The following is a 288,358-nucleotide window of genomic DNA, read 5'->3' as shown; positions in this document are numbered from 1 at the left end:
CTCATCAGTGCACAGGAGATTTATGTCTGTAATTCCAGCCAAAGGATGGAGAAAAAATATTCATGAACAGAAAGTGGGATGTGGTATGGTATAATGGATAAACCTAATGCTAAAATCCAACAATTCCTGTTCTCATCCCACCATTGTAATGTTTTGAGACTTTTATTTTTCACTCCCGTACCTCAGTCTTCTCAGTTGTAAATCTTAACGCACTTCAATTCTTTCACAGTGAGGACTAATTAGATTTCAGTGTATAAAACGTGTTCAATTGGGAGATACAATTGTAGAGTAGTTTATTATTCTTATAATCTTGAGATTCAGATTGCCAAAGAAAGAATGTGGAATATATATGGAATGTGTTAAGTGCATATAGGCATTCTGATATACATCCATCAGATGTCAGATGCAAATAATAGCAAACAATTTGTCTAATTCCCATCTATGCAATAGTAACTTTGTATAAAATATGAGATTAGATCAGTTTATGTGGAAAACAGGGCTGAATCCATCTCCCTTTAGGGGGAGTTAAATTTAACCTAAGCACATTCTAACCCATAGGACTCTAAGGCTCCTTGCCTTTAAAAACTCTTCATTTTCTCATGGAATAAATCAGCTTCCACTGGGAGTTTTGCATTTGATTTCAGCAAGATCAGGACTTCATTCCAGTGCCTAAGTGCCTGCTGAAAACAAGACTTTGGATGAAAAGTCACCTATGTCCTTATAACATCTGCATGGGTAGCACTTAGTGAAAATTTCCCCAGCAACAAAATGAGACACAAGCTGAAACTTCTCTCTCTACAGAGTCATAGAATCATAGAATGGCTTGGGTTGGAAGGGACCCCAAGGATTTTCAAGTTCCAACCCCCTGCCACAGGCAGGGCCACCACCCTCCATATCTGGTAATAGACCAGACTGCCCAGGGACCCAGCCAATGTGGTCTTGAACACCTTCAGGGATGGAGGATCCACAGCCTCTCTGGGCAGCCTTTGCCAGAACCTCACTATTCTCTCTGTGAAGAACTTCCCCATGACATCCATCCTCTTAAATTTAAACTAAAGGGAAAACTAACATTTTATAATCATTTACATTTTAGAATATAAAAAACATGTCACAATATATGCCAGAACAATATACTTGATTTGGATATTTTGACAAGCAATTCCTCCCCAATATACATACACACACTCTTCGCTTCAGCTTCCCCCCACCTTCTCCTGCCACATTTTAGAATTTGAAATTAAAAACATAAATTATATGTTGTAGCTTGGAGCTAAAAAAATGATTCTGTCTCTGAATGTTCTTTTAGAACCACAGCCAGCCAAAACTAATTCAGCACAGCTTCACTGAAGTGCTTGGAGCAGTCTGTCTAAACAGCACAGGCCTTCTTAATTTACCAAACTCTCTCACAGCCTCCAATTAGGATGAAAGTGACTGTGCCATTGAAGAAAAAAGTAACTTGACTCTTTCAAGCAGCAGTTGAGATCGTCTGAAAACTTGTACATACCATGCTTTCAGACTCAGGTCGGCTTGATACCTCTGACCTTCTGGAAGGCCTAACAAAATGCCAGTGGAAACAACAGATCTTCCCTGTTGGTATAGCTGCTGGATATCATACGCTGCATCTGCCCTTGCAGATACCTACGTTTTATTACATATCAAAATCACGAGCCAGATCATTTCAGTGGACTGACTCCTGCAGTCCATTATGGGTCATTTCACTCAGCAAGCCAGAGCTCATCCAAACTGTCTCAAAAAAAAGTCACAAAGATTTCATCAAAAGGAGAAGGAAGTCTTCCTGTGTGCAGCCATGAAACCATAGTTAACAGTTAAGAGTTTTGTGCCTGAATCCTTTTCACACTTCCAGTGAAAACTTGTGGATGTGGAATTTCAATTTTAGATCAAGGGTGCTCAAACATGGTATTAATGCATAGGCAGGTGATACTGAAATGATGACTGCTTGTGCTTGTCAGTTACAGCTGCAGACAGTAGTGCATTGAATGAGTCAAGAAAGAAAAGGTATATAAATATAGAATTACAGCCTGTAGCATAAATTGACTGCACAAGGAGGGAAAATCAAGGCTGTGTTTTCCATCTTTTATGTACTTGACTTTGTAATTTTAATAATATTCTTTTAAATAGGTACATAGTTTGCCCTGAAAGTAATACATCCTATTTATTTCCATGGAGACTACAACAGTTACAAAAATCACAATAACACTATTTGATAGAGAATATTCTCAACTACAAAATACTATTTTTCAATATAGCCACCACTACTAGCTGTGTGAAAGAGTCTGCATGCCATGCTCATAAAAATCTGCATGGCAGTCCAGAACAAGAATTTTATCTTTCACATTGCTGTCACCACTGCAAAAATGCACCACCCACCACCTCTCTGTGCCATCATCCACTGTTCAGTCTCTGCTCAGGAAATACTGATGAGTGGCAGTGGGTGCTGTTATTCTGCATGGAGTAATTCAGTAATACACCTTTGATTCATACACACTTCCATGTCAGATGCCATTTTGTCAGGCTGCCCTTCTGCTGCCATATGTCACGCAGTATCAAGATGTAATGGAGGGAAACTGGAGGGAAGGTTCAGCCTCTACTGCCATGCCATCAACATCTGTCTCTAATGTCATAAGCCAATATAATAACATAGGAGGCATTAATTTTGAAGCAGTCCTCATATGTTTTGTCTATGTAGTTTGTGTATACAAAGATTATTCTTTTGTTTGGAGTAAAGAAAATAACTGTGGGATATTATTATATTACAACCTATGTAAACATATTTTTCACGAGCAACCACTTCATGTGTGTAATCCACCTGATTAATGGCTTCTTGTGTCACAGTATGTGAAAATCAAAGTAAAAATGTTCTGTTCTTAAATTATGTTTATTCAGAAGCAAGATAAAAAGATGATTTGATGTGGCCCACTTATTATTAAGTACATGGAATGAAGAAATGAAGAGCATTCAGGAAGCAGAAAAATGTTTGTTTGTTTTGTATCTTCAAAAGGATTTAGCTTAAATGTGAGATAAAAACTTAACTGATATTAATTTAATCTGAATCATCTTTCCTGCTACTAAACCTGATTTTTCATAATTAGAGAAGAGTAAGTAGATCTCAAAGATTTAAAAACTAAAATAATTCTAAAAGAACATGAAATATATAAGGGTAATCACGTTTCTTCTGAATTATATGGCTTTTAAGAATATTGGTTAGCTTAAAGATAACCAATAGGTTCCTTATCCTCTTCTTTTTACAGGCTTATTTTGTTATTCAACTTCCCCTTAAGATATCTAAACATTTGAAGCAAATTAGATCTAGTAGTTACAAAAATAGATATTCTATAGTGGAAATAATGCATAAAAATAATGATGGGTAATTATTTTGCATTTCACTCTTGTACTTACAAGGAATTCCATCAACAAATATCTCATCATCAAATGTGTCTATTTTCTCTCTCATATGTTCACGTAGAAGTATTAGCCTGAAATGAAAAATAGGGAAGGGAAAGGATGTAATTTAAATCTTCACAAGGGAGTCAATTTAAAATATGGAAAGTTCAAGAATCAATAGTATTAAAACAGTTATTGAATTTAAATATTAATAGGATGGGAGGAATTGATGGACTGGAACCAGAGCTACTTAAAGTGGAGCGCATTATATAGCTAAACCATTAGCTCAAGATAGGAAATCTAATCTTCTTACAACTAATATACCTACAAATTGGAAATATACCATTGCGACTGTGATCCATGAAAATGGAGACTAACCTCTCTCTTCCATTATGGTTAACTCAGTCAGTGCCACATACAATTCATCTCTGTTTTTTGACACTGTGGTAAACTTTCACATTTGGAGAACCTTTTCTGTCTATGAATTATATATCTTAAAGGCATACACAAAATTTAAAAGAGAACCTTGGTCCTATATTACCAAAATCAAGTTGGCTATTAGCTACACAGTAAAATTCCTGTGGATTCCTATCAGTCACATTGCTAACTATGTTACCATAACAGAAAACATTTTGACTTATTGTTTCAATATAATTGAAAGGGTTTCATGTCACTGTGCACAAAAGAACATTTTTTACTGAATTACAGTTTGTGTGGGCAGAACTTAAATTTTTACTGTGACTACCAATGAAACAGGTGAGGATAAAAGAAATTTCACAAAAATACCCTGAACACACACTGCAATTTATTTTCATTCCTCTGAATTTTTTCCATTTTCCCTAAATAACAAATTATAGGATACTGTATCACCTTCCTACAGGACCACATTGCTCACTGACAATTATTTTTCCGTATACAACTATAAAATATTCTTGCATAACATGAAACAGGCCTATACTTCTTAAAAGCTTATTTGAAAACAGACAAGAGTGCATCATGAGCATGTACCAGTATGTATTAAATAGCTCTCAAGAATATGTAAGTATTTGGGAAGTTTATTTGATTGTTAAAACATATTGTTGTACAGTGTACTTTTAACCTGGATTATGCAGTAATATTTTCACTAGGAGCTGTTCTACAGAATTTACTGTGCCTGATATTTCAGTAATTCTTTACATTTATGAGGATGCATGCAGCACCACTGTTATCAGTATTTGGATCACTTGCCTGAGAATGTTTATCATTCCTGAAGTATTTCACATTTTTAATTCACATCTGGATGATGAAAACTATCTTACATCAAGATGAGTCAGTCATCCACATACAGAATGTGATAAAGCAGTTTGTCTGCATTTTCTTTGTTGTGTTACTTTTTTCCCCATTATTGGCTTCATTAGTGTTGAAGGATTTAAAGGCCTTGAGCAACATAGTGCATTAAACACTACAGAGTACTGCTACCCTTCGCTTCTCGGGGATTTGAAAAACACTCTCCTTTCAGCATGTACACAAGACCACAATCTCACCTGCAGTTGAATTATATTTTCCCATAGAGATAGCTAGCACTGCCATCTATTAAGGCAGAGCTACATCTGTTCATGAGGGTTCAAATTATATATTTGCTTTGTTCAGTAATGGAAAATGTATTGCCACTGGCAGTGCTTAGCTTTGTAATTCTGTGATTCCTGAAGTCTGGTTAAAGGCTTTGGTGAAGTCCACACCAAAGATGGAGTCCCATCTGTAATGAAGTTCTGGACATATAATTCTATCTTTCACCCTTTTTTTTTTTTTTCTTTGTCAATGTTACTCATAGCTTCAATGTTTAGTAGAAATACGTACTTAGATACAGGGACAGTTGTGGTAATTAACACTCAATTGGCTGAGATGAACTTTTTTCTTCCTGTGTCCTTAACTCTCTGCAATCAGTTTCCATCAGGTCCTGTACAGCCCAGTTGTCATCTATTATCTGAAGACATAAAAGTCTTTGCTTAAATCTTTACTTTATTAAATCTGGTATTCTTTGAATTTTCAAAACTAGACAAATCTTCCACTCTTTTTTTTTCAATATTTCCATCATTTTCATATATTTGTTACCTTTTCTTCAGTTAGTTATCATGGGTATATGTTTGAATTTTAACATATGGTAGGACATAAATGTGTGACAATGTGTGAAGTAATGTAAACTTCTATCCAAAACAAAAAGTCAGAGTAAATATCACAGTCATTTGACTACCACTGACTTGCAGTCGATGACAAGATTAATATTAAATATTTTATATCTTGAATATCCTGTACACCTAAATATACCTCTTTGGAAAACAAAATTAATGAAATAAATTATACAGACTATGATGTTCATGCTCATCAGAAAACTGAAAGAGATAAAAATTTTGTAGAAGATAATAGCAGGAAAGCAAGTGCAGAAAAAATAAGCTGATGTAAAAGATTGGACAATAATCTAGAGTATGCATGAAACTGGGAAATGATTTAAAAAATCTCTACAGTTACAATTTTAAAAGTATTTATCACTTTTTGATTAAAGACTCTTTATGGTTCCTGCAAAGCTACCAGTCATTGTCAAAGAATTCATTGATAATGGCTGCCTGGAATCATAGAAAGGTAGAATGGCTTAGGTTGGAATAACCATAAAGATCATTGAGTTCCAAATCTCCCTGCAGTGGACAGGGTTATCAGTTGTGGTTCTTAACCTCAGATTCAATTAAGCAGGCCCCTGGGTGGAGCTGTAGCCATACTTCAGTCTTACAGAGTCCGTTTACACCACTGAGAATCTAGTTGTGCTCCATTGGAAATGAAATGTGTCATATACATAAAATTATTTATGAATGAATTTGCTTAACTTCGGATGATTATGTTCCTTCCAAGTGTTGTGAAATACTGATTTTTCTATCTTGTGGAGAACACTGAGTTGGAAGCCATGTAAGTTCAGGACATATGCTGTGGAAAACACAGCTTGTGTAAAAAGAAAGTTCAAGCCTTGGAATGAAAAGGAATCTCTTGTTGTTTAGCTATCCCAGACAAGAAAGTCTGTCTCTTATATAGTCTGGTTTTGTCTCAAATTAAGATTTTTTATTTTGTCTTTCTGCCACTTTTCACTTCTTAGGATATTGTACTATGGAAAAGAAAGTCTGAACATTTATAAGCGTGGTGATAATATACAACTTAAATATCAAAAGACAGATCAGTGAACCAAAAGTATAAGCAAATGAGCCCAGTCCAATCATGGTTGCCTGAGATGAACTGTATCATGACCATTCTGAGTAGACATGGAAGTATTCACCTCAAAAGAAAGCACACACACAAGCAGCAGCTGAGGTGCTGTTGTGGCTCATGGGGTTTGTGCTATACACATGCATGCAGACATACAGAAAGTGCCCCACCACAGCAGAAGACAGCTCTCTGCTCATCTAAACCTCTGAGTCCGGGTGTGACAAAATTGTTAATCTTATCAAGTGGGTGCAAATATTAATTGCATCTCTGATGTGTTTAACTCCATCCTTGGAAAAATGGCGGTGTAAACACTTATTTCATGTCTAGACCACAGATCTCAGAAGACAGCACAAGGTTCACTCAACTAAAACAACTACAGGATAAAACTCTATTTACTTGAGCTGTAGAATAACATATTTTCGATGTCTTGAGTTCTTAGTGCCACCCACATGACATCTCAGATGACAGTCATGCCATATGAGTCAGACAGACAAGATTACACTTCTGAAGCTGAATGATTTTAATTGCAATAAAGGATTTGTAATGAGCCCTGTTGATCTTCACTGCTTTGTCTGTAGCAAAGTGATTAGTGACACAGGTAGGGTCAGACTGTGCAGCCAAAAGTAATTAATTTTTTTTTTTTTTGCCAGATGTGGGGAATTTTAACCTTAACATCATAGAGAATGCCTGTGTCACTGCTGATGTATGTGATGGTAATGAAGGGTAATGGAAAGCTAGGAGGAGAGAAGGAATTAATGAGAAAATCAGTGTTACAGAAAACCATTGTAGATGGACTGTAAACATTTCAGTTCTCTTCAGCTTACTTCAGAGTATTGATTATTTGCAATCAGCAAGACAAAAACTGCTGAAGGTGAAAGACAGTTGAATAGGGAATAGGTTATTTATCATGTTAAAAAGAATTCTTCTATTTACCTTTTCAGCTTTCCATTATTATAGCAATTTCCTTCTTTTTATAAGATATCTGCACTGCAGCATAATTGGTTCTGGCTGCTGGCCACCTGACAAAGTTAATTATTGATTGTTTGTGCATCGGTCCTGTGAGAGAATCCTATGTCTATACAAATTATTTGGAGACCAGTCTCTTACCAATAGTCAGAATAAATTCTTTATACCTTCCTAAACAGAAATGTTATAGATTATTGGCTTTTTGAAGGAAAGGGCCAAGTATAGTACTACCTGCTACTCACAACTGCCAAGACTTCTTCACTGCTGAATGCAGTTCAAATTGAAGGATACATGCATTAAATGAATTTACATATGAGTCTGAAGAGTATCAATTATTTTTAAACTCACCCCACTTTAATAAATTGTTGGAGCTAAGTGTGTTACTTCACATTTGGAATTCCTGTTATTTCATTTCAGAACTTATTCCTCCCATTATATTTTCAAACATATTCAGACATTTCACTTTCTAAGGTTATGTTGGTGAAGCGTTTAAACAGTGAATGCCTATAGAAAATTTTGTAGAAGTAAATTAAAGCTTCAAAATAAACAAAGAAAAAAAAGTATATGAAGAAAATCAGCCAAGAAACACTCCTGTAAAAGCAGATTAAAATTTCCATAGGATAAACAGTATCATCTGTTCCAGATATTGTCACATTGGTGTACACAAGCAAGGACTTAAAGACTTGTTTTTGTTCATTTTTAATTAAAAAAATGCGAAATCACAAGACATAAATGAAGTAATAGAGACAAGCTCTGAGCCTGGTGGTGAAGCAAACTTCAAAGAGGTGGAGAAATCCCTGCTTAACAAGGCCTGTTGACACATCATTTTTCTCTGCCTGCTGATGTTTCTGTTCTCACTCCCTTGCCAGCTCTTCGCCACTATCCCGTTACGCTTAGGTTACCACCACTGGAAGTCAGCAACTCATCTGAACCTTCCCTGCTAAGATACAGTTCAAATGATACCGGGAAGTTTAAAGTGTTGGTCTTTTCTAGCCTATTTCTTTGGGATTGAAAGCAACTAGGGAGATTTCACAGAAGCAGCTCTGCTGGCAGCAAGGCAGTACAGGCAACTAGAGGCAGGCTGGAACAAAACAGTGTATTTTTGCCTGCTCAGCTGCAGTCAGAAGGGTATGTGTGAACAAGCCTTAGGCTCCACAGCTGCTTCCACAGTTACAGTGGTGTGGTCCTCTCCTGCTCATGCAGATAGATGCCATTGCACAAGAGAAGCAATGAGTGAGTAGACAATAATGTGTGTAGTAGGAGATCCTTTGATCCTCCCTCTCACTGGTTTCTCATGAAATCCTTAATTTCTCTCTGAGCAGGGACTTTTTATAAGTTCCACTATGTAGGGACAATCCAAGAATTCAGAAGCTGAGGCGAAGTTCATGAAATACCTACAAAAAAGTCTTAAGAAATTAATTTAATGTTAAACAAAATTGAGGCACATATCTCCATGGTTTCCTCACAGATACTTCAAAAATATTATTCATCAATTCTGTGGGTAAGAAATGAGTTTCACACTTACAGGTAGAATTTTGAAAACAACCCCAATCCTCTGAAATCAGAGGATTTTTCTTTATATATAAAGATGTTGGTATCTCACAGGATAGCAGCCAATAAGCCTTGGTTGATTTCAAATATATTGTGTTCAAATATTTACTTATGTTATTGACATGAAATTTTCTCTTACAACACTATTAGCCTTATTTTTCATCTTGTTTTTATTTGGTTCTCCACATCTCCATTTTGGCTACAACTTATGTTGGAGTATATGCTAAACAAAGCAAGCCATTTACTTCTTCAAAATATGTGAGTTATATATGTATGTAATGGAACTATTATTTTAACCTCTTCCCCTTGAGATTTTTCAGAAAGTTTCAGCTTGGAATGGTCTAGACCAAGACAATGTAAATAAAGCTAACAATAAATCAGCTGGCTTTTGTAGCTCAGTTATTAAGTTTAATCTTTTCCAAGCTCATTTGAAAAAGTTGTGGTATAAAGACAAATAATTTGCTCATGCAGTCAAGACTTCTTTGGTTGTCTGAGAGGAAGGCTAAGTCTTTTAGTTCCTTAAACAAGTCACAGTGAAATATCATCACTTCAGGTTGTGTCATGATCCTGAGAGGTAACTGCTAGATGTATTATTATATTAATGAACTTTCTACAGATAGTTTGCAGTTAGGTAAATCATGTGATATTACAATGTGCTTTTTACTGTGAGGTTCACAGGGGGTTTTCACTACCTCTCCCTTCCAATCCTTCCAATCCACTGCCGATTGTCCATATGAGCTTTGCAAAATAAGTTGTTGCTGTGAAGCCATTGCTGAACTAGCATCCATTTTAGGGAATCAGTGAGTAACTTTACCACCTTTGGAGGGGTAGAATACAGTGATTCTTCATCCTAATGAGCTGAGGCACTGTGTCAGATCATGCTGGCATTTTTAATTTGCTTGTTATTTATGCTGTTTGAGAATCAGACCTGTAACTTCTACAGAGCTATCATGAGGGTATTAGGTCTTGCAGGGTGAAAAAAAATACAGTTTAAGTTCTCTAAATCTAAGTCAGCCAAATGGAGGAAACTTATCACTGAAATATTCTGTCTTTGTAGCAACGACCCTAGTTCTAATTTTTCACATAGCTAATGTTGACTGCTGGATCAGACCCACAAGATCAAAGCATCCAGGAGGATGGTGATGTAGGAGTTGCAGACAGATGAATAAAAGCAGCCAACTTACTGCCTTTATGAGTTACCATTATCTAGCAGCTGAGCTCTGGTATGTCCGTATTCCTGTAACAACGTAGAAATAAATCTCAATAATGTAAACCACCATTATGGAATTAGAAAAAGGGAAAGACTTCTGAATAAAACTATGGTTTTGGTTAAGATGTATCTTTTTAATTTTAACTAATAATTTAAGAACATGGGATTGGATATACTTAATTTTCTGGTGAATTCTTGCTAACATGCACCGATAGAATATCAGTGACTTCTTCATTAAGCAGTTTAGTCATGCTTTGTTGTAAAATTCAAGCTAGATGCCTCCAACTGTCTTCAGTAGCACCCTTTATGAGCATGATCTAACAGTTTCACTTCCCATTTGGTATTTAAGGAAACTTATTAGCTTGCATAAATTCATAGAATTTTCATGGTTAGAAAAAATAGTTAAAGTAGCATTAGTACTATCAGCAAAACCATTTCTTAAGTCATCTTTCAGAGACTTCTGAGAACGGGCACATATAACTCGAGTGTTTTTTATTTTAAAGAATGAAATATGACCTCAACATAAATCATTTTACCTTTCCATTTTTTTTTAATTACACTTTCTTTTCCTGATCATATATTTATTTATATAAGGACTTTTTCTAATACTAGTATCCTTCACAGAGTGAAGAAGATTTTTTCCATATGTGATATGTTTTACACTGCCCTGGCTACAACACAATCTAGTATAAACTATATTCACTGTTGTTCACATAATTCCTAACTACTGTTAATTAATGCTAAATAGAGATTGAAAACAGCAAAAATTACTTTTCTAAATATTTAAGTGCTCTAAGAGTTTTAAAAACTGAGGTGTTATTATTACTTCCTTCAATGCTTTGTAAACTTTCCATGTATTTAGTGATTTTTTCAAGTGTATTTCAAACTCAAAGATCTATTCACAAGGCAAATGTAACATGGAAAAGTAAAATCAAATTAGGACATACAAAATTAGTACAACAAAGTAACGTACAAGAACTGACAGCTAGTATCACTGACCTCAAAACTGTACTCTTCCTTTTGAGATGATCTCTGTGTGAAGTTTCTGAATATTATTTTTTGGCTTAGGTGACATTTAAATGAGCTAGAGTTTTATGTGAGACTGTTAACAAATGCATGAGTACATAGGATTCAAGTAAATTGTAAATCTGAGAGATTAGTATGATGATAAATTAATTCTTCACAGATATTTGTTTTTGAATATCATTATTTTATTATAGGTAATAAAAGCCACAATAGCCACAGAAATGACACTACACAAATATTAAATTATAGAGAAATTATAATGAAAAATAGTAATTTAAAATTACTATTACTCTGACAAAAACTATCCAGAACACAGAATTATTTTGCTATGTCACCATGATTATTTCAACACTATTTGTATTTGCAAAAAAAAGTCAATATAAAGCAGTGCAATTCCAGTTAATGTGTGTGTCTATAAAATCCTTTTTATGATCTGAAATTTTCAAGAAGTGTACATGAATTATATTCTTTCATTCATTCAGTTTCAGTGGGAATTTAGCATCTAGCTTCCTTCAGCTTCTGTGGAAAGCTTACTTAATATGCTTTGCATGGTTGCTTCATATAGCTATGAATGTGTAATATACACTGTGTAAATGTCACTGGAAATATTACTGAATGAAAATGAAGAGCTTCTGGTACAATAAAACATGTACTTTCTACAAATAATATGCCTTATTCTCTCAGTTCTCTCAGTGTTATCAGTAGTACTGAAAGCTTGCTGTTGCATAACCTCTGTTAAGGATATATGTCATAGATGATGATGTCAAAAACTCATATTTTAATATAAGCCATTTGTCCTCAAACAGGAGTTTAAATGGTGGATGGCCTCTTTTGAGCACTTTACACAACTAGGAGAAATTACACAGTTCAGGAAAAAAGTATGATTTTTATTCACATATTGAAAAGAGGAAACTTGTTTTCACTGTCTGAAGAGAACTTTGAAGATCAGGTGGGTTGAGTTCATCATTCTTAGCCAACCAACCTCTTTTTGCTGCTATAGTCTGCAGAATAAGTTGAATTTTAAAGCATCCGCACCTGTGACATTTTGATTAGTTTTATTGTGTTCTATATTCTGATGTTTTTAAGTATATCAAGTGAAGTAATTCCAAGATGACTACCTGAAAATTGGCACCATTAGGCAAGGTCTTTTACAGTGCACTGGAATGTGTTATGTTTCTTGCTACAATTTACTGTAACAATAATTAATGATCTTCAAGCAATTTGATTGGTATTTTTATTCTTTGCGCTCTTAGGGTCTGTATTATTTTTCCCCTTTTGTCTATTACTAATATGTTAGTAAGTGCTCCAGACTTTGAGCAGTACCCTGGACAATAGAGATTTTTAGCCACTCCAAGTAGTGCAGTCTTTACAATTGTAGCTCAAATAAGATATTAAGAGATTCTGAGGAACTCTTTCAAGGCTCAGACCTAAGGAAAATAACAGGAGAAAGAAAGTAGCAAGAATTTTTTGCTTTGTTTTGTTTTCATTGAGAATCATAAAGTTTAGAAACAATGTTTTCAAGGTGCTGGTCAGTCTGGAGATAGAGCCATAGGATGGAAAGAAAGCTTAGAATTTCTTTGTACAAATAAATAAACAAATAAATGAAATAAAATCGCTTCTTCATAATTGCAAATCTAAGAATAATTAAATCAGTGATCAATGAGACAAACAGTTATATCAGTAAATGCCATCCATTAATCCCAGGTCCTTTCTAAGTCCAAGCAGCTCATGAGTCACAACATATTTGAGGCTGATACCAGTCTGTGTAGCTTGGATTGAGTGATATTAAAAGTCTGATTAATAGCATAGCATCTAAAACTAAAGAAGAAAATCTCAAGCCATGCCATTAAGTAAATGTAATCCATTACACTAACAGACATTCTAGTGCTTTGGAAAGATCTTTGTATTTTCATTTCTCACCATTTTGTCCTTTCAATTTGTGTCATGTTTCTCCAGTTTAAAACAGCATTGTTGTTTGTTGAAAACCTCATCCTCCCAGCTCCTATCTCTTGTTATATAAATTTCAGCTTAGCTACTTTTGAACTGGTCTATTGGTTGTAGTACATGATATAGCTTTAAGTGCTTACGAAAACAGAGCAGAACAGCAGCCATTGGAAAAAAAAAAAAAAAGAAAAAGAAAACAAATAAACAAAACCCACCCTTACTAGCAATTAGCAATTCAACAAGCAAAAATAATGAGATTGCCTACTATAATCCTACTGTCTGTATTGTTCCTGTAGGTACTAGTATTCTCTGAGCATTTCAGATTGTTTTCTGAGGACAATTTCTGAAGAAAAATTCTAGTGTTTATAGGCTCTTAACTAACCATGCTATAGGAAATTTTGCAGAACTGAAGGCATCATTAAAAAATCATACTAACTATAGATGTGGCTGTTATGCTCTGCTGTACTTGATAATATTTATTAACGTCCATTTTCAAATTTATTAAAAAGGCCACATAGGAAAGAATGAATAAAGAAAATGAATGCAGTGGTAGAGAAAAACAGCAACAGAAGAAAATAGATGCAAAAGAAACAAACAAAAAGAGTAATTATCAAGTTCGTAAAAGGACTCAGTAAAAGGGTAGAAACGTTTACATTTAAATAGGAGAAAAATCAGAGAAGCTGTGGATATCTCATCCATGGAAACAATGAAGGCCAGGTTGGATGGAGTCCTGAGCATCTTGTTCTATTGGTTGGAATACTGCTCATGTCAGGGAAGTTGGAAATAGATTGTCCTTAAGGTCCCTTCCTTATTTAGTTTAAATCATTCTGTAATTCTATAATTAATTCAGTAACTTCTTTGGAATACTGGAATACTTAATGGTGCATTTCTGTGAGAAGTTAGTTGTGGGATTCAGACAAAGGAGAAGTTCTCTCTACATAAACATTTGCCTATTTTTATTGTCATTGAATGATTGCTTATTAATTTTATAACATAATATTTAACAATGTATTTACATAAGTTATCCAGTTTAAATAAAATACATAAATTTCTTTGGCAGCATTATTCAATATTCTGTATCATATGACAACATTCACCTCTGTAAGATCTGATGGTATCTTCTTCAAGCTGCATATTCAGTAACATATATAGTTAAATTTCACTGTGTTCATTATCATTTTCTCACCAAGATTCAAATTATTACAATTTTAACATCCAGTCCTTTTTGGATATGGCAGAAAGACTTTGTTTCAGAATCTCTTACCTATAGCAGACCAACTGGTACCAATGCACAGGTCTATTCTGTGATTGTATCTACACAGATGCAGCCTGAAGAAAACAAGTGAAATGTATATGTAAATCAATCAAGATCTAGATTCAGATCACAGAAATCAGATAAATGGAAAAGGAGAAATGTATTTATCTTGCAAAGTCAAGCTTAATAACCTTTGAGATCTTGAATAAATATATTTTGTACAGGATCAGCTTACCATGTTGAGATTCAGTCAAGAAGCAGGTCTCTGAAGGAATTTTAAGTGAATTTACAAGGGAGCTGAATACTGAAGACCAAGCCCTGCTTTCCTTAAAATCAGTGAAAGTTTTGTTTGCAGCCTCTCTGGAAATCGAATTAGACCATGATAATTATTTGTATATTTTCTGTTTTAGGTTTCCAGTAAGCCTGTTTCCATTTCTGTATGTGAGTATAGGAGTTCCAATGTGTAGTTGCAATTACCTGTGAGGAATAGTCTGGAAGTTAGATCTCCTTTGCGATCTTTATGAGAAAATTTTAAAAGTCCCACAGAGAGGAGCAATATGAACTCAGTAGATATACAAATAACTCATTTTCAACCTGTTTTGTAACAGATACTTTCCATAGAAAAACAAGTTAATCCTTTTCTTTCTCTCCTTAAATAAGCAAGTGTGGCAATCATGATATTTATAAAATATATGTATTTCTTTTATGCCAAACACTATAGATTTTTATTTTCATAAAACTGCTTGATTGATCTATTCTTAACCTTGGCAAGATTTAAAGTACTTTTTGCTACATATTCTCCTCATTTGAATTGTTTTTCAAAGGCATCTAATTTGCTGAGAATCCTGAGTCTCCTCTTGGCTGCTGTGATAGTAAATCTGGAAAGTGTACTATGAAGTGACTGACATATAAACATAACTGAAAAGAATAAAAGAAATGCTAGCTTTAAAGTAAGGTAAAGCAATTATATTTTGCTGCATGTATACACACAAATCTACTCACAGCTATCATGCATATGGCTTAATTACTGTATCATTTTAATAATCACTGGTACTAAATCTGGTCTAGGGGGGGGATTGGACTGGGGGATCTCTAGAGGATCCTTCCAGTCCCTACAATTCTGTGATTCTGTCATCTGTGACAAATATTCTACTCTCAAAGTAATATTCAATCACAGTACTGATACTCCAAACAGAGTACGATTCGTACAACACAATATACATTTTGCATTCACTGAAAGCTATTGATTTTTAAAGCAGTTTGTACATTTTCCTAATATTCATTACAATAACCACTTCAATAATTTCTCTAAAATACAGAATCTTTAACATACTGACTTGTAAGACTTTAGATGAGCCTGGCTACTTTCACTTCTGATAGGGATGTGGGAATTCTTACAGATCTGGTAGAAATTGAAGTGTGGTGATTTTAGAGAAGGAAGTAGATACTGAATCTTAAACTCTGGGTTACAATAAGAGAAGACAACATCCTCTGGCTGTGGATTTCTCTCCAATCTGTTAAACAGTATAGATAAAAGTATAAAAATGCATGCTAAATTTTGTTTTGTTAGCTCTTCCTGTAGTCATTTTCTTCTATATTGTTTTTTTACAATGCATAATTGTAAACTGTAGATCTCTTCAGCATTTCCTTTGATCTTCTGTATTGTTACTGTCACAGTAATGTCAGATACTTATGAAATCTACTTTCATTAACTGTAGAAATCTATCTTCTACCTTTCTATCCCAAAGATTCTAATGATATGCTTTTTTAGCAATATGTTAAAAGTATTATATGGGAAAACCTACAGAAAATATTGCTCACTTTACTTGATTAGCAAGATCATTGAAAAGTACAGCATTCTCAGAATAGATATTGAAACAAAATACTGGATGCACTTATATCTCAATAAAGTTCTTAATTTGACTTAATTTCAAAGGAAAATGACGTGTGATCAAAAGTTATCAACATTACCAAATGAGTAAAGAAATTTACAATTAAAAAATGTACAAGTCTAATATTAGCAGTACCACAGGCTGAAATCTGGCCAGTTTAATAGTTTAATGGATCTTTCTTTCCTCCGGTAGGTCAGGACTTATTAAATATTCTGCTGTTCATAGCTCATGCCTTTTAAACTTTTTCCCTTTCTGTGTCTCTTTCTGTCAGAAAAGGAAGAAATGTGACAGAAGAGTTAATCTGTCCATGAGTCATGTGTGACAGATAAGAATTAAAGCTAAGAATAAATTATAATAATTATATAAACTCTGCATCCTTAAAAGCCAAGACAATTAGCATGCAAAACGTGGTAACCTCCTGCCAAGACAATTAACATGCAAAATCATGGTCATTAAGGCCAGAACCAAGGGCAGATGGTATTGAAAAGAGGGATTCTTGCCTGCAGTGTTAAATTATGAAGGTGAAACAAGAAAATGGAATTAAACTGTTTTAGGAAAGGGGAAAAGAAGGGGAAGGAAGTAACTATGAGGCTAATAATAAACAACTAGGGAGGCTTAATATTCACTGGGTAATACTTTGCCTTGTTTGAACAGGATAAGTTCTTAGCGTTTAAAAATGAGCTTCTTAACCCTGAGGTTATACAAGATTTGATAAAGAAAATGAAAATAATTTGCTATGAAAGCAAGAAAAAATATTTCTTTTACTAACTGGCTAGACAAAAGGGTCAAAAATATGAAAAGGAGTTCAAAATCACATGATGATTATAGTGTGTCTGTTTTATTCTGGCTTAAATTTTTCTAAGTATTATGTATGCTATATTATGCAAATTATCTCATATTTGAAGTTGATTAAATCTATTAATAAATGCTGCTTCTAATTAGATCACTTGAATCATTGGATTTCTCAGGAAATATGGCACAGATTGTTCCAAAGAGTTTAAATAATGATTAATGTTTAGGAATTTGTTGTGAAGGGAACACATCCATAACTATGTGCTATTCTCACCTGAAGGGACTTGGTAATTTTATCCTGAAAGGCAAGAAGATTTGGGCAAAATTCAAATCCCAGAGGCAAGACTTTCTAAATTTATCAAGTTAAAAGAACAAATCATTGTGAGTCACAAATCTGGTTTGTTTGTTTGTTTTTTCCCTTGCCTTATCTTCGATAAGTATGGGAGAAAGTTGATTAATGAACAAATACATACACATGCAAAGATTAAAACTAAAGTAGTAGACTGAGGAAAGAGAGGATAGATGGTAAAAATAAATAATGAAGAAAAAGGAAAGTGGATGGAAGGACAAGAAGTAAAGCTGAAGATGGGATAATCAAAACTATGTTGAACTTGATTATTAAATCCATAATTTTGCTGAATTGAGTCTTCCTGCTTGCTTTACTGCAAAACCATCAGGAGCAAAACTTCTCATATTCAGGAAACAGAATGTTCTGGATTCTGAAGAAATTGATTCCAGAGTGTAGTCAACCCAAGATCCCTGACTTCTCCAGCAAACATCAGCTCTGCGTTGGTTTGAAACGGGGTTCTTTCCTTTGATTGTCTGTTTTAGCACTTCGTATGTACATCATAGGGCATTCAAGCATAGGCCATTCTATGATTCTATGATAATGTACAGCTCCCAGTAGAAATAGTCCACTTATGACAGAATAGTACATTTTTCATTCATGCTAAGGTCAAAAAGTACAAATATTCAATCTCATGGGAAAATATTTTGCTAAATTTCAGAAGATGGAACTAAGCTCAGTTTCCCAATCCCTCCACAAGTGATTTTTAGACAGTTTTTGGTAGTATTTGCTGTTTTACATTTCTTCACGATCTAACTTCCATGATCATCCCAGCTATTCCACATTGCCTGCTTCAGAAATAGATTTCATTGTTTTCTGGCTATATTTCTGTTTCCTTTCTCTGTCCTTACTGTACTTCAAACTCTCCTCCAGAATCTGAATATCATCAACATGCTGATTATTCCCTTTTTCAAGATCATTAACAAGGATAGTAAACAAGATTTAATCTAGAATGAGGCATCCTATCTTACTACTTTCCACTTTATCAGTGCCCTTTGTTCATGATCTTCTACACTGTTTTCGGTCAAAATAACAGTTTCCACATCTAAAAAGTGATTTGAATTACTTTTCCAGGTTAGATTTCATTATTCATTTAATCAAGTTCTTCACCAAACTATTTCATAAGTAATGCTTTATATCATCTAGTGATTTTCTAATTCTAGTTTAAAAAGCAATAAAATTTGTCATCAAGATTTGTCTTTTAGAAGCACAATATTATCTACTTCCTTGATAGCTGTAAAGTTATTTTTAGCATAGCAAAATCTTCCTGCATGGAAAGGCCAATTGTGTTCACCTTCTATAGGTTGTGAAGGCTTATTGACAGAAGAAAAAAAAAAAAGGAGAAAGAAAAAGGAAACCCAAAAAAGAGATGTGAAAAAGATATTCAACAAAGTGAATAAGAAGCATTTTGAGCTAGGAAAATGGAATACTGGGACATTATTGAGGTGGAGGAAATAATTCAATCATATTTGCCAAGAATATCTCCTTTCTCCTACCTTCTCCTTTTCTGGCTTCATGCTTCAAGTAATATGTAGTTCCATGAGTTTCCATATCTGAGACGGACAGAAAAATTTAACAAACTTCTTAAGAATTAAATTTCACATAAAATGATTTAGTATAGTGCAATTACCACTACTAGATATTCCTTGTAACAATGTTTCTTCCAGAAATCAATCACTTCATTTATTTTTTCTTTTATGTTGTGAAAAGACATGGACAGACTTACCCTGCTCATTTTCTCCATTGTAACCCATGTATCTTATCCACTCTCAGACAATGTTCTTCTAGAGCCACAAGTTTTTAATCTCTCCTTGTAATGAATATTCCACATGGCTGATCAGCTCATCTCATCCATTTCTTCTTTGGATGAAATTAATGCAGCTACACATAGAATTCAAGGCACAAGAGCATTGTGGGTTTATATAGTCCTATAGAGACATTTCCTATTTTATTCTCTGTTATTCTCTGTGTGCTTTCTAAATCCTAACATCCACTTTACCTCTTTTATGACTCTGAGCATTCAGCTTATGTTTTTACAGTCTGTGAAGTAATGAATGTAACCACACAAAAAGAAGAAAAAATCCAAGATATCTTAAAATATATTTTGAATGATAGTTAGTTCATTTGAAAGCCAACATTTTGTCAGTGTAAGGGATTATTTTTCTACTTGTGAATCATTTACCTTTGTAGACAGCAAAATATTTTCATTTTGTTTTAAGACTGATCTCTTACTTTCTCTGCTATAAAACAGGGACAGTCCCTCAGCTCCTCTACAGTGATTACTAGTTCAAAGGATTCATTTAACTTTTCTTCTTTGACATTAATTTCTTCAGTGAGTGTGGGAGATAAGGGGTGGAAGTAAATGAACAGAATAGAAAGAAAACATACAAAGGGGAAACAGCAAGGAAAGAGAGACAAAAAGATAAAACAAACAAACAAATAAATAGTCCTAAAACAAGAAATGAATTTAAAAAAAAAAAAGAGAAGTCACAAAATCTGAAATTGTCTGGACTACTTGAATCAAATATAATTTTTTTCTATATCAGTATATTATTCTGATATTATACTTTGTCTTAGACATCTGAACTGGAATTCTTTTCAGCTTACTTGGATTAGTGGTTCTGGAACAGCACTAGTGGATCATCAGCTGCAAATATTCTTTTGTCCACTACTTGTGTTTTATAACATCCTGAAAATGAGAGCATTGTTTCTTTCTGCATAAAATACCTACATTCTGAGGGAGATGTGAAATTTCTTTTCCTGTTTGTATGGCAAGGGAATGCCTGGAGATGGAGAGTTTCTTATGCAAATGGTACTGACAGTGCTGAGTCACTCACTTGATGTGATAGAAGTTCTACAAAAGGTTTTAGAACACTTTAGTGTCTCTTCTGTATATCAGTACAAAATTAAAATCTCTCTCCATATTATTAAACTGCTTCTGATGTCATTTATAAATTTGAAAAAATTTTTTTTAGTGAGTTGAATTTATTCAGTTTAAAATGCATGGAATTAGCTATGGTGCTAGGCCTCTTTTTTTCTTGTTTCATTAATGGCTAAACTGCTTATATAAAGTTCAGTCTAAATATAACACAATTTTGTTCTGAATATGCCTTTTTAGAATGTTTACTTGGCATTTGCTAGATGAGGCCTCTAAATAATCTAATTCTAGGCAACGCTTCATCAAAAGGTCATTTTCTAATGCTGAAAAAGTCATCGTGATTTTCTTCTGAAATAATCTCCTTTTTCTTTCTCAGAGCGTTGACATAATATCCCAGATCTGCTTCGTACCTCTTAGGTCCTCTTCTGTTAGGGGCATTTGAATGCTAGAAATAATATTTATCATCAAACACAATTAGAAATAGCAGCAAAGACGTGTCTTGTGACAACCAGATTGAACTGGCTGGGATGATTCCCGTGTAAGACCAGCTCCTGAGATTTCACTGATGCACAGTGTTGCTGCAAGGAACAGTCACTGACCCACATCCATTCAATGGTTTCCTTCCTGGACAACTCTGACTTCTCCAATTTGATTCCTTGTACAACACTTCTGAGTTACTACAGCAGTATTCCTTCTCTTTTCCTACGCCTGTCTTTTTAGCGTTTCTTCTGCATTCTTTTCTTGACACACTTCATGCCAGTCCTATTTACAGAGCTAATATTTTATAAGTAAACACTATCACAGAACTTTTACTTCCACTCAGCTGTCAAGTATATCCCTCTTTATTTCCACCAGTTTCCTTATTCCTCTGTTCTCCCTTGCTGTAAGTATGTGTTTTCTCAATTAATGTTACTTAAACATAAATGGATGATTCAGTGGAATCTCTATCTTCTTAAGTGATGCTAGGGCCAATCTAAAATGGCAAGAAATGTTAGATAGATGCTAGATGTAGCTGGTTGCTGAATTATTTATATTTTTCTTAGAAATATACATGTTTTACAGAAATCTACTAAATTATAAAAAATAAGGGCCCTTAAATCTCCAGGAAGCATTTAGAAACAATACCCTCTAACTTAGAAATTAATACCAGTTTTATATACAAAGTCATTTTAATTTCTTCTTTATCCGTCCAGTACACAGATATTGTGTTCCTCTGATGTTTGTCAGAACACATCCTCTTCTTATAAGAATGTGTAATCTGTTTTACTTGGATCTTTATTCTGAAATGAAAAGATCTAGCATGGCATATTCTCAGTTGAACTGACAGAAGAACACAAAGCTTTATAGTTTTCCATGTGGCTACAAATAACTACAATAGCACCAACCTCAATTTGAAAATCTTAACTTTCTTCTTGCTAAGATTACAATAATTCACATAGTAGAAGAATTTGGAATGAGATAAGGTGAAATGACATATCATCACCACTGTGGATGTGAAACATCTACAAAAAATAGCTCACTTGGACAGACACCACCAAAATTAATGTATGAAAATTAACATCCTGTATACTATCTCTCAATTTGGCCTGCCTTAATGTAAATAGATTACATTAGTCCGAAATTCTTAATTTGTTACAGGCCACTAAATTTTTGTATATCTACATTTTGCCAATTTACTAAGGGGAAAGTTTAGCGTTTTCAAAAAAATAAACAAATAAATAAATAAATAAATACCCTAGGACAAGGCGGATATGTTTGAATTAATTCCATTTTCAGGGGAAACTAATTCCATTTGCTCTACTTGAGATAGAAGTAAAAGTTCAATAGGTCATATAGTAAGTTAAAAAAAAATAAAAAGAATAAGGAAAAAGAAACCATTTGAAACACTATTGCTGCTTTTGTCTTGATGAACTGTTTCCATCATGGATGGGTATTTTGTTAACATCTTGTCCTCAGGACAAAATTTAAGGATGACCAGATTAACAAGCTGCCCACAAGTGTTCAAGCAATCAAACAATATGGATTTGTCAACAAAAAAATTGTTTCAAACCAATTAAATATCCTTCTCTGACAATTATGGACATCATAATATAAGAAGTTGTAGATGCCTAACATCTTGATTTAAGGAAAGCTTCAGATATGATATTCAGAAATGAAATAAACACAGTATTTAATTACTATAGCTGTCTGGAAAGCCATTCTCAAGGTAGGTAGTAATGGTTTACTAATAGAAGAATATATTGACTGGAACTCTGTGTGGATCTAGCCAAAATCTTGTGTTCTTGAAGATTTTCATTAGTAATGTCCTTGATAGAATATAGCATATTCTTATTGCATTTGCAGATGATGGAAAGAACTACAGGTATATTAGAGGGTAGGAATGAATTCAAAATAATCTTGGTGAGTAGAAGTATCATATGGAGGAAAGGTAACAGCGCTTAGGCAGAAATTATCAAGAACATAGGAATAAATAAAGAACAACAGGTGATCACAGTCTGACTTCAAAGTGAAAAATGCATGTACAATAAAATACATAGCAGTATGTTAGATATATTATGTGACCCTGGGGCACATAAAGAGGAAAAGTTCATGCTACCAAACACATGAAGCAATACATTTCTCACTGTTCAATATTTTTAAGTCTCAGATTGACTTATGCAGTTTGGGGCTAAGCACGACCTATATCATTCTGAGAGCAGTGAAAATTTTCAAGGTCTAGAAAACATGAGGAATACTTTTCAAAAAGTATAAATGTTTAGCATAGAGAAACACTATGGGAGTCTGATTTATGTTATCAAGGATGCAAAAATGCTACTGTAAAGAAAATGAAATCTATAATCTGTGTCCATATTACATGATAAGGGATTGCAGTGAGGGGATATCTATATCAAAAAAAAGATTCAGTTTATACACTGGAAAAAGGTTTACAGCAGGTGTGGTGAAGCACTGGAAGAGGCTGCTTCCCCTAAGCATAAATACTGTAATTAAGATCAGGCTAGACAAACAATTTATTGTTAATAGGATATGGGGTAGTACTGAAGTACTCTGGACTTTTTCCTTCCTTGTTCTGATAATTGTAGCTGGCCTGATAAGGACAGCCACTATATTGGTATGAGGATTCTACATCTTGCTGTTATGTTGGCAGAAAGAAAATAAATCTCGTATTACTATGATGAAGTTACAAAGATGCCATCCCCAACCATTCAAATCAAGTTTTACTGATTATTGAAAATATGTATTCTCTCTTTGAGTATTTTCCCAAAGAGAAATTTATTTCATTGTTCCATGGGAAATGATTTTTGTCTTAAGTTGTGAGTCCTAAAAGCCTAGCTCTGATGCTAAAAAAGTCTTGCTTCTTACAACCAGAATGCTGATGGATCCTTCAGAGCAATACCAGCCAACAGAAGCTAATAAATCAAATAAAATGAGTGTCCAAAAACTGAAGTCCTTACTCTAATGCTGAAGGCAAGATGGCTAGGGACCATATACTGCTGAGATGATCAGAAAAGGGAAAAATTGAGATGTCTCATGACATGCAAACAGTTTGATCTTCTCAGAATGGAAAATGGAAACAGAACAGTGAACAATCCTCTGGGATATGTAGTTGTTCTCTTCTGAGACAGGTATACCCAGAACTACTGATGGAACTGGAGCATTAACTCTTTAACTCCCAGTGCACTACATAATGTTATGATTTGGAATATTGATAACAAAAAATCATAAATCCATGACAAATGTTGATTGTACTGGGGAGAAAATAACTAAAAGGAAAACTTCTTAATCTTATCTAAAATGCCGTTCATATGATACCATGAACCAGTGCTCAAATCCTTTAAATCCTAATCATTCCAACAGCTAAAAGTTCACGTGATTTAAAATATGAGCAGAAATTGATTTTAGTTGCCTTCTTTTTCAGTAAGTAAACCACACATATTCAGAATGAGTAAACTAAGATTCTTATTTCATTTCAGGAACTGAAACTTTAAAACTGCAAAATATATAGAGATCTATTGTAGCATGGAAATTTACTAATCAAGCATGGAACTGTTGTATTTGCTCTCAAACACAATGAGTAATTTAAAATATGCACAGGAAGTTTTAACTCATCAGCTATCTATAGAAATTTCATGTTTCTTTTTATTCGCTAGTAATTTTCTTTGTAATAAGCCATTTGTTAATTTTGAAATTCAATAGGACAGTTTAATATATGCTATCTGAAACTTTTTGGAATAAAACAAAGCTTTTGTTTGCTCTAGTTAATTCAATATCAGTCTAAAGAAGATTCAAATCAAATCCAACATAGTCAACTTAAAGATCCTGAGTAAAGCTGAACTCCTGCTTATAGTACCTGAAGACTGCAGAAGATATCTATAAATATCTAAGGAGTGGGAGGCCAAGGGACGAGGCCAGACTCTTCTCAGCAGTGTGTGGTGATAGAATGAGGGGAAATGGCCACAAACTGAAGCATAGGAAGTTCTGCACAAATGTGTGTGGGAACTTCTTCCCAGGGCAGTGACGGAGCAGTGGCACAGCTGCACAGAGAGGTGGTGGAGTCTCCTTCTCTGGAGACGTTCCAGACCCGCCTGGACGCCTACCTGTGCAACCTGGGCTAGGGAGCTGCTTTGGCAGGGGGTTGGACTCCATGATCTCTGGAGGTCCCTTCCAGCCCCTAAAATTCTGTGATTCATAATTTTGTTAAGAGAAATAACACAAAAGCCAGTGGTGGTGTATTTTCAAAGTACTTGTTAGAGTAATCGTTATTAGCTTTCTCACTGAAGTGCCATTACTGTACTCAAAAGTTTTAACTGAATTTATCTGGAATAGCTTTTCAAGTCCAAATTTGCCAGTGTCCATATAGACATACTGTTGGCCCACAGGAGACTTGGTGTAATGGTCTGAAGTCACAGTTCATCACAGGAACATACCGCACTGATGTCATCTGCTCAGCAGCAGGAGCCTATCCCAGCACTGGGACTTCCTCAGGACCAGGACAGAAGCCAACTACAACACTTAAACTGGCAGCAATCCAAGCATTATTTTACTCTTCCATCTGTTTCACTTTCTAGTCTATTATTTCAGTTCCACATAGAAAGAAGTCTTCTTCCATTCTCATACATTCAGTTCTTAAGTCTGCTTAGAGAGGCTATCAAAATGCCACTCTTCTCCTTCCTTCAGTAACTTGCTATTTAAAAATATGAAGAGGAGATGCTAGATAGAAAGAAAGCAGGGGCTTTTCATTTCTAGGCTTTGGATTAGACAGAGAAATACAATCTTTTTATAAAATACAGAAGATCCTATCCTGTCTCATATAAAATAAACATCTACAAATAACAGAGCCAAAAAACAAACAAACAAAAATACCTAGAAACACAGTAAAAACAAAACAACAACAAAAAAACCTTTCAATCTGCAACCGGATTTTTTTTCCTCAAATTCCTGTGAGAGGAAGAAATCAGAATATTAACTCTCATTTTTTCTTGGCTTACATTTCTTCAGCTCACTGAACCCTTAGGTCAAATCTGTGGCAAACAACTCTCATCAAATTTGCATGACATATTTCTGAGAATAAATCATATTCTTTTCAGTACCATAGTGCAATATCCATGCCATATTTCTGTGCCATGTTTCTATAAAATTCAAAAAAAGGCATTCACTTTGTTGACGTAGAATCAAGCCTTGACTGGTCCATCTGTAAGCATACTGCAATAGTGCTATTACTAGTAGCACTTTATTGCTTCAAACAGCCTTTTAAATATTATAGGTATGGTGGGTTATCCTTGGCCAACAGCCTGGCACCCACCCTGCTGCTCATTCATGTGCCCTCCTTAACAGAGCAATTAGAGAACAAAGGATAGAAAAGCTCTTGGACTGAGATATAAAGAGAACACTCACCAGTTACCATCTTGAGAAAAACAGACTTACTTGACTTGGGAAAATTAATTTAACTTATTGCTATTTAAGATAGATCCAGGTGGTGAAAAACAAAGACAAATGTTAAAACACCACTTCTCCACAACCCTACAATCACTGATCAACTTCAGTCCTTCCTTTCTTACTCCTTAATCTGCCTCCAAACCTCAAAGTGCAGGGTGACTGTTGTCAGTTCAGAACAGCTCCTCTGCTATTCCTTCCTCTCCATGTTTTCCCTTGCTTCAGTGAGGGTTCCCCTGCGTGGACTGCAGTCAGGAAATATGCATCTACTTCCTCATAGTCCTCTCCAGAGAACTGGCTGGAGACCTACCCTCATTCTTCTTTCACCTTGGTGTTTGAAGGGCTGTTTCTTGCACATTTTTTTCTTACTGAATATGCATTGTTTTCTGCACTTTCTTATAAACACATTTTGCCATAGGCCACCTTGACTGCCAGGCTCAGCTGTGCCCTTTTATAGAGCTGTTAGAGATGACTGGAAAGGGCTGGAAGTCGTGGAGCTCCACTTCTGTGGTCCTTAATTACAACTCTCAAACCGGTGACAACATAGCTTTTCCATTGTTCCTTTATAACACAGAAGCTACTGCTAGGGATGATATATTATGGGATGGGGTAAAGAGTTAAGTCTTAAGTTTGGCTAAATTATTCAGCCAGCCCTGATAGATCTTATTATGTTTTGTAAAACCTGTATAAATTAGGTCTCTCCTCCTCTGCAGGCACTCACTCATTTTCAGTAGTGTGTCAGTTATCTCCACAGCAGCTGTTGGGCTAACCGACTGTTCTCACAAATATGAGCTTGCATACTATTAACTTTATTGACATCGTCCAGATTATTGGAAACCTGCAGTATCTTCTGGGTTTCTGACTTATTTCAGGGTCATTCTTAGCACAACATCTGAAGCTCCTTGGGGAAACACCAAAACTCAAAGCTCAGCTGTGTAGTAATGCTGCTTCTTTTATCTCTTTTGGCAGTGCTGGTACTTCGTTATCACCAGTCCCCTTTCTCTCTTGCTTTTGCCAGCCTACCATGTGTTAGAGATGGAGATGGGACTTCTTACTGGATTTGGGATTTTTTTTCTTCATCATAGGCACTCAGCTATTTTTTTTCCTATCTTACTCTGTGCTTCCAGAAGACTTGTTTCCCTCTTATACTTTCTGCACTCTTTCCAAGAGATCTGTTTCAGTAAATGGGATCAAATGATGAGATGTGTTCCTTATAGATTTAACTCTATATGTCTAGTTAAAACTATCTATGAACTAGTAATAACAGCTTGTTTCAACTATATATTCAGGTACTTAGGAGGATAATTTATCTTAATTTTATTTAGTTCAATCTGCTTTCCTATATCGTCACATAAAATGACCTATAGAATCATTACTGGTGGTTCCCTGTGCATGTTTTGATTGTATTGCCTCTCTGATATGTATTCATAATGGTCCAGTAATACTGCTTGTTCAGTACACTTCCTGTGTTTCATAGAATCACAGACTCACAGAATCATAGTATCATAGAATGGCTTAGGTTGGAAGGGACCTTAATGATGATCTAGTTCCAACACCCCCGCCATGGCCAAAGTTACCACCTGCCAGCTCAGGCTTCCTAGAGCCCCATCCAATTTGGTCTTGAGCACCTCCAGGGATGGGGCATCTACAGCTTCACTGAGCAGCCTGTGCCAGTGCCTCATCACCCTCTGAGTAAAAATTTCCTCCTAATATCTAATCTAAATTTCCCCTCTTTATTTGAAAAATGCTTCCTCTTGGCCTATCACTATCTGCCTGTGTAAAAAGTCAGTCTACCTTCTGATTATAAGCTCTCTTTAAGTACTGGAAGGCTGCAATGGGGTCTTCTGAAATCCTTCTCTTCTTTAGGCTGAACAAGCCCAGCTCTTTTATCCGTTCTTCATGGACAAGGGAGGTGCTCCAACTCTCTGAGCATCTCTGTGGCCCTCCTCTGGACCTGCTAAAATAGCCCTACATCTTTCTTGTGCTGGGGACCCAGATCTGTACAATGTGGCTTTACTTTATTACCAATAACAATGTGTTAGAACTCTGTAACAGGAGGTTAACCAGAAAGTTATACAGCACAGCTAAGATATCACTACCTGATATTATAATCAGCTGAAGAAATTCTCTAGCTCCTCTCCTGTGATAAACTGCAGTCTTATTTTGATTTGAACTGGGAGTAATACAGGTGAAAATAGTTATAAATGAGAAAAAAATCAGACAGAAATATTTTTATTATTGCTTCCATATAACTTATTGGAGAAAAAAATAAAATAAAAAGGAAGAAGAAAGGGACTGTTTTTGGCCCTAGATGTCTATTAAATAATACACTTTAGTGAAGTGTAGGTAATGTAGCAATGAAAGATCTCGTGTCTAAATTCATGAACAAAGAACCAGAAACTCATCCTCTATATTCCTCCCAATGGAGACTTAATGACCTGCTTCTGCAAGAACATTATACAAAAGAAACTACTCAAATATATTTGGAAGCAAACACAATGGAGGAAATGTCTCTCTCATTGTTGTGAGAAACTATGAAAATTATACTGAAAAGCTGTATAATATAGTATTCAAATCACAGGAGGAAAGAAAATGTCAAAACAAAGTAAATTATAAAAGCAACAAAACCCAGGAACCCAGAGATACTTTACAGACTCTTCCAACAAAGTGGCCAGAAAATGCTCTACTCCACAATTACTGTTCAGCAAACACCAAAAAAAGACCTTAAGTTTTACATCTAAAACAAAATACTGTTTTTAAACCAGTGGTGAAAAATAAGCTTGGAGAAATGCTTGACTCATCAGACATATTAAGCCTGGTTGTTGTTGTATGCTTTAAAATACCAGCAGTGAAACCATAATCACTAAATTTCGGGAACTGATGAAAGAATGCTGCAATTTCTGAGGGAAACCTGATGCAACTGAACACATTATGGTGAAGTTCATTACGTCTGGGGCTCATATTTAAAGCTGTTGATCCTTTCAAAATCTGAGTTGTTTAAAATTCCACTACGACCAGAGGAGTTTGAGACAGCAATTAAAAACATCAAATGCTGAACACCTTGGGATCTGAGTGAATTTAAATATACATAAAGCTTCATTTAATCCTTCCTTATGAGAAAATTTAGAGGTGACTTTTTAGATAAGTTATGAATTTCCATCTGTTATGTTTTCCATGCCACAAGAGCAAGACTTGTTTTTTTTTTCCTCCTTACAAGTTTTATTTTAAGTGAAGGAAATCTACAAGGAGCAAATAAAAAATTTCTGTTTGATAGGAAGTTGAAAAAGAAAGAGTGGAAAAGCACTAAAGCACTAGCACTCTAATTGCTTTCTTTAAAGGATTCTCAAACTGCTCTCACAACAAAAAGTAGTGAGAGTACATTTCTCCATGTTTAAAGTACCATCTATTTATCTCCAGCAAAGGGACAAGGGGAGGGTATAGAATGATCCAAAAACAACAGATGGTAGATGTACTAAATTGCCCATTTCCTGAGCTATTTCTTATCCACCCATAAATGATCAAGTACCTTTTATATCTTATCACACCATCCTAACAGTCCTTTCCCAGCACAGCTTGCAGACCTCTGCCTGCTGTTCTTTACCACTTACTGAGTGACCCTAGACCTCCCTAGCTTCATACTGCTTTACTCTACAACAGTGTCACCTAAGGACTTTTAGTATGGGATTTTTTCTTCCCTGCATTTAGGCATCACTTCCTTCTCCTTTCAGTGGTTAAGACATTTCACCTCTTACCTGACAAATTTTCTTCAGAAATTCTTAATGATACTGCTGAATAAAGTATTGAGGACACTATTAGCACTGTAAGGAAGCTACATCCATTTTGACAAATACTTGTAGCAGTACTAACTAGCTACTTCTGTCTTCATCCTACTAATTTGTCTTGCTTTGGTCACTAAATAACTTCTACTGTATAACTTCTACAGTTGTATTACATTATGATTGTAGCTCTGTCATCCTAGTATTCTTTGTGGATAATATAACTTATAGCAAAAGAATTCTATTTCTAGCTGTTGACAGTGTTGTAGTAGGATGTGTTATAATGCTTGTATTACTGCCTTCAGGTGTGCTTTCAGTTTGGAGGTAAAAATAAATGGTGCAAAAGCTGATAGATACACTAACCAGTTGTTATTTACATTGAATGGAAAAAGCTGTCTTATGAGATGACTGAAGATATGGTGGAGAAGCAGCTGTGGGAGACACTAAGGGGTTTGTCCAGTAGCAGTATAAACTGTTCCCCCTTCCGCCTGCCACGGTCTTCCCCTCCTCCTTCTATCAGCCTTCCTTTGACTGGCTACAGCTCAGTTAAAGCAGAATGCTGAATCAGTAGAAAATGCCTACCTTTATTGTAGAGTTTGTTTTGTGCTAACTGCACTGAGTACAGGGCCCAGCAGGCACTGTAGCCAGTACAAGAGGCTGGAGTATAGCCAAGGATGGCATGGTGAAGAGGCACTGTATCAATCAGTAATTATATTAGCTTGAAAGCCATTTGTATTACAGCTTATACCATGTCTAAAGACAATCCACAATTAAACGATAGGTCCTGCGTACCCAGTATATTGCTGCACTGGTACCAAGGTGTGAATGTGTTGGAAACAAAACACTGACTTGGAGCAACAAAAAAAAAAAAAAAAAAGTATAAGATAAGAAAGATGGGAAAGTGACTGTATCTGAAATTAAGTTATTTGAAAAACTGGTATGATTTTATAGGCATATAAAAATATTTTGAGTGAAGATAATACCTGGCATTGTCCTCTTTATCATATTCAATAAAACAGAACTGTTTTGAAAACTGGGAATATGGGAAATATCAGCTATAGGACCAGGTTAAAGACAGAAACTCATAATACCAATAATTGACAACAGTATTGATCAATTTATCTACTTTCTGTGGAAATTTAACTGTATTTCCATTGAATTTAGTCTTCTATGGCACTTAGAATATGGAATGATGGAAGGACCCATGAAGATCATTGAGTTCAACTGCTGGCTCCACACAGGACCACTCAAAATCAAACACTGTGTCCAACTGCATTGTCCCTGAACTCCAGCAGCCTGGGCAGCCTGTTCTATGCCCACTTCCCTGTGATGCTGAACCCGTCCCTAACCCCTTCCCACTCCTCCTCTGTTGCAGTTCCATGCTGTTCCCCTGGGCCATGTTGCTGTCACAGAGAGCAGAGTTCAGTGCTGCCCTGTGAGGACCTGCAGCCACCATCAGGCCTCCTCCTCAGCTCCTTTGCTCTGGGCTGAGCATGACAATTGACAACAGCCACTATTCATACATCTTTCCCTCCAGACCCTTCACCATTTTTGTAGCCCACCTTTAGATACTCTTCAATGTATTTCTCATATGGTGGCAGCTAGAACTGAGCACAGTGCTTGAGACAAGGCTGCCCAACATAGATCAAGACAATACCTGTCCGTACATGCTGGCAGTGCTGTGCATGAGGACCCCAGAGTACAGTGGACCCTTATGACTGCCAGGACACACTGCTGACTCATGTTCAACTTGCCATCATTAACCAGAATCCCTAGATCCCTTTCCATAGGACTTATCTCCAGCCTCTCGTTCCCCCCATCATATCCAGGGTTGCCTCATCCAAAGTCCAGAATTCAGAACTTGCTCTCATTAAAATTCATGCAATTGATGATTACCTTGCCATCCTTGTGCATAGCAACTTTACTATACATACCTAAGGTTGGATGGGAGCAGTCTTTCCATTTTTACCCACTGAAGTAAGCCTGTCCTTTGCTTCTCACCTCTGATTTCATGAACTTGAATGACCAAGCTCACACAGTTCCTACAACTCCTGCAGTGACAGTGCTATGCTGGAATACTCCACTTTCATATTACATAAATGCAGCTGATGTATATTCTCTTCTGATTGCTCGTGAATTGCTGGCTATAATAAGACTTACTTAAACCATCATCCCCTGGTGGCATAGACACAAAACATTCTCCCTTGAGAAAAGGGTTGTCTGACTCACAGTGGCAGATCAGCATCTTAGTGTCAGGATGACTTCTCTATAAGGACACCCAGAGATAAAAATATATTTACAAGTTAATAGATACGGATTAACTCTCACCATCTTACATATTACTACCCTATAACTACGGGATAAGACATTTCTGTTTAGTAAACTTGCATGAACTTGAACAGGGCTAGTGATGCATTCTTTTTGAGACTAAAATGCAAGATAATTTTTGTAAGGTGGAAAAAACCTAACAAATGAACCCCTATCAGCAAAAAATAATAACAAAAGAAACTTAAAAACTGGGAAGCCAAATGGGGCTTTAAATCCTCTAATTATCAAACATTGTCTACCTCATCAGAGAAACTGATACACTTCAAATAAATATCAGAACTTTTATTATCAATTTTTCAAAGTAAAATGCTGTACAATTAACTGAAAAAGTCAAATGAAATATAAACATCAGAACAAAAAAAGTCATTTTCTTTACATGGGATAAAAAGTAAAACCTTTTCTAAATGTGCTTCATGTAATGTGCTTTGCAGAGTCAGTCTTGCCCTTTCAGACTTGATCATTAAATATTCAAAAAGACAGTAAAGAAAGCTCAATATTTTAGTCAATATGACAACTTTTTAGCTATGCAAAACCCAGAAAAAAGGTTTGGTTGCTGTTCCTTGTACAAGCAGTACTAGTCAAGTTGCCAGAATTCATTTCCAGACCCAAACAGCATTTAGCAGAAGCTCAATATCTGATAAAATAGTTAGGCAGAACAGGTAAAATTTTCCACATAAATTTGTCAATCTCTTCTTTCTACACAACTGTCAGGCAGCCTTACTCTTTCTGAGTTGTAGCTATTTCTTGTAAAAAATACTTCTACTCATACTGTTTAGACAAACTGTCTCTAGTAGCCCAGTTTGCATACTAATCTGGATGCATCTCTTAATACTGAATTTTCCATGTCAAAGGTAGGCATCTCTCAAGTCTCCCTATAAAGGGAGCTGTTGAGTGCATGGGGATGAGGGAGAATCAGTGTCACATTTCAGAAAGGCAGAGAACAGATCTGGAACAGGAAAATACTGTGCAAGAGAGCCTCACAGCTTTATCATAGAATCACAGATGGTTGAAAAGGACCTCAAAGATCATCCAGTTTGAACCTCCCTACCATGGACAGGGTCACCAACCACTAGATCAGGCTGCCCAGAGTATACCCCAGTCCAGCCTTGCCTTGAATGCCTCCTGGGATGGGGCATCCACAACCTCTCTGGGCAATCTGTTCCAGTGTATCACCACCCTGTGAGTGTAAAACTTCCTCTTAGCATCTAACCTGATCTCTCCTGTCTCAGTTTAAAACCATTTCCCCTTGTCCTATCACTATCAACCAGTCATTTCCCCTCCTCTTTATATGCTCCCTTCAAGTACTGGAAGGCCACAATGAAAGCTCCCCAGAGTCTTCTCTTCTCCAAGCTTAACAAGCCCAGTTCCCTCAACCTTTCTTCATAGAAGAGGAGCTCCAGCCCTCTGACCATTTTAGTGGCTCTCCCTGGGACCCATTCCAAGAGCTCTGCATATTTTTATGCTGGGGGCCCCAGACCTGGACACCATACTCCAGATGGGGTCTCACAAGAGCTAAGTAAAGGGAATAATCACCTCCTTCTCCCTGCTGGCCACCCCTTTTTTAACACAGCCCAGGATATAGTTGGCCTTTCAAGCTGTAAATGCACACTGCTGCCTCCTGTTCAGCTTCTCATCCCCCAGCACCCCCAAAACCCTCTCTGCAGGATTACTCTCCAGGAGTTCCTGCCCCAGTCTACATAAATACCTGGGATTTCCTTGGCCCATGTGCAACACCTCATTAGGCTAACATGGCTGCACCTCTCCAGCCTGTACAGGTCTCTCTGGATAGCTTCCCTTCCCTCCAATGCATCAACTGCACTGTTCAACTTGGTGTCATCTGCAAACTGGCTGAGGGTGCACTCAATTCCATCGTATATGTCATCGTCCATTTAGCCACATGCATGTCATATGAGAGAATATAAACTGCCACGACTGAATGTTTTTTGTCTGGAATTCACATGATCTAAAAAGCTGTTCTTCATTTTACAGGATTGCCTAATTTCATTCATGATTACTAATTTTGCTAGTTACTACTAGCTTGATTACACAAGTTTGCTCATTTTAATTGTTTTCTTTTTCTTTTCTTTTTTTTTTTTCTGTTTTACAACACTAATTCACTCAAATGTTAAAATATGATGAATTGAAGGAGTAGTTAACAGTTCTTATCTTTTTAAACAATCACTTGTGCAAAAATACAGACCAACATACATTAAACTAGTCTGCAGTTCGTAAGTGCAGAAGTTTACATAGTTGAAAAACATAATCCATATTTTCAGCAATAAAAACCACATTAGAAACTCTATAAGAACATAAACTCTTGTAGTTATGACTGAATCTATCTTCTTTAGTCATTACTATGCAATGGCTTCTTCTTATATCATCATACAAAGCAACAAGGATATTCTCATCACTTGATGGCAATTATGCAGCAATAAAATTCAGCTAAGTAGCTGTTTTCATAATAGTGTCTAAAAGGTTTGTTTTTATTATTAATTTCTCTCCATCTTATTGCCTTACAAACAGTCTGAGAGAAAATAATTTCTGAATTTCTCCTTAAAAAATATCTCAAAAGAAAGTAACTACAGAAATTCTTCTGCAATATGAACAATTGTGTCTAGCATGCACACCAAGTGACCAGGGAATTGCAAAATCATATGAATTTCAGACAAGAGGGATTCATTTTGATTTTGATTTGTGCCCATTGAATTCTTACTTCAGTGTTTTACATCAGCAGGCAAACATAATTTGGTGTTGCTATTTATTAATAAAAGTACACCACGTTTTAATGAACTAGTTCTTCAGAAGGAAAGCACATTATTAAGTGAAATGCTCTTTGCCAACTGAGGTTAATAGAAACTCTCAGAACCAAGTGGGATGACTTTTACCATGGTAACAACAGCTTGGAATTATCAAGTACATCAAAACTCATATTTGATAAAATGAATTGTCACCAACTCAGTTTTCCTGGAATAAAACAGGAGTAGGAATAAGATGTGAAAGGAGGACAGTTAGACTAGTGTAACCCTACAAGTTTTTGTTTCTTAGAAATGCTGTATATTATGTGATTTTTGCAGCAACTGTGTCTATAAAATCTCAGTATCCAGAACACAGTCCTGCTAAAGGTGCCATGTAAATATAAGTATCTGCTGACAACTGATTGGAAACACTGAGAAATATTTCTGTGCCAGGGATGTACTTAATAAATTCTCCTATTTTATCAGTAGAAGAAGAATAGCACTTAAAGCAAATCAACTACAAAATATCACTGAGTCAATATTTCTAGCTATTTTGTATGTAATATCTACAGATTTTAAGAAATGTATGCCATTGCTTTGTTTTATAAGTCACAACTTCTTAATTCTTGGACCTGACATTTTCCTTTTCCCTCGCTAGATATAAATAGCTTGGAATGTTGCACTTTGTTGCCCCAAAACCATACTTTTCATTGGAGATGAAGTAACTTTTGTTGATTTCAGTGGAGTGAAGGTTTAATTTTCATTCTTGGAAACCCTCTTTTGACACTGCACACATTAAGAAATGCTATAATACAGCTCTCATGAAAAGATGAAGGTGGGGATAAAGAGGAAATGTGAAAAAGATACAGCTAAATATGTTAAGGTATCTCAACACTGATTAAGTATTGCAGGTAGAAGTTAAATATGAGTGTCTGGTTCATCACCAAGCAGTTGAAAGGGAGATTAAAGAAGATAAACTAAAGAGAAACAAAATGAATTCTTTGTATCATCCTTTACTGTTAAGGATAAGAAAATGACTGTTATTTGCAAGTTATTTTTCATGGGTAATCAAGGTGAAGTACTAACAAATATAGAAGTATATATTTAAGAGTTCTTATCTGACCACATGAAGCATAATAGCAGTAAATAACTAGAGACCAATAGTATTCACACAGTTAGAGCACTAAAGAAATTAAAAAAGCAAGGTACATAAATAGTAAAATAAAATAAAGCACTATTCATTGAGAGTTGGAAAGTGTCCATGCTTTTGTACATATATGCAAATATGTACAAATATGAACATTTATACATACATACATACTTTTTTTTTTTTTTAAGAAATAAGTTAGATGTGATTAGGGAATTTTAAGAAAATGTTGGTTAGTTTTGAAGTAATAACACTGATTGTAGAATAAAACCAAGGAAAGTATCCTACATCTTGCCGTGGCCAATGCACATTGCAGAAGATACATACTGATACACTTGAATTAAAAAATCATATGCCTGCAAAACCATCACAAGCCCTGTGAGGCACTTACAGCTTGAGATCAGCTTTCTGATACCATCTCCAAGCCTTCTGCAGACAATCTGGGCTCAGTTATGTCACTGAGGATGGGAATCCTGAAGTGAGAGGATACAGTTGATCATATTTTGAAAAAAAGACCAATTAAAGGGTCATCCATGGGCAGGTAGGGCCAATAAAAGGGACTGAGACTCTTAGGTGTCCCAGAGCTGCTGTCTTACCACAACAGAAATACATGAATCAGTCCTAGTTCTAAGATTTAACGCAGAACTGGATGCAACTCATTTCCTTATCAAATAAAACTTGATTGAAAAAGATACCTCTAGATTTTAAGATGAGAGGAACAATATCTGTTTGTTGCCAAGTGAATTAAATAAAACTTTTTAAATAGGAATTATCAGGATTATGAAATAATGATAATAGGAATGATAAAAAATGCAGAACAGATAGAGATCAGACCAACTTATAGAATGCCAAAACAGAGTAGATCAAGTCTTTGCTTTTTGTTACTGTTTCACCCTTCTACCTATGCCTCTAATCCCAAGCAAACTTTCACTGAAATCAGTGGCAGTATAACTCTATTTATCTTAAACCAGCAGGACTATGAGATTTGGTTTCCACTTTTCATTCTTTATTAACACATGTATTTTTAAGCAAAATCTGGCTAAATCACATGGAAAACATTAATTTTCAAACTGAAATTGGATCATTTGTTCTTAAACTGCATCTTACCCTGGGTCCATCAGTACAAAAACATCTTGATGCTTTTTTCATAATTGCTTCCTTTTTTTTTCTTCAGTCTTTCTATGACATTCGCTTGATGTGCGTATTTTTGCTACTTATTTAGTCCCTTAGGTGTTTCTGGGACTACCATCCCAGTGGTCTTAACTCTACTAGTTTAGATCCAAATTTTGTTTCAGAAAATATGTATGGCAAAATATCGATAGAAGAGGATCAGACACTATGAGTGTTCTCTTTTCAGTATGAAAAACTGTATACTGTCAGAGAAAGGACTTAATAATCTTCCTTAAATATAACAATAGTATTTGTGACAAAGGGAAAACAATATTGTCTGTCTCCACTTTCATTGGAAATCAAGTTGTAGAGACAGATACTCTTTCCTGACTTTTTTTCATACAGGTGTGTTTCATCCCTGTATTTTTCCTTTTGCAGTCTCCATTTATTCTCTGTTCACTTTAACCATATAAAGTCTATAGTCTAGGTCTACCATAGGCAGATGAAAAAGCCTGCGCTACGTGGACTCTCAGGGGATGTGAGTTTACTTTGCCTAGGCTCTGAAATGGTAAGAACTCATTCTCTGTCCATATCTTGAGTCAAAGCTAGAGGCTGACACAGAGCTAATAAGCCCCAGTGAAAGTCTATGTGATACCTACTGACTGTAGTTAGATTTTTTTTTTAGTGATTTGGAGATCTGGAGAGATATAATTTACTGTACAGCATTTTTGCTGTAGAATCAAGAGCAGCTCCTAATTTTGAGATCCACAGCTTGAGGCTTGGTATCCAAGTGCACATCTTTCTGCACTTACACCTTAAATATATCTTTACATCACATTGCAAGACAGGTCTGAATCACATTCAGAATGTTGGGTGACCTAAACCCTTCAGGATTCTATTTAGCTATTCTTTGTGATTTGATATTCTGCAATAGGTGTTTATAAATGATACATGTATCTTCCTTGGCATCATCTCCTATGGCATTTTTATTCCTGAGGGAATAGAAAAAAGATTAAATGTTTCCTCAAAAGAAATGCTATCAAAGTTTTTTCTTTTGCACTAGTGGTTAAGACTGAAATATCTATATCATTTGAACTTTAAAAACTACGTATTTCACACGTGGAAATAAAATATAATGCAATGATTTAACTCTGTGAATTAGTCTGAAACCAATATCACACTTGCCATCTTCCACAAAGATATTTTCATTTTATTTTTATATGTGAAAATGCATAAATATGTCTGGGAAATTTTTCAGTGGGCCCTTGTCTGCCATTGCCTTGCTAGATAGAAAAGCCTGTATTCATATTACATATTGCAGATAGAAAAAAAAATGGTTAAAGAATGTCATCAACTCTTACTGTGTGAAAAGCTGTAAACACTACTATAAATGGTTAAAGCTAAAATGTCAGAATAACAAACCTCTTTTCTTCTGCCTTTGAAGTTGGCAGTTTTCAGCAGTCCTCAGATAGTCTTTCCCACTCCAGCTGGAGTGGGAAAAGAGTCATATTTATGCTCCACTTATCTATGGGTTCATCTGGGATGTAAGAAGTACAGACGAAGTAATAAATAGAAAAGAAGAAGAAAGTATCAGACAGAAAACTAAAGAAAAGAACAGGAAAGGAAATTGATCTATCAAAGAGGTCTGCCTGACTAGAAGATAGAATAAGGCAAACAAAAAAATCTGTTGTCAAATGGATTAAACGATGATTAAAGCAATTAAACCAAGAAGACCTGAAAGTGACAACAGGCTTTGAAAAAACAAGCACAAAACAAGAGGAAGCAAATTCTGCAGCTGTCTGCAAGAACTAGCAGTGCTGAAACTGATGATGGCAGGATGTAATAGCCAGTGTAGCATGTCTGTGGCTTGTGGGAGCATAACCTTATATGCTTTAAAGAGTTCAATCTGTTAAATTGCTTGGGTTATCTGACTGCAACAGCTACTTCCTACTGGCCAAGGGAGAATGTCCTCTAACTCAAAGAGCCGTAGTAGGATTCAAGCCTGCACTCTCCTTTCACTACTGAGATGCATTTGATGTTTGGCTTTGTGGAATTCAGAACAGATTCCATAAGCATCTACTGAAGTTTCACTCAGAAAATTCCCTTATTGGCAAAGATGTAAAATCTTAGTAGTTTCTTGTTGGTAACCAGATTTATTGGTTCATAGCAATATTATTCTTAAGGAGAATTGACTCAAATCCTGACTAGTCTTTACATGTAAAAAGTTTCCACAAGACACCTGTCGTTTGTTACTATAACATCTTCTGTCAAAAGTTAAACATTTATTTTTTCCTCTTCCATCTCAATACAGTTAGTGATAGAATGAGAATCAGTGCACATACCTGCCTTCAGTTTTCTCAAAGTGATTAGTCTGAACATTATATCTCACATCATTAAATGCAGGTGTGAATCCACTTTCAATCCCAAATATAGGCTGTTCTCTCAAACTGTCAGTGCAGGGCAGGATGGCAGCTAAGCTGAAAAATGCTTTGTTGTAAATCCAGACTTTTATGGTCTGCAGGCTGTAGCCAAGGCTGAGTCTGTACCACCTCTCTTTAACAGAAGATATCCTCCTTTGACTAAAAAAAATGAGAAAATATCACCAAGTTGTAGATAAAAGTAGATGGAATATATGTATGTATAGATTCAGGCATATTTTAGTTCATTCTCTCAAGCATATTACTTATGGCTTGTATTCTTATTACTGGCTACACCAATCAGTTAAAAAAACAACAACAAACAGTACAGGCTACAGGATCAGACATTTCCATGCAACTTTTAAATTGTTAGTGTGGTTCATGGCATAGTTTTGATTCGAGTCAATGAGTACTTTCATAAGCAGTACCCAAGTACAGTTTGAACGTTAGTATGGCCAGAAACCACTCCCAGTGGACAGCTTGAATGAAGCCTTTCTGCTTTGAGCAGTAGGAAAGTTCAACTGTGGGAACATGAGCTGTGCTGAGCCAGAGATGAGTCGCTGCCTTGTATTATTTACTGTTCCACAGAGGTAACCATAGCACTCAGAGCGGTTACAGGGTTATGCAAACTTCTCATATTAAAGAAGGCTCTAGCTGAAATGCTTTATTTTTGACTAGATAATCTATTTACAATTATTCATCAGTGGAAATACTCCTGTAAAGCAGCATTTATTTTTTCAGCTAAACCTAGGCTGAATACAAAATCATGTAAAATAAAGCGGAAAAACTTTCCTTTTAGCTGCCATAAAAAATCTGGAAGACCCAGCCCTGCTTTTTTCACTGTGCTGCGAATGTTCTGTCCAAGGACTTTTGAGTCCGAACAAGACATTTAAGGTCATATATCCTAGTTCTGTTTACTATGGCAGCTTTTCTTTCTCTGGTTGCTGCAAATGACTGCTTCTGCAAAAATATAATCCCCTTTCCACTGACAGTCATACTGCAGAGAATCTTTTAAGTGGTAAGAAGCAAATCACAAAAGTGAGTCAGCCAATCAGTCAATCAAGAAAAGAGTGAAGATTGGCCATATAGCAATCTCATACATATATATTCCCCGTTGCGTCAGTGTCAAATTCAAAATGCAGGTGCATAAATGCTCTTTGATGGCTGCACAGACAGTCCTCATTACATACTTCAACCAGTTGATAGGTATGCTCAATAGTGTGAGTCACTATTCAAATTTCCTTCTCACCAGGGGAAGTGTTTTTGTTTTCAGACTCATTTTTTACCTTTAAGACCAATGTTTTTGTATGAAAATAAGAAAGATGGATGAACAGCATGGGGATTCTAACCTATTGGAATAAGAAATCAGTATAAATAGCCTCTCATTTTCTCTATCCTTTTAGCTGTCTTTTCTCTGTCATTCATGTCTTCTTCATGGACAGGGGCTTTAAGAATAAGCCACTTTTAGTCATTGACTATTGATACTCAGTGTGATCATGCAAATGCTCACAGTCTCCATTTCTAAGTACCCAATCTAGTTGTTTGCATTGGGATTCTTGATTTTCTAGGCTTTAGGTAGAGGTTTTTTTGTGGTTTTGTTTTTGTTTTTGCTTTCCCCAAAAGACAAATAGGACTTACATATCTGGTTCTTTTTCTGATTGATTTGGGGAAAGTCTGTTTTTCTGGGTTGTTTATGAAGAGACTAATCCTATGTAGCTATTTAAATTAGGTATATCAGAATAAATACGCAGTGCACCTTTTTAGTGTTCTGAAACTATTAAAGCCAATCCAGATTAATGTTAATACACCAACTTGCCCAGTGAAACGGTCACTTTTACTCTCTTTCCTGGTATTCCCTGACACTGGAGCATAGTTGTAACTGGCCAAAAATTTCAGAACACCAGCATCATGTAAAATTACCCTTGTGAAAAATGACCTGTTTTTTAGCTCCCATGACTCTCAATTCAGCTGTGGAGTAGTAGTCAGGTCAGAGAAAAAGAATGAAGAGAATGGAAAAGAATGTAGGACTCCAGCCCAAATCGGCAGTGATTTAGATTGCTGCATATTGTTTTGAAACAGCATCAAGCAGTTGAAATCCAGAAAAAAAATCACATAATGAAGCTCAAAGATGCAACATAAATCTGTAATATGCCTAATTTCCAGAACTGATTGACAATAACGACTCAGGCAGATATGTCTGGCTAAAGATGCGAGTCTTTTCCATAAAAGGTAGCAATTGGGCCACACCAGGAAATGGGTGAACTGAGTGAGTTCCAGGTCTTTCACAGATGCAGGGATATTGCAGCATAACATGTCCCCTGGTACATCATACTCTCCATTCCATCTTGTGGAAATTGACCATTTTTTGTCCTGCAGCAGAAAAATATTGGGACCAGACAGAATGAAAAGGTAGAATAAGGAGCTGTGTTCCTGAACATATCCCCTTGTCTGCAAGGAAACATGGTCATGTTCCTCCATGTTAGCTCTGAGGTTAGCTACATGAAGCTTTTCTGATCCATGAACCACATAGATTTGTTGTAGCACTCTGCTTGACCTGGTAAGACTCTGGCATATTAGCGTTGGCACAGTACCAGCCTAATATGGCTGAGTTGCTTATAGTTACAACCAGCTCAGAGTTTAACCAGAACAAGAGTAGTTTTGTCTGCATGCATCTGCATACATTACATGTTACAGCATTTGATTAAGTGGTGAAAGTCCTCCAGTGCTGTTCCTTAGACTGTATTTAAGTAGGAACATCAGTTACATACATTTACAGGGAACTGGGACCACAATCCAGAGACTCCTTTTTCTATTTGAAAACTTGATTTTCTTTTCTACTTCTCCTCAAGCATCTTAGTTTCTAGGTAGCCTCAGTTAGAAATTAAGTGAAAGAAGGGAATGGCAAAATGCTTCAGAATTGTAAAAGAAACTACTAAATATCAGGAACACAAGAGCTACGGAGATTGAAGATCAACAAAGGAAATTTGAGTGAATAAAGTGTGAAAGACAAGTAAATGGCTCTATTTCTTTCTATTTCTCATTTGCTTCCTCTCTTTCTGTTCCTATGAGATACTCAATTTCCCATCTGAACAGAGAATCAGCTTAATCATCCAGGAAGAATGTATATTCTCCTGGGCCACAGAATGTATAAACTGAAATCTGCAGCAGCTAAGGCATAAGGCACCAAACACACAGGTCTTCCACATAACAACCACAATTGTGGAGACTGCTCTTACATCAATATTTTCCCTTTCAGATTAACAGTGGACTTCAGTAAGTATAAACTATTGTTTATACTTAGTGAAGTCTTTAGGATTTGGATGGCTATTAGACTAAATGTGGAGTGCAGAAGTACTGTAAATGGAGATCAGTACCTATTTCTCCAGAAAAGTAATATTCTGAATCTATTACATATGTAAGCTCTTTCAGGTTAAGTACTAAGATGTTGAATATAGACACCTGAACACTTAGACAAAGTTGGAAATCTGGTCAAGTGGTATTTGGGATTTAAAGGGCTTTCAGGCACTTACATATCAAAGGAAGACAAATCAAACTTTAGCTTAATCGTTGACTAAGGAAAGATATTTCCTTCACTATGTTCTGCTCATGCACTTTGCATCCTAAGGGATGCAGAGGTCTTTCTTTTTTCAGAAGTTGGGATGGGTGACTTGTCTTTCAGCATTTAGAAAAGCTCTCAACCTGATACTTACAAGTAATCTTGAATTCTTCTTGAATATTAAATTTCAGATAATTTTCTTCTGACTTAATGATGGAGAGTAGTATTCCAGTACCTAGGTGGGTTGCATGGACCTTATACTTGGAACTGGCACTGCCATTTTCATTTGAGTCTTGCAAGAATGTGTAGTAGAGGCAAAGAACTGCCAAGTTTCTGTATGAAAGGAAACCACAGATGAAGACAGAGGTGATATGCCAACATAATTGCAACACTCTTGATTATGTATATGAGTACAATTGTAGACCTTTGGAGGAGTTTCTGCCAGGAAACAACTGCAAACTAGGGCTTTTAAGGGTTAGATGTGAGGTGATGGAGTTTCTGGATTGCTGTGCTGGTCTGAGGTTTTTAAATTCAACTGAAGGTGTTTATGAAGTATTTTCATACTCACCTATACACCTTCTGAAAAATTAACTTTAACATCCTGTTTCTTTGCTGAAAGTGAAAATGACTTTTTAGTAACCTTGGCATACCTCAGTGTTTTGCTTTTCCATGTAATGCATAATCTGTGGTGAAAATGCATTGGCTCATTTTTTTTATTTTGTCTCCCAAAATGCCATCATTAAATATATTGTCCTTATTTTAGAAATTACAGAAATGTAATCTTGCCAATTACATGTTGTTTCCATTTAAACCTCTCCAGGTTAGATCATTTTATTCCTCTCTACTTTCTGGTCAAAATTGTTCTGGAGGCATGGAAATGAAAGTCATAGTAGTTTTATCTTCTTCTAAATCATTTAGCACACTGAATGTCTCAGACTGAATTATCTAATTCTTGTTAATATATTCTAAGGTCAATTCTGTTCAACACTTCTTTTCAGTAATTTGGATGCAGATCTCAGTAACTCCGGAGTGTATCCTCAGTAAATTTGCTGTTTTCATTAAATTCTTGACTCTATGATGAAATGAGAGGTCTTACAGAGGGTTCTAGATAAATTGGAGCTCTAGGCCATCAGTAACAACATGGAGTTCAGTGACAAAATGTGTGGTAATGGCACAAAGCTGCAACAGAGAAGGCTCATACTGAGCATTAGTAAACATTTTATGTGACTGTGGTCAAACACTGAAGCAGGCTTCCAAGTAAGGTGATTGATTACTCATGGCTCAGAGTTCGAGAGACATTTGTTTCTATTCTATTCTATTCTATTCTATTCTATTCTATTCTATTCTATTCTATTCTATTCTATTCTATTCTATTCTATTCTATTCTATTCTATTCTATTCTATTCTACACTATTCTATTCTATTCTACGCTATTCTACACTATGCTATGCTATTCTGTTCTGATCCACTCCACTCCACTCCACTCCACTCCACTCCACTCCACTCCACTCCACTCCACTCCACTCCACTCCACTCCACTCCACTCCACTCCACTCCACTCCACTCCACTCCTACTCTACTCTACTCTACTCTTACTCTACTCTTCTGTCCCATTCTATCCTGTCCCATCATAGGTTCATAGGTTCATTAGGTTGGAAAGGACCTACAAGATCATCTAGTCCAACCATCCTCTCATCACCATCCCTACCCACTGAACTACTAAATCAAATCCCTTAGCACGTCATCTAAACGCTTCTTGAACAGCGCTAGGGATGGTGCCTCAACCACCTCCCTAGGCAGGCCATTCCAGTGCCTGACCACTCTTTCAGAGAAAAAATGTTTCCTCAGGTCTAATCTAAATCTTCCCTGGCACAACTTGTGCCCATTCCCTCTCGTCCTGTCATTATTTATCAGGGAGAAGAGGCCCACCCCCTCCTCACCACAACCCCCCTTCAGGAAGTGGTAGAGTGCAATAAGGTCTCCTCTGAGCCTCCTTTTCTCCAGACTGAACAATCCCAGCTCCCTCAGCCGCTCCTCATAAGACTTGTGCTCCAGACCCCTCACCAGTTTTGTTGCCCTTCTCTGAACACGCTCCAGAGAAGGGAGCTATCCTATTATAGTCAACCATGGTAAAACACTTTTTAAAGGATGTATTTAACCTTGCCACCATATTCTGGCTGACTCTATAGCTGTCTTACTATCATCATAGTCTATATTTCAGCTTCCCCTCCTAAATTTTAGTTAATACTGTTTTAACAACAATGTTCATTCTATTAATTATTATATTAGACTATAACTGTTCCTAGGTATTTGAAGGGATTATTTTTTTTTCTCCTACTTTAATCAATCAGTCCCTCAACTGGAGGAAACAATTGTTTCATAGAATGCTGGATATAGATCTTTGCTTACAGGTTATGCAAGTTACACGATATCGAACTTGGGAAAAAAAAAAAAAAAAAAAAAAAAAACAAAGCTGCCATTACCTCAATAAAAATCGAACATGGACATGGAAGATTTGTATATTTAAGTTTACTTTGATGTATCTAGACTTTGGAGGGATTTACTGTGGAACTTTAGATTATCCATTATCAGTTTCAACCAAGAAAGAAGCCACCATCAAGAAGGCCTGATTTGATGGAAAGAGTGAGAAGGATTTTTCAGTTATGCATTTACTTTGCCAAGCTCTTTGTACTCCTTTGTTTTCTGAAATAAATAAATAAATAAATAGCTACAACCAAACAAACCTCTTTTAAATATATTTATCAGTTGAAAGATTTTCCATTTCCTGGACAGAAACAAAATAAGTGTTTACTGAAATTGTAGGCAGAGATACATTAACCAAATACTTCCCTTGAAATGAGCAATTGATATGAATACCAACTTGGAGTTACATACTACTAAATATTATGGCCTCTGGCTCTGTTCCAGCACAGAAGCTTCATTACCTCCCAGCCCTAGTCTTTAGATATTCCCATTAAAGTCAAGCCGTGTTCAAAATGAATAAAAATATCATAAACAGTTTCTTTCCAATTTCTTATAAACCACAGTATTTAATTAAAGGAAATTCTATTCCTCTTTCATCCAAAACTATTATAAATGTTGTAGAGTACAGCTAATCAGAACACTGTTGCAAAACATAATTATTATTGAACTTTTCAATGAAAGAGATTGCATGCAGGGATAAGTTAAATGTTGCCCAGCAACATCATTTCTCTAGTATCAGAACTTTTAAAGGAAATAAATGAAATAGGTGGCCTTAAAAGGAAAAAAATATTTTTTTCATTTGCTCTAGGATTTGATGTTATTTATTTTAAAGAGCTAGAAAAGATAAAACTCTCGGAGTGGAAATGTTCTTTATTTCAGTTACTCTGAAGCTACTTAGGCACTTTTTCATGTTTGAAAAACCATGAAATGAAATAAAGATATTAGAAAGATCAATGGAATGAGTGGCTGAAAGATAAATTTTAACCATAGCCTCTAAGCCTCTAACAAATTCTGGTTAATACTTTTTAATTCAGATCTATACTGACGAATTAATATTTTATAAAAATAATGTTCTCATAAAATCTAAGTCTAAATCTAAGAGTCCAAACATCATGATCTATGTGATCTTACAACCTGAAGCAATAAAGCCTGCTTGACTGTTTCTACATAATTTTAGGAGGAAGGAGAGGAAAGTTAATGTATACACATGTCCATATACAATGACATAAAAACATAAAACAAAAAATATTCCCTCAAGCAGACAAAGGCACAGAGCCCCACAAACAAAATTAAAGTAAATAAAATTCTTACAGGACAAACAGAAATTCTAAATAAACTACCTACTTTCCTCTCCAAGCAACCTTTAAATTTATTTTATTAGAGCTGCTTTATAATTTAAGAAATAGGAGAGGCAATCATTTTTGACTTGGTTTGTGGACTTTGAGTTATTTCATAGATTCATGTGGTTAAAAAAAGTTACTACTTATTCCAGGTTCTTAAGTTGATACTTCGAAAACAATCACTTTTTAAGAAACCATTAGGAAGAACAGTGATAAAATTGTCAGGAAGTCTTTCCTATAAGGGGCAGGAATGCATTTGTTGAGAAGACTGTGAGTCTTTTTTTTTTTTTTCTTTAAGTTTGAAATAGCTTACCGAAGAGCTTCTATAAATCAAATTTATGTAGCATATCTTTATGCACACCAAGGGCCCTGAGCCTACTGAAGCTGAAATCCTTCATGAGTTTTCTGGAACTTGCTATTTCAGTCGGACAGTAAATGTTGTTTTGCTTGGTGCTTAATCTAGTTAAATAATGAGGGATTTCACAAACTTAGCTCCCACATCCAAAAACAACTTTCTCATACAGTTGGAACACAAACACTGGCTTTCTTAGCTGACCTGAACTTGGTATGTGTTATATGGAATGCAATCACACTTTGTCTGTGAGGGTTGGCTTGAGAAATTTATCTTTCCCATGTTAATCTTGCCAGTGATCAGATTATATCGTATATCAGGATATTAAACTGAAAGACAGACCTTACCGCAAACCCTACATTTTAACTGCTTAGAGAAGAATTAACATATATTTTTTCTCTGGTAAGTTCTGTTATGAACACCTGCTGTATTTATTAAAAAAAAAATTAAAATAGTAGTAGTACTAAAGTACTTGTAATAGCATATTGTTACAGCTCTGATTGACTGCTCAAAAAACGTTCTGCAGATGGCAATAACATGAAATCGGTCATTATCAATCTCCTAAATCAAGCATGTATTTTATATTTTTATTTATATTTATATATAAATATATTACATATATATATATATATATATTTACACTGAAAATTTTAGGAATAATATGATGAAGATTGGACAAAATAAACAATTACAAAATCTAAACCATCTTAAACAAATTTCAGTGGAAAGTTATTGAATAACAAGATTCTGAGTAAACTCTCAACTCTTTGGGCCTTGCATCTTGGTTAATTTTAGTGTACCTCATGTTTTCGAACTATATCTGCTGGAAAACAGTATATCTATGAATAAAAGTCACTTCTATTGTCATGTATGACAAAATCCATATTCTGTCCCTTCCAGAAGACGCACTCAACATGTAGAGAAAACAGAGAAAGGAGGATAGAAAAGAGTTTTAACTTGGAAACCACTTTTTCTACTATCCGAAAAACAAAGCAGCCAGATTAAAAATGGTTTTCTGATTTCCACCAAACATCTCTGTCTACCTAGTCATTTTTGAAAATCTCAGCTGTGATGCATTTCACTAAACAGATATTATACCATTTTCTACATGCAAACTTTGACAGTATTTTAAACCTCTTGTAAAAAGACTACCTGTGAGTAAATGTACCACCGAGTCCCTTTGGCTGTTCACTTATTCTTTGCCTTTTAGATTCAAGGCTTGCCATTAAGTGTTTTAGAAATTGTTATTAGATATTAATAGAATATCTTAAACACATTAATTACTCTCCCAAACACAATCTCCACTCCATTGAGGAAAATGTGGAAGCTGCAGAATTCTATATTATGTACTGTAATACATAATAAATTAAATAAATACACAATCGAATGACTAAAATTCTAACATTACTTAAGAAAGTTTCAATTTTGCAGTTAGCATGTCTTTAGAAGGTGATGACTAAAAATAAATTTCTTTTCATTTTCATCCTGGGCCATCATGAAGAATGAATTTAAGAGAATATCTAAAATAAAAATGCTTCTTTTGACTTTTTGAGCTTCTTTTCACTCTATCTACATTCTGACGAGGAGATTGTTACATGCTGAGATATGGACTGCATTTTATACCTTTGAAAAGATTTAAACCAGTTGAAGAAAAGGTAAATGAGCAATCCACACTACAGTATTCACCACTCTACTAGTTTCAAACAAGAATTTAGGTTCGCGTAACTGACATTTGCTCTAAGTTAAATTAATTTAAATCAGGAGTGGACATTTTCTGAAGTCTTACTGATTGCATGCTGTCTGGGGAGTTGAAACCTAAGCACACACACACACACAAAAAGTTCAACTGGATGGAATGCTATTGTTTTGAATAGAAAGGACTTAAATAATTGAAGGTCAAATAAATGTATCTGATAGTAAAAATAGGAGATTCCAAATTTATCTTCCTCATTTGACATCTTTCATTAGAAATAAAATTTCTGATAAGACAGATTGGAATTCACGAAGTGAGGAAAATGAGGACTATCTAGGTGCTATATCATGAGTAATTAGAATGATAAGTACATATCACCTGAAACAGTCATGGCCATGTGATCATAGATTTCTTCGTAGCTATTTTGTTTCTGTAATCTACCTTGTTTCTATATGATAGGATTACTCTCAGAGCTAGAAAAATAACTTACTGTTTTCATTGCTTTTCAGTTTTTTACAAGTCAACATGAAATTAATTCCTTTTTGATGGTGAAATTTGAGCAAGGTTATAACATACATACAGAATGAAAAGCTGGGATTGTAACCCACAATATACAAGTAAAAGATTGAAGATAAACAAATATAGACAGAGGGAAGCTGAAAAAAAATCTCATCAGTGATTTTCCTAACATTGTCCCTAAGGCCAGAATTATTTGTGTTACTCTCTAATAAACCAAAAACTTAACCAGTGTGTTAATATGACTGCAGACTTGCTTGCATTATCTGCCTGCAAGTGACAGATTTTGTAGATACAGAAGAGATTTCCAGCATGGGATTTCTGCAAGTTGTGTTCCACACTGCAAGAGTGAGAATGAGGAAAAATGAGCCTGAGGGTGAGCCAGCAGTGTGATGAATGTGTATCTTGCACTCTCTCAAGCCAGATGTTAAATAAAGAATGATAATAAAAAATATTTTAAGAATTTGTCAACTACACTTCAGTCATTCATTAGTATTAATTTTTATTATAGAAACATAGAATCTCTGACAAATATTAGTCTTCTATTGTATTCATTGTGAGGTACAATGTCAGGCCTACATATTTTTTTTTCCTTTAAAAACACAAAGTGAAGTGAAACAGAGGTAATTTGACTTATCTGCAATTAAGTGAGTACTAAAGAGGGCAGACCTTGAATTTAAGACAATAGCCTGTGGAATATGTTTCATCTTGTGCTGTTTGGAAAGTATAAACCTTCTTTAATCTCTATTCCGTATCTCTATAAAGTGATGTGTATTTTTTTCATGAGAATGAGACATGATAATGTTCTAGTCTAGTTCTGTGGACTAGGAATGAACCTGTCTTTTAGGGATGCCAAATCAATTGTTGTCAGCACACTTCGGGAAATACAAATTCCACGTTTTTGTCAAAATGGACTCTGAACTAAGAAAATAAAAAAATAATCTTACAATTCCTTCTGAAAAATCTGTAGCTCCAGAGCTGAGTCAGCTTGTGTTAAACAGTCTCATCTGTTAGGGACTGAATGAATACCTTTCTTCCACACCTACTGATTCTGCATGAGATGTGTGGTCCTGCAGTCTCATAACAGATATAAAGAAGTTTCAGTGTGCAAGTGGAAGGCTATTCTCCTTAATCCTAGCCTATGCAGTATGAAAGTATATGATTTATAATCACCCAAAAGCCTGACTGGAGATCCAGGACATATTAAGTACTTTATACATTTTTTTCTGGAGCAAAATTACAGAGAAAAAGCAAGCACCATCTTAACAGTCACTTCAAAATAACTGTGGTTCTATACAGGTAGGAGAGGGTGAATGGGAGGAAATTTATTTTGGTAAGCAAATTAGCCCAGAATAATAAAAAAAAATGTTGAAGCAAAAGTTCATGTTATTTAAATCATGGTTATTTGGAAAAGACTTGTGGTCTGAACTATGTTATACTTCAGAATGAATAAAAGCAAGATTTAATGTATAAGGATATAATTATCAACCTTAACAATGTAATTGTTCTTCAATCTAATGAACAAAAAGACTAATTGTAACACAGGTACTGTACTGATACCAGTGCACTCTTCAGATTCTATGTCTAAAAGAGCCTTTTCTCAATATGATAGCTAGGATTCTTCAGAAGCTCCTTAAAGTTTTCTCTTTCTCTTATTTATTTATTTTAATCTTCTCACAAAACCTGGAGGATATCCAGACAAAATGAAGTAGACAGTTCTTTATATACAGTTCCCGTAGCAGCTGTTCTCCAAAAGATCTTTTGTTCCAAAGACTCTAACTCTGCTGTAAACTAATACGTTATGTCAGTATTTCAATATATTCCATGTTTGGATTGAAGTATAATCTTATTGCTATTTAAGCTCTGATTTCTACCTCATTCATTTAAGATTAGAGTGTTTTTTGATATATTAACCACTGTGTCTTAAGAACATCTTTAATATTTTGGTTCACTTAACAGATTCTCCACTCCATGAGAAGCAGGAACTGGAAGTAACTGAATTATCAGGACTAAAACCATTCATACCTGAAAATCACCAGAAATTAATTTTTAACATTGTAGTAGACCTGACATATTTAGCCGTTCACTAAAAAGTTACAAATTGTTTTGGGTCTGCACCTTCTACAGATGAAGTAAAGCAAATATCTAAATCTGGAATTAGTCTAAACGACTGTGATTAAAAGGCATCTCTTAAATCCTTTTTAATTTTCCCTCAGAAAAGTACACAGTGCATGTTCCCACATAGGTCAGACAGATAAATAAGCTTTCAAAGAAGGAACCTTAAACAACAGTCTCTAAAAGGACTGTATAGTGAATTGTGGGACAGGATTTACTTTGGTTAATTTGTTGAAGTTCTTGTTTTTATTTTTTGTTCCTGTTGGCTTTATCTCCTGTAGTTTCTAGCTCCTATGTTTCTCAGACCTGTTGTGTAATCATTTGCTAGTTACACAGACTATTATTTAAATAATGTATGTCTAGTTCAAGATAAATAGCACAGTTATGATGCTCACATTGGAAATCTTTGTTAGAAAATTACTTGAAGCTGAAGGTGTATATTGCTGCCAAAGGAATAAAGATGTTTGTTAAGTGATCAGAATACTTACTGTTCTAAAAATGCCAAAATGTCAGATACAGTAAAATCTTCAAAAGAACTTTTAAAGGACATTGATTTAAAAACTTTATTCTTCCAAACACTTCATTTGTTCAGTACTTCTTGTACTTTTACAGATTCTCTGTTCATGGAGTTTCTATATCTGTGCCTATTTTTCAAATTCAGTGTTTCAATCATTGTGGGAAATTTTATGGAGAAACAGACACCTATTGGATTATGCAGACTGCTGAAATGGATAGTTTATTTTAAAAATGTTGTGTAAATCTTACCTTGTGAACCTAAGTCCTTCTGCAGGTATGCCTCAGATCACATAATAAACTGACGAAACAGCAAAGAACTGAAAACAGCACACTATTATCATAATCTCTAGACTGTTTCCTTACTCCTGAAAATCTTGGTTCTGACAGCTTCAATGGCAGCCAGCAAAATAAGAGACATCAGAAGAGTTTTGGTTGTGTGCGGAGTTCAGCCTCTTATCATCAAACAGCAATTGAAAATGCTTATAAAATATTTAAACTGCAAATCTAGACATTTGGGGGAGAGAAAGGGAAAAAGCATTAAAAATGAAAGATTTAGTGAAATCTAGAACAAATTGGGAAGCTTAAAGGAAATATAATCCAATCATTTCATGAAGAGACAGAACAAGATTACATAGTCAAATAAGTTCCTGCATTTCATTTACATAAAATAACAAAAGATTGAATTTTATGAACTGCAGATCATAAAACTGTATTTAAGAAGTTTAAACTGCTCTTCCTTTGCAGAATAAACAATAGTCCTGCCCTTTGCTCTATGTCTTTCTTCAATTTTTGTATCAAAATATAGGAGATTTTGGTTTTTTCCTATTATATAATTTGTACTGTTTGGGGAATGTGTTATTTTGCCAACAAGAAAAGAATGGGGAAAGGGCATCCAGAATTTTAGAGCAGGAGACGGGAGATGCTATAATGAGCCCCCTTAGTTTTTCATGAACAAAGCCAAGAATATGAAGAAGTTAGTGGATTGCTAATGAACACAAGTGTCAAAGGTTCCCTTCCTAAAATGATTACTGCATAGAAAAGCACCATAAATGTGGTAGAATGTGAGCAGCAGAAGCAACCAAGCTGCTTCCTTCTGATTTATATATTGAGTGAGATCCTCAGTGGGATTCTATCTATGAAATATAATTGTTTCACAATATAATCTTTCCCTAACACAATTTATCTGCTTTAACAAGAATTTGCTTTCATGTTTCATAGAAAAAAAAAAGGTCTTCTTCTAGTCCATTTAACATTTTTAAGATTGGACAGAGGCTCTAAAAACTAATAAGGGGTTTCACATAAACACACATGAACATAAAATATTAAATAAGACTCATTTCCTTAGGAAACTAAAAAAAAAAAAAAAAGATTTTTAATAATTTTTTGTGCCTTAAATGAAAATAAATCTCTCAAAAATCTTCCACTTATCCCCACTGTATTCATAGATTAATAAAAGGAAAACTTAAAAGGATTTTTACCAATAATTGTCTTAAATGTTATCCTTTTAGATGAGCCTGCTAAGGAAGAGATTGACTGTGGACTGCTGGGTTGATGGCAGTGATGGGGGATGGAATTTAAGACTCCAGTCCCAGTTCCAGCATTCCATGATTTCGAGACTAACTCTCAGTTTTTACTCAAAGAACTGGTCTTTCTTCATCCAGAACAAGTAAGGAGGCTGAAATCCATCTTATATTATAGATAAATTTCTGAATTTCATTTCAGAAGAGAAGGAAAATACTTACCTCTGACACATAATTAATATGTATTTTGTCCTTGCTTGATAGCCAAAACCAACATATGTGCATTAACATTTCAGTTACATCACAACTGATGAACATAAAAATCTGATCTCACATAACATACTACAATCTCAGCAAACGTTTTAAACTGTCATGGGTGAATAATGTCAGAAAATAATATGGTTCAGAGGTGACAGGAGTGCAAATGCTGTTAGATGAAAATCATGAATCAAAAAACGTATGTACATTTAGAAGTGCATTGTGATCGTTTTTAAATTGTGAAGCTGAAAAGAAAAGAATACTTAGTAGAAAAAAAAAAAGTTTTTGAAGTGTAATAGATGTAACTTGCCAAACAGGGAATTTTTCATTCATAAGAGCAAAAATATACATGATGTAAAAACAATATAAAATTTCCATGGGTAGTTGCAGACCTCCAATTATGCCTTCCTAAGAAACAGCAGAAAATCAGTTATACAACTTGCTGTTCAGACCTTTAGAGCTGTGGGTGATTACTCATTTCTCCCCTGAATTTATGTTATTACAGAATTTTTGCTATTATTACAGCTATTTTTGCTCTTCACAGTAGGACCTTTCCAGTTTAATTCATTCCTCAATAATATTGACCATAGAAAGACAGTCTAACAAAATTGCTGTGAACTACTGTTTAGCTGTAACAGTAGCTTTAGTCTTGCAGGACCCACTGGGAAAGATTTTTGTCTTCAAAAACATTTTGTGCACTGCTTTTTCAAGAAGTCAGCCCTGTGAGAGACAACATGATCAGCGTAGAAAGCAGACTAGGATCTGTCACTTCTGAGATGGAGTTGTAAAACTAAGAGGAAATCCCCTTCTCTTTCCTCTTTTGCTTTCTCAGATTGTGTTCTTTCCATTTGTTGTAACTTCTTCAGTGGATCCTGGCTCTTCTGTTGCAATTTATGTGTACCTGGTTGTGATCCTGTGATCAATGATGGTTCTGGATGCCGGTGTTAAAGAAGGAATGGAGGTGCTACAGAAGTGCAAAATATATTATATGAATTGTGTTTAAAAGTATTAATACTAATGGAGCATTCTCATAGCCAAACCAGTTTTCCAAAGAGCTGGAATCCGCTTGGCTCAAATGAAATTGGCCTGACAAAAAGCATAGTAAGGACCATGAACTTCAAGAGAACACAATTTCAACTATTTAAGGAGGTTTTTTTTCATTTATTGAATGAAGTTCAATAGGAAGCTGTCTTTAGAGATACAGGGGTAGAGTACAGCAAGCAGCACTTTTAGGATGCTGCTCTGCAACCCTCAGCATAAGAAATCAAACAGAGGAGGCAGGAAACCAGCAGAGCTTTCTAGTCAAACTGAGGGAAAAGAAGGGAATGTACAGACAGTGAAGTCAGGGACGTATGGCCTGGGAAGAATACAAAATTGCTGTAAAAACATGCAGAGATGGGATTGGGGAACCCAAAGGATAGATGGAACTGCACTTTGAAAAGGATCTGAAAAATAGCAAGAAATTCTGTAAACACATTATTTAGAAGAGAAAGGCCAAACAGAATGTTTCTCCTCTGATAAATGAGGTGGGAAATCTGGCTACAACAGACATGCAGAAAGTAATCAGTAAGTTCTTTGCCTCAGTCTTCACTGCCAGTTGGGCTTCCCATGTCTATCATGTCCCTGAACCCTTGGACAGGAGTTGGAGGAGAGAAATCTGTCCCTCTCTAAGAGCAGAGCAAGTCCAATGCAACATCATGAGATTGGATGTGTAAAAGTCTGTGGACCTGGATAACATTCATGCCAGGGTCCTGAAGGAACTAGTTTATGCGATTGCCAAGCCACTCTCAACTATATTTGAAAAGTCCTGGCTATCAGGTGAAGACTCTGATGACTGAAGAAAGGAAATATCATTTTATAATACTTTAGTTTAAACTTTTTATCCTTTCAGTTAGTCTTTATTCTAGCACAAGATCCATGTCACAACCTCTACTAAAGATGTAATGGATGTTGCTAATCTGAAAATAATGTTTTAACAGTACAGAAGAATGACAATACAGAATATTTACAATTTTAATTGTAATTTTACAATTACAGAAACGTCACGATACAGAAGAAATTTTAAGAAAGGGAGAAAAAAGGATCCAGGAAACTATAAGATGACAGCATCGGTGAATAAAAGGCAACTAAAATCTTCTACTTGAACTTCTGCAAGGCTTTTTACATGGTCCCTCACCACATCTTTGTCTCTGAATTGGAGAAATATGAGTTCAAAGGGTGAGCTATTCAATGGATAAAGAATTTGTTGGATGGCCAGAGGATTGTTATCAATGACTGTTGGTCCAGGTAGAGGCCAATGAATGATGAGTGGTGTCCCCCATGTGTCTATCTTGGACAGGTGCTATTTAGCATCTTTATTGATGACAGACAGTTGAATTGAGTGCACTCTGACCATGCTTGCTAATGTCAACAATCTCAGGGGAAGAAGGACATACCATACAAAGAGACCTGGACAGGCTTGAAACATGAAACTAAAAGTGCACAAAAAAGCTGGGCATAAACTAGCAGTGTGCTCTTGTAGCCCAGAATGCCAACAGTATCCTGAGCTCATCAAAAGAGGGGTGGCCAGCAGGGCAACCCTCTACTCTGTCCTTGTGAGACCCTATCGAGAATATCACATCCAAGTGCGGGGCCCCAAGCGCAAGAAAAATACAGAGCTGTTGGAGTGGGTCCAGAGGAGGGCCACAAAGATGATCAGAGGGTTGATGCATCTCTTTATGAAGAAAGACGGAGAGAATTTTACTTGCTTATCTTGGAGAAGACAAGGCTCAGGGGAGATCCCATTGCAGTCTTCCAGTACTTAAGAGGACCTTGTAATCAGGAGGGAGACTGACTTTTTACACAGTTAGATAGTGACAGTACAATGCAGAAAAGTTTTCAGCTAATAGAGATGAAATTTATATAAGATCCTAGGAGGAAATTTTTCACTCAGAGGGTAGAGAGGCACTGGTATAGATTCCCAAAGAAGTTATGGATGCCCCACGCCTGGAGGTGTTCAAGGACAGATTGGATGGGGCCATGGGCAGCCCAATGTAGTGCCTGATTTAGTAATTGGCAACACTGATCATGGAAAGGGGTTGGAACTAGATGATCTTTAAGCTCCCTTCCAAACAATGCCATTCTTATGATTCTATGATACTATGAAAGTCTTACATCACTTTTGGATCTCTTTCTCTATGTTTCTATTAAATTATTGTAGAGGAAAATACATCAATCTCCAAATTAAGCAGTCTGTATTATATGGACTTGAAAGGGGCATAATTTTCTCTAATTTCATGTATTCTATTACAAATGAGAAAACCAGCTTAATTATATTTCCATATGCTTTAAAATTAAAAATGACAGACCTTTGCAGAACATGGAGACTTTTTCCAGGTGAGTTATTAACACTACCAAGCACACTGTTTAATTTTTTCTGGCAGCCATCCTTTTAGTCTTTAACTACATGTGATGTTAATTTAATAACAGTATAAAATTCAGTTCTGCAAAAGCCTTCCTGTCCCATCAGGGCTTATGTGCATTTCTGGACCTGCTCATTCCTCTATCTTAAAACTCAGAAATCCCTTTGGTTATAAAAATAAATGATTTACGGATCCTTTAAGAGTGGAACACAGGGATTAACCTCTTGAATTATTTGTATTTTGAGGTGTTATAATTGGCATTCAGCAATATCTGAGAGCACTCTCTTCTGTAGGGTAACTTGTTACAAGTTTATGGGTTTCTGACCTTATTTATTTATTTGTTGGTTTGTTTATTCAAAAAATCTGAGCATAGTTTTTTCCAATTTTCTGCTACTTTCTTAATAATTTAGACAACTATATCTTATTTTCTACAAAATGAAGAGCAGTAAATAAGTAAAACCTTCAACCCAAACTTTGTTTATTTATTTAACTCTTCAAATTGCTTTCTTTTCCCAGTTAATATTGTGTTAACATCTTGTTTTAGCATCAAATGCCTGGAATGAACTTAAATAAAGAACTGCATTTATTTCAGATCTAAACCTTTCCTCCAGTGAGGAGCAAAGTAATTTTATCCCATAGTCTGTCTCTCAGTATCATGAGAGAAAATCAGATTTGGTATTCCTAGTACTTATTTTTAAAACTGTGTATCTGAATATACTTCTGCTTTTACAACCATCTCTGTATAAGGAGAGAAAAAAATATCAGAAATCATCTGTTTTGTAGATACAGATAACCAAAAACATTTCTAAAGTTATAGCAGTTCAGAAAATATGAATTCTCCATCAGCTAAACCCATTTAATTTCTCCTGGATTCTCACTGGAACTCAGTGTGGGTCCATGGGTCCCCCCACCCCGTTACTCATGGAACCGAACAGAACCAGCTCATAAACCATTGATAATTATGTAAAAGATTTGTATTGCAGTATGAATTAAAAAGAAAATCCAGATAACCAAAAAATTTGAAACCCTTTAGAGAAAGTTTGGGAAACTGATTTGTAAGCTGACACAGAATAGGCAAAATTCAGATGTTAGGATATATGCTCGGACTTTTTAGATTACTTTGAGACAAAGCCTGACTCATAGGATGAAAAGCCTATGCTATATGAAGAATGGATTTCATCTTTTCTTGAAAATTAACCTCTCCTCTCAAGCTATTTTGATGATACCTCTCTCTCCCATCAGACCTCACTCCACCTATTTCCCTTTCTGTTAACCTTTATGAAAAAAAGAACTAAAAGGATTTTAAAACAAGTACAATTTTTTTTTTTTGCACTTCTTTAGCTGTTACTTGTTCCCTGGAATATAAGAATTTGTGGCAAAGAGTATTTTGAAAGTAGATCTTTTCAATACTAAATTCAAAATCAAATTATAAAATACATCAAAGGAAGTATAGTAGTGTCTTCCTAATGACACTAAAATACTGTTTACATGTCTGAGAGGTAGAATGCAAGGCTACAGAAAGCGCAGAGTGGAATGATAAGTGCAAAATAATTTGAGAAAGTCTTTTGTATAAAGCACAACAGATGATAGAGACAATTGTTAGAAATGGATTGGGTACACTTATTCTGCTTTGTAGGAGTGATTGACAGACAGTGACACTGCAATTTCTGTAAGAACACACAGCTGTACTTACAGGCTAAGCCAGTTGAGTCAAACTTTGTGTCCTGAAAGATCTGTTTCCAGAAGATTTTGTGAAAGACAAAACTTTTTCCTCCATGCTTCTTTGTTCATACAAGCCAGAGGTTTCTTAATGCTAAGAAGTAGCTTGGAATACTTTAAATCATCAGATGTTAGGAGACAGTGAAAACACATCAGGAAAACCCCACTACAGAAGCATTCAGTAGCTTATTTTAGCAAATCCTGTCCATTCCTGTCAAAATAGTTTACCTGCAAGATTTCTTATTTCAGGTTTGTCTTTTTCCCCTAGGAAATAAGGGATATTAGTTTTATATCAATATACAAATTACAGGATGATGGTCACCTTTTGTGACCAGATTTCTAAGTCTCTAGTTAAAAATTTAAAAGACAAACCTTTCAGAAGTCAGTTCACTCGCAATTTCATAAATGACTTGTTTATGCAAATTTCTCTCATTTTAGTGGGTAAGTTTGTATGTGTTGTAGTACAGTCACCTCTGGTTCGTCTAAGAGATTTCAACACTTAAATCTTGTTAAAAAATCAACTCAAATATGTTACCTTGTGCTAGACTTTAGAAGTTCTTGTTTTCCTGTCTGTAGGCTTTTTCTTATTGTTTCCTGTTGGATGTTAAGCTGCTCCATGAAGTGCTTAGGGTTTTATTGATTGTTTACTTGAATTTACAGTACAAAATAAATGACCATAATGCTAGATGGTCTTCTGGAAATTGAAATAAAAGCGAGGTAAATATTCACATTCTGAAAAAAAATTGAAGTGGAAGGTCTAGAATATTTAAGTTACCAATATAATTCAATTTATATGAATTTAGGACTGAAAAGCTGATCAAGATCTGAAGACACAGCTGAGTATGTGCCAGCTACATTGGTATATGTACATATACATATTACATGCTAATACATTCAGGCCACAATGATTATATGATCTATGACCATATATATAGGATCTTCAGTAAGGTCAGGGGAACTATATCTTCACTGGTAGAAGTGCTATTCTGCCAGTAAATAAGTATTACATAAAGGAATTTACCTGTTAGGAGAGGAAGTGTTTTAGAGGGAAGCTGGAGTTTACATGCCCAGGAGTTAAGCCACTTAACTGCACAAGAAGTAGTGAAGTTCAGTCAATTTAAGATACATGCAGCTGTGTCCAGTATAGTTTGAAGCGCATTAAGCATATCACAAGCCTGCAAGCAAAGGAGATGCAATAGAGCTTGCCTCAGCTAAATCACCTTGCTTCAGGTGGAGGAAGAGGAGAATGCATTTCCTCAGGGGATTCACACTGTGCCATAAGCTTTGGAACACATTGCTGGATTAGGGCCTGTACATAGCTTGGTTCTCATTCAGCTCATGTGCAGTTCAAGACCGTTTTGACAAACACAATTGTTGCTGTGCTATTCTGCAAAGCAAATCAAAGGAGAAAGAATTTAGCTCTTCTTTCAGCTACTGTCAGTCACTGGCAGCTATTTTATCGAAAGCAGATTATTATCTATGTTCATACACATCACAGAAACAGTGGAGAAAAAAAATGGTATTAAGACTTTATTGTGAACATTGGAAGTATCCATACATAGATACTGAAATATTGTTGAAACTCTTGGAGAAAATCAGCGTAGCACACTGACATTTACCAGCTCTTTTACCAATTCATGTACAGAGCAAGAGTCAAGCACATGTAGGCTGGAGAATATACATGATGGCAGCAGGACTATGTAGATGTAGCTGAAAGGAAATTCAACCTGCAGAATTTGTATGAGAAAGACCAAAATAAAGAGAGAATGTGGCATGACTTCAGACATGATCATGAGTTTGCCTTGTGGGTAGTTAGGAAATAATGTGGAACTCATTATTACAGATATTATGTTTAAAACTCAGCAAATCTGCAGTAGAAGTTAGTAGAGAAAATTAGTATTCATTATGCCCTAACTAGTCAGCTTTCAGCATGGTTCTCACTTAAATTTTCTGATGTACTCTAATAGATCTGTCTTTTATGATCCAACCATTGTTTAGCAAAAAAAGCCTCCAAATCAATTGGCTTTAATTTAATATACCCCGCCTTATTTGACTGAAAGAAGATTCAGTGTAAATTCTCTTCTGAAATTTCAGTGGGACTTCCTGAAAAAAATTTCAGTTATCTTGCTGATGAATGCACATATTGAAAAGGACAGTATATACAGATGAGCAGTCTGAGGTTGCCTGTCAGTATTTCCATCTCCAGAACTGAGAGACTTGCCAATGCATAGATGAGTGCTTTGTAGCATCTTAAAACACTGCTGACTTTTTGAGTAAAGGAAGAATTATTTAGGGTTACTATCTTCATTAAAAAAATACCAATAATATTAAGAAAAATTCATAGATTCGCAGTTCAGGCTGCAATAGATGTATGCAGCTTCAGAAGCAAGAGGTAGATGAACTGGCAGTGGGGACAAGTAGCAGTGGGTTGGCTGCAGGGATGCCCACCATGGGGCCTACAGAAACTTTGATGAAGTTTGGGAGGGAGCAGAGCAGGGAGCAATGGCTGCAGTGCCCTCTGGGCTTCAGGGATCAGGAACAGGGAGGGAAGGAGAGCTGTCCTCAGCTGATGCTACAGCCATGCTTTACAGGAGACACTGTGTTTACACGAAACACATCCCCTTGAAATGAAACACTTGTAAGCAGAAATGTGCCTGGAAGCCAAGGAGCACCTGGGGACAACATTACAAGAGCTTCACTCCATTCACTGCCACTGTGACAGAGTTCTCTTTTATTCCTAAGAACTGAAGGTCAGAGTAAACCTGGACTGTCTTTCCTAGAAATCCTTTCTCTGAGTGTTACTTTTGGAAATGGCTAGCATCCTCTGCAGATGTTTTCTGTGTCAACAGGGTCAGTAGCAAAATATTTATTCTTCCTCCACAGACCTTGGAATACAGTTTAGAACTCTTTTAAATGGTTTATTTCAAACTCTGCTATGTGATACAGTACCAAGATTTAACTGGACATAGACAAAAAAATTAGACAGAGGAGTCTACGTGTTCCTTCTACCAAACCTCATGCTAAATGATACAGGCATCTCTCTGGGCACAGTTTTCAATCTTCATCTGTGCTAATCTCAAAATCTTCTGACAAATAACGGATTTTGCTATCTATGTATATGTAATATTTCCATTCTTATTAGAAAAATAAGAGGCATTAATCAGGGCCAGCAATCACTTGCCAAGATGAAAATGCAAGCTGCAGCTTTCTTCAGCACTATTTGCATTTGGCACATTTAAAATCTCTTTGTTGAAAGAAAACGTTCTTCACACATTTGATAACTTATGAATTTAAATTCATGTTTTTGTATTATGGCAACCTTGCCAATTTACTTACAGTTCTTTTGTTGCTGTTTTGTTCAGACTCTTGGAAATAATGAAATACTTGCTGGTAGTAAAAATGGATTTTCCAACATTGTTTAATTTGAAATTCTATGGTATTTTTACACAACTCTGCTCATAGCCAGTAATAAGTAGTAATTTTCCATCTGGGTAGTGTGACATGTCATGCAGATGGTACTGGTGTTTACTCTAAGGCTTTCTAAACATCTGTCTTGCAGAAAAATTAAAGTATTCTTTCTGCTCTGAACAGAAATTACTTCTGATTCTTCTGTACTGTAAAAACATTATTTTCAGATTAGCAACATCCATTACATCTTTAGTAGAGGTTGTGACATGGATCTTGTGGGAGAATAAAGACTAATTGAAAGGATAAAAAGCTTAAACTATAAGCTTGTCTTTGTTGGATTGGTCTGCAAAGAGATAAATGCACAAAAAATTTTGGTTGAGTTAATGTGTTTGTGTAATTCCTACTAAACCGCAGACAAATTTCTAATTTTCTAGTGGCCCATTTTTGGTTCCCAACTCCTGGCACAAACAAGGTGTTGTGCCCTGGAGGTGAGCAGAGCCTGGAGCAATGGCAAGGGCCACTCCCCCTCTTTAGAAAATGAGTCAACATTGGCTTTGTGTTCGTCTCAACTGTGCTCCAGACTTGACCTCTCTTCAGTAGCTGTTGGCTCCTGACCAGCACTGAAAATGAGGTTTACTGGCTGTGTTGGAGGTCAAGTTTCATCATTGTGATGAGCCAAAATAGAGTCCAGAAAGAGCTGGCTTCTACAGCAGAAGCAATGATGAGCACAAGCTTAGTTTTAGATTCAGAACAAAGAAGCTTGTGCTCAAAAAAGCTTACATTTCACTGTATGTAAATAAGTGGAAAGGAGGAAAAGCAGAATTCGTTCTCACTGTGAAAAGGACTTAGGTGCCACAAAGAAAAGTACTATTTTCATATTAAAATATGTTGTCATGAAAGCCTATGACAACACAAAACTGGCTCTCAGTTTGCTCTAGTTTGCTTTTCACTCGTGAAACAGTTTGTAATGAGCACGTTCATGGTCCAGTACTGTCTGCATCCTGCTTCATGCCTGGATGGTTCCATTCTTAGAGTGTTTTACTCTTTGTATAGAAATAGTGCAGGCTATGTATAGGAGTGTTAAAGGATTTTTGACAGATACAAACAGGATGATCTCAACACACTGTAAAAATAAACTGTTTCTAAAAGAATGCTCGCTTTGCCCATCAGATCCGAAACGGTACAATTAATAGAAATTGGAGAAACTGGAGAAACTGCTAAATTCAGAAGCATTGAATGGGGCTCTGGATTTCACTGCTTTCTCAGTTACTCCTATGCTGCGCAACCCTGGTGCTGGTGTTTACTCCCCTTAATTTTTCCACTGTGAACACTTAAAGTACCACCTCCACCTGGGTGTTTGTGTACTATCTAGTGTAATAGAACATACAAGGCAAAACCATAATACAGTTAATAATACATCTAGTCTTACTCTGCTGTAATAGGTCTGTTTGGTAAGCAGTATCTTCTAGGGTTTGTGTAATTCTCCTATCATTATTTGGCCAAGCTATATAATTCTAAGTTCATTATTTTTCTCTAATAAATCAGTCTCTCTGTATTCTTCAGCCATGTTATTGCATTTCACTGAAGGAAAAAGTTAGAGAGGCACTACTATTAAAGCAACCCTACACTTTCCACATTCCTAGCAACAATAAAACAGATTTCTGCTGTACAACATCAGTGCATTAAGAAAATCCCCCCAAAATAAACTAAATTACTCAAATTGTTTTTCTAGGATTATTTCTATCTGTGTCTAAGTTTTTATCATACCTCACTTGTGCACACTGTTGCTAGTTTTCAAGATATGTAATAAAACTTACAGTCATAGCTGATTTTTTTCAAATACCTCACCAGGCCCTCCACTATTGTGCAAACTTCAGCCAACCTTGCCTTTGGATTCACTGAGCCTTGAATGCATAATTTACAGATCTGAATTCTGGAATGCAAATAAACTGACATAAATAAATATTACATGGACCCCATGCTCATATAAACACATATAAATTCCTTGGGGATGGTTGCCAGCACTTAGGACAGTTTAAAGAAGACTGCTTTAAACTCTAAAATCTGGTGATTTTAAATGAAGAAAGGTAGAGCTTGTTAAAAACATATGCATACCATACTCTGAGGACAAAATAGGAATAAAAAATTATATTCCTTTAAGAAAGAATGAAAGAATCCTATACAGTTTTATAAAAAATTTTAAAAGATTAATTAATTTGGAACTTAACATGTTTCAAGGTCATTCATATCACATAGTACTATCTTTTAGGTGGTAAGATTTATTCAAACTTCAGAAGATAGTAGAGAAATGAGATGAAATGCAGAAGCTTGTACAGCAACCAAAGCTATGTTTACATATGCTTAATCATACATATCTTTTTGCACAGAACCTGCTACAGTACTAGTCTCTTGGGATCAAAGAATCTCAGGATAGCTGAGGTTGGAAAGGACCTCTGGAGGCATCTAGTCAAGCAGGGATACCAGAAACAGGGTGCCCAGACACGTGTCCTGACATCTTTTGGAGATCTTCAAGGAAGAGACTCCACAACCTCTCTGGGAAGCCTGTGCCAGTCCTCAGTCATCCGCAAAGCACAGAAGTTTTTCCTGGTGTTCAGAGGAAACCTTGTATTCCAGTTTGCACCCATTGTGTCTCATCCTGGCACAACTGTGAGGAGCCCATCTCTGTCCATTTTGCACCCTCCCTTCATGTATTTATTGATTCTGATGAAATCCACCCAAACCTCCTCTTCATGTTGTGAACTATTCCAGCTGTCTCAGCCTCTCCTCATAAGAGAGGTACTCTTGGCCCCCAAGAAGAAAAATACTGTTAACCTTAGCAGCAAGAACATATTGCTGGTTCTTGTTCAACTTAGTGTCCACCAAAACCCAAAGGTCCTTTTCTGCTTTCCAGCTGATTGTTACTGTCTGCACATTCAGCACATACATCTGTGGGTATCTTATGGATGACTGTCAAAGGCCTTACTGAAGTCTTCATCAGAAAAACTCACTGTTTTTCATACTTATCAGAATAGACAAACATGACTTCCTCCTGTTGAAAACAGTTGATTTTCTTGCCTTTTATGTGCCTGGAAGTGGTTTCCAGGATTATTTGTTCATCACCTTCTCTAGGATCAAGGGGTGGCTGACAGGCCTGTAGTTCCTCCTTCTTGTCATTCTTAAAGTTGAGTGACATTTACTTTCCAACAGTCTTAAAGCACCTTTCCCATTCACCATATTCAATCAAGGATTAATGAATGTGGTTTCACCATGACACTAGGTCTCTTAACAGCCACAGGGGCATCCTATTAAGACCCAAGTTTGAACATTATGAATGTCCAACAATTCAAGTCTAGTGAATATAATTCAGCTAATTTTTATGTAGAACCAAAGAATTGCACTAGTTGCAAGGGATTCTGAGGATCATCAAGTCCAATTCCCTTGATAAAGCAGGTTCCCTAGAATATGTTGTGCAGGAAAGCATCCAGGTGGGTTTTGAGTATCTCCAGAGGAGGAGACTCTACTATCACTCTGGGCAGTCTGTTCATTTTGTCCTCTTTTTATTTCTTTTGTTTTTTTTTACAGTAGACATATTCTGATATGTTTTTTTGTTTGTTTTATTTATTTTTTATCAGTGCTAACAGTTGTAATGCTTTAGCTACAGTCAGATTTTGGAGAAAATATTCAAGTCCTTGCACTGATATTTAGCTCCTCACATGAATAACCACTGGAGATGGGGTTCCTATTTAAGTTAATGTCTGCCAAAGGAAAGCTCTCTAAACAATCTGTGAAGAGCAAAATAAATCAGTTGCAAGTTAACTATAGGAAAGAAGAAAAAGAAATGATTTTGTTTAGAAGAGGATCATGCTAAAGCTGTCAAAGATGCAGACAGATTGTTATTGCATAATATATACTAAGCATAAGCAAAGATACTCAGATCACTGAGCAGCACAGAACAGATAGAAGTACTCCAAACACTTGATGTTAAACATTAATTGCCGGAGTCTGTCGGAGACCATAGGAGTACATGTATTTGCTGCATGACCTGCTTCTTATGTAAAGTAATTAAGGACAAGTTTAGGCCAAACTCTTAAATGTATATACCATAGATCCTGAGGACATTTGTATAAATGCTTAATCTTTCTGATTTGTTTTTATCATTTGATAGATCAGGCTTAAAAGCCATGGATATAGTCATCAAGGTCTTGGTTTTTATATAAGTAAAATAATATTTAGGTACATAACATAATGTTTCATTCTCAATATGGGTTGTTTGGCTTAAACTCATCTTCAGCATTGATAATGTTCCTGTATATTTTAATCTCACAAAATTCTTAGTGTTGTAACACCAACCTGACACTTAAAGATTTCTGTATATGTCTTTAAGTATATTTGAGACATCCCTTTGATTTGAGTGAGATGTCTCATGCGTGTAAGTGCTCTACAGAATCAGAGCCAAAGGATTTAGTATATTCCAGAACACAACCCCCATAAAATAGAAATAGCATTTGTTATGAAATAGGTAGATGACTTTCAGATGCAGACTTAATGCCTTCTCCACAAATCTATAAATATAAAAGAGGAAAATAAATAATTTTGCAAAAGCAACGTGGTCAGTCAAAATGTAATAAGAATCTTTTTCATGATTTCCTTGAACACAGTGTCTCCACACAGTATGAATTATTGAGCTCTTAACAAAATCACTGTAAAAGACTCTTAAGATAAGAATCAATAGATGAACTTTTCGGTAGTGTAACAAACATGCAGAAATAGCACCTTTGAAATGGGATACGGAATTGAAGTGTCAGGTATAATCTTCCTTATGTAATCACTAAGCAGGATCATCATGAAATATTAATACATCAGTCAATAAAATAAGACTAGATAAGGTCAAACACCCTAGGTGTCACCTCTTCAGCTATAATTGCTATTACAACATGAGCTTATGATCAGCATGAAACATCCTGAATTTTAGCAGAGAAAACACTGGCACATAACAGGCTGTTTCACAATAGTAAAATAAAGCAAAAACGATAAGCAGAATCTAATTCTGGCATAAGCTTATAGGGCTTCTTGTAGAAATACAGAGCCTCTTCCTGGAGCTGATCCTCCCACTTTGCTCTTCTTATACATGTTAAATGTTGTAGAGACTAGAAACACTTCACTTCGGTATGGTTTAGGATCCTTCATCCTCTATGGGCATTTCAATTGTCACTATACTAATTTAGGGAGATTGTGACTGAGTAATGTAATTCAAGAGGAAAACCTGGCTAGGTCACCACAGCTGGCATCATGGCCTTGTTCTGCTGTTATTTCTCACAACTGTCCAGAAGGTAACAACATGTCAAGTAGTTTCTTTCTATTTTGGTTAGCATAACCTAGGCCATTTCCCAGCCATTTCCCTGCATATCTTAACACAATCTACGTTACTCTTAATTGCACTGTGAGTGCAAATGAAAACACATCACTACTTGCAACTCTCTAGCAGTCAGTTGCAAGTTCTACAGATGCCAGCTGCACAAAAAGGAGTCGTTATGAAATACATGCCATTAATTAAACTATCATCAAATGCTGATAAATGCTAGTACACAATAAACACATTTAGTCTAACATTAAAATGTTTATTTTTTTTCTAATATTGAAGAGGTTTAGATTTTTTAAATCAGGATACATTTAAGGAAAATGAGAAACAGAATATAGATTAGGTCAGTGAAAAATGAGGGTCTCAGAATCAAAATGTTTGACACGGTTTTCCACTTGTTGGCATATCTTAACAAAACTAGAATATTCCAAAAACTTTCAGATGATTCCTCATTCTTGTATCAATTTAAATGTATTATGATTTTGATAAAATGCAACAGCAAGACACTGAAAGGCAACTTTTTCATGCAAGATGATTTGCAACTGTATATTCATAGAAATACACAATATTATGTATGAATTGTTTAGGGGAATTCACCTCTGAAAATCCATATATTGATTTTCAGCTTCATTGACTTCAAGAATAGGAATGATAAAGGCTTGATCGTACAAGGAGCTGTATTGGGATGCAACCAAGCACTGCAGTCTTTAAGCAGAATTCACTGAACTGCATACGAAACTGGATGTAGGATTGTCTGTCTTTTCTGTTTATATATCATCTACTAGATTTTGAATTTGTCATTATCAGTTGTGGTTGTTCTGGCAACATGGAATATAACAAATTAGTCTTTTTACCTGGCAATTAGGAAAAAACAGCTTTATAGCATGGAAAACTTACTGAAACTCCATTGCGATTATTTCCTTTGTAAGATGTAATTTCATAGCATGTTGCAGTCTAAAGTTTTTAATCTATATGACGTAACTGGTTGGGAAGTTTCCATTAAGCTTCAAGAGCTTGAATGCCTCATCATCCATTTCTGAACATATGTCCAGATTGCTTTGTGCTTCCTAAATATGGCATTAATGCTGAGATGAAACCATTTTTGTTCAACAGAAATCAGGGCCTAAAATGTCTTCTACATGAGAAGCACAAATGGAGAGGAATTACTAACCTAACTAGTGAAGATGTTTATAGTAGTTTATGATCTTCTTAAGACAAGAGAAAAAGATTCAGTCTGAATAATAAGGATGAGTCTTCCTCCTGTACCACTAGTCACAAGAGTTCTCTGACATTCCTGAAGATCCTGACAAAAATAGATACAACCATATTAGAATGGCTGAACAATTTTCTCCTTTGTCATTCTATGGATCTTAATGTGCAATTATATTTTCCTTAAGGCTCATCTCTTCAGTATGCATAAATGACAGCTTTGCTGTCCTTATTAGGACAGCTGAAATAAATTTTCTAATGTAATTGAAGTCTTTCACTCCAAAATTACAAGATTTTTACAAATAGTAGTTGATATATTAAAAAGATGATTAAATTCTAGTCTAACAGCACCTATCAGAATGTAAAGTGCCTGCAGAAACACAGAGGATTCACCTTTCATAGTTAATTAGGTATTTCCAGTGAAGATTTCAGGGTGTTGAAGCTTTACCAGCTGTTAAACTGTTTTCATATCTTATAAACTACCAGCATGGTTCTTAGCATAAATTTGGCTTGATCCAAGACACTGTCAGATTTTCATAGGCTACAATCCATTCATAATAGGCAATTTTATACATCTTGTTTTTAAATGGTAGTAGTGTTTAATGCTATGTAATAATAGACTGTGGACTGCATTTTGCCAGTTGAATTCAGTGCCAGAGATCAGTCACAGTTTCATTTCTAATCTTGTTCCAATACAGATCTGATTTGATTCTTGATCACTTCCACTTCTGTGTATCTTTTTTTCCAAGTTTGCATCAGTGAGACATTTTTTTGGAAATTCCATGGAAGTCTTAGAACAAAGAAGAATATAAACAGAAAACAAAAATAAACGAAAACAAAAATTAACAAAAACAAAGAAAAAGGATTACCACTAAACCCACAAATACATGACCTTGGCTCAGGAATGCTCTAAGCTTCTGATTGCTCAGTTTTTGGAGGATTCACTACAGAAATATTGTTATATGATTACCTCTTTGTTCTTTTTCTGAATCCTTTGCAATGGCTTGAGGGAGTGCTCTGTATCAGTACAGCTGTTCTTTTGTTCTTTTAAGAATAACCAGAAAAATGCCCAAGGGAGAGAGGTTATTGTTCTTTTTCATAGAGTAGCCTAGGAATTTTGGATTGTATACTAGCATCATGAAGAATAGTAAATTTTGTAGTCTTGTGTTTAAAGATCTATCTTGCTAATTAACATAATTATCATGTGTTGCTTTCTTTGTTTCTTCAATTTTTTTTTCCTGCAGTAATTATCTGTCATTAGTGAGGTAGGAAAGCAGGAAATGTTCATATCCTGTTCTAGAATAGACTAATTTACAAAATCTTTTAAGAAGGAGTTACAGTAATATATCACTATCAAATATGATGAGACTAAATATTGATGTTTTCCTTTTGACAGTTGGTTTCTAGAGAACACAAGACCTATCAGTGAACACACACACACATATTAAATTATACATTTAATGCCCAATTCTTAAAATGTAATAACAGCACTGCTAATTATAATTTTACTAGTGTTGCATATATTTACCAGAAAAAATATTAAAAGGTAAAGTAGTAAAACTATATATATTGTATTAGTATTTATATATTATTTTATATATACTATTAGTATTTATATATTATTCATATATATATAGTAAAACTATATATATAGGTTATGCATATTTTTTTAATATATGTAAGAAATAGAAATGTCTTTGAGCTAGCTAAGATTGTAGTAATTTCTATCTTGAAAAGCTAACAAAATACATGCCTTTCTTTCCAAAGTAGGTATATTATTCTTGACTAAAAAACACAAGAAGCTAGAGCAGAATAGACACATGAATTACCACCAAAGAAGTCCAGTTGTGCCATTTGTAGAAATCAAATGTTGTCAATATTTAGTTCCAACCTGGATTTAGCAAAAAAGCTTTTCCTGTTTACTCACTACAGTTTTCAATGTCTTTCTTATTGCAGATCCCTTGCTTCTTGCCGTAGACACACATTTCAATTCACAAGGGAATTTTTCCAGGAAATGGAGTGCACTGAATTAGCATTTCTCATCCTGTAGACCAATTTCTCGATTTTACTGGCTTTCTCTGCTCTTTAGAGAGAACTAAAGAAATCTTCCAGAAGAGAAAATATATTTGAACTTTATATTAACCTTAGCCCGGAAATATATATTACTGCCTTAGTTTTGTATCCTGGTAAGAACACCTCAGAGGAACAGTCCAAAGTTGGATACACACTCTCAGGAGGTGCATAAGACAACCCACTGCTTTGTGGAAATAAAATATGTTTTGCCATGGACATCTATGCAGATCTTCTGTTTGTGTAGCCACCCTATTTTTTTCTCCTTTCTTCTCATTTTGCTCCTCATGACTGTTTCTGCACTCATTCATTTATTTTACTCCCTTTTAATTCCTCTTGTCCTATTTATTCCCATGTGCTTCAGACTCTCACACTTCCACACACGTGTCATGTGACAACTTAATGACAGAACAATTTTAATTTACCCTGGTTAATTAATTATACACTGTTGACATAGGCAGGAACAAGTGTAAACAAGAGGGGGAGAAAATACTAAGTGAAACTTTCCTATTATTCTAACCAACATGTTCTCTCGTTTGCAGTCACTCACCTTGTCAGATGTCTGTTTAGAGAACAAAATCCTTAAGGCAGAAACTATTTTTCACTTTCCTTGAAATTGATTTATCTTTTCTATCACACTATATAAATATTGGTCTGCATTTTAAAACAGTCATACTGTATGTCACAGTGATCATCTGTCCAGATAAGAGCCCATAAAGGATTATTAACTTTATATGATGGGTACTACTTTAGGGAACCTGCTTTAGCAGTGGGATTGGACTAGACGGTCTCTAGAAGTCCCTTCCAAGCTATACGAATCTGTAATCCTGTGATTCTATATTCTACTCCTTGTAAGAAATTGAGTTTTTTAGGATGCCATACATTCAATAACTAAGGTAAATACCCACGTTAGAAAATTTGAGCTAATACTTATATTAATTATGCATTTTGCACAGGGTAATCTTGCTGGTATCACTACCAGAAAGTGAAGGAGAAAAGCAAGAGAAAAGGATGCATTCTTTGTAAGAGATGTTGAATCCAGCATCCTGGTGGGAGTGAGGTGGCTGCAGTTCCATGTCCACAGGTTCAGCTAGTGACAAGGCAGAGCATGTCATCACCATAGGCACACAGACACATATAAAATATGCATATCCATATGGCCAGACACAAACACACTCTGTACGCACCCATTAACTGACATGCAACCAATCCAGTAACATGCTTTGAGATCATCTCATCTCCAGTTCTGATACATACATATGGATGGGTCCCACAGCCAAATTGAAGGCCCCATGGCCAATCTGGTAGACGTCTTGGATGCCTTGTAACCAACCAGCACACACAGTGGTCTCTCCAGTGTCCAGCCCAGACTTGTGGCCACTTCCACACCTGTCTCTAGGCCATCTAACAACTGACTGCTAGCCCAGTTGGATACTAGTGATTGCACATGGATGTACATATCTACATGCTGTGCATATGGCCCAGTATCTCCGAATGGAAATACGTGAAGAACTTGAAGGCACAAACATCAAATAGAAGTATGGTTTTAAGCGTCATATGCTGATTTTACCCAAAATAAAAGCCCATTGGAGCCCCAGCATTTTCATTTGTAACTACTCAGGACAGCCAGTGTGGCAGAGGAAGGGCATTAAGCAAAGTCGTGTGTGACTTGGATGTAGGACTAGAATGGGTTTTGAGCAAATTTATTGGTGATATTAAATTGGGAGGAGATGCTGATTCTATGGAGGATGGAGAGACTGCAGAGAGATCTAGATAAATCAGAGAGCTGGGCAAACACCAGCCACAAGAACTTTAACAAGTGCCAAATTCTGCACTTGGGATGGGAGAAACCTGTCTATACACACAGAATGGGGAATAAAATGCTGGTGAAGAGCCCCACTGAAAGGCATTTGTAGGTCTTCATTGTAAGCAAGGTGAACATGAGTCAGCAGTGTGCTCAGGCAGTCAGGAAGGCAACTGCATCATTGGGTACCTCAAGGACAGCATTGCTAGCTGATCAAGGGAAGTGTTTGTCCCTACGCTGCACTGATGTGTGACTTGTGGGTAGTTTTGGGCATCACCGTACAAAAAGGACTATTAGAAAGTATCCAAAGGAGTCCACAAAGATGGTAAATGTTCCAGAGGGCAAAGTGTATGAAGAGCAGCTGAAGTTCCTTGTTTTTTTCAGCCCAGAGCAGAGAAAACTGAGGAGAAGCCTCATGGCAGCTGAAGCTCCTCACAGGGAATGGAGGAACAGCACTGAGCACTGGTGACAGCAACAGGATCTGAGGAAACAGCATGGAGCTGTGTCAGGGGTGGGGGAAACTCAGGTGAAGGTTAGGAACAGATTCTTCATGAGAGATTGGTTGCACACTGTAACAGACTCCCCAGGGCAGTAGTCACAGCCCCAAGCTGTCAGAGTACAAGAAATGTCTGGAAAATTCTCTCAGACACATGGCCAGATACTGAGATGGTTCTGTGTGCATCCATGAGTTGAACTCAATGATCCATATGAATCCCTTCCAACTTGGGATGTTCTGTGATTCTGTGAAGTCTCAAATTCTCACTACTCATACAGATGCAGAATAATGAAAAGGCTGACAGATCCCAAGGATGCAAAAAGAATATCCAAAACTAGCACAAGTCAACTCCAGTAAATGTGAGAGTACAGTACCCTTCTCCCTCTATTTCATGGCAAGAAATTAGAACATCTGAGTGCAAATGTCTTGGACTCATGGACACACAGGGGCACTACATGGACACTGATGTTTTGGTGGTTTGGGGTATGTGGGTAAACAATGAGTAAGAATGAATTACGTAGGTTTTGCTTAAAAATAAAACCACCTTTTCCTGTATACCTCACCTTGTGTTCTGCTACACTTTTGTTACAGCTCTGCAACATTATTTCTTACAGTAGAGACATCAGCTTGCTCAGTGTATTGGCTGCTGTGAATCTTCTTTATTAGGCATACTAGAAATTAGCTTAAGAACTTACATGATTAGCTTCAGTTAATGCATTTCAGTAGGTACTTGGCATATAAATGCCTTGTGTAACAACAAGTCATGCTATCACACCTAATCCTGCTTCTGGATCTGTGTTTCAGTCACCATTCATTCAGTTTTTATCTGTGCTGAAAAACTAGCCTGATGTTGAAAATAGAATTTGTTGATACTTTTAATAGGCAATCATCACCACTATATTTGACTGCTAAAGAGCTTACAGAACTCCTAAACAATCTCACAACAAATTATAAACATATGCAGTCATATTTACACTACAAGCATTGAAAATTCCCTATCCAGCAACAGTCTTTTTCTGTATTTGCAGGAATTGTGTTATTACCCATCTCACTACCCCATGATCAATAAACAAGCACATATTCTCATGATCCTAGAAAAACTTAATTATTATCAAATAAAGAGGAGTTGGGTTTGAAGAACACCAGGATTTAGTAAGCAGTTTAAGCTGAATTTAATGAAATACAATTACTTACTGAGCAACCAGAGCATGTGGGTGAAGTGCAACTGTGAGGGGGAAGGTTTGAGTATGTGTACATATTGCTGTTTGTAACCAGCCTTTGCACACCAAGTGGTAACTGCCTCCCTAACAACAACAACAAAATAACATTTCCCTCTACTACAAATAAGTGCAGTTTTCCTTTTCTCATTTATTTAAATATGTGGGGTTGCATATAATGTACAACTGCAATAACAACGCTAAAAATATTGTAAGGAAGTAGACAAAGGCTGCAATATACAAGCAACTGCTAAACTTATAGGGATGGTGCACTGAAAGGGCATAAGGCTGTTTCTACTTTAATGCTACACATGCACTGAGATACGGATGATAGACCAAATAAAGTTGGCAATTTAAATTCACAAAATGCCTTGCAAGGCAATGCAAAAGTTTTTATATACTTCTCCCTCATCTTTAGTTATGTTTTCCTCACCATTATCTTAATACTTTACTTTTTGGATATCGTCTCTTGTACCCTGAGTGACTTAAGACAATGGTGTACTTTCTAAAGAGAGTATGTAAAATGTGTAGTATTTTAGGGTGCCTGTCTTGGAAGTGGAAAGCCTGGACTGAACATAACCATGCTAATAAAAACTTGAGTCCTAGGTCAGCTGCTATTACATCTGCTGCCTGGCACTTGAAAAGATGAGTTTTCAGTGCAGTGACCAAGTCCGTAAGGACATTTTAGTCTTATATAGATATTCAGGTATGGGGAAGGTGTGAGAGAGAACTACAGCTCTTTTTATCATATTTCCTATGGTATTAAATTGTCTTCTCCCTACTCAACGTACTTGGTGCTGCAAATGCCTCTGCATACAGTGTCTCCAGCTATGGAAATGCAATTTGCCCTGATCTTTGCCAAAATAAGCTTACCTCTCCCTCATTCTGAAAAATACTCATTCTCTCAAGCCTTACTTCCAAGACGACAACTTCTTGTGGGAGAAGTAGGCAGTTAATTCCTACCTGCATGTTTTCACATGTATGGTTCCAGTAGCTGAGCCAGTTCCTCCTATAGACACAGATTTAGTTCATCAGCATTCACAAAGATCACATTTTTCCCATGTTTGCATTTTAGAAGACTTTAAGAAATGTGTATGTACACCTGCTACCTTTAAGCCAAAGCCAAATACAACCTATATTTCCAGCTGTGGGACACAGAAGTTCTCTTCAGTTTCAGGTTAATTGATTATACTGCATATTTTATTTTACCTCAGAGGTCTTTTTTTTTTTTTTTTATTAACATCACATTCTGTACTAACTTCACAAATTATACTCCTTCTTTTATGATATAGCTTGCAAGTTCTTACTCTACTCAACCCAGTGATAGGAGTCTACTGAGTTTGAACTCACGAATTCATCCACAGATACAGAAAATATAGCTCTTCCAGCAGTTCTGGAAGAGGAACAACCCTTTTTAGCAACAAACGTGGCTAAAATACTGTAATTTATTTGTGAGACAGAATTAAAGACATCTTTGTCATCTGGAGAAAACACTCTGATACCATGGGTTTGTTTTGAAAATTCAAAAGGTGGCATCCTGGATGTGTAAGCAGAGCAAGATTTGTTTTTCAGACACAATGACCTTGAGTATTTGATGAAGCCAAATGTAACAAGATGTTCTATTTACTGCTTAAATGTCTTGGTAGGTAGGTTTATATACCAAAGTTGAGTCTAATCCAGGTTTCCTTTTTCAAAGCCCTCATTTACTAATTACAAAACTGCTGAAGGAGGGATATGGTCCTCTACTGTTTTGAATCTTTTTCTCTGACGCTCTCCTTAATTACAGTTCTCTTTTCCAAAATGTACCAGCTGCTGCTCTAACAGAAGATAAACAAATCAACTTGAGAAGATATCCAGGAAGATGGAACCAGAAAACATGCATGGGATATGGATAAAGGAAATCTGACTGTCAGGAAATAATGAAAGTGTGTTTCAGAAAGTAGTTACAGCAGGTCAATCTTTCCTATTTATCACAGCTGTCCTACAACTATTACAATAAAATCAACAAAGCCTTACTACAGAAACTCTCATACAGCTGACTCCCCACTATAATTTCTCTCAGGCTCACTCTGTCCTGGGTTTCATCTTGAAAGCTCATCCTGCATTCTTTCCTCACAGATGTATGACCTTATGCTTTGTCAGACAGAAGCATATATATGGATTGTGCCCAATTTACAAGATGATCCAGCTTTCTACATTACCAACCTGCATTCTTCATTATGTACTGTTCCCTCAATCTTTGTCAACAGAAAACTGTATCAGTAATGATTTTATGTCTTCCATGTCTCTGGCAAATATTAAGTATTGTTCAATCAAGAACAGATCCCTGTGGCATTCCAGTAAAATCATACAGCTAGGTAGTTCTCTGTTCAGAATAGTATTCTGAGAGACACAGCTTAAAATCCATTTTAAATTTACCTTGTTGGTTTAAGATCATACTATTTTCTGATTTAAAATGACAAAAAAAAAGTGCTTTCACCTTTATAATTTTTTTTCTTTTATTATATTAATTTGATGAAATATTTAATCATAAGCATCAGCTGATAGCATCATTTAAATGACCCTCCAGTAATAGCAGTACCTTAATGACTAGTTGGTACATGATGAGAACTTGATTAACTAGGAGATAAGTGCCAGTCATTAAGGCTTCCTGTTCAGCTCTCTGTAGGAATTTAGATGTCTTATTTCAGCATTTGAATTGAATATATTTATTAATTTGCACATGTACTGCAAAGTGTTATTACTTACAAATTACAAAGAACTAACTACTCACAAGGGCCTAAATAACTAGATACCACCTCAGATAATTGCATGCAAAATACAGACTCCCTAAAAACACTGCTCTGGAGGCACCTAAATTCCTGATGTGCATAATTTTTTACTGGTAATGACATTCTGGGTACTGAACATGTACTACTGACCCCATGCGAAGCCATGAAGGATATAATAGAAATCAAATGCTCTTTGCTTATGACAGAGATAGTCACAAATTATATGTTTTCATATTTAGGTTATCTCTCATGCTTACTTTAGCATTTCTACAACTTGTGTTCTGACATTAGACATTTGCAACTCAATGCTTAGAACAACAAGATTCATTAACTCACATTACAGAGTGAGTCTGAAACTCACATTCACAGACCTTTCTCTTTTCAGTCCTCACAGTCCCAAATAAATCATTACATCTGTCCCACAGCTAGATCCAAGGCTCCAGGAGATGTCTCTAAGGATCTCAGAGACTTAAACAGACTTATTCTGTAGATAGATCCATAAGTTCTTGCTTTCCAAAAAGAGCACAATTGATTTATTTTCTGAAATGTGTGTAATTGTAGATGTCTTGGACCTTCGTTTCTGTTCTTTTCTCCTACCTCTTACAAGGAGAGCTGCTACTGAGTTGAATGTGTAGCTATGTTTTACTTAACCAATCATTAAATGTTCAAGTTTTCATTTTCATAACTATAGAAGTAGAATACTGGTATAAAATGAATTTGAAAAACTGTCCTATTTAAAATTAAAAAAAAATCATATGTAAGTTATACCCTTCCACTTAAAAAATTCTATTCATAACAGATTTTGACACATTCTGTCATGGTGTTATGATTTTAGTTTTTGGTGTTCCATATCATAACATCATGAAGTGTACTTGGAGTCATTTGGACATTAAAGAGTTAATGTTCCAGTTCCATGGATCGTCAATAATTCCGGGTATACCTGTCTCAGGAGAGAAGAACTACATATCCCAGGGATGTTCACTCTTCTGTTTTCATTTTCCTTTCAGAAGGAATTATGAATCTGTTTGCAGGCCATGAGATCTTTTTGCTTTCAGCTTATCTTAGCAGCGTGTGTGCTCCCTAAGCCATCTCACCTTCAGCATTAGAGTAAGGCCTTTGGTTTTTTGGACACTCTCTCTCATTTTATTTATTATCTTCAATTACAATTATATTGTATTATATTGTGTTATTTTGCATTCCAGTATCTTAATTAGCAAATTAGCTTTCCTCTTCGGATCATTGCCACTGTTTAGTTTTTAAGCCCATCTCCCTACCCTTTCCCGTTTACTCCTTGCTCCTTTCAAAGGATGTGGGTCCATAGGTCCCCCCGCCCCATTAGTCACAGAACCTGGATAAACTAGCCTATAAACTGTTGAAACATTTTTGGGACTGAAGCATCCCTCACTTTAATGTGCTCAGGCAGCTTTGAGGTATGAAAGAACACCAGCTCTGTTTTAGAAGGAGTCTAATCAGCTTATAAATGAGACAGCTTTGATGAGGCAAGGATAAACAGCTTCCTCAACAATCCATAACATCACCAAGTTCTAGAGTCAACTTGAAGCTTTTAGGTTATTTTGTTGTACAAATTGATGCCAGCTTTCCCTCTTAGATATACGATCTGGTAAAGATTTTTTTTCATCTTTTTAAAATGGGAAATGTATATATTCATATGATTATAGTGTAGGTGTTTGAATTTAGCTGACATTTCATGGCTTTGGCCCTGCCATGATTTTCTTTCCTTCCTGTAACCTTCTGTACCTGTTTAACTGCCAGAGGAATGCAGCTGACATCTAAGTAGTTTCCTTGACGTATCATTAATGTTCTGATTTAGCTTACTGTTTTATTCTTACTTATTTAGCACTTACTGCTTTACCTGTTGAGGTCAATCCACCTTTTCCACTTGCACAGTGTAACACTTCTCTCAATTAGCCCCTCCCCACTAGAAGCTAAACTGTGCCAGCTACAAGGCAGGGGCTTGTTGATTGCTCCTCTTAGGTAATGCACAGCTGCAGTACATTTGAACTACTTTCTTTTCCATCTGTCTTTCTGATCACTAGATTAGTTTTATGATTTAAAAATAAAACTGTTGTTACAAGAAGGAAGTGGTGTATTCTATTTCTCTTTGGCATTCTGATTCTTTTGATTGAATTGGATCTTGGCTTAGATTAATTTGAAAGATAAGGTTATATAGTATGAATTTGTCATTTAAACTACATTAGGCATTAATCTGTCAATTCAATCTATCCCATAGTGCTCTGCACTTATTACATTACAGAGGAGAGGACTGCACCTGAAAAGGAAAATAATAATAATAATAATCAAGCCAAAATAATGTTTTATATATATTAAGTATCTGGAAAAAAAAATCATTTAAAGTTGTTTCTGGGCACCAAAATATTTCTAGGTGTCTACAACTACAGAATGTTGGAAATTTTCTTCACTTATCATGAATGGGTGGCAGTTCCCTTAGTCTTAAAGGGAGTCATCATCAACAATCACACGTGCAATCACTCAGATGCTTCGGACAATGGACAGAAGACTGATGAAAATGGTTTTGCTTAATCTTAAATTCAACATTAGAAAATTATCTGGCATAAATTGTTCCTCTCTTCCAAGAGTATCTAGTTTTTAGTTAACTATGAGCACAAACAAAAGCATGGGAGATTATTGCATTTCTTTGCATTGGAATAAAGGGGAAAAAGTAAATTATTTTCAAGTCACAGGTATTCTGTAATTTGGTTGAGAACTTCAAGTACAACACTGTGTGTACATTTTCCATCTTCTATTTTTCAAAATGGAATATAGGTTTAATATCATGTTAACTAACAGGGAGTCTATCAAACTTTCAGTATTTGTACAGTGTTCATATATCTTTTCTATCTCCCTCTAAATTAAATCTTTAAAAGTTGCCAGTCCTTTAACTATGCTTACTAATGTATTCATTCTCAGGAGAGATTTTGCCACGAGTTCAAATACTGATAAAAGATAACTTTAGAAAAGTGACTAAACCAGCAGGAAGTGAGTGATTTTTCAGAAATAAAAAATAAGCAGAAGCTGAGCAGGTGTCCCAGATGCATCACCTGTAATTATGGTAAATCAGCCTTTTTGTGGTGCGTAGGAGTCTGGTGCTGCCCACCACAGTGATTCACCTCTCCTTATATTACATTCTGTTTGGTTTGCCTGGCCTTCTCTGGTGAGAAGAAAGCAAACACCACTGATATGTGTTGCATATCCAGTCTCTCCAGAATCAGAGGAGTTTAACAGGCAGCTAAAAACTATTAAAATGAGTTGTCCTTTTCTTCTCACACTCAAAGCAAACTGAATTGTCTGCTGGATTTCCTTAAGTTTGTTTAATAAACAAACCACAGAAAAATAATCTGCAGGAACATTACAGCAAGCAGTTTAAAGCTGAGGGAAGATGTTTTTAGACACCAGAAACAGAAAAAAAAAAAAAGTTTAACCTAAGAGGGAAAAAAAATATATGACACTGTTACAACAGCTCAAAGTAAAACCAAACAAAACAACAAAACAAAACAAAAAAAAAAACAACACATGATGGTTAAAATGTTATTCTATACCTCTCTAAATAGAGTTGTAAAACAAGAATTGGTTGTGAACTGATCGTGATTGATAGTGGACTATATATGGCATGAGTTTCCAAACTGAGGAGTCTAATTTAGCCAAGGTTTCCCAAACAACTATGATGAAGGCAGATTAATAGGGTGGCATTTGCATTTTAGAATGGTACAGCAATATCTAACGTTACCAATAGCTAAACTGGGTTATTTTTTTCACGTGTTATTATGTTAGGTTTGCTTAAGAAACCAAGAAATGCACCAGCAATTAGTGTTAATGTATTGTTTTTGATTATCTAAAATCCCTAGGAAATACTGTTGTTTATTTAGAATCAGTATTGTGTACACTAAGTATGGATTTCTTCCAGATATTCTAGTTGCCATCTCTCTTCTCAAGGCTGTTCATTCTGCAGAAGAAATTTAAAGACTAAGTTACTAGGAAAGACAAAAAAATAGGAGAAAAATGATTCATGAATGATTTTAGACCAAATTGCTAATGATCTGTATCCCTTAGACCTCGGGCCTTATTTTGTCACAGCACAACACAAATCACTAGCATTTAAATCAATTAAACTTTGAAAATAGAAAATAGAGCCTGATCAGATGCAACATTCAATGCAATATCAACATCTTAAGTATTTTTACTTAATTGTTGTACAACTGTGAAAACAATCCATAGTTTTAGAGTTCTCTTTCAGTGTCATTTATCATTGCATCTAAACTGAAACAATTATCACTGACAGGCTTTTACAGAGATATTTAGTTTTTGAGTACAAGGCACTTAAAATAAATGTTTTTATTTCAGTGACTTATCAGTTGGCAGTAGCTGAAGTATTGCCTCTTTACTATCATCTCTCTCCAGAACCTTTACTGCCTTGTTTTTTCTTCACTAAGTAGAGTTCAGCTGGATGACTTTTTTCTAAACTAAAAATATCAGCAACCTGGCTATAGTACTTTTAATGTCTATTTGTTCAATTAAATCTTCCAGTACTCGTTTTAGATAGTGAAAAAAATATCAGATTTTACATACTATGACTATTTTAAAATAATTTATTCTCTCAGAAGCAAAATAACGAAGACTATGGAAGATCTACATTCAAAAACCTAATCAAATGACTCTTAGAGCATTATTTTAATACCTCTCAAAACTGATTGCAGAGTGCCTACTTTTCTATGAAACACCACAACTTATTTAGAACTATCTGAACTGCACAAATGCAGTTTATAATAACTTGTATAATCTTGAGCTATTTTGTCCTTCTAAACTATGTTGTCCTTCTAGAACTGAAGAATCCAGAGAATAGGAGAAGAAGGTCAAAGTGGCATCAGGATGTGCAAAAGGTTCATTGTGCAATCATTTTGGTGGGAATTGGACTCCACATTTGTCTCACAGAATTTTTTCTGTATATGCTTTCCTTAAAATGTGGAGTCCTCAGTACAGGGAAGACACAGTCCATTTTGAGTATATCAAAAGAAGGACCAGAAAAAATGATCCATGGAGTGGAACATCTCTCCAAAGAGGACAGGCTGAGAGAGCTGGGGCTCTTCAGCCTGGGGAAAAGAAGGTTGTGAGCTGATCTGTTAGCAGCCTTTCAGTATCTAAAGGGGAGCTACAAGAAAGAAGGGGACAGACTCTTTGACAGGCTCTGTGGTGATAGAACACAGGGAAATGGTTTCAAGTGCGAAGAGGGGTAGATTTAGGTTAGATAGAAGGAAAAAATCTTTTACAGTGGGGGTAGTGAGGTGCTGGAACAGGTTGCCCAGAGAGGTGGTATATGCCCCATCTCTGGAGACTTTCAAGGCAAGGCAGAATAAGGCCCTGGGCAACCTGATCTAGCAATAGTGTCCCTGTTCATTGCAGAGGAGTTGAACTAGATGGCCTTCAGAGGTTCCTTCCAGCTCTAAGGATTCTATGATTCTATGATTCTGTGAAAATTAAAAATGACATAAAAATCTAGTTGTAATATTAACTTTCATTCTCTTACAGAAGAGTTGGTTTGTAAATGAGGCTCTGAAATACAGACTGAGAAACTTCATTTTTAGACAAAATTATGCTTTTCAGCACAAGAACAGTAGTGTATTCACATGCACAACTGACATTTCATGTAATGATCCACAATCTGAAACAACAAAAAAAAGAAAATAAAGAGAATGTTCACTGATAATGGATCTGTTAGGATCTCTATCCTACTGCCAACAGGCACAGGAAACAATTCTCTGCCTACTTGTGTTGGCTACCGTTAATGTTGATGGAAGAACTGAAACGTCTTTCAATAGCATCCTAGTGAAAGGAGATCTTTGTCCTGTGTTCTAGGACTGAAAACGTTCATTTTGAAACTCAAAGGTGTATACTCTAGGAATACTTAGATGTTTGTTAACTGAGGAGGCTCCAAGAGGGGAAGTTAGACTAAATGTGTCACTGTTAAATTTATGATGAGTTTCAGAGGCCCAGACATATTCAGCTTCCAGGAAATTTCAAAGCAATGCAGAATAAGAAGGAAAGGTTTTTTTTTTTTTGCATATTCTTCACAAAAGCAGATTCACCGGCTGCCTAATTATATTTGAATAAAATGTTTAAATTTGAAGTTTAAACTTTACTTTACAGGAACACAAAAAATTTCCTTGGTATAACTAGCAATAGATCAGAAATATATGTATATGGAAAGTTTGCAGTTAACCTATAAGTCTAATTCAAGTGTTTAACTTGCACATTATTATTCTATAATTAATATTTACAAAGCTTTCTCTTGACTTTCTTTGTTGTTCTATGTTTAATTTTAAAAATCTTAACAGTGGGAACAGGAGAAAAAAAAAAAGTGGTTTTTAATTTGTTTTCACATGAGCTGTAGGATATTTCAGTTCTTGGGGTGCTCATACTGATGTGCACATTGGCTAAAATGGGCAAGCAACAAGACAGAAATGTGAGTATAACTGTGTGTGCCTGAGAGTGTTTCACCCCAGACTGATCATGGTAAAAAGGATGATGACAAGCACCCAGGTTAAACAGTAACCAGGGAATTATATTTTGAAGCATAAAATGAGTCATCTCAAAAAGAATCATGAAACAAACATGAACATTTTATGATGAGAAGAGACTCTGGAGAGAAAAGAAACCTATGAACCTATGAACCTATAAGAAGGACTAAATTCTGTTCAACAGAGACATTAAGCTTATATGCTTGTGTATGTATAGATTCATAGGTTCATAGGTTCATTAGGTTGGAAAGGACCTACAAGATCATCTAGTCCAACCAACCTCTCGTCACCATCCCTACCCACTGAATCCCTTAGCACCTCATCTAAACGCTTCTTGAACAGCGCTAGGGATGGTGCCTCAACCACCTCCCTAGGCAGGCCATTCCAGTGCCTGACCACTCTTTCTGAGAAAAAATGTTTCCTCAGGTCTAATCTAAGTCTTCCCTGGCGCAACTTGTGGCCATTCCCTCTCGCCCTGTCATTATTTATCAGGGAGAAGAGGCCCACCCCCTCCTCACCACAACTCCCTTTCAGGAAGTGGTAGAGTGCAATAAGGTCTCCTCTGAGCCTCCTCTTCTCTAGACTAAACAATCCCAGCTCCCTCAGCCGCTCCTCATAAGACTGTGCTCCAGACCCCTCACCAGTTTTGTTGCCCTTCTCTGAATCCAGGGCTTCAATGTCCTTCTTGTAGTGAGGGGCCCAAAACTGAACACAGTACTCGAGGTGCAACCGCACCAGAGCTGAGTACAGGGGGATGATCACCTCTTCTGTTTACATGCCTCATATATTTGGAGCTAAAAGAGATTAGTGTAAGTATACATGTTAGAAATGTATTTCCCTTCATAAGCACAGATGTACAGGTCTAATTATTCACTGAAAATCAGCTGCTATTCCTTGCATAGTTATTAAAGTACACTGAATCATAAGCATCTTCAATTTAATGATATTTTAACTGATTATGACATTTGTAACATTTAGATGTAATCAGTGTTCTTGGAATCTTTTCTAGTACTTGTGTTCAGCAGAGTTGGAAAGGAAGAAGTTTAGCAATGGTGGTTTTTGATACAATTTCTGTGCTAAATTCTCCTGAAGATGTATAAACTTAATTAATATCCTCTAATTAAACTGAACAAAAAAATAAATCAAATATGCATAGATGTTATGACATATATGGAATGTAAGGTTTTGTGAGGATATCTCAACAAAAGAGACTAGGTAAAGGAGAAGAAATAAATTAAATGCTCAGAAGCACATGCCTTAATGAGCCACAGATGATAGGAGCAGAATCAAAGACCAGAGCTCTGGGTGCATGATTAACAAACCTCTCAAGGCTTGGAAGAAGTTCGTCCAGACATCCAGACATTTTATAACTGATAAGAAGAGGGAAATAGGATTATCTCGTATCTCATGAGAAAGATCAAGCTTATTATGGAACACAAGAAGGGACTTGTGAGATTGTGAAGTTTATTATGAGATATTTAGGGGAAGAGTCAAAGAAAATAGCTTGCAAACAAGTTGCTGGTCTGGCCCCTGAATTAATCCTCCCAAAGTGGCCTTAGTTCTGGGACCTTACACTGTGGAGACTGGGGGAATCTGTTGGGCAACTGTTGGAAGGATTCTGGTTCAGGGCCAGCCACCAGAAAATCTTATTTGTGTGCATATGACAGTGGCTCATTTAGCAACCTTTGAACCCAATTAACCTTCAAGGGAGAACAGAATCAGGACATTGATAGGATCCTCACTTCTGGGAATGCTGTCTGTGTGCACTGCTCTCCTGTCTATCTATTGCTGGTTGATTGTGTTCACGCTTATATGCATGAGCACGAATGAGTGTGTCTATATGCATCAGAGGTTCTTGATCAGCCTCTATACTGCTCAAACTACAGGGTCAGGAACCTCAGCAGCCTGACTCTTGGAGACTGGACTTCTCTGAGTCTTCAGTTGCAATAGGCCAGGAACGATGCTTGGTCCTGAAGTTCACCAAATTTGACATCCTTTGAGCTTTCAGTATTGGAAGGCCCACCTGAATCACACCTGACCATTCACAGCATGTAGAAGGAAGGAGCACTACTGAAGTTACCAGGTTTCAGAAGCAGCCTTACTCTGATGTCTTCCTCCCAGACGCTTCCAGGATCATGAATCCAAACCCAAAACTTGTCTGTAAAACAACAAAAAAAAAAAGGATAGGCACCAGAATCAAGGTGTCAGCATCTCATTCTTACACTAATGGGATGATGCCCAGGTGAAAACTCTTCCAAAAGAGTCTAGAATAATATCATGTGCTACAGATAAAAAAAAAAAAATGCTACTATTCAGTTGCTGTGAATTTAATCTGTAAACAGTTGCACATTTTTCTTAATGTCCAGTTTGAGAGCTGAACTGATCTGGAGCAACTGCTAAAGACACATTGAATAGAAAATGAACAGACTCACCTGCATTACTAAAAGCACAAACAAATCTTTTCCCATGTCCTGTACCGAACCTGCACATTTTTTGAATCTCTAGAAGAGGTGAAATGTAATTCATATATACAACTGTCCAAGTACAAAGGGAAAAAATCTTTCACGTCCCTGAAAGCACCCAGAGGAAATTCTAAGTATGGAATCAATATAGTACTGGGGAAATAGTGCAATATGTTATGTATCAAAAATTCATGGCCAAGTGTTATCAATAAAGAATCTATTTCTTTCTACCTTCCAGAGTACTGAAATGGAAGAAAAGGAGGTAGAAGGGAGACAATATTAGTGCTATTTCTCTTGTCAGCTATTTTTTCTCATTTTTTGTTTTATTTTTATTTTATTGTTCTTTTATTTTGTACCTGTGGAACTAATATGTAGTCTGCGCACAAAATTTCTTTTCCTGTCCTCATTCAAAACACGAGGAAATATATGAAACATCAGAATAAACTCTTTAATTTTCATGAAAGATTTTGTATTCGATTGACAAAATTAATTTCTTAGGAATTAAAAATGGCCTTTACATCCAAAAATCTATCTAGACACTTCCTTGTCTACTTTTTTATGAAAAATTGTGAAAAAAATGAACATCTGTTTACTATAGAAAGCAAGTGCTGGAGAAACACTTTTGACAAAATTATGAGGCAGGATTTGCCTATATAACTGTTATGGTTTTATGATTTTTGTTGTATTTTAACTCCCAACACACCACATGATGTTTTGATGTGGAATGTTTGCTCTTAAATTACTCTTTCAGAGTAGGTGATTGGCTGAGTACATAGAATTATTCTGATTAATTTATGGTGCTACGGATTTGCAAGATATGTGAAAACTATTCCAAGTATTAATATTTCTTCTTTTAAATACAAAAACATCATTTGGCTTCCTTGTGCCAAGTCAGATTTTTCACGAGTCACACTGAATAATAAGATACACAAGGCATATCCAATAGAAATTCTGATTACGTAAAGATCTGTGTCATGGAGACTGTCATAATACGATAAGCAAGAATCCTTGTCTCAGATTAGGCTCTCATTTACATAAAGATTCAGTTTCTGATTGTGAGAATGACTGTTACAGTGTCCTCAAATATATATTTTCAGAATCATTGTCCCCAAAATTTGCCATCCCCAAGCTGATTATCATTGACTCTAATTTCAATTAAGAGAAAGAGAGGAACTGTGTTCATTTATAGCATTTAAATACTGCTAAAATATGGATTGATATGAAATAAAAGGTTCAGTAGATTTACATCTGTCTCATCTACCTAAAGCAGTGGGAAGCTTGACAGCTTACTCCTCACTAAGTCAATTCTAGCAATTGCTACTTGTTTACCAACTCAATATATAAACACTTAAATGACGGTATGGGATCTAGTCCAGTATCTTGAATTGCTTCCCCAGAGGTACAACCACATCATAGTATGAAAAATCCTGTCCTGAGGTCTCCCTGTGTCAGTGGTGGTGGCTTTCACTGAACATTCCTGAAGAGATTATACTTCTTTATCAATCTGCCTATTTGAATGATTCAGAACTGAAGTACATTTTATTAGCAAATTTCAGCATCTATGATAATTTGTAATAAGTAGTTTAGCATCTTCCTTCAGTGTTTTGTATAGTGTCTACTTTTGCTTTTTTTAAGTTTTCACTTATTTCAGTGGATTCTCTTAAGGGAGAAAGTGAAAAATATCTTCCCATACACTTATTCATATAACTCAAGTTTTCATATCTTTGTTTTGCTTCCATTCAGTTATCTCTTCTGAGTCCTCCTATATGTAGTTACTCCTTAGAAAATAAAAACATTGTTTATAACTTTGATCATCCCTGCAGCCTTCATTCAAACATGACTACTCTATACATCACTACTTTGCTGCTGTATACGTTTTTAAAGTGCAAGGAGAGAAAAGGAGGCAGATTTTCAAAAAGTATTCCTGATGCAGGTATCTAGTGGATTTATACAGAAACATAGTTATTTTATTATTATTATGGTTTGCTCTCTATATTATTCCTAGCAACTAACTTGTCTTTTTTCACTGCTACACTGCATTGTTCTGACTCTCTCACAGTCCCAAGAGCTTCACTCAGAGTAATACTAGCACTTTATTTTGCAAAAAGCAGTATTATATATATGAAATTTATTTTTTTCGTATGTTTCATTTGTACTTCATTTCATTTATAAAATATATCATTTCCTAGTTCCTTAGTATTGTGCAGTTCCTTTTTACAATTATTAACATTCATTCCTTGTCTTCATTACTGTTACCATCATTTGCAAACTTTGCTCTGTAACTCTTTCTAGATCATTTATGAATATAGTGAATTACAGTATCTCTAACAGAAACTATGGATTTTTGATTCTGATGCAACTTCACTGCAAAAATCATGTACTAATGCTGTCCTCTGTTTCCTGATCAATGCCTCATTCCTTTGGAGGGAGAATCTGATAAATATCTTTTGGAAATCCAGAAAGTCATAGTAACTTGATTAGCATTATTTACATGTTTTAAGAACTTAGATAGGTGATTATCTTACTAAGGCTATTCTGATTCCTTTCCTATATATCACATTTTTCCGTATGTTTACTAATCTCTTTCCTGAGGTCAGTTTGCTCACTAGATATCATAGCTGACTTGGCTTAAGTTTTCAGATTTCACATAAATATCTTCAAAAAAAGCATCAGCATAAGCAACTTTCAACCATGAGGCTATTTTGGGAAGACATGATTCAGCACAATTCATGTCAGCAACTTCTCTTTTTAATTCCTTCATATCTCTTATTCCAGTGGATATTTGATACGTGTAATCCTATCAACTATTCTTGAATATTAAACACTACAAAATAAAAGAATGGCTGGGGTCAGCAAGGGGTCTCCTGAGCTATCTAGAACCAACCATTTTCAAGCATGTCCAGGCAGCTTTTGCATCTCCGAGGAGATCTTACCTAAGCATTTCAGTTTGAGGTGATGCTCTGATAATTCTACCTGGGAGGATAATCCCACCTTCCCATGTTCCCATCATAGCACAGATTCAGAATTTCGAATATCTGCAGATATTTGTGCCAGGAAAGCAGGGTCAGGAATATAATCAAATAAAGTAAAACAAACTTTGGGAAGAATGTATCCAGACTCAAACACAATTGCTCTCTCATTTTCTCCTCAACAGGACAAGAGCAGGAAATAGGATGGAGAAACTTCTACGTAAAGACCAAGAAACAAAGACAACTCTCCAGTCTCTGTGATTGGCAAAACAGACTCAGCTTAACAGAAAATATCATTGTTTAATGGCTGTCAAATAGGTTTGGATAACGAGAAGCAAATTCAAATTAAAACACCTTCCACTCATTTCCATGCTCAGTTTCACTCCCCTATTCCTGACTCCTCAACTTCCCCCACTCCACCAAGCAGTGCAGGAAGAGGAGAACGGGTGTTGTGATCCGTTTCCACATTGCCTCTTTGCTGCTCTTTCCTACTCTGCTTTTCCCTGGTCCAGCGCAACTCCCCTCCACAGCATACAGTCCTTCATGAACAGCTCCAGTGCAGAGTCTTCCATAGCTGCAGCATAGATACCCACCCCAACACCTGGAGCACTTCTTCCCCACATTTTTCTCTCTTCACATAGTTGTTTTGTGGGTTTTTTTCCTCAGACCTTGACCCACGTGGCATTTTGATCCTTTCTTAAACATGTTTTCCCAGTCACCGCCACCCTGGCTGTTGAGCTCAGCTGCAGTGGAGAAATTGGAGCCAGCTGGAACTCATTGGAACAGGCTGTGAATGTCATGGAGCAGCCCCTGCCACTCATCACAGAGGTGCCCTGCAGCCTCCAGTGCCAACACTTGGTACTAACACCATTGCCTACACAAAACACAATGAGCAACCACCGGTCTGTAAACCAGCAGTGGGTCCTTGGGAAGGAGATCAGCTAACTTGTTCTGACAAATCAAACCTTAACATCCTCAAGGAATTTACCAGAGTGACCTGCCCAAAGATTCAGAGACCCACTGTAAAGAATCTTTGCTCATATATATCCCAGCTAGTGCTTAAGTGCTTTTTGCAATCACTGGAGAGGCACTTCAGAATCAGATTCATAGCAGTTCCCATAATATTTCCTAAATTAATGCTGAGGCAAATATAATCCTGAGAAATACTGAGGAAACAAAGTATTTTAAATTGTTCTTCTGTCTTGGGGTTAAGTATGTGAATGACAAATGCACTCTGGAGATTAAATACCTAAATTGTTCCTTTGTAGACACAGAGAATAGAAGGTTAAAATGAATGAAAGCCATTTAATTCCTGAGAGGGGCCAAATCTCCCTGAGCCAAACAGACTTCTGTGTTGAGAATTCTCCACAGAGACAATGCTCAAATGAGTCACTCATCTCCAAATGTGCAATTTACCCATTTTAGGAAAGGAAATATTTAGCCCCAGAGTGCTAGATGTACCTAGCTCTGGAATAGTGGATAAGGCATGGCTGCTTGAAGCTGAGGAAGTGTGGAACAGATGAGTGGAGGGTGAGGTGGGTTGAGATATGGCTGACTGGCTGAACGCAGAGGGTTGTGATCAGCAGCACAGAGTCCAGTTGGAGGCCTGTATCAGTGGTGTTTCTCTGGGGTCAGTGCTGAATCCAGTCTTGTTGAACATGTTTGTCAATGACCTTGATAAGGGGATAGTGTCCACCCTCAGCAAGTTTGCTTATGATACAAAGCTAGGAGGAATGGCTGACATGCCAGAAGGCTGTGCTGCCATTCAGCAAGACCTAAACAGGCCGGAGAGTTGGGCAGAGAGGGACCAGATGAGGTTTAACAAGAGCAAGTGTAGAGTCTTGCACCTAGGGAGGAATAATCGCATGCACTGGTACAGGCTGGGGGATGATATTTTCCTGCTGGAAAAGAGCTCTTAGGGGTCCTGGTGGATGACAAATTGGCCATGAGCCAGCAGTGTGCCCTGGTGGCCAAGAAGGCCAGTGGCGTCCTGAGTTGTATTAAAAAGATCATGGCCAGCAGGTCAAGGGAAGTGATCCCACCTTCTACTCTGCCCTGGTGAGGCCTCACCTGGAGTATTGTGTCCAATTCTGGGCTCACTGGTACAAAAAAGACAGGGATCTCCTTGATCCAGTCCAGTGGAGAGCCACAAAGATGATAAAGGGCGTGGAACACCTCCCTTATGTGCCAAGAGACCTGGATCTGTTCAGCCTTGAAAAAAGAAGACTCAGAGGGGATCTGATCCATGTCTATAAATATCTAAAGAGTGAGAGAAAAAGGGATGAGGCTGAACTATTCTCTGCAGTGTGTGGCAATAGGACAAGGGGAAATGGCCACAAACTGAAGCACAGGAAGTTCTGCACAAATGTGTGTGGGAACTTCTTCCCAGTGCAGTGACGGAGCAGCAGCACAGGCTGCACAGAGAGGTGGTGGAGTCTCCTTCTCTGGAGATGTTCCAGACCCACCTGGACTCCTACCTGTGCAACCTGGGCTAGGGAGCTACTTTGGCAGGGGGGCTGGACTAGATGATCTCTAGAGGTCCTTTCCAGCCCCGACAATTTTGTGATTCTGTGATTCTCCTTGCAGCCTAAATGTTACCTGCTCAACGGCTTGACAGCTATGAATTGTATTTGTAGTGCTCAGGGTATGGACATAGAACTGAGTTGGCAGTTGTACTCATTTTAATACATAGTATTTCAGCAGCAAGCCAGTGGTGATTGTGTGATTTACCAAGACTCAAAGACTCTGGCTATACTGGGAAGTTAAATCCTATTTCAGTAGGGGTAATATTGCTATCACCAAAGTTTCTGTCTTGCTCCAGCCACAGAACTACAAAACCAGATCCAAAAATACATTATGGGCCATGTAGAATCAGCCTTAGAGGGGGGTGGACTGTAGACTGGGATTTACTGCTCTAATAATCCACAAAGAGTATGAAAAGAAGTAGACATGGGGGAATAAGATTACCAATTCTAAAATAATTACTTTTATGTATAAAGAAGGACTGCAAAGCTTCTGAGATAAACAGGCATGTCTGATTATGTCAGTGTAATTTAGACAAAGGTGGGAGAAGTAAGAATAGAGATTTTGTCCCTCAAGGAACTGTTCCAGCAGCCCATATCAACAGAGGTTTATGTGCTGTGCAACCCCATGCAGTTTGGTCCATCAAAGGAATAATTTAATCTTCAGAACTTTCAATTTCTCATCTCTCTGTACCACTTAAGTTCAATTCTTATAATTAACATTTAAATTAGATTACTATTCCCTGTTTGCATTTTCAAAGGTCATTAGGACATTATGGCATTAGGAAATGTTCCTTTCATAGCAAAGGATTTCAGAAATCATCTCACATTTAGACATCTTGTACTTTTCAAGTACAGTTTATTTGGATTTACTTTACTGCTTTCACTTTACCTACTTATTGTATCAGAATTCAATAAGTAACCAGGAAAATATACACAGTCCAGATTTCCCCAAAAGGTAAATATAAATTTTACTGTCTAATCTAATTTCCATATCTTATAAAGCAAAACTCAAAACTGTCTTTTCTAAACAATCTTTTCTTTACTGCTATTCTCATTTCTCACAGAATCTTTGTCTTTCCTCCATTTCTATTGTTGTATAACATTGGTAATATGCTCAGTATCCTCACTTTTCAGTTCCCTCTTTCTCTTAGAGACCTGAGTGCACACAGTACAGTAAAATAAGTATCTAAAGGTATTATATATATATGTTATATTATACATATATCAAAATGTATTTATAAATATCTAAAGGGAGGTGGGAGGCAAATGAATGAGTCCAGGCTCTTCTCGGTGTGTCGGGATAGATCAAGTAGCAGTGGCCTAAAACTTAAACATAGGATGTTCCATAAAACAATGAAGAACTTCTATGTAGTAAGGGTGAGAGAGCACTGGAACAGGCTGCCCAGAGAGATTATGAAGTCTCCTTCTATGGAGATATTCAAGACCCATCTAGATGCCTCCTTGTGCAACCTATTGTAAGATGCATGTTTTAGCACAGGGGTTGGGCTGGGTGGTCTTTTGAGGTCCCAACCCCTGTGATTCTGTGTGATTCTGTAATATTTCTTAGCAAGGTAATGTTTGTGCTGTATGATATGATCCAGCATATACTTGCAGTTTGTCATAGCTTTGTAACTGGCATTCACCATCTGCTTCCCTCTCAAATCTCACCTTGCCATTTTAGCAGAACAGTATTTTCAGCATATTGTTCTTCAGGGAAACATCATCAAAACCCAGGCTTACCACTGTGGTATTCTCTCACCATATAATTTGAAGAGTTTTGATATGTATACGGAGCAGACTCCGTATAAATATATACACACACAGGATTTCATCTTTCCAGGATCTTGATGGATATTGTTCAATTTATGTCAAAAGTTGTCAAGTTAAAGTAGTTGTTGGAGAAAGAGAACATTTCTCTTACTGTCCTGCTACATGAAATTCCCTATTTAAAATTTAATTGTCTGTAGAGTAGGCTTATAGTGCAAATAAATCTGTTAACTTATCCACTACTCTCCATTATAAAGACTTGGAAAGATAAAAGTTTATTAACCCTTACAAAAATCTTGCTCAGAAACTCCTCTTTTTGAAAGATATTTATGTATGATCCTTTTGCTCAGAGCTAAAGCCCATCTTGAATTCACAGGGAAATGTAGCATGAATAATTGGCAAATTCTAACTATATTTCATTTTCAAGCATTTAAGCATCCTCTCACTTCTTTTTGTCTCCTATAATCAAAAGGGATGCTCCCTGCACTGCAAAATGCAATGTTTATGCTAAGATGATGTAATTATAATTATTTCATGAAAGAAAAATAGTGACATGAATAAATACAGAAGTGTATTGTATGCTTCACTAAGAAAATCAGCACGTTAGAAGAATAAAATATTGTATTACCTCATTAGCCATCATCCTGTGAGTGTTTTCATGAGTGGGAATCCAAATGGGTGAAAACTGTCTTGGATCACTTGTTTGGAAAAAGCCTTGCAAGAAAAACTGATTAGTGCTCATTTCAGATAAGTTTCCTGGTAGTTGAAGCAGGTAGAAATGTGTTAAAGAAAAAATAATGCATGACTTCAAGAAAAGGGATTCTTTCTGCTTTACTGTCAAAATGAAGAAAAGAATTTATGCATAAATACATACCATTTGGGGGGCTTTATCTTATATTTCAGGTATGCAGACAAGTATGTCCTGAAAATGTGTTCTCTGATGTCAGAAATGCTAGTAATGCTTGATTGCAACAAATAGGGATTAACATGTAAAATGGCCTTTATTTTAGAGTCATAGAATCATAGCCTAGTTTGGGTTGGAAGGGACCTTTAAGATCTTTCAGTTCCAACCACCCTGCTATAGGCAGGGACACCTCCCACTAGATCAAGTTTCTCAAAGCCACATCCAGCCTGACTTTGAATTCTTCTAGGAAGGGGACATCTACAGCCTCACTGGACAACCTGTTCCAGCGTCTCACCACCCTCACAGCAAATAATTTCTTCCTGATATCTAATGTAAATCTACCTTATTCCAGTTTAAAGCCTTTTTCCCTCATTCTTTTGCTACATGTCCTTATAAAAAGTTTCTCCCCAGCTTTTCTGTAGGCTCCCTTTAGATACTGGAAGGCCTCATAGCCTTCTCTTCTCCAGGCTTGAAAGCCACAGCTCTCTAAGTCTGACCTCGAAGGGGAGGTGTTCCAGCCCTCTGAGTACCTTTGCGGCCTTACTCTGGGGCACCTGCTCCAACATCTCCATGTTCTTCTTGTCCTGGGAGCCCCAGAACTGAATGCAGTACTTGAGGTGAGGTCTCAGCACAGTAGAGGGGCACAATCACCTCCCTCAACTTGCTAGTCACACTTCTTTTGATGCAACCCAGGATATAGTTGGCCTTCTGGGCTGCAAGCATATACTGCTGGCTCATGTTAAATCTTTCATCAATCGACACTCCCAAATCCTTCTCCTCAGAGCTGCTCTCAAGCCATTCTCCTCCCAACCTGTATCTCTGCTTCAGATTGCCCTGACCCAGAAGCAGGATCTTGCACTTGGCCTTGTTGAACTTCATAAGGTTGTCGTGGCTCCACCTTTCAAGTCTGTCCCAATCCCTCTGGGTAGTATCCCATTCCTCGGTCAATTGTACCACTCAGCTTGGTGCCATCTGCAAACTTGCTGAGGATGCACTTGATTCCACTGTCCACATTGCCTATAAAATACTTAAATACTACTAAAATACTAAAATACTACTTAAGTAATACCAGTCCCAACACCTATCCTTGAGGAATGTCACTCATCACTGGTCTCCACTTGGACATTGAGCCATTGACTGCAACACTCTGAGTGCAACCATCCAGCCAATTCCTTCTCCAGTGAGTGGTCCGTTGTGAAAGACAAAAACTGTTTCTCTTTGTCTCAAAGTTTGTTTTGTGAGGCCTTTCTGATTATAAGACTCTATCTGACAACTGCAAATTATCTAGGTGGGTGTTACATAACCAAAACCCTTTGTGTGTTTACATTAGAAAGCACTTCTTTGGAAGTGTTTTGCTCAGGAGTATTTACTGGTGGAAGATCTGGCCTGTGACCAGATAACTGTTACAGGAGATTGGGGAATTATACCATTGTACCATGTGAAGGCAAGATACAATTTGACATTTCCCTGCCCCCCCCCCCCCCCCTCCCCTTATCAGCTGGCAAAGCCCGGAATATGAGAACAAAGGAGTTCCTGTGGAGATCCAAAAGCCAGGAGCTGCCTCTCCAAAAAGGGCTGACTTGACAACCTTGGATTTAAAAATAGCTTATACCTTCATTAAGAATTTAGAGAGAGAAAAGAGAGAGAAAAAAAGTGAAGGAAAAAAGAAGTCATCATAATTAACCAAACAACAGAATCTCCATCAACCCATCGCTACTGGAGATCAGTGCCTGAACTACGAACTTTGCTGGACCCACGGTGGTGACTATATCTCTCTTGCTTTCTACCAAGACTCCTTGCTTTTTATCTCTTTTCTATTGCCCATCTTCCCTTCCCCACCTCCCTAAGCAACTATGATTTGTAATGAACTGGTTGAGCTAAAATTTAACCTGTTGTGTCTTAATCTTGCCATCGGGTATACATAGATTAAAAAGAGCCTCTTCTCCCTCCTATAAATCGGAGTGAGACATCCACCTATCAAATTCATTTTTTCTTTAATTTTGTGACCAGGATAGAATGTCACTGGGACAGTGTCAAACTGCACAAGTCCAGATAGATGACATCAGTTGATCCACATTTATCTTCTGATGCTGTAACTCCATCATAAAAGCACACCAAGTTTGTCAGGCATGACATGTCCTTGGTGAAGCCATGTTGCCGACCACCAAACACCTTGTCTTCCTTTTCCATGTGCCTTCAGGAATATCTGCTTCCTGATCTTGCCAGGGACAGAGGTGGTACTGACTGGCCTGTAGTTCCCTGAATCTTTTTTTTCCTTTCTTGATAATAGGGAAACACAACCCATTTTCAAGAAAGGAAAAAAAGAAGATCCAGGGAATTACTGCTACTATTTTCTATCATTTAAAAGAATGCATTTTTTAGCATTCTTTTTATGCCAACATACTTTTTTACTGTAAGAAAGTTAACAGTTTACTGTAAAACAAGCTTCTGATACTACTAATCTCATGAGATGTTTACTGTAGAATTCAGTGAAAAAAAACCTACACATAATTTTTTTCAAAAATTTGACATACACAAGAAATGTTTACAAATTCAAATGAAATTAAATGAACTTCTGAAGGCCACCATGTAGGGCACAAATCCATTATAATCAGCTAATGCCCCAGTGTACTTAATTTAGGCACAGGTTAAGGGCAGTTTTGTCTTACTATAGACTCGTGAGGGACGTTTAGGTATGTTAAACTGATATTCTGGCCTTGGTGAAAATCTAAATTTTCTTTTTCTCTCAGTTTGCTATGGTTCTAAGTTTAAACAGTGCATGACTGGATGTCAGTTGTATCCAAAAAAGGTTTACAAACTCATTATTTTTGTAAATAAACTGAACACAGAGTGGAGTGATTCTGTTTCTTTTCTAATTTAGATATTTTTGGAAGGTACATTATTCCACAAAGAGCTATATTTTCTGAGGTCATATAGAAGGAATGATGATGTCCTGTTGATTAGGCCAGAGTGGATCCTGGAATAACTGTCTCCAAAAGAATACAAGTTTTTTGTTTGTTTGTTTCTTAAAGATCTAATTGGTGCAATTCAAAAGAGAAACTACAGTGCACACACGTAGTTAACAGTCAAGAAAACAAAACTGGAAGACATTAGGGAACTAAACTATTTGACACTGTAACAGTATTCAGATATCCTATATAATCTTTCACAACAATAAGCAAACAAACAAACAAATAAATAATAATAATTAAAAAAAACAACCACAAATCGAAACACTCCTTAGTATTTGCAAGCTGAATGTATTACTTTAATGGAAATATTAGCAGAGATATGCAGGCCAGTGGTACAAGGTAACAAGTTCTCAGTGTAGAAACCAGGGAACTACAGCCATATGTCACGGTGAGATTGTCAGATGATGGAAAAGCAGAAAAAAGAAAGGCCTATGAACCGTAAAACAAAAGCACTGCACAATAAATCTTTCATCTAGCAGTTAGACAGCAAGCAAGCAAGTCATGGAAAACAGGGATGCCTTTGCATGTCACTTCAGGGGAATATTTAAACATAGAAGAATCCTGGAAAACAGAAGAGAATCAATACAGTGATTAATGACAGTAATTTCACAGAAACATCTGGGCAATTAAGCATGCACTTTAGGAGTTGTTTCTTGAAGTGACTTGTGAAAGAATAAATGAGTTGCAAACCAAACTTCACATCAATATAATGAATGTTGCTAGTGTGGTAGAAATACCTATGTCAGCTTGTGAGCTTTCCAGAAATTCAATATTAATACAAAAACATTTATGAAAAAAATTGGTTACTTTCTGTTATTCTTATTTTCCTGGATGCTGCCTCAGTTTTGCAGCTTATTCATTCTGGTTTTCCTGAGTTATAACTTGAAAATTTCAGATCAGGAGAAAAAAAACATAAAATATGAAAGAGGCGCTTAAGTGAAAATTCCTAAATCATAGAATCACAGAATCATGGAAAAAATGAGTAGTTGAGATTGAAAGGGACCTGTGGAGGCCATGTGGTCTAAACCTTTCTCAAGCTCAGGGACATACGGAATTTGTCTACAACCATGTTGAGATAGATTTTGAGTATCTCCAAGAAGTGAGAATCCACAAACTATCTGTGGAACATGTAACAGTGCTCAGTCATCTACACAGTAATGCCTTCGCGTTCCAGTTTGTGCCCATTGCCTCTTCTCCTGGCATGAGGCACCAGCCTCAGGCAGGGCTGCCAGCCACTAGATCAAGTACTAGATCAATTGCCCAAAGCCCCATCCAATCTGGCCTTAAAAAACTCCAGGGATGGGGCATCCACAGCCTCTCTAGACAATCTGTTCCAGCACATCAACATTCTCTTGCTTAAGAACTTCCCCCAGCCATCTGACCTAAAACTCCATTCCTTTAGTTTAAAACCATTCCCCCTTGTCCTATCACTACCCATGTAAAAAGTTGATTTCCCTCATCTTCATAAACTCCTTTTAAGTAGTGGAAGGCTGCAATGAGGTCTCTCTGCAGCTTTCTCTTTTCCAGGCTGAACAAGCCTAATTCCTTCAGCCTTTCTTCTTAGCAGAGGTGCTCTAAGCCTTGGATCATCCTCTTGGCCTTTCTCTGGACCCTCTCAAAAAGCTCCACATCTTTCCTGCATTGGGGGCCCCAGTTTTGGATGCAGTACACAAGCTGGGACCTCACAAGGGCAGAATAAAGGGGGACAATCATCTCCTTCACCCTGCTGGCCACCTCTCTTCTGATGGAATCCAGAATATGAGTGCTCACTGCTGGCTCATTTTTCATCTATCAGGACTGCTAAGTCCTTCTCAGCAGGGCTACTCTAACGGATTACTTTTCACAGCTTGAATTATACATATTTTTGATTACTTCAGGTGCAAAAACCCCACCCTTTGCTTTGTATTAGGTTCACAATGGCCCACTTTATGACTTTATCAAGCTCCCTCTGGATGGCATCTTTTCCTTCTTTATCAGCCGCACCAATCAACTTCGTGTCTTTAGCAAATTTGCTGAGGGGGCACTCAATCCTATCATTTATATAATTGATAAAGATATTAAAGAGTATCGGACCCAAGTCAGATCTTGGGGGGATACCTCTCGTTATGGGCCTCCACCTGGAAATAGACCACAACCCTGCAGCTGTGACACTCCAACAAATTCCTTATCCACTGAATAGTCCATCCCTCAAATATATATCACTCAAATTTAGATAAAAGAGTATAATGGGGAACTGTGTCAAATCCCTTGCAGAGGTCCAGGTAGGTGATATAACTTGTCTTCCCTTTGTCCACTGATACCATCACTCTGTCATAAAAGGCCACCAGATTGATCAGGCATGACCTTCCCTTGCTAAAGCCATTGTTTGATCATCTTTATGGCCCCTTGTTAGGGTGTTTCCAGAATGCTTTGGTCTCTCTTGTACCGAGGACCCAAGAAATGAATCCAGCACTCCAACTGTGGCCTCACTAATATTGAGTGGAAGCATCATTTACCTTGAACTGGTGGAGATACTTCTCCTAATGAAGCCAGGAATATTGTTAGACATCTTAATGACACATTGCTGACTCAAGTACAACTTGCTTTTCAGCAGGACCTCCAGGTCTTTTTCTGTATAACTGTTTTGCAGAGCTGCTTTTACCCCTGGCACCTGGGGTTGTTCCTTTCCAGGACTTCAGAATTCATGAGGTACCTGTTGGTCCTTCTGTCCAACAGGTTCAGGTCCCTCTGGCACGTCAGCCACTCCTCTCAGTTTTGTGTCATCTGCAAACTTGTGGGTCCAGATCATTAAGGAAATTGTTGAACAGGACAGGAACCCATATTAATTCCTGGGATACTCTGCTCATTACTGGCCTCCAATAGATTTTGTACTATTGACAACTACTATCTAACCCTGACCATTCAGCCAGTTTGTGATCCTCCTCACTGACTGTCTATTCAGTTCATACATCAATGTGTATCTTATAGAAAATGTCAAAGGCCTTACTGGTGACCATGTCAGCAGAACCTACTATTCTCCCCATGACTACCTAGCTAGTCAATTCACCATAGCAGGTTATCAGACTGGTCAAACATGACTTTCCTTTGGTAATCCATACTGACTATGTCATGTCCTTCATGTGCCTGAAATGATTTCCAGGATTAGTCATTCCACTTTCTTTCCCAGCAACTGAGGTGAAGCTGATTGGCCTTTAGTTTCCTAGGTCATCCTTGACTTACTTGAAATAAGCAAGTATGTTTGTATTTGCACTCTGAATTTTTGTACAGAAAACACAGTTGAGTTGAAAGTTATATAGGTGGACATTGGTTTGTACTGATAAGGGTGTAGTTTTCTGATTTACTGAAGCACTGCTCAGTTAACCAATGCAGCAGTGCATTGTCAGTACACATGCATAAAAAAAGCATTTTGACTTAAATATATTGTGAATTTTAGAGCTCAGTAATGTTCATTACAGTTCAGTCTTCAAGACTGGTAAGCTTTGCCATTTGGCTTAATAGGTGATCTGTAAAATAATAATTTCCTTTATCCTCAGTTTGAGTGGGAAACAAGATATAGATTTCAGATAACACACATCCTTGAACTTATCTTTACATTCAGAACTGGTGTTTTGTGTCAATCACCTGCAGACAAAGATAAATGGGGACTATTTTCTAGCCTGAATCAGTAAACTCATGTTTTATTTACACTATACATTTCATGGTTTTCTTTGTACATAAGAAGGGAAGAAATACAGACACCTGTTCATTATTTGTTTGTAGTGATTGTGATGGTAAACCCTAACGAGTGGCCTTCAGACATTACAGAAGTAGATCCACTACTATTCTACCTCTTTTTCATACAAATTAGTTCTCTCTAATCTATTTTTATTTTAAAAATTAACTAGTGCTTATATCACCTTGCTAGTACCCAGATAGCAGTATCTCTCTATATTGTTAGCATCTGCTATGAATTCCTTCTCTGAAGCTAAGGTTGTCTTGGAGATAAGGTTGTAATGTTCCACTGTATCTAGAGCAGCAGTTATAATTCTTACATTAATTTATACCAAGTAAACCACAATGCCTTTATGAAACTTTTTTTTCTGTTCTCTTATTTATTGACAGATTTTTTTTTTAATTACAACACAATGAAACCATGGTAAGTACATAAGATGCAATAGTATAAAAAAGCCATTTTAACCCTTCCCTTGGTTAAGACACTTACAGCAGACAAGAACTGCCCCACCCCAATTCCCCCCTTCTCAAATGAAAACAAAATAAATATAAATTAATAAATATAAAACAAATCACTGCACAGCCCTTAACTCTTTGATTGCCATGGCAAGAACCATAATGATGATTCTAGCATGTGACTTTCTGTGGTTAAAGGTTGCCGCAGCAGTCAAAGGGTTATAGCATTGTAAACATAAGTACTTTGTTGAAAATGTTCAGTCTTGTTAATGGTCTACAGCAATGAGATTATTATCATGACCCCTTGACCTTTAATGACACAACATTATAAGGAGTTAAAGAGATAATAGCTTGGTGAGCTGTTACATAGATTAATTAACCCATTTTGTTTAACAATGCAATATGAGGTCTTGATTTACTAATAAAAGACAACTTGTGTATAATAAAACACTGTTCAATGCATTGATCAATAAAATCAATGAAAAAAAATCAGTCTAAGCACCACAAAATTTTGCCTGATAATATCTGACAGTCATAATACACTTTAGCACCATTTAGTCAGCCTTGCATTTGCACACAAACAAGCTTTGTGTTTGTCAGTAGAAGCTACCTGAAGGAATAACATATGTCAGTTATAAAAAGGTTACTGTATAGAATGCTGTGTGAGCCAATAAAATAAAATAAAATAATAATAACATGAAATGTTGTTGCAGAAAAAATAAATGCTCCAGTTATTTTGTTAATAACATACATTCTAACGAGCCAACATGGACATGAAATGCATGGGGCTACACAGAGAAAAGGAACACAGACAAGAAATTTACATCACACAGAGAAATTGCGTGCCTTATTTGTCAGGCTTTTTAAATTAAGTGAGCAATTGTTGGGTTGTTCATGAAATAGAGCCTAATAAGAGTTATTGTTTTTCACTGTGTGGGTTTTACAGTCGTGTTATGAATAAAACTACTATCAGATATCCTAGCAACCATACCTTGTCTTTACATGAAAAGTTTGCTGCTTCTTTCTCAGAGGTGGAGGATAAACAAGCATATCATGGTGTGAGGAGTGAGAAGAGACTCATAAGTGTATGAAGTTCTAGATAACATACAGGAACCAGAACAGTTACCTCTGGAATTGTAGGGAATTAGGCGGAGGCATCTAAATGGAAAATTGAATCAGCTGCTAAAATCACAAATAATACCCAACAGACAGAAAGAAAAAAATCATGTTCTGGTAGATATAAAATTATAGCACATGGATAGAAAGTAAAGGGCATCTTTGGAAAGTAATGGAAACAAGGATGTGCATGTAGTATGCAAAAAATGTACCCTTTTGTATATAACCCTATCAAACTCTGAGTACAGCCAGACAAAAGCCACCATACATGTTAGCCAGCTGCTAACAGTGCTAGCCACTGGACTAGCAGGGAGCAGAACTCACCTCCTTCAAACATCTTCTGAGCATATAGGAACACTTATCTACTGCAGTAAACTTAGAAAAGGCAAACACTTGTACTTTTTTAGGGAGACTGCTTTAAGAGGGAGGTTGGACTAGATGATCTCCAGAGGTCCCTTCCAACCCCTACAATTCTGTGATTCTCTGCAAGCCATGACTGAACTGTGTAATGAATCTAGCTCCCAGCCAACAGTATCAGATGAAAGAGAGAATTCTTCATAAATATGTCATTTGTAATGCCTAAAATTTAGGATGCTAATGCAAGTAGGAAAGCTTTCTGCCATGCAAAAGTCTGTTATGCAACAGCAATAATTTAATGACAGTCAGTGTTTGTGTATGCATTGAACTGTGGTAGAGAAAGGAGTCCAGCCCTACAGTTATTGTTGGAATATCCCCACATAGATCATAGGCTGTGGAATGCCAAGAAAAAAGAGAAAAAAATTTAAAGATAAGAATTTGAACCACTGCAAATAATATCAAAACATTAAAAAAATGCAGATTTCTAGACTGCTCATCTTGCACAGAAAATGTGAATGTAAATTTTATGCAAAGGCTGTCATGAAAAATGGTAAATCTCTGTTGTTATATTATTGTACAAATTACTAGTGGAACAGCCATGAGATGCAAATATGGAGCCTATGATGATCAATGCTGGCTGTGTCATGTCATTTTAAAAGAGTTAAAGGATGGCTGTGTCAGTGAATGTCAGAGAAATTAGAAATCTGAAGTGAATAACTTGGAGTTCAGCTATCAAAGTAGTGGATAATGAACAAGATTTAATGAAAGATGTATACCAAGTTCCTCAAATGTGAAAATGATGTTTTTGAGAAGGTGCTATCATTTCACAATAGACGAAAAAACTGCATTTCCTAATAATAAACAGTAAAAATTTACATGATTAATGAGAGGTACAGCTTTTTTTTTTCTTTTGTCTACAGAGTAAATAGACAATTTCTCACCTATCTACCAAGATCAGATTACATTAAAAATTGGATCAATCACCCAGGAAACATATCAAGGCACAGCTAAAAAAAAAAAAAAAAAAAAAAGGAAGAAAAAAACAGAGGGAGGTATCAGAAGTTTTAAGTTATTTATCAATTTAAATAAAGAAATAATATATGAATTGTCCAGAGGGCATAGATTTGTTTCTATTACATAAAATGGACTGAGATATTATGGAGATAAATGACTGAATTTGGACTAATGTAAGGAAAGGCTTCTATCTCCTTATGTTTCATCCAGCAGGGTTCTTCAAATGACAGTTAACTAGTTGGTTCTAATTTTTGAAAACAAAGCTAAGAATATTTCATTGTGACAACTTTTTAACATCGATTCAGGATGCTGCTGCTTTGAATAATCCTTTCTCAAATTATTTACAATTTCAGCAGATACATAGAGTGCTATATCTCTGTATTTGCAGTGAGATTTATAGAAACTGTACTGAGGAGCCCTTTTGGTTGATTGCTGTGTAGTGGGCAATGACATCAAATTCAGAATTCAGTGGACTTTCTGAGGTCTAACAAGTATTATTTTGGGGTATCAATAACACTTTTAAAGCTATCATCAAATTTCTGATCATATCTCTTCTGTACTAATTTCAGTAACCGAGGTAGCGGGTGCATGCAATTTTCCATGGTGTCTGTCATCTTTGGTCCATTCTGTACCTGTCAATAAATGCTCAGACAATGTTTTTTCTGTGTCTGTCTGTTGCCTGTAATCAAAAGACCTAGTTGATTCTCCTGTGGATTTTAAAATTTGTGGTAAGACAGTTCTTGACTAATTTAAGTTTCATTTGAGAAAGATTTCAATGATGTAGCCCTAAAATCTGCATTTGTCATCACTGTAAGCCAAGGTCAACCCTCATCAAAGCAAGTCATATCGATAGGAAATGACTGCCTGTGAAACTTGTATGATAAGAAGGGAGATTCATAGTCCTTGATCTATCCTATAAAATGGTTTTCATTAATACTCAGAAAGACAGTAATAGTGAATGACACTGTAAGTACAAACTTATAAGCACAAATTGACAAGAGATGTCAATCTGTTTCAGAAAACACACAAAGAAGGATGTTAGACATATACTTAATTGACAATATTTCACCAAATGCATTATACGGTGCAAGAACTGAGAATAGATTATTCACATAATCACACATTCCTTTAATACTGGATTCCTAGTCAAGATTAAATTGTATTGGGTAGAGGAATCTCAGTTGTTTTTGCGAGTTGAATGAGAATTAATGTCCTGATGCTTTATTTTTAGTTTTCATCTATCTAATTTTTTATGGCCTGAGTTCATAGCACGTCCCTATATGAGGTAAAATGTAACTATGCAAATGCAAGCCAAAGCTATGCCTTGCAGGTGTGAACTGTACCTTGTAATGATCATATAAAACAGTACTGTAGGTTGCTGATGATGCCTAAATACACTTAATTACATGTACCACTTCCTAATGTACAAAGCTCTGTTTTTATTCAAGCAAACTACTCACAGCTTACTTCAACATAGTGATCCCATAAAATATGAAGATTATCAGTATGTGTGCACTGTCAATACTGTGGCAATAGCCAGGCAATGCATATATAACATATGCATCTCTGTTTAGATTCATTGTATGCTTAAACAAATACGGGGCTGTGCACTTCCACTCAAATATGTCAGCTGTACAATACAGCTGTTTTTGGGTATATGTAATATCAAGTAATTGCTAATACTAACAAATAAAGAGTATTTTAAACCACCATTTTACCCAACTGACCAACCTCCTCTTTTTTCCTCTTTAAGGCTGTGTAACTATAGTAAGGGAACCAAAGATTTTTCACACCTTATACATGAGTTAGTACTGACTGTATGCTGAACCTAAGCACTGTCAGCTTCCAGAAGACTTACAATTTTATTTACAGCCATGTAAGTCATAAAAACATATGTAGACTGAGTTTAAAACTATCCCAGCATGTGAGAATGAAAATATGGTTTAGAAACATCATTTTCTGATTTAACACACTACTCTCTGCAAGTGGTGAACCTGTCTCAACATGCACCGACTGGCACAGTTACAGTGTGCTATTACCAGTGCATGAGTAATATAATACTTCCCTAAAAACTCTTCAAATTCTGCTGTCATATTGTTAAAGTCTGAGCAGTTACTGCAGGAAGCTATTTTAGACCAGCCTTCTGTTGTTAATCCCACTTCCCTGAAACCCAGTTCCCAGAATGATGGATGGGTAAATGGATGATCCAGAACATGTGCATGGCACAAAGTAAAAGTGATTGTTTAATGTGTCAGTACCAGATGGCAAAATGAAGAGAATGCTCAGTATAGATTTTACTGCAAAAGCAAAATTTTTTATATTTTTTTCTGCCAGGGTATGGAAGGCTATGAATTAAGATATGCTGAGAGCTGGCCAGGATTAAGTGTGTAGTTGTAAAAAGGATGTGATGCAATTTCATGGGGTAGAGATGGCCATTAGCTAAATGGAAAAATTTGCTTTATGTAGTGGCTATTATAACTATCAGCTGTGGACAATGTGATTTTACAGAAGCAAAGGAAACCATGCTGTGTGACTGCAAAGCCTTGTGCCATAATGAACGGCTGCATATGTAGTGGTTAGCATTTATGTAGTTTTATGTAACAGCAAGCAGCACCATACTGCATGCACATCCAAGTGCAGAAAATCCTCTTTAGCATGTGAGTTTAAATCAACATTTCTTCATTTATATCTTATCTGTCTTTAAAATTTATTTCAGCTACCATGAGCAGAGCAGAGTAATACTTAAGGCTCTATCCACAGAGCTGCCATAATCTCACATCCTCCAGAATGTCATATCTCAACAACATAACAGGCAGCTGCAACTACAAACTGAATGTAATTTGTAGATAATATGCTAAAGCTTATGAATACTGAGAAACAAAACCTGTTTATGATGTATATGTTCAGTGCCATGTACTTTGTAATTTTGAGAACAAATGTTTGCTGTGGTCACATACTGATGATCCTTCCAAAAATGAACTCATGATTGTCATTGTGCTTTCCAATTTATATACATATATCAAATATCTTATCAAACAGAATCTATGCTGTCTAACACTAGAGTCTACTTTAGATCAACTGTCAGATGGAGCCAGACCACATCAAGTAATGGTATCCTTTTGGTGTTTATCACACACTTTCAACATTCACAGCACTGATGATAGTATCATTCTCTACCAGTTTATAACATCTCTGATGACAAGTCACAAGAGTGGATTAGATAGACTGGACTCACACATTAATTTTTTCATGAGGTTACTGGCAGACAATTCAATGATTTACATGTATAAACCAGAAACATTAATTTTATGATTATATGTTATATGGTTCATTTACAGCTGGTTGAGTAACTGACATATGTTTCAACACTCTTATCCTATTTGAACCATTCTATCTGCAGTCTGTGCACAGTGAGCTAAGGAAGTATGCTTAATGTTATAGTGTCGGTTTATCTGTTCTATAGCATTGTATTCAACAACAGGTTATCTGTTCCTTGACTCACATACAATATTATTTGATTTACAGCATAGCTGAACGCTGAACTGGCCAGTGACTTTTGTTTCTTCTACTGATAATAATGATTTTTCTTGCGGCTCATAAGGTTTCAGTCATTTCTTTACACTTCTGGAAATACAGTTTTCCAAAGCAAGTCCTGACAGCAACAAGTGGTGACAAGGAGCAATTGTTCTGTAATGGCTGCATGAAATCTCCTACTGCTATAGCACATGGCTTCCTCCACCTCTGCAATTGGTAATAAAACCCTGGCCTCATTCTGAGAAGATATGTGAGCCAGGACAGAGCAGAACCCTGAAACCATATCGTTATTCCTCAACTTGTGCTACCTCCAGTTTAGGCTGCTAATGGTGTGATAGCTTGCATTTCTACTTTCTTGAAAATGAAGTGACTGGAATATTCACCATTCAGTTTGCGCTGTGTCTTTTCTAAGCATTGCACTAGCAATGGTTCCAATGTGAAATAAACAAGCAAACAAAAAAACTATATTAGGAAATCTAGTGCTACCACTGTTATGTACCCTACACGCTTCTTTCTGACCAATGGAGTAGAATTCAATTCTATATAATTTGGTAACAAAAACTCCATTTAACTGACATTAGGATTGTGAAATAAAGCAGAAAAAAGATGAAAATTAAAAATTAAGTCTGACACCATTTTTAATCCACAGTGCTTTGAGCAAAGGAGTCTTGAGAGGTGGAGTACACTGCCAAGGGAAAGCACAGGTCTACCCCTTATGTTTGAGTATATTAGTTTCTGTTGCTTCCATTCATAAAATTAGCCTTTATCTATTTTTTAGATTGTTCCCTCGCTCTGTCCCAATTTGAACACAGAAAAAGAATGAAACTTCATATGAAGATTTAAAATTTGTTATTACATTTATTCAGGAGACTTGAAACAGCTCCTTTGGAGCCATTTGAGTCTCTCTCCATCTCAGTCTATCCAGTAAATAGACACTCAGTTTTTAAAATGTTTTTTTTTGTTAAGAATTAATTTGTGTGTACAGTCAATAACCTTTTCATAGTTTTATACATTAAAAGGCCAGAGGAAATACTGCTATCATCTGCTCCGGCCTCCTTCATCACACAGACCACAGTACTCTGAAGATACACAAACCTCTATAGCCAGCTCAATAGACTGTAATAGATTAACACAATGCATATTCAGTTTTGAATTGTTCCACAGTACAGACTGTTACAGTAGTAATATGGAAAATTTTATTAAAAACTTTATGAAAAAGGTAATGGCACATGAGCAGGAACCCAGATTGCAGAACTCAATGTATTTTCACTTTGTTAGTGCACATAATTATAGGCCCTGGTAGAAAAATGACTGTTTAAAAAATAACATTTTCTTAGAACTTTTACTTGTTGGAGTGCAAAACTAAATCAGGCAACATCACTAATTTACTCTGAAGTTCTATAATATAAAGTCAGCCAGTAAGTATTTCAGAAATTACACTGAGCATAATTGCTCCTACATGTTTTACTTACAGCAAACCTTTATGACTAAAAATAGGAGTATACGAGAGAATTGCTGACACAGTCTTGCTCTGTATGACATAAACATACCAATATAATATTACTTTTCCCTTTCTCTTTATATTATATTTATGCACTTTAGAGTTAGACAAACCAATCAACTTATATAATCATGTATCTATGATGTACCATATACCAAGCACTAGATTTATCACACTTACCTTCCTGCATAATTAAAATTAAGTTCTCCAAATGCAAACATTTTTGGTTACCTTATCAAAAAACAACAGTTAACATGCTCAGCACTTCATTACTCTCAGGGAAATAATTGCACAGAAAAAAGTTTCCATGAACGATATTTCAAAGGTTAAGGGAAAGTTTCAAGTTAATAAAATAACCAGGTGAGATGTTGTTCTACTTAAAGATAATATAAAATCAGTTCCCCTGTTGTAGAGGAAAACCAAATGAAGTGAAAGTACTAGTGTTGGTATTTTTCCACCAACTATCCAAGGGATGAAATTGGAACAGGTAAGGAATCATTTTGTTCTGTCTGTGACAGAAAATAAGTATAGTAGTTTGCTGACAGTAGAAAATGGATTAAAATACGCATGTATGTGTGTGTATGCATGCATTTATAAATACACAAATGCATGCACACATACACATTCATATATGAGAAACAGTCATAGAATTCCAAATTGACGAAATGAGCTGATGTGCAGTAAATATCCTATGTTATTTAACTGTAAATTAATATATATTTTCACCAACAACTGAATTGGATTTACTAAATAATGCTATGGGTTGATACTGGTGCAATTCTAACCTACAGTATGCAGTTCCTCTACAAAACATCTCCAAAATGCCATCTGCATTACATATTTGCTGTAAAACTATATCTTTTCTAATCATCATTTTTGTTAGCCATTACATATGTATATCTGTTTATACTCTAAGAAATAACAATTTGCAATGCTTCATAGCATGCCACATGTTCATAAAATAAGTTCTCAAATCAATATAAAATCATGTAATTGAACAAAAAGGCATACTATTTTTCATGCTATGCTCAATATAAATATAAATTCAAGGCAGTCAAGCTATCCATTACCAAAATAATAATAACCATAATATATATGTATATATACCTACACTCTCTAAAAAATGATCCAGTTATGAGAATTAAGAAACCAGTAAGAAATTGGCTGAATGTAGTACAAAAGTCATTTTATGTAAAAGCCAATACTGGCCATTTCAAGTATTTTAATACTTTCCTATAACCTTTTTGTTAATAACTAGCTATCTGTAGAAATGATAATTTTATATGGAAAATTGTATTCAAGTTAAATAAAAAAAATCACTTATACTGTATTTCATTTTTAGAGTGTGCATGTATACATAGCAAAATACCCTTCTACAGATCTATTATAAATATTTTAGTTTCTGTCTTTTCTTTCCTAAGAAAACATTTCAACATTTCTTCTCTAATTTTGGATAACGTACATCAAGCCTTGTAAGAAATTAAACCCATCTTAGTTCATTAACAACATCAGATTCCGTTCCATTTGTGCCAGTTTGCAAGTTAAAGGTCAAAGAGCAAAGACATAGGACAGTACACTTTAAGGAATTTCAGACAGTGAAGCTGTTCACAGAAGACAATGTTGAAATTGGTAATGACAGTCAACAGGTCAATAATCAAGTTCAAGGCAAGCTGTTCATTGTTGCAAAAGCTACTCCCCTCAAATCCTGGCTTTCATAAAAAACCAGGTGTCTGACTTTTAGGGTGCATCATTCTGACCATCTTTAATAAGTTCACAGCCCAGTGACTGTAAAGCCTATTACTGCAAGAAGCAGCTCCTAAAAATCAATAAAGAGGTCTGTCAGTTGCTGACTTTTCTCTAGGAAAAAAATATTGACACAAACCTGCTCTGCAGGTCACATGAAAATGACAATACTGCTGTTAGCACAAATTACACAAAATGACTAAATGCTTTGGTGGTCCCTTGGCTCTGTCAGTGACATCATGTTTGGCTTTAGGCCAGAGATTTGACTAACCCTTTGAGAACTATAGTGAACGTGCAGGAGAATGCCTGACGGTACACATGCAATATCAGAGTCATCCTTTTAATTTTCCTTTGAAACTGTAACTCTACCTCTGCAGAGGTAAACAGAATTATCATGCAACATAGTTTAAAAGAGAATTTCAAGATGCTTATGATAAAAGGCTATGCTATAAAACTGTAGCCAGTTCAGAAAAATCCTTGGTAAGTGGTAGAAGATATTAAAATAGGTTTGATTCCTTTAACCAGAAAGCAGCTGGTAAATATAACTTGCTTTCTCTTTATGTTATAAATGCTTTTCTATCAATCTGCAAGTAATGAAAAATACTCACTTGCAGTCACAAGAAATCTGTTTAAAAAAAACCTGTTTTTCTTTTAAAACCTCAATTTCCCAAACACAATCCTGTAATTTAATGGCAATCAAGATTAACATCCAACAGACTCTGAAAAATGATGCAATAGTTCTCAAAGGGTTACACCAAAGTAATACCAGTGTCAAGATTTTCTATAGCATCCATTGTTACATTAGTTCATTGAAATCCACTTCAGAGATGCACTGCTTTTTTACCATGGTTGGAATGAGTACTCCTGACAGACCTGTGAAAGGCCTGGGGCAGTTGGCTTGGTACAGCTTGGGAAAGATTATGCAGGAAAACCAACCCAAAAAATCACACAAACCAATAAAAAGATTCCACTTGAATATAGTGATGAATATAAATGAGTTTAAAACATCGAGGACATAGCCCAGAGCAGCTGTATAAAACACAAAATGAATGTATTATTAAGGCTGTTACTATATTGCAGATATTTTGGCCCCTTGTTTGTTGGAAAATGGCTGTCCGAACAGTCTGAAGTCCTGCATGCTATCCGGGTCTCCCACCTGACAAAACTGGAAGTAGGAGTATAGGACTTTATCCATTGCAGACAGAAAGCAATCCTCTTTGGAGACAAAGCTGTTTTGGGTCTTCTCACTTTCCTGAAAGTTCCACTGTGAGTTGTTGTGTTTTTCTAAAAAAACTGACTTTCAGCAGAAAATCTTTTCAAAGGGGAGCAGGCCTTAAGGGAAAAATGTAGAAATATTGGAGATCTTGTTTTTTCCTCTTCCTTGCTTAATCCTGATAGTATATTGGGCATTTAAGTGTGCAGAGGAAAGGCCTAAATTGAATGACAAAGAAAGACAAAGGACTGAAGAAACAGCAGATACTGTGTATCATGGAAGTTTCCCAGCTGAGGGAATCACCACTCATGCGCCGGGACAGGCAACCTCCTGGGTTTTAAGGATCAGCTTTGTTTCAGACTGACAGATGCCCGCTCCTAGCTAAGAAACTGCAGAACAGCTCTTGTGTTGAATCTCAAGTTACCACAAACTCCTGTGAGGGAAAGAAAAAAAAAACAAAACAAAACCCTACATCACACCCACTCTTGCATAGAGCGTTTGCAGTACAGTATGTGACGGGGTGTTCCTTTCCTTTTGAACTGGAACACAGTGTAAACCAAGACAAGGAGGCACAAGGCCAGGATGCAGGGAATGACAATAGCTATGGCTTTCACAGTGCTGGCTGTGTTGTCCAGTTTGATAACAATGTCAACATCATCTTGAGGGCTGTGTCGGTCTTTGTCTCGATCTGTTGGTCCATCACAACCCATAAAATCCTTGAGGATGGATCTGGGATAGCCAGGTTCCACTCTAAGCATCTGATTATTGAATTTCCAGTACTCTTTTCCTTTGTAGAAATATGTGAAGCCTGAGGAAGAAATTTGAAGTTATTCACGGTCAAAGCATGTAATCTACACTCAATGACTGAAACTACTATTATCAAATTATTTTATTACTAAAAAGATAAAATACATGAAGAACATATCTAATTCACAGGCCTTTCAAATCTTTCAAAGTTTCATTTCTTTACTATTCTAGAAAATTTGTCATCCTACATCTTTTTATTGAATAAATGGGGATTTTTTCCCCCATTTCCACAAACAATAAAAGAATTCCAGAGAATGTGATCTTTGACAGACTAGGGTCCAAATGGTTTGTTTATTCATTGAAAACCCAGCTGGATCTGAAATGACCTTTGAATTATCCCAAGAACTTCTGGATGAGAAATAAGACTGAAAAAGTTTCTAGCCAGAAACAAGAACAGCCTCAATTCCACTTAGCTTACAGCTGTACTTCAGAAGAAGGAAAGAGGAAAAGCAGCTTTGCTGAGTGAAAATAGTGCATGCAGATTTAAAATTTTTGCACGGAGCTGATATTTGATCATTCAGGTGTAAACCAATGTTATTACCAAACATGCCTAAGTGAAAAAAAAAAAAAAAAAGAAAAAAAAGGTCTCTCTGCCAAAAATCTGTATTGCTTTATTTTTTTGCATAGGTCTGTCAAGAAAGAGACCTTCAGGAATCATGAATTTTCTCCTACTGTTTATAAATGAAATGCAAACAGCTGGATTAGTTATATCTAGACAAATTTGAGAGCTGAGCAATCACCAACAACATGAAGTTTAAAAGAGTGAATGCCAGATTCTGCACTTGGAATCCTGGCATATGGACTGGGTGCGAGATGCTGGAGATTTGGGGGTCTTGGTTGACAGAAAGTTGAACATGAGTCAGCAGTATGCCCAGGCAGCCAGGACAGCAAACCATATCCTGGGTTGCAGTTTTGAGCACCGTAGTACAAAAAACAAAACTATTAGAGAATGTTCAAAGAAGGGCTATAAGGATGGCGAATAGTTAAGAGGGGAAGAAGGTGTTTGAGGAGCAGCTGAAGTCTCTTGGTTTGTTCAGCCCAGAGAAGAGGAGGCTGAGGGGAGATCTCATCATGTCTTGCAGCTTCCTCATGATGGGGAGTGGAGGGGAAGGCACTGGTCTCTTTCTGGTGACCACGGATATAACCTGATGAAATAGCATGGATCTGCAACAGGGGAGGTTTGGGCTGGATTTCAGGAAAAGGTTCTTCACAGAAAAAGTGGTCAGGCACTAGAACAGCCTCCCCAGGGTGGAGGTCATGGTACCAAGCTTCCTGGAGTTGAATCAATATCTGAACACTGCTCTCAGACATGGTCTGATTTGCTGCCTGCCCTGTGTGCAGTCAGGAGTCGAACTCAATAGTCATAATGGGTCTCTTCCTACTCAGGATATTCTATGATTCTATGATTCCATAATTTTCATTCACAAAGTGAAACACATACTTGAGCTCAATACAGAAACCTTATTATGTAGAATCTAATCAAAATGAGAAAAAAAAATATATAAATACATATATGCATACATACAATTACATAATTTCCTTTTGAACATAGATCTTTAGAAATATGCTTAAAAAGTAATTGAGAGAAGAGAGCAGAGGTTATATCCATTATGTTTTGTGTGTATACATATTTGTGCTCATTTCCAAATATACATATATACATTTACAAGCATTTAGTTATGGAGTGTAATATATGCAGAATATTATCAAGGCTGACCTACTTTCCAACAAAATTAGAATAAGACAAATGAAACCAACACATAAGAAACTGTAGTCTAGCCAAAATACTGGAATCCAGAAATGATTCAGGATAAAACAAGGACAAAATAAGGAAGCAATTAGACATACTTCTGGAAAAAAAAAAATCCATAGCACAGTATCCAATCAAGTTAGAGATTAAAATAGTAGAGTGAAGAGGTCCATACAATTAAATATTTTTATCCACTTATTAAAATGAAATTAAAATAATATGACAATACATATGTGTGCTGTCTGCACGAGTTAACCAGAAGAAACTCAAAACTTACTAATAAATCATAAATGGCATGCAACTTTTCCCAACAGTGATAAGTAATGACAAAAGCTTATTTTTATTCCTGAAAAAGAGATCTATATTCTATACTACTCAGGGCTATCTCAGCACCCTGCCATCACACTCTGGGTAGCACTGAATTCTCATAAGATGGAAAAAATTCTGTTCATTTGGAAGAATGGACAACTGAGATTCTAGATTCCTGTATGTGATGATCCATTTTGATCTAGGAAATAATATTCCATACTAACATCCTAATGATTTGCATTTCTGTATTGTGAGTTTAAAACATCTTTTATTTAAATAAATTTGTAAGGGTATTTCTGTTCAGATAAAGATCTTTCTTCCCTGTTCTAGTTGTTTAGAACGAGGGTAGTAGCTTCTAACCTACTACAGCCAACACCTTGTCAATGAAAAGAGGGATATTCTGTGGTTAGAAAACTCATTCTAAGAGATCATTTAATTCCACAGAGAACAAATAATTAAGTGAATTAGGACAGACAAAAGCAAACAAATAAGAATGGAAATTAATGTCTACTACACTAAATAGGAAAGATTTTTCCCCTTTACTGTGTTAAAAGGTACATGCAAACATAGCTTTTTTCACAAGAGCAAGTTCTACAGCAGGATGTATTTCTTCTATTCATAATTCAAAAATACCTCCACTGCTTAACATAAATAATCAATCACTCCTTCACTACAGTATCTTACATAAAAGTTGTTAGCAAATTATTAAAACAAAAATGTGTTTGCATACCGTTTTCTTTGTGGACAAAGGCTCCCTGAGGAGATTCTGGGATACCTTTCCAAATTGTGATTGGTTTGGGATAACCAGGGTCCATGGATCTCATTTCTTCGCTGTACCTCCAATACCTGTTTTATTTTTTTTTAACAGAACAAGAAAAAAAAGGGAATTTATAACATAGCAGATAAGTAACATAGTTTACTCAGTGCATATTTTTTTACTTCTAACACACACTGTATTCAGTAGCCACAAATGGGAACATTTATTTCTTTTCTTTGAAGATGCTACCAAATAACAGAGAAAGTTATTTTTTGCCAACTTTGCCAAGATAACTGTTAGCTGAAGTTCATGTTATGCTGAAGAAAAAGATTTTTGTGCTTTGACATCTACATTAATGTGAGTTGCATTTAATAGTCACAGCAATTCTGATACCTAGGATTCTGCAAAGTGAAACAGAGTGGTGCAACACATATTAAAAAAGCCCAGTATATTTGAAATAACATTTTAATCACAAAACTGCCAGCATGCTAAACTTTACACCCTATGAATATGCATTCATATTTTATTATCATATTATCATTAAATAGATATGATTAAAAATAAAAGAGTTTTTTTGAATCTTTGTCTGCCAGATTTTCTCCAGTTTAAAAAGCCTCAGAATGCAAATTCTAGGTATTCTAAACTTGGGAGAAGTATTTACAATTGTTATTTTGCTTGCAGATAATGTTGATACTTTCTTTATCCTTAAGCAGCTGTCTGAATTGCTGCTTGGTTATAAAAAATATCACACTGCTTCTCAAGCATCTCTGTGTATTTTGATATATTTTGTTTGAATTCACTAACTTAGAGCACCCTAAATTTTACTGGAGATTTATATTTCTACATTCATCTTTACTCATGTGAAAAATCATCTATAAAGGCAGCTACACTTCATTTCAGGTCATCCAAAAACCAAAAAGTTTAACTCCAGCATTGACAATTTGCTCACTGTTAAATCTTTAGCCTTTTCCTAATTTGAATCATTTCACTTTCGTTTTTAGAAATAGTTGTTATGATATTTCCTGATATATTCAAGAGTTCTTAAATGGATGATATTTTATCCTTGTGAAAGTACTTCATTCATCTCTTGATCTGCTTTTGGAAAAACACAATGGACTGAACTCTCTGTCTCTACCTGTAGGGCATTTCTCCAGCTTTAAAATTCCAATTAAATTAAAGTCTGGCAGGTCTGGTAGGTTATACAAAGAACTATTGGTACTTAATTCTTACCTTCTACTGCATACATTATTTTATAGCCTGATCTCTTAATATAGTTGCATGTGCACCAATAACATTTAGAAAATATTTGCTAAAATGTGTTTTTTTCCTGTATTTACTTTTCTCTGTTTACTTAACAATACTCTGAACTGCAAGATGAGTAAGCTTTATGAATGAACAAATATTCAGTTAAAAGTGCAAAAAGTAGACAGGTATAAACAAAGCCATGTGTCAAGAAGTGCAGCAAGGCTGTTATCATCTTGTTCTGCATTACTCACTCTAAAGGCAGGAATAAGAGGGTAAAATGTTATTCAGTATTTTTTTGTCCTCCCGTTTGCTTTCACAAAATTATTTGGAAGAATTCTCTAAAGTGTTTTAATGGATCATTTCAAATCATAACAATGATCAACGTGTGAGTTAGTTTAGTCTTACAAGCATAATCATAGCATTTACTATTTGAACTTCTGTATCTTCTTTGTTTTTCCATTTAACAGTTAATATTTGATGTTTGATATTCTATTGGTCTGTTTCTTTCTCTAATCTTTGTCTATCTTCTTCTCTGAAGCTCTTTTAGAAAAGATTACTATCAAAACAAGTATACATGTTCCTGAGTTATATAAGAAACATCCTTATTTTGATTATGGCATAATGTTTTGGTTCCCTTCAGTTCCTACCTCCTGCCACTACTCAGTTACATTTATGCTGTACATTTTTCAGGATCAGACCATCCCTATTGTAGATGTATACTACTAAAACCAACAGAATTACATTCCTATTATAAAAAAAAAAATGCAATCTAAACTATACACATTGAGAAGCTCACTGGAACATGGGTTTATTCTCACAATATCACAATCAATATCTTGTAACAGATCAATTATCTTTTCAAATTTCATGTTCTTCAATCTTCTTACATATATAAAGCATTTTTATCCTGCCAAGTTTTACTGTGCTTGTTAGCTCTCAGTAGAAATCTTCTTTGTCGACAGATGCTTTTTTTTTCTAAAAGTTAATTTAGTCTTCTGTTATTACCAGCAGTATTTTAAGAAAGTGTTTGTGTATGAGAACACAAAAGGATGCTGATGAGTGAAGTACAGGTCATGTAAGATTCCTACTGCACATTACCTACCAGAAGCATGGAGGTGGAAAACTTATCTGAAAATGAACTTGTGTTAAAAATATTACAAATCTTCTCAACAAGAGGAAGAACATTATACAGATGTCTTTATTCACCTTGAAAAGAGCTGTTTCAAACAATACCTATTTTTCAAACATCACACATTTTTATTTTGTTGTCTACCTTCTTTACCATGAGTGTTGGAGAACTTTTTTGTTTTCTTAAATAGCTTCAACAATACAGTTGGTTGTGGCACTCTGTATTGCAGTATTACAGTACTGGTAAAAGATGATTGAGTGTAATGTGCAAAACATATCCTATATGTATGTTAAATTAATTAATTGAGAGATACAATAATACTGTTAATGTCTCAGAATTTTAAGCACTATGCAACAATAACAGAAGCAATAGCACTTTAAAAAATAATACTACAAACATGAAATTAATTAATAAAGTTATTATATGTTATTTTTGAGTATTCTGAATACATTAATTAACAAATATTGTAGCACATTAACTATGGGTAAAATCCATCATTCAAATGGCATTTAGGCCTCCAAAAACTATTAAGTTCTCTTGATGTTTCTATAAAGCAGAAAAATATTCTTTCCCTTATTTTTAAAGATAGGGAAATGAAGACATATAAGTCACTATTGAAAGTTACTGTTTCAGGACTCCGATTTTGCCATGATTTACCAATTATCTTGCACTCTAAGTGTAAGACAGTTTCATTACCTGGAGTATTTAAGTTTGAATTTGCCACAATTCTGATTTGCCTGTTGACTTCTAAATCATAATTTTCTATTAGAAAGAGACACCTCATTCCAACATGCTAACATTAATATAGGATATAAGAAATGTGAAAATAGTATAGTCCTCAATGCAAGAGGGATTAACTCCATCCACAGAAAACACTGAGCTGTTCAAATGGCTTGACATTTTTTGAGAAATAGTGTAAAAGATTGTTGCTTTGTTGATATCCACCAAACTGCTTCCTTGAAAAATTCCTATACCAACCTATCTCCTTTGAAGAAGTAGGTTTTTCCAACGTCTTCCCACCAAATTGCAGAATCAATACCATGGGAAGGAATTCCGCTTCCAAGAGTTATCAAGTCATGAGGATACCCTGGCTGGAGAGTAGTGTCCTTGAAAACCCAGAACTTGTTACCTGTACAAAAGCATATACATACACATACATATATAGATGTTAGTCCTCAGAACTCACGGTATTGAATTGTATACATTCTGAAGAAAGACTCCCATATGGCTATGGAGATTCTGCTAACCACACTGAAATGAAAAATGCTAGATCACTGCAGGTAATACAAAATAAAATGCATCGTACAGAGACTTTGTATTTACAGAACATCTTTTATTCAAGTGGACCAAATAGTATTTTAATACCATCTATATATGAATCAAACTCAGACTGCTCTGTGAAGAGTGACATAGTATATTTACAGTAATACTATGTGATAGATTTGTTTCATGAGGTAAGTATTTAAGACAAAACGAGAGAAGAAAGCAAACAAATAGAAATTCTTATTCTTATATAGACCATATTCTATTGAGTAATAATTACTTATGCATAATGTACAGGCTATTTCTGAAATAACTGAAGATGTAACAGTTTTTTTTCATGTCATATATTCACATTAATAACCTTAGTATGGCCTAAAGACTGCAGGCTGAGGTTCCCAGAGGTGACAATACATGCTTCTGAAATGAACAAAGGGTTGCCTTTAGTACAGCAGTGCTCAGCTGTTGAATTCCTACTGTTGCAGTTACTAGTTTGATATGTTGTTTATATATGGGCATGCACTTCTATAAAAGCAGAATTTGCAACAGTATTTTTTAGAAGTGGATCCAATGTACCTGTTTTTGGAGAGTATACTTCCTGTCCTTTCTTCTGACTGGACAGCTTGACTCACCAGCCCACAATTCCAGTTTGTTCTAGCTTCCTAGCCAAGTTCATCTTTCTCACTGTACATTTCCATGACTCATACCACTCACTTCATGGTTTCATATTGTAAGCCTTTAACCAAACATTATCTCTAATAACTCTGCTGTCTTCCAGATTCTTTCCTAGGTCTTTTCAACATGCTGTACCTCATGATCTATTTCCGCAACCATCTTTTCACTTTTACATTTTTGCTTCCTTCTAATTATTTTTCAAAATCTACTTTCACCCGTGTCTTTTAGTAAAGACTTTTCTTTCAAACATAGATATTTTGGGTTGAAAAAAGGCAATAAAGAACCTCACATCCAGGCTGGATGGGGCTTTGAGCAATAGGATCAGTGGTATTAAATATGAGTTTAAGGGGATTTTTTTTAATCTCCCTGTTTGTACTGTAGTGATTTAAAGCACGCTTTCATTTTATCACAGTTTTAATTAGGAGAGGAGATATAGTTTCAGGCCCTTACATGCTGGGTTTCCAGAGTCAATTTTTTATCAGCTTGTTTACAGCTCCTTTTCACCCACTTCCAAGCACAGACACTACAGTTTGCTCAACAGATTCATTTTCTCTCCCAGATTCAAAGAAGCCATTTGAAGTACTGAAAATAAGAGACACAGAGATCTAAGAACAGACATGGAAAGCTAAGATCCATGTTGACCTGGAATTAAAGCCTGTGCTAATGTGACATTTATCTTAATTGAGATTCCCTTAAAAATTCACTTAAAGGTGATGATGATGATGGCAATCTTCAGGCTTCCACTGTTCCTAAACTCATGTGGTTTATCATTCTCCTAGTTCAGATAACTGGACACAGAAGTCTTCAGATGCTAATGGCAGTTGCAAACACTACAATAAGAGAAGTCATATGTTTTGGATCTTACTAGTTGGTACTTACAGAGTGAACAACAGATGGCATCCAGTGAATGATACTGAGCCAGCTCATTTCTGCTTCAGAAGATCATTCAAAATGACAGCTGTTGCACAGCATTGGGAGGCATATGCTGTGATGTATGTAATGCCATTACCTTTCCCCGTGTTTCACAAGTAAAGCCAATTGTTAGGAACTGATCATTATCAGCCATATCCAACAAGTCAAACTCAGCTGTTAACAAGATCATATCATAGCAAAACAAACATCGGTTGAATACACACCATTATAAGTGACAGCACTACTGAGTGAGGTATCTATTACATATTAAGATATACTGGAGTAGGATAAGGCCAAAAAAAAAGCAGGTATAGATTTGAGAACACAAGACTTAAGTGAGAAATTAAATCCTTCACTTAATGTCTTATATGGAAGTAAATTCTTTTTGGATAAATAGAAAAAATATAAATCTAGCCATACAAAATACCACATAAAAATGGAGACAGTAGGGCATTGAGAGCTTTAACATTAGTGGGCAAGGCTTCTATTGATTCTATCTATAGGAAATTGTATTTAACATTTACATAGGAGTATATGTTTAGTCTGCTACAACTGCGTTGATTGTTAAAGGGAAGGTCTGTGTATAAGAAATCCAAATGGTCCATCTAGCTGCTAGCTTTTACTTTTTTTTTTTCTTGTGTGGAGGTTTTTTTGTTGTTGTTGTTTGTTTTTCTTTTTTCTCTTTTTAGCTTCCGTCCCTCTGCTGGTGGAAAATGAGTGGCTGCTGATCAGATAAAACTTTCAAAGTCTCTGTGAGAATGAGAGGGATTCAAACTCTGAACCAGATATTAGAATGAGCTGAAATTAACTGCAAAAAAGATGCTTGACTATAATGAAAATTAGCTCCTTTTATTTCTAAATTATATTTTTGTATTTTAAAATGTACTATAAATAAATGTTTAAATTAGTATGCTTTCATTTAGCTCACATGGCACTTCCACAAGTGAATAGTCAATGCATTTCATTAATTGTGATTATAATGGAAATAAAGAAGATATGATGAAAATAAAGTAATCATAGTTTCATCCATAAAAAAAGCAAATGCCTGGTTAGAGTCTTACACTACATCCTAAGCAGAAATTAACACTGTATTTATTCAACAAACTTTTATTTTATTTTATTTTTTTAAGGTCTGGTTGGTAGGTTTGTTATTCTCACAGACCTTAATAAAGCACCACATGTTTCATGAATTCTTGCCAACCTTTAGAATGTTTCATCTTTCTGTACTTATTCCTTAATGTAAGATGGAATTTAACAACAAGCAGAATGGTAAGGTCACAAGCTGAGAATGAAGAAAGGGATAAAATAGTCAAAATGTCTTACTTTTTTCAATAATGCTTTGTTAGGTATCATAACTGTAGGGAAACAACTGAGAAAAATGAACTGTGACTGCAGTTATTTGAAGTTTCTCAGCATCTATCTTTGACATTCTGAAAGAAATACTAGAAATAAGGGCTATCTGCATTGCAATGTATCTCTTAAAATATCAAATATTTAACTCCAGGCAGTCTCCAGACTGTATAACTATCTACTGACAACTACAAATAATTGTGCAGATTTTAGAAACTATATTAATTCATTTTTAAAATCCCAATGCTAAATGGTTGTGCTCCAAGGTTATCAGCATCAAGACTCTTGTTCTTGGTATATGAGATTATGATATATTCATAGTGCAAGACTTGTGTGGGATACAGTTCGTAACCTCAGCAGATGCTATGAGTCAAATTCCCAAAGCTTTTATGGCTTCTGTTTGTCTGAAACCAGGTAGAATTTAAACATCTGATTCTGGAAAGCTTTTCTCCAGTCACCCTTGCTTTTAACTTTGGTCTCGCAAACCAGGATCAAGCATCGTCTTATTAATATCCTCCAACTATGACTCTTGATTCCCTTTTTCTTATACTCTTTTTCCAAATTCTTCTCTGTTACCACTCTGCTCTGTGATCTGACAATATAGTAAGTCTATCTTTCGACATAAAATTGACAAGTAGTGAGATAAGTGCAGTTGAAAGTTATGATGGTGGCATTGGTACAATGAGTTTTACAGCAGCATTTCTATTGCTCCATTTGGTTTACCATAACATTCAACAGTGCAGATGGCTTGACAATTTCATTTTAAGCACCATATAAATTCCCACAGGTACACAAAATAGATTTTACTATTCATATTTCCTCTATTAAAAAGAAAAAAAGAGTATCATTCTGGTGCCATTTTCTTATTAGCATTCAGCATGGACACTAGTAGTGAATAGTAACAAGAATGTAAACAGCTGCTTTTTATAAGCAGCCATCCACCAGATTGCTCTGTACTTTATGAGCATTATGAGTCATAAGGAGGCAGGCCAAGTATCATAAGCCACCCAAATTGAGCAAGTATCACTTTATAGCTTTGCACTACAAGCATCCTACTGAAATTTTATGATCTTTTCCCTTGTATAAACAAATATTAATTAAAAAAAAAAGAATATGGAATTAGTTGAAATGGTAATGTGCAAAAAAATATTTTAAACCAGGACAATTTCAAAGCCAAATAAGACATTTGATCCAATAGCCTTCAACTTGATTCAGCTATATGTTCTGTAGACATCTGACACATTATGTGTGATCTAAGAGGCTCCTCAAATATTCTCAGAAGAGTAATGCTAAGCACATTTAAACATACTGATAGATTTTTATTAGGACAAGTATGGAAGAACTACATTTCTCATAGCAAAAAATATAAACTACAAAGTTGCTTCAAAGAATCATAAATAAATATTCCATCTTAAGCTGTCATCCAAGATTACTGGCATATGGCTCATATTTTACAACATAGTTCCCATTGTAAAAAGTTATCCCAAATATTTTTATATCTGCATTGTATTGTATTTCTAGTAGTATAAAAAAGTAATGAAGATTTAAACCTGTTTTATCATTTAAATCAACTATTTCACTGGAAAAAAAAAGGAAGGGACTCCAAACAAAAGCAAGCTGAGAAATCCAGGTATATGATATCATTGCACAAAATCAGCTGCTCTGAACACAAAGAACATAATCTGAGGATAAGCAAGGGAGAAAAGAACATAATTTTGTGACTTATACAAACATAATACTGTTGTTTCTGCTTGCTTTAATTAATCTTGATTACTTGATCTCCCAGGTTAAAAAAAAAATTCCTCTTAGCCTCTCCTGTAGTCTTGTAAACTTATGATATTACATATAATAGATTCAATCAATTCCTCTAAGGCCTAACATGAGTCAGCCAGCATTGGGTGAAGATTTAAATAATGACAGAACAAATTTTGATGTCTGGAAAGGAAATGAAAGGAAAGCAGGTCTAACACTGTGCTTGATAATTTCTGTCTGAAGTTCAGGCAGTGGATCCCACAATTATTGAAGAAGAGTTCTGGCATGCACAGGATGGTTCCTTTGTTCTGCATTAAAATGATAAGCCAAAGTATATACAGAATGATCCCTCCATCCTTTCATGACCCACTGTTGCAAATAATTGAGCAGCAGGAATGCAATTTTGAGGTACCTTCGTAATGATTCCTGAGCTTTTTAACTTCCCAGAATGTATGACATGAAATCTATTTTATGGTAACAGAAGTAAAAGTTTATATTGTTTTGATGTAATGTAGATAGAAATATCCTATGTGGAATGCAATTTATCTTACAGTTCATACAAAAAGCCTACAACTTCATAGAATCATAGAACAGTATGAGTTGAAAGGGACCTCAAGGATCATCAAGTTCAAACCCCCTGTGGCAGGTAGGGTTGCAACTGCTAGATCAAGTACAAGATCAGATTGCCCAGGGCCCATCCAACCTGGCCTTGAACACTTCCATTTTCCTATTAACAGAACATAAGATTAATTTTCACTGTACTGCTTTATGCTACTTTTGCATATTATTAAGTATTTTCCATTTAGTATTCCAAAGGTGATAACCTTTCCATACTGAATGAAATATTACTTCTATCTTCCTGTTCAAGATTCTGCTTGAAAAATTGATTCATTTCCAACATTACAATTTAGAAACAAATATGCTTCTATCTTTCTCTAGTGGGTTAAGTGAATCACTCACAACCCAAATAAATGGATTGAAGTTTCTCATTTCTTCTTTTAAAGCATTACCTTATGAAACATATTTTATATGGGTTTTCACACTTCTATTGCTAACATATAGGATGATTTCTCAGGAAATCTGAATTAGAATATTTTAATGATCCATTGATGCTTGGATTGAAACTTTTATGAAAATACTAATGATACGTCTATGAAAAAAATAATTTTTAATCAATTCATTTCCCACCTGAAAATCTTAGCATCATAGTTCTCATATTAATAAATACAATGTACTATACAGTAAGATATATATAAATCAGATAATATTTAAAAATACAAATATCATTTGTTATAAGAAAGAGTAGAAAAGAGAATTACATGAGAATACGTAGCACTGTGTTCATTCTTGATTCTGATCCACATTTTCCCCAAAAAAAGATTGCATAGGATACAAATTCATATGATTCATAGGATCCAAAGTAGTCCAAAAAAGGATCACTGCATTGTGATGTGATGCATTTATACTTTCAAATTTCTAGAGCATATATCAGAGTAAAAACATCTGATACTTTGAAGGGTAACCATAAATTAAAGCTGAGTTGACGGAATGGAAAAACATAACTCATCTATTTGTCAGTTAGCTACGAATTTACAACATAACTTACAAACCATTAGTAAAAATAAGTAACTATATTCCAAAAATCAGCTCTGCTAGTATTATACAAATTCTGACTTTTCTTACCTTTAAAGAAGACAAAATTCCCCTCACTGTTTTCATAAACTGCATCAATGCTGGGAGGCAGCCCTCTCCAGAAGTAGGTAATCTGCATGGGATATCCATCCATCACCCTGTTGTTTCTGACTCGCCAAAACCATTGATCCTGGAAAACAAACACTTATCACTTATTATGATTTGAGGCACAGATGCATATGCTGACGTCCTTGAAATAAGGAACAGTCTATCTTAGCATTTTTAGTGCAGGATCTTCTGGTGTTCACCTAACTTTATTTGTCTTTGCATCCATGCCTCCTCTCACTCTAAATGTGCCAACACTACTTTTTCCCTGAGGTTAGAATAAGCTGCCCACTTGAACTGTGTGTGTGGAGCAGATAACCTTTAGCAGAATGCACAGTGTACTGTGCAAGATGATTTAATCTTCTAATCATCATTCCAGTAAGAGGCCCAACTTAACATTTGAAGACTGACTACAAGTGCTTTTGAACTGAGCTGTATGTATGTGTGTGATAAATTAACTCTGCAAGCCATTTCAAGTGGTTGCTAACACTGCAATGTCCATAAATATACCTATAACGTTAGTATGAGATCCCCATAAGAGCTAAACTTTGATGGCAGTTTTACTGTAGTGAAGATTTGCAGTCTTTACATGCAAAAAGTTTAATATTATAGCCAACGATAGGTGTTAAATCCAGCATCCAAGCAAATCACAGAATCATAGAATGGTTTGGGTTAGAAGAGACCTTTAAGATCATCTGGTTTTAACTCCCCTGATACAGACAGAGACATCTCTCTCTAAACCAGGTTGCTCAAAACCCCATCTTTTTTATGTTGTTGACACTTGAAATGGTTTCTCCCTGTGGGATAGGTATGCTATTGCATTAGGTGAGAATCATATGGAAGGTGCCTTTTTAACTAATAAAATGTTCAGTTGTGAAATTAATATGTAATGCATTAGGTGGGCATTGATAAAGACATCACTGCTTTAAGAGCTGAAGTGGTACAACAAAAAGTTCCTGTTGACAACAGATGGTCTAGTCAAATATTTAACTTTTTACATAAATTTTCACATTTTTACAGTATTATCATTATATAAAAATGAATAAAGCCCCTTACATGATAAAATGATATCCTGAAAGATATCTGTCACCAGTGTTTTACACCTTCTGTATGGATCAACTTGATAAACAAAAGAGATCTGTGCACTTGTGGGAACTGGCACAGGTTAGAGCAGGCACATCCAACCTATAACCCATGGACCACACGCTGCCCTGGACATCAAGCAACAGGACCTCAAAAGATTGTAAACTTCTTAGATTACTATGTGATTTTGGGGATATTTTTCTTGATTTGACTGTGTGTAGCAACAGCAAGGACAGTGTAGGACATAACAGAACGCTGTGGAGAAGACAGTGCAGTGCAGAGGCTCTGCCTCCTGCATCCACCACTTACAATCAGTTGCACCACATGGGGGCAATCTAAAATTTGCTAACCCAATCATGCAAAAAGGAGTTTTACAGATTAGTCACATTACACCTACATTTATTCACTTTTCTCTGAATTTGTAAATTTGATGAGTTATGTATCGGTAACTATTTTTTTTTTCATATGAAAGTAACATAGTAAGTTAAACATTTTACAATAAAATCTAAAGCATGGATAAAAGTAAAGAACAAGCTAAAAAGGTATATATTAAAATATAAATAAAAATATCCCTCCATTCACAAACACATCTTTATATCATTGCTTTCCAGCAGTATGTTTGTTTGTGAACAATTATTTTCAAGGAGGAAGCACAGAAGAGTAAAACTAGATCAAAAATCTCTGAGGAGCAACTGAAGAAGTCACTAAGAATTGCAACCACTTAAATCAAACCAAACACTGATGTACTAGTTTCACAAAAAGAAGGTCAAATTCAATTGGTTTTATGTTTCTGTTGCCCTCTTTTTTATGCTTTCATTTAAAATATATATTAAAAGTAACATTTGTTATACATTAACTGTATTATATACTTTATATCTGGCTCGACAAATTCTCTTCATTCAGCAAGGCCCAGGCAAGTCAAAAAGTTTGGACAACAATGGCTTAGAAAGAATATTAATATTTTACAGGAGCAGGCTTATGAAGAACTAAATTCATCACCTTTCCTAAGCTGAGTTCAAAACCCTCTTTAATAGTTCATCAGGAAGGCCTCATTGAAATGTTTTCTGAATGCTAGAAGAGCTGAGAACTTCTGTTATTTTGTATTCAAGTATGGAAATAAGAGAAGAAGGCTTTGGAAAATTAAAATTGGGAAATATTCTCAAAACAGATAATTTAGAAGTACATTCTTACTGAAACAGTGATAAATGCTTGAAATGGATTTTTAGGTCAGATTTTTGAGGCACCATCAATCCAGTCACGACTTGGAAAGAAATGACAGAACAGCAAGTCTTAATAGGCCAAACAGTTCTTTGTCCTCTCCAAATTTCTATAAACATCTGACTCAGATTCTCTACAACCAGTTGTTAAATTAAAAAAAAAAATAACAGACAAACAAGTACCAAGCTGCAGTGAGTCCAAAATCCATTCTTTCTGGTATCAGTTACTATCATGGTTCACTAGGCCTGCATCTTCTGTCCTGAGTCATCATCAAATTGACAGACAAGAAAACAAAAGCAGAAAACATGCAATGACACCTCTCTGATACATTCACCCAGTCACCCATCACTTGTGGTTCAGAAGAACCCTAAACCAAAGGTGTTAATTTAGGAATTAATAGTAATTTACTTTTATGGAGTCATTTCTAAACAAATGCAGACTTAGAGCATATGCAAGTATCTGAAGAACTGTTTATAACAGCCGACAGTGAGAAGAGATACAAGCAATTAGCAGAAGTCACAGCCACTCATCGGTGTTCAGCCTTGATTTACCTTCTTTCATTTTCTGTTATCACCAACAATAGCAGCCCTTTGTAAGATCTAATTCAGGATATTTGTCCTTCTATTTGCTTTCAGGAAACTTTTCTACAATTTGTTACATCTAGCAAATATTAAGCAGAAATATTCTATGGCTTGAAATAAGATCCTTGTATGCTACTACTTTCAATGTCTAAATGCTCCGTTCTGAAACATAATTTGAAAATAACATCCCAAGCCCTCCCTTCTGATGTGCATTAGTATAAATTTCTTGACTTCAGGAAATTCAATGGAGTAGTACCAGCATTACCAAAGAATCTGTGCCACTGACCTTCCTGAATTCCTATAGTATATTTCCCTTGTCCTTAAATTGTACTAACCCAGCTTTACAGTCTTCCAAGAAATGAACAATGAAAGATTTTCACAGAAATAGAATTTTGGAAGGGTATAATTTTAGTATTTTTATATTCTTACATAAATAGGCAGAAGCAATTACATTATTTGCCAATAAATGTATTTTCAGAGATAGGCAGACTGAGAAGATAGAACAAGTATCTGGAAATGTCTGAAAACAAGGACTGGAAGTTTGGATTACTTAAAAGAATGGGCAAGGTAGGTGCTGGTGAACAATGACAGAATAATTTGTTTATGTAAATTGAATTTTCCTGGATGAATTTTATATGAACTTAACAGACCTAACAATTTTAGACTGCCAGAGTTCAAATTCTGGAACTCAATTTGAGGAATTCTGTGGCAGTAAAACATGCCAAGGATCTTTCTGAGGTATCAAATAGGAAGGCTCTGTTTATAGAAAGAATGAAAAATTTCAGCACATATGACAAAATTTACTTAATTTCTCCTTGACAAACTTATATTTGCTAGCAATTTTATCATCTGCATTCTCATAGACAGATACAAGCACTGGAAAATGTATTTACAATGAAATTTGGCTATTAACTGAAATTGGAAAGAGGCATAGTCATAAAGAAAGCTTATTCACTCCAAGAATTCACTCATTCACACTCAAAGTAAATAGTCTGAAACTATTTCCCTGACAAAACACATATCAGCATATTTGCTTATATTGAATAAACACAGTTTTGTCTCTTTTGAAAAATACTGTGCATTGAAAAACTGTTTCTTTCCACTATATTGGTTTAATGTACTTCTAATCACTCTATTTCCTCAAAACACATTCACTCCTGCAGACAGCTTGAACTTATGATTTGTCACATGCACTACAATTCCAAGCCTAGAAATCACATAGATTGAGTGTATAACTTTTAGTGTCATTTCTTGCTGGCTAGCAAATGCTTTTTTTTGTAAGCATCTGTAGCTAACCAATAGCTCCAAATACCTGAATCATCCCTGGCAGCTGGGATATTGAGTAATAATAAATCATTACATGTTATAACCATAGGCATACTAAGTCAATTAAACTAAATATAAGATTATTCCCAGTTCAAAAAGCATGAACTGTAACAAACAAACAAAAAAAAAAATCAAAATTGAGTTGAAAAGAGCAACATACCTAAGAATGAAAAAACGGGTATTGAGTAAGGACAGCCTGCGAGCTACTTCAGAAATACTACTATGTACAAAGAGTAATAGCTGAATGAAAAAGCAGGAACAGTCACTCAGACTGACTGTGACAAAATCTTTTAGAGGAAACAAACTGAACAGAGGTTGTATATAAATCACTCTGAGATATGAGTAAAAAAAATCTACATTATTTTTCTGATACAGATTTAGCTTAGTCATTAGATGAAGGGATTAAATCTAGTAGCTTGTGTGTGGTAACATCAAAAATCTTAAAAGCATTTCCTTGTGGAAAATCTTGAATGGAAGACTGTATTATAGCCAAAAAAATCTGGCTCATAAGACTACATAACACAATAAACAAACATGCTTTTCAGTTATGATCACTGAGCTCTTCATATTTGATTCTATGAACTCTTTTAGAAAGTTTTCTAAATCAAAGAATTTGATGTAGCTTTTATTTTATTTCCTTTTCACTATTAAACTTTGCTGCCATTTCATTTTTTTTAAATGCACTTTTAAATCTGTATTCCTGTCATAATAGTTTCCATACCATTCTCTGGTATTTATTCTCATTATTCTCACGTAAACATTTTCATGTTTCTCAAGGGATGAAAATGATGGTAAGAGAATTAAAAACCATCTCCAGACATCACAATTAATCTATAAACAATCAAACTAGTAGAGTTTTTAGGACAGAATTAATGGATATATTTTTTTTCTCTCAGCATGCCGTTTTCTCTTTCACCTCTGGACCAATAACTATCACCAAAAGTAAAACATTAATGTGCTGCAAAATCTCTAGAGCTCTGCTCTTTACTTTACACTTAATGAACTCCACCTACAATTTTGCAATGACATGCAACACCTCAATCCTGACTCCAAGGCTTAACAACCCTCACTAAAATATAGAACTGCTCAATGTGATGCACATTCTAAAAATTTTGGAGTTAGAAAATGAAGAAAAATTGGAAACCTTTTTTGTGATAACTTTCATAACTACTTGGAAATGAAAATTATGTTGCCTTTAAGAAGGAATTAGGTCTTGTGCTGGTTTTAAAGAGAATATGAAAACTTGTTGTAGGTATACAAGGAAAGAAAAGATGTGATGTTATATATATAATTCTGTTAAGGGTATTCCACTGTCAAAAGATGTAATGAGAAGCAAAAGTGAAAAATGGAGTATCTACAACCACTAGAGAAAGAAGTTGTTTTCCTATGGCTACGTTGCTCAGGGATCATTGCTAGGCCAATTTAATTTTCTGCAGAAAGGCAAATAGATGTAATACTTCTGCCCTAAATCAATGTTAATTAAATGCTGAATTCCAATTAATTCTGTAGGTTAATACTATTGACAAAATACATGAAGGTTTCAGCCTGGGTCATGCCTTTTCCCATAAGCCACCTCTCATCATATGCAAATGCAAGCCTTTGTCAATAGAAGATCAAAAATTCCCAGAAGCTATGCAAAGCTGGAGAGGCAAACTGAAAAAATCAGACAAATGTGCCTCGTAAGTTTTTCCCATCTGAGCACTGCAAAAACAGCACATGGTAAATAATGAACTATGATCTTTAGTGATTTTAAATTATTCTCTGACAGAGAAAGAATGTCATATACAAAGAAACACAGAGAATAAAGCCTTCAAAGACTATATTCCAAACAAGTGTGATATAGGGGAGAATGAAGGTCCACTACTACACACGTACATGAGAGTATTTCAAAATTTCATGAATTTTGTTGATTGTTTTTATTTATTATATCAAAGTAATTATAAATTAGAAATATCCTTTTGAAAATATTGATCTAATTTCAAAAGCCACTTTTTCACATCTACTTCGTCAGTTCATCTGAATTTTACCAGGAGATTCCAATGATGGGGCAGATAACAGAGTTTGCTACCTGGCCCGCAACACTGGATTTAAAGGCTTTGTTCCTATTTATTTGGGGGATTTTCACTATTTCTTTCATAGTATCCATTTTCAACATTCCAAGTTTGAAATTTATAGCATTTAACTTAAAAAAACAAATGCACATAATATGAAAAAAATAAGAAAATGCTTTGAGTATTTTTCTTCAAAAATATATTAATGGAGCAGAAGAGTTACAGTATAAGGAATTTAAAAACTATATATATATATATATATTAGCTTTAAGAATAAGTATAGACATTATTATTATTATTACTATTTTAATCCCTACAGAATTTGCAAAGAAATGTACAGATTAGCCCTACTTCAGTTCCTACTTAATTACACAGAAGAAAACAATTGGTTCTAGTGACACTGGAATCAGACATTAAATGGATGTGACCAATTTAGCCCATCTTAGGAAACAATTAACTAAATGGGTTATTTTATACACAGACTGAATACTTCAGCTCATCTTCTTAAGCTGATTCACTTTAAGAACAAACAAGGCTCCTTTAAAACTACTGTTATCTGCCATAAATATTGTTATGGACTGTTATCCAGACTCTAACAGATGAATACATAATGAGTTGAATATTTGAACTAGTAAAACCAATTCATCTCTCCTAATGAGTATGTGACAACAGCATGAGTACATAATGGGGTGAAAATGTACTCTAAGAAACCACTGTGAGAATTCAGAAACGTGTTAGCTTTGCTCAGAAAGATCTCAGCCTTTCCTATGATGAGATCCTGCACTTTATAGTGGACATGAGACCAACTCAAGAGTTGCAAAATCAGTATCAGATACATTTCTCATTCTGATGCTTCACTACATTTGCAAGTAAGGAATATAATTCCTTGATACAACTTGTTAACTACTGCTAACTCCCATCACTAATTAGCTAATGAGACACTGAAGCACTCCCCTGCTCAATTTACAGCCATTGTTTGTAATGAACAACCCCCTTTTCTTAACAGTATGTCTATCTAACCAACATCAGGATGAAAAGAACTGCCTATGACTCAGAGTGGAAGGTACTGGTACACTCATGAATTTGTTGTTTGCAGGAAGTGCTACATGTCACCTCACTTGAAGTGTTTGATTTCAAGTAAACCACTGACATGAAATCTTCACTGGTGTAAATACATTTTCAAGCATAAAATGTATGGAATGATTTTAGCTAGGAAATCTTTTCTAAGAAGTAGCAAATACATTTTTCTAGTATCTCTTATGTGTTTTTGTATGTAAATGACAATGTAAGGTAACGACAAATATTTATTCCGAGTGTCTTAGTTTCATCTGGGAAGAAATTTTTTCTTAACAGTGTCTGGTATGATTCCAAGCTTTTTGTTCTTTGAGAAAAACAATGTTGATAACAGACCAGTGTTCATAGTTGCTTATAAGTAGTGTTCTACAGAGCCAAGGCCATTCTCAGAGAAAGGCCCAAGGAGTTGGGAGGGAATAGAATGAGGACAGCTTACTTAGATTGGCCAAAGGGATATTCCATGACAATTGAAATCAAGCGGAAGGAGTTTTAAGTAGGGTAGGAGTTCATCTCACTCTCTTCTGCTGCTTGAGGCCTACCTAGGCATCAGTTAGAGGGTGGTGAGCAATCACTTGTGCGTCCTTTGTTATACACACACACACACATACATACATTTATCATAACTATTTTCTTTTTCTCTTAGTAAATAGTTTAATCTCAACTCACACGTTATTTTTTATTTATTTATTCCTGATTCTCTCCCTTGTCCAATTGAAAAGGGCAGGATGAGTGAATGACTTTGTGGTGCTCAGTCACCTGCCAGATTAAACCACAACGCCGGGTCAAAAATGCGCTCTGTTTATGTCGAAATCTGCTTTCGTGGCTTCATCTTCCGAGGAACCTTCAGATTGAATACTCTCTTTCACTCATTTGAGTTATATTCAAAACCATTTCTCAGCCATTCTCATGCTGAAATCTCTTGGTATACTTTTTTAAAAAAGAGGTCCAATGGCTAGAGTTCAAGGATTAGAGACTAAAATATGCTAATTCACATTCTGAATGAGTTAAAAGACAGCAGCACTCTGTATATACTTTGGAAAACTGTTAGTCAAAAAAAAGAAAGCTTTTTTTCCCCCTTACTTTTTAGTATGCAGGATAAATCTCCTTCATGGACGCTAAATAAAATTGCAATCTGCACTCCTGTTCATCCAACGTCTGCTACTGGTTTATGCACCAGAAAGATTGGATATAATAAAAGTAGCTACAACTGAAGCTGAAGCAAAAATATAATTAAATTTTAAAGTAAGGTCGATTTAGCCAAAACATTGGTAAAACCTCTGAAACCTCTCCTGATTTTATGCAGTAAGTTCAATAAAATACCAACAGCAGCATCTCAGTTTTCCCATTTCTAGTGCTGAACAATGCTATATCCAAGACACGTACTTTCTCCTCTATTTTATAATTTATGTTGAATTTCTCATTTTATCTAAAGGCTTCCTCTTTCAGTTTCTCTAATGAATATTCTGGCTGTTTGCACTGGGTGTCAGTGCCAGGTGCTGGCAGCAGGGGCTGCAGGGATACTCCATGAAGAGAGACCAGGGCTACACCATGTCGTTCACAGCCCATTCCAGCCAATTTCAGTCAGCTCCAATGGTCTCAGTGTGGGGCACAGCTAAGCCTGACAGTCAAGTTGATGGCATCTGGGAAAACATGTTTAAGAAAGGGTAAAAACTCTACATCGGCAAAACTAGGGAACTAACACAGAACTAGGGAAAAAACACATAACAGTCTTGTGAATACGTAGGAGTTTAAAGCAAACCAAGCCAGATCAGACCAGAGCAAGCCAAATCAAACCAAACCAAACCAAAACCACAAAATAAACCTAAAGAAAAACTTCCTGTGCAACGGTCAAAAGTGAAAACTGATGAAACTGACATTTGGCTGTGACTATTTAAGTGTATAAAAAAGTCAAAGATACATCTGTTGTGCAGCCAAGTCTCCCTGTGATATATCTAGCCAGTTTTACCCATGCTATGTACTTAAAGATGTTCTCTAATCAACTTTTTATTTTTTTTCCTTAGAATAACAAGAAATAGTTATTTCTACATGTAGGCATCTCTATTAAATTCTCCGAAAGACCAGGTGGAAGATTAGGTAGAAGAATCATTTGTTCATCTCCTGTTCACATCCTTCACTTGTAACTACATTGCGTGGCATATACATTTCTTTAATTCTAATAGTGGTAGGACAAGAAGTTCATTTGTTTTAGAGCAAATTGTACAAAACTGAAGTATTCTTTAAGGTAGCCCTCTACATTAGAAAAGGTGTAATTCTTCTATTTTCTACATTATGGTAACTCTGAAATGGTCAATATGAATCCAGATACATTGTGTATTTCCCTCAATATTCCCATGTACACATACATATATATATAAGAAAATAAACTCTTTAATGTAGATCTTGTGATTTAAAAGTGCCCAAAGAGGCCATTAAAGTACTTGTTTGTATGTTTGACTGTTAACAAAACAGCCTTGGCATTGCTCACACAGAAATTATGGAAAAACAACTTTTTTAAACGAATATAGTGAACATAGATTATTTTCAGAGACATCCATAACCATGATTATAGGTTACTTTTGAAAGAGATATCTTCACATGAACTTTGACTCTTCCCTGTCTGTACGCAGGTGAGTATATTAACTAACTGCAGTAATAACTAAAATAATTTCTAAGTTTATTTCTCAAACTTAACGACTTCTGTTGCCCCTGTCATTGCAGATGAATGCAGCTTTATTATTATCATTATTATAATATCTTCTTTACATTCAGTTTTGGGCCCCTCACTACAAGGACATTGAGGCCCTGGAGCGTGTTCAGAGAAGGGCAACAAAACTGGTGAGGGGTCTGGAGCACAAGTCTTATGAGGAGCGGCTGAGGGAGCTGGGATTGTTCAGTCTGGAGAAGAGGAGGCTCAGAGGAGACCTTATTGCACTCTACCACTTCCTGAAGGGGGGTTGTGGTGAGGAGGGGGTGGGCCTCTTCTCCCTGATAAATAATGACAGGACGAGAGGGAATGGCCACAAGTTGCACCGGGGAAGATTTAGATTAGACCTGAGGAAGCATTTTTTCTCAGAAAGAGTGGTCAGGCACTGGAATGGCCTGCCTAGGGAGGTGGTTGAGGCACCATCCCTAGCGCTGTTCAAGAAGCGTTTAGATGAGGTGCTAAGGGATTTGATTTAGTAGTTGGGTAGGGATAGGAGGATGGTTGGACTAGATGATCTTGTAGGTCCTTTCCAACCTAATGAACCTATGAACCTATGAACCTATGAACCAAACTAACAAATTTACACTACTCCGTATCAACAATTTCATTCTAAATGTGGCATCTCTTAATACTGCTACTAGTATTTGCTATTCACTTAAGAACACTTTGGTACATATTCACAGAACCACAGAATCATAGGAGTTGGAAAAGACCTCTGGAGATTGTGTCCAATTTCCCTGCTAGAATAGGTTGCCTACAGTAGGTTGCACAGGAAAGTGTCCAGCCAGGTTTTTGAATATCTTCAGAGAAAATGACTATACAATCTCTCTGGACAGCTTGTGCCAGTGCTCTGTCACCGTCACAATAAAGAATTTCTTTCTCATGTTCAAATGGAACATTGCTTCTTGTTCTGTCACTAGGCCCCACTGAAAAAAGCCTCACCCTGGCCCCTTGACATGCACCCTTTAGATATTTTAAGCATTGAGAAGATCACTTCTATGTCTTCTGCAGGATGACCTGTCTCAGGGCTCAGTCATTCCTCATAAAGGAGATGCTCCAAGCTCCTAAGCATCTCTTGTCCTGATTTCAGCTGGGACAGGGTTGATCTTCATGTCTGGTATGCTGCTATGTTTTGGCTTTGGAAGAAAAACCCCAGCCTTCTGCTGGACTCCCTCAAGCAGTTCCCTGACTTTATTGAACTGAAGAGCCCAGAACTGGACCCAGTACTCCAGAGGTGACCTTACCAGGGGAGGGTAGATGAGAAAGGTAACTTCTCTTGACCTGTTGGCCATGCTCCTCTAAATATATACCATTGGTCTTAGCCACAAGTGCACACTATTGGGCTCATAGTCGCTGCTAGCTCAAATATTTGGTTAATATTTTATTTTGAAATGTGTCCTCATTTTGTTTCTGATCTATTCTCATAAGTAAATGGTGATTTAAATATATGATTTTTTTAATTCTTTCCATCTTATTCAAATATCTATTTTATATCTTCATTATTATTTTTTCAGCATTTTATAAAACGTTTTGATGCATATCCATCTGTTCTATTTTTCCTATGTAGATAGTAGCAATGACATTTATGCATTTCTTTGTATACATTAACCTTTCCAGATACCTTGAAACAATCAAAATCTATAAGTATACACAATACTTTCAGTTCAAGGAAAAGCTACTACGTAAAATACTTTTAAATTATGCCACTGAGCCTTTGATTACCATCAGCAGATGGATGATGCTAGTATGACAATAAAAACAAAATTCAGCATTCTCAGAGACATATAACAACACAATGGGTTGATTTGTACCTTTTGTGAGAGATTACCAAATACAATGTCATTATCATATACTCAAAGAGCACTTAACTTTTCCTGGAAACTCATCTACACCAGAACTTTTCCATTTAACCTATTTCAACTACAAGCCTAACAGTGCCAGACCTTCCAGTATAGTGCAACTGGAGATTATAGGCCCCAGTTTAATGGCTTTTCTGATGTGTTCCAAAGCATATGAATGGCCACAAATCAAGTACGAGTCATATCACTAATTCTGTATTACTGCCAACGAGATTACTCAGTTAAAGGGAAAAACAAAAAATAAAAAACAAAAACAGCCTTTTGATTTCTCTGTTCTGAACTGGATTCAGCATTTCAGTTCATTTTGATTTCATCCAAACTAAAAAAGACTTTGACTCCATAAAATGTTCCCAATGCCATATGATGATGATTCAATATGAACAAACAAACAGCCAGTCATAAAAGAAACATAATAAAAACCTCTGAAGACATTAAATCTAGGCTTGCAGCCAGGAATCCCTGGAATGCTCCCATTCTCTCTAATGCCCTACAAGTTACAGCACATGTACATGAAGTTCTGTACAAAACTTTTAATCCAATGAACATCAAGCCTTAAAAGAGCTGCTGTCTATTCCCCCAGTAGTTATTGCACTTGGAGTCTACAAAACACTCTGTAATCATCTTGCACCCAATTCTTTTGCTTGTACCCCTGGGGGGTTTGCATATAAGTCAAGGAGTTTCACGACTTCATGGATTATTATATATCATAGTAAAACAAGAAACTGGGCATTTTTAAGCAATAAAAATAATAATAAAATTGCCATCAAAAATGAAAAAATATCCCCGTCTTGAGGAAAAAATGTGTCCTGATAAAGTATATGTTATATTTAAACTAGAAATATTCTTACAGTTGTTTCTCAAATGACAAAGAAGTATCACATTTGCATTAAAACACATGCCTCTATATAATGTTAATCAAAAAAGGGATTACTGATAGCTCCATCTTTCAAACCATGTAGGCATATAGTAGAGGATAAAGAATGAAAAGGTTTAATTTCTTGTATAACAGCATGAGGGGAAGATGTCTGCTTTGCAGTAGCTGTTCTTGTCCTTACAAATCATAGCATACAACTGAGTTGGACTAGAGCTTGTGTTTCTGTGAGGCTTGCATTTATATAGGCTGTGTCAACACATTACCATGTTTCTTGGAAATACTATAGAATATATGCTGAATATGTTTAAATGAGTCTCAGATTTTCTAGTTAAAAACACATACTTTTTGGTACTTCTCTTACACTACATTCTCCTTACAGTGCTATGGGAAACTAAATAACCAGCACTCTTAATGACAGTTTGCTAGCTTTAATCTGGCAAATATTTGAGCCTCTCTTCTACTTTAGAACTTATGAACTTATGAACTTAAATCTCATTGATAGTAATTTTGCAACTTTCTTCATCACTGAAGTCATCACTGGTATTGCATGCCATACTCTCCACTTTGAATTTATTCAAACTATCAAACTTCGCCATTTCATCTCATTAAGAAAAAGAGGGTCAGTAATCTTGGACTATCTTTTCCCTTTAAATCAAGTTGTAATCAGGATTTGAAAACCTACCAATAGATAGGATATTGGCATTAAAGTATTCTCAGGATTCTGTTCCCATCTGCACAATATTCATAGTATTGCTATACTGTCTTAACAACAACAGCATAGATCTTACAAAGCAAATATCTTCCAGATAAGACCAAGCATACTGCCTGTATGCTCCTGTAGAAAATTTAAGGTTATTTCTCCACATTTCTTTCAATTTGTTTTTGCTGTTTATCATGGACTATGAGAAGAAAATAAGAAATATTTGTTTTTTCTGTGCTTCTATTTTTCAATGTAACTTTTATTTCTTCATGATTTCAGAATCAAATTTTATCTATTTCTTATCAGTATGAAATTGTTAGCTCCACATTTGTAAGGAATAGCATAAAAGTAATATAAAATGGCCCAGGACAGACTTAGCCTTGCCTGGTCAGAAGAGATCAACCATTCTAATGAAATCAGTATAACTGGATTTTCTCTACCTGTCTGTCCTTATCACTTTACCACATGTAATATCACCGACTGCCTGAAGATTGAGCAGATTACACATTTTTCTGAGTCACTGGTCTTTTCTCAAATACCAAAAATGCCATGAAGAACAAGTCTTTATTTTTTCCCTCCATGTACAGGGATTGATTCAGTATGGAACGTAGGCTATGGGCCAAAATAACCAAAAATTCACTAAGAATGCAAGAGATAGTATGACTTGATTTGTCAAAGTTTCTAGATGCTCACACAGAAAACACTGAAGTGAAACAGAGAAATGATGACCAAACCATAGCCATAAATTACTCACTCCTATTTTCTTTAACTCAGCAAGCTATCACTGCCAAATCAAGGAGACTGGAAAAGTCCAAACAGAACATAAAAGGATTCACTCAGTAAAAAATAATTTTCACCCACACGAGTAAAACTTTTACACCATTACATGTCTGGGAGATCATTTATCAGGATTTCCAGAAACATTAAGATACTAGGTCTCTTCTATAATATGCTTTTATTGTTGCAAAAAAAAAAAAAAAAAATCCCAACCTCAAAGACTAGTTATTGTAATTAAACAGTTGAGGAGACAAGGACTCTGAGACAGATTGAAACAAACTAGCTAAATAAATATTTGGACTGAAATAACAAGGAGTTTTTTTAAATCGTGAAATGGCTTTCACAAGAAAGAAGCAGCATCAAAAGTAACCACAGGACAAGGAATATGATTCTTCTCCTATGTTCTCCTTTCACGAGACCCCATTTGAAGTATTGCATTCAGCTCCAGGGCTCTTAGCATAAGAAGGACGTGGACCTGTGAATGCAGAGGAGAGCCACAAAGATGATGAGTAGGCTGGAACATCTCTCCTATGAAGAAAGGATGGAGGAGTTATGTTCAGTCTGCAGAAGGCTTTGGGGAGACCTTGTACTAACCCTCCACTGCTTAAAGGAGCCTGCAGGAAAGATCAGGAGGAACTTTTTATAAGTGTAATTACAGTATAAGGGGTACTGGCTTTAATATAAAAGAGGGCAAATTAGATACTAAGAAGGAAGTATTCAGTGTGAGGGTGACAAGGCAATGGAACAGGCTGCCCAGAGGAGTTGTAGATACCGCATCCATGGTCATGGTCAGTTGGACAGGGCTTTGGGCAACCATTGTAAAACTGAGCAATCTATGTAAAGATTTCCCTGCCCATTAGCAGGGAAGTTGGAACCAGGTGATCTCTGAAGGTCTATTCCAACCCAACCATTCTATGATGCTATGATTCTATGAACTGAGATAGAGAGGTCCACACAAATCACTGGAAAAGAGCAAGGTGTATGGAACAGGGTAAAACCAAACTCAGCTTTTAAAATTATACATGGATTTAATACAGTCTTCTTATAAGTCATTCTTTCATGTTGCTTAGGAAGTGAATGAACCAGTAAGCTCTTATAAGCTGATAACTTATGAAAATAGGGAAGATATGATGTGAGGAACTGTTTAGAGGAGTTTTATTTTGGATTCAAGCCACTGAACAGCTATGATACTAATATATGCTGTTTGATCTCAGTTTAATGCTTGTGATCTGTGAAACTGTGCTGACAAGAAGAACAAAAAATATATCTGGGTACCAGATCTGGCTTTGACTGCCATGCTGCATTGCTAAGCAAATCTTGCCCACAGAAGTGGCAGAATTAGAAAAAGACTGCAGAGGATTCCACTGTAGTCTGTGAGTGAACAGGCTATTCTTGAAGTGATCCAGCATTGATATTGACAGAAATGACCAAAGGGGAAAACAGACCATGGAGAGTCTCACATCCAGCAAAGATCAGCCAACAACAACCACTGAGACAAAAAATACATAAAAATGATTGATATTTGATTGTCTTCGCGTGATAGTGGAATTAGATCATAAAAGAATTGAAGGACTTTCTAACAGTGAATATGTGATAACATAAATATGATTACAGATCATCTAGGAGTTTACAGCTTAGAGCACTAAATGTCTGCAAAGGCTCTATCATGGTAAGACTGAGAAAAAACACTGCTAGGGAGATGGGAAAGCACTGAACTCTTTTGTCAAGTACACTGTTTGATCTAATAATACAGTCTGTTTTCCTTGGTGAAGATAATCTTATTGGAGAAATGTGTTTTAAATCATTACTTTAAACTGTTCCTGCTCTATTTCAATTTATAGACTGGGACAAGCAGTATGATCAAGTTTGATATTATATAGCAAAGCAGTTTTTGATTACATATGCTTAATATGACAAGATAATGTGCTGTTTACTGTGATATTTTTCCTAACCCCTGCTGATGATCTCCCTGTTCTGTCAAAGGTATTTAAGTGGTGAAATCTTAATTCTATAATGATCAATAGAATTTTTTCCCATTACTTTTAACTGGGACAAGAATTCATTCCATGGGCAAAGAAGACCACACTTCAAAATTATTAATTGATGATTTAAAGAAAGGAAGAAAATACATAATTTTATCTGCTATAATTTTCTTTTATTTCAGTAGATTTTCAAATTTTGAGTAATGCTTCATGGATTTGCTAAAAAAACAAGTACATGGATATCACTCAATTATTTAAGACTTCAGCTGCTTAGTATTGCAGGACTTTGCACAAGAAACAACTAATGTAGGGGAACAAATTAGATTATATTTTTTAATCTGTACTAAACTTCTGTGTTGTTGATCCTTAACCTCTTGAATAGGCAATAAATAAAAAAAGTAAATGAATAATTAAAACACAAATACTTCTTGAATATAAAGCCTTAGCTGTAAATCTAAATTAAGGAAATATTTCCAAGACTGGTCAATATCACTGATTGGAAAAGCTTACATTGCAAGTCATTACAACAGTTTCCCAGAATCTTTACCTAAATTAGTTGAAAGATCACAATTTTGTCTACCAAGAAATTGTAATTAATCTTTGTGCTTGAAGTGTTTCTGCAGTTATTCTCTTTGGTTTCATTATGATGTAGCCCCAATTAAAAAGTATTGGTAGTACTACAAGATAACACTTGCTGGTGGTACAGAATTGAAGATATACCTCCTTGTAATTTTAGATTACTCATTGCTGTGAGATTTTGCAATTATTTTTCTGTCAATAATGCTTTTTTTTTGTGATCCTTATGCCAGTGAAATTTTTTTCATCAGTTCAGTCAAACACTGAATACCTGAAAATAGGCAAGGGAGAGTTTGTTTAGTGCAAGATGGTGTAGGCAATTACACGTTAACAACATGCTAACATCACTTGCATTGAATTAAAGCACTGAGTGGTACACCATCAAGGGGCCTGCAGTCAAAGACACCATGTCTAAGGGACAACTGCCCTTCAGAAAAATCTGAACTACATTTCTAATGGAACTGTTTGGCCTCAGAGGACAGACTGTATCTAATTAAAAGCAAAGCACATATGACAGACATGAGAGGAGCTCAGTACCATCTGGTTTGATGCTGATCAAATCCTTTTACACCACATCGTTTGCCAATGAAAACAAAGCCTTCTTTGAAAAAATATTACTCGTCCGTCTGACAAATCTAAAGCCCTGTTGAAGATACTGAGTCATGCACTCTTCTAAGGTTACATTTTGCAATAGGCCAGTACATGAATAATATGAGAATTATTAGCCAGATAGTACAGATTGTTACTGTAACTGATTATTAATCAGTTCAAGTTGTTTATGAGTTTCAATAACATAGAAATACATTACACTTGCAATCTTGTAAATAAATCTGTAATAATATATGTAATTCTTTATACCTTTCTATAGTATATATATATATGAATGTAGGTTACTAAGTTCTGGATAATAAGTGCCGCTATGACTGGCTTCCCATTTTTTAGAGGAACCGTGATCAAGACAATTATATTCAAAGATGAGAGGGAGGGGTGGGGTTTAATGGTACTATTACAACTTAATTGCTTTGCTTTTGTATTTACCAGTAATGATACATGAAAAACAATTTCTATTTATTTCATTTCTCCAAAACCACAAAGATTTTATCATGTTGCTAGAATTACCACTTTATCAAAGCGATGGCAAAACAAACAAACAAACAAATAAATAAAAGAAGGACACCTGTAAATTCATTTTCCCTTTAAGTTTACTGTTATTCAGTATTGCTCTGCTTATATCTATCTGAGAATATCAGATACTCTTAAACCCACAAAATTCATCAATTTTACTGAGTACAGAAATTGTCTCTAATATTTCAATACACTTAAGTATACCTAACAGTTCAACTGTCAAAAAAAGCAGTCTTCTAGAAATTAAGATTATTTGTCATCTACTACAGTGCTTCTCTGTTATCTTCTTGGGCTTCAGTTTTAGGTTTAAAGTAGAATTTATTCAGAGGGCTTGCATTCTTCAACTCTATGTTCCCAAGCAGTTTCAAGGCTATTTAAACAAATTGTATATCTGATCTTGAGACTGTCCCATGAGATAAAAATATTCAGTATTTTCCTGTTGAAATTTGTACAGAACACACATACCATTCAGAAGGCAGTAAGATTTGCAACTACACTGACATTACAAACCTGTGTATAAAAAGGGAGAAAGCAAAGGATATGACTAGCCTCCAACTTTATAAATTTTAATTAATCTGGGAACTATCCTGAAATAATTCTTCCACTGGAGGTCATAACTCTTCTTTAATTGTTTCCACCTGGTACAGTACTACCATCAATCCCCACTTTTTCTCGACCTCTCTGTACCTGGCTCTCAGCCCATCTCTCCTGTCTTCCCAGACTTTATACTAGCATTAAGGGGCAAGACTAAGGAGGTTGATCTTTTCTGTTGTGTTGGAGCACAGAACTCACTGCTTCTCTTTCTCCATTGCTGTATGCTTTCCCTGAATTCATTCCTTATTTCAGTTTACACATTTTTTGAAAATGAATTCCTGTCCTTCTGATACATCTTGATGTGCTGAGCTTTCACTTATAACCTGCTCTCCCTCTCCCTGAAGTCTGAAAAGTAGAAAAATATGAACAATCTCTGACTTTTCCAATTTCCTCTTTTTCATGCTCCCTCCATGATCTTTCCCATGCAAAAAACAACCAAACCAAACCAAACCAAACCAAACCAAACCACCCACCAGATAAATCAAAACACCAGAACACAAAAAAAAGAACCAAAAATACATCCACAAAGGTAACTGCTTTAGTAGGCCAAAGTCTTCCATAGGAAATTTTTTTTTAACTGGAAGGTTAGAACCTACCAATGCAAGCATTCAAAGACACTCAGACTGCAAAGTCAGGATTTTTATACTTAACTAAATCCTATTGCTTAGCATGCTACCCCAAGTTGTGCCTTGTCATGCTACCAGATACTCTGATTTTTTTAAATGTACTGTAGGACCCTTAAAAAAATGTATCTGGATAAATTTAATCTTTTTCTTCCCTTCCCAACACCTTACTTTTAAGAAAGCCACAACCTTATTTTGGATCTAAACATAAAACTTGTACACACTCTGACACTGGTTGTTTCTGTCTAATAATATTTGTCATTTTTTTCCTTATTTTGGTGTGGATCTTGGAGTTTTATACAGAACATAAAGGCAGTTTGCACACTAGTAAGCACATAAGTGATACAGTAAACATAAAATGTTAGGCCAATAAGCAGATAACACTTTTTGAAGAAAATACAGTATTTTCACTCAGGATCGCACAAAGAGTGGTCAGTAATGATGGCCAGTATATTTTTCCAGGAATACAGACTTGGCTACACAGGAAATTTTGTGTTTGTGGCATAAAATTTCACTATTTATTGATTTATGTCTAACATAAATGACAGTATTTTCTGTTGCTCTTGAGGTGGATGATATGATAGTAGGTAGTTTAATATCCTGTTTAATATCAAGTTAGAAAATTAGATTCTTTCTTAACCTGTGAGTTTCAGTCATAAAAAGACTGACAGTTCAGGACTATCTTGAGTTTGAAGATATAACATCTATCCAAATAAAATCCCAGGGATGGAAAGATCCTTAGATCTTCATGGGAAAAACAAACAAACAGACAAAAAAAAAAAAAACCAAAAAAAAAACCCCAGAACATTCATGCCCATTGAGTTGTGAAGTTAGTTCAATAAATTTGAATGAATTTGTGCAAGGCTATCAATAAATATGTTTTTGAGGCATGCTAAAGACAGTAAAAGCCCAGGTAGTACTGCTATAGAGGTTTATATGGAGCAATAATGTATATAAAAAGAAAATATATTAAGGGGGAAATGGATCCCAGAAAGATCAATGAAAACCATTGGACTTAAAGCTTCCTGTTTTAGGACAAATTAGTATGTGCTTCTACTATTGTAGAGGAAAAAACTGCAATCCATTTATATTGAATCATGTCACAGATTTACAAAATAAAAGGTTCTACACTTCCTACTGCTTAAGCATGTTTGCCACACAAATAGTTCAAAGTAATAGATTATACTGTTGCACGTTCTCAGAACATTTGCACAGCAATACCTGTCAGCAAATTAAGGCAGTGAATAATAAGGACTCCATAATTATTTTTCAACATCAATTGTTTTCTGGAAACTATATTGCAGATCATTCTCCTAAAATAGCTTTGATGTTCATGAGCCTTAGCAAAGACCTATCAAAAGACTACTTTTCAGTTCAGTTTGTTTAGTTCAGTTTGTTGGATATACTATATTTATCAGTTTAGAGTAGAATACAAATGGAAATATACAGTGATACAACTGCAGTAAAATTTTTGTACTGTTGTGACAAAGATATTGCTTAGGTTCTTCCTTAGTCCTTTTTAAATGACTGACCTCATTGTAAAATTAAATTTTTATCTCCAGGCAAAACAAGAACAAAATAAAAGTAAAGACATACAATATCTACTGTATGTCTGGACATGGCTGTTTTCCCAACAGAGTCATTCTTACCACCTCCTACTTATGAGCTGAGTTATGCTTTTTTAATCTCTTCATAACATGCAGCATTTATTTACCTTTACATTTTGAGGCATTACAGTTTCTGCTGACATGGGTATTTTCCCAATTTAGAATATTACAGCAGCTGTCTGCTAGACGTTTAAGCCATGTGTATATTTACTTTTTAATTTCTTTCTCAAACTTTCTAACTGTGAGAGGGCTGGGAAAGTGGAGTCATGGTGAATGAGAGTTTGCTTAAAAAAAAAAAAAAAAGAATTGTAGACACTTGATGTAACACAGAAAAATTCACAGCCTCCTACCTTGAAAACAAACATTTCCCGACGAAGAATAGCCAAAGTGTTGAAGTTCCCATCACAGATGTTAGGCTTGGCCCCAGGATAGGAAGGTTTGTCACCAGTGGGTGGCCGGGGAGGCTTAGGTTGTCTGTCATTTTTCCGTGGATCTGCTGGAGGGATTGAACGATGTGGTGGCACTGTTGGCAAAGGTCTTGTTGGTGGTGGGATCCTGTCAGGTGGACCTTAAGAAACGGCAGCAAGATGTAATTTATATGCCTATCAGTGACATTCCAAGAAGAAATTATAAATGAATAAATAAAATTAAAAAAGATATGTAGTAAAAAACCTCCAGAGGAGTGGAAGGGAAATGAAAAAAGTGACCCAGCTCTCTCATGCTGTTATAATGAAGGTGTGCTTTAGAAAAAAAAAAAAAAAAAGCATTAATGATGAAGAAAATAATTATTTTTCACTATTCAGTTTCATCCTTCCAAAAATCTGTGAAGGATGCACTTCTCACCATCATTTCAGATAAGAAGTAATTCATTACACGTTCCAACTGAATAAGAATTTTTGAGACTGAATTGTCTATTTCATGAATTATTTCTAAATTTCTATTTCTAAAATGAAAACATAACTGTCTAGTATTTTAAAAATATTTTAATTCTTGCAAATACAGGGATTGATGGCAGATAAAATAACTATCCCACTCAGTTTCTCTATTCCAAAATCAAATGGCCTTCCTAAGCAGGTGCTTTTTATAATCCTAATAACATACTGCTTTACTTTCATTTCAATATGTCCTTCACTTTCTACATTGATTGCTACTTTTACTCATGTTTTCTATGTAAAAAGAGAAAGTTTCCATTAGATCAGTGATATTTCTGGAAACAAGATGAACATGCTAATTTGGCTTATTCTATTTATCTCTGTATTTATCTTCATTTAAAAACAACATCAATTCTTATTTTAAAATATAAACATAAACCAGGTTCAGAAAGGCAATTGAACAGTAAGAGAACCCTAAAACTGAATAAATGTCCTTTGAATTTATGATATTTATTCACAATAAGCATATTTTTTAGAGAACAATATTGACTATGTAAGGAAATTGTAAACTCCCCAAATGGTTGTCATCCCATTTATTAAGACATTTATTTCATTCACAGTTTTGAAGTTTGTGGCATTTATAATTCACAGTTAATAATGGTGTTTTGAGGAAGATTGCAGATCATTGTAATTATTTTAATAGGTGTGACATTTTTGTTGTGGCATATGATTCCCATTCTTCTTTTGATTTAAAGAGAGCAAAGGAATCAGTGTGCAGTAGCACGCTGAAAAGACTGTAACCCCAAATCAAAGTTTTAATATGCTATTTGCTAGTGATGTCAGATGTTATTTCCCAGGGGTAACACACTTCTACTAATGTATAGCCCACAGCTGTTAGAGCTTAGTGGTTAGTTTTTGGCAAAGTATTGTTGTCTAGCCTTTAAGTCTAGACTATCATCTTATGAGGTCATGAGAAACAACCTTCCTTTTATCTAATCACAGAAAAAAAACAACAAAAAAACTTGGTAAGCCAATTGTTTTGAAATTACTATTTAAGCTTTATGAAAACATGTATCAGTGCTTACTAATGTGATATTTTAAAAGCTTGTTAATGTAAAACAGTGGCAGGAAGGTTCTAATAAGCAGTACAGTTATTCTCCACCAACATAGGTGTCATCCAAAGCAGTAAAGAGAAGCAAGGAATGACCCTAGTAATATTCACTTCAGCTTTTAAATTGAAAATAACTGTGAGCACAAAATTAAATCTCATAATGGGGGAATATTAAACAAGGTAGGTCCAAATTATACATATTAAATGTATCGCAAAAATAGACTATACAGATATCTCAATATAGACAGAGACAGTTTTGTTTTTTTTCACTGTAGGAAAGAGAAAATATATATTAAAACAAACAAATCAAACAACAACAATAAAAAACCCTGTATAGAGACAAATGTCTACAGAATCAGAGTCTTTAAATCAGGAACACAGTTATGGCTTTGGAAATGTAAGAAGAAATAATGCATGAATTCATTTTAGATTCAGCCTATAGGTGGAATAAAGTTATTGTCTTTGTTTGGTTTACAATTTTCAGTTACTTTGCCTTCTCAAGTTCTTTCAGAATTTATTTCTATACTTACTACAAGGAAGGGTTTTCTGGACCTCAGAATTGATCTATTCAGGGAACTATTTAATATTATTATCAGTAATTTGATAACTAAGAAGTAGTCATTTCGTACTATGGAAATAAGCTCCCAATGGTTAAAGCTTGCATGTTTTAATATTTTAAAAGACATCAGGATCCTTTTGCAGATATTTTCTTTATGGTCTTTTAAAATGCTTAAGATTACCATTCCAACTGAGTGCAAATTTGAATGCAAATTGTGAATAGTGAGAAATCGAAAGAGCTTCACCATAATCTTTGTCCTTTACAGCAAGAAGGCTTTTGGGATAGCAAGTCAGCCCCAGAGATTTTTTTTTTTAAGAGATGGTATGAAAAGGAGGTTCTCAAAAACATTCTTAAGTGAAAATGTTAAGTTTTGTAATTAAATATGATATACCGTATATCTTCTGAATGCCCTGTAAATCATCATTAGGTAGTTTGAAGTTGTCAGTTTCCATATACTGATAAAATGGAGCCATAATTGCTGTGGGATCATTAGAGTGCTCCAAGCCCAGAGCATGCCCCAGTTCGTGCACAGCAACTAGAAACAGATCATTTCCTATGGAGAGAAGAAAGAGAAACAGTCTTTGAAACTGTAAGCATAATAAAAGACATAACACAAGTAGAGGACTCTTCACTTTAAAGACATTTACACTGAATTTGAATTTTACTCATTGATACTTAACAGTGAATCATGAAGGCAAAGTGGCAGCAAAGGTAACATTTTTTTTTTTATTGTTAATTCTTCTTGTTGTAACATATTACCTACGATGCTCCTATGGATAGCACAAGTGTGTTCATTTATTTAACTGATGCATATAGTTAGGACAGCATTCAAGTGCCATAGCTGGCATAGAGTCTTGTGTACAACTTTAGACACAGGTTTACGGTGTAATTAGCCTAAGTGAAAATGCCTGCATCAAGACATAGCTCCAAAAAGTAAATATACCTGCTGTGCATAGTTAACTTTGTAAACAGAGGGCTACCTATGTGGGACAAACCCTACAGGGAACTTAGTCATTCAAATGCTTGCAGGCAGGCCCCTGCTGATTATTTGTATGTCGTCCACTTCTGAATCACTATAACTGAAATCTCAATGAGGAAAATGTGGATGTCTTGCTATCCTTCTCTAAGTAGAATGCCCATACTTGTTTTATTGTGTAATCACCTTGTATTTTTAAATCCTTAAATATTAGAACTTTTTGATTTATACAGACCTAAACATTAAATTATCATACTAATGTTACCGACTCATTGCACACTTTTGTTTTTCCCTTCCTAAAATCCACATTTAATTTTTATTACAAGCTATTGAAAAATTAAAATAAATAAATAAATTAAATTAAATTAAAAAGTGTCACAAGATTTACCATAGAGTAAACTCTGTGTCAGTGCAACTATTTCTATAAAAGTTTCAGAGTTAGACCTCTACGGTATTCATTTTGGCTACTTTTATTCTATCATATCATTCTATGAGTCTTTTGTACAGAATCTGTCTGCAGTCAACCTGTAATATAATGAGACTTTGGAAAATATAAAAACAACTGTTTTACATCAGAAGAAAGATTCTAGTGACTCGGAGATTGTTCACATCCAGGGTATTGCTCATTTTCATTACCTAGGGACAGTTGGAATCATTCAGAAGTGAGTTCCTTCCTGACTGACATAAGAGTTTTTTTAGATGACCATCTTATGCTGGACTTTTAGAAGGCTGGACTGTTGTAGTAGGCGTGGCTGGGACACTGGGATGTTACGTGACAGGAACTCCCCAGCTCTGAGATTGATTAATGACTCATGCTTTGGGGCGTAGACGATGATAGATATATGTATATAAGGAGCTGCCATGCCTTATAAAGGCCATTTTCTACTTCTCCATATTGGTGTCTATGTGGAAGTGACCCTAGCATGAAAAGATCGTTAGCCCTCAGCGGTCCAATCTTCAGGAACGGAGACAACACTGGACATAAGTGAAAGGAGTCCTACCCTTAGTAGGTAGTTTCATGTTGAAATGCTTTTATAGGTGGTGAAAAAGTTATAGTGAAGTAGCCCACTTTGTGGACTAGTAGAGAGCTGTATACTAGGATGAAAAAATATTCAACGTTTACTCTTATTCTATGTTTTGTACATTCTCTGGAGGTAGATAGTTATTCCACTGCTAGCACTGGAATTCTAAGTATTACTACAATATAATAATAATAATGATAAACCTTGGATTTTGGAAATATGCATATGTATTAATTTGTAGAACTTTGAATACACAGTTGACAACATCTCAATTTTTCAAGTATTTTCTCTTGCTGACACAAAGAAATAAACGTTCTCCCAGGTATGTATGAAAAGAGAAACACTTGACAGTAGATGTCTTCATGATATACGGAGCCATGCTGATGTTAGTAAAATAAACGTCTGATTGAAAACATGGAAACAGTCACAGCTAAAACTCTGTTCTTAGTTAACAGTCTTTTAATGTCTTTCTGATTCTTAATCCAGAAATATGACATCTAAATGCTTATGCTCTTTTATCAGAATAACTGTGCAGAAAAAAAAAAATCATATCTTTCAAAAATTAATATGACATAATATGCATTCAGAAATGAGAAGAGTTTATCCTATCATTCATAATTATGTGGTTTTCAGATTAAAGACTTTCTCAACTGTCCATATATATTGGATGCAGTTCTTTATATAGCAAAGAAGATTTTCAGTGCACTGCTGTAATAGTTTTGAGGAGCTTGACTGTCCCTGACAGGAATATTTTTGATACCTGAATTTGCCCTTCTACATCCAGCCAAAACTGATCTTGACATTATCTCATATGAATAATGCACAGCTTCTGTAGTTAACCTCAGCATTATAAGTGATACAGGAGCAACTCTGTAAAGGTTTTCATTCACTTATAATGGAACAATTAAAATCCCTTAATAATGATAACTTAAGATGAAAAGACAAGGGGGAAGAAGATGTTACTGTGCTATAACCATTATAATATGATAAGGCTCACAATTCTTTTGATGAAAGTGTTTCAACACAAGTTTATTAGAATGAATTAGATCCTTTTGTGGCACTAAATCGTATATGTAAGACTGAACTTCTTTTTGCTCCTCACATGTGGTGAAAAGCTAATTTCCTCTGTGACCTTGGTTTCTATCTCCATAATTAAGAATATTAACAAGTCTAAGTCTTTGTATTAAGAAGTAAACTAACAAGTTGCACACAGTATTTAATGAACCACTTTCATATGGCTTGAAATTGATAATATTTGATTCTACCACAAGGTTAGGCTGGTCAATATAAATAAATTAAAGAGCGTTTTACACGTGATATTCAACTCTGCTGTTGAACGTGAGGGACTGGGAGGTGAACTTACAACAATTTCTGAAATTTCACAAAACCATTCTTAATAAAACAGCCTTGGAAGAGTCTACTTCATCTCTCTGATTGTACTAGTTATGTAATGCACGAATGATCGATACATTCTTTGGTTCTTTGTCACCACCGTGTCCTTATATAGATCTCCAGGAATTCCTATAACTTTTTCCATGCTGACCTTGAAGATCCTTGAATTACATAGTGAAAGGTAAATAAATAAAACACACTGTAATCTACCAGCATATGTTCTTTCCAGGATTATATGTAATGTTTGTATGGCAAAGAACCTCCAGATTAAAAGCAGATTCTAAGCAATAATGGGACTACATAAGAGAACAGGTGTTACACAAGTGGTGGCCATTTATCTTTCTTCCTATGTCTTTTTGGTGGAGTGATTATGAAAGAATAAAATAATAAATATTCAGCATCTGCTTGCCACTACCCTCCTCTTCCCCCCAAACCCCCCAACTTAGTTAAAACCTAAACCCAAAATAGCAAAAGTGATAATTTCCATCTTCTGCAATGCAACTTGTAGACATCAGGGGAGCTATAAAATGAGGTAAACCAGAGACAGAGCAGCCCTTGGAGGAAGCACATAAGGAGGAAAGGAAGAAGGTCACAGGAAAATGCTGTGAGAATAATATTCTTGCCTGCGGTGACAGAGTAATTTAACAGGGAACATATTTTCTACTTATAGTCAAATAGACCCATTATTCATAATAATTTCCATCAAGAGTCCTGATTGTCTCCAGGGCATCCTGACTTAAAACTGGCCCAAATAACTCAGTGCAGTTGAAACTGAGATTTAAACCAGTTCAAGATGTGTTGCATGAGACCACTGTAGGTTAAGACTCACTTCTGGCTTAGTTTCTATCCCTTGTCTCTTTCATATAATCCAGTTTCTACACTTCAGCAATAATTACTCAGACCCTCTTTGATTTTGAGAGCAGACTTGCCTTGAGCACAACAGTGTTACTACTACCACTGAGAGTGCTCCTTCTTTCTCTCCATACTGCAAAGTAGATAACAGATACAGTTCCTTGGTCAGTGTTCAGAGAAAGATGAAGTGTACAGACAAGTGGATATCCATACCAGCTCTGACTAACTTTGTTACTGTATTGGTATTGGGTATTGTTTTTAAACATTTTCAGTCCCTGCCACTGAAAGAGAGTCACAAATGATTCTGTATATCTATATATATTATCCAAGTAAAAACATATATTTCAGTCTACTTGTTAAAATGAAGCACCATCTCAAAAACTTTAAAAAGTCATGAGTAACAGTTAAACTACATACAGCTATGATGGCTTTTAAACTAAAAGTTGCTACTTCAGGATATACAGTGGTGAATATTCATTCTGATAGTCTCAGTTACATCTTGTTATATTTATCCACAGGGTAGTAGAGAAATATTTCAAAATATATTTCATAAGTATTAAATATCTGCATCTCTGTTATTATGTTATTAGTATAGGGATTTAGAATAGACAGGGTATAGGCTCAAACAGATTGTGATTGTTTTTCTTATTTTATCTCAGGTTTGATTTCACAAGGAAAAAAAAATACTGCGTGTAAGGAACTAAGGCAGAATGATTATTTTTATACTGGCACTTTTCTCTGAGGCTATAAACTATTTTAGGCACTAAATCTGCCTGACTTTACAATCACTGCCCAAACTCGAGAATATAAATATGTATTAATATATCAAATATTCAACAGCCAACACTGGAACATGGTGTATGGAGAAACCTTTTTCTGTAGCTAATATATACACTATTTTTCATGACTACAGAGAAAAAAAAAAAAGCTAATGTGTTTGTCCACAGCAAGCTATTATTAAATACGAGTTATGGATATATTATTTCTTGTTTTAATTGGTATATGAGTTTAATTTAGAAAATTAATGCCCTAATGACTTAGCAACCCTTAGATTAATCTCTTGAACATCTTTTTGATGTAGCACTAAGTGACACCCAAGGGTTTGTCACTTGGTTCTTCTTGGCATGAGACAGTAACTGCTACAATACACTGTGAGCTCAAGTGTTCTCAGTGGTTTAAATGCCATGTAACCTAAATTTTGAAGACTTCCACATTCAGAGAAATACAGAAAGAATCTGGAAGCTGAAATTAATAAGAACAAATTGGAAAACTATCAAAGTATTTCATACAAGGACAAACACTGTTTTGCCCATTTTTGCAAAGATTATCCTACTTAATTTTTCACATGATGCAGATAGAAGATTTCAGATTAAATCCATATGAATCTGAAATGTTCATCTGTACTTCTGTTACAAATCTGTTATGAACAAGCCAGTACCCCAAAATCAACTTTGCAGCTTATCAGAAAATATTACATGAACTTGTCTGAAGAATGTACACTCTGCATTTCCATTACTCTCTTCACTCATTCCAATGACTTGCTAAACAAAAGCTGCTAATCCAAACTTGCTGAAAAGCTGCAAAATTTTGAATAAAATTCTTATGGTGCATAGCATACAGAAAAGTTGTATGTCTTTGTTATTATTTCCAGACAGTACAGAATTTTGAATGTGATATTTCAGCAGTCAGTGTTAAGATTCTTTCTGCGACCTTATTGCAATACAGTATATACATTATGTATGCATTTACATGAACACAGTATATGCATGCTACACAGAGAGCGTACATGATCCTAAATATAAACCAAGGGCATACTCTTACCCAAATGAAAATGCTGTTTCCCAGCCTAAAAAATCATCTCCCATTGCTCAATGCTATCTTAAACTTTTATCAGACATTGCAAACATGTTGTTTTATGGTTATATGAGAAAAAAAATGTGAAAAGCAAGAGCTGAGATGATGTAGTATCTTTGAGAAAAGAGTGAAATTTTTGTTTGTTTTTCAAATACATATTATACAGTGTATTCAATTTCTATATAAATTTAATGCACTTATTTAATGCACACAGTGTATTTTCAACAACTATTTTTCAGTATCTACACAGTTAGCCATTTTTCCACTGTCATAAAAGTGATAAACAAATGTGTTACTTTCACTTTGTTATTATAAATATTAATACATACACCAAATTATTTGCAAATTGTTTCACTGATCTAAGTCATTTAGACAAGCAATAAACAAGCAGTTTATTATACACAAAGCATGTGCTAATATACTCTGGGTGTAATTTTGTATACCTGTACTGACATGCGTATTTCTTTTAAAAATATTCTATTTTAAATAGACCAAGAGATTAGTGTGAAATTTAAACATGCTAGTTTGTTATTTGGCAAGGGAATATTCCTATAGGCAGGACTGTCTTAGTGACTCAGTCAGTGAACAGTGCTGAGGTTTGTTAAGGACATGTGAGTTATGTATGCCCCCTCAGGCAGTATTGTACCAGTTCTGCAAATTTTGGGCATAATATAGTGAGTAACTTCTTTGAATGGAGTCCACATTCTTTTATCATACAGATCAGCTTCTGCTTTAGAAGGCAAGACATGCAGAAGATAAGAATTTCTGGTTTATTACCTATAGTCTAGGTAGATTGCTCTGAAAGTAATGCCCTCTATTTATTTCCATGGAAACTCTGACTGATACAGAAAGAAAAATGCATTATTTCATAGAGTAAATTGACTGCTACAAAACAGTTTTTTTCAACATTCATCACCACTAGCTATGCATTTTCACCAGCTATGACCAAGAGCCTGCATGCTGCACTCATGAAAATCTGTACCAGAACAGGTGACCCACTGTTGTCGCCACTGCTGAAATGCAGCACCCACTGCCTCACTGTTAACAGCCACTGTTTGATTTTCATCAGTCTTCAGAAAGCATTGATTAAAATCAATCGGTGCCACTTTTTCAGTGACACATCTTAGCTTCATCTGCACTTCCATGTCAGACTGCCTCTTTGCTGCCATCTTGTATATAGTAAAAACACATCATGGAGTATCGGTAGGAAGGTCCAAGCTCTGCTGCCATGCTACCAACATCCACCTCTGACATCATGGGCCAACATAAAATAGGAGGCTAAGTTGCTAAATACTCTATTTTCCCAATGATCTCAATGCTGCTCATACTGTTGCAATCTAATCTATTAATAATCTTTACTGTCCTCACTTTTTTTTTTTTAGTTGTTTCTGTAAGGACAGTAAGCTAACTCTTTTCTGAGGCCGTGAGAATGTATACTGGGACCAAAGGTCTGGATACAAGCAAGATATTAAATAAGAGTGTGTATCACACGTTTTTCAGCTTCTTCCAATTTCATGTCCTTGAGGGTCATTCATGTGAAGGAAATGGACAAATTCCTACCACTGGTTGGTAAAGGACAAAATCCACCCACTGGGTTAGTGCAGATAAAAATAAAAGGGCTTTAATTGTGATCGAGTCCCTGTTAAAATCAAATTCTTGCCTCTGACAACAAATGTAGAATTTGACTTTAAGCCTCTCAGCTGAAATGATGGCGTGTTAACACTGTGACTGCTTTTGTATTGCAGAGATACTCTTTTTTTCTCCATTTCCCCTAATGTCCTTTGCATCCTACTATAAAGAAAAATATGTGTAATTACTAGGAGGAAGGTCAAAGTCATGCTGTCAATACTCACAATAATGTAACTTGCCACGGGGCAGAGATCTGCAAGGGTCCTACAGATCACTGAAACAGCCAGAATAGGAAGATGTAGAATTTAATTTATATATAAGGGTTGTGTTGGCTCTCCACAGAGATAATTTTGTACCCAGTTTCAGTTAAACCACTAAAAGCAATTATATTATCCTCTAATTTCATTCACACTAAAGGAATCAAAACCAGGTTATTATTCCTATCTGCTTAACTCATCTATACAACATTTAGATTTTTTTAAAGATGAAGTGACATAGCATTGCATATTTATTTGGGAATTTTATATGAACAGTTCATTGTCATTTTAGTAGCTTCTGCATATGCATTAAAAAAATACGATATAATTTTCTATATTTTTTTTTCTTGGTTAGATGGTAACAGAACTGGGATTTTAGAATCTTAATTGGCAAAATGATTAGTAAAAGGAAAAAAGTCATTAAAAATTCTCTGATCTGAGAAGCAAATATGTTTTCTGAGAAGCCTGTAGACTTCAAAGGGAAACTTGATCCAAGCATATATCATATTTTAAATTGAGGCAATGTTAAGCTGGAGATCATAAAAATGGGAAAAGTGACAGAAAGACAAATCTACTTTGTTAATATTTGCTCATATGAAATGTTATAACCTAATAGATACATCTGTTATTATCCATATCTATATACACATTTAGTTTACTTCAGATAGAGGAACAAGTGGAGGCACATGGAGAATGATGTCACTTTGGCAGCAGTGAGTCTTGCCATCAGCATAGAGATACCTCAGAACCTGCTGTGCAGGGCAGTCTCCAGGATTAAAGCTCACAGAGGTGCTGGAGAGGCTTGAATGCAGGGATGACAGATGGACCAGAGCCTGACTGTGTGCCATCTGTCCCAGCACACCTTCTCTTCTGCTTGTAAGGAGGTCAGCTAGACTTAAGACAATGGTCCCACAGCTGATCTACCACATCCTACACTCAAGTCTGGAACCATTACCTTCCCCCTGTTTAGCCACCATGGCCAGCCAGCCCTGTTAGTAACACAAGTGGTCATTAAGAATACAAACCAGCTAAGAACTGTCTCCTGGTATACACAGCAGCCATTAGATCTTTATGAAGCTTAGGCTGTAACATTTTTACAGTTTCTTCTAATACTGCTAGATGGAATAAAACTAGTAACATTAATCCTATGCAATATTACTTCCATAGCTTCAGTTTTCTGAGTACACAGTGATGATTGTCTTAATTCCTCCTACTTTGCATCAGTTCACAAACTGCATCAGTAGAAAGGAGCTATGTATTATTCTTATAGCAAATGAAAGTAAATACATGTTTACATATTACAATATTACCAGCAATGCATTCAAAATGTAAGCAGGGCAATTCTTTCACATGTTAACAAATTTAGACTATTAGAAGAGTGTTTGCTGTCCCACCATAGGAGAAGGTGCACTGGTAATCACTTTTTCTAAGTGTAATACTGAACCATTCCCAAATCAGACATCTGTGCTGAGTAGAGAGATTTATTTGTACCCCAAATGGTGCTATTATTTGAAATTAGTTATCACTTCAGTTCTTCTCATCTGAAATTGCATGGCTTCAACACTGCAGGCAATATATCTCTCCTTTCACTACAAAGGGACTCCATGAGATTAATTCAGACATAAATATCAACTTTGGGTCAGATTGATTCCCCTCTGCTGAAGTCTGCTGGCTTCTGACTTTAGTTTTTTCTTACATTTAAGCCCATGGCAAAACATTAATTATAAAAATACAAGTTACAGATTTAATTATTCTGTGAACAAAATCAGGAAACATTCATCATTTATTTGTGCTATGCTCAAACTTGTCTGCTACAACAAAACATTTTGCACAAATCAATCTTTTTCTTTTAATTTAACTCATTCTTTTTGATCTTTCTGTTTCATCTTTTTCCCAACCAGATATCTCAGCTGTAGATGTTGCCAGGTACCAGTGTTAGCTGCTCAGCATTTTTTGAAACCCAAGCCTCTTATGAAGTCTAAATATAGATTAAAAAAAAAAAAAACAGACCACAGGAACATATGATTTGAGCATTTTTAAGCAAAAAATTGTCAAGGTAAAGCACGAATTAGTCTCTGGATTGGAGAACACAGACATGTGGAAGTCTTTCATTAGAAAATCACACAATACTTTTTGTAAATTTATATATAATATTTCTTTATGTTTTAGGATTAGCTTACACTGTACTTTTGCAACAGCAATCTGTTAATATTTTGCCTAACAGATAAAGAAGTATATGTTTATTATAAATTTCTTGTCTCATTCTCTCAGGAAAATATTACATTTTCCATGGTAATTGGGAATGTGATTTTTCAAATTCCATTTAACCCTGAAAATGTAGGGAAGAGAAGTCAGCACAGTAATGATATCCTATAGAAGATCTGTGGGGAAAAATTCAAGTTTCCAAAAGCTGCTGTCTTGCAGAAAAGGTGTCTGTGGATCACGTGAGAATTGGGGTGCCAAGACCAATGCCTATTTCAAATAACAGAACTTTCTGTTTGTCAGACAATTTGAGGGTCACAGATAGTTCTCTTTCCTAAAATTATTTCTACTACTGCCTTAGACTGATATAAATATATTTTCTAGCTTTTTTTTTTACTATTATTTTCTATGTGTGGCAATTTATTTGCAAACATAAAGGTGACCTAGCATGTTTAAGAGTACAAATTTTTACAAGCTTTACTTGGCAGGTAATCTTAGCAGTTCCCACTCATAAACTATGTGCAAGGTGTTATGTGGTTATGAAAACAATCACGAAGAGGCTAACACACATTTTCTATATGCACTCATTCAAAATACATTCATCTGCCTGAAAAAAATAAAATCCTTGACAGTGACCTTTTGAAGCAAACTGAAGGAAAAACTAATAATAATAATCATGGAAATATCAGAAGCTTTAACATATTTTTAATTTCTATGCATTTTTTCAACTAAATTTCCCCATAATGGGTCATAATTCTTAACATAATAATACAGATGCCTAGTCCAATGAATCCAGCTTGGGAAGACATTAATAATGTCTAATCTTCATTATTATGTAGTTATATAATAGAGACAAAGATCTCTTTGGAAAAAAAAAAGGAAAAAAATAACAAAAAACAACTCATAATAATAATGACATGCTCAATCACTTTTCTTTGAACGTAGCTGCAGTAGTTACAGAATTGTCTGCTAGACTTCGTTCTTCCTGTCAGCTAAACGTTTCCTTGGCAATAGTGTTGGCATAACAGACGATGTGAATTTCATCATTTATTTCTATGCAAAGTCTGCCAGATTAATTTTAACACTTTTCATTAGTGGTTTCAGGCTGGCTGATAGCAAACAGAGACAGATGACAAATCCAAGCAGTTTGTTCTACTGGCCCTGGTACTTGGAAAACATCCTTCAGTTGAAATTTAGATGGATAACTGAGTTTGCAGCTTCCCTGCCTAGTCCACATAGGCTTGCAGTGGTTTCTCTTTGCCTACACCATGATGGGAACAGTATGCAACTTAGTGGATTTTGTTACACTGTCTTTTCATCTGTCCATTAAGCCACAGTGTAAAGACCACTTTGCATCTGTTGATAATCAAAGCATAGTGTAAGATGTGTTTGTCTACATTTCCATGGCTTTAATTAAGAATATTACAAAGATCACCTCCTTTACATGCTCCTCAGCCTCTCTTTTCTTTTGCATAATGACGCACTTGGCAGTTTTAGGCCAAGAAGGAAGATGAGAACATAACATTATACTCTGATAGTCCCTGGACTGTATTAAAAGCAGCTAACAAAGCACACCCAGAATACTGGGCTGGATTTGTACACAAGATGCCCTTAACTCACCGAATTTCCCTTTTATTGATGTTTAAACGAAAGTGCTTTTCTCAAATATGGATATTCGATGAAAGTAAAAAGAAACAAAAAAAAACACCAATAACAATAACTAAGTAGTAAATTAATAACAAGAATAAAAAATGAGCTCATTACCTTTCCTGTGATTAGTATTTTCCAACATCTGACTTCCAGCAAGTATAGGTGGTCTATCAGCTTAACTTGTCTGTACAGACCGATATCCAATGACTGAGACCTCACTGAGGCCTACACATGGCCACTTACAGTTATTTAAAAAAGCATTTTCCACCTTGTCAAGAACAGAAGGGGTCTTTCTGTACCTGAGTGCAGCTCTACATTCATAGCTCTACATACCACAGTGATACACTTTTAAGTTCACAGAGAATGCTTCAAAGATACCATTTCATGTAAGATCTTCAGATGACTGGACAAGGAACAAAATATGAGTGCATCCACTCATCAGCAGCTTGCTTTTAAACTTTCTTTTAAATAGTCTCTTGGCACTTATAAATGTAATAGCTGCTTTTTTGCCAACTAATTTATAATACTGCTAATTCTCTTATTTTGCCCTCAAATAGATTCAGTTTAAAGCAGAACTGGGCTTCTTTAACCTTACAAAAACATATAAGCAAATAAAGCGAGTTCTCTTTATTTTGACAGCAGGATATGATAGGGATCCAAAAAATATTAACAGCATAGATATAATGATTAGGAAACTACTTCTTCACAAGATAAGTATCACTGTACCTAAAGCATAGTTGTTAATGGTAGGTTCAAAATTCAGGAAGAGAGTTTTTCATATCTGCTTAAGCTAGAGAACACATTGCCAGAGGATGTTGTGGATACTAAATGCTTACACAGGTTCAAAAACAGATTACACCAGTTCATGAAAGGAAATCCCTCAAAGGCTATTAAATACAAAAATACGGCCTCTGGCTCAGAAATTTGATGAGACACAGATCACTGGAAGCTAGGAGTGAGTATGCTAGTGTTTTGTTGCCATATGCTTGCTCTGCTCTTATCCACTTCCCTAGGTATCAGCTAATAGTCACATTAACAAGTAGAATATTTTCTGGGAATTTGTGTTGTCAGTTCTGAGTTTAAAAATACATACACAAGTACGAGAAACAAAAAACAACAACAAAGAAGACAATCAGATTTACATATTTATCCCAGAAGATAAATGAAGAATAAGCATGTAATGACTGCTGGGTCATATGGCCTGACTGCAGATCAAATCCAATATCAATAAAGGCTTATGAAAACATATATAATCAATGAAACAAGAGAGCTACAAAAACAGTGCTAAGATTTTAATCGAGTTTCCTTTAATCAGAAATGCTCATCTTGCTTCCTATCTAACCATCTCATATAACATGCATTGTTTGAGACACGGAGATCCCTTAGGAGATGTAGTTTTCACAACTCCGCTGGTTCATATTTCCAGCAGCATATATCTGCTACACTGTGACAACCACACTGGCAGCCAAAAGAAATTTACTACAAGTTGATCTATGCAGTTCAGAGATCAGGATTTTCATAACTTTTTCTTGGCTGCCAACACAAAGCTCACAGAAGAACACAGCAGAATCTACACACTAACTAGAGTCCAAGTATCTTACACTAGATAGAGTATCTGCATGACATCCAAAAAACATTTTCCTGGCAAATTGAAAGAACTATCAATTGATATAAAATGATACTGCATGGTACAAAGGGGCCGGCTTTTTGTTTGTTTGTTTTCAAGGCTGAAAAACTTGCTAAATTTGGAACTACGGAGTTAGCAAAAATGACAAAATCCTTGAAAAGAGTTTTACATTTACTTTTCCTAATCTAGATGAACATATAAAAAGTTCCAAGTATATTACATGAGTGTTATCACTCAGCAAACACATTCTCCTCAAAATTTAAAAGTAAATGCACACCAATATAATCTGTTACTTCTGTAAAAGTATTTGACTTGCTGTAATGAAACTTTGTCTATTGTTTGTTTGTTACTGTTTTCTTGTTTTCCTTTGTTTTCTTTTGTTTTGTTAGATGACTGGTTTGTTCAGAAGTGCAATATTGTGTAGCAGCTGCCATAGTACCATATTTTATGCAGACATAAAAAAGCATGCATGTAATCTTCATTTCTATTTCTCTTGCAGTTATAGAATCATCGAATCATAGAAATCTCAGAGTTGAAAAGGACCTTTAAAGGTCATTTAGTCCAACTTCCCTGCAATAAGCAGGGACAGGTGCAACTAGATCAGGTTGCCCAGGGCCTTATCCAGCATCACCTTGAAAGCCTCCAGGGATGAGGCACCCACCACGTCTCTGGGCAACCTGTTCCAGTATCTCACCAGCCTCACTGTAAAAGAGTTTTCCTTATATTCAGCCTAAATCTACCCTCTTTAAGCTTTAAACCCTTCCCATTACTTTGTTACCACCGTCCCTGCTGAAGATTCTTTCCCCTTCTTTCCTGCAGCTCCCCTTAAGATCTTGAATGGCTGCTCTCAGGTCGCCTCAGAGCATTCTCTTCTCCAGGCTGAACAGCCCAAGCTCTCTCAGCCCGTCCTCATAGGAGAGATGTTCCATCTCTTGGATCACATTTGTGGCCCTCCTCTGGATGCATTCCAACAGATCCACATCTCTCCTGTTCTGAGGACTCCACATCTGGATGCAGTACTCCAGGTGAGGTCTCACTAGTGCTGAGTAGAGGAGCAGGATTACCTCCTTCAACCAGCTGGTCATGCTTCTTTTGATGCAGTGCAGGATACAGTTGGCTTTCTGGGCTGCAAGCTCACATTGCTGGCTCATGTCCACCTTCCCATCCACCAGTACCCCCATATCATTTTCAGCAGGGAAATATCCTCATTAATACGAGGATAAGAATATCAAACTAACTCTACTGATATTCAGAGAGCCTATACATAGATTTTGCCAAGTATTTTTTGCCACACTTCTACTGTCAGATTTTAGTCAGCAAATGGTACATTAAGCATCATGTCTAATCTGCTTGAAGCTTAAGCTCTCAAGACATCCTTGTTTTCCTCAAGAAATCTTGCTCAGTTTTAAAAAGCTGCACGTGTAAGTAGGTCAATCTTAAATTAATCTAGTTAGAAGTACTGTGTTCTCCATTCAAACTGGTTTAACACTCCCTTAAATAGGTTTAGAATCATTCAGTACTTCCCAGAAAAAATAACTGCTTTAAAAAAGAGCTTAAGTGCATTTAGCCAGACAAATCTAAAATCAATTTTCATACACCAATGCAATTTTTGAAGTAGAAGCAGGAGTGTGTGCCATAAGTTAGAGCCTTTTACCTTCTGACAGAAAGCAAAAGTGTTTTCAAACACTCTCAAGCAAAGAAAGGATATTTCCTGCCACTGCCTGCCAAATGAGAATTCTGAGCACAGTTTTTAATTAGAAACCTCACTTTGATGCGTTGGGGTTGCCATGGATTATGAGGAACTCTGAGATCAGATGTTGACTCATCTCTTTCCCAACAGTTTTATCATGGGATTGTAAGTAACCTTCACTCATTGCAATGAGGCAATCCGATCAAATCTAGTAAGTGCAATAAAAATCATATATCTGTTTTCTTTTTAATTTTCGTTTTTGAAATAAACATAGGAAAACTTGCCCACTAATTTTTTTATTCTACTACTACATATTACCAACAAGGCAGAGCTGCAAGATAAGTCCCATTCATAATTGTGTTGGTGTTGACATACATCATCTATTTTTTCCCAGTAGCAAATGGCTAAGCTCATCCAACACTTAAAATTTCCACAGATTTATAAAGAATGCTGCTCAAAATAAAGAAAAATATGGAGAGTATAAGTAGAATAAGACAATTACTTTTCTTAGGACAGAGGAAAGCATCTTATTTATAAGACCTCGAAAATGCATCATGCTACAGTAACTTGGTGAATAGGAGAAGATGTTACTGTCTCTGAGGCTTAACAACTATACGATGAAGCAGATTGTCCAGAAATCTAGCATACTTCTTATTCTACTGGAATCCAACACTTCAACTTTAATAATACTGCAGTGAATAAAAAAATTACATTCTCCATATATAACAATGTCAAGATGAAGATAACTTGTTGGACAGTCCAGTTAAAACCAACAGAAACACTACCATCAGCTTCAGGAAAACAATGCACAGTAGAGGAACTTTTCACTAGCAGTAGAGGCAGTCCCCTCCTCCTCCTCCTATCTCTGTGACTTTCAGTTTACATTCAGTTATTTGAAACCTTTGCAATTAAAAACGTACTTAGAAAAAGACTGCTGTTGAGGATTTTGAATATACCTTATCTCCAATATTGCAGCAAGAGGTCATCGTCATTTTCTACATTTAAATACATCATTTATTGTCAATCATTTTTTTTGTTTCAAAAATAAGATGATGTATGTATAGCACCTAAATGAATTAGAGTAATGAGGGCAATGCAGTATCTCTCATCTCTAAATTAATATATCAAGATGTCTTCTGTTTCCTTTTCTTTTTCCCTTCATTTTTCTGTCTAGTGCTTATATTGAAAAGATAGTTTAATTTTTCCCTTAATTTTTTTTTTCAATTTAGCTACTAATATCAGTTGACATTGTCAATTTTCATCTATTTATTCTTTTCTTGTATCTATAATTCTACATATTGTATTACATTTATTTCCTCATTTTTTTATGTTTGTCCTGTTATTAATCTAAACTGTGATCCCTATGAAATATTTTCCTGTGATCCTCCCATCCTTTCTGATTTGCTATACCATATCAGTGTTTCACTTCCAATGTTTTTTTCCTCAATTCTTTTCTTCTACTGAAGTTGCAAAGTGTTACCAAATAACTGGCATTTTGACAGACTATCTTAGAAATAAACTCTACAGCATGCATAAAGAAACCACATTGACCAAATAATTTACAGTTCTAACGTTCTCTCTCATCTCACACCGGGTAGGCAGGCCATAAAGGAAACAGGGTCTAGTATAAGTAAAAAGGCTATTTCCAATATAATATCTTGAATATTGGATGTACTAAAATACGAAATGACACAGAAAAGGGAAGTGGAGGAAGGTTAAATCCCAATATACATAAGCATTTTTATCAAAAATATTGAGGTTATCATTTCCCCAACTTGTAGAAATAAACAAAAATAAAAATAAAATAAAATAAAAAAATAAAAACCACAGAGAAACAAAAATAAACCAATTAACAAATTCAAACATGAAAAATTGATTTATCTTCTAGAATATCACTTCTTCCCTATCAAAAGAGATCTAACTGGTATGTCTGCTATCATCAGAAGTGCTATGGAAGGAAGTTCAGGGAAGGGGTACTGCAGCTCAGGTGGAATTAAGGTAACAGCTGCATTCAGCTTATCCTGAAAGCATTAATTTCTCTAATAGGACTGCTTTTTCTGACCAGTAGGACTATTAGACTACTCCTACAAGTCATAATCACTGCTCAGAATGAGGGAGGAATAAAAATACAGACTCATTTCCCACTTCCTTAGAAGTGATTAGAAATCTGAAAAGAAAAAAGAAAAACGTCCCCAAAGTGACAAAAAAAAGTAGCACCGAGCTGCAGAGATGAAGTGTAGAGGTTGAAAATGATCTCTGAGTTTGAAATGGTATTTAAGCCAAGTGAAAAACAATAAAATCAAGAAAGCACGACGAGAAAAAAAAACAACCAATAACAATAATAACAAAAACAACAACAAAATACCTACAGTGTGATGACACTGTGATTAACTAGTCAGTAAAGTAACATAGGAATATTTTTACTCAGAATACTGAATTTGCATATCATTCCTTATTTTCTTCTTGGTTTAGTGCTCATTCAATAGAAAAAAAATTCTATGAAAACTTTTATAAAATTAAAAACAGTTTATGAAAGTTTTTAAAGGAGTTGGCTCTCTTCTGAAGAAGACAATCTGCATTTTCATTTTCAGAACAGTAAAAGGTGAAAAATCAGGACTTTTCAATAGGATCTATGATTCACATTTTGCTTCTAAATATCTGGTCTGATTTGAGTTTTCAAATCACTTCAGTTTAACTATTATAGAAATTAAATAGACAATCTAATTAAATAGAAACCTGAGAAAATCATTTCTTTCGGGTGATATTTAATTTAAAAAAATATAAATGAAAATTTATTGCTCCAACTTTCTACTCTTCTGTTCGATATTTAACGATACCACACGAAGATGACTATTGGTGGACTACTGCAGCAAGGAAGCTTAAAAGAAAGACACTCACCTGGGAAAAATGACTCATGGCTAAGATCAGAAATAGATTTTTCAACCTTCTGCTTTTCAGTGTTCTGAGACTGAGCTCAAGATTGTAGAGAGCCTAAGAGAGCTGTAAGTCTTTTCTTCCTGTCAGTCCCCAATGGAATGCTTGTCTTCTTTTTCCACTTGGAAATTGTTTCCAGTCACCAAAAAAAATAAAAAAAGTGGACATTCCTTCAGGATTCCTAGACCTAAGCTAATGCAGTAAGATTGTCATTGGCCTACCTGATAACTGGAAGTTATAGAGAAATAGGAACTCTGACCATACAGATCAACTACACATACGTTGCTATTCCTAGAGTGTCAATCACACAGTGCTTTTGTTTTTACAATAGCTGCGAGCAAAGATATATGAGATATCAACAGTGAAACTAAGGTTTGCCAGTACTCTTTGGAAAACTTGCAGTGGTAAGATCTTTATTTTAATTTTCATTTATTTTGCAAAAATTCTGTAGTCATAAACTATCCTGCATTCCCTTTCTTGACTACTGGATTCTGATAGGAATATCTCTTCCTCGTAGTAGCACATATGAGCATATCAATGTGGAAGTTATTAAAACTGAAAAATAATAACCTCTTGTGACATAGATAACAAAGCTTTTTTCTTATAGCTGGCCAATGTTTTAAGATATCTAAAAACACATTTTTATTAATAGCAACATTTTGCTGTCACTTAAATTTTTCGTTCTAGATATCTTAAATTTAATGAATTCAAGAAATAGTTTTTGACAGCTGCTCTGCAAAACACAATCACAAAAAGATATTTTAAAAATGTGTGTCATTTTGCACTCTGAAGATCATTTAAGAAACAGAAGAAGATCGCCTTGTCACACATTTTAATACACTCTGAAAGGATTCAAAAGTATAATCACATTTTACATTGACACGTTTTCTTCTAAATACAAATGCCTGTAGATTTTCCTGAGTGCTTTAACAAATAGTTCAAGAAACATGGAACGTTATCTGCAGTGTTTGTTTCCCACTAAGCCTATAAAAACACCTTGATTTAACCTCACCACACAGAGACTGATGATGTAACTGAACTGCACAAACAGAAGACTCTCACTGCTGTTTCTCTGAGCTTGTGGAGGGCAAATATAAGCAGTGCACTACATTTTGCTCCAGAGTAATCTAGGGTTCCATCCACAGGAGATAAGCGTCTTGAACTCATTCTACTACTAAAGACCTTCACATTGCAGTAACCTGCTCTTGCTTCACTGTCCCTCGTGCATTAGAAGTGCTGCACCATCAGAACAGTCAAAATATCCCTGAAATATTCATTTAAAGCTTTGCTGCAAACACAAGGCTACAAATGCTGGTACACAAAAAACTCTGAATTTGACTTGGAAGATTTTAGCTGAGAAACTTTCATTTGGATGACGTCTCTAATCATTCAAGGATAGGCTTAACATTTAGATACAACAGTTTCATGCTTCACTGTCACCTTTTTAATCTTCTGTGCATCAGTAACATCCTCTCTGTGTACCAGTGCACCCTCTTCGTACGCCACTGTTTGCTGTAAAGTCTCTCTCTCAAACTAGGTAACTGAGATGGAGAGATCTACTAGTACATCTGAAGCCAAAGCAATGAAAACAGAATGAACACAGAAATACTTCCTTGATACTCTTTTGCAGATATGTGAAAGTCTGCTTTAAATTAGGCTTCTTAGAAGTAATTTAGTCACATGAACTTGTAGCTCAGCAAAAGCCAAATTAGTCTTCTGCAAAGAATATCTTTGAAGAGCATCTTTAGTCTTCATCTGGTAAACTGTAGGTTTTTCAACTGTATTGCGTGGTCACTTATATAACTATAGGGAATGTATAATTTAAATAAATAATCACAAGTTACAAAAAAGATTCAACATTGGGAAACATTAGTTCTGTTCTTGGAATAGCCCTCTGAAGACTAAACTTAAAATGCTGCATTTTCAACACCATTAGGAAAAACAGATTAGTTTTTTACACATAGGCATTCACTGTACTGGTGAGTAGTCTCAGTTGTTTTTAACCACTCTTATATTACTTATAGTGAACATTCAATTTTCCCTAAACCTAAATAAAACACATATGGGAAACAAGTTAGAAATGAAAGGAGCTTATGTAAACATTCAACAGTACAATGGTTGAATGAACATAAATGTTCCTAATGAGAGCTTAATGTGTTTCAAGAGAAACACTTTTTCACACTCTAAGTTACATTCAGGCAGAAACTTTTTGTTGAAGATTCCTAACAGACCAATTAGCTGAAGAGATTACTAAAGCAATGTGAACTTAGGAAACTAAGTGACTTTAAGAATAGAGAAGCATGGAAATAGCTGAAAATTCAAGACAAATCTAATTAATTTTATTTATTTTTTAAAAACTGAAATCTTCTCTTACCATCATGATTAGGATTTCCCAATGTCCATGGCTCATCTGAGTCAAAATGTGTGTCTCCCCCAATTCCTGGCCCAGGGAAATATGCGTGAGCCAAAAATCCTCCCTCCCCATCAAAGGGAGAACTGTCTCCATGAAAACCTGATGCAAAAATGATCGTAATATCCACGTCTCTCTTGCCATTTTCTAATTCAGTATAAGGAACTTCTTCAAATGTTAGAGGAGTTACATTCTGCCACACATCAAAGGCACGGCGAATGGCTTTACGAGTTTCAGCATCACCTACTTTTGGAGTGACGTTCTTAATGCTGAAAGAAACAGAGAAAGATTGAACAGATTAAATTTGCTTACATCCATTTTCCTTAATTATGAAAAAAAGTGCTTTTACTAAAACAGGCTAGTGTGGCATTATTTCCATTAAGGAAATCATTTTTAATCAAGCAGGTAAGAAACTGCACTGATCTGTGTAGTCATTTATGCTAAAACTTATTACATGTTAGCTGGGTTATTCTCAGCAGTACAAAAATCTTATTTTTAGAGCATGAAAAATATGTTTTAAATGAACAAATTCCTAGCAGTGGAGTAATCAGATTAATCTACCACTGACTGCTTACCTCCTGGATCACAATTCAAATACATCACATCTAAAGAAAGGCATGTCAATTCTGATCAGAAACTTAAAATGTTTCCAGTTAAATGAAATTTTTAACTTCTTAGTGAGTCTGTTAACAATTGCAGAACTCCATACTGTGACCACCAACCAATATTCACAAAGCCTTGAAAATGGTGCTTGATGCATTTCCAACTGGATAGATAATTCCTTATTACCAATAAGGAGCTTCATGTTAATATGCCTTTTATAATCTGATTCCTTTTATTAATCATGCATAACAGAGTAGAGTTCATCAGAAAAAATCATTTCGTAAGACATAACGCTATGTCAATTCTGAAAAAAATATTGCCAAGTAAAACTTACAGTCTCTACTACTTCTTCAATTACACACAAGTGAAAGGCAAAGAAAATAATGTCATTACAATTGAGTTCAAAGTGGAACTAAAATAATGTACAGTGGAATTACCTTTAAAAAAAATCCTTATTTGCTTTTATTTCAGAATTCAAGAAAAGAATGCCAATAAGCAGTTTCAGACTTATGCATCTGTACTGAAACTACAAGTATATAATATACCTCATTCATTTGACTAAATGGACACAAGTTTCAGAAGTAGCATTCTAGAATGTATGTAATTTTCTATACATCTTCATGGGAAAATATGTTAACGGAGAACAAAAAGAATGTCATGAATCAACCTCAGAAGAGACTATTTTTCAACAAAGTAACCACCATTAGCTCTGCATTTTTGTCGTCCATGAACAAAAGCCTGGGGACTGCACTTGTAAAAACCTACAACAGTGAAGGTGACCCAATGTTGAAACACATCACCCACTGTCTCAGTGCTCACATCCAATGTTTGGTTCCCATAAACATTCAGCAAGCATCAATGGATGTCAGCAGGTGCCATTTTTTCCCCATTTAATGGGGAAATTTAATGACAAATCTTTGTTTCATAAGCACTTCCACATCAGACTCCATTTGTTCAGACTGTCCCTCTTCTACTATCTGTTACACAGAAAAATTGTATGTAATGGAATGTTAGTAGGAAAATTCAACCTCTACTGTCATACCACCAACACTCCCCTGCAATGCTGTGGGCCAGCAGAATAAAATGGGAGTTATTACATTCAAAGAAACCTCACACATAATATACATTCTGCAACTATCTAGTAAATAGCTTGAAATGGGCAATTAAGTATTTCAGATATTTCTAACTTTCTTTCTAAAGTAGTCTGGTCTAATGGATCATTCCTCTGTTTCTTACAACCTCAATTACAAGTGGCAAAAAATGTCACAAATTATTCTAACTCATGAATTAATGCCAACTTATCTAAAAATGGAAAAATCAAGCACTGGGAATTATCCTAGAGGAAGTAAGGAAAGGACATGTACTCCTGATAAGGGTGTAATATATTTGTGGTTGTTGTTTTTTGTTGCTGCTGTTGGGTTTTTTTTCTGCAAACAGAAAGTTTATGGCTTTGTTTTTGCTTGCATGTGTAGCTTTTCCTTACCTTTAGGTGTAAGAGGAATTGATTCACACTGTAATCCTTATCACTTTATACTTTCTTGCCTTTTCAGTGCACAGAATTAAGTTTTAATCATTGATTACAGAAGAAAAATTGACCCATTGTTCTAGTTCCACATGCAACAACTATGGGTGATTACCTACAGCAGGGGACCCATTCCAGGGGCTTCAACTATTGAATTATTTTTGAAATGGCATTCTACATCTCAAGATTCATTGTCAAGAAAAAGGATTTTTCAAAGCATGCATTCTGTATTAGCACAAGACAGATTTCTGGCTTCCCAAATGGCCTTCTGAAAAGTGTAAGATTATAATGAAAAATATGGTTTCTGAAAGAAATGAAATAAATCAGTAGTTATTCCAATTTCCAGAAGATGATTGTCCTTTCAATGGGTTTAGTACAAGTTATGTTCAATCCTAAAATGTCAAATTCTAATGCTTCTTTGAACAACAGCATTGAAGTTGTCTAGCTGGAAATATTGCTTAGAATGTTTCACCAGTATAGACATACAAATTCCAAACAATTTTACATTCATTGTGGTCTCAGTCTCCAAAGTGCGGTAACAAAAACATATTACTGCAGTAGCAGGTAAAGTTTTAAATGATCCCTTCTCCTATTACATGCATCTCTACGTCTTAAAAATAGCAGTGACTTAAAACAGTGGTAACAGTCACTTGTAACATAGAAAGAGGAGCTAGGTATCTTACACTCAACATGTTCAGATAATGTGCCTTAAATAAAATTAAGTAAGGAACATGCTGACTCAAAATCATTCATGTTGCATAGTGGCATCACAGCAAGACAAAGGCCATCGTAATAAGGTGATATTTCCTGAGTGTTGTTTCCATAATGTCCCTGTCTAGTGATCATTTCAGACGAAAGAAAGCCAATAGAGAGAAATCTTCAGTGCTGACATTGAGCAGACCTGCAATAGAAGCTTACAGAAGCTAAAGACTGTACTTGCAGTTTCTTTCTAAGTTTTTTTAGTAAACAAAATGTGAAGATGAAATATTTACTAACATTCTATTTCTGTTTTTAAAGAAACAAGTACACTGACGTTTCTTACAGATTTTGAAAGCTATTACTCATAGACAATCATAGACATGTAGCTATCAAATACAGTATTTTATGGTTATTATTGCTGTTTGATGCAAACATGGTTTTCAGCTTAGCAGTTGGTTTAGGCATTACAGTTTTAAGTGCATCTCTTGTAGGAGAATGAAAAAGAAACTTTTTGCACTGAAGTACTATTTCTACAGATGCTTGAAGAGTCTTGTTTTGGAGACTATTTTTCTGAAATTCTACATCATGTTCGTTTTAAAAACAGCTATGGGTTTTCCTTCTCTTCCTCCCCCACTTCCTCCAAAACAGCCTCCAAAAAATTCTTCATCTTTCAGTGACACATTTTTGGTTACAACAGCTTCAGAAGCTTTGTAAGGCTGTCAGGATATACCTCACTTTGCCCCGTAGAATCAATCCTCCAAGAGTTAAATAGGGAATCACACATTGACATTGAATTTCATTATTTCCTATTTTTATCTTCCTATCAGTAAAACATCTATCTATCTATCTATCTATCTATCTATCTATCTGTCTGTCTGTCTGTCTGTCTGTCTGTCTATCTATCTCTATTTATTAAATTGGTTTATATCCTATAAATAAAATTAACATTACTGACCCAAAATACAACCATACAAGATTCAGGAAATGTTAGATAAAGCTCAGAATACTTTTGTATAAAGCTTATCATTACTGCTTATCTAGCAGCAATAGTCTTCACAAGAGTTGTAATAACTCAGTAACAGAATCCTTCGTACGCTGTAGAATTTGATACCTCTTCAGTGCATACAATAAATACTGTTTTAAATTGCCTTTGCCAATTTATCCAGAATACAGAATTACTACCCTGTTATAATGATTACAGTGGATATTAACAGGTGCTTTTAGAAGTATTAAGTAACTATAATGATGCAATTTTTCTATAACAAGAATATATCAATTAAGTATAAATTTGGAGAATAGTTCAATTTCTTTCAAAAATCCCAAGGTTTTCTTAAATTAAAATCGCAAATGGGAAATCCTTATCTCAAGTAAGGAGGGACACAGAAGAACAGGAAATCCAACCAAATAGGTTAAATGATGATGCCAATAATCTTTATGAAATAATCAACAAATTCTAGATCTTTATTTGATATGAAACAGTTGAAATATAGCTTAAATTTAAATAACTGGTTGAAACATCGCTGTTGTTATCAATCAAAACTAAACTGAATCTAAGCTTTTCTTTTCCATTTTCTATGATCCCAATCTTACTTTTGTTGAAATTATTAGATTACCTCTGGTCAAATACACTTTTTATTTTATTTCATAATTTCTCTAGAGACACTTTCCATCAAGTTACTTCATTAATCTCTCACTTCTTTCTTCTCACTTTGCTCATCTTTCTAACATAAAAACCTTTCTCATGTAAAATGCAATCATGATTCACATAGCTCCTTCTTCAGCTGATTAAACTCAAGTCAGAGATATTCCTTTTGATTTTCTTGTTCTGTAGTCACATTAAGAATCAACTTACTGTTGCCACAGTCGACAGAATCTATAGCTCTCCTAACTCTTTTGTTTCATGGTCAGTACTAACCCTGTAACTTGTTAAAAGGAGCTGAAAAGTGACAAGACTAAGGTTCCCAAGGTTCAAAATGAATGTTAGTAAATACTTCACTTTTACGGGAATGTGACCCTGTGTTGTAATTTACTATTAATTAATTTGAATAGAATGCAAGACAAACATACTGACGTTTAAGTATTTTATTATTTCAGAATTACTGAAGTAGGCAATTATGAGAGAACTAAGAATTTACATCCTGCTAGAGAGATAAATCTTATTTGAAGAAGGCTGATTTTAAAAGTTCATATAATGAAGAATATTTGTACTTAGTTACACTGCAGAAAAACATAGCTAATCAACTTAATTGGCTCTTAAGCAGGAATCCTCTCTCACAAGTACAGATATGGGGATTGTTTTTTATTGTACAAATAATTTTAGAATCTGCATAGTGTATTTTAAAAACTTTTTATTAAGTGTGTTTAACATTTCCTTCCCCTTCAGTTCAGAGGTTAGAAAGGCTGAGGTATAGAACCACATTAACACTCTTATTTAAGAAAAGAACAAGCCTTCGTGGAAATTTTGAGATAGCACCAAGGTTTGGGGGGACGGGGGTGTAATACATGCTTAGATCAGCATGTAGGAGTGGAAGTTCTGAATTTTATTCACATTCATAAACTTTGCCTGTAATGGTTCTAGCTGAACTAAGGTAGATACCAGAAACTTTCCCATACATCATAAAGCTGACAAAGCTGATTAGAAGCGAAACTTTTATAGGATTTTTGCCTGAAATCTTGCAGGAGATACAAGTATAATGGCCTAAGAATATTTGATATTTCAACATTTAGAGATCTAATTCTGCATCCATCAATACTATAGAAAGCTAACACACTGTCAGGAATTTTAGCATTCTTATCTCAGGGATTGAGCTGTATCATAAACAAAGTGTTTACACGAATAACACTGTGGAGAACAACCAGTCTTCTTAGTATAAATCATTGTTTTTCTAAGCACAAGTGGTAAGAACTCAGAGGTGGGCAATTTTAAACACATCTGTTTTCAAAGAACCCTAAGGTCTTCTTCATCTTGTCACTCAGTATGCTTTCTATATCTGCAAGTATCACCTCTGCGTAGAAATCTGCACTTATTTTTCTGCGCTACTGTGACTTCTGTGATGCAGAGGAGCCACAAACTTCATAAATGGTTAGTGACTTGAAGGTTCAAGAGCCCATCGTCAGGGATTTCCACTGAGTTAGTCATGTAAACCTCACATGTTCGTAGGGAAAAAGTTATAGTGAGGTATAGCCCTATAAATTCTTCTAACATTTCAAAATACACTACTACCAGACACTACTATCATATGCTCACAAATTAAATAAAGTTAGAACTTTCTCCACATTTCTGAAAAAAAATAAATAAAAAATAAAATCAGATAATGTTTGTTTCCCCTTATTTCTGATTTTTACTTGTAATGGAAGGAGAACTTGCTAGCGTCTTGACATTAAAATACTGAAGGATGTGGCATTTGTCATTAATGAGCAAACTGAAATCGAGGAAATTCGGCATACACTGATTTAGTGATAAGTCAATGTATTGGAAATAAATATTAGGAAATGTTTATTTAATATTCCTCAGTGGCAGTGCTTTTAAAATATTATGTTATCATCCTACTTGTTGCTACTTTGAATCAACAATATCTTCTAAATTTTCTTAAAACAGCTTTTTTTTCATTTTCTATGTGACTTTTCAGAAAAATTCTTTCTCCACATTCCAATGTGGATTACTCAGACTGTAGACACAACACAGCATATCACTAACAAGATAGACAAGACTTTTCCTTGCATATTGAAGGTTCCAACTAGCATCAGTTCATTTAAATGGACAGCAGAAGGATAGCCATGTTCACATCTTCCATCTTTTGTTGCTTTTCAGAAAGATGAAGTCAAGAATAAATCCAGCTTGTAGGAAAGTAAGAAGTCATTAATTTAGGCTTTGATCCAAGACCCACTAAAGACAAAAGAAAGTTTAAATTATTCTAGTTGATCTGTGATGAAGCCACTGACCATCTACAAATAAGACAATTAAAGTAATGCTACCTATTGCTGAACGACCAGATTTTATTTTTCTCTTCATCAAGAGGGCTGAATAAAGTTGCAGAATGGCTTTCACCATACTTATTTAATTTTCTTGTAAAATGTTGAGTTATAAATGATGGTTATAACTCAAGGCAAAGCTTAGATTTCTGGATAGCATTATTTAATTGTATTTGAAAAATGTTCTGCAGAATGAATCATCTGAACAACTGACCAGTTACTGTTTCTCGTAGAGCTAGAGTTAAAATTATAAATCATATGCCAAGTCATCTGGTGAGGAATAATTTATATGAAATAATTCTCTGTCTAATTATATGTCTACGGAAGATATATAAACATTCATGCCCTATTTCATGAAGCTGATTTCTTTCCTGGTTCCCAATCTTGCCCCTTCTTTAAAGTATTGGATGATTTACTACCCTTTAAAAAGAGCAGGTGATTGCTTTTGAAAGCGATTTGTGTCTTGGTAAACTTCATCGTAAAAAAAAATACATTAAAACATCCCTTAATAGGTTTCATAGATTTCTACTCTGAATCTATATTATGTTCAGTCAGAGACTGTTTTGTAACTTGATACAGTGTAAAACACTAAGGAAGAGTCAAGACTGTATCATTAATTTTTTTCTGAATTGTTCTGTAACTGAGCTACAGTTTTCAGCACTCATATACAGAGGCTGGTAAAAAAGTTCAAATAACCATTTTTTAAAAAAACTTTGGTAAAAATAATATTAAATACAACATAAGTGTAAATAATACATAAGTACAAATAACATTTATAAGGTATACAAGCATGAATTGTATCAACCATAAGAAATACAGGAAGTAATATTGCTTTGTAGGTCCATTATAAACAGAAATTCTGACAAGCCATTCACCAGTTCAAGTAAATGGAAAGCTGCATTCCCTGAGGGAGATAAATTGTAACTAATGCAGCATAATTCAAATTCTAGGTTATTATTTGAAATAACAGAATTCTGCATAGTGACACTGCAGACATATGTTTTTTTAAGACTAAGGATGTGGCCAAAAAGTTCCACCATGAAATTTTGAGGAACTGCTCAGTCTGAAAAATTAGAAATTGAAAACATGGAAATGTAGAAAAAAACATGATAAAATTTGAATAAGTGTCTGTTTTGATCCTCCTACTTATGACTACAGAGAATGGAGAAGCACTCTGATGGAGAATGGAGAAAACTCTAATGGAGAAAACACTCTTAACAACAATAGTTTTTTAAAATTTAACAGGAGCCAGCAACAATTCTTGGGTTAAAAATAATAAGGCAGAAAATGACAAACTAAAAATCCAAGTAGCCGCAGATTAAAATGCATATATATGATCTCAATTCTATTTTTACCATTAACAATGTTTTGATATTTTTCTAAAGTGATGATTATATATATATATATAGCATCTGAGGATATATGGCATCTAAGATATATTCCTGCCAGACAGACTGGAAGTGGTGAGTTTGTAACTGTCAAACACTTTCAAAGGGCTTTACTAAGCACTATATTTGTGCCTCTGAGTGACAGAACAGACAAGAGCTCCACATCTATGAATTTCACAGAGTTCAACAAGGTTTTATACATTTACACTTTAATATTAAATATTTTATTGAAATAAGTAACTAACAATTGAAAAGTGATTTGTGGTATTCTAAAGACAAACAAACAACAACAACAAAAAAAAGCCACCACCAAATATTATAAGAAAACCTGCTATGAACTGCTGCTAAGGCTCGTTGTTTTTGACCTTTAAAGATCAGGTCATCTTTTATTGCCTTTTTTTATATATATATAATGTAAATGCCTAGAAAATAATGTTTTCCTTGCAATTTCTTTTCTTGTTTAGAAAACTAGGTGAATGCAGGTCTATGACAAGACAACCTTCTAATTGAGTATTCTGTGTTTCTATTCTGTTCTTTTCAGAGAAGTTTAAGTTTATTTAAGAGATAAATTTTGCCTCCCCTGGAAGCTTTACTAAGTCTACTTAGCAGACAGAGATCAGACTACAAGGTTTGACTAGACAGGAAGTCAGAATGCAGCTGGAAACCTGCAGGTTACAAAGAGACTGAGAAGTGGCACAGGGCAGGCACAAAGCTAGAGATATGATCAAAAGTTCAGGAACAAAGCAACTTAAAACGCCAGTCAGTTAGCTGGAATTAAGTCTGTAAGCATGAAGCCACAGGGAAGGAGAAGGGAAGAATTATTTCTCTGTTTTTTTAATTGCTGGTAGTTGCTTTCAATTTTCTAAATTGAGAAAGATTAATATTGTATTATTAATTCTACTTTTTAACACTAAGCTTTATTTGCAGCTTTTCTTGTTTAAATGTATTTTGCTCTGTAATTCAGCAAGAATTACTATAGGCTGTAAAGAAATCTGTAATGAAATAGAAAATCAGACTGTGTACAAAGGAGAAAGAAAAACACATTTTCAGCTGATAACATGTATGCATGCACACTGTTTAAATTTTAAAACTAAGAGAAAAGTGCTTTCTTATTCTGATCAGCTATGTATTTCATCTACGTTTAAGCATCAACCAGTGCAACATGCTAATCACAAGGTAGACAGTTCTCTATCTCTTGAAGTTATATCAGTGTTTAATGTCTTAAAATAAAATTCTCCAATTAAAACATAAGCCATAGCATTGATATAGAATTACTGATAAAACTGTCTTCGCTGTGGTATGAAGAATAGTCAATATGACCATTAGAGCTTGCAAACTTAAAATTTAATATTTACATGGGGTGATGAATAATGACAGCAGTCAATGAATTTAAAAAGAACTCTGTCCCCTTGAACTTACTCTTGTTAGAACAGAAATCTCAGTAAGACTGCGCAAATTTTAAATTAGGCCTCGCTGGATTCAATGGCCTGTTGAATCACAGAATCACACAGAATCACAGAACTGTAGGGGCTGGAAGGGACCTCCAGAGATCATGGAGTCCAACCCCCTGCCAAAGCAGCTCCCTAGCCCAGGTTGCACAGGTAGGCGTCCAGGCGGGTCTGGAACGTCTCCAGAGAAGGAGACTCCACCACCTCTCTGTGCAGCTGTGCCACTGCTCCGTCACTGCACTGGGAAGAAGTTCCCACACACATTTGTGCAGAACTTCCCATGCTTCTGTTTGTGTCCGTTTCCCCTCATCCTATCTGCTGAGAAGAGTACAGCCTCATCTGTTTGCCACTGAGAAGCTATGTATCCTATGTTTCATACCTGATATCTACGTTGGCCAATAGAGCTCTAGCAAGTACACAGTTTACACCTAACTTATCGTGGAAAAATCAGCTTTGACAGAATAGGCAACATACTGTGTAACCTACGTTCCAGACTCTGAACTTACACAGATGTATATCCCCACATCCCAGTGCTCACTACCATGTAAGATGGAATAAGTTATAGCTCAGTGACTCACAAAAATGGAATCAAATTCATGGTTACTTCAGAACAGACCTGTAGGCACCAGCATTTTACTGAGACTGACTTTCTTCAGTAACATATTTAACATTTAGAGATTTCAGTTTCATTAGAGCACTCCCGCTTTCAGAGAAATGTTCCCAGAGAAGCTGTTAAGAGGGCTGTGAGGCAGATTTAAGGACATATTGGGTGTTAATTTGATGCTGAAAGCTTTAGAGAATTTCTTGCTTACTAAATACACTGATTTTGATGAATTTTGATCCAAGAAAATCACTTGATTCTTGTCTAGCACATGCACACATACTAATCCAAGAAGTATTAAAATCAGCATTTTTATAACATTTATTATCAATAAGCTTCTTCTTGAAATATTGAAATATAGTTCACAAACTTATATTTACTTTTAAAATTCATGTGACTAGTGACATTTATAAGTCTACATTAATATTTTTGGTACCTGTAAGTGATATGTTTGTGTTGCCACTTCTGTCCCGTTAACGCATATCGTTTCCGACGGATGTTAAATTTAGAGCTGCCTCTTGTTTGGTCAGGCACACCACATCGAGGCTTCTTCATCCAGCTGCAAAGAATAGCACATAGTTGAAGCAACGTGGTAGGAAAATCATAACCACTACACTCAGCAAATAACATTTAAGTTTTTTTGAAGTTGTAGTATTATAAATTTTATGTCTGCATGAAACAATGGGTTAAAAAAAGGACACTATCTTGGTACCAGATACATATTTTCTGGGGATTCATTGCCTCTTATGACCTTCAGAAACAAATTTATTTGCTGCTGATTTTTCTAGTTTTCTTCTGCTATAACGACTGAAAAAAGGCTTCACAACTAGACATGCCGTGCCTAATTAGTAATTTCCTCTTATTCATTCAAGGTAATTATGATCTGTATTACTGGCTTGCTTTCTGGAGGTGATGTTAAGTAAATACACACAGGTTTACTCAAATCACAAGTTACAAGATTAATTTTTTGTTCTACGATCCTTCTATTTTGCCTTATTGACATTTGATTTAAAAAAGAGCTCTGAGCAAAGGGCCCAGACAACTGTCAGAACACTGAAATCTCTAAAATCATAATACTTTTTAGATCTTGATAAGGTGTTCTTACTATCCCAGTGTCTCTCTACACAATAAAGAGAATCAGCTCTAATCACAACTAGTGGAAATAACTAACTTAAGGTTTCTGCCTAGGAAAATTTAATGTGCATAGGATGAATCTGAAAATGTCTAATTCACAAACAACAAACAAGCATTGTGGCAGCACCAGACTTCCAACGGAATTGCTTAGTTTTTGAAGTAGTCTTAATAATTCAAAGTATTCCAGTATTTCAAACACCTCCAGTTTTTTAGCATTCCAAATTACCAAGTTAAGATGAAGCATGATTTCGGCAGCAGTATCACTGACAGAATTGTTTCTGACTTGTAGTACAAGTGCTTATTTAGGTTGATTTAAAGTAACAAAGCTCAGCTAAAGTGCTGCTCCTATATGAACTGAATAGCTGCAGTGCAATTTTCCATCAAGATGATAGTAAGATTTCAGACATTACTTTATGTGCACAATCAACTCTGTTACTTTTCCAGGTCACTGAATTTATTTCTGTAATATCAAATAATTACTGATGTAAAAAATGTAATTCTCCTATGGTACTTAAAATTCTATATTCAGGCTTGCATGAATGATTTTCTGACCATTCAACTGGCATTTAAGCAATGCTTCATAAATACATATACACAATAGCTTTAAGAATGGAAGACAGAGAATTCACTTGAAATGTCATCTAATTTGAATGTAGACTCCTTGTAAAAATATGCACAAATTATGAAATCTAAAAATAAAAATAAAAGCCAGCCAGCCAGCCAGCCAGCCAGGTTATTTCATCTTTTCATGTACATATTATGAGTTGAATATAGGCATAATGAAAAATAATGTTTTATTTTGTCCAAAAGAAAAAATGGAATATTTGTGACACAAAGGACTCTTTTTCTATACATATGTAGAAATCATAGCACCATACATATACATTACTCAATGCAATGAAATCTTTGATTTTTCCATTCTGTACTCAAGAAATCAAATGTACATTGTATGTTTTATAACTGTAACTAATACAGGATAAGTTATATTGCATATTGAATGAATTTTTGGAGACAGACTAATGGAATATGGACTTCCAGTCAAATCAGCCATGCTAATTTTTATGTGGATAGAAAAGTACTGTTTAAATGTCTAAACAAAATCAGCCTGTAGAAAAATATAAATTTTTGTGACTGTATGAAGATGACAACCCCACTTGCATAGACTAACACACCAGTACAATATCAGTGGCTATGAAAACTTTGATGGGTGATGCCTCCATAAAGTACTGCAATAGAGGAAACCAACATTTGTACATAGCAACCAACAGTTACCTAAAATTTTGGTCTATTTTCAAATATTAAATGCAATTATTTGCTTTAATTTCTTGTCAGAATAATTACAGAGTACATCTGGCACATAAAACTATAGACTGTATGATATATGTTTGCAAGGAATGTACTGTTCTTACTCCAGTGTGTGCAAAGACAACAGTGCAAAGTATATAAAATTAATCCCACCAATATTGGCTGAAATAGCCCGCAACTTTACTTCAGGTTCTTCACATTTTTTATAGAAAGTGTCATTTCAGACAAGAAGATAAGAGGAATATCTGGGATGCATTATTTAGGTTTGCTCAAATAATAAAAGAAAATTATAGAGGCATATCTTTACTACAAACCAAAGCTGGTTCTATTTTTTGTGAAATATAATACTTTATCAAATGAAATATTAATACTTTATCAAATGAGATTAAAAGTTGGCTCAGGCATCACAAAGTTTTTAGATCATAGAATCATAGAATCACCAGTGTTGGAAAAGACCTACAAGATCATCGAGTCCATCGAGTCACTAAACCACATGTTCCTCAACACAATTTCTAAATGTTCCTTGAACACCTCCAGGGTCAGTGACTCCACCAGCTCTCTGGGCAGCACATTCCAGCGCCTGATCACTGTTTCAGAGAAGAAGTATTTCCTAACATCCAGTCCAAATCTCCCCTGGTGCAACTTGAAGCCATTCGATCTCATCCTATCACTAGTTACAAGAGAGAAGAGGCCAACTCCCAGCTCACTACAACATCCCTTCAGGTAGTTATAGAGAGCAATAAGGCTCCAGACTGAACAATCCCAGCACCCTCAGCCATTCTTCATAAGGCCTGTGTTGCAGACCCCTCAACAGCTTCACTGCCCTTCTCTGGACATGTTAGTAGTACGTTTTCTCACTGAATCATGCATGGTAGATCATCATAAAGCTAGCAAGGGTTTTTAAGGCATTTATGTTTTTGAAACTGGACGCTCAAGCTGCAGAAAAAGGCACAACAAAAAGCAAGTTGTGTGACCATAACATAATAGCACAACATCAAAACAAAGTAGTAAGTAATGAAGAAAAAAAAAAACAAAACCCACAAAATAAAAAAAAATAATAATTAAAAAACAAAAAAGCAAAAAACTACTGTACTTTGACAGAAACAGTTCCAAAAACATCAGGGTTTTGTATATAATATAATATATATAATATATCACAGTTTTATTGTTTCATGGACAATAACTTCAAATCAACTGAATTAGTTCTTCCTCTCCTGCTCCTCCCCCTCAAAAAGTTTAACTTAATCAGCTTAATAATGGAGCCTCAAATAATTCGTTAGAAATTTAAGCAGTCACAATTTGTTCTTCCACTGACTTTGAAGAGCCATGTACCTATCAAGAGTATTATGCTTGCATCCTTGCTGGTTGGAATGGGCTGTCTATCTCACTTGCATCCTCATGGTTACAAGAGAACTGGAACTGTGGTTCATGCACAGCATAAACTGCAACGTAAATCAAGTGATTCACTAGCTTTCAGCAACTCATCTTCAAGTAACACTCTAGAAAAGATGAAATTTTCTCCGTTTAATGCAGCGGAAGAGTTGGACTGTCAACTGGTCTATCACCCAAATCCTAATTGAGCTAAATTTGGCAATTGTAGTTTATAACAAATTATTAGTATCACAGTCAAGACCAGAAATGAAGGAAAATGTTAACAATTTCCGGAAGATAATTTACATTTTCATATTTTTACGGTTAAATATAGTTTTTTGTACACTGGCAGGCCTCACTCTGACTAGCAGGAAGGCTTCTGTTGTCAATCATTAACGCTCATGACATTTGTTGATATTTATTGTGTAAAGTGCTCTTCCATTTGGGGGGTAATTGGCATAGAAAACATTCTTTTTTATTTTCATCACAATACAGCTGCTTACAGCATAATATGATCAAGGTCTTCCTTGTTCTTGAGTGCTTAGGCTTTAATTACTTTTTTTAAATCATTTTTTTCAATTTTTTTTTTCTTTCTTTAAGATTCTATGCTGGTAATGGCTGCCTCTCTTTCATCTGTGTTTCTGAACCTGTGGAAATATGTTATGCAGCAGCCCTTTGATATTAATATTTTATCAGTACTCAATAAAGAGGCTTAATTGTGACTAATGTACTCTGTCTGTAGACTATATCACATCAAATTCTTCTTAGGTCCATTAGTTGAAGGCTTGAAGAGCAATTTATGTCAGGAGAATTAAAACAGTTTAGACTCATAGTAAAGCTGAAAAGATTAAAATAAAAATATGCAGCAAAATTATAATGTTTCTCCAGTTGGGAAAAAAAATTCTGAAACTAAACTTCCTATAACTCAGCCCAGTTGCCTAACCATATTTTGTTCTTTGGGAGTAAAGGAAGAATATTTTTTTTCCTCCTCATCTCAAACCTTCAGAATAAATTGTAAAATACTTAAAATATTTTTCCTGTTTATCTATAATCAAAATTGTACAATATTTATTAAAAATAAATAAAAAGTTATTCAGATGGAGATTTACAGACTAGTTGGAAGGAGTGTCTTAAGGAGAAACAAACTAAATACAACAGAAGGTAAATAACAAAGAGAATGTAAAAAATTTGGTGTGACTTTATGGCTGGAAAAATTGTAGACTTTTATTTCAGTACAGTTTACCACTGAATTGCCCTGGATCTTCCTGTGAGGAGAGACATGTTTTCTAAATGTCTTTACTCTTTCCTATTGCATTCTTAGTGCTATTACAGGACCTTACTGGCACTCCTCTATGTAATAGAACGCAGTCCAAGAGTGATGTATGATACTTTCAACCCTGTTACTGTGAATGTTGTTTCTGAGAGGCTTCTCACTGAATGTTTGCAGAGGGAACAAGACTTTACGTATACCTTTTGCACAAACCCCAACATTTACCAACAGGATAGACTGCTGAAATTATTTCTGCAGCTCAAAGTTTACCACTGTTTCTTATTTTGGGACTGGTAATCAATGTAGACACAGCAGAGATCATGCAGAAATACAATTATATTTTAATTATCGTGTATGAATTAAACTTGATTAGAAGTTCTTCAGAGCAATAAAGTGAACACATCTGCCATTTATTTATAAAGGATGACAGTAAAATAAAATCAGTCAGTTATTAATACCAAATAGATTTGTTCTGTATCCTATACAATACCATTCTATCTGTATACAAAGAAGTTTATAATATACCCCATAAAAATGCAAAACAAATTTTGGAAATAAAAATGTATACCAGTTTTATGAGAAGACAGCAACTAACTATCCTTTCTCTACTTAGTAGCTTTTTTCTAGGGATGTGAAAAACCAGGAAGCCAACTGTGGGTCCATTTCTGGAAGTTTTTTATGAAGTCATTGACTAGGTTTGTCAATACATAAATGAATCACATACAATAGTGTTGCACTCCATGCAAATGTGAGACAACATTTTCAATGGATTTGGCACTGTACTTTTACTTCTATTCAAAATATCCCCCATTTTTTACACTATTATGATGAGATCAATTTCTACCACTCATTATTCCTCATCCCCAGCAATAAGCATGTATCAGGTGTTTCAAGCCACCTGGGAAAAAAAGATTAAAAAACATAACAAAATTAAGTGAATGATGAGAAGAGAAGATGAATACCATTTATATTTATGCATGTCAAAATAGTCCATGAGGGATTAACTGTTTCTCAGAACAAGCTTCCTCCAGGAGACATTTGATAATGACGCTGCAGGACATTATTTCCCTGTTAATATTCTCAAACTTGATACCTATCAAGTTATTTCAACAACCTCTTTTAATTGTTCATTCTTCTGCAGACTAAGAGGTACATTGTAATCACTTCTCAAGACATGCTGGAGAAGCACGAATGCACAAGATGAGAACATGTTTCTTTGAGATTCCTGCTGCAGTCTTTATTTAGTAATCCCAGTATTTTTTGTGATTATAACATTAATCACAAAGAAACAAATGTTTAATTGTCACATATCTCTGGCCAAAAGACAGCATGTATTCTCTCTACATAGACAAAATGGAAAATGACTGCAAGTATTTACAAATCACTTCCATAAATGTACAGTTAAAAATATATATCCTTTGTTATATATCCGCTTCATGTAAGAATATTGAGTGCTGTTAAGTGATGGTAACTTGAGGCCACACTTGAGTTCAATGGTCTATTTTTTCTAAATGCAAATGTGACAAGTCTTTAAGAGTCAGTTCTGTTCCCAGCTTGACTGAAGTTAATACAACTCCAAATGTGAACATATAACTCATTTGGCATGAATTATACATACCTAAGAATTGCAACGTGCTAGTCTATCATATATGTAGAAGAAACCCATGTGATTGGAAAACTCAGTTTTCATTAGCTTGTAAAATGAATGCTTTGGACTGCTGAGTGGTTGTATTCTTCTGTTTCTGACATAACCAAAGAAATGAGAACAATCTTGCAAACATGAAGTACTTTCTTTCGCAATTAAAGTTTTCTTTACTTGTTCTAGCTTTTGTTTTGTTTCTAACTTGCTGACTGATGCCTTAAAGCAAGACATTGTCTCTGCTTTAATTTTCTTTTCCTGCTCTCTTGTCTCTGTACTGCTACCTGTGAACAGATTATTTTCCTTTTACTGAAATACACTGCCTCTTAAAAAAACAGCCACCAATGTGTCCTTATAAAGATACAAACAGTGGGTATAGTAGCACCCTCCCCTCAAGCATCAATCAGTGAAGCTGTATAAAGAGCCCAGTCTTTCCACCCTGCAGGCTGGATCATAAACATACCTCGGAGCACAGCTCCCTCACAAGGCATTTCCTGAGCCCATTGCTATTGCAGTGCCTTTTCTAAGGTCCTCTAAATGCTGAAACTGAGGGATGTCTGATCGACTCACCTCCCCTTAGGGCAGCCCTAAAATCTGCTTTGCTTTATTGCTTTTCAATGCAATGCAATGCATGTGCCAGTGGAATAAAATGATTTTTCCAATTCTGCCAGCATTTTAGGTAGTCTCATCCCTAAACCTGATTGGGGTAAATGATTAAAAAATCATTCACGTCAGCTACTTTACCAGAAAAGAATGACAAAAAAATAACACAACAGATAGGGGCTGGTAAGGAGGAATTCCACCCCCCCCCCGCCCCCCCCCCCCGAAAAACACTTAAGAAAAATAGGAGGAACAAATTTCAGTAAGGTAAATGTTGGATTTATTGTTATTGTTTGTTTTTTTTTCAAGCAAAGTAACTTCTAAAATCACAGATAATCGTTACTGCATTTTAACTGGACACTTCTACTCTCAGGGTCTTAGTTTTTATCAATACTATTTCTGGCAAATTTCTAAAATGTGTATAGAGTTGTTTGGAAGAAAATTTTAATCTCTCTATTTCACACAGTTTGTCTGTGTTTGCACAAAATCAGATGCTGCCTGCCTTGCATGATTTCATAATTGCAAATGGCATGCAAAATTAATCTGATTTTACTGCATGAGAAAATGACCACACTTGTTCTTTTGTTACTGGAAACCATGAGATGAATGGGCTATTGGAGTGTGCTAACTTTTTTGTTTTGCAATGAGAATAAGGGAGTTTGGAGTAAAGATTTTCCACTGTGAAATATTTTGTGAATTCTTGCCAGTTTGGATTAGGCTTCTCCAGTTTCACATTGATAGACTTTTGGCCTTTAGTTAACCCTGAAACATTTTCTTTAGAACCATGTGCCCAGATGACAGCAGTTGGCAGCTGACTACCTGCTATCATAAAATACAGCAGAACAAGATGAAAATAAAAATTCAAGGAAAAGCAGAAAGAATTTTTGCTCATCATCTGAAGATGGAATGCTGTTTGGGTATTCTGGTCACCCTACTTTGCGTGTCATAAAGTTTTTCCATTTCTACTTTACTCTTCCTGTAACAGAAAAGTCAAGAGCAGTTCAGTACCAGTTACTTACTCAATCGTGTTCCTGTCCACTTTTCCTGTCATATTAATGCCATAGAACTGCTGCATGGCAGCTATAGCTGATTGCATGGTTTCTGCAGAGCGCAACACCGACATTCTGGGGTCAGTTGGTGGAAGGTAGCCATACTTTTGTAACCATACCTGCAATGACAAGTGCAGTGGCTATTAAATAGAAATTAGAGATAAGTAAAATGCTCCCCAGTACTTAGTTTTGTATGCTATACAATGAAATTTCTAATTCATCAAGCATAAAACCTGTTAGTTTGTTGGAGGTATTTTTGCAGAGAATAAATTCTTCGTAGCTTTTAGTTCTTCTCCCTTAATAAAGATTCTGTTCTTTCAAGACTTACAGTGTTTTGTACCCAGGAGTCAGCTCTCTTTATTATCTGAAACTACCTGTTTCAAATATTTTTAATGTATTTATTTACTTATTTATTTACTTGAAGTTACAGTTTGAGAACCTATCCTGGGCTGTACACACTTCAAAGAATGTTAAAGTAGGGTAAATATAAAACGTACAATATATGTCACATAGGGCACATAATAATATTCACCAACTATAATAAATCCACAATAGCTCTCACACACTTACACTTCATTGTTATCTTCTCTCAAAGAACACACACACAAAAAAAAAAAAGAGGGTGAGGAGAGATTCAGTTTTCCAGGAATGTAAAACTTGCATAGTCATAAGCAAAGCACGTGTATGGGAGACAGGGAAGCAGCAGAGCCTGTGCATGCTTACAGGAATCTCCCTGGTAATAGGATCCTCCTTTTCAGATCAAGATGGAACTAGTGCCAACTGGTTATGCTCTTAATTGTGTAGAAGTGAGAGGAAGAGGACACGGTCCAAATAACTGAAAGCATTATGGATTAAAGCCAGTATCTTAAGTATACCTGGAAAACTCTCAGAAACATGCTGTCCTCTTGAGGCAATGTTTCACAAATAAGTAGCTGCAGTTGTCCTAATGTTTCTAAGTATTCTAAAAATCTAGTCTATACAAAACACAGTGCAAGGCTTCTGAGCTGATGAGAGTACTGACATATCTTTGAAAATGTCTTAGCTTCCAGTCTGAAGATTGGAACATCTCACTACAGTGAAAGGTGCACATATTGACACTATACAAGTTATAGTTAGATTGTACTCCTTTCATTTCCCTCCCCATAGCAACAATTCATCTGCAATCCCATAAAGCTGATTTTCCATTCTTAAAAAAATAACAAGTAGAAAGAAAATCATATTCAGTTACCTCTTTCAAGTATGTCACATCCCAGTTCACAGATTCAGAATCATTAACAAATTGCATCTACCTCCTCTCACCTTACAGTGAACTGTATGTTCCATGTGTCTCATGCACACAGCTGACACACAGTTTGACACCAAACAATGCATTGTACAGTTTTCAACCCTAAGGTTAGCTGGAAGAATCCAGTCCATATAGTCGCATTTGTTTGGCACTCCCATTTTACACAGTTACAAAGAATAAGCTTAGAATTTCCTCAAGTAGATCAAGTGGATCAATTTATTGTTATGGTTAACTTTATTGCACAGTGTAAACATACAATTGGTGAACACAGTGAAGCATCAAACTAGCACTAGATATAGGGAAAATCTTCAGGTTATGAGCTCAGATATTTATAATTTAAAAAGGTTTACATACCCAGCACACAGTACATACACAATCTCAGAATTTTCATGAGCTTCAGACAACAAAAGAATAAAATACAGATAAGATTAAGATTTAGTCTAACCACTCTCACCTCCACATTATCTCTATATACAAGAGCCGATCAGAAATGCGAACAAAAGTACATTTAATGGATAGGATGGTGTTCTTATTTCCAATTAAACTGAATTGCTACAGTCTGTACCTACATTCAACTTTGCATACCCTTGACTTGTGCTTTTCCGCTTTGAGGATGAACTTGTGAACTTTAAGTTTGTATTATTTTGTGTCATCTCACAGATCATTTGGCTTATGTCTCATTTCCTGTAGGAAGTCTGTTTTTCCTTCTATTACTGGAGGGTGTCTCTGAAAGGACAGTTAGAGGTGGAACACTGGCAAGAGCAATTTGATATGTAGAAATGAGTCAATGGAAGTAACAGATCAGTTTGCCTTAGCGTTGATTTCAGGGCAACATGTAGAGTTTCTTTGAATTAATATTTACAAAGAGTACATTTAAGACTGGAGTTATCTTGAGACTCATCAAGTCAGTGCAGAAAAGTCAAGGGGAAGAATGTCAGTATGATATTAAAACACATGATGAGTTGGGGAAGAAAAGTAATTCTGGGCAGCATGTCACTGCTGCCTAAAACAGTGCCACCTTCTTAGCATGAATTTGGTATACAGACACTCAGGCTATCCATGACGTTCTATTTGAGTGGTAAGGGCACAGAAAATTGCTTGGTAGGCTTGAAAGGCCTCTCACCACTCAAAAATATCCTCACTGCAGCAAAGCTGAAGGAGACAGGGATATGGGCTTATAACTTAGCAAATTTACCAGTAGCTAAAGCTTCGGATATCTAAATTAGAAAAGTCGTAAGGAGAGAGATGAAAGAACTTGGGGGAGTATTGCTCATGGCAGAAAGGGAAAAGACTGGACAAAGTGGAATTAAGCACAGTGCTGCTGCAGACACAGTAAAATGAAGAGAAGTGGCCCAGAAACAGCAAGAAAGGACAGTATAGCCTATTCCCTTCTTATAATACAAGACGCCTGATAATCACTCCCTAATACTGTTTTATAACTAGTATGTGCTTGAAAGCAACTTCTGACACTATTAAAAACTATTAGTGCTTTGTATTATCATGCATCATGAAATGAGACAAGAGAGAACAAATCTAGTTCCTGCATTATTCCTCAGATTCATCAGTCTTCTGCTACCAGATTTTGAAGGATCTTGGCTCTGTCTGCCAGATAACTGAAATATAGTTTTACGAGTTGTGCACAGTACAAATGGTAGAATCTATGAACAAGAAACTTAAGTCCAAAATATAGAGGTAGAGAAAATAGCAAAGAAGAAAAGAATGAGGCAGCCACAATAGGAGAACAAGTTAAAACGATTTTCTCACAGCCTTATAATTTTGAGGCAACCTATTTAAGAAATTATGACCACAAGAATTTCCCACTCCCTAACTAATGCAATTAAATCTGTCTCTGCATTAACACACCTCAGTAATGATAGCACAGTGCCAGCTATTCATCTGTCACTCTGAGAAAGTAATTGTCTTGGTAAAAGGAAGCAGTGAAGATGTTAGAAGGGAATTCTTAACACAAAGGATGTTGAGGCACTGGAAAAGGTTGCCCAGAGAAGCTATGAATAACCTATCAAGGCCAGGTTGGATGTTGGCCTGGACAACCTGAGCTAGTGGATGGCAACACTGCCCATGTCAGGGAGTTGAAACTAGATGATCTATAAGTTCCCTTCCAACCCAAACCATTCTACAATTCTGTTAACCTAAAATCCAGGATGCCAACAGAGACACTTCACACAGACTCCAAAATCAGTGTTAACTCTCATTACTTTATACAGTACAGAAAGATTAAATACTGCTATTCCAAATAGAGCTTTTGGGACAGACTTTTCTGCCCTGCAGCAATCTGATGGCCAAGTAACTTCCCTCTTATAGTAAGCATAGAAAAACATAGCTGCAAGACAACAGGCTCTATCACTTCCCTCTCTATTATAGTGCTTTCCCATCCTACTGCTGCAAGCTTTGCCTCAGAGTTGAATCTCCATTGTTGTAGTTTAAGCCTGTAGCTTCTCATTTTACCTGCTACGGGTGAAGGGAACTGATTATTCTTTTCCCCTCTGCAGCAGCCTTTTATGTATTTGAACTTTCTTTTGTGAGTCACTCCAATCGTTTTAAAGTAAAGATAACCCATTTGTTTAATCTCAGAGACTTCACTGTTCACACTAACCTGCAGGAAATCAAAAGCTAAAATCTCTCTTTACTAAAAATCTGCTTGTCCTACATTTGTATGTTAGTTACCATGGTTGGACTATTAACAAACATAGGAATTTAGATGAACAGTGTTAGGTTCAGAAAGACCTGAATGCTCCAACATTTTGTCTTCGACAAAATAAAATTAGCTTCAAACTACATATTTCAGCTTCTTATTTCAGAATTGGACAGAAAAAAAAAAAGAAAAAAAAAGAAAAACTCCTAGGTGAGGAAACCTAGAGAGATGCTAGGAGTTTGTAGATCTGCACACACTACAAAATCCACAAGTATTCAGCACGTGTTGTATCACCTTCCATATTTTTGGATGTCATTGACAATATGCTTAGGCTACTTTGTTTGTTGGCATGGGTGTTTCCTGCCATGACAGAAATATCTTTTAATATTCATTTGAATCTGATATGAATGCTGGGCTTGTATCCTCTAAAGAATAAAGTATGGGTTAATTTAAAGTGTAGAAAATGCACCAATGAATGTCAGCCTTTCAGTTCTTTGCTAGTTTGGGGGAAAAAAGAGTGTTCTTTAAAACAGTATGTTGACACTAAAGTGTTGCTGAGAACAGTAAGCAAAGAACAATATATAAGCAAAACTATTATGATGGTATTCAGAGTATCTGAGAACTCAGTTATTTCTAAAATAGAATAGAATTTATCAATGAACCATTACTGTTACTGAATGACAGTGCATTGTGTAAACTACAGTACCTTTACGTTCTGTAAACCCAAAAGCTTAGTAAATCAAACAAGCTAAGAAAGCATGAATCAAAACAATTTCATAAACATCTTTAGGAGTGTAGTTGCATATCGTTATTATTCATTTCTCCCTGTTCCTTTCTCAGATTGTATTATAAAAAGCAAATTACTACAGGTATCGAGTAAAACTGTAATATTTTATAGTTTCAAAATATTTTGACTTCTGTTTTTTAAGGTGTTTCGAACAAAGATGCCATAAGTGAAATTAGTTGAAGTGCCTGTGTAATTCAGGATGTTTGTTTCAAAAAATACACACTTAGGAATCTAACTTTTACTGCACACCATGGGATTTAACAGTTTAAGTGCTGATGTCACTTTTAAAAGAGCTTGAAGGTTGCAATATAGGTAAATAAGCTAACTTTAGAATTAGTCTTTGTATAGTCAAATTAGTTCTCCCCATGATCCAATTAATTATATAGTCTGCTTATCTGCAATTTTGAAAGTTAATATCTACATCATATTTTGCATCTCATCTTGTTACTGCTACAGTGATAACACTTGAAACTGCTCTACTCCATTATGATATTCACAAACTACTTCTGAAACAGATGCAATGCATTAGAACCTGAAGAACTGATATAGTATTGCTTCTACTGATATAGTATTGCTGCAAGTTTTTAATGACTAATGGTATATCTTAATTACAGGCATAAGTTCTGCAGCTAATACTGACTTTTCAGTGTCAACTTGATAGGTAAAGAGCGAAATACAGCCAGATGCACATAAGCACTTTCAGAGAAGAGCATAGGGAATTTTCTGCTGCTTTTTTCTACCTCTTAATTCTGCATCCACCAGTTCTTTATTAATGATGTTTCCTCTTTTTAACAGAAGACATCAGTAAGAATTTACAAGATACAGAAAAATGTGTACACAGGGTATGTTGTATATGATACCTATCTGGGTAAGAAAAATCTCTACCTATATATTTCCCCCTTAAAGCAAAAAGAATATACAGACCAGCAGAATCTAATTAGTGTACAGGTAGACTGACAAGACATTGAACAGAATCGTAGAATCATTAGTGCTGGAAAAGACCTCTAAGATCATCTAGTCCAACCATCAACTCAGCACCGTGTCCTCTAACTCAGTGCCACATCTACACATCTTTTGAACGTCTTCAGGGACAGTGGCTCCACCACACTCCTGGGCAGAATATGCCAATGCACTACCACTCTTCTGGAGAAGATATTTTTCTTAATATCCATCCCGGTATAACTTGAGGTCATTCTCTCTCATCCTATCACTGTCACCTAGGAGAAGAGGCCAACAACAACCTCGCCACAGTCTCCTTTCAGGCAGTTGTAGGGGGGCAATAATGTCTCTCCTAAACCTCCTTCAGACAAAACAAGCCCAGTTCCCTCAGCCAGATCCTGTAAGACTCAGGCTCCCAACCCCTCTCCAGATTCACTGCCCTTCTCTGGACATGCTCCAGGGTTTCAGGTTTTTGCCCTTGCAGTGAAGGGCTCAAAATCAAACACAGTATTTGAGGTGTGGCCTCACTAAGACCAAATATAGAAGGACGATCATCAATCTGGTCCTGCTGGCCACAGTATTTCTGATACAAGCCAGGACGCCGCTGATCTCAACCACCTAGGCACACTGCTGGCTCATATTGATAGTGATCATATCAGCTGCAGCAACAACTGTCTTCTTGACAAAGAAAAGACAAAATACAAGCTTATAGGGTTTAGTTTTCACATGACCTAGCTCTTCCTCACATAGAAAATGCGCTCACTTCTTTTGTTCTGCATTGCTATGACAAACTTAAAAAAACTAATGTAGATATTATTTTGGCATCAGCTCAGATACATTAATATCTACAATTTTAACAAGGATTTAAACATTTCTAATAAGGTCTTAAGTAAAAGAAGCCTATAGGATATGTATATGTTGCATGCCACTTTATAGTAAATACTTAGATGTAGTCCTAAAAGCAGCAGAGTTGAGTTCACAGCGAGCCAGAGAATAGGACAAATTAGGCCTCACTGAGTTCACTGTTGCTGCAGATATATTACACTTCATTAAATTTTAGTTGAGGAATTTCCACAGTTTTTGTATGTATATTCTTATGGTTTTTCCTGTGTTCCTGATTATAAAAAAAAAAAAAAAAAAGACAGGATTTGGATCATCTGCATTATGTAAGTCTCAATAAAAAAAAAAGACAAAAAACAGATTTGCCAGTACATGTTCATGTATATCTCATTTTATATGAAATCAGAAAAGGGATTAGAGTGTGGAATTTCCCCATGCAAGCATATGGTGAATGGTAGTTCCACTGCAATTCAAGACTGCACAAGGTCTGCCTGATAAGTAATCTAAAACAAAGCCCATGGTTATTATTATTTTAGTTTTAATGTGCTTAATATTTTGCTTTACTGTTACGGTTGTGCGTAGAAAAAAAAAAAAAACAAAACATGTACTTTGAGAGAAGTGGAATGAAAAAGGCAACCAGTAAGCAGAAGAGGACCGACATGTAATGCTGTGCTTGAGAGGCTCTGAGGTACACTTGGAACAGGGGTGAGATTACTCAGCTCCAAAAGCATGACTTACGTTCTTTATTCACTACTGAGTGTCTGTACAGGGAGGGTGTTAGTGTTACAACAGATTACGACACAAATTTTTGCCCTGGAAAAAAACTCTTTGTACCTTGATCATTACTCATAATTGTATATATACACTTTTATTGCTGACTGCAGAATATAAACTTACTCATTAGTTTCTCAGGGAAATTTTCTCCAGCTACTAATAGAAATCTCTGGAGAAGTCTGGCACGGACCCACAGCAGTGGAAACACTTTCATAAATAAAACTAACAGTTCTAGTAGATGTAAACACACCCTCATACAGTGTATGTCTGGAAACACAGTCTACACATCTTACTAGAATTTCTATTGCTTCTTTGAAAATATGAAATGCTCTGCAGTGCTAAGGATGCTGTGTTGAATAATCTGTCTGGATAAGTCATGACTGCTTCAGAGAAAAATCTGAAGCTACAAGGGCCATGAAGCGGCTGAAGCACATTTCTTAAGAGGAAAGACTGAGAGAGCTGGGACTTTTATACCTGGAACAGAGGAGGTTCAGAGGGGATCTCAACAATGTCTGTAAAACCCTAAATGGAGAGTTTTCTGTTCAGTATTGCCCAGTGTCAGGAAAAGAGGCAATGAGCACAAAGTGGAACACTAGAGGTTCCAGGAATCACTTTTTTACTGTGTAGGTGTGAAGAGATTGGGGAACGTCCCACCTTGGAAATGTTTAAAAGCCATCATCTGGACATAATCCTGGGCACACTTCTCCAGGTGGCCTTGAGCAGGGGTTGGACCAGATGGCTCCAGAGGTCCCTGCCAACCTCAGCCACTCTGCAATTCTGCAATTTTTAACAGAAGAATCCTGAAGACTTGCAGAATCCTGTTCATACTGTCTGAAATGATGGAAAATTCTCCGAGGGATCAGAAATCCATATAAATAATTACTGGTATTTTTACTGTTTTTTGTTTATTTCTTTCTTCTGTTGTCCTCCACCCTCCCCTTGAGATCTGTTGTCATAACTAAAATTATTCCAGACTCTTTCTCATACGATCAAAGAAAAAAATGATAGATTGTTTTATTGTGTACAGTACTCCTCATTCGAAGCAAATGTATATTTTAGGTCACAGGAAGAAGAGTATGTAGGTGCAAACAGGAATCTGTCCTAAGGCTGATTCAAAACAGCAATTCTTACTGACACTGATCAAGTGACTTTATAGAAAAAGCTTTGTTTTTAACAGAAGACCGTTAACTTCGGCTAAGAATGTACCCCTTGAGAATAATGTTGATAGTGACTGATTTTCTTAGATTCATTCCACATGGAGAAGGAGGGATTTTATTTGGTATTATTACTTCAAGATCTCTAAAACAAGAACAGCAGTAGTCATCCAGAAAGAAAAACGTATCCATATTCTTATATTCCTGAACATGGAGAACATGAACATAGCATGCTCTCTGGACCCTCTCTGCTCTTAAGGCACAGGCACTACTCCTAACACGAGGACAAAAAAAGGACCAACACTAATCATACGTGTTCATACAGTAGAAAGTAGATAGCTTGCTATAAGATGCAAGAGATTCCTATGGTGCTATTCTCAACGAAGAATGAGAGTCAATTCTTTCATCAGAAACAGATTCTCTCTAGATCAATGTGAAACGAAGAAATAACTTACAGGAAGGAGACACTGAAAGATCATGTGACAAAGATGATATATCGTGTAGAGGAAACACAGGCAGATGTTATAGGAGAGATGCTCCAAAAGTAATGCCTTCTATTTTATAACCTTGGCCCATGATGCCAGAGGCAAATTTTTGTGTTACGGAAGTAGAGGTTGAACCTTTCTACCAATATTCCATTACATGTTGTTGCCACATGACAGATGGCAGTAGAGGCAGTCTGACAACATGGCATCTGAGACAGAAGTGTGTATAAAGCAAAGGTGTGAAATTTAATTCCTCCATTAGGAAAAAATGGCACCCACTAACTTACACTGAAGCTAGCCGAATGTTTATGGAGACCGAACAGTGTATGTAAAGTACTGTGAGGTGGTGAATGGTGCATTCCAGCAGTGGTCGTGCAGATTTTAGAAATGCTGTATGGAGGGCTTCTGTTCGTCACTGGTGAAAATGCATAGCTAATGGTGGTGACTATGTCAAAAAATAACACCTTGTAGCTGACAATTTTCTCTATCAGATAGTGTTATTAGGCTTTTTATATCTATTGTAGTTTCTACGGAAATAAATAAGGAGCATTACTTTTGAAGCAACCCAAATATGTACAATGGAAGCTTAATTCATTATGGTTTAACCCAGCAGGTGGCTGACCAACTCACAGTTGTTCCCTCACTCCCTCCTTTCACAGTGGGACAGGGGTGATAACTGGGGATGAAAACAAAAAAAAGTAGAACTTGTGGGTTGAGATAAGACTATTTACTAGGATAGAGAAAAGGAAAATAGTTATGACAATATATGTATATATGTTTATATGAATAAGAAATTGCTCACCATCCCCCATCAATGTCCAGCTCACCTCCTGAGCAGCATAAGACATAAAGATGAAGTCCTTCATCATGATGTCATATGATATGGAATATCCCTTTGGCCAGTTTAAATCAGCTGTCCTAATTCTGTTCCTTCCCAGCTCTTTGGACCTTTTGCTGAGAACGGCCTTGGCTCTGTACAATACTGCTTAGCAGCAACTATAAACATTGTGTTATCAGCATTTTTATAGCATCATACCAGACAATGAAGAAAACAACTCCAACCAAGCTGAAAATAGAAAGAAAGAGTAATTCTTTGCTCTCAACCAGTAACTGAAAAAGAAAAAGAAGGGGGAGGGGGGGAGGGAAGGGGAGAAGTCTTAAAAATAATAATTTAACTAGCAGAGGGCTCTATGAATTAGGAGGGAAAAGTCTTTATATTCAAAGATGAAAAAACAGTCCCATGAATTTAATTCTCCATAAAGAATTACTTTTTTTTTTCTTTCTACATTATCTGTTCTATAGCAAATTTTATTTCTGAATCTTAGACAAAAGAAGCACTTGGTTGCAACTTTGCTACTTTTTGCCTAAAAGAAAGCAGTTTGTTTTCTAGAATACATTTTATAAGAATTGTAGTTTACTTCTCTGAAAACCATCAGAGCTTTTCTGTGGTATGGAGACTGCCCACAGGATCCTATAACCTCCAGTCACCAGAATTCCTTATATTTGTTCCTGCCAACCTTTTCTCACTTTCCTTTTCTGCCTCTTTCTCTCTTCTCTGAGAGGTACACATGTGGATCGTCCTTGATCTTTTCTGAATTGACTTCTTTCTCTTTTTTACTGATTTCTAAGGCTTCTCATCTGTAACTGTTTGGTTCATTCAGATACCTGAGTGCCAGAACACCATGGGACTGCCTAAGGTGATTGGCATATATCAGATGATGTGGCTGGAGTCAGAACAGTTTGGTTTACCCATAGGCCTAGTATGTACTCCTGGGAAAATTAGTTGCATTTCTTGGCAGCAAAGGTAAGTACAAATAATACTTTCAAACTTTTCTCATCACAGTGTTGCAAGAATCCAGACAGGGCTTGGAACACACAAAATGCTATCTAAATGCAACTGTCAATTTCTGATATCTGATATAAGGACGGAAAGAGTTCAAAGTGACTCTCTCATCACACTCCTGAAGATTGCGCAAAGTTGAAGAATAAACCCCACCTTGTCATTGCTTTGGTATTAGCATCTTTCATTCCTATAGCTTTGCAGTAACTCACCTGCAAGCTGATGATTTTAGACTAATCCATCTATGTATTGCTGGCATTATTTTGACTGTGTTTATCATCAGAGTATTTTAGCTCTGTTATTTCTTCCATTCACCATTTCAAAAAGTAATCAAGGAGCTAAACACCAGTCAAAGAAACACTGTGCTGAGCAGCACCTACAGCTTAGAAACTGCTTATATTTTTATTTTTCCTGATTTACATTCCAGTAAATGAGAGAAAAGCCCTCGCAGATATGTAGTAGCCAACAAAGGAAATGCATTTCATTATTTCTTTACACGCACTAAACACTAAAATTGTTGTAAATGATCAGATACCATTTTATGACCAAAGAATATAATTGCAGTCATTCACATACTTCCAAAGAGACATTTGTATCAGTAAAATTTAACAGTAATATGGATTTTTTCCTTTATAGTCTTTAAATTCTTATCATCATCAACATCAGACAAATAGAAATTGTATATTGTTATAAAACAAAGGTGAAAAATTGTCATTGTTTGGCATATCTTCATGGTTACAGCTTTAAATTATGCAATTTAATAAACATACATATAAAAATATACACATGAGAAAATCAGGTAAAAATGCTTGGAGGCCTACATGGATGAAGAAGGAGCTCCTGGAAAAACTCAAGCACAAAAAGGAAGCAAACAGAAAGTGGAAGCAAGTACAGGTAGTCTGTGAGGAATTATCTGGTTAGGAGGCTGAAGTCCTGATAGAATTTATTCTAGCCAGGAATGTAAAAAGCAACAAGAAAACTTTCAATGGATACAAGGAATACAAGAGATCTGGTTAGCTGGTTAGCTGGTTATATGAAGAAGGCTGAGGTACTCAATAACTTTTTCGCTCTAGTCTTTACTAGCAATTTCCCTAGCCACTCCACCCAAGTTGCAGAAGCCAAAGGCAGAGACAGGGAGAATGAAGAGCCACACACTGAAGGAGAAGAGTAGCTCTGAGACCACCTAAGGTCCACAAGTCCATGGGACCTGATGATATACACCTGTGGGTCCTGAGTGAACTAGAAGATGAAGTTGTTAAGCCAGTATCCATCATATTTGAGAAGTTGTGGCAATCTGGTGGAATTCCCAGTGATTGGGAAGGGGAAAACATAGCCCTCATTTTTAAAAACCGTAAGAAGGAAGGCAGGTTCATTCTCACCTCTGTGCTTAGTAAGATCATGTAGCAGTTCCTTCTGGAAATTATGCTGAGGAATATGGAAAATAAGGAAATGATAGGAGGCAGCCAACATGACTTCACTAAGGAAAAATCTTACCAGAAAATCTTGGTGGCTTTCTACAACAGGATTTAAGTGTTGGTGGATGAGGGAAGAGCAACTGGTGTAACCTACCTACTCTTGTCCAAAGCATCTGAGACTGTCACAAATGACACTCTTGTCTCTAAATTGTAGAAGCATTAATTTGATAGATTTAGTGGGCACCATTTAGTGGGTAGGGAATAAGCTGGATAGTCAACTCAGAGAGTTGTTGTCAAGGGCTCAATGTCCCGGTGGAAACCAGTGAGGAGTGGTGTCTTTCAGACATCTGAAATGCGTGTGCTGCATCAAAAGATGAGTGTCAAGGGAGGTGACAAACTCCCTCAGCACTCATGAGACCAGTTTTGGAATCCGGTGTTCAGCTGTGGTCCCCCAGCACAAGAAAGACATGGAGCTGTTGGACTGAGTTCAGGGGAAGGTAATAAGGATTCTTAGAGGGCTGGGGCACCTCTCCTGTAAGGACAGGCTGAAAGAGGTGGGGTTGTTCAGCCTGGAGAAGAAACGACTCCAGGGAAACCTTATATCAGCCTTTCAGTACCTAAAGGGAGTCTACTAGAAAGCTGGACTTTTTACAACGAAATGTAATGACAGGACAAGGGGTAATGGCTTTAAACTGAAAGAGGTTAGATTTAGATTAAAGAAGTAGTTATTTACAAGGATGGCGGTGAGGCATGGGAACAGGTTACCCAAAGAAGCTGTGGATGCCCCATCCCTAGAATTGCTCAAGGACATGTTTCATGGTGCTTAAGGCAATCTCATCTAGAGGAAGGTGCCTCTGCCCATGGCAGGGGTGTTAGAACACGATGATCTTTGGGGTTTCAAATTACCTTAATAAAAGTATTACAACTTTGTTCTAAGACATTTACATAAGAAATAAATAAATACACAATGTACCAACAGATGATGTTGTGCTACTTTATAAAGGCTCATGGGAAGGTAGTCCATTGTAATAAAATCAAAAGGTCAAGTTGCAAAGTTCCTTTGAGGAAATGATTATTCAAACCATATCTGACACTTGGTATTTGAATCGACTAGATAAAACTGTATTATTATAGTTTATTAAGATTTAAGTTTACAGTAGTGAAACAGGTGTCATAGAATTTAAACACTTATAGGAAATATAACTCAGCAGAACTTTTTTTCTCAATATTACATATTTAATTTTCTTCATTATCATTAACAAATTTATTTAACATTTTACAGATGTTAGAGAAAGGTATTTTTAATCACTGAATTATCCATGAAATATCTTCAAATCTTTCACATATAAATATTTTTGTACTTAATAACATGAAAATATTGTGGCTTCAACTCAAACTGCGTGGATGCAAAAGAGAAATATACTAACATACTGCTTATTTATTGTGGGTTTATACTTTGTAGGCTCTTTCTGGACTGCATCTTTACAGGAAAGATTGCATGTAAATTCATACTAGCCACGTTTAAACATCTGTGTCTTTAAAAAAAAATAGGTTATGCTGAAGACAAAAGCAAAGTTGCCTTTAGTGGAAATGTATTCAACTGACTCAGCAGATGCTTTATTTTATTTAAGGTTACTCTTCCTTCCTCCCTTGCTATGCTTTTTCAGCAACTACTGATGTCACTACTTGCACTGTGAGCTTTTATGAAAGTGTTGTTTTTTCCTATGTTAAAAGTACTTTTTAATATAAATTGATAATAAAACCACTTCTAAATTCAAAATATTTGCCTTCTGTTTTTCAAAGTCAGCTGTTCAAGATGTACATTTTAAAGATTTTGTACTAAATGTCATTCCACATTTTAGAATTTTTTTTATTTTTATTTTTTTACCTTGAGGATATATTAGTGAGTGGTATTTTTCAGAACTCTAGTAGATCTTTTTAAAAACTGATATGTGTTTTCCTGCAGAAATTGTAAATAGAAGTTAAACACGGATTTTACAAGGCACATCACTATCTGTAGATAATATCAGGTTGTCCTTTCCCAGAGGATGACAGGAAAAGACAGAAAACGTAATGCTGTGGTTTCCCGAATGACTTTATTTAGTTCACATGGCATAATAATAATAATAAAAAGTAAGTACGACAAAACATCATTCACAAGAAAAAAAAATCTTGTTCCTTTTACCAGGGAGGAGAAAGGAAATATAATCCCTGAAATCTAAAATTTCTTAAGAACAGATGAGAGGAAGGAGGACATCTTTTAAATTCTGCCACTCTCTTCCTGTTTTGCAATGAAGACAATCCACTTATACTACATAGTACATACATACACTACATAGTAACTGTGCCTGATTTGAATCTGTACATATGAAAAGGAAAGACTAGGACACAAAAAGGTTAGTCCTCTGTCCAAGCTTCTTTCAGTTTCTTTACAACCTAGTTTTGAAGATGTTGTTTCATTAAAGGAATTTTCATGGGTTGTTCATCTATAATGAATGTTCTGCACATTCATTTCCAGATCTTCATCAGAAAATGCCCATGGGATAAGCTGACTCTGTTACAGGGATGCTAGGGATCAATCAGAGTCTAGCACATTTTTGCATGCTTGCTTCTACTAAGTCTCTTTGATAATTTATTCAAATAACACCTGTCACATTTTCCTCTTGTACATGTAGTTTGAATGGCACCATGCAGTGTGCTACAGCTGCAGAGGTAACAAAAATACTGGATAAATAGTTTATCACTTAAAAAAAATCACTTTCAGCAGCAATCATGTATCTTTTATAAATTCTGATCTAGCGTGGATTATAGGTTAATAGCTTTTCTGTCTAGAGTTCAAATCTTAAGTTGCAAAAATAGGTGAATTCAGTATGAGTGAGACATTGCCTTTGCTTCAAAATCACTGCAAAAATTCACAATTGACTTCTGTCGCAGATGTTAAGGTAAAGACAGAAAGTAGAGAAAGCTACCCGCTAGAAAAAAGATCATATCAAATCTGAAGTTAAACATTCACTTTCCATGAAACCATCAGTACAGATCAATGATAGAATATGTCCAACTCAGGCTGGCTATATTGGACTCCTACTTTCATAAAGATAAAAAGTTCTCACACTTCATTTGACAAGTAAGTCTATTTTGCTTGCAGTACGCTAACTTACCAGCTGTCTCTAAAGCTTCAGCAAGTAGCAGAAAGACTGCATATATTTCAATACATCTGCAATTCTCCTTTTTATGTCATCCTCTAAACTCTATTTTTGTTAAAGGGCAAGATTACAAAAATAGAATGGGGGAAGGGGAAGTGGTAGATTGATGCAAGTGAGGGATATGACAAGGTGATTCCTGCAGGCAGAAAGGGACACACAGTAATTGCTTCAAAGTAAACCACAGTATTATCTTTTATTAGCTCCCCTATGGGCTATGGTCATGTGCACTGCAATTTAAAAATGTAATGGAACAATTTTAGCTTTGCTTAATGAGGATGTGATGCTGTGAATTCCCGAGTACCCTCAATAGCCAGAGGTTCCAGTGGATGCTTAGAGTACTCAGTACCTGGAAGAAGTGTCTCTATCAACCAATGGCAAGATTAGGATTTATTTATATTTCTATATATATAAAAAAAGTTTCTACAAGCAAACAATTTCCTTACACTTATTTATAATTTATAATATAACTTTAAAATATCCCAGGTATTGCAGAGGTTTTTCTGTATAAATATATTATTTTTCTAGCTCAAGGGTGCACATAGAATTACAACATCAGAAAAATATATTTGCATGGTGGCATGATGTTTCTTTCCTGCAAGGCATGTTCTTCTATACAATGAAGAAGGATAATATGTTAAACAAGTAACCCAGTGCACTTTAGATACTGAATTAGTAATTAATAAACATAACAGGTCCTGTATTCTCATATGCCATTAGCATATGTATCCTGTGAACATTACATTTAAGTAACCCAAGCAGCACCTTATTCAATATTCATTTACTTTAGTTTTTATAAATGATCTAGATGTGATCTATCTAAAATACTTGCAAAATCTGAGCTGGAATTACCCTATTGAATAACAGAGTCTGAATTTTCCCCCCAAAAAAGTGTACAAACAAATCCAGGCAGCAAACAACATGAAAAAATACAGTGACTGAGTTAGCAATTGTTAATGTACAAATAGAATATTTCATGTCTTAGGTTGTACTAATGAAAAGGAACAGAGTAATTTGTACTGTGGGGAAAAAAAATAAAGGAATAGAAAAACCCTTCAGGTTTGACATTCATAAAGAATCATAGAATGGCTTGGGTTGGAAGGGATCTTAAAGACCATCCAGATCCAATCCTCTGCCAAGGGCAGGGCTGCCACGCACTAGATCAGGCTGCCCAGGGCCTCATGCAATCTGGCCTTGAACACCTCGAGTGATGAGACATCCACTGATTCTCTGGGCAGCCTGTGTTAGGGCCTCACCACACTGAATTAAAATAGGGAACAAACAAACACAAATTATGACTGAGACTGTATACACTGGTTAGGATACATTGTTCTACTCCATCCAACAATAAAACACAAAAGACTTACAAATTATATCCGAGACACTGAAACATGTGGTGGACATTATGGTTGCAGTACATTCATTTATTTCCTGTATGACAGATAAACTATAGCATATTTTAGACCCTGGGTAATATGTTGATTTCTTTTCCAGTTCCAACATAGAAAACTAACACTAGGCTTTTGCATTCAGTTTGAAGATTATATCTGCATGAAAAATATTTTCATCGAATTTCACTATTATCGAGCACCTTCTCCTTCATTCATCTTAAAATTGTATAATAAACATTCACTCTACCTACTCTAAGGTTCAATTTTTTAATGTTTCTTTTTTTTTTTTTTTGAAGGAATTTTTCACACAAACTAAAATAAGTACTCTTTCTTTTTTTCTTCCAGGCTAAGGAGCACCTGATTTCAGAAAAGTGATAAAAGTTGCAAGGTCTTCTTTAAATGAGAATTTCATAATACTAACAAGAAGAAATTCCTGGCCTTTTCTTCTAGTTTTTAAGTATGAGATCAGCTTTTAAAATAATAATAGCATTTTAAATGTATGATTAGGACTCAAGTCTTTTTTTAGTTTAATAGTGGATTTAATAATGCAGTCATTATGTGAACAGAAATTGGTGCAAAGGTGACTTCCTGAATGTGCAGAATGTCTTCATAGTGCTCATGCTGGTCTTTAATTGCATTATAAGAAGAAGCATGGGTATGAATAAGATTTTAAAGAGAAGTTCCTATATAGTGAAAGCTGTGTAATCATACTGCTGAGAGAGTTACCTGAAGCAGTCAAGCACTGGGATGTAAATGGAGGTTCAAGAGAGTGGCAGTGACCTTTCTTTGCTTTCTCTTCATGTCAGAAAGTCTGAAGAAGCAGATGGAAACCAAGTTTGCAACGAGATGGAAAGTTCTAACTTACAACTACTGAAGGACAGAACTTCGAAGTTATAAAGCAGAGTAAGAGATTTAGTTTTCAAGATTCTAAGACATCACATTAACTATAAAATTAACTTTCCAGTAGTTGAGGTTGGTCTATAGTCATTTAAGTATCTCAAGTACCCTTTTCATGATGTCCAGCATCTCTGAGAAACTGAAGGCTGCCAGATGGAAAACTGGACAGTTCTCCTCATTCAGTTTTGCTGTCAAAAGGTGAGATATTGTCACACAGTAATATTGCCAAAAGCTGAGGTATGCCTAATGAAGTGTCTTTAGTGGGTGATATTTTCAGATTCATCAAACTGGAATAATCTCTAGTTGCTCTTTTGTCTCCCCTTCCCTTTTTTTCTTCCCAGAGTAGAAATGTAACTTTGCTTCAGTGCTGGATGATTTTTCAGCAAATTTGAAGAATCTGATACCATCAAAAGCTGCGAATTGGTCACAGGTTCAGGAATGCTATCACAATAACATAAACTGAGGCACAGTAAACTAAATATAGGAGTAAACAGGGAGAATACCACTGTGGGATATCTTGACGGTTATGCATTTCTTCTCTTAGGAAACCCTCCAAATTCAGGCACTTACAGAATATTCCGACTAATGGGGTTAACTCATTTCCATCCTGTTAGTAAGGCAGAAAATATGTTTTCATTTACAAATGTATTCTCCATTTCAACTGATCCACATTAGTTTTTAAAAAGATAAGTAGGAGAATACAGTTTAGTTTTCTCATTTTTAAGGCTGACCCTATTTAGTGTTCTCAAATGAAACAGTATTAACATGGTCCCTTTTAGAAAAAGATTTCCCTTTCTCAATTTTTTCCTCCTCTTTTTCTAAAACTCTGGCTAGATCAATCGTTTCCTGAGACAGTCACCACAACCTAATAAACAGCGCATAAGAAAACAGTAAAAGATTAGCTTAATGACACTCTTTCAGAAGTTTAAGAATTCTGTTTTTTATAATGTCCTAGCATTTTCTTTTCCCTGCATAGTTTTTTTGCTGAACTGTCCAAAACATTGCCCAAGTCACTTCCCTCAGTGACTAAAATTAATGTTGAAATCTGCAATGTGGGTGAGAAATTCAAATTATCCCCTCTAGTGTGCATTACCTTATCGACACTGAATTTCACCTGCCACCTTCAATAAATCAATAACCATTTACTCCAGTGCACACATTCTGAGAACTGTACTATGGCACTCAGCAAATAATCTCCCTCTAAAAATAAATTCATAATCTTAGCATAAACTCACTTCCCAAATAAATTGATGGCTGAAAAAAAAAAAAAGTATTTCAAGGATAAGTAGCTACTGGAGTAATTTTCAGTTTTATGAGATAGCAATTTGGATATATTTGGATTTTTTTTTATCTTAATGGATGTTCTTTATTTCAAAGTAGAATTATTTCTGGGAACTACAACAGCAAAATTATCAACAGTCTTCTGTGATAACAGGCCTTGTGTTATTTTCTTCCTTAGGGTAACAATCTTCTCAGTGATAATGATTCCTTATAAAGAGGAAGATGTGATGGGGTACTTGGACAATCACCATGGCAGTAACGACTAGACTTGAATTTTTGCATGTCATGATCTCAGAACACTAGTCAGTGGTTTTTTTTAAGCCTGTTCACTTTATCTCCACCCCACAAAACACACGTGGTTGTGACAGCAAAGAGGTAATGTTTATTGTAACAGAAAGTGTATATTTAAGAGATATACATCACAAGAGTTCAAGAGGTCTGGCATTTGATGCCTCTAGGGAACAGAGCACAAAGTCTTAATGAAAAAAGGCAGCAGGAACTGACAAATAGCAGGACATGGACCTGCAGAGGGTCTAATATGGACCAGTCAGGGGCTGCTAGGAACTGGAAAATATTCATTTCATTCTAATGACAACTGTACTGCATTGTAAGAAAAAAGGAAATCTGAGAGACCTGTATCGAAAATCTGTTACTGAGGTCTGGGACAATGAATTGACTCAAGGGTTGTTTATATAAATGCTTCATTTACACACATAACGTCCAGACAGGTGGAAAACTCATATGTATCCCTTCAAACTTAACCTCAGCCAGTATTCTGTCAGGTGATTAAAACAAAATCTGATTGCAGTGCCAGAATGAGCTATTTATTTGTTTATTTAGGGTACATAGGACAGTTGACACACCAAGTTCTGTATGTGTCACTTTCTGTAATGGAACACTCAAACTAAATCTTGTAAAATCCTTCAAATAAATACCCTTATTTCTATTCAAGTAAATTTCTCCTGTTAGTTAGGAAATAACATTAAACCTAATCTTTGAAAGCTATTTTCAAAAAACATCCAGATAATCTTGATATTCAAAAATGGATATTTCTATATTCTAAAAATAGATAGGCGTTGGTGAGACCTCACGTGGAGTTCTGTATCCAGATGAGGAGTTCTCAGTACAGCAGAGACATAGAATAAGTACAGAGGAGGACACAGAAATGATCCCAGGGATGGAGCATCTCCCCTTATTAGGACAGGCTGAGAGAGCTGGGGCGGTTCAGCCAGGAGAAGAGAAGGCCCGGGGGAGACCTGAGAGACAGCGGCCTTTCAGTATCTAAAAGGGAGTTGTAAGAAAGGACAGACTCTTTGGCAGGATATGTTGTCGTATGACATGGGAAAATAATTTCAAACTTGAGGGCTGGAGATTTAGCTAGGATATAAGGAAGAATTTTTTTAGAATAAGAGCGGTCAGGCATAGGTTGCTCAGAGATGTGGCAGATGCCTCATTCCTCAAGTCATTCAAGGTCAGGATGGATGGGCTTATGAGCAACCTGATCTAGCTGTGGGTATCCCTCTTCATTGCAGGGGAGTTGGATTAAATGACCTTTAATGGCCCCTTCCAACATAAATGATTATATGAATTAGTTTTCCAGCATGGTGGCATAGTCGTTTAAAAAAATTGAAAAGCCACGCTACCGTATACATTAATATCACTCCAGAACTTCAATTTATCTAGGATTTTACCATATTCAACAAATTTTATCAAAGATTTGGTTACCCCAAGAATTTTTGGGTCACATGCAAATTTCTCCCACAGGAAGGGCAAATAAGTAGTTTTGGTCCCAGGACCTGGAATGCAAAGCCATACTGCTACTGTTGCTTCTTTCTATGGAGCCATTCACACCACTGCAGGCAGCACTTCTGCTGTGCATAAAGAATTACAGGTGGTACAGATGGTGGTACCCTCAACCTGTTGCTTGTACTCTAACAGACTACTGCATGGCAATGTGTCAAAGAAACAAAAACATGAGTAAATACCTAATTTGCAAGACCACTATGGAAAATGTGGTCACCCCTTCACAACATCTACATGTCAATGCTTTCCAATGATTACTACTATCTAGCTATCCAAAGAGCTTATTTAGCTTGACTAAACCTGAAAAGATGTCACAGTTTTCTTTTCCCTTCAGTACTTAAATGGAGCTTATAAGCAGAAGGGAAGCTGACTATTTACATAGGTAGAAAGTGACAGAACAAGGGGACAAATATTTTAAACTAAAAGAGGGGAGATCTGTATTAGATATTAGGAGGACATTTTTTGCTCAGAGGGCGCTGGGCAGAGAAGTTGTGGATGCTCCATCCCTGTAGGCATTCATGGCCAAGTTGAATGGGAGCCTGGACAGCCTCATCCGGTTAGATGTATCCCTGCTTGTGGCAAGGGAGCTGGAACTGGATTGTCTTCAAAGGTCCTTCCAAGTCAAAGTATACTGTGACTGATATTTCTTAGTGGAAACTGAAGGGATTCCATTCTGATAAGTATTCTCCCTTCCAAATGAAAGACATGCAAATTCAGAACATGGTTTTGTGAATTCTGGTACCAGCTTTTGCCCTTCTAACAGTCAGCTTTGTCACATTACGTCTCCTAGATTCTTCAGAAGTGACTGCATGCAATACATACTACAGTGAAAGTGAATAAAAATAGCTTAAAAAGCATAGACTCAGACAAATAAAAAAGAAAATAAATAAAGCAGATAACAATGAAAACAATATGAAATCCTAAACAGTAAAGCAGGCAAAGGAAGCATTCACCCTTGAGATACAAATCAGTAAATCTTTAAATCACTGTGACCTGTTTTGAACACAATACTTTGCTTTTGCAAAGTGGTAGACTTGTAGATGTCACAGAGAGAAAAATAACACAGAAAATAAACACAACAGATTTTAACATGTCCTCATATGGAAGTTTAAGCTATTTAAGGCTAGAGAACTATATCAGATACTTCTGATAAACATATTTTTGATATTATATATATATATATTATATTTGAAAAATTGAATAGTTGACATGAACACATATTCAGAGTGTCAGTTTCAAGCAACAAATTATAATCTGGAAATCTGCTAAAATCAAAAGCCTGAAAAATTACATCCGCTTCAGGAGGATATCTCAGTAGGTGTGGTGCAACTATATATGGCCTAGGTATTGTGAGCATTTCTTCATTAAATATTTCTAGCTCAAAAGGATACTTATGTCATAAAGGACTGTTTTCTATGTTTTGTTCTGTGGGTTTTTTTTAAAGTGACTTTTAAAAAATATATTTTCATAATGTACCTAATTCATTACTTCTTTGAAGTGTAAAACATATACGAAGGTCTATAAAATACGTATCTTCACAGATGGTTGCACATGACTGAACATTACAATGATTATGAATAAGAATTGCATTTTTTTTCCTCAAATTAGGAGTATGACCAAGACAATGAAAACAATATGAAAGACTAAATATTTAAACATTACAGTAAGTCTAAAGTATAAAACAAGATATTAAAACTTTTCTTATTTTTTTTCTCTTATGCTAATCAATTGACAAAAGGAAAAAGCATGGATTTTCCAAATGGAATTGCAGATGGACTCTACAGGGACTTGTCGGATTAAATTAAAATATTACATGCGTTCACTGTGTTTGCAGCCAAATAGAAATGAGCTATTAATGTCACAGTGCATTTACAATGTATTTTAACTAAAGCTACACTAATTTTCTCATTCTTCCAAAATGTTTTAATGATTATCGCTTGGCTCTGCTTGCTGTCCTTCACAGGTACTTGTCTCCTATTCAATTGTTTAAAATAATTTTAATTTGATAAAATATATTTGCAATTCAGTTTACTCTGGCATCGAGTTTTATTATGGTATATTCTTGGTAGGTTCTTCACTACATTAAAAAAATGACACAAATTGGCAGCTAGGTAGGAGCTTTAAATTTAGCCAGGGAGCCTCACAAGCACAGTTTTTACAAAGCATTTTTCATGCCTTATTATCAGTGACAGGGCCTATAGATCCATCACTTTACTGTAACTGATTCCAGCAACAATAGCTTGGTTTTCACTTCAGTATTTTCCATCTTTACAACAAAATCTGTACAAACCTCGAGCAAGTTTGTTTTACAGTATTTTAATGTAGCTAAATAATGCTTTTAATGTTGCTTGTAACACCCATGGGGCCATAGATACCGCTGATCCAATTAATAACGTGAACTATAAACACATTGGTTTTCACAAAGTATTAAGTGTATCTTATCTTTTCAACATTTGATTGTGGAAATTTAGAATTAAATCCAGACCCAGATGTCCTTCTTTCTGTGTGATAAATGCGGGCAGCACTGCACATGAGGAAAGGCTTAGCTTGAAGCACATGAAAGTCAAAAGTTTATTATCTAAATGGGATTTTATTAAAATAGGGATTAAAGTGGCCTCACCAGATGTTTACTCTTGCAAAATGCTTAAGAGCAACACTGAGAAACTGTCAACTGCTTACTGTCATTTTGATGAAAAATTTATAAACTCCACTTTTAGAAATATTTTCAGTATTTAAACAAACTATGAACAGTGATTTGGAAAAACATTCTCATTTTACTTGATTTTGCTGGCAAAATTTTTGTAAGTTTATACTTTCTGATATGTAATAGTATGATAGATGATTTTGAGAGTTATGTTTTCAGTTAATGCAGTTAATGCTCAAGTTCTTATCAGTCTCGATTTTACTGACCCAAAATTCAAACAGTCTCGGTGACAAGGGATCTGACAAAGAACCTCTAAGCAATGCCATCTGTGATGAGAATCTGACATGTTCAGTTTTAGAAAGGTCAGTGCAGAAGGACAACCTTACTTGCAGCATCCATCACATCATGGTATTTAGCTGCTTGAATGAAGAATATGCTTTGCTTTAGTCCAATTAATCACAATATCGGGGTGATGCCTCAAAATACTACAAAAAAGCACTAACATGTTTGTAAATATTGATTTTTTCTTTCATGTCATCACTTTAACATTTACATAATACCTCAGTTTAGGAGACTATGACAAACCATTTGACAGAGTAGAAAAAATGAATTAGAAAAGCTGGCAGAAAAGAATACTTCAGAAATAGTGTTTTCCTTAAATCATAGCTTTTATAATGCCTCTAAATGTTTGTTAAAAAAAGTCTGAATTCTGATTACCTAGTTACAATTTAGTTCAGTTCAGCAACCTCCAGGCCATGAAACTACTAAATTAATTGTTTTATTCCCTCATGGTTTACTCAATCCTGTCTAAGCAGGCAATGCCCTTCATCAGCCTTTCAGTGCTTCTGGTATTCAGGAACACTTTGACCTTTTGTCTTCAAAACGTGACAGCAAGGTAGAATTACACTCTGCTTTCCTCAGAGTTCACCTTCTTCTATGGACATATGAAAAATAGTAACCAGGAAATGCTGGACTCTCAGAGGAAGTTTGGTACAACTTTTTGGTGGTGCCAGTTTTGTAGCTACATCAGTAACTGTGAAAAATGAAAGTCCAAAGAAAACAGCAAAGCATTGATGGACGCAGTGAACTTTGTTCAGAATTAAAGAAAATAATGTAGAAACAAAAATAGGATTAACCTTAGTGAAAGCTACAGAATAACAGTCTGGAGCTTGCTGCCATTGAAATCAGTGTCAAACACTGGTTGATTTTCACGATACTATGGAGTAGCTACAGTTTGCTTTCCAACCAGATGACACCAACTGTACCTGATCAATCAGGAGTCTAGAAAAGAGAGCAGACATGACCCCAACTCAGATTTTACTTTCCACAGTTGAGATAATAAAAAATAACAGTTTACTTATGATGATATGGAACACTCAGTAGCACTGAATTCAAGATGTATTTATTTCTTTAAATAGTTCAAGATATCTCTTCTTATTAACAATACAATTTGTTTTAAATAAATTATATCTGAAACAACCACTTGGTTTACTTCTTACATAAATGTGAAGTTGTTCCTCCTTTTATTAGCACTAAACCAACAGCTCAACACAACTGAAAAATCAGTAACAGCCATATTTAGTATCCTGGCTAGTTAGCACCCTGGAAAGCACTTTAGCATAGCAGTCTTCAGTTAGAAGTAGAAAAAAAAATAACTTGGATTGTGAAGAAGATGCTCAGACCTATTACAGTTACAGTCATAGAAATATATCTGCTGGGGTTAGTTAAGTCAAATATACTCACAAAGAATTATTTAAAGGTTATCACAACTCTTAGATGCTCTAGTGCCAACTAATAAACATAACCTGAAAAAGTCACTCCAGATTCGACTATTCTAATTTCATTTCAAGGAATGCTTCAAAATGAGTCATCCACACAAAATGTGGAGATGTGGACACAAGTGTGGACAGAGTGATGCCACTCTATGTGCATGTTGGTTTAGTGTCTGCAGGTCGCAGTGGATGGTAGAGAGAAGGATGTCACTTAAGGCTGTGTTGTACTTCATCACTTGTGACATGGGCTTCTTTAACCAAAATCAAGCATGTGAAAACAAATCAGTTGTTGGTAAAATGCAGAGAAATACCTCATAGCTCTCTGCCTAGTACCCTTTGGTTATTACATTTTCTAATATGCCATTATTTTCACATGGGTTCCCCTGTGTAACGAGCAGCAACTCCTGCAGTTAGTGCTGGGCCACTGGCATGCTTAGGAAGTCTCCTGTCTCACCTCTTCCTCTCATCTGATGATGGTGGCAGCTGGCATACCTCTGTGCCAAACTCTGCACAGGTGCAGAAGGAGCCATTTACTGGCTACCCAACAGCTGTCATTCTCTCTGTGAATACGGCAGTGGAATCTCTAATGGTTTTATTATTTCACATACTGCTTTGAAATTGATGCTGTATGAGTTGTGAAAAATGTATAGCACGGTTCGGATGAGAACAACAACTAGCAAAGTGTTATGTGACATTGAAGGTAAATGCAGACTTGACAGCAGCCCATTGCTGGGTGGGGTGCAGCTCCACACCATTAACAAAAAAGTCAATCTACAACATTTGTATTATGGTGCTGCCCCCATATCTATCATGTAATGATAACTACTGCAAACAGCCCACACACCTATTTAGGCTCAGTGCTTTCCAGGCAGTTAGGATCAACAGTATTTCTCACCCAATTTTAGATCATGAAATGTATTCAACCTTTCAATCCTGACAGCTTGAATAAAGCTCTCCCCAGCCCCAGCTAGCAAACATATATCAAACAGAAATGCCAAGCAAAAGAAAGCAGAACTGCTGTTGTCCTAGAAGCCCCCTGGCACCTTGAGCAACCAGTGCAAGTCAGAGCACGGACCTTACAGTCTTTCACCTGTGCTGAGAGACTGGCTGTGGGAGAAACCACCCTGCCTTGAAGTCATTTTTGCACCATCCACCACTTAATATGTGCCAAGCACTGCTTGGTCACAGCTGCGGATCCAAATCAAAATATCTCTTATCTGAAAGCACAAACACATCTTTCACTTTCAAAAGGTAAGAGCTTCCAGATGGTACAACTGTCAAGGCAGATCAGTTTCTGATCCAGTTCCAGCCACCTTGACAGTGCTGTCCTTAGTACAGACACATACAAAAAAAGTCAAAAATGCAACAAGAAAGATGAGATTTGAATTTCAATTGCAATGCATACTCTTTTAATTCCATGATGACACTACTTAAAATAAAGTAACATTCTGCTATTGCTTTTGAGACAAAATGTGTAGCTATCTGTTGCAGATACAATTTAAAAACTCACCACTGAAAACACCAAGATGATGCCAAACTAGTATTTTACAGTGTAGCCCAGGCAATACCATTCATTACCATTTCAAGCAAAAGCAATGCAGAATTGATACAACTAAAGCACCAAGAAAAACTGACAACTCTAAGATATAAGAATACGTAAATCAGAGAAAGTGCACACAACACAGAGAAAACTGGTGCTGATTATTTGTGAAAGAATATTACCAAAATAGCTAAGGTAGCATAGGTTTAGAATGATATACAAATCCAAGGAAGACATTATGGCCCGGGCGGGAGACTTAACTCTTGGAAACCTCTGTTGTATAACATGAAATATTGGATGTCAGAGGAAAAGACTTCAGAAACAGGATCATAGATAAGAAGGGAGGGAAAGGGGTAGGGAGAGACAGAGAGAAGTGGGATGCAAGTATGACATTAGACATAAAAATAATGAATAACAAAACAGCATGTGCTTAAATTTATGCAAGATCTACATAAACAAAGGCATTTCTAAGACAAAAATATAATTCTCTAAATATAATCCAACACATGCCTGCAGTACATTTTGCAGCACACTTATGATGTGTGTGAAGTATCTTGATGTATATTTCTTTACGTAACTCATGCAGGACATATGTGGTGACTGCCTCATTCCCAGTTACTTTTCTAAAAATTATTCTCACATTTGTATATCTCAAATCATTGTCAAACATTTTCTCCTAAATTTGAAGGAGGAGAAAGAAAGGACAGTGTTTTACTGCTGATTGTTTTGTCTATAAAGCAAAGAAAAAGAGCTTTTCTAAAAAAAAACAAACAAAAAAAAAAAAAAAAAAGCAGCCAGTGGATTGGCACTAGGAGGCTGATGACAGCTTTGTAGAGTATAAGGAACATTTATGCACTTCAGCATTCCCACTAAAGAACAGATTTGAAACTGAGCTATTACTTAGCCTAGAGCATCATGAAAGTCAGAACTGAATTATATAGGTAGATCTGTCTCAGATCAGGAAAGGACATTTGTGTCACTGGTTATCATGCTGGTTACCATGTAACTTGGTACATTTACTCAAACATGTCAAAAGACTGCACCACAACCTCTGCTTCCCTATCACCTCTCAAACCAGCCACCAGTTCTAGACTTCCATTATGTAAGAACAAAATCCTCACAAATGATAATGCTGAAGTATAGCATCTTTACTTCAGAGGTGTTATGAGGACTTATTTGAAACTCATGGGTTGCATCTTGTAGAAGATGACTTGCATTGCAGTCAAAGTGAAAACTTGAGAAAATAATGTGATTAGTTTCTTATAATGGTTTCTCACACCTGCACATGGTGGTGCCATTTATAGCTGCTTGCCATCCTTCTAACCTTAGATAAAAACAGGAACCATTACTGACTCTTTATAATAAGGGTAAGTTCTTTATAAAAAAAAAAAACGCGGGCAGACATCAGCAGAACTAAATTAATATGATCAACATGAAGTATGCTCTGAAGCAGATGTGTGGTGATTACCCTGTAAAGGGAACAACTGCAGCTGGAAAAATCTTCAACAACTATGTATCTTTGCCCTTTGATTGCATGGAATTAGGAATATACATACAGTTGATACCAACTGCACCTTGCCTCACCACAGCTTGTGAATTAAATAAACTGCACTAAATTGCAATACATTCTGTGTTTAGAATAATCAGACATTCCTATATGAACCAGTTATTTAAATAGTCTTTGTTCTTAAAAAGCATGTATTTTATAGTCTTTCATGTGATTGTATAGTTTACTTCCATTTATGTGCCCAATTGTGTCTGAAATCTTAACTGATCTTCTAGAGGCTTTCCCTTCAGTCATCCACCTGCCTCCTCTCCTTTCTTAGACTTGTATTTATAAACTTTCACATGTGAGCCAGGATTGTTCCTAGTTGGGATTAGAGAGCCTGGCCTCTCTAAAAACTAAGAAAATCTCACCTCCTACTTCAGTACCTTCCCTGGGAATTCAAAGCACTAAAACTGAGTGCAGCACTTCTTCACGCCACTCCAGCTTTACCCCAGCCTCCTTCCCTGCCTTTATACCATGTTGAGAGTTTCCATGCTGTATTACGGTCCTTCTGGCAACAGCTCCCATGAGTCTGCACAGTGCAGGAGATGCGGAATTTATACATACAAGCCAAACAAGATGTACCTGCTTTTCATTGAGTTATGCCTAAATTAGCAAGGCTCACTGGGGATAAAAAGTACACCAGTTCAAACTCAGCAGTACGAGCACACGTTTTTTGGACTCAATCCAACTCACACTGCACTTCCTCTGAGTGTCTGAAACATCCTAAGTGCACCTACAAAACATCTTGGAAATAGTTACACACTCACTCTCCAAAACTCCACATGCATTCACATGAATGTGTGCAAAGCATTCCCGGTCAAAGGAAAAAAGACAAGTCCTAAGGAGTACTCTTTTGCTTACTCTTGCTATTCCCTATGTAGTATATTCCATTGCTTTTTAAATTTGTTCTTTTCCCCAAAACCTCTGTAAGCCAACTCAAGCCAGCTCTTGTTAGGCCCATCATACAAAGTCTCACTAGCCCAGGCCTTATCTAACTCCTGGACAGTTGTCCTGCTTCTGATGCTATCTTTTTTTTTTTTTTGGGGGGGAGGGATTCCTTTTTCCTCTTCTTGAATATACTTCCCATCATCTCATCAATATGGTCCAGTGACCACAGACGGATTACCGTTTCCAGTTCAGGACTTCCTAGGGAAAGAATAAGAGTCTTTCATCCTTCAACCACTCTGTGATTTCTATCAGCTTTGTGCCTTTCACCCATTTTCCTGCTTTTGACAAAGTTTTCTCATTTGTTCTCCATCCTGACACTCTGCGTCTCTCTTTTTCAAAGGCTCACTAATGACAGCAAGCTACAGTGTCAGCTCAAATCAAGAACCACCACCTCCACAGTGCTGCTGGACTCTGAGCCCTGCCACAGCCACAGGCCAGTTAATTTGGCTGACTGAAACCATACCATGGCCTACACTATCTTCTTACTGATAACAGAAAGTTGATTTTGTTTGAACTGTTATCTCAGTTACTCCTCATCCTTGCCACATCTGTTTATAGCAAAGTCTTTTTTTTTTTTTTTTGACCAGGTAAGAGGTTCTGACTAAAACCAAATGACTTCCACGACTTTCCTTTATTTCTCTAGAATACAGGTGCCCTATCCCCACATCCCTACAACTCCTAGGTAGAAACTGTAGTCAATCATCTGCTCATTAAATCCAATAGCTGTGGTGGAGCTATTGTTTATGCTGTTGTACCAGAGGAAAGAAGTTATGCTTCTATGTTGCAAGACTTAAAGTATCAAGGATAGAATCACTAAGCTTCATAGTTTTATTTTAAATATTGAATTTAGTTACTGTTACAACACAGGCTCATAACATGCTTCAAACAGGGTTACATATTAACTGTTGTTTTCTGATATTATTGTTTCCACATATGCAAGCTGACATAAAGAAAAATTACAAAGAGCACTCTGTCCAACTGAGATGGTCCAGATTAAATTAAAGAAAAAAAAAATGGCAAAATAGTGAATTACTTAATCAATGACATGTCTGCTTTACTAGAGGCTGCAGTATAATAAAACTTCCTCTAATGAGATTTTGCTATTAAAAAAAAAATCCAAACAAATAAATTAAAACATCATCTTGCTTCCACAATAAATAAATAAATAAATAATAATAATAAAAAAAACTGCTGATGCTATGAAGAAATATTATTTTTCTCATTCTGTTACATAAACTGGTATTTCAAGAAGGTACACAATGCTTAAAATATGTAATTATACTCAATAACAGGGCCAAAACCCTGAGGAGTTTTAAAGTCACGCATGAAACCAGCACAGTAGAAACAACTCTCCAGAAGGGAGGCTGAAGGTAGAGCTCTGTGACATTTACCACCAAAAAGAGACCAACAAATCCAAATCTAGATCTGGCAGATACATATAGAGGTTGAAATGATGCAAGTGAGATCTGAAGCAGAACAGAGGGAGAGCATGCTGGATAAGGTGGTCCAATTTTAGTTCAGTGTTTATTGGGGCCTGAGCATGCCCTGACAGTGACTTTTCACGCTCTCTCACAAACAAAACAAACAAAACCATCTCAGCAGTAATGTTAGGACAAGGAACCAAGTTTATGTGTATTTTCCAGTACATGGGTGCTTCTAGAATCCCTCTAGAAGGCCATCTAAGGCTTTCTGCCCAAGGTATACCGAGAAAAGGAAGCAAAAACATAGGGAATACTTATCTAAATGTCTATCTATGTATTGCTATGAAGTAAGCTGAACATAGACTGATTTGGGAATTCCCCCATCCCCCCCAAATGAGTGAAACATCTGGAGATATTTTAAACAGAAGTGAAAGGCAAAACTAATCAATGAAGTTAAATAAATAATGAAAATTATATTTGTTGTTCTTTGGACGAGAAAGAAAAAACATGGCAAAGAAAACATGGTTGCTGTTGTTTAAATGGACAGGATTTTTACTGTCTTTTCTTTATTTATCCACAAAACTGTATATACTTAAATGTTTTCAAGGAACTCCACAGTTTTAGTAAACACCTACTGGAAAACAATGTGGCATGATGGTCTACTACTTATTGTTCAGAATAAATGAATTGTTAGAAACAGAGTATAATGGATTGAAGTTAAAAAGGTGGATGTTTTACCAGAAATAAAAGCAAATAAACAAGCTTTTACGTAACCATTTCAACTTCATAAAACAGAAAAATCCTGATTAAAAATTGCAGACTTGTAAGTACTGCCTATCGGTTGTACAGGTGCAAACTAAACAAAATATTACACCACTGCAGCTCCTCAATGTCTTTCTTTATTCACTTTTTAACTTTTTCCTTTTATTGAAGCAACTAAGATTAGTATGGCTATAGAAATTCATTTAGTCATCAATCAAAATAAAACATCAAACTATGCTTTCGTATAAACCTTTCAGCTTTTAAATGAAAATAGAAAATATTTTTGCAAAAGAAACCTTAACAGTCATGATATGAAGCTCTGTTTTCCCACCAAATCACACAGCTTGATGTTTATAGTTCTTCTGCTAGCAGACACAAACCAAGAATAATCTCAAACCTTATATACTTATTCCTACACAAAAGTCATGCAAGCAAATGGCATAGCCGGTGCTATTTGCTGTCAGTCAGTTGTGAAATACCTGTTATATCTTCCATGAAGAACTGCAGTCTAACTTAAATGAAAACAATGTGACAGAGGGTATCCGATCTAGTGAAGGAGACAGATAGAAAACAAATGTCTCAGTACTGGAATTGCCTGTGGGACAAAATCTGTGATTTCAGCTAGCTCTAATGTGATATCTTCAGATACAGCAGCTGCCATTTCCATCAAATAGTCCCCAGATATCCAAATAGAAGCCTAGGGAGGTGATTTTCTCAGTCCACAACAGAGAGATTGTTGTGCTCCATATGCACATCTGGAGCATCTGCAAGACAGAAAAGTGATCATGCAAAACTGCTGAGAGAGTATCCGTGGTGTAATAAATAGCAGCAGTCTGGCAAATGACTCATCCTGAGCCACTTCAGGAGCTCTGTTCCTTGTCCCTTTATGTTTAAACCTATTTGGAATAACAGATTAATTAGAAAGACATCCCATTTGAGGTAACGTGTCCACTTCCCAAATACAAAGATCAAATTTAAGGGAGACAATGGAATAAATAGAAGTTTAAAAAGGATATGAATGAGGTAAAATTAGAACTCTGACATAGCATTTTGCAAAGAATTACAGAAAAGGAAGGTTGAGAGTTTAGTCCACAATTTATTTATTACAGCTTTCCTGCATTTCATTCACAGAAGTATTTTTTCTAGCAATAAATCTTAATTACTGGGATTTGATTGCTTGGTTGGTTGTATTGGTTTTGTTTGTGTTTTTTGTATGTTTGCTTGTTTTCCTAGAAGTAGCTAATAATTTGCTCTTTACCCACATGGATATTTTTCTTTTTTTTTCTGTAAGTCTTCTACATAATCCAAGTTTGTTATCATGTGTTCTATCATTTAGACAAAATCAAATAATGTCTTCCACTCAAAAGCTAATTTACATGGAATCATATTCTCATTAAGGCTAGAAAAGACCCTTAAGATCAAATCCAATCATCATCAAAGACTAAACAAGTCCAGCACTTAACCATATGCATAATTTCTACATTCAGATATCTCTTAAATACCATCAGGGATGTTAACTCCACCACTTCTCTGGCAGCCTGCTACAATGCCTTATCATCCTTTCCATCATTAAATTCTTCCTGACATTTAATATAGACTTCCTCTGGTACAATGGCAACCCATTCCCATCCTTCTTGTAAATTTGCAGCTCTCCTCTGACCATACTATAATTGTAAGGTCTTTATAAGTGTGAAGGCAAACACCAGACACATTACTTCATAGTCAAGCCTTCATCAACTCAATACAGATTAAAACTATTAACTTACAAACACTGCATATGGCATTCTAGTTAATACAGCTGAAATAATATCTGATATTTATTTTTTCAAAACCATCATATTTTAGCTTACATGAAGTCTGTAGTCCACTGTGACATTCAGAGGCTGTTCTTCTGAATAAACACCTAGTTTTCTTCCTTCATCTTTTATTCATGAATTTCAACTCTCCCTCTTAAACTCTGCATTCTGTTCTCTTTTACCAGTGAAATTTTGCACAGTGATACCATCAATTTCTAATTTCCAGTTCCTGCACAGGACACGCAGGAATGGTGCAAAGCAGTAACGGGGATATACAAAATGGACTTTAGGAAAAATCAGGGTGGTGAAACATTGGAACAGGATTTGTAGCAAGCTGGTTGATACCTCATGCCTGTCTCAGTCCAAGAAGCATTTGGATAATACTCCCATTAACATGCTTTAACTTTTGGTTAGTCCTGAAGTGGTCAGGAAGTTGGGATAAATGATCCCTGAAAATCCCTTCCAACTGTACTGCTCTGTCCTGCTGTGCTCTATCCTATTCTGTTCCCTTCTGCTTCATTCCATTCCACTCCACATTGTAATCTATTTTATAATCATCTTTCTTTCTCATTGTTCAAAATGCTTACAAAATTATATATATCAATTTATCCTCAGTACAGTTTTCGACTAGTTATGTATCTTGTCTAAATTTCATCTAGAACATGTTTTCCTTGTAGGACAGTGTACTTACACGAAGATAAAATTAATTTTATCTTTTCCCACTTTCCTAATTAACCCTTTTTCTAAAACAGCACTTAAAGTATGTTGATGTGATTGCTTTTGACAAAAAAAAGCAACATATCAGTTACTTTTATTATTTTTTTATCTTCTTGGAACCAGCACATTGAATACCTAATAATTTGTTCCAATACTTTTCCAGATGTTGAAGTTATACTGATTCATCCATAATTCTATAACAGTTATCTTTTCTTTTCTTTCTTTCTTTCTTTCTTTTTTCTTTTTTTTTTTGTAAGTTACATAATATGTTTGCTAATGGTCCAGGAACTGACTTTGCTAGGTTTTCTAAATATATAGGGCAAATTGAACCTGTCAACATGAATACATCATATTGTAGTAATATTATTTTAAATTCTTCCTTCTGAATTCTGTTTTTCTACCTACTGAGTAATGTTATTTTGTTAAATATGTGCCTGCAGAACTGAAGTGCGTTTCTGTAACCTGTTTCTTCTTATTCTTCCTTGCTAAGCAATGCATCAACATATAACTTTAATTTATATTTATTAATTATATTTATTTAATTTATATTCTAATATATTTTTCTAATACCTTCAGATTTTTTTCCCCAATGCTTTTGTCTGCCCTATTAGTGTAGCCTGACTCATACACGGCTGTCTCTGAGTATATTTCCTGCTTTTCTTCTCAAAGCAGTAGTTGATCACTCTGTTTTTAATGTGTTGTGATTCACTTACCCTTTAGATTATATTCCCAGGAAACCTTTACCAGGTCCAGAAGTTGGTAAAATTACACTTTTTTTGAAAATTATTGTCTACTTGTTACTACTGTCATTGTTTCTTCCTATGATCACAAACTTTGCCATTTTACAGTCACTCATGCCCAAGCCAGCTTCCAAGCAGAGATCATCATCCATTTTTAGAAATCACTTAGTCATATCTAGGAAATGCAATAAATAATATCTTTCTCAATATTTTAAAGTTGTTCATATGTCAAATCTTCTCTATTCTTCCATACTATTTCTGGAACTGATTAACTAATGTTTTTGGTGTCTCTATTCTCCTGATCAAATTGGCTACAGTAGATTCTAGGAATGAAACTTTCTCTTCCCTTCTCTGCTTTATACAGGCTGGTAAAGTTCGTGTTTTCGAGATGCCTGCTTCTCACTTCCTGCATGTCAGAGAGCTAAAAAGATATTAAATGGTGACTGTTTTGTTTTTGTTTTGCCTTATGTCTTCTAAACAAATCAGACTTCTTCATCCAGAAGTTCGTCTCTGATTTAATTCATGACACCTCTGTGATACACACAGAATAATAGTTCTAATAAGTGCTCAAATTCAAGATCATCTAGATTATCCTCCAGTCATTTCCATAAAGGATTCTCAATGTCTGGCACTGCTTGCTTTTGTCCTGAAGTTTCAAGCTCCCTGCCTCAGTATTCAGTCAGTGATAATTTTAGTCACAAATTACTCACAAGTAGCTTGTTATTAGCATGATTCAAACTTAGGTTAAAAAAGATCTTAAAATCACAGTGGCTCAGTAAGTTAACAATTTAACATATTCCTTTCCTTTATATCACATCAGAAGATTTTTATTAATTACATATCTAAATGTGCATATTAATTGAAGGGGAAAAAAAAAGGAAAAATAGGTGTTAATGAAACATGTAAACACCACAATAAATGCTATTAACTGATCAATTCTTTTGATATTAACACTTAAAATAACAAAATAACACAAACCTTATTCTACTTATTACAGATGTGTTTTTTTAGGATTTGAGCTTTTTTTGGTTTAGCTTTAGGCAGAACTAACAGAATCCTATGTGCTTTTATGCTTTCTGAAGTATGATGTGAAAACCTATCATTCATGCCCCTTGATCTCATTATGACTGGAACTTTCATTAAATTATATTCAGAATTGGGGGGAAATTCTGTATTGCAGATGTTATGAAAAAAAAAAGGTGTGAACTTAAAAATAAGTTAAGATTACAATAAAATAATCACTGGAAGTAGGTACTGAACACCTGGTGTAATGTAAGTAGTATTGTTACATTCGGTAAAATCACAGCACAGAGATAACTGTAGAGCAAGGTTATATCTGCAGCTGAAAGTTCCACCGGTGATGTTACAACATTGCAGCTTTAATGCAGCAATTTCTGCAACTCCTTCATTATGCAAGAGCATTTATCATAGTGTTGATTTATCATACAGGGTTGAATGTTTATTGTCCGCGAGTAGCTCACTGACTTGATCCTGCTGGAATCACACAGTGCCAATTGGCTAACACAAGGAGAAAGGCAGAGTAGGAACAGATGATTGTAGGAAGACCACCAAACCGATTCCTCATTTTCACTGGCAATCAGAAACCTACTGCTCTTCTTGCTCACTGCTGCTATGAAAACTGATCTTTTGGACTTCCAGTTCTTCTGCACTGACCATAGAGGGATCAATGGCTGCGTACCAGGTCACAGAATCATAGAATTGCTCAGGTTGGAAAAGACCTTCAAGATAACCAAGTCCAACCGCAACCAAATCATACTACCCTAACTCTAACATCCCACAGGTAAATCATGTCCCTGAGCACCACATCCAAACAGATTTTAAACACATCCAGGGTGTGATGTGTTTAACATCCAAACAGATTTTAACACATCCAGGATGGATGACTCAACCACCTCCCTAGGGAGCCTATTCCAGTGCTTAACAACCCTTTCTGTAAAGTTTTTCCTTATATCCAACCTGAACCTCCCCTGGCACAACTTGAGGCCATTTCCCCTTGTCCTGTCATCTGTCACCAGTGAGAAGAGTCCAGTTCTGCTCTCACTGCAATCACCTTTCATGTATTTGAAGAAAGCAATAAGGTCTCCCCTCAGTCTCCTCCAAACAAAACAGCCACAGTTCCTTCAGTTGTTCCTCATAGGGCATACTTTCCAGCCTGTCACAAGCCATGCTGCCCTTCTTCAAACCTGTTCCAGCCAAACCTGTTCCATCAACCATTCCTCAATGTCCTTTCTGTATTGAGGTGCCCAAAACTGAACACAGTAGTCGAAGTGGAACCTCATCGTTGCAAGGTAGAGGGGGAGTATTATTTCCCTAGTTCTGCTTACCACACCATTCTTGACACAGGCCAGGATGAGAATACTGTCTTTTTATACAAGTAGACTGGTTAAGGACAATTACTTCCTCCATGAGTATCCTTTGGAGAGAACTGGGAAACTGTGATGAATTTGTTAATCATCACTGTAAAAAATATCCAGAATGACTCTATGGTAGTGTGACTCCTACTATCACAAGCTTCTTTTTCTAAGATGAGCAATTGGCAACACGTAGAATCATAGAATCATTAAGGTTGGAAAAGATCTCTATGATCAACTCTATGACCTCTATGGTCCAACTGTCAATGCATCACCACCAGTCCCCTAAACCATGGCCCCAACATCTACCCATTACTTAAAATCCTCCAGGGATGGAGACTTCACCACTTCCCTGGGCAACCCCACGCCCACTTCACTACAACCACCTTTCAGGTAGCTGTAAAGGGCAATAAGGTCTCATCTGAGCCTTCTCTTCTCCAGACTGAACAACCTCCGTTATTCACAATTCTTTTTCAAGATGATAATATTTATCAAAACACTAAATCTTTAAACACTTTCCAAACAGAGAAAATATATAGTAATCATTTTAAAACTGTATATATTGACAAACAAATACATCCACACCAACAAACATTTAAACAGTAACGTAAACTGAAAATGACATAATTTGCAACACTGAGATAGATATAATTAAAATAAATATATATATTCATATAAACAGAATAAATAAAATAATTATAAAATTACGGGATGTTTTGCAATACATATGTATTATAAAAATGTACTAAACATTTACAAGTATCTATTTAAATACTAAAAGCATTGCACATATAAAACTGATTTATTTGCTCATATACAAAATAAGTTAATAGACTGAGCATCTGAGTCTGAAATGTCCTAAATGATAAAATAATTTCAATAAAATGCAAACTCCAACAAAATGAAATATTTTTATAATACTTTCCTTACACTATGTATTCACTGCTGAAAACAGACAAACAGAAACAGTGACTTTGTAACTAGCAACTAGTACAGTGGCATTATTATATTAGATTAATCATTCAGTTTACATTTAATTAAGCTATTGATGCATTCTGGTGAGATTTTCTCAGTATGCAATTGATTTTATATACAATTCTGATGATTTAAAATATTGTACAGTGTCTGCTGTGTAACTTAAGGTTTAAGAGAGTTTCTTTTACATTGTCACTGTAAGATGCTAGGCAATTTAATAATCTCTCTACAGTATAAACGTTTATAAAAATGTCAATCATTGTGGCTGCCATGTGCTTAAAAATATCCAAAACTTCCCAACAGGGTGGTAATCTCAGTTCCATGCACTCCTCTTCATTCAATTATAGGCTGTTATTGAAAGTCCATCCATGATTTCTGTGGCTTACAACTGGACCTAAATACAGTGAGATTAAGGCACTCTCTAATGTCTTTTGAAAGGTTTCTTAAAAATGATCTAATCTTCAGCTCCTTTGACTTTATTCTTGCATTCTTGTAAGATGTAAGAGACAGTTTCTGTTGCAGTTTTTTGTTGTTGTTTTTTGTAAGGTTATGGAAATAATATCATTAAAACCACTGCAGATATAAAAGTATTTACCAGAACAACTAACATTATTTAAATGCGAAACAGAATAACTACCAAACAAAAAACAACCACCAACAAAAACAGTTGTCAGATATAGTAAAAATGAATATCAAGTACTGCGTGATTTATAAATCACGCCTCAATAAGGTTCAGCTTCACAAATTCTATACACCATGTTGAACAGAGTGTAAAAGAGAGACACTTATTTATAGTTAAATTCATTGCAATAATTTCAGGATGGTTTGAAACAATGGCAGATTAATTTGAGTACTGTGCTCTGGTGCACAGAATAAACATAACTCTGAGAGGAAGAGAAGCTGCAAACATCCATATACCAAAATCTCTTCACTAGAAGACAACTGAATCTATAGCATAATCATCTTAAGAACTGCGAAACATGCTTGGCAAAGCCATCAGGCCAAGGAGACCTATTTCAGCTTTCTAAAAGTAAAGAGAAAATAGAAATCAACAGAAGTTCTCCTAGCATCAACAGGATCCATATTTCTCATCACTCCACTGCCCCTATCTCCTAAAAATTTAAAGCAGAAATGAAATTGTAGTGCAGGAATAATGAAAAGAAACTCTGAAATGGGTTATTTAATCTTTGAAGTGGCAGAAAATGTACATCTGATAGAAATTTCAAGGGAAATTTAAGAATTCAAGAATACCAAGATTAAAAAGAAAAAAAAAAAGAAGGGTGAAATGTTAGGTTGAATGTTAGGTAGACTTTGTTACAAATAATTCTATTAATCCTTGATGTTAAAATACTAACTTAACACTGATCTTTTCTGCAGTAGCATCACCTAAGTGTGAGTAAAGACCTCTCTCTTATTAGCAGAAATTTGATAACATTCCCAAAGTTCACTCTCCAAGTTGATGAAATTCTTGTACAGAGTAACATTAAGCATCAAATAAAGATGTAAAATTAGGCCATTAAAACAATGGTTGAGTCTGTTCTAGCTTACATTACCTGTCAGGAATGGTAAGAAACAGCTGAGAACCAGAAAGAGGTCATCAGGCTAGAGGTAATTCTTACTGTGATGACTTGTAGACACAAACAAGTAATATTTTTAACATAAAATGTACTGGAATCAGATCCTCGCTTCCAGACACTCTAGACAAGAACAGATTTATCAGTGAACTAAATGTCACTATGTTACATTTAAAACTTTACTAAAGCAGTTTGTTCCAAGAACGAGATCTAAGATAAGAATTTAAAAACTAGAGCTGTACTGGAAACTCCAGAATAAAGTAGAATTCTACAAACATTTTCTAAAATTTTGAGTTGTAAAATAAAGCAGAATTAATTACCAATTTCAGGAATTTAGAAAAAGGTCTGCTTTGCAAATGAACATCAATCATGTCACAATCCTTTTGTTTAGAGGAGAGAATCCAAACTTTTTAGATGAGCTAAAGATTAGATTTTAGATTTAGTTTTAGATTTCACTCTTCTCTGGGTGGAGAACTGGCTGGAGGGCCGTGCCCAGAGGGTAGTGGTTAACGGAGTTAAGTCCAGCTGGCGTCCTGTAACGAGTGGTGTCCCCCAAGGGTCAGTTTTGGGGCCCATCTTGTTTAATATCTTTATTGATGACCTAGACGAGGGAATTGAGTGTACCCTCAGTAAGTTTGCAGATGACACAAAGCTGGGAGGATGTGTCAAACTGCCTGAGGGTAGGGAGGCCCTTCAGAGGGATTTGGATAGGCTGAACAGCTGGGCTGAGCAAAATGGGATGAGGTTCAATAAGACCAAGTGCCGGGTCCTGCACTTTGGCCACAATAACCCCATGCAATGCTATAGGCTTGGGGCAGAATGGCTTGAAGAATGTAGAGAGGAAAAGGACCTGGGGGTGTTGGTTGATGCTCGGCTCAACATGAGCCGGCAGTGTGCCCAGGTGGCTAAGAAGGCCAACAGCATCCTGGCCTGTATTAGAAATAGTGTAGCCAGCAGGAGCAGGGAGGTGATCATCCCCCTGTACTCAGCTCTGGTACGGCCGCACCTCGAGTACTGTGTTCAGTTTTGGGCCCCTCACTACAAGAAGGACATTGAGGCCCTGGAGCGTGTTCAGAGAAGGGCAACAAAACTGGTGAGGGGCCTGGAGCACAAGTCTTATGAGGAGCGGCTGAGGGAGCTGGGATTGTTTAGTCTGGAGAAGAGGAGGCTCAGAGGAGACCTTATTGCACTCTACCACTTCCTGAAGGGGGGTTGTGGTGAGGAGGGGGTAGGCCTCTTCTCCCTGATAAGTAATGACAGGACGAGAGGGAATGGCCACAAGTTGCGCCGGGGAAGATTTAGATTAGACCTCAGGAAGCATTTCTTTTCTGAAAGAGTGGTCAGGCACTGGAATGGCCTGCCTAGGGAGGTGGTTGAGGCACCATCCCTAGCGCTGTTCAAGAAGCGTTTAGATGAGGTGCTAAAGGACTTAATTTAGTAGTTGGGTAGAGATAGTGATAGGAGGATGGTTGGACTAGATGATCTTATAGGTCCTTTCCAACCTTATGAACTTATGAACTTATGAACTTATGAGCTCATTTTTAGCTCCTTTTAAGATGAGCTATTCTCAAGTAATCATTCCCTTCTCAAACATAAGCTTGTTATTTAGAAGTTTTAACTTAAAAACTATAAATAGAAATCTATCTTTCATTGTTTTATAAGGTCCTGAAAATTTTTAGAGTCATTTCCAGGATACATGCAAGAATCTGTAGCCTGCAGAATAGAAAAGGCACAGAAAGGAAGGCACATAATATTCCTGGCAACCTGTAACTTATTCCTTGCAAGTTTTAGTTGTTTTAGTAAACTAGACACTCACATGGAAAGTAGGTGATCACAAAATCTGAAAGACTTTTTCCCCAAGACCTCTCTTCTGAAAACTGTATTTGAAATAGACTCTGTTAGATTTTATTATTTATTATTTTTATTATAAAACAACACTGAACCCATAATTAACAGATCACGACAGTGACTAATGATTAGTTTTCCAGTAGTATGAACAGTTACAATGTATTAAACTTTTTATCTCGTTATGTTAGGAACTTACAATAGTTTGCAGGATTAAATCCCAGGAAATTTAAATGCACATAATAGGTTCATGGTACAAATTGGATTATAGAACTTTATTTTCACCTCCCTGGAGTGACTGGGCTTGAGGCATGAGTTTATCGAAAGATAAACATGTGGCTACCAATCCCAGCTTTCAGTTACTTCTCTGCTTCTAGAATTTATAAGCTTTATTTTTTATATTTAATTCTCAGACTAATTTGCACCTTTCTATTTCTGTTATGGCAAAGATGTTATATTTAGTAATTCTGAATAGCTTTTCTCATACTGTCAAATAAATGAGCAGGAAGATGCCTTCAGAACATTGAGGAAAAAACATCTGCCCCTTTCTAGAATTTATCACTTCCCAATAGAAAATGATATAGAAGACTGAACAGGCAATAATTACATATATACATTTTAAATCCTATTTTATTTTACTTTTGGTAAAATTAGACTAAAATAAGAATCAAGCAATATATCAACATCACTTTGCAAACATCTACCAGTTAATTATACTAATTTCACACACTAATGGCTTTGCACTGAAAATAAAAAAGCCCAAAGTCACTTTATGAAAGAAAAAGAAATAAGTGTGTAAAAATTCTGTTTATAGCTCTTGTGACTGTTAAGTTTTATTTAAATCCTTACTTAAATCCTTACTCATTATATGAGCTACTGGCAGTTTTCTGCCTTTGCTAAAGGTTCTGGTTTTAGATCAAAGAAATGAGTGTCAGATAGCTACAGAGACACAAACAATTCTCATTATCTGCATGGAAAACATCCATTGAGAGCTTAATTGTAGATCCATCTGCAACCTATCAGAACCACATTAATAAAACCTGTATCTCGATCCTAATCTATATTCTACCTCTAAACTGATTTTTTTTCCTGATATACTATGATATCAATTTGTATCATTTGTTGTTACAACTGTGCTAATTAACTTTCAGATAAAAACACACTATCTTCCAAACATTTATTCATCACAAATGATTCCTCTGCTGTCACTGAAGTTAGAAGGTGGTCGGCCTCCAACTTTGCAACTGCTGTGGTACTATAAGCCTTAAAAACACATTGCACCTTTCCAATCTCTATTTCACTAGTCAATTACAGAACCATCTATTTTTCATCTGTGATTAATTGTATAGGGTAAAACCAGCTACTTTTGAATAAATGTTAGATTCACTTCAGGATGTGCAATAATCATTGAGCAGATGCTACATTCTCCCTATTTTTGTATATGTAATGTTCAAACATGGCCTCTCCAGTGTTTGATTGCCATGTTAACTGTCACATCAATTCCCAGTCTTTCAGGCCATTGCTAGCTCCCTCTAGGTTTTTCACAGTAAATCTGAGACAACATAGGGAAATCTGACCAACAGACCAAGATGGGGGAATGAAAGGCAGTCACTGATGGAAATGTTCATCCACCTCTGCCTCTCGACATCTAATGAAATATAATCTTGTGGTTCTTCTGGAAATGCTGAGCTATGTAGTCTGGTTCCCTTTCAACCTGCAGATGTCCACAGTGGTCTTGTAAGAAAGAATATTTTCAATACCATTACATGAGACAAGGTTTTCAGTCCCTTTAAATTACTTTAAAGATGACCAAAACCTGAGAATCAAACATTAAACCATCCATTTTTATGTATCTGCAATGAGATAAAGCTTTAGAAAACTATAATTTCCATAAACTATGCATACATTCATCATTTTGTAATCAGTACTCTGAAAAGTCACAATGGGATTTGTGTTGGATCCTTTAGTTATTCACCGTCAGTGTAACAGTGAAAGAAAAGTAGAGGTTAAAAGAGCTGAGACAGTACCTATACACATGTATTTTCATTAAATATTATGGCAGGTATATCTCCTTTTTCTTTTGCCTAACAAACCTAAATGTTTTGTAATTTATTTGTTTTGGATAATCATCATTTTGATCTTTGCAGACAAGTTAAAAATTTCATCATGAGTATTCTGCACGTAAATTGAGCATCACTCAATTCACTTTCTACAGAAGAAAAATCACAGAATCATAGAATTCGTAGATTTGGAAGAGAGCTCTGAAGGCCATCTAGTCTAAGTCCCCTGCAATGAACAGGGACATCACAGCTAGATAAGGTTATCCTTATCTGCATCAACTATGGATGGGGCATCAGCCAGAATAAAACAACTCTGCCTTTTTCTACAGGTATTCACCCTGCTTAAAGTTAATTATCATAACATACACATGAGACTGCAGAACAGACATCTCCAATTGCTTTATAGCAATATATACATATTTATTTACAGTCATTTCACATAGGAAGCCTCTCTTTGACTTTTTAATAATGGATAGGACAAAGTCAAGAAAGTCAAGGTTCTTCTCACAGTACTGTCTCTTCTGCTGTGCCAACTTGGCATTCAATTTCTTTTCCTTCCTTCTGAACAGTCTGTGAAACAGTGCCTAGCCATCTAACTATATTAAAGGTGTAACTTAAACAGCAGATAATTTTATCTTTTTAATTGAAAAATATGTTAGCAAGAGTCTGTCCTGCAGCTGTCATAAATTATATCTACTGCAGCACCATTCTGTTTTAAATTCTGACCTTGTTCAGCTACAACTGTGGTTAAATTTCCCTTGCCTGTGGTTAGCATAAAACATATATATGTATGACTAACAAAAACACAAAGTCTTATAACAAGATTAATAAAATCTATTCTCACTTTATTTAAAAGTACTCCTGTACACATTGCCCTAAGTACTTGCAAGATTAGAAATTGCCTTTTCCTGTTGTGGAAAGAAAAAGTACTCATATTAACTTGCACAACACTGATCTGTGCTTAGGAAATTGAGTTTGAAATAATGTTAGTTTCAAGACACAGTGTTAAAAGCAGTTTCAGGCACACTACAGGCTCAAAATCCCCATACCAATTTGTATCTCTACAATCACATTTTCTCAGTGTTAACAATGTTTTTCTCTCCTCTTTTGCAGTGTAAAACACCTATACTAAGAGTGAGAATTGATTTACTAGCACTCAAAGTAGATCTAATGGACAAAGATGCATCTGGAGCATCTCTCTACCGTGAAAGAGCAAAGTAACTCTGCAACCTATTTATCTTTTTCCAAACTTAAATAAACTCATTTATGTGAGCAAAGTTGTTGTAGATACTGGTCCTATCCAGGACAGTGGCTAGACTCAAGAAACAGATACTGAATACAGAAAACATCTCTAATTTTCTAATATATATAGACAAACCTCTCTAATTTACTTCAATTATTACTGATGCATGACAGGATGGGAAGCACTAGTTCACTCACGCAGGATAGACAGCTACCTTACATGTAAGTAGGGGAGAATACTCGACAGTAGTAGGTATCTAATATCAGGAACCAAAAAATGATCTTCTGTGACAGGGAGAAGGAAAAAGTAGGGCACAAAAGGAAACAAGAAAATGACATGTCTGGCTGAAGTCCACACCTCTGTATTTCCCATTAATACAATGTTTCTTTCCATTATGGATTTACTATTACAAATCAGTGAAGGATGAAATTTTACAGGGACAGAATATGAAAAATATTTTTTCTCATTTGCTTGTTGTGAGAGGTCTGAATTTACTTCCAAACTTAGAAGTTACTTGATTCATACTTAACTGAACCATATGATGGTCTGAGAGCAAAATATTGCCACAGTACCCAGTGCCATATATTACACCAAGAAGAAGCAGATCCCTTCCACCACACCATCCAGTTTTCCATTAGAAGAGTTCTGTATTCCTGTTCAATCTTCCTTTGTCTAAAAGAAATACAGTGATCTATTGGCACATAATATAATATCAAATATATGTATGACAAATAATATCAATAACCAAATATTATTTCTTTTTCAAGTGCCCTCAAAAATTTTAGGCTTCCTGTGAATTAGCTAAGTATTAATTATTGTCTCTTTCACATTAGATTTAGAACCATTCCTTTCAGTCTCTTATGCAAATGGTAAAACAAAAAGCTTATAATCTGTTCTCTCTTTAATTTACTGAAAACTTACAATATAGTTTTTCTCTTCCAGAGTTCATCCAAGAAGCACATATCTTAAATCAGTTTATTCTCTGTGAAAATGTGAGAACTAGCCTGTTGTCATACAATTACACACCTAACTCTCCACAAAACTCCCTCTGTTTAAGCAGTGGTGATTACCATGTTTAGTTTGGCTCTCAAGTACACCTTCTAAACTGACACAATTCCATATGAGCAGGATGCTCAAATTCAGCCACCTCAACTCTGGAATTAGTTCTTCAAGTCTTTTAAATGTCACAGTTAATTAGGTACATTTCCTCTAGAAAACACATTAGAATAGCAGCAAACTGGTAAACGGAAGAACTCAGGTTCAGCAAAGGAATGTTTAAAATACAAGGAAGCCTGTTCTCCTAAAAAAGAAAATGAGAAAAAATGCAAGGGTTAAACTTTCCAGGTAAACAACATGCTGAATGTAACTTCACTCATGAAACTTCTAATGAAAATTGTGCTTGTTAAGAAGTAACATTCACTCTCCCTTCTTGTATTCCACTGGATGTAAATCATTCTTGGCAAGAGTACACTTCTCTTAAAACTTTCCCATCTCTGCTGTTTCAAATGAAGTTCTTGCTCTAATGCTCCTGTCATTAGCCACTGGATTTCTTGCCAGAGAGCTGTTCAGGGTAAACGGTCCTGCCTGGAGAACATCCACACTGTTTCCAAAGGGAATCAATGCTGACCACACTTCATTTCTCTCACACATTGTCCCACACTGGGTAATAGTTTCCCTGTAGAAAAATGAACTTTTGTGGCCTTAGCAATAATTATATTCAAAACAGGGCTGGAATGCACTGTTACCAACACACACACACGAACCCCCAGACATGAAGAAACTCAAATCCTGATGGCGACCAAAACACCAAAGAACTCGTCACATGTGCATAATGTGCAGTACAGCCAACACACTTCTTGAACAAATGAGCTCCAATCAAATGTAAAGGGTGATCCAACTCCAGAATGCGTTCTTCTGAAAACAGCACCTCAGAACTAAATGTTTGCTATTTTAGAATAGCTCTTATGGGTTTACAATAAAAAGATTACAAAGGAATCCTCAGCCCTTTGCTTTCCAGCTCTTACCATAGGACTCAGAAATCCATTTTCTCTGTAAGATCCCCTCCAGTAATCTTGACCCAGCTTGTGTATAATAAAAGAACAATATGGCAAGGACTACTTTTTTTGACTACTGTCCTCACTGGTAAGTAAGGGTATTACTAATTACTTTTATTAAAAACTATTATTTGGTAATATTTATAAATCCTACATACATATGAAATGTATTTCCCGCATACATATAAAATGTAACTGTAAACTACCCCAAATTCTCCAAATTCTGTGTGGATATAAACTCCACATGTATGTCTTGCATTAAAAAAAATATCACTTGGCACATTGTTTGAAGGTTAGCAACAGCGGATGTGCTCCAAGGCTGCTGTAAGAAGTGACTGGGAATATTTGACAATGCTCTTCCCTATAATCAATGTGAAGAAGTAAGTTCTGGAGAGACTGGCAATTTTGAATTTCTAGAAACTCACTATGGATAAAGTATACTTGTATTTCATTTGAGGATCATGTACTTCTAGCAGTATTACAAACAAGAAGTATTATTTCTACATATTAAATTCATTAACTATTTGTCACCCACTCTCACTACAGCCAAGGGCTGGGATCTCACTGCCATTCAATTGACAACAGGGGATCCAAGACAGTGTTATAAGTATGGATGCTGCCACAGTCTGCCAGAAGCCTGGAAAGGCATTAGCCAAGCTCCAAACTTCACTGGACTGCATGCCCCAACTAAAGATGAAATCTATTCAGTGACCTTCATGTAATGGGTAAATGCAGGCTATATGAGGGTACAAATGCTATTTTTAATTTCTGTTTGCCTTAGTGCTTCCATTACATTTCCATATTTTAAAAACTATACAAGAGCAACACACTATCTTATCTCTTCACCATAGATCAATGTCTTATTTGAAACATTTGAAGTATCAGCTATGTTAAAAAAAGCATTTAGTTTTGGTAGCTAATCATTTACACTACACAGAAAGATCCTCTACCTTTCATAGTGTTTTAGGTAGTCAGAGGTTAAATTTTTGATTACCTAATCAAATATCTGCATTTTGCAGTGCTTGGCTGTGTAATTAAAGATGCAGCACTAAGCAGTAGTGTCCAAGGTCAGCAACTAGAAAATCAATCATTTAAGTAATAAGCCCTGGATGACTTTCCTAAAACCATCTTTCACTTGTAAGCTATCTTTAAACAGATCAGGAATATGGTCAGATTATAAAAAAAAGTTGTATGTCTCACTACTGGACCGTTTCATGAACTTAAATTAGAAGATTAGCTTCAGAAACCTCAGCATAGCATGCCTATTGAGACTCATGTAGGTATAATCAGCAGGACTGATCAATTAGAAGTGTGTTATAAAATAATTGTTAAAAAATTATCTTCGTTAACTGCATCTTAATAACAGCCAGTACAACATATTGTATGTAGGCTACTCTGAAAGTAATGCCTTTTATTTATTTCCACGGAAACTACAACAGATGCAAAGAGCACAATAACACTATTTAATAAAGCAAATTCTCAGCTACAAACACAATTGCCACCATTAGCTATGCATTTTCACTAGTGATGAACAATAACTTGCCTGCAGTACTTGTAAAAATCTGCCCCAGATTGTAAAAATCTTACTTGTAAAAATCCCCTGTCAAATGTCATCACTGCTGAATCACACCACACACCACCACACTGTGCTCACATCCACAGTTCAGTCTCCATAAACGTTCAGCAAGCAATGATGAATAACAGTAGATGGCTTTTTTTTTTCACATGGTAAAATTCAATGGCACACTTCTGCTTCAGAAACACTTCCATGTCAGACTCCATTCTGTCTAACTGCCCCTCTACTACCATCTATCACCTGGCAACAAAATGTAATGGAATATTGTTGGGAAACTTCAATCTGTACTGACACACCAACAACATCCACCTCTGATGTCGTGGGCCAACCTAACAAAATAGGAGCCATTACTTTCAGAGCTGCTTTCATAGATAGTTTATCATAGAATCATAGAATTGGTTGACTTGAAAGATTGTCTTTAGATACTGAAAGGCCACCCTCAGGTTTCCCTGGAGCCCTCTCTTCTCCAGGCTGAACAGCCCCAGCTCTCTCAGCCTGTCCTCATAGGAGGCGTGTTCCATCCCTTGCATTATTTTTGTTGCCCTCCTCTGGATGTGCTCCAACAGGTCTATGTCTCTCCTGTACTGAGGACTCCACAGCTGGATGCAGTACTCCAAGTGAGGTCAAATCCATGAAGAGTAGAGGGGCAGGATCACCTCCCTCAACCTCCTGGCCACACTTCTTTTGATGCAGCCCAGGATATGGCTGGGTTTCTGGGCTGCAAGAGCACACTGCTGCCTCATGTTCAGCTTTCCAGCCCAAGTTCTTTACATCAGGGCTGTACTCAATCCTTTCATGCCCCAGCTTGCATTGATACTGGGGATTCTAATACTCAGGTGCAAGAACCTCATGCTGAAGCTGATGAAATTCTCCTGAGCCCAATACTCGAACCTGTCTAGGTCTCTGCATGGCATCCTGTCTCAAGATTCAAACTTTGCCTGTGGAAGGCTCTTGTGGAATCTGATAAAGAAGCAAACGGTTCCACTCTTGTACCTTATCAAGAGGTAGATTGCAATACTCTCTCTTAGGCTAGACTTCAGTCGAATGCAGCAGACATTGTATCCAAGTAATCAAGCAAGAATGAAGTGTTTGTTTCAAACTAACTTTCAGAATTTTGCAATTCAACATAATACAGAAAAGCAAACATCCTATATAGCCTCAGAGGAGTAAAACATGTTTCAATTTAACCATTTACAAAATGGAAGAAAATCAAGTATGAATACTGTTGACAGGATAATTGGAAATGTAAATAATTTCCCCTTTCCCAACTCTCAAGAACTAAGGCACACAAAAATGCAAGGAGCAAGCTTATATAGTAGCTCAGTGGAAATATGTCCCCACTATTTCTAAAGGCTACTTCACAAAAAGGAAAAAATAACTGATTTAGGTTCTTCAGAGCATTTGAAGATTTTTGAATTACTTTATTACAGGATTTTTAAAGATTTAAAATACTTTTTTCAGATTCCAAAATTCCAGGAAGTAAATGCCTCAGCCCTTTTAATTCCATTTCTAAAAGGCTGTCTTTTTATTTGCCTCTCCAAAATGTAAGAAGAATAAAAAGCATAATAAAAGCAAGCATGGCTGAAAAGCTATTGCTGTGGTTCACTGTGTTTCACAAATAGCTGAGTGGAAAGTAAATGGCAGAAAGAGGGCAAGAAGAATGCCTAAAGTGTTCAAAACAGAGATAAATGAATGCTTTGTAGTACATGTGAATCCATTCTGCAGTTAGTATTGCTCCGAAGAGGAAAAGCTTCATGAGTATTTCTTCAGGTCTGAGAAGAAATCTTATCAATTCATCATAAAAAAACAACTCCTCAAGGAGGCTATATATAATATATAAAAATATTTATTATACACTATATATATAATATTTGCTAGATAATATATATTATGCATTATATATATTTTCTACATATATATATTATAAAATATCACATACTTAATATTAAATGTAGTATATAAAATATACTACATATATATATATCGCAATATATGTATATGTACATTGGCTTTGTTCCAACTTATATATACCTTTCTGAATTTCCAATCCACACCAGATCTGAAGGCTATATATCACTCTTTTTAACCTATAGTATTTTTTCTGGGGTTTCATTCCTCTTCTACAAAAGATGTTTCAAAAAACAGCTCATAGAATAGTTAACCTTGTCAGAAAATGATACCTACTCTATTTGTTAGTGCAGTTCCAATACTGGGCACATATCATCCACAGTACTTTTAAAGGATTAAACTAGAGATGATTCACCAAACTCATTATCCAGTTGAAACAGCTTGTTTCCATTTATTGTCTAGTTCCAGTCAAGGGCTCACTTTTAACCATGCATATTCTGAGAAGGCTAACCAATCTTTGAGCTGTTGTTTGAAACAGCATTTATATACTGACATAAAGTAAGAGGTGTCCACTGTTACATATAATGGGCAGTGTATAAAGTGTATAAATTCTATGACTGCAGAAATATACATTGTCAGAAACCTAAACACAGAAAAACTGAGGAAAGAATTTCAAATAGCAGCAAAGAATTTGAAGACAATGAAACTTCTTTTCTTTAGCAACACTCCTCTTTTTAGGTAAGAAGATAATCAAGACATGATTGTGTTTTCCAGCACCCTCATTGTAATAATTCATTAGAAAGAGAAATATACAGCTAGAGAGTACAGAGATAACTTATGCACAGTTATACTTATTTATATTTCCTCAGTTGAAACTCAGTGACTTTCTTTCTCACATCTTGAAGAGAAGTGAAATTTGCATGTCTGCATTTATTTAACAACAAGAAAACTGAGGTACTCAATGAGTTCTTCACCTCAGTCTTCACTTTCAGCCAAGACTCTCATAGTTCTCACATCCCCGAACCTCACAACCCTGAGCTTCTAGGTGGAAACTGGAGTAGCAAACTGCCTCCCACTGTAAGGCAAGTCCAAGACTGCCTCATATTTGCTGCTATTCAGCAAGACCTGGACAGGCTGGAAAGCTGGACAGTCAGAAACTGGATGAAATTTAAGAAAAGAAAGTGTAGAGTCTTGCACCTAGGGAGGAATAATTGCATGCATCAGTACACACCAGGAGATGACCTGCTGGAGAAGAGCTCTGTAGAGAGGGACCTGGGTGTCCTGGTAGATGACAGGTTGACAAGCCATGAGCCAGCAGTGTGCTCTCATGGCCAAGAGGGCCAATGGCATTCTGGGATGCATTAAAAAGAGCGTAGCCAGCAGGTCAAGGGAGGTGATCCTCCACCTCTACTCTGCCCTGGTGAGGCCTCATCTGGAGTACTGTGTCCAGTTCTGGGCTCTCCAGTATAAAAAAGACAGGGATCTCTTGGAAAGAGTCCAGCAGAGAGCCACCAAGATGGTGAAGGGCCTGAAGGATCTCCCCTATGAAGAAAGGCTAAGTGAACTGGGTCTGTTTAGCCTTGGGAAAAGAAGACTGAGAGGGGACCTGATCCAGGTTTATAAATATCTGAGGTGTGGGGGACAAAGTGGCGAGGCCAGACTCTTTTCAGCAGTGTGTGAAGACAGGACAACGGGGAATGGACAGAAACTGCAGCACAGGAGGTTCCGCACGAATGTGCACAAGAACTTCTTTACGGTGAGGGTGACGGAGCAGTGGCACAGGCTGCACAGGGGGGTTGTGGAGTCTCCTTCTCTGGAGATATTCAAGACCTGCCTGGACGCCTACCTGTGTGACCTGGTGCAGGGAACCTGCTTTGGAAGGGGGCTGGACTCGATGATCTCTAGAGGTCCCTTCCAACCTCTATGATTCTATGATTCTATGATATGACTGAATGCAAATGTTTCTATGGGTCAGGACAACTTGCATCCCAGGCTGATAAGGGAGCAGGCTGAGGCCACTCTCCATTATATTTCAAAACCGTCAGGTGAAGTCCCTGATGATTGGAAGAAGGGAAACATCACTCCTATTTATAAGAAAGGGAGGAATGAGGACCCGGGGAACTACAGGCCAGTGAGATTCACCTCCACACCTGGGAAGATCATGGAACATATCACACTGGAAAACATGTTAATGCACATAAGGGATAAGCAGGTGATGTGAAACAGCCAGCATAGCTTCACCAAAGGACACCATTCAGAGGCACCTTGATAAAATTGAAACATAAGCCCTTGTGAACTTAATGAGGTTCAACAAACCAAAGAGCAAGGTTTTGCACTTGGGTTGTGCAATTCCAGGTATGAATATAGACTGGGAGAAATCTTTGATAGTAGCCCTGTGGAGAATAACTTAGGGGTCCCAATGGATGAAAAACTTAACATGAACCTAGTGTGTGCTTGAAGAACGGAAAGTCAATTGTATTCTGGGTTCCATCAAAAGAGGTGTGGCCAGCAGGGCAAGGGAGGGGACAGTCCCTCTCTACTCTGCCTTTGTGAGGTTCCATCTGGAGTACTACATCCAAGCCTTGGGTCCTCAACACAAGAAAGATGTGGAGCTTTTGGATACAATCCAGAGGAGGGCCATGAAAATGATCAGAGGACTATGAAGATGATCAGAGGGCCGCAGCACCTCTCCTATGAAGAAAGGTTAAGTGAACTGGCCTTGCTCAATTTGGAAAAGAGAAGGCTGTGGGAAGACCTCATTATGGCCTGACAATATTTAAAGGAAGATTATATACAGGAAGGAAATCAACTCTTTACATGGTAAGACAGTGATAGGAAAGGGGAGGAGGGGGGGGGGGGGAGTTTTAAATTAAAGGAGGGAAGATATAGACTAGATGTCTAAGGAAATTTTTTCATTGAAAGGGTGGTGGAAAGTGCTGCCCAAAGAGGCTGTGGATGCCCCTTCCCTGGACGTACTTAAGAACAGGTTGGACGGGGCCTTGGACAACCTGATCTAGCACTTGACCTAGCAGTTGGCAACCCTGCCTGAGGCAGAGGGGGTTGGGACCTAATGATCCCTTCGAGTTCAAGCTATTCTGTGATTCTCAACTTCAACTCATACAGTCTTAACATTTTCACATATCTATACCACCGTCATTTGAGTAATACCTGCACAGCTCTAGGAATAGTGATAGCTATCCCTGTCAGCATGACAAGGGAAGAAACAGAAATAATTGTTGTGTACCACATAAAAACAGTTATTTAGAAAATTCTTATGTTGTAATACAATAAAGGAAGTTGAGTTTAGATGAGGGGAGTCTGAGGACTATAACCCAGAACAAGATAATACTCAAGAACTAAACTTGACTTGATGTCTGACATTTAGTATTACATAATGAACACATCATTCCAGACTAATATCTGGCTGAGTTCTGGCTACACTGCAGTCTAAGCAGTCTGATCACATTACCTTTGAGAAACTGAATAAAGTCTGGGTTTTGTTTCCTATTCTTCTAATGCAGGAAATAACACTACTCTGCTATACAAAGGCTGCAGTTAATGTTAGAGTCTGATCTCTAGTCAGAAAGATAAAACATAAGGAATAACTAGCAAATAAGAATTATTTGTGTCTCAGTGATAAAATTAATCAGACAACAACACTGGAGCAAATTACAAGTTCCTTTCCAAATAGATTGCTCTACTTACTTGTAGATATGGATCTTTAAAGGGATCTGGAAAGGGAAGAATGACTGACCTGAAGGACAGTGACTCCAATTCTGCTGTTATTACCACCAAATGAGAAAAAAAAAAGATGTCTTTTAGGAGGGATTATTCCACAACTAATTATCTCATTTATTTGATTCTGCATGGCAATATTTAAATGAAATAAAATAAAATAAAATAAAATAAAATAAAATAAAATAAAATAAAATAAAATAAAATAAAATAAAATAAAATAAAACAAAACAAAACAAAACAAAACAAAACAAAACAAAATAAAATAAAATAAAATAAAATAAAATAAAATAAAATAAAATAAAATAAAATAAAATAAAATAAAATAAAATAAAATAAGCATTTGCCTGAGGTATCTAATGTTTTTAAAAGATGCAATAAGATCTTCTGTGTAATTCAGTTGTTTCAGTAGAAAACTGGATGTGATCCAGGGTATTTCACTTTGATGCAGGAAAGCACTTACGAATTTCAGTCCATTTTTGAATTACATGTATTTGACTCAGCACTTACTCATATAAAAGCATAGTTTTTCAAATAGTAAATCTTAGAGCAATAACTTTAGCTAGTTGGCACTGTGGGAATAATCTTCTTCAGTGGCTCATCAGCTACAGTTTAGCCCAGTCAAGTTAAATTAAGGTCAGAGGTTCAGGTACAGCTGGCTCTAGCTGATGAGTTCTGGGAGAGGCAGTGCAGGTTCCCTATTACTGTACTACTGTAACAGACCAAGAAATAGCATGGAGCAGAATGTTTCATTTCTGTCGCTGGGTCAGCTGAACACAATAGCTTTCTCTTCATCCCTCCTGAATAAACTAATCTCTCAGCAGAAGCTTGCCTATTCTAAATTTTTAAGCATGTACTGGTATTCACAATCTATTATTACAATAGCTTTTGCCAGACCTACCTGTATAGGGCTCACTTTTCTTTACCATATCTCTGCTGTGCTTTAATACTTTCTTCACCTGTTTAATACCTGTTGGGTCTGCAGATAAGCAGGAAATATTCTAAAGATGCTTCATTCCACATACTCGTTTGAGACATTACCAAACTTATCAGGAGTGACATGCTTTTGCAAATGGAGCAGAATAAGGTAGCTATTGGCCAGGGAGGACAGAGACAATGAAAATGGGAATACAATGGAAGAAATAATAAATACTAAGGGGTAAACTTGAAAAAAGAAAGAGATGGTGGAAAGTTTAGTGACACAAGACAGTTATAAATGCATTCTGGGAGTAAAAATTATGGTAAAAGTCTGTGGGAAAGAGAGTAAAGGAAACAGATCGAGGAGGAAATTGTAGAACAGAAAAACGAAAGAAGAAAGAAAACAGGGAGCTATATCAGAATTTTTAGAACTTTAGAACAAATTTACCTTAGCCAATAACTTCTATGTATTAGTGAAAAAAGCACTATATTTATTTTAAAAGCTTCTTTACATCCCTGAATACCTTTGGCATCTGAACTTTTTGCACTGATTTCAGCTTTTGTCTTCATTTTATATACTCTGTTTCAGCAAGGAAGGCAGGCACATTGGGATTCTCCCCTCAAAATATTTTTTCTTTGTAGATGAACAAATTTGCTCCATTCAAAGGGAAAAAGACCCAAGAAGCATTAGAACTTACATACTACATAAAACTATGTAATACCGACTGGAAATTCAAACAACAGATAAAAACCTGTTGATGAAAACCATGAGATTTGAGAACTGCTTGCCACACTTTTCCCCTTCTCTGAAATTTCAACAGGTTTCTGCTGGAAAGAATAAAATCTGGCAAAAAAAAAAAGTCTATAATATCAGATTTCATTAGATATTTCTTCCATATTCAACCAAGTAGGAAGCAGCTATCACATTTGTTAACACCATGTGAATTATTTGGTTCCAACTGATCAGTGCATAACTCATTGCAATGTCTTCTTGGTAAGGTATATGGTAAAGCAACCTATTTTTGGCTCCCCACTTATAATAAAATCTGACTAGCAGACATATTGTGAACGCTCTAAAATAAACATAGATAGATAATTCTGGAATACTCAAACAGTCAGGGAAGTGCTATCCAACAAGATTAAATAAAACTCTGCAGCTGCAGTCTCCTATACTGAGCTAATGCAAGCATTTCAAGATAGAAATGAAATCTACAGTAACAGTTTGAACATGGAAGCATAATACACAAGCAGCTTGTGGAATGAAAACATACAATTTGCAGAAAGACAATGCTATTTTTTCCTAAAAGATTTCACACATATTTTATACTTCAGTGGACATACGAGAACAGAAGAACTGAATATCTCATTGAGAGAGCTCAGCAAAATCAACACTCAATCCAGTCATGTGGAAGACTATAAACTTTAAATAAACTCTTACTCAGGTTTTACAAATCAGCATTTACATTCACTCACAGAAAAATGCAAAACATAGTGGGCATCAGCATCAGCAAAGTGTTTAGCTTACCACAGACCATATGGGAGGATGTCCCCATAGACTGTGCATCTTGTACTAGCATGGCATCTGCAGTACATAGTAACACTTTATCTGATGTAATAATGCCTTCTGCTCTCAGTCATTCTAAGTTAAAAAAAAACCAAACAAATGATTAAGTGATTTCACCATTAGCAGCCTCGTAAACACTGACACAGTAACTTGTGTGGAGGCTTCTGGAGTTCTTTGGTTTCTTTCACAAGATATGTCTGTGGGTCAACACATTTGATAAAAGTACCAAAAAAAAAAAAAAAACCCACAAAAAACTGTATGTTATCAACAAATAGCTATCATGTTTTGAAATTATTCTGTTAGCTGGAATGAAATAATATAACCACTGTCATCCACAGCAAATATAGAATACATTCATGGCTGTACATCTTCAAAAAATATTAAGAGAGCACAGATAACAGCTTGTCACCTGAGATGTGTTCACAGCACTGCATCTTCAAAAACATTAATAGAGAACAAAAATATGTCAGCAACTTTTGCCATGAGAAGCTCAGAAGACCTGTAGCCCTTAGAGCAAAGGACATTCCAGGGGGATAGGTGTTCCCTATAGACACAGGCTCCCATTATGCCATTGAAATAGTTAATAAAAATGCTTTTTATATGCACTCTGGAAAGGAAGGAAAACATCAAGAGAGAGACGCTTTCCAGCAAAGTACTATGTCTCAGTCTTAGAAAATCATTAAAATTTACTTTAATAGAGCAAGCATCAATAGTCCTTTTCTCACAGATGTTTTGACATCATATATCTTAGAATACATATATAAATACAGAGAAAGAGAATACAAATGCCTTCAAATTAAGGAAGAGCAGTATATATTTATTGTTTTTAACTATTCACAGAAAAAGAAATGATAGGGAAATCAGTCTGGATTTTCTCTAAGGAAAATAAGACACACACACACACACACACAACCCAAAACAATAACAAAAAAACAATCCACCCACTAGTTTTGTGAATCTTCATCCCAGGAGAAATAGAGGAAAAAAAGCCAAACAAATTCTATGACTCTGACAATATAGTATTTTCTACAAAAAGTTAATCCTTTAGAAATTTCTGTCTGGCTCTTATCTTGACCTATCCTATGCTAAAAGTTCTAAGCAGAAAGTGCTCTCACTGAAGTAACAAAATCAACAGTACAGTAAAAATGTCTTCAGAGTGCTATCTATGTATGTAGGTGGTAGACTAAGAACTCACTTACAGTGTCTGCATTCAATATGGTAGTTCCACTGACAAAAACTAGCCCAAGACAAGGCCACATTAGAAATCAGTTTTGGAGATGTTGGCAGTGATGTTATGTTCTCAAATACTAGGGATTAACTATTGACAAATGTCTCATGTTTTACGACAACAATTTTGGCCTACTGTGTCCACTTTAAAACGTTATTCACTGACACGTGTAGATTACTTGAACAAACTACGTTCCACCAAATACTGCAAAAAAATATTTTTCAGAATTTTAAAAGATTGATTACATAGAACATCAGGAAGCCAAATTTCACACTGCTTTTCCTTAAATATTTTACCCTTAAAGGCCTTGACTCTCTAATCATAACACAAATTTTCATTTCTTGCTATATCTATCTAATCCTGTTTAGACTAGCAAAATTATTTTAAGATGTGTCAATGTTTTGCTTCAAATAAAAAGAACCGGAGAACTTGATAACTTTTTTACCCCAGGATTGTCTTTGATTGACATACTGCTTAAATATCAGAATTATTTTCACTGTAATACATAACCTAATAGACAATTTCCTATTGCCCATTTTAGAGCAAATCCTGCATAACTGCTCTGGTTATAAAAGAGTTCCCATAATTAGCATAAACTAGTCCAAATGACAGTTGAATTTGCGTAGATTCTGCCTGTTGAATCTGGCTGAAGAAGAGAGTTTTAAGTTTAAGGATTCCTCATTTGTGAAGTTCCAAAAACCTCAATTAGGAGAGAAATTTCTATGCACAGACACAGACAGTGACTATACAACCTCCAAATAGCTTTCCATGGTAATTCTAGACTATAAGAAAAATGAGACACAACACAAGCAGTGCAAGCAGCGCTTCCTTTGATACTGCTGGAGGCTGAGATTGACCAAGCCCTTCCTTTCTGTTCACTCACTAATAATCAAGGCCCCAGCTGTCCTACTATGGAAGGACAGAGAGGTAAAACAGTGGATAAAGGAGAGGACTTCAGCATAAAGCATGACACGCATCAACACATTGAAGTTTTTAATGACAACGCGCTCCTACTCTTTTGCTTGTATTTCTACCTAATTACCTGAATTTGCATGCAGGGAGGCTCTGAGCAGGAACGCTCATATTCTACACAAGAAGCAAGCTGAGTTCCCAGGTATGCCAGCAGTAAACAATGCTGCATGTAGAGCTGCACAAGCTATCTCAAAGAGTAGCAGAATAGTTGCATTATAGAAGTGTTTTGCCACAGCTAATTAGACCAACCACTAAAATATTTTGAGGGAACATAACATAGGAGAGTTACTGAAACCTGACATTAGATTTCTCCTACATTTTAATTTCCAAGGTGCATCTTCCATTGAACCTAGACTGCCTCATGACTTTTGAAACACTTTGGAATATAAGTTTTCCCATATGTACTGACTCAGAATCCCCAAGCCAATCCATACATTCGTCAAGACCCTGGCTACTATCACAGTCTCCTGACTTCTTACCAGATAAATTTCAGACAATTTTGTGGTGCACTTCATAGCTATCAACAATTGCACCTACCACCTCCTGTTCGAAGCTTATATTACTCATAATGATTTCCCACATCATCCTACTCTGTGTTTTACCATGAAATCTCTTAGCTGCTAAAAATCCCCAGTAGTCCAATAGTTTTACAGTTTTACAGTTTTACAGAGTACTTGCTTTTTCTGACCCAGAACAACCAGTTGTTACTCATATCCTTCACCTGGAGGCTTCCTTGACATCCTGCACCAAATATTTCACCTTCCAAGGCTATGGGTTTATCCTCTGTTTTAAAAACAGTACTCTAGTACTCTGAGGAGGACTTTACACTGTAGGGTGAATTTTTGCAAATTCATATTCCGCTAATGTCTACTTTGACATTAGGCACTCCCTGGGGAAGTTTTCAATAGGTCCGAAAACAGTGTTTACAAATTTAAATTTTCAACCTAAGACTTTGGTGTGCTAGCAAGCTGAACATGAGCCAGCAATGTGCCTTCACAGCTCAAAAAGCCAACCATATCCTGTGCTGCATCAAAATAAATGCAGCTAACAGGTTGAGGGAGGTGACTCCTGCCCTTCTACTCTATACTGGTGAGACCTCACCTGGAGTACTGCATCCAGATGTGGAGTCCTCAGACAAATATCTGTTGAAGTGCATTCAGAAGAGAGCCACAGGAATGATGCAAAGGATAGAAGCCCTCTCCTATGAGGACAAACTGAGCTGTGGTTGTCCTTGTTCACTGCAGGGGAGTTGTATTTAAACGACCTTTAAGGGTCCCTTCCAACTCAGACAACTCTATGATCTACTGAATGATAGAAAGAGCTTCTCTTTTCATGCATACTTTCTTCAAGTAAATTCAATTTTTGTTCTTCATGTAGAAACATTCTTAATATGACAAACACTTGGTTAGGGCATCAGCTTTACCATGTTTATGTCCATGCCTGCCTTTCCTTATAGTCAATCATAGCATTTCAGTTTATTTTCTGACAGCTTAGTTGGCTGCTCCTCAAGAACCTCAGACCATTAAATCTATTGTAGCAATACACAATCTTCCATGATTGAAAATGATGAAAAATAAGATTAATTTTTTTCTAAAATAAAATTACAAGTACAAGGTTGGTTACTAATTTCTCTTAGGAAAATCTGGACTTCTGCTATATTGACATAGCACCTTCTCAAAACACTGGTAAATTTATGTACTGTTCTCAAACCCTAATGACTGACATGCATCTTCAACTTTAAAAACTTTGATGTGCAAGCAGTCTAAAATCAGAGAGATGACAAGAGTTGTCAATGCCTGAGAAGGAAAGATTGCGTTACTCTGACTCTTGGAAGTCTGCCTTTCTTGCTTAACCTGTGCAATGCCTGTGTAACATTAGTTTAGCAATAAAACAGACAAAAAACTTTCCATAGCCTAAAATGAATGGAAGACCATCCATTTCTATATAACCCGTTACTTTAAGAGAAGTGCTCACCTCAGTAACTTACCATCTACTCTTCAAATATTTCACTTTACTTGGCATTCAGTTTCTGACTGCCAGTCTTCAACACTTTCTACACAATTCTTCAAACATTTCAACATGCAGTATTAGCAGGATAGCAAAAAGACCTGGAGAAACCTGTTTTACCAGTAGTATTGATCAAGTTATCCTGAAACTTCCATGTCTCTCTTCATTTGTGTGCCCTCTCTTTTCTATTTTAGCCATCACCTTCTCTAACAGCCTGACAGTGACCAATACAGTGGTCTGCTAAAGTTATCTTATGCACAGCATTTCTGCTTCTAAGCAGCTTTGTTTGTTATCTGTCACACAAAACTCTCAGAATGAAAACCTGATTTTATGCTTACTATTCCCATATTTTGAACTGTAAACATGAACAGTAGTACTAATGATGCACCACTTCAATCCAGCTTGCAGTAGCTCAAATAATAATTCTTATAAAAATTTAAACAACACATATTATTACCAGAATATTAAAATAGCCTTCCATAAATGTTAAGATAGCAATAAAGCTTGAAATTTCAGCACATGTATCACATTTCTGCAAAACCTCTTTTTAAAGTACTCTGTTGATAGCCTTGACTCAGTTTTTTTAAACATGCTCTGTACTCATCTCTATGGAAACTTGCAAGTTCTCTTCCATTTGGAGATACAAACCAAGCAAATCTTGCAAAACCAATCTAACACATTTCAGCAAGAAAAGTACTCAATCTGAAAGTCAGTTATCATACTACACCAGAAGTACTTTCCTATGTCTAAGCTACATTTATGACCAATCACACTCTATGAATGAATGGAAAACAATTAACTCGTAGCATTTTATTGGACTCTAAATAGCTTGTCCCCAAAGGGGATACTGACCCTTGAAAATTCTTATCATCCAGGCATATAATCACTAACTCCATAGGCTATCTGCACACATAAGCACAACCACAGTCAGACCAACATAATTGTGAACATTCCAATGATTGACATGTTCTCAGATACTGGGATCACTGACCTTAAGACTTTTCCCTCAGAGAAAAAAAAATGATCTTAATAAAAGTTACACATTAGGCATTATTTGGAAAAAAAAATTCTTCCTGAATGTTCTAAAGGAACATTTAGAACAGACCCCCATTGAAATAACGTTCTCTCTTCATTGAAGTACAATAGTATTATTTTCAGATGAAATCACAAAATTGTCTGGATACATAAGGGAACAAAAACAATTTTAAAAGCATGCACAGGCAGAAATCGATAAAAAGAAAGACTTCACACACAAGTCTGAAATTACCTGTTGCATACTCTTCATTACAATTGTCAGTTTGCACAATTTGCACAATACCTGACACTATTCTAAACAAAGATTATAGCATAATAAACATTCTGTTTCGTGGGTGGTTTTAACACAATAGATATATCCACACAGTGACAGCTTCTAATTTAGATATGGTTATGCCTTCTTTGCATTAGATTATCCATACTGCAATATCTTTATAATTTCCTGTTCCCACATCTAGAAATAGGCAAACCCGCAAAGAGCAACTCTACACACACGTCAATTCTACCAAGCCATACTGGAGCGCAGATTGCTATTTGTAGATCTCACCTACTCCTACAAAATAAAATTGTACTGAGAACAAACTGAGATGGACAGTTCTTGGCTCTCATTCTTGATCATAGTTATGAACATTGTAGGGATGGACCCTGCTGAAAAAGAGAGACTGCTCCTTCCATGAGGAATACTCCTGAAACAAATAAAGCAAAGGAACCCAGAGAAAGTGGGAGCCTGCAATTCTTTTGAAAAAGTGAAGAAACAGTTGCAAACTACCATGCCCCACAGCTGATGTGACCTTTTTTTTTTCCCAGGGGGCCCCACACAATGGTGCTGAGTCAAGAGGTCAGTGAGTTCTGTGGAAGCAAGATTCAACTCTGCAAAGGCATTTGATTATTAACCCTTCTCATTGCTATTTCCTTTCCGAAGTCGCTTGAATTTTCTTAGAAAGTTAACTTAGCAAGTTTTATGCTAAGAAAGCCTAGAGGTAATTTACTTATTTGCTAGTTTATTTTTGAGACTTCTGGTTTTCTTTGAAGAGTTCCTCATAAAGGAAAAGTCTCTGCACATGTGCATCACAGCTGTGGCTGACTTGAATTTCCCTCACACTAACAATTAAGCTCTCTAAACAGGAAAGATTCACACACATCTGGCAAAAAATAAATTAATTAAGAAATAATCAAGAAAAACAACAAATAACAGAATCCAGCTGTTATCTAGGATGTTAATCTCACAACTTCGTGGATTTGGCCACCTATTTAAGTATTGAAAACCTCTAACTTTTACCTATGACTGTTGCCAGGCAGTCACCTACCAGAAGAAAAAAGAGTGCCTCATGAATAGTGAAGATAGATTAAGTCCAGCTATTTGAAATACAGAAAGCCAAAAACCACAGTACCCTTCACCTCTTTGCAGCTCCTTTAGTTTACACTGACTATGGATTCTCAAACTGATACTGCTGTATAATATTCTTCAAGTAGTTTTTCCATTTCCACTATACCTTAACTTAAACTGACTTCAACCAAACTTCTATAAACGTATTTTTTAAATCTATGACCTTTAAGTCAGTTTGAAGTAATTCATCTCTGATTTTAACAACAGTGAACTATCAGCATTGACTGATTTCAAGGTGCTGCTTGAGCTCAGCATACTGCTCAAAGTACTGCCATACTGACAGCTGTTTTTGGACCACCACAATGATGGATGTGGGAGGGATCTGTCCATGAGCACAAGCTGTGGGCTGTTTTACTTCCCTTCTTTTTTCTGCTTTTATAGCTGTGCTCATTCCAGACGCAGATTTTGTCCTGAGTGCTCACCTCCTTCTTTAGTCTCTACAGAAGTTTAGATGTGTCTAAAGGCTCATCCTGTGCTTTATTTACGCAAATATTCAACTCAATATGATGAAAAATTCTAGGAGAGAACTAAAATAGTCAGTCTCTACAGGAGATTCAGTCCATTTCACTAATAAACAAGAGTTAAGGTGTAATTTTAGAGTCATAATTAACAGTAGAACTTTTCTTTCCATATCCTGTACTGTGTTTCAAAAGCCAGGCCTAAATAATCTTGAATGTATTTCTTAAATAATGTTGCTTTTAATTGCCTGAAGACAGTGCATTTCACACTGTTAAATTATGGATCACTACAGTCTTATACTTCAGCAGAGCTATGAGATCATACTGTTCATTAAATATTAATTAGGATATTTTCTTACAGTTTGTCTTCAAATTTCTGGACTTAGAAATGAATTCTGCCAAAAAGTGGCAAAGCTCTCTTCCCTCTTCTCTAGAGTGGGACAGATGTAGTTGTGGAGCACAGAACTTCCCCCTTTGAATTTAATAACAGTTTTCTCTGGGACTTGAATATACAAGCTGACTTACAAAAAAAGTTTCAGAAAACATGTCAGGTAAAAATATACTAAACTGGATAATGGACTTTTAAATGGAAATTTTGCTTGCATTTATTACATTATTATTTCATTATTTATATTATTTCATATATACTATTTCTTCAAAAAGTACAAAATGAATCTAGCAATAAACTCATCACAGTAAGGGAGGTACTTTAACTTGCAAATGTTTAACAGATCAACAAATATATGAAGACTGAAATCCTTTCTGTACTAGAATCAGTGGGTATTTCAACAGGGCAAAATGGCATTTAGAGATGTTACTAAAAGAGTCAGCTTTCCAAAAGGTTTACATGTTTGATTTTTCAGGAGTAAATATAATCTGTGTAATAACAATGTTATTGTTATTACAGATGTTCCACCTGTCAAAAGTAATATAACTTAAATAAAGGAGTATGTAAACTCCAAATCTTATCTATAAGTAACCCTCTAATAGCCTTATGTAAAGCACTGCTTTTAGAATTAAGAAAAAGATCTCCCAAGAATAACAAATATTCCTATAAATGAAGAAAAGCAAAGCTTATGGAAGAAATGTTAAAAAAAAAAAAAAAAAAAAAAAAGAATAGCACTTGTTGATTATTCAGGAAATGAGGACTCTGTAATTCCCCATAGTTTGAAATATGCTTTCTCCCCACTGCACCATTAATGGTTCTTTATTGCAGTGTTCAGCTTATCTGATTTTAAAATGATAATTCCTTTTTCTAAGATCATTAGCTGTCTGCCTCTGAAACATACTGTGCATCTTTACAGTGACTTTGTTAGGTTTTCAAATTCTTTTATTCTCTAGATTACAACTGAACTCCGTATTTACTAATTCATCTTAATTTGAAGCTGGCAGATGCAAAGATGTTAGCAGTACTCAAGAGATTTCAACATGTGACTTCTTGAAATGTAGAGGAGCTACAATTTTCCCTTTAGCAAATTGTTCCATGTTTTATTTCAAGAAATTGAGTCCCAAGGCAAAATGAGGTTATTAGACTGACTGCCTCTCTTTTAAAATAAGGATTTAATGAGTAACATACAGCTTTTTACTTCTAATAACTTCAGCTAGGTAAGACTTTGGTTGAGTTAGTATTACTTTTGGTTAAAACAAAAGCGGAGCATGAGGGGACAAAGCATTCTTGGCCACATGATTCTGTGTCCTGCCATGGACTTGCATGCTAACATTTCACATTTTCAACATGAACAGAGATTTGGGCTGTAGTAACATGAAATAACCTTCTTCCCTTAGAAAGTTCTTGTGAAATCATTTGAGTCTCATGTACATGCACTTCTATAATATTCTATAGAGTAAACATTTTAAAATCACACCCAGTTTTCAAATTTGTCCCTAAAGCCCAACATGCCAAACCAGTGTCCACTTGATATGCTACCTTTTCCTCCAATACAAAAAAAAAAAAAAATTCTTGCAGTAAATAAACTTGCAGGAAATACTGGTCGGATTAAGAATAATTTCTCTCTATTTTAATTAAACTTCCTACCTGCAATGATGCCTCAAAGTGCAAAACCGTACATATGCTTTTTGGATAGGATACATGTAATCGAAGCACGATACCAATGCAAAAATAGAATATAGGTCAGTTAACTTTGTCAGAAACATCTGAAAACTACCAAACGTTCTTTAACCAGTAAAATCATTTAAATACACAGAAACACAAAGCAATCTCAGGTTTCTGAGACCTTGTCAAATTCTGGGCATTGAGAAGAACAAGAGAAAAGAGTAGCCACTCTGCTGGCTGGTGAGAGCCTTCATGCATCACCTCGTAAGCAGACTGATAGCACTTTACTCATCTAAGTTATTCACTAGGAGCCTGTTGCTGCTTTTTTTTTCTTCAGCAGGACTAAATAATTCAGGGCCTGGTGTTCTGTGAGCGGGCCAGACTGCAGGCACCAGGCCAAGACTGAGGTCGTCATGGAGACCTGCACGCAGCATCATTCCTGTCCTCTCCCTCATTGGGAGAGCATCCGAAAAGCAGCATCAGCTAAGCAGCGCCTTCGCTTTAGCAATGAACAATAGGTACAATAAAAACAAAACAAAAAAAAGAACCAAAATAAGGTTGTACATCTGCTGTAATTGTGTTGAAAGATTTCAATGACAAACGGTTCATTAAGCCGTTCCTATTTGCACTGATATAACTAATATTTTACGTGAGAGAAATAGTAACCCCTCATTAACAATAAGAGCTACTGCTGCTCTTCAAACAAGCAGATTACCCTATATATTGCAGAGAGCGAGTTATGAAAAATATATGTTCTTTAGCCTTACTTTTTGTTACTAATGCAGAGTTGTAGGGGTAAAACAAAATCCTAACACAGAAACAAGATTTATTGCTCTGATCTCCTTTGCCTTCTTAAATATACTTGCTGTAAAATACTGATTTTTTAGAGTTCTCTCATCAGCCTTTAAAACCCAGTCATATTTATTATCTAATTAAAAAAATAAAAACTACACAGAAATGCCCAAAATTACATCAAAGAGGAAAAATACTTTTATTGACGTAATGTTTTATTTCTCAATGAGTTAATACTATATAACATGAAAACAACACTTTTGTATGCCTTCACAATAACAAAATTAAAATCTATCCTTTAATACGTTAATTAAATTAACTTTCTGATCTGTTTTCCTGCTACGTACTGTTGCTCTTTGCTCTCCAGGCATCTGTCACTAACTGACAATCTGCTTTATCATACAAAAGGGTCATGTTTTCATCATATGTACAAAGGAAAGATCTTAAAACAACCCTACATTCTGCAACCACCTACAATAAAATCCTTGACTTTTTCTCACTCCGAAGCCTGTTTATTCCAGAAAACTTTTAAAATCACTCCCTCTAACACATTCTCACATCCTCAACATTATACATTTATTGGAAAATGTGATTCTGAGGAATGCTGACATCACACTATATATATAACCTTTGCAAGCCACAGTGTGCACTGCATAGGTAATAATGGGAAAACTTATAATGTGAGATCATAAGCACACAAATCAGAGAAGGACTTCTGTGCAGTAACTCAGAAAAATAAGAGCATCTCTGACTACTTACCCTACTTTATAGGAGGTCTCTTACTTCCTCCATTAAATACACCCATTAGGGGTCCAAAACCTTAAATCTGCTATGCACAAATATTTTGAAAGTTTTTCTCTGTGACTGTTAATCTCAGTCTCTGCGTAGGCTCAGCTCCCTCAATCACTATTCTCCTCTATCCTTTACCTTTCCCAGCATATCTCTAACAAAAATTGTAGTTGAACTATATCAGGGCTGAGTGAACATAGAAGACCTCTTCTGATTTCAGGTGCTCCCACAGAGATTCTCTATTTTCAAATAAAATTTCATTAATAGAAACCCTACACTATTTAGCAGCAGTGTCCCCAATGGCTATGGCATGCATATGAGCAAATATTTATTTGAGACAAATTTCTCCCTGAATAAGGCTGATAGATGAGAACTAGAGACCAGTGCATTTCTGGAAAAAATCTAAGCATATGAAATATCAGAAAACCATTTATGCCAGAACTACTGGGTTCATTGTAAATCCCAATCCAACCACCAAAATTCACAATAACTATTTACTTATTTATTTCTCTATAATTTTCAAATAGGTAAATAAGCTCAAAGGCATACCTTTTAGAGAAGGCTTTTTTTTCCAGAATAATTTTTGCCATGTAAAAAAAAAAATCTAGGTAATAATGCATGACTGACCCTACCCATAAAATAACGCATTGTTTTGGCCAGATGACCATGTGGGATTTATTTTCACAACTTCATCACCCAGAGACTAAGGGTTCCCTTGTCTAGACTGACACCACTAAATCACACACACTCACACACACACACACACAAAAGGAAAAAAACTGCTGATGATATGAAGCATTCTAAACAGAAAATTGGAACAAGTCCCTTTGATCAGTTATGAAATGGTAAAAAATCAAAGGTAAAAATCTTGAAACTCAGGTAGGGATATCGTGATCTATTGCTGGAAGCCCAAATTCCATTCGAGGAGGAGGGCAGACCTCCAGGTGGAGTTTTCATTTGAGATGATCTAACTGCAGCCTTCTCAGCCAACTGGCCATTACATTTATTTTCCATTGGATTTGCCAGGTCTAGTCTGTCTCCAGGGCTGCACATAGAACAGCCTGAGTATCATGGAGCTGAAGGCGTCATTACAAACGTTAAAAAAATCCACATACTATAATACAGACACCAGCAAGTGTGGAACATGAGGAAATGTGGTGAATGATTCTGATGCTCCTGATAATTTTGTGTGGACTAGAAGAGAACTACTTCTGAATCAGCCTTCATGCAACGTTGGTCAGGCTTTTTATTCTCTCCTGAACATACATAGCATGGAAAAAGTTGTTATTCCTCTCTTGATTGATCCATTGTCTCATGAATGTTGCACTTACACTTCTGTAAATACATGTAGATATTGATGTTAATAAATCTCTTTGACTTTTACAAATGTTACTGGTAAAAGGAAAAAAAAAACAAACCCTCAAAACATAAATATATAGCTTAACTTCCTTTATCTCTAAAACACAAAGAAAAGGCCTAAGTAAGGGTTTGTTGACTTTTCATTTAGAACACACCATATGTGGACATGGGGAAAAGTATAACAAGAGTATTTGCCATGAAAACTTGATAGAAGAATTGTTAAAGCTGGACTAATAGGCTGCTGAGGATATGAGGAAATACAGGTAATTAACAAAAATCGCATTTCCTGATATATATCTTCTCTTGTTATCAAGATTATACAGAAAATAGAATTCATCAGAAACAAGTTCTTTTGGACTTGACTTTCCGTAACAGGCCTGCTTTTTCAATCTTCTATGTACAGTAGTCATACAGGGGACATTTGTGTCACTTACAGGCTTATAGCCTTTTAACACTGAAAAAAACAGAGAAGTTGTTCATGTAAGTTGCACTAGATTTCACATTCTCTAAAAGCAATTTCCCTTTTCTTCTGTATGCTCTTAATAGGAGGAAAAAATGGGATAGAATTGCCTTGTCACCTTCCAAAGGAAGGTAGATCTTTGAAATGCTTTTCTCTTTTGTTTCCAATTTCTTAGGTCTCTTTCCATCTCATTTCCCTCAGTACATGCACTGCTGTTAGTTATTTGATCCATCCTGTGTAACCCCTTGTAGACAGTGTGGCTTACGTGATGGCGAACAAAGGATTTTAAAGTTTATTATTAGGAGTATAGGTGACACAGTGGCCTGACACTTTTCCAAAGCTATGCATCTTGACGTCTGATCCTTGCTCTCATGGTGAAGATAGAGCACATTAATTGATGTCAGCTTCCTCATCTATATGTGTATGCTAGGCTAAGAAAAACACCCTAAAAAATCCCATTTGACAAAGTAAGAATTTATAATTTCGTCTTAAAAAGATGAAAAGTCTGTTGAAGTTTTACAAGGCTACCATAATATGTACTAGTACCAATTGAGACTTGCCTTTGATCACACAGATCAAATAACCAGACATTCCACTTACACCTTAGTAGATATGCATGCAGAAATTTGGATCAATTCTATGACACGTTAAATGACTTTACCACCAAACTGCAGATAACTCCTATGGTATGTGCTAAGTTCTATAGGAATCAACAGGGACGCTGAACTTTAACTGAATGGGATGTTTAAGCAAAGAGTGAACATGTCTAGACAGTGAAAGCAGTACAGACTGAAGACTCTAAAGAACAATAAGACTGTGGAAGAGTGACTGAAAAGTCTGTCTGGAGTGATGACTAATGTTTTCCAGTATATATATTAAAAGGTTTAAATAAATGTCCTATAAACTGCTACAGAAAGTGCACAGATCATGTTTTTACATAGCATTATTATCATCGTGAAAATATGTTTGCCAGTGTTTGTCAAGCATTTTGAACAAGGACACATTTATATGCAGAAATAATAAAATGCAGTCCTATTTAGCTGCTAGGCAACTACGAAAGAATGTAAAGCCCTTCCTCCAGACTGCCATCACAACTTCACTGCATCCTGACACCCCATGTTTCCTTCTGTGCACACGGTAATCTTGGACTCCTATATTTTTGCTCTACTACTTTAACTGTTTAACACAATGTTAGTTTGACCAGCAAAGTGAAATGCAGTAAAACAAACTTCCAAGTTTAGTAAAAGACCTCCTCTGTGTCTCTAAACCTATAGGAGCAAGGACTTGATCTATACAAATGCTTTTTATTTTTTCTTTTTAGTCTTTGGATACAAGGATTTCTTGGTCAGTTGTAGCATTGTATGACTGCTATAGGAAAACAAATGTCTGTCACTACCTAGCAGGCAGAGCAGGTAGAATCAATGATTTTTTGGGATATCTATGTTTCACTCTGCACTATGGGAAAGATAGGTCTTGCATATTACACAGGGCATCACAGAAAATTATAGTGAGATATAAGCATCTCACACACTTTAAAATAAAACACTTGGTCCTCAGCCAAAGAAAGGAGGAGCATCAGCACTGCTAATGCTAATGGAGTGACTGGTTCTCTTATGAGGAAAGGCTGAGAGACCTGGGTCTGTTCAGCCTTGAGAAAAGAAGTTTCAGAGGTGATCTGATCCACGTCTATAAATATCTAAGGAGTAGGAGGCAAAGGGATGAGGCTGGACTCTTCTCAGCAGTGTGTGGTGACAGGATGAAGGGAAATGGCCACAGCTGATGGACAGGAAGTTCTGCACAAATGTGTGTGGGAACTTCACAGTGAGGGTGATGTTCCAGACCCGCCTGGATGCCTACCTGTGCAACCTGGGCTAAGGAGCTGCTTTGGCAGGGGGTTGGACTCGATGTTCTCTAGAGGTCCCTTCCAGTCCCTACAATCCTAGTTTATATCATGCTTTCTTTTTCCACTTACGGCAAAATGCAAATGATTTGTCCCATCATGGAGATCAAACAAAGTAGATAGGTCAAAGTAGTAACATTTACAGCTTGTATTGCTGGAGATCACTCAGAATTTTGAGAGCAATTTCAACTTGAGGCAGAAATTATGTACTCATTTAACATCCCAATGAAACATAAGAACAGTGTTTCTAGTCACCTTGTATATGACTACATGGATACACACAGGTAAGTTAAATATAATTAACTGTTGCTTATTTATTTATTTATTTATTTATTTTTGTGAGTGGATTAAACTCAGGCACTGCCTTTAAAAATTGACAAGTATCTCACTCAAACAAGCTCTAAGTCCTTTCACAGATATCTAGCAATAGTTACCATGGATTACAGTGTTATTAATAGATTGCAGTGTTAATAGTGCTAGCAAGAGCTAATCCTGTGAATGAAGAATACGGAGTAAAAACAACAGGAAGATTGGTGGCAGAAGATTCCCAAACTGCAGGCATTTTCCTCTCACGCTTTAATTGAAACCTTTCTAAGACAAGTAATCCAGGTGACCACATTGACACAGATCCCATTCAGTCAGGACACAATTTCACTGCAGAAATTTGTCTATTACTAAGAATTACTAGTCATGCTTTATTTTCAGTTCTATCTCTTCTACTTAGAGTAAAAAAATAAAGTTGAAATGGGGAGAGAGAGTACCATACTTTATGTTCTAGTAACCACATCAACATGAAGAACAAGGGTATACCTTAAGAATTGCAATCCAGTAACTCTAATTTCACTTTAGGAAAGAAATTGAAAATGCTTGTTATGGCCTTACCTACAAATTTTTAAAACTGTGTGAAGCATAGATAGCCAGAGTAACTCAATCTCATAAAACAAAGATAGCATGCACATGGCAAATTTATGGTACACATTGCTGATATGATAGAAAAGTGTGCCTTGATGAACATTTGATTTATCTTGATTTGAAGCTCATTAGTGCTGTATCACACAGCAGTTTCACCTACAATGTCAGACACTAAAAGAAACTGCTCATCCAGATTTACAATTGGCTTATGAAATGAGAACACAGGGCGTCAGCTTGGGAGGAAACATTTGAATTGTACAGGAGTAATAAGCACAACAGTTATCAACAGCTTAAAATTATTGTTTACAGTGTTTATACTGAAGACAGTATTTCACAGAATACCAAAGGAGGATAATAATTTCAATGACCAAAAAAACCCCCAAAAAAACCCAAAAAAAAAACCCCACACTGTGCTTTCTTCTTTCGGGACACGGAATAGTCCGGATTACACTAAACACCATTCTTAAAAGTGTGCTTTCCCAGACTTTTTCCCAGACACAGTACTCCAGGTGAGGTCTCCCAGAGCAGAGCAGAGGGGCAGGATCACCTCCCTTGAGCTCCTGACCACATTTCTTTTGATGCAGCCCAGGACACAGATAAGAGTCCAGGATATGGTTGGCTTTCTGGGCTGTGATGGCACATTGCTGGCTCATGTCCAGCTTCCCACACATAAGCACCTACAAATTCTTTTCAGCAGGGTTGTGTTCAAATACTTTCATCCTTTAGCTTGTATTGATAGTGGAGATTATTGTGGTACAGGTACAAAACTTTGTTATTGGCTTTGTTGAACCTCATGAGGTTCTCCTGGGCCTACACATCCTTCTCTCTAGATTGGAGACATGTGGATTTGAAAGATGGACTTTTAGACAGATTAAGAACTGGTTGGCTGGTCACAGCTAAAGGGTTTCGACTATAGGCAGAGGCCAGTGACGAGTGGTGTCCCCCAAGAGTCAGCCTTTGGACTGGTGCTCTTCAACATCCTCATCAATGACATAGCTGATGGAATTGAGTGTACCCTCAGCAAGTTTGTGGATGACACCAAGCTGAGTGGTGCAGTCAATACACTGGAGGGAAAAGAAGCCATCCAAAGGGACCTGGACAGGCAGGAGAATTGGGCCCACGTGAACCTGAGGTTCAACAAGGCCAAGTGCAAGCTGCTGCACTTGGGCCAGGGCATATTTTTATCCCAGGTATTTATACAGACTGGGGAAAGAACTCCTGGAAAGCAGCCCTGCAGAGGAAGACTTCAGGGTCCCAGCGGATGAGAAGCTGGACATGAGTCAGTAGTGCATACTTGTAGCCTGCAAGGCCAACTATAACCTGGGCTGCATTAAAAAAAGGGGTGGCCAGCAGGGAGAGGGAGGTGTTTGCCCCCCTCTACTCAGCTATTGTAAGGCCCCATCTGGAGTACTGTGTCCAGGCCTGGGGATCCCAGCACAAGAAGGATGCAGAGCAGGGCCAGAGGAGAGCCACTAAGATGATCAGAGGGCTGGAGCACCTCTCCTATGAGGAAAGGTTGAGGGAACTGGGCTTGCTTAGCTTGGAGAAGAGAAGGCTCTGGGGAGACTTCATCTGGCCTTCCATTCAAGGCAAGGCTGGATGTGGCTCTGGGCAACCTGATGTAGTGGTTTGCAACCCTCCACATGGCAGGGAGCTTGAAACTAGGTGATCTTTTAGGTCCTTTTCAACCCAGGCCATTCTATGATTCTACAGCTCGAGCTTGCCTAGGTTTCTTCAGATGGCAAGGTTCCTCTAGCTCTCTCTAGTTTTCATGAGAGCCAATTCATAGGTGATGTTCAGAGTTAACAATTAATGTTTCCACTTGTGCTGACTCCATTCTCGCCTCCAATCACTTCTTCGTCAGCTTTGGCACAGGTCTGGGTAACTTGCACTCTTACTAACTGTTCTACAGACAATGAGAGGAAAAAGCATGTCCATCTCCCTTGTAATCAGCACCTTCTCTTTCAAACCTGAACTTGCATTCAACGAAAGGTTGCTCATAAGAAACCACAAATTCCAAGGAAATACATTGTAGGGCAGGCAGACAATGTGCTGACTCTCAACCTAATTTATGCAACAAGTAGCAACAAAATTATTTCAGACTTTTGAAGGCATATTTTAAAAATCATACCTAAAACATGACCAAGTCTTTTTCCAATAGACTAGTACAACTGCACTGCAGACTAATACTAAATAAAATCTTGATTAAGTCTTCAAATCTGTCAAAAATACTGTTATGCAAAATAAATAAACAATGAAACAATCAGTTTTCCAACACAGTCTCTGACGTGCATTTTCTGAGAGAAGCTGCAATAAATTGTAACAAGGACATAGATGTTCTGGACTCTTCCACTTCAGATGTCATCTGAGTAGAGTGAATCGCCAAGAGGAACAACTCAAAATCAGTTCTTGTAAGAACACTCACAGAAAAGATCAGTCATGCCTACATTAAATTTGTCTGAGACCATTTTCCAGCACACACGCACACAAAAAGAAATGACTGGCACAATAACTAACCTCTATGCTGTTAAACACAAAGCATGCCTGAATTAAAATCCCTCAGAGGACAGTCCTGAAGACTTCTCTGGTATCCATTAGCTTGCCAATAGAGTTATTCTGTCTGATACTGAATTTTATACTTTTTGAAACATGACCTGTTATTTTGAAACTTAATTCCTGCATACTCCTAATACATGAGGTTTAGTATCTTGAGTCAAGAAAATCATTGAGTGAAAGAAATGTTCCATGATATGGAAGTTACTCCAAACCTCTTCAGCTTATTATTCATTCTCGAAATCTTTAAAATAATTTAATATACTATAGATTATATTAGTCAGTTAGGTCTGCAGCAATTTAAACTAGATCAGTGTTTGTTTACAGAGAACTCTCCACAAAAACTCCAAAAAAGTTTTATTATTTTAATACGTTATACATAACCAGATCTGCTTCCAAATCTTCCAATAATGTGTTCTTTCAGAATAAATCCACACAGCATAAATTGAAGCTAGTAGTGAACTCAGGGGATAATTTCTTGTAAGGGATTTGCTTATGTACGACTGATTTTACAGCCCTCTGGGGCTGCATTTCCAATGCTCTTTTGTCTTCAACATTTGTGATTAGGGTTTTGCATCTGAGCTGAACATAATGAGTTAAATTTGTTCTACTATTTTAGAGACTCTGGGTGAACTTATCTCAAAAGCCAAATCTGACTCTATTGGTACATGCAAAGGATAATGTTCCTTCTTTGTTCTTTCAAAACAGACAGCCACATTATATGACAGGTAACAGTGTGTTTCTGTTGAGCTCTTACTTTGAAATTCAAGACTTGCTGCTTTCTACCTAAGAAATATTTTCTGAATCATTAGAAAGAGATGTGGTAGCTGATTTAAAATGCCTCCTATTATTGGTAGACATAGTTAAAATAATGCTGAACGTCCCATCTCTTGAACAAGCAGATTCCCTATTACCAGGTCTTCCAAAGGTCATCCCTTGATTTTCAACTCCTGACTCATGCATGAGTCACTAAGGGAATTCTGAAGTTTAGATTTATATTTTAAAGCAGTCACATGTTTGTCCCCTGTCTCTCCCTCCCTCAAAATCAGTATCTACTGAATATGCATCACTGGCATTTTTTCTCATGAAAATATTTTCCCAACAGTCAGCTGCTTTTTCTGTCTCCTTAAGTTTCACATTTCTCAATCAAGGCATAATAAAATAAAAACAGCAAAATGAAATAGTTAAAAAAGTATCTGATTATATGTGAAAGAAGGAGGAATTTTATTATTAATTATATTATCTAAATACTGGTATCTAAATTAACCTACTTATTTTCAGATGACTTTTAGCATGTAACTAAAAGTACAAGCCATTGCTGACACTGGTACTTTAATGTACTGCTTTAAATGAACCGTTCTTCAAGGACACCACTTTGCTACAACTCCAATTGTCTCAAATAGATGCTACAAAATAGTGAGTTAGAGAATAAAATCACAATCTTAGTTTAAAAGCAGTAAAACCTGTGCTTTCCTACTCCAGAGAGATAAATCACAGATTCCATAAAAACAAAAGTTCAGTCTCTGAAATGTTACTCAGACAGTGCTGCTGAAAACAATGAGCAGTCAAGACAAAAGTTAGGCTAATCAAAGTTAGGCTTCTTCCACGGTCAAGAATACATTGATGCACCAGGCAGTCAGCTAGTCACTTTTAGACAGTTTAATAGTGTTAGGTAAAATGTAGAATGTTGATGCTCATCACAATACCCTTTGAAAAACAGTCTTTGGCAGCAGCTAGAAGTACTTTGACCTTTTGAAGAGGCAAGTTTTAACAGTAGAAAAAATAGAAGCAAATGCTGTTTTGAAGACAATCCAAACTGAAAAGCAGTATGAGGTGAGTACTGTGACTAGAATTTTAGATAGGTTGTACCTTAAACATTTGGCATGTTTCTTGAAGACTTGGGTTTACTGACTATAATGAAAATATTCTGTTGCTTCTTCAACAACTGCAGTTCCTGTCATTGATTCAGAAAAAGAAAAAACTGTCTTGAAAATGTTCACAAAAAAGCTCAAAAATCAGAAGACAACCAAAAATAGTTCAAAAGTCATTTCATGAATTTCAAACCACTCTGGGTCACAACTGGCTGCATTGAATTAAATGTTATTGGAAAAAGACACTTTCATACATGGTGGCTGAATAGTATTAAGTGACAAAATGCAATGAAGCAGAGCAGTCAATTGATGCAATACAATACAATATTTTGTTCTAATGAGATAGTTATCGAGTTCTTAAAGTAGACAGACTAATGTGAAAGAATAAACATTATAGTTAATAGCTGTCAGTAGAGACATCAGCCTCACTGAAGAAGGAAAATTACAATTAGAGTGAGAATATAGGGCAAGGAAAGAATCCAGTCCATTACTGCTGAAGACATAAGTTAGACTACATAAGCCCATTCATTACATGCTTAGTTCCCACCTCAAGTTAATTTTCCTTCCCCCCTAGTACTCTTTCTGGAGTTCTTTCACAGTGAACACTCTTCTAGTGGCATTACCCTTCCTTCTAATGACAGGATTCAGTTCGCACATGGAAATTTTATCTCTACTTCGTTTTGTACCAACTTTAACCTTTATGTAAAGGCTGAAACAATGGATTTAAATACCAATATACATCTTAGGTATTCAGTATAAAAATTTACACCTCACTGACATGATTAAAATGCTGGGTGACTGGAAGCTCTTCAAACAGCTTGGAGTAAAATACTGGGTTCAATAAAATTAATGGCAAAATCTGATTCTGTTAAAACTGAATCTCATTAGTGCTTTCCAATCAAGACCACTTGACAGAGATATCCAATTAGGATAATAAAAAAAAAAAAAAGGAGCAGTTACAAGACGGAGAGCACTGAGAAATTATGGATGGATTCCCTTCTTTCTGTCTTTAAATTGATTCTCATTATCATTGAAACATCAGTAATGCAGGAGATCTATGAAAAGAAACAATGGAGCAAAAGCATATTAAGTATATTTATACTCTTCTATGTTAATGAAAGCTGTTCACTTCTTCCAATAGCACTACGAATTCTTTGTCCCAATGTAAAAATAAATAAATAAATAAATAAAATTTTAACTGTTTTCTTAGGTATTTTACTAAACACCATCAAACAATTTTCAGCTACATGTGTAGCTATTTTATGTCTAGAAACAAGTTTAAATCTACAAAGTACTTTGTAAAGTTAAAGTTAGAAGCCCCACTCTGGCCTTTTCTAGCTATCATGTTAAACTAATGGGCATGATGAATCTCTTTATTGTGTTAGACTTGGAACACTACAGAAGCTACAGTTGCTTAAGACTCTTCTGTCCTCAGTCACTCATAACTTTTACTAAATATCACCAAATGCATTGTTGTAACATTTTAAAGCTCAGTTTCACCTTAAGAATCATTTCTTGGACTCTTGAGAATTCTTAGGCTGAAGGCAATATTCATAAAACAGACATACAGACAAAAACTCTTACAATGAAACATAGGTTTCCTTTGTTATGATCAAAACTGAAGAAAGAATGTACGTCCACAGAATCTAAATCTTTTTGTCCAATTTAAACTGACATCACCTCCTTAGAAAGATCTTCCAGGAAGAGAAAAAATATCTTATATCTCAATGGAAAAGACATCTAAGCAATTAATCTATAAAGAACAATGACTCTATCTTTATCTGACAGCTGGGACAAAAAGTGAATTCTCCTAGCAGCCAGGAAAAATGATGGGATTATTCACAAAGGAATGAAAATACTGTTTTTTCTCTAAATGAGCCTGTCAGTGCAAAACAACAGACTAGAGCTAAATGTTACAATGGAAGATCTTCAGGAATAGATATTGCAGATATAATCACCGTTCCTTCCAAACTGCAAGCCAGAGAGTCAACAGTAGAACTATTATCTCTATAATTACATGATAGCAGAAAACTCAGTCAAATAGTACCTCAGATAGCATACTCAAGTATTTGAAATGTTGCTTTTACAAAGAAGTAAACAAGCAAATATATAAACTGGCCAACAACTCTCTTATTCTGATCCAGTCACTTTCACGGTTCTGAAGGCCTAAAGCAAATAGTGTAAACAAATCAATGAATTAACATATCCAACTAGGATGACATCCAAACTCTAATATTAACATAGAAATGCAAATTTCCATTAAATTAACCCATTAAATTGAGAAAAGTACTTGTAATCAGCTAATTATTATTTAAAGCCCAAGACTCTTATCCAGATAAATGAATAAAATGTCATTTTTTATTTTCATTTCTTATTTTTTGGAGGATTGTCTACCAGGCAATGGACATTTAGCAAGTTTACTCTTCTAAAACATATTTTCTAATTACTCTTCATAAAAATGCACAAAATTCTGTTCTCTCCCTTTAAGGACAAGTAGCTGTTTAGTGGTTTCTGTTTTTAGGAAGGAAGGACAGCCTTTAAAATCACTCAGGGTAAGGCATCAAAAAAATGTCATGAGCACTGTTTGTACAATATGCCTCTGTAGATTAGTATGCTGCACACTGATTTAAACAGGCTCAGGACTAGTCTCATTAAGGTTGAAGGCAAAACTGCCTTGATGTTACTGGAGAAATGCTGTGTTCTTTACATCCTTTAATATTTAAAATATGTGAAATCTGAGAGATAAAGAAGTGTTATCCTCATAGTATGTGACTAATGTATTTAATGATGTGTGGGGCATGAGAGCTATAAGGTACTCTACAGCAGTGGAGAAGGTACTCTGCAGTTTTGTTCTTAGCTTTGTCCAGACATACCACTGTCTAGTGTGACTTGAGAGTATCTGCATTATCAGAGAACAGCAAATATGGTCCTGCTTTTCTGGAATGTTACCTAAAGGTCAAGCAAGACAGACAACACAGTTTAAACAGCACCAGGTACTTAGGCACTTAATGAAAAGCACCCATGCAGAGAGAAGGAATTCAACTCCAAATTAAGACATCAGAATCCCAGCATCTGCCACACAGAACCCCATACATACAAGTGCCTTGACAACTTCCCCCCTCATTAAAATCTGGAATAGAATACAGTTACCAACACAGAAGAGCCTACTGCCATCCGAGATGACATAGGACACATAGCCTGGCATCTAATTGCTAACATAGAAGGAAGCTTCCATAGGTCCTGTGTTACTCCTAACTGAAGTCAACTTTGAACTACTGTTTCCAGTAGCCAAAAGAGAAGTCTACTGAAAGGAAGACTTCCAGTTTAGTCTTCCCTAATGTACATTTACCAGGGTCTTTTCAAGTTCAATTTTGAAAGTCCCATTGCTGTAGATTTTAAAACTTGACTTTACAAGATGCCAGCTAATACACAATAGTAAGCTACCCAGCACTGGCAAAGAAAAATGCTCTTTAAAAGTCTTTCTCCATCTCTAATATCAATGATTTTATGGTTCAATAATGACTGATGTCTTTCCTTGGCAGCAGGCAATGGGCTGTACAAAGACAAGATGAAGAAAATAAATGAAAAACAAACAAACAAGCAAAAAAATAAACACACACACAAACACAAAATAAGATAAGAAAGAAAGAAGCAAGGAAAAGTTTTCAGAAAAATGGAAGAAAACTTTATAAGATGAACTTGAGGTGCAGATGCCTCAAAGAAGACTCAGTTTCCAATTCTATACTTAATATGTCAACATAGCAAATTTTTAATTCCTTCATACCTCATCTTCCACTATTAGCTAATTAATAACCAGAGGTATGTGAGCAGTAAGCCTGCCTATCTGTGGTACCTAATAAACACATTAATACCAGGAACAGTGGAAGTTCAGTCTTTTATTACATTTCATGAAAACCTATATGTATTAAACAAAAAAGGTTAGATACTGTGATAGCAAGGTAACATAAATGTTTGTGAAATAATTTAATAGCCACATTTGCTTAAAAATATAACACTTTTTAATGTTGCATTTCAGAACATTTATGGTTTGATCTGAAATCCATTTTATTATTTAAATACAATTTGAACAAGACTAATTGATTTTGTATTTGGGTATCAAGAGCTTTCTTATTCAAACTTTCAATCTGAAACGGAATGTGATACATTGCATTTTTCAGTTGTCTTATCACATCTTCCATGTAATGCTACTGACTTCTATTCTCTATGATGCTCAAGTACTTATATTAGAAAACAAAAACTAAAACAAAAGCATAGAAGAATTAAAAGTGTTATTATAGACATATTTGCATTTTTTACCTTTTCTGCAGTTTTCTTTTTCTTGAACATCTTCATTACTTTATTATTACACAGATAACTAAACTGAAATATTGGATGTGTTTTTATGGTATTTCCTTCTTGTTTTGTTTGTTTGTTTTTATGAAAGCAGTAAAACTGTCTTCAGAGAAATGATGAAGAAACATTTGTGTCTCTTAAGCATCACTTCTCTTCTATTGCAAAAGACAGCAAATACTCTCCAATTACTTTAATGTAAATTTGTGGAAGCTAAGTTAAAAAGACAAGAGCTCTTGATATCAATATTGACAACCCTGCTACCAATATGAAGACTCATGATGGAACTTGACACACAAACTAGATCTCAAGCCTGCCAGTACGGTGCCTCAATCACTAGCATCATCTTATTTTTTCCTACATATTAGAAAATACATACAACACAGATAGAGGTAATAAAAGCATTTCCAAGAATGATGCACTGTACAAGTAAGGAAGGACAGGAGTGCCAGAAGCCAGCACTTCATGATTAAATAAAATTGGAAAAAAAAATACAGTTATTTATATTTATACATAGATATCTGTATGTATGTATACATATAGTTTACATACATACATACATATAGTCTACATACGTAGAGCCAACGAGAAAGAAAGTCTCACTTGCAAAGATCAAAATCTTGATGTATACTAAGCTATATAAATCTATAATTGCTAGCAATAATTATTAACTTTATTGTGCAGAAGACAGATCATTTATTTCACTGGCAATTAAATACATTGTTACTATTCTGCACAGCGTGTAAAACACTGTATATAGGCAAACACAATCTGTCAGTTGCTCTGTGAAGACAGCGGGTCAAAGCAATTTCCTAGAAGAAACATCACACAACCAAAGTCTGAAGTAAGAACAAAAAATCTGACAGGATCATCACATTCAGATCCGGATACAGTACAAGAAGGAAGCAATTTCCTCTTTGGTATGTTTCATAAAAATCTATTGTCACATTTAAAGGAAGCATGCTCCTTCCCAGTGAAAAGGATGTTTGTCCTCATGTTTTGCTATCTATTTTTTAAAGAAATTGCTCATTTTCCCTCTGCCTTTGAGCTGATAATTTTCTGGAAAAGGAAGCCTCCCCCTCACCAACCTGTATTTCACACTTGTAAGTGGAGATTTGTCAGCAAACAACAATTGGGATCAATGAAATAAAAGGATTGTGTCTCTGCAGGATCATGTGGAAAAATACAATAAAAAAGATCCTGAGTTTAGCATTTCTTTCTAAATGATCTATACAACCACAGAAACAGTTCAATCATTTCTCTAATGTAAAAACACAAAACATCACCTCCATGTACTAGACATGTTATGTGAACAGGTAAAGCTGATGAAAATCCATACCGATTTGACTTACAGCAGTTATTTTGTTCCCCATACACACAGCCTGGTATGAACAGTATTGGTGAGTCAGTACAATTTGAGGCTCAAAGTGGGGGGTACCAGTCCCAGAGGGAGAAGCAAAGCCACTTGTAAACCATGAAGTCGCAACAGAGAGACAAATCACCTTCTACCCTAGCCCTAAAGTGACAGATATTCTCTTAAGACGCAGCCACAGGGAAATTGTCCCAGTCTTGCTCTCAGCGTACAGAGACATCTCTGAATAAACTACAGCACAACTGCTCCACTCTGCAGAGCAAGGGTCAATCAAAATATGATCAATAAAGAACTAATAAAAAAGGCAAAATATTAGTCATCTAGAGTCACAAAACAACCGTCAAATCATATGCTTTATGAAAATGTTTTCGCACAGTGTAATAAAGACTGCTGTTTTCTTCAGAGAGAAAGCTGGAAGTGACTTTAATGTTCTGTAGAACTGTTGGGGCTTGTTGCTTCAGCACTTCCCTATCACAACAAATTTTAATCCCTGATTTTTCAACCCGTTTTCAAATGCTAGGTTGAATCTTCAGCACTTGCGTTTCGATTGCCTAATGCTATGCATTTAGAATCAACAGGAGATAAGTTCCCTCATACCCTGAAGTCTAGATCTTGAAATTAATAGGAGATTTTAAGCATGACAAAAACATGTGTCCAAGCCCATAAGTCAATTATGTGCTGTAATACCTCAAAAGGTATGCTAGAACTATTATAATCACAGCTGAAGTGCAGATAACTCCTCAGCTGGTATAAAACAGCTGTTAATATATAAACATTATACCAGCTGTTTCAGACAATAAGTAAAACTACAGAATTACTATTTTTTTATTTCTGTAATTTCTGGCAATTTTAATCCATCATAGAAATAAGTTGTTACCCCTTAATTGCTCTTACTGTACAACAAAGATGCTTATAATGAATGATGATAAGCAGGAACATGAATGAATAGTTGCCAGGCAACCAATAAATAAAGGTTCCAAATAGCGTGACCTCTCTTTAAAAGATAAAGCTCTAATCATAATTATTTTTCAAATCTCTTTCTGTGCCAAGTAAAATCATGTTTGCAGCACTAATCCTGGTCCTCCTCATACAAAATAAAACTAAATCTGTCATTTGACATATCACAGTTAACAAATTAAACAGATTCAACCTGCTTCTTCAGATTATGGTCAACAGTATGGTTTGAGGACAGCAAACAGGGTAGACAACAAACTGAAATCTGAAACAGGACAAAGCCCCAAACAATTTAATGAGGGTAATTTAAAAACTTACAATGATGCTTTACGGACCTTCAAAAATATCTACATTAAGTTCTTTAGGTTTTAGTTCCAAAGTCATGAAGGAAAGCAGAAAGATGTGACAGCCTTTAAAATACTGAGACCAAATGCAGTTTGGATTCTTTTTAAATCTACATAATACTACATTCTCTCTTTACAAACTCTTACAATTCATGCTTGCTGAGTACATAAGGAAAGGTGCCTAGAGCAAGCACTGACCTTTCAGATGGATTCAAATAAAACTGACAAAGAACAGCATAAATCTTAAATCAGTTAAAGAAGATGGTGTAGCCACTCTGAAGAAGCAATGAATGGGTAGGCAGATTTATATTGTTCCACTGCAGGACGTCTTCTAAGTAATAAAAGAGCAAAATGCTTTTCAGTGGGCTAATGAAGTTTGTCCTTACTTTAATATGATCTCATGTCAGAAAACATTAGGAATACACGTTTTGGCAGGCATTTTTCTCCATATAAGGCAATTACATAAATCTTTTTGCTTATCTGTTTTCTTTCTTTTTCCTTAGTAGAATGGTGAACCACTAATGCCTGTGAATGCTCAAACACTAAGCAATGAAAGATTTGCAATAGGAAGATAAGAGTAACGAGTTATAAAAAAATCAGCCTTGCATCTAAGGTATAACATACTAGGCCAATGGTGAATTCTTTGGAATGGGGACCATTTTTTCAATCTGTATTTGAAGAAAACACAGGCAAAAGAACCTGTAAGGATCCCTGTAACCTTTTAAATGCAAAATATTTCTATACTTCATAATAGAAAATTATATTTTTGGAAAAAAAAATGTTTTAAAGAATGCATTCTGTTAATTATTAGTCTCCACATATATTTCTGAATATCAAATGAGAGTCTGCTTATCACAGAGTAGCTATATGCCTTTTGTGGTAGAAAAGCATTCTGTTGTGAGTCAGGAACAAAACTTATTTTCACAAAAAGACAATTCATTTAGTAGATATTCAATGGCAAGACTCAGAACTTAACTGAGAATCATGCATGTTGTTTGCATCTAAAAAGAATGCAAAGGACCCTTTTTAGGACACATGACACTATTTAAATCAAAAACACCTTAATTGCTTCTCGATATTAATTCTTGAGCTTGCATTTTAACAAGTTACAAAAATACAGTGTTGTGTTTGCAAACCTGTAAACCAAGGCCACTAGCTGACAAGTGTGTAAAGGTGATATATGAAGAGTTTCTCCCTCCCAAATGTTTATTTCTTTTCAATTCCAGCTGAAGAACTGCACTGTTCCCAAGCTTAAAAGACCAGAGCTTATGGAAGAAAAGGTCATGCATTACCACTCAACAGGAGCTGGATGCTAACTGCAAAGTTTATTAATAATGAAAACATTGAGGTTCTCAGCTACTTATTGCCATGGAGAAAATTGGTGTTTTCCTGAAGTTTTGACTCTACTGTATTTTGTTTCGCAATATAAAATTTATTTGTCACAGCTCTGAAAATGGGAGGAAGTAAAAGAGTTTATTGCTTTAAATAATTGTTTACACTAAAATAAGACTCATTTTAAGATCCATAGGGGAGATCTTAAAAATAGGTCTATATATTTTGCATTAGAAGCAAAACCATTATTAAACTGTCTGCCTAAAAAGAGAGATGATGAAGCATGCTTTGTAGTATTTACGAAATCACAGATAAAGTGAATGAAATTTGTTCTGATTCTAAAAATGCTTCTTTACTCAACAGGCTTTATGCACACACCCAGCTGATACAGTTGCTCTCAGGAATAAAAATACCCAGTATTATAATCCAATATGATTTTATTCTAGATTCAAAATGACTTCTGAGAAATTATTGTTTCAGTAACCATTTTTCCCTTTATTAATGGTAAAATTGCTTTCTAACTTTTATGTCAAATATTTAATAGTATTAAATATACACATACTTGAAATTTAAATATATGCATAAACTAATGGATTATATCAGAAGATGAACACATAGGTTTATACCAGTTCAAACAATAGAACAATGTTGGCTTCAGGAAAACATAAAAATATCTATACAATGGAAAATCATATGTTGTCATGCCCAGTAATACACAAAGGCATTATCATGAAACAGCATGAGTTATTAATACCATAGTGAGAAACTCAGAGAGGGAAAAAGAATCCTTGGTTGGCTCAGAATATCACCATCTATCTGATTACAGGAACAAAACATCTTGTGTTCGCTTGCTTCAATTTTATGATTTCAATGTTTGTTTTAATAACCATTATTCCATTGACTATTTCATTAATGGACACTTTCTCCCGTTAGCGTAAGAAAATAGTTGAATGTAGTAAAAAAAAAATTACATCCATAGACATATTTTTCCATTACTGGAATTACTTAATGATGTTATGGTTTTGGAGCAATAGTTCAGCACTGAGGATAGGAAGCTAAGAACATGCTCCTTACTTTTTTATCATAACATCAAAATGCTAGTGGTAAACAGTGGACTTTGAAAATTAATGCAAAATCCTTCAACAAATAACAGTATGCAAATTTTAATCTTCATCATGATCACTTGAGCTACCCGTTTACAATCACCACTCATTCAGCTTTACCACAGTCTCTCACTTGTAGGTGTGTCCCTCCCAAGTGCTGTACTCCATGGCCCAAACCCTACTCAGCCATGTGTATCTTATACATGAATACTGCATACACGAATGCATTTCAGAATTGACAACACAGCTATCAGTGAAATCTTGAGAACTTCATCCATGTAGATGTTTGGTTAAAAGATTTTACAGAGAGACAATAACATTACAAAGAAAGAATAGCAATGTTCACACAAGTTTTTAAACTTAAGCTTTGAGCTTTTAAAAGAAAAGACATTTTTATGTAATATCTTTGAGCTACAGCAGTATCTCCTAAGAATTACTCTGGCTCATAGCCCAACAAACCTGCACTGAAACAAATAAAAACTCAAAACTGCTACACAAACGTTTCTTCTCAATCAGGAATATGGATTAGCAGCAACAGAATAGTAAGGGGAAATAAAGGACTCTGCATTTTATACTGTTCAACAGCTATTATCTGTACTGCATTTAGAAACAGGGAATAACAATAATAATAAAATCCCCTTTCCAACCATTCTAAGTATTTGTTCAGTGACAGTTAATTCATCTAAATACACAACACTTCTTTCATGAAGTCTACTTTGTGTGTTTATTCTTGTTGCCATAATAAATGTTTGTCATACATTTACAATTACTCTCAAATAGTATTGTATGTGTGCTGACAGAAAGCACTGTATAGTATAATACATACAATGCTACTGCCAACACTTTTGCCTCAAATTTCCTATGGGGAAAGGAAGTAGTAGTTTTGCTGCTCAACCAAAGGAAGTTGCATTTTCAGTGCTATCCAAACAGTGTAATTGTTGTTCTGGGGCAAATCTCAAGTCTGTCTAGACAGGGTTATGTCACAGAGAGTGGTCAAAAATGATGGCCTAGGGAAGAGTCCCACATTAGGATAACATTTGAATACTACAGTTAATTCCCCACAATCAGAACAATCTTTTCGTTACCACCAATCTGTGGATTAAAGACAATAATAAGAGAAGAAATCAGGAGAGCTGGCATCTGAAGAAATAGGAGCAAGAGGCATACTTCAAATGGAAGAAATATATGCTCTCATTATACCGACTACTTCATTCCACTCAGCAATATTTCTCGGTCTTGGTATTGTCTTTCACCCTCAGAATGTGCTGTTTGCCATATGGAAGAGGTGGCAAAAATGAAACCATTCCCCCTTCTTCCCTCACAAAACCTCCCTCTGACTGGAGTTGGCCTCCTGTTCCAATTCACTTGACTAAACCAATCTTTTTCTCCTCCCACACTAGCTCCATCTGCTGCCCGTCTCTCCAGCAGAGCCAGATGCCAGCAAAGCAGACTACTGTGGGAGGAGAAAGTTCTGTTGCTGGAATTTCTTCCCTATACCCTGCAGGGGGCCAGCCTGTGTAGCCTAGGGAAGCTACAGGGAGCGACTTCCTCTCTTCCACGCGGCTTCCCTCTGCTCATCAGTAAAGAAGGCAGCTGAGGACAGGAGCAAGAGGATAAAACTTTACCACTCTCTCTGAAATTTGCAACTTCTGCATCTATGTCATAACTGTCTTCCAACTGGACTTCAGATTCAACCCAGCACAATACACATATAAGAAGACACACATCCTGCCCTAAAGAGCTTACATTGAATCAGAAGCAGAGATGTGCATTTATTTGTGATAAGGAATGAGAAAGAGTGACTAGAGTGTAAATGGCAGACTATAAAAAGGGCAGGATTTACAATCAGGACAGATCTTAATGATGGAGTAAAATGACTATACTTTGTGGAGACAAGCTGAGATTATATGTCGTTAAGCAGAACGGAGTATTGTCTCTGACATGGGAAAATACCAGCAAAGGGAAAAGTTGGAAAGAAAGCAGAGAAGGAATGAAAAAGTGATTTTTTGTTATGTTTGAGGTGATCCTATATGAGTCAGAGGAAGAGGTAAGGACTTTAGACTACAAGGGACGGAGAAGCATCTGCAGAAGCAGTCTTGCCACAGTAGCAAGAATGAGTATCACTGGGCGAGAAAAGAGCTCAACATAAAGCAAGTCAGTGTATATATGTGTGAAACAGAAAAAAAGGCTTCATTCCTATGAGAGAAAGCATTGTGAAAACATCAGACGAGAGAGATGAGAAACAGGAATGGGTAAGGGTGTTGTACGTGCACAGCAGAAAGTTTGGAGTGGGATTGGCAGGACATAAGTGATAAAAGGAAAACAGATCTAAAAGAAAAGTGATAAAATGCGTGTCAAGTTGAAAAAGCACATGTAAAGAAACACATAATGAGAAAGATGAAATATAATAGCTGGGGAAAGAGAAACACATCACGCTGAGAAAGATGAAGAAGGGCTGACAACAGAATGTGTGACAGAAAGGAAATAAGGGGAAAATAAGGGGAAAGAAGGGGAAAGAAGACATGCTAATAAGATAAAGTCAGCCAAAGATCATTACTTAAGTTAAATTATGTACAAAACACCAAACTGGAAAACTGGGACTGTACAGAAAAGTGACTGGAAATGGATGTTCACTGAATTGTGTCTGTGAACTCTTTGGGTCTGCCCCATTTATATTCCCTATGTTCTAATCTGTTTTTTCACTTAGAAAACAATGTTATTTCCTGGTCCTTCACACCCGCTAACTTTTGTGTTATAGTTGCACCTCTATGCCATTTGTTTCACCGTTTCTAGTGGCAACTCTTTGTGTTAGATTTAAACGGGTAATGCTCTTATTTTTTCGAATACTTGACCACAAAGAAACGTGCCCAAAATTTCAAGTTTCTTTCCTCCCGTCCCCATAACACTCTCTTCCATTCATTCTTCTTGCAAAAAAAAAAAAAAAGAGAGAAAGAGAAAAAAAAAAAAGAAAGAAAGAAAGAAGGGTGGGGAAAACTCAGCTATACAGCAGTATCGTCCGTCCCTGAGACTTCCCCGAGCTGCTACCCAGTTCCTCCCAGCAGTGCCCAGACTGAAGCTTCTCGTCTCCCACGGGAGAGGGCAGGGGAGGCAGGGCAGGGCAGGGAGGGTTCTCCCTCCGAAACGCATCCTCGGGCGGAGAGGGATCGCGCTGCTGGCTGCGAGAAGGGAAGCCTGCACGGCCGTGTGCCCTGCATGCTGGCTGACATGGCTGGCAGGTTTATTTCGTTTCGGGGATACGGAAAAAGGATGGGGGAATGGGAGAGGAGGAAGCGCACGCTCGCACACACGCACCCGGCTGCTCTTACCTCCACATTGAAATACTGCTCCGCTTTGCACACTGTAGCACATAAAATCCAAAGGCAGGTTTGCAAGAAAAACACTCTGGATTGAGACACGAAATCCAACCGGCTTCCAGTGCTGAGTGCGAGTACGATCATAGTGAACTGTGCTTCAGTGGATGGAAGGTCTCTCTCTCTTCTCCTTAAACAGACACACAAACAAACCAGCACCCTCCCGTGTCGGTGAGGAGCCCGTAGCGCAGGTTCACCCACAACAGGGGAGGAGGAGGAGGAGGAAGAGGAGGAGGACCAGACACTTCCCAGATCGGGCGGCGACAGAGGGCTCAGCTCTCGCTCATCCTCACCGCCAGTCCCGTCAGGAGGGAATGTGGCGTCCGAGTGCACCGCAGCTCCTACACAGCTCCTCTGCCCAGCAGCAGCAACCGCCTCCCGTGCCCTCTCTCCTCCTCCTCCTCCTCCTCCTCCTCCTCCTCCTCCTCCTCCTCCTCTTCAGCCTCCTCCCCCTCCTCTTCCTCCTCCCACTGTGCCTCCCAGCCAGTCGCTGGCTCGGCTCGGCTCGGCTCGGCTCGGCTCGGCTCGGCTCGGCTCGGCTCGGCTCGGCTCGGCTCGGCTCGGCTCGGCTCGGCTCGGCTCGGCTCGGCTCGGCTCGGCTCGGCTCGGCTCGGCTCGGCTCGGCTCGGCTCGGCTCGCCCCTCTCCGCTCCCCTCCTCTCCACAACGCTCAGCCGCCATCTCCGTGGCCCCGCCCCACCGGCCTCCTGGCAGGCGCCTTAAAGGCAGTGGGTCCGCCAGGCGGCCCTGCTCGCTGTCTCGATCTCATTGCTGCTGGCTGCCCGGGAGGAGCGCTCCTTTCTTCCTCACGGAACGCACCGAAGCAGCCGCACGAACGGCTTCCGGGCACCCCTTAGCCCACCCGGCGCCTCCCAGTCCCTTAAAAGCAAGGCAGTTATCTTTGGAGAAGTAGTGTTCTGCCTAGCCAAAAGTAGTGAGATTCAAGTGAAATTTCTTAAGTGGTATACATTTATTTATTTTTTTTTTACACGTTAAGTGCTTGATCGTGGCTTAGTTTCAAAGGGACCTTGAAGACCATCCAGCTCCAACCCTGTGCCGTGGACAGAGATGCCACTCACCAGATCAGGCTGCCCAGGGCCCCGTCTAACCTGGCCTTACCTTCCTCTGGGGATGAGACATCCATAACATCTCTAAGCATCCTATTCCTGTGCCTCACCACCCTCTGAGTAAAAAATTTCTTCCTAAAACCCAACTTAAATTTCCCCTTTTTACTTTAAAGCAGGATCCCCTCGCCCTGTTGCTATTAGACCACTTAAAAAGTTCATCCCCCTTAAGCTCCCTTCCAAGTACTGGGAAGGCCTCCCCAGAGCTCTCTCCAGGCTGAACAAGCTCAACTCTGACAACCTTTCTACACAGGAGAGGTCTGGTCATCTTTGTGGCCTTCCTCTGGACTTGCTCTGACAACTTTGCATCCTTGTACCAGAGGGCCTAGACCTGCCCACAGTACTCCAGAGTGGGCCCTCCCCATGCTGAACACCTCTCTTTTGATGCAGCCCAGGGTATAGTTGGCTTTCTGGGCTGCTACTGCTCACTGCTGGCTCACTTCCAGCTTTTTGTCCACCAGATCCTGATTTGAAAGATGTTTTCTGTTCTTCAAATTGTCAGTGGAGTGTGTGATGAAATCATGAAACAGAAAACTGGAAGTGACCTAGAAGGATCTCTTCACTCTTAGTGGCCAGAATCAGAAGTTGAAATGATCATTACAAATGTCTTGAACCCATCAGGAAAAAACTTAATACAAATATGGACAAATGCAAATTATGTTTGGGAAGAAAAATCTAAGAGTATGATACTGGTAAAACTACATGACATCAGAAAAGAATCTGAAGGATGTAATGGACTGTAAATATGAGTCAGCAACATGCTACAATCGAAGGAAAAAAAAAAAGACAGTACAACCTTATTATTAAGTGCCTTGAACAGATGGATGATTTTTCTGCTAGGGATTAGTGAAACCAGCTGTGTTTGGTCTCAAACTAGAGAGAGGCCAGAGGAAAACAATATTTAGAAAGTAAGACTTGGAAAATTTGAAATAACTCCATTTCTTTAGTCTGAGAAAACTTAGGATGAAGAGTCTATTTCTATGGAAATAGTGCTGTGAGACGGACAAAAATTTTAATTATTTCTGCGTTTAGGATGAAGGAAAAAAATGAAGCAACTAAATTGTCCCAGAAGTTCAAATTCAATGTTTGATAAAACTTTCTAAAATATGTACGGAGCAGCATTTGGAACTGGAGACCAAGTGATGTGAATGTGAAATATTTTTAATTCTGAGGTTTGATAAGCAATAATATTATACCTGTATCCTCTCTTCTCAGTGTAGTGGATTTGTAGCAGATTGAATTATGTGATCTTGTAAACTTTTTCTTTTGTTACAGTATACCAGTATTATTTTTTCTTTTACTACTCTAATAATTGCTTATTACTCAGGTATCACTGTACGAATTATTAAGTGATGATTATTTACTCAATGGATTTGGTTGAAAAGAGATGCCTATATTGTCCATTTTGTTTTCCCTCCTCTCCTAAGGGACCTTCTTGTTCACACTTTCAGCAAGTGCTGGCTCTATATTTGCTGCTGTATTTTGTAGGGTCTGTTGTTAGCCTAATACGAAGAACTGCAACCTGAAATAGAAATAGATATGTTCCTGTAACTGGAATTTCCTTCATCTTCCCTGCCAGTACTGCTGGCTATTTGTCGTGAAAAGCATGAAATTTGACTTGAATTTGGCTACCTCCTTCCTTTACACTGTATCCATTAGAAGAAGAAAGAAAAAATGGTATGAATAGAACAGTGGAGAACAAAACCACACAAGTATTTGTATGTGTGAGAGAAAGACAGAGGGACCACACAGGTGAAGAAAGAGATTGGCAGGGAACAAGAGCAGCAACGTGTGGATTTGAGTGCCACGGAAAGAGATGAGGTGTATGAAGGACAAAGAATATCTTCGAAGTGAAAAATATCATTCTGGAATACTTATGTGAGGGAAGAAACAGCAGCAGTGACAGGAAAGAGCCTTGAATATTTATGAGAAATCTGTGGGCAGGAATATACAGGAGTAGTATCTGAGCCTCTCAATCGTTCAAGAAGGTAGAGAGAGATAAAAGAATTTTAAAACTCCATACAGAGAGCTTGTTTATAGATATCTGTATATGGGAGAATGTGAAAAAATGAAGGCAGAGAAGAGCAACAAAGATGAAAGAAAAAAAGAAAGGAGAAAAATGCAATTGTAAAGAAATTTTAGCTATTTGTTGAAATATTGAATGATTCAAGTCCTGTACATGTGTTTTGCAGATTAGTATCTTTATGCAATTTTTTTGCAATACGATTTTTATGCAATACGATTTTTATGCAATACGATTTTTTTTCTGTTCTTGTCTGTATCTGTTACCAGCTGTAACCAACTGGTGTGCAAGTTTATATGGAAGCAGAACTGAAAAACTGATCTTTCCATTTAGTCCTATGACTTTTAGTCATTTTGAAAGATGAGAAAAGATCTTTTTCCTCTGCTCCCAAACAGCTCATTTATTAGGTCAGTTTCTTTGACTCTGTACCTTTTATGGATGACCGCAGTCACAGCTTCAGAATGGATAGAGTGATTACTAGAAGCAGGTATATGTATATTAATCAGTCTTGTATCCAGCCCTCAACACAGGGCAAAAATCTGCTTTTTTTTATATGCGATTCTGGAGAGAAATTCACATGAAAAATTAAAAAAAAAAAAAATCAAATAGCACATGTGGTCCTTTCTGCATTTTGTGGTGCTTAGCTACTGTAGTACTATTTGTAAATGTTTAAAATAATAATTTAATTGCAGCATATAATGAACTGCAACATCTGAGGGTAGACATCACTCATCTTGTATATCTATGAACTGCTATGTTTAGGACTAGATCAGAAAAGATTTTCTTAACACCTGGCCTTTTTTATATAGAATGAGCTTTTCTTAGAGAGATATTGACTATTTGAAAGATCCCACAGCATGTGAAGGCAACAAGTTTATTGCATGTAGTATGTATTGCGACAAGGACCATGATCACATTGTCTTGTGTTCAGATTGCTATGGTTCTTTATCTTTCGTTGTAGGCATAAACCTGTGTAGTCAGCAAGTAGAGCTGTCTTATATACCCAGTGCACTTTGTTGTGACTTACATCTCCACCCATGGCTTTTATGAAGAATCTGAGCAAAGACAAGAGACAAAAATATTGTGAAACTTCACACATAATTGTTAGATAATCACAAGGAATATTCCTAAAATCATAAAATTCAGTAATAATTCAGGATATTTGGTCTGCAATTTTCTTCAAAATGCTAGTGAAGTCAGAGAGGAAGGAAGACTGAAAGTAGAAAAATAGTATTGCCTTAAGTTGGATTTTTAATTCTAATAGGATCATAATGTCATGGAATAATTTAGGTTTAAGAGGGCCTCTAAGTAGTATAAGGTACAACTGTCTGCACAGAGTCTACTCAGATGAGGCTCTTCTGGTGCTTGTCCAGGGGGTTACAAAGCGAGTTAATCTAAGTATCATAACCTAGTCTGCAACATGATTTCGCTGTGTCAGGGAGCTATTTTAAGTGTAAAATCTCTTTTGTGAGGCATTTGTCAGGCCTTCGGTTATTTTGTTCTGTGTGGTGACATCAATTTCAGAAACTAAAGCAATATCTCCTTATCTCTTGGAAGTAGAAGAGAGCACCAAGAGAAATAGGTATAGAACATACAATTCAGCAGCTGAAGACTGAGAGAAGTACATTTTTAAGACAAAGAAGATAGTGCTAAAGAAAAATGGCTCTTCTAAGAAAAACATCGTGAACTACACAATAACAATAAAAGTAAGCTCTTTTTCAATAATAAAATCTTCATGAAAGCATTTTTAGTGACATGAGTTAGTGTGGGGTTAGTGGACAATGTATCTTAAAACGGCACTGAAGCAGCCAGCTCCTTACTTATTTTATGTAAGTATTCATATCAAACTTTATTTTCTCTACTTTATAACAACTTTGATGAAGTTGTTTTCCCTTGTACATGCAAGGGAATGCATTCTCTCCATGCTTTCTGATTTTTGGCTCAGTCTCCAGGGCTAGAAGGGCCTGCTTAAGCATCAAGTCTGTCAGCAATTTCCCAACATGTATACTTCATCCTAAAAGGCTGATGAGTGGTCCAGATACCTTTTCGTCTCTTCTGGTGATTGCTCAGCAAGTTTACAGTAATGTCAGGATGTCAGTCTGGTGATTGTTGTGAGATCTGAACAATTTATGTTGAGTATTATCTATTTCATTTTACAAGGGGTCCTGAATAGAATACTGATACTTTTAAAAGATAAGAAAGGAACATGATAAACACAACACAAATAAATGCAGAGTAGCAACAGGTGAATCAGATAAAATAGAGATAACTATAGCATAGAGTTCTGAGAAGTTACACTGCTTTAGCCAATGGCTTGTGTGGACTTCTGGAATTTCTGAAGAGTTTGTTCAAAAATAAACTAACAGATGTCTTTCATAAATACTATGTTTCAGGTATATCTAAAGGTCTAGTTACTAGTGACTTCTGTGACTTAAACACAAGGACCTACATAGGTACGTATGAAATTGGACCTTAAAAGAAAAATTTTCCCATGTTTTTTATTGCTGTAACCTGGCTGGAAATTCAACAGCAGCCTGGGTTAAAATAGACACATACAATCCCTTAAAGGTCATTTTAGTCTATAGGATTACTATGTGACATTTTGGATCAAGAAGAGCTGTTTATAGAAAAAGATTGCACTCTGCTTGTAAATAGAAAAGAGTATTTATGATAGAAAGTGTGTTTTTAAAGAGCTCACTTGTAAACACAGGAGACCAGCCTGCAAGAAACGGGAGGCTTCACCCAAGGTTAAACTTACTTACTACACCATTATTCAATATCTGCCATCCAAAGTGACGGATACCTGTCAGATACAGACATTCAAATGAGTTTGGGAAAAGTCACACAGATGATTCAGTTTCCACTTGTCTATATTCCCCCAGTTACAACATGATTTCCTCCCCATTTTGTTGCCAACCATGTTAGGTTTATCTTAGCATCCTTTTTCTATAGCTGGTGAATTTTTCCTCACTTGGGAAACAGTGGTCAGATCAAAGAAGTCTATAAAATAATGCATATTCTCTTGAGACTAGTATTAATGTCCTGTTTACAATTCAACTTTTCAGCTTGAGTGCTGATGGACTAATAAACAACAACTAACAATTATATAAATGCTGCTTTTAAAGAGTTGAAATGTTGAGGCATAGGTGTGTTTTTACAAGCCCACTACACCCAAAGTGAAAGAGCAGGAAAGGCAAAGGGACGGTAAGAGTAGGAAAATTAATTCTTTAGAGTGGAAGGGCAGACATAGTATATGAAAATGCATTACACACTTATGGGATCTAAATCCTCCATACGTATGGTTTTGTTTATCAAATTAGGGAATATAAATTTGTACGTGACTTAGTTTTCTTTTGCCCAAACTCCTCTGATTAAACATTGTTCAATTCCTCATTTTTTAACACAGTGTACTTCCCAATGTTAACAGTTTCCTTCTATGCTTGTAGTTGGTTTATAATTTATATTTGTCCTGGAAGGAGAGGATAGGGAATTATTTTAAAGCAATTAAGTGTAAACTGAATTTTGTCCTGTTAACATTTTTCATCAGTCAATATCCATGGCTTTGCCTGTTCTTTGCTTTTCACATGTCAGTCATGTCTTTAGATTCCTCTTACAAAGAGAATTTGAAAAATTGCATAAAATATGATATTATTAGGGTGAAGATGCAGGTGTAGATGTGGTTACCAGGGAGAAGAGTAGAAATCAGATTCTTCAAATCCGATGTCCTCCTGCTGCAGTATTATTGCAGCATTTTCAAAAAGAAGGTGCAGTTCAAACATGTCTGAATATATGATTGAAATATATATTTGTGTAGAATTGAGCTCAAAAAATAGATTTAAATTCATTATCTTTCCAGTTTTATGTCAAGGCAAGATTATGATAAGGGAAAAAAAAGGAGAGATAAAGTGCAGAAACACAGTTGAAGGTTACTAGCCTTGAAAAGTCTGCTTATATGTGGCTACTGGTAAAGGTGAAATTGGCAGCAGTTACATATATTGTGGTCTTTTATAGAGATCCATTGATTCTGTTTGATGTGGCCTGCAATATTTCTAATTCAGGGGCAGGAAAGTCACAAGAAAACTACTGAAGATTTCTGTAATATCACCTCTCTCCAGTTTTGCTCTTTACCATGTGTGATCCCAAACACAACCCTAGAACTTGTAATGCTTTATACTGCCTTGAAGAAATCCACTAGATTTACATATTTTAATTTATATTTCTTTTAATCTTAGTCCAAGACATAAAGGTTTTTTTTAATCTTTCCACTGTCTTCCTTCTGGGATGTTTCTGGTCTTCTCAATTTTATTTTCTGCTAACTTCTGTATTGCAAGACACCTCATAAAAGTACAAGTGCTGGCTGTACAGTATTTCCATATCATTAAGGGAACTCCCAGTAGAGATCCCAAACATATGTTCTTACTCATGCATAAATGAAGAAGAGGCAGAGTTATACTTAGACCATTAGCCTAAGATAGTCTTCCGAATAGTGCTCTTACTTTCAGGTTGAAATTTCAAGGCCACCTAACAGATTTGAACACTTAAATCTCATAACTTTTTATGGGAATTGGACAAATCTACATGCCCACAGGCATATATGAAAGCCCACAAGTTTACACTTCATCTGTTTCATTGCCCTATGGTGAAAAGGACTGATGTAAATGTGAAAGAAAGGAAAATAAAAAAAATTACCAAGGTTTACTAATATGGATAATTATTTTTAAGTACATTTATTGCTATTTATTTAGTTGCTTAGATATCACTTGAGTTTTCCTGTGTTTACCTGAAATTGACTGCTGTTGCAGTTGTCCAGCTTCTTAAATGCTCTAAAGCTTTTTATTACCCTGTTCCTATTCAGTATTTTTACCGCTGTTACTGCATTCAGACATTTGTAGTGAAAAGACACCTTCTTCACTTAGTGAGTGTAGTTTTATGAGATGTGGGGCCTTTAGCAGCCTTTGTAGCCATCAGCTTTCACTGACCCAAAGGCAACTGAAGACATATCATTTAGAAAATGTATTGCGTTTTGTGGAACATTTCCTCGTTTGTTAGAATGGATAACATTTCCAGATGACAGAGGATGACAACAGCATCATTAGGTGTACATTTTTTTCCTTATGACATTCTTACTAAGGTTATTCTGTGAGAATGCATGTGTGTGTGAGAGACAGTGAGCAAGGCAGAATTCCAAACTCTTTAATGTAGAGGATATTATCACTAATTTTTCATTATTGCCATCAAAGCTGCCAGAAATCAGAGGGGAAGGTGAAGTACAAACAAGCCCACAGAGATACTTGTATTCAAGCACATGATGTTTATACATATTTAGAACATAAAAAAATGAAATGCAGTAGATATGCAAGCTGTGCTTATGAGAGCATGTATATGCATATGAACTAAAATTTTATGAATGTTAGATCACATAAAAGAAATTTTCTTACTAATCATTTGAGCAAGTTCCAGTGTACCAAAACTATTCCATCTGGAGTAACAAATCCATGAAACTACCATTTTTTATGAAACAAATAAGTGAGCTAGTTTGTTCTTAATTTATTATTACAACTTGGAGACTAGAGTTCATAAAATGATTCAGTTGGAATTTTCTTAATTTATCTTTAGCCTATTTATGCTTAATATTTTACTTTAGTTGTGTTCATCCACTTGCTTTTCTTCTCACTGTTGCAACTTTAAGCTTCATAGTTTAACTTATTCTGAGCAAAGGTTGTCATAGGAACATTCAGAAAGTAAAATGTAAGCGTTACATTCTAAATATATACAGAGATTTATATGCACATCGCATAAGTGATCAATAATCAAATGAAAATGGCTAATTGTACATTAAGATGAGAAATTCAAATACATCTGTAAATATATGTTCATAACGAACATAAATATCAGATGACTTACGAAGCTAGGCTCATACAAAAACTGTTTGTAAAAAAAGCTGCTCATACAAAAACTATTGTTAAAATACAAATTAACGTGAATTAAGAATAATATCCTTAAGAATTTAGCTCTGAAAATGTGTCGATAGTTGCATTTCTCACATTCAAGTTGTCAATATGCTGTAGACTGATACTTTCAGTATTTTCAAAAGAACTGATAAATTTTATCACTGATGCATATGTCTCAGGAAATCTGTATTTGACTTAATATCTTTTTGTAACACAGTACAATCAAAGTCTTTATATGTGTATAACAAATTAATGTATGTCTGATGAGTGAGGCACTAAAAACTTTGAAAATTACATGTAGCTTTGGCTTTTATTCATATGAATTTCAGGTAAATGTAAAACCTATGGAACTTAGATCTTTAGTCTAATAAGATTGCTTCTATATCCAAAAGTGTTCTGGTATGTATTAAGGACACTTTTTTATTGGAGTATTTTACAAATACTCAATAAAGTTTGTCTTTTTCCTAATCACACTATATAGTTCCTTTTTCCCTTTTAAATTGTAATGGTTAAATGGTTTGCCAATGCATTCCACATATTCTTAACATTTTTTTAAGCACTGTCATGGCTGTATCCTATTCCAAGCCTCAGGAATTTTGAGATACTGGACAGTACTTCATACAGTGACACTTGTCATTATAGCATTGAACTGGTCTCAGATATTTCCATTTTCTTACCTTCCCATCAAATCCAAACCATTCATGTTTTACATTTGCAATATTTGATGGTTCAGATCCCAAGTTTATATAGTAACCTTTTTCTTTATATGTTTTAGATTAATGCTTTGTTCCCCGCCAAAGAATTTTCCTGACAGAGTGAAACAAATATTTCCATTTTAACTTCATACATTCACCAATCAGTTTACTGTGATGTTTTCTCTTTGTTGGTTTGTCTTAATGTACAGTTTTTAGAACTTCTGGTCTGTGACAATATACTGTCCTGTACAGATAAAATTAGCAGAAGTGATTGAACAAAAAAATATTAGCCCAATTCAATTTTAAGTAAGTAGTTTTATGAAAAACTAGAAACTGACAATTCTGTCCCAGCTGACCCATTCATGGAAACTGCTTCTATCAAAGTTTATTCCATATTTTTAATAACGGCTTAAACAGTGCAATGAAGGGTATATACACAATGCACTTAGCAAATTATTCTGGAGATCAATGAATGTCAAAAAAAAAATCTAAAATCGCATTAAATTTAATGATGACTAATACAAGTACCATGCTTGAGAAAAATGTTTAATGAACAAATATAAAGTGAGGAAGAAAAATGCAAAAAATACTGGAAAAAAGTATAGATGTTCTATGATTTGAATTAAGATTTATGTTACCAAAAAAGGTAAATATCATTCTGAGAATGGTTCAGGAAAACTGACAATTCTGGGTAATAATTTTTCTTCCTTCTTTAGTCTTGCTATGATCCTAGCTAGAATCTTAGATTTTAGCACCATAAGACAAAGCAAGCAGAAAGGAGCAATGAAGTGAACAGAGATTTGAAAACATACAGAAAATGATTGATCTTTTTACTGAGGATAATATTTACATAGTCTAGAAAAGAAATCATCTGTGAAACCGTACAAGAATCATAAAAATCATTTATCCCCCATAACTGAGGAATAAATTTGGCTACGCAATACCACAGTACATTGACCAAA

At 35.9% G+C, this 288,358-nt stretch overlaps 1 protein-coding gene across 1 annotated transcript; it reads right to left on the bottom strand.

The window, feature by feature from the left end:
- Window positions 1–112,643: 112,643 nt before the first annotated feature.
- On the bottom strand, window positions 112,644–277,841 carry MMP16 (matrix metallopeptidase 16). Its single transcript, XM_065751879.1, has 10 exons — window positions 277,560–277,841; window positions 188,576–188,724; window positions 180,674–180,796; window positions 169,969–170,273; window positions 149,901–150,062; window positions 147,318–147,535; window positions 126,160–126,298; window positions 119,506–119,656; window positions 116,127–116,242; window positions 112,644–113,338 (listed from the first exon to the last, which is right to left on the bottom strand). Exons 1-10 carry the CDS (start codon window positions 277,689–277,691, stop codon window positions 113,004–113,006), a joined length of 1,830 nt encoding a protein of 609 aa, XP_065607951.1. The 5' UTR covers window positions 277,692–277,841; the 3' UTR covers window positions 112,644–113,003.
- Between the last annotated feature and the right edge of the window lie 10,517 nt (window positions 277,842–288,358).

Source organism: Cyrtonyx montezumae, unplaced genomic scaffold (assembly GCF_038088225.1).
Source record: "Cyrtonyx montezumae isolate F1298 unplaced genomic scaffold, pur_monq_1.0 scaffold_8, whole genome shotgun sequence".
Classification (NCBI taxonomy): Eukaryota; Metazoa; Chordata; class Aves; order Galliformes; family Odontophoridae; genus Cyrtonyx; species Cyrtonyx montezumae.
Note: the sequence above shows the minus strand (reverse complement) of the source record. Positions and strands in the feature narration are given on the sequence as shown.

Coding starts and splice junctions, on each gene's coding strand:
- MMP16 (XM_065751879.1), bottom strand. CDS start 277,691: ATGATCGTACTCGCACTCAGCACTGGAAGCCGGTTGGATTTCGTGTCT. Junction 180,797..188,575: donor GTGGACAGGAACACGATTGA/GTAAGTAACTGG, acceptor TATTCTTTGCAG/CTGGATGAAGAAGCCTCGAT. Junction 126,299..147,317: donor GGGAAATGTTTGTTTTCAAG/GTAGGAGGCTGT, acceptor TTTGTTTTCCAG/GATCAATGGTTTTGGCGAGT.